Raw genomic sequence first — 220,308 nt, 5'->3', positions numbered from 1 at the left:
CTGCTTTATTGGTTTTGCTGTTTATAGACTGTAAAATCTTACCTGAAAATTCAGGTCTTAGCTCTTAGCTTATTCAAAATCATAAATCCATGGGCTGTTTTGAAAAAGGTGTCATTAAAAACATGTCTAAGTTCCAATACTAAGTTGTAAGAAGTCCTGGGCTCCAGAATCCTTTTTCCTTTTGATCAAAATGACATCATGCTTTTCTCCCAGCACTCTTCAGGGATATTTTCTCAAAACCTGATTTCATCATAGTCAAAATATTAGTTTTGCTGTCTTCTTCACCTTTTTTTCTTGCCTATCTCTTTCGTTTAAGCACACTGCAGGTTAGGAGCCCTGTTTTATGTAAGGGTCAAAATGAATGTAATGTTGTAGGAAATAGTTGTTTGTGATGAAGGGGGCTTTTTATTTCATGTATTCATTATTCTCCTTTCTAACAGAACAGTGTGTTGTCCTGGTGTGATCTCCTTGTGGCTGTGTTGAGAAGCCACTGAGAGCACCTTCTCACAGGAGTGGAGAAGAGGCAGTCTCAGCCTGCACTGAGGGGTTTTCAGGTGGCAGGTGCCTTGGTCCAGCATCCCTCCAGATGAAAATATGGGGAGATGCACATGTAATTGAAGTCAGTGGAGCATTTAACCTTGAATTGTGTTAAAAATAGGTTAGAAACTGTTGTAAAATAGTTGATAATTGTTGAGCATGTACTGTTAGTTTGGTTATGGTCAAAGGGGTTGAAGGGGTAGTTGTCAGAAATACGGGACGGGAATGAAAATTACTCCAAATTCAGAAGGCAAAGAATGATCCATTTATTCAAAAGTACATCGCTTTTTTATAGAGAACATCGTGAAGACTAATTTCATTGGTCTTAAAGTAAAAACATTTCACACCATTGGTGCACTATGACTAGCACACGGTGGCAGAACATATCTATAAACAATGTGAACAGAAAGAGAGATAATAAATAGTTTACATTCCTTTCGGACTTCTTCCCAGGCTTAGCCTGGTAGAAATCTCTCTCCTTTTCTCTCTGACTGAACTGAGAATATCTATACCCCCCAGGCGAAACGAGCCAGCCTGGACAGAACTATAATGGGCCAATCAAGCGCCTTAAACCTTCATGCAAATGAAGAATCCAAACAGAAACCAATCCAAAGGGACAAAAAACAGGATTAAAAGGGGGCTTCTGACCCACTGAACCCGTGCTGCTCCACCTGGAACATCGGGGACATCGCTGCTCAGCAGACCCAGCGCCGGCGCTGCAGCATCCTCGATGGGAACGCAGCCCGCAGGCCCCCTTGCTTTAGGCCTTTCTTTTTATTATAATAAATGCTGAAATCACTTTTAGTAGCGGGAGTGAGGTCCCGTTTTTAACAAATTGTGGTAAAACAAGCCTGGTCCAATTTTCTCGGTGAGCTGAACAGAACCGACAGAATTCCGGGAGGCAGCCACGGGAAGGTCCCCTCGCTTCCCACAGCAGCCCCGGCTGGGAGCATGGCTGGTTCGGATCACACATGCCTGGGGGTCAGAGCCTGTTCTGATCAAGGGATCGAGTGGTGATAAACAGAAGCAGCAGCTGGTGCAGGCAGCGCTGTGGTGCCTCTGTGCCTGTCCCAGGAGCAGCTTCCTCGCCCAGACCTGTGATTGCTCCTCTGCTCAAACCCGGGGCGAGCCAGCCGTGGGTGTCAGCCTTTCACTGGAACTTCATGGAACTGTCACTGACCTAATGAAACTGCCATCTCTGCACTGACTTCAAAGAGAGATGGGCTGGGGCCAGCCTTAAGTTACCATCTAATTACAATAATCCCATTCTCCTTTTGATCAGATTTCCTCCTCTGTTTTCAAAGGTGATGCAGAACACAAATACCTGAATTCTTCTGAGATCAGGTCACTTGCTTGAAGTAATTTTTTTCTGCACTCTGTGCATTTTTTCTTTTCATCCTCGAGGAAGAGCACTGACTTTTTCTTTTCCCCCAATATGTTACCTGTTCTTGTTTTTACATACCAAGTTATGCCTAAGAAAGCTTAGCAATAGACCTCGAGTGTGAGGCACAGGTTGGCCTCCAGCTGTGGCAGCATGTGTTAGATTATATATTGTAATTGTTTTCTGCTCTGATATATTACATGGAGAAAGATGGGGCCTATCTCAGAAGGCACTGATGTGGCTATAATGTGCTTAAACTCTTTTTTGAGAACAAGGCTGCTAGGGCAAGGGGGTTGGTGTATTTGGGCTCTGCTTTTGACAGCACTGGAGAAAAAAGGTATGTGTTAGCCTGTTGTCTTCAGCTCCTTCACCACAAACAATCTTATTGGGCTGCACCAGATGGTACAGAAAAAAAACCCCACAGACATTTCTCCACAATATATATGCAAAAAAAAAAAAAAAAAGAAAATCAAAGTATTTAATTCTAAAACACTGTGATAAACCTGATGTAGCCTGAACACCACCTGGCTTCACTCTCCTGTGATCTGGGATTTTTCATTAGGCTTCCTGCAGCTGGATTTTCAGATTGAATTGTTTTAGTTGAAACCATTTCCACTTTTCATTTCAAGACACTATTTCCAACTCTCTCTGCTTCCTCCAAGGAAAGCCTGTGGGCACCTTCCCCATGCTTGCTCTTTCTTGACAGTAGGATACCATTTTCCAGATACCCAAACATTGCATCCCTCACTCTTCAGCCCCAAAAGGATGGTTTTAGTAGGATATTTTATTCTCTGGTGTGCAAGGCCCATCCTGGGGTCAGATCACGAGCTGCATGAAGGTGGCTGAGGGTGGTGGGTGCAAGGTCAAAGCCATCACATGGCCTTGAGGGAGCAGCAAGTGCCAATGGGCTGGCTGTGCATCCCATGGCTTTCAGCAGGGCTGGGGTTGTCAGCATCCTGCTTTTCTCCTGAGAGCAGAGTAGATGGATCCACACTCACAGTAAACCACCCAACTGAGAGCACAGGAGGAGGAATTGATGGGAAGAAAATGTGTATTTTGGGACTACAAGATTATTTTTAACCTTGTCAAAGGAAACCAACAAAACTGAAAGGAGCACAACGAAGAGCTGCACGGCTTCCAGCCCCTCAGATTATGTATGACCACTTTGGCCATGCATTATTTATCATATCTGCATTATTCTGGCTTTCTGTGTTTTGCACAAGTCTGACTTATACAAGGCTGGCATAGAAGAGCTTTTTTTTTTTTGTTCCCTGGGCTTTGCTGTGGGGAGAGAAAATGGTAACATGTGGTGGGATCCTGCATAAAACACTGATGAAAAATGAGCAAGCTTGTCACTGGAGTCAGAGCATTGCTTTTTAAATGGAAACCAATTGAGTAGTTAATTTTTAAGTAAATTGCCCTTGTTTCTCATAGTAAGCCATTTTGACAGTTGTGTTGACAGTTACCCAATTAAATGTGAATATTTTGGTGGCATTTGAGTGCAAACCAAGCCAGGTGTTTCAAGGGCTGCACAGATCTAATTTCTATTAAGAAGGACAGTCCATTCCCCTCCAGGCATCTGAGTGGCAGAATTCCATTATTTTTTGTAGAGGAAACCACTGCAAGCAGCAGGTCATGATGTTGCCAGAGGTGGTATATGATGTGCACCAAGGAAGAAGGTTATCTGCTCCTACTGTAATCTTTTTCTTGTACAAAAGCAATAAAAAATTTTGAGCACTTTGTGAGGATTTTTAAGCCTCCTCCTTGGCCAGAGGGAGGATGAGAGGGTGGGACATGGATCCTCTCTGCTCTAAGCACCACCAGGGGGGAAAAAACAAGCAGAGAATCCAAATAGGAAGGGAAATGTAGTAAATGGGGAAGGGTTTGAGGGTAGCAGGAGGTTTTTGCTTTAATATGTGAACTTTAAATGATAATTCCCCTCACTGGAAATCCTCAGAAAGGTGTGGACTGAGAGGAATTGGCCATTCCTGGCTGCAGAAATGCTCATCTGCTTTGTGTTCACACAGGTCTCCAGCACCAGTGGGTGCTCCAGCATAGCAGGATCTCTGTTATCTCTAACATAATGATCAAAAAATCCTCGTCTTGGGAAGCTGCCTGCCTTTGTCAGCCCCTTTTAGTGGAAACAACCTCTCTCTCTCTCTTTTTTTTTTTTTTTTTTTGTTTCATTTCAGAACATAAAAAAACAACTGGAATATTAAGTCCATTTGCTCAAGATGCCAGGAAATATCCGTCCAACTTTTTATTCTTACTTAAGCCAAGAGGATTTCTTGCAAATGCAGCACAAATATGTACAAGCAATAATTTTGACTCATGTGGGGCCTCTGGCTTATCCACTTCCCTGGACTTTAGCATCCCGTGTGGGAGTGAGAAAGGAAACGAAATATTCCTCTTTGGGGGAAGGGAAACTGAGGCACCAAGGTACCAAATCCATGATCTCTGCCTCTGACTTGAATCCTTCAGGGTGCAGAGTCTGAACCTTGTGCACCATCAGCCTCCCACCATCTCTGCCTCTCACAGAATAATGCAGAAAGTTGAAATAATGGGACAAGAGACTGTTCCTGTTGCTAGTGGCCAGTTGCTATAGGAGATTTCAGCTCTCCCCTGCTCTTTTCATGTGCCCGAGGGATGCATAAAAGATTTGACTTTCCAGACACAGTTTTGTGCTTAAAATCTCTCCTAGCACAGATTAAAGTACTTCTTTCTGATTTAGCAGAGACCCCTTGAAAGGCTGGATGGAACACAACATGGTTTTCATCCAGCTCCAGCTGCCAGGCTCAATTAGGGGAGAATTAGGAGTTTGCCTGATGGGAATTGTGCTGACTTAAAGGCTGATTTTCCCTCTTCCACTGATGCCTGGTGGATGCTCAGCCCCCATCCTGCTCAGATGTACTTGAAATACTGGAGGGGAAAATAGCATCAAACCCAGCTGGAGAATTCCACTTTTGTGACTTTGCCATTTTGAGGGGAAGTGGCTCCATCCTCTGGGGCTTCCTCCCTCCCTGGGTCTCCTGGGAGCAGCAGAGTCCAGTGAAACCCTGGAGTGAGCCAGAGTGTCTCAGCCTGCCTGGAGCCACGGGCTGGCCTGGGGCCACACTGCTGAATGTGCAGCCTGGGGAAAGTAAGTAGACATTAATATGGCATATATATATATATATAAAAATATCTAGAAGGATGTGTATTCATTGTTTAAAATCTCTTTGAAAATTACTTCTGTACTGCAGAGACATTCCCAGCTGGCCTAAAGGCCTTTACATCAATGCAGCCACACTTTGAACTACACCAGGAACGCTTCTACTTTCGTGTCAGAGTATTGAAAACCATCCTCAAAACTGTAAGTGAAGGAGAAATACATGATTTATTACTCTTTAAAAAATTTATCTTCTTCTTGCTCTGTGAAACCTGTCTGCTAATGTATTTAAGGGCTGTATCAACCCCTCAGATTGTGTTAGATTTTCTCACGCAAACCATTACCCCCTAATCTTGCAATACATTATGACTGAGCATTTTTTTATTAAAGAAATGTAGAAATTATAACATTTTAGGGTGAATAAGTAATTTAATTGTCCACCCTGGATTCCTAGACGCTTCAGGAATAAGGCTGCTCATTCTTCTGTTGCTGCTTTGTTGAGATCATTCTGTTCTGGCAAAAGGCAGAAAGAAACGTTACTGAAGAAATTGATTTTGTACCTTTGATGCCAAAGTGAAGGCAGCTCTGGCTGTGGTTAAAAGTGTTGCTGCAATGTAGAAGGTCCAGATCCTACCTTATCTTGTATCACTGCTAGATAGCCAGTTTTATCTACTGGGAAATTTTAAAGGAATTAATTATCACTTGCAGAACAGGATAATGGAAGGACAGAAAAATAAGGTGAGAACAAATTATAAAAATTATAGAAAATAAACTATAGAAACTATAGAAACCAAGAATGGAGCACAGCAACACATGTTGAAGGTCACATGTAATTTACAGCTTTAAATGGTATTTTAATTTTAGGAAATTCCTGCCTGATTTATTGCTCTGAGTGAAACAGTTTTTCCCAAGCAACTCCATGTTATCAACAGCATGAGAGGTAATACAAATTCTTTTGGCAGGAGCATCCAGCGATGAAATAGCAAACATTACATTACTAACCCCAATAATGCAGGGAAAACATCTTTCTATTGTGCAAGCAGACAGCAACAGAACACAGAATTTCCCCGCAGGAATAGATCGAGCTCTTACAACAAAAGCTTGTGAAAGCCTTTGTTCTGATCCCTAAGGATTTTATGATTGTCACACAATCTATGTAGATCAGCCATTCACTCTGAGAAGCAGACTTTGCATTTCTGTGATAGCTGGCTGCTGTTTGAGTAGCAGAAAAAAATAAAATAAAATAAAATAAAATAAAATAAAATAAAATAAAATAAAATAAAATAATAAAAAAGAGGTGCTTTGACCATTTTGAGAAACATAAATTTTTTTTTTTTTTTTGAAGGAAGAAGCAAGAAGAGATCTGAAATGCCCAGCTGGATAGTGTGTCCCTGACTGACTGCAACTAGACCTCAAGGAGGTGTAATATCCTGAGTAGCCTCTAAATATCTATATACAGCTTTTGGCAGTGGGTTTCATGCTCCAAATCCACCCTGTCCTTAGCTGAATATTTACATGGACCCCATGTCCTGATTAGGTTTTGCTGAGGTATGTATCAGCATCCCAAATACTCTTGCACTAGTACTTGTCACACATTCAGTGATCAGCATCTGATTGAGATGTTTTCTCTCTCCAGGCAGAGAACAGGAGGGATATTGCTGATGTGATCGTTTTAGAGCATTGAGTGTGTGTATAATGTTTATTCCATGCAAGGAGCCTGCACATGACCATGGCTAGAATTACTGGAGCTACAGACCCACCATGGTGACACATTTTTCAAGTGATATTTGCCAAAGGTGTTTTTATAAAACTCAAAAAACCAGGATCCTGAGAGACATAGCACTCAGCAAGTAGTGTCACTAGATTATAATAATTCATAAGTGATGGCTTCCTGATCATTGGGAGAGTGATTTGAGGTCATATTTGTTCAGCCAAACCTGATTTCCTTCAATCTTGTCACAAACGGGCTGCACCTTGCAATGGTTTAATACATTAAATCCACTTAAATGTGTTTTACTCCAACCCGTAGCCCACACTTGGGCCAAAATAGTAGGATCTAAATGGGAAACCAAACCATCAAGATTTATACTTGTCTACATCCAGGTTACCTCTCCTTGCCATCAGGTACTTTATGAAGTGCAGGGCTGGCCATTGCTGTCGCTGCTCCCTTCCCTCTCCCCCCATCATTAGCATTCCCCTCCCGTGCCAGCTCCAGAGGGGAGCTGTAATTAAAATTCAATCTGACAGAGCATGTCAAATGCAAAGGGTCCCTTTTGCACAGAGTCTTTGCTAAGCTCCTGCTCATTTTGTGGTTGCTCAGTTCCGTGTGCTGCTTTCTAAGAACAAACGGACAGGAGGAGGTTGGGCTTCCACAATATCCTACAGCAATTTTGTTTAGGTCATTTTCTTGACCATTAAATGTCATGCATTTATTGGTTCTTTCTTGCTTATAAAAGCAAAGCAGTAATCCATGAATTATTTCTCTTCAGAGCCTGGATGTGCTCAGTGTAACATAATATTGTCCCTGGAGCAAGGGCAGCTCTCTCAAGGCCAGCTCTTTTCAGCTGCCACTCCTTGGGAATGTGCAGGGAGGGCAACCTGGAGGGATGGATGAAAGAAACAAGTCCAGAGCAGAGCTTCCCAGTGTGGAAGATCTCCCCCAGTTTCACCTAGATGATCTAGGAAACAAGAAATACATGGCAATGCTTCAGCAAGGTGGCCTTGAGGTGAGGTTTGTGTTTGAGAAGGGCTTGCCAAAGGTGTCTGGGGGTCTGATGGAGGTGGGGCTTGGATGAATGAGAGGAATTCGAGACTGGCAGTGGCCCTGCACCGGCTCAGCTCCCCCTGACCACTGAAAGTCAGGAGATCACCCAGAGGAGACACAGGACATCCAAGCTGTGCACACTCCCAGCAGGACAGAGACGGGCAGGGAGCTGAGGAGGATGAGGAGGATGGAGCAAGGACCGATGGGGCTTTTCCCTGACAAGGACAGGACTCGAGGCTCTTGTTCCATCAGGGAATTCTTTATATCAAGTTTGCCAGTCATTTACATTTGCTAATGAACCTCAGTGAATCCCAGGGGTCCCACTCTGCTTTGAACTTGTCACTGGTGAGGCTCTTGGTTGCTCTGACCTCAGTACAGATGTCACAGTAAAACCAGGGGTGATCACTGTGGGCACGTTGCCTGTAGGTAAAGGAAACTTTACAGACTCTTGAGTAAATGTCCATGAAAGAGTAGGGCAGCAATAAAACTTGTAAAACTATAACAAAACTCACACTAAGAGCAAAACTGCCAGTGAAGTGAGGAGGGTGTTGGGGTGTAGCAGTTCCACACCCATCATCACAGGGCTCTCCCTGGGCTTCTCAGAGCAGAATAATACTGCTGGAGCAGGTGGGATAATCAAGGCCATGATACCTCTGGAAAGCTGGGACATATCAAATCTACTGGAATGATTATAGAGTTAATATAGAAGATAATCATAGAGTTAATGAGAAGAAGCTGTGTGTTCTCCCTGGCTGGTGCTGAGGGCAGGGTATTTAGGCAGGAGGGGGACAGAGCTCTCTCCAGGCTGTCTGACGGTGCTTGGAAGGGGTTCACTGCAGAGCTGCAGTTCCCTGTAATACACCCCTGGAAGTCTCAGCATCCTGCATTGCTCCTCAGGAGGAGCAGATGAGTCAGGAAGAAGAGAGAAGCTCCAGCTGGGATCCCCCTTCTAAGGAGGAATTGACCTGTAAGCCAGCCCCTGAGGCAGCTGTGTAACCACATGAGGAGTGTTGGCTTAACTGTGAGAAGGAGATTATGGATGAAGTGGCTGTGCTGCCAGGCCTTTAGCTTTTGAGCCGAGTCACTGTGGGAGCTTAGGAAGCTTCCCAGTGAGCAGAGGGTTTGTTATTATATATTAATGATGGAAAATATAACATCACTTTCTTCTGAGGTGTGGGAGCTCTGGCAGCTGGCATTGTTGAGCACAGGATTAGTTCCTGGGAGGATTTCTTGACACCCTTTCCACTCGGAGCTCACTGAAATCTACGAGCATGAGTCCAATGAGTTAAATGTGTTTTAATTTATCCCTGGGCTGTTGCAGGCTCTGAGAAGGAGCTCTTGTATCTGCGTTAGCTACAGTGCCCTGCTCTGTCTGGGCTGTGAGGGGGAACACCAGCACCTTCCCCAGCTTATGTCCATTGTGGGATTTTCTTCTCTGGGCTCTCCTCTTGCTCCTCCCCAGCATTCCTGTGGTCCTTCCAAAGAGCAACTGCATACCTGGTGTACCATGGCTCTTGTCACCCACTTGATCTCAGCTTCGTGTCCCAAGATACCCCCTGGTGTCTCTCTGTACTGTGACTTACCCTCCCTCTTTTAGGACTGGAATATTTACCAAATGCCATCCAAAATCAATGGTAGGGAGGTTAAGGTTTTAGAAATCTTGGCCAAGTTTTAATTACAGCTGCTGTAATTAGCACTTGGGCTCTGAGTGCACCCACATGGAGCTGGTGGAAGCTCCTTCTATCATCAGTACAAAGGAAGGAGACTTGCTCTCAGCCATCAGCCTTAGTCAGCAATGACCTCTTCTCCTTTGACACTTAGCTTATGATTTTTTACCGTGTTTGTACATGTGAAGCACAGCAAAAGGTCTGAGAAGCAGGTAGGGTTGTAAACTGGGTGTGGGAATCCCTTGATGAGAAGAAGGCTCTTCCCCCTCTGATTTCCTTCTCTTGTGACTTACCAGGAAGGCTGTAGAGCACAGGAGAGCTTCCAGCTTGTCCTGTTTGATTTCAGGTGGCTCCTGAGCCCTCCTGGTTACTGACTGAGGGCCAAGGAGCACTGAAGGAGAGTGTTGGTGTGTGTAAGGCATGTGCACTGCCCTCCCCAAAGCTTCTTTGTTAAGCAGAAGAAATCATCTTAACTCTCTACTCGATGCTTCTCTGAATATGATCAAGCATCATTCCACAGGCAATAAAACTCGGTGTCAAAGCACCAAAGTAATTTATTTTACCCAGTCCATCCACGCCCTCCTACTCAGGATGGAATAATGCACACCAGCTGTACTTTAGAGCCTAGCTGGCTTTGAACATTACAAAGATATAAGCTAAATTCAGGAAATTACCTTGCTAAGGGCTCATTGAAGATTTCCATATATGGTGCTTATTACTGTTATTACAAATGAATTCATGGGAAATTTAATTAAGTTCTCAAAAAGAAACAAATGGGTTTCTATCTATTAAGTACACTGGCCAAGCTTACTTTTGGCATATTTCCTTGTCCCATAAAGGTTTTCAGAACATTACTTTTCTCTGAGTAATCTTGTTACTAATTTAAGCCTTGGGGTCAGCACCAGCTCGCTGTCTAACATGGGAAATGTTGATAACTCCAGTGTGCTGCACCTGCAGCCAGGGATGCTTTAAATATTGAAGTCACTGCTCTCAAATAACACTCACAGAGGGCTCACATTTACATTTCCTGCATGTGGCTCCTCCGTATTTCAGAGTGGCTATGTGAAAACAACACCTGTGCTGGGGAGCCAAAGGCTGTCCTGCCATGCTTGACTGTCCCTGCCAGGCTGGCACAGCTGAGGGACACGGTGCTGCTTTTGTCACCCCAGACCCCAAATCCTACAACCTGGTTAAAGATGGGAGCTCAGACCTGCCTACTTCCAGATAAGGACTGTGCTAATATGGGATGATCAATGACAGAGCAGTGGAAGATGGGGATCACTCATCCCTAACCTGCTAAGCCATGAGGAGTCCTGCAGGAGAACACAGGCCACCAAGAGAGCTGTAGAGGGGAGTGATAGGGCAAGGGGGAATGCTTCAAACTGGCAGAAGGAAGGGTTAGATGGGATATTGAGAAGAAATTATTTGCTGTGAGGGTGCTGAGGCCCTGGCACAGGTTGCCCAGAGAAGCTGTGGCTGCCCCATGATCCCTGTAAGTATCCAAGGCCAGGCTGGATGGGGCTTGGAGCAATCTGGGATAGTGGAAAATGCCCCTGCCCATGGCAAGAGGAGTAGAACAAGATGACCTTCAAGGTTCTTTCAAACCCAAACCCATTCTGTGGGTGCAAAAGTAGCAAATCCTTTTTGCTGTAAATCCAGAATCTTATCTGCAAAAGGAATGTTACAAGCATGAGCAGCAGTACCAAATCTTCTACTTTTGTGCCCCTTGCTATCTTGATGGGGTTTGCCATCTGATCAGTGAGGGTGAGAGGGGAATGTGATTTTAGCAACATAGATCAAAATAATACCAGGCATGGAAAATATTCTTCCTAAATCCTGCTATGTCAGAGCAACTACCTGTTCATCAGTCAGTGCTGACTGAATCTGCTATGCTGAAGGTGCTTTGCACAGGCAAAATCCTCACTGCACTTCAATGAGACCCTTATTCAGAACACAGATCAGAACACAGATGGATCTGCTCAGCTGGAAAGAAATCCAGCAAATCTTCATCTCAAATGAGAATTTTCATGCTCTGTGTATTCTGTCATTGTTCTGGAAATGTAGACTGGTTGGTTTTGGAGTCCGTGGTGGGGAAGGGGGCTTCTGAGACTGAACACCATTGACACTGCACCTGACAGCTTTAAAGCCATCCAGAAAGTGATGCAGAAATCATCTGCTTGGAAAGCTGCAGGAGGCATATTCAATCACTGCTCCACAGTGTGCATTCATTCTCTGGGGGCTTCAAACAGAATGTTACAGGCTTTATCTGCTCCCTGGAAATCTAGGTAACTTAGGAACCTTATTTCTGAGCTCCTGCCTCTGCCCAGGATGTGCTGCCCCCAAAGAGCAGGGGATGGGCAGTGGCTGGAGGAATGCTGTGCCTGGTCCAGCTGATCGAACCTTGGCCAGATCTGTAGGGCTTCCTATCAGACTGCTGGGAAAACTTGAGGGTGAAATAATTCAGTGGCCCCAAGCTGCTGTCCTGGCAGCTTGGGGGGAGGGAAATATTCCCCAAAGCCACCCTTCAGCCATCCTTTCCTCCTAGAACTGGAAGATTCAGTGGGGTGGCAGAGATACCTCAACTAAACTGTGTTATGTCACCAGATGGTGCCATGTGTGATGGTGAATATGCATATATATACACATGTAATTACATTGCCCAAATTAACCCTGCCCCAGACAGTTTGGTGGAGGGGACCAGCCTCGGGTGAGACTTGGTTGCTGGAGTACTGAAGCTGGCTAATTTAAAAGAACATATTTCACATATTTGCTGCAGCTCGCTGAGGACATGAGACAGCCATCCTGAGTTTGGAGTTACAGCACAGAAAAGTGGGATTTGCTGATTGGTTGTAAGGTAAGGCTTTTTATGAATTTAGCAACAGATAGTAAATGATGTAATGCTTGGTCTCTTTGGTCTTTCTAAACCAGCTGTACACTTCTACCTCATTTATTATTTAGAGCTGATATGTTGCTTTATGTGGTGAGGAATTTATGCTCTCAGATATTGATTTGGTGAAAAATCATAGAGCTACTTTGGGTATTTCTATTTGAGCTTGGAAAAAGAAGCTGTTGTCAACTGTGTGGAGGCTGCAGCTGCCCCAGGACATGGTCTGATCTCGGGGTGATGGAGCAGGCCAATAATATTAATAGTATTTCTAATAATAATAGCAATGAAAAGGAGAGAGGAATAAAACTCAATCACTCAAATTACAATTGCTCACCACCCACTGGCCAATAACCAGCCCATTGCTGAGCAGTGATCAGTGGCTCCCAGTTTGTACTGAGTGTGACATTCTCTGGTTTGGAACATCCCTTTGGCCTCTTTGGGTGAGCTGTCCCTGCTCTTTGTGTTCCTGCTCACTGGCAAAGCATGGGAAGCTGAAAAGTTCCTGACTCTGTGTCATCCCTGCTCAGCAATAACTAAACCACCAGCGTGTTCCCAATGTTGTTCTCACCCTAAATCCAAAACACATCACTGTACCAACTACTTGGAAGAGCATTAACTCTATCCCAGCCAAAACCAGGACATTATGGATACCCAGTCCATCCCCTCCCAAGGGGCAGGGATTCAGCTCAGGTAGTGTCAGACAGAAAATGAGCTTCTCTTGTAGCATTTCTGAAAGACCTCAATCCCTGCTTTCACTGGGAAGAAAGGGGCTGCCCTAATGAATTTTGAGCAAAATCTCTGTCTGGGAATTGGAGTTAGGACAAAAATAATTCTTTTATTTAGGGGGAGATCCTAGGTGTACTTATATCCATGTAAGAATTTTTTTTTTCACTCCCAAAATGGATCGTGCACATTAGCAAATAAAAGGTCGCGCATATTTTCATTGACTTATCCTAAAACCTGCCTGGGCCCAGCCTGCTTTCTGGTTGGAGACTTGCAAGTGCTGGGCAGCCCTTGGGAGGGTGACAAGCACAGAGAAGGGTGGGAGGTGGGGTGCTCTGGGCCCTTTCCCCAGCATGACTGGCTCTCCGGGCAGGGTGGAAGCGATGCTGGCTCCCGGCGAGTCAGCAGCACCATCTGCTGCAGACGGCCCAGAACGGCAGGACTGGGAATTAAATGTGGATTTCAGGGCTTAGATGCTGACTGCAGACCGCGCTGTAAATCACACAAACATTAGGCTAAAGTTGCTCCGTGCAGCAGCTCCCGTGCTCCTCAGTGAACAGCAATGGGCTCAGCTGCTGCTCCAGGAGAAACACAAGCTCCAATGTAAATCTGCCTTGCTGAAATAAGAAATGTCAAGTTTCCACAGAGCCTTTGAGGCATTTCAGATGGAAAGGAGTCAGGGGAAGTGAGTCTTCCCTAATTATAGAAGTTGGTCAAAACCTCTGATTTAATCCCAGAAAAGGAGGAAGTTCAGCAGTGACCTCTGTATCTGAGAGCTATTGGACACAGCAGTTTTGGGACAGTAGTGGCACTTGGTGAGGTCATTAAATGAGAGGACTGACCCTGCTGTGAGAGCTGTTTGGAAATATCTCTGCTGCCCTTTTCCACCCTGTAATTGGTAGACTGTTTTCCTGCAAAGAATGGAAAATTGAGCAATGTGCTGAAGGTTTGATCCAAAGCATATTGGTTTCAAAGCCCATCCCAAAACTTCAGCTTCAGGGGAATTCAGAGTGTGCTCATCCCAGTAAATCTTCACTTGGAACAATAGAGAACAAGTTTATTTTTCAACAAACATATAGGAGGTGCCAGACAGATGCACTGATCACCTGAAAATGCGGGTACCACATCTTGAACTGATCTCAGCAACTGGAAATACTGTGGAAATGGTGTTGAACAGGGGCATTTTACCTCAGGGACCTGTAAGCATGAATAACCTAAAAATTGCTTGTAGGTCTATATTGTGTCCTTGAAATCTTTTCTCTGGGAGGAGTGGAGGTGCCCAATGCCAGCTCCTTGTCAGACTGATGAGCAGATTAAGCATTTTGAGGGCGCTCCCCTGGGCATGGCAGGATGGTCAGACTCTGAAGCTGGAGATGCTCTGGGGCCCTTGGCCCTGCTCCATCTTGCTCAATGCCCAAAGCACAGAGGAGTGTAAGGAGACACCCCAAACAGCCTGGCTGTTGCATCTGTTTTCCAACAAGGCTTGTTCTGCACCCAGCAAGGGCAGCCCAGGGCTGTTTGGCCTATCCAAGAATGTGTGTTTCCAGTAAGCTCCTCTCATGAGAGGAAGGCATGTTCAGGAAACCCAGAGCAATTTTATTTCCTCATTTCTAGACACACAAACAAAAAAACCCCAGCAAAACCCAAAAATGCTGTCAGAAACTCCCAGTAGGATAAAAAAATCTGGTGGGTGGAGGACACTGGTGTGGAGGGGGTTTGAGATGGTCCTTGTGTGACATGGGCCAAGGAACCCCCAAAGCACCCCAATACCAGGAGAATGCTTGGATGCCCACTACAATATCCTGCCACTACCTGAGCCAGAGCGTGCAGTCAGCCTTCTGCTGGGGCTTTGGAAAACAGTGTCCAAAGCTGGGATGAGAATTTCCTAAATTACTGTTAAAGAGCTGCATCATAAATAAGGGGCTATTGCAAAAGTAATTTTAAATGCAAAATTCTGCCTTAACCCTGTACTTTGCAAAGCCCTTTGCAAAGTTGATTGTAGGTAGTTTTACTTCAATCTCAGTCCCACCCATCACATCCCACCCCTGATGGCTGTGCTGGAAGCAGGGCTCTACCTTATCCTCCAAGTGGAAGGTACACAGGCCTCTTAGAGAAAGCCCCAAGTTCATCCTCTATATTTATTTTGGGGACAGGCTAAGGAAGGATCTAAGATCCTGACCTACAGTTACATCAGCTTATTCAGCTTCAGCAGCCAGAGCACGTGGCTATTAGTAATCTAGTGAAAAATGTAACAGCACTTGCTTAAAAATAAACAGCCTACTCAAAAAAGGAAGTTACAATAAATAATCTGCATGAGAGGTAGCAATAAAAACTTCATTTCTGGAGTCATAACTGGCTGTAGAAATAAATGTCTCCAGAGCAGGAGGTATTGAATATTTCCCTCCATACATCTTGCCACCGAGATTTCCCCAACTGGAAGAAAGCAAGTGCTCAGGCTTGGGCCTGAGTGCCTGGGAAGGAGACATCACTGTATTTAGAGTCACCTCGGTGCTTCTGCCCACACAACTTCCTTTCTTCAAGTCACGCTGGAGAGAGAAAATATTTCCCTTCCACTTGCTCAACAGAGCATGGTGAGCTCATGAGCAGGAGACTTCAACTTTCAAAGGTTGAACTCGGCCAAGGGCTGATTTCCCTCATTATTTATGTTTTCTTCAGCTGCTCTCCTGAACTGAGGCACACTCTGCTAAACTCATATCCACCAGCTTTCACTCCTCCTTGTCTGGAAAAGTTGTTGCAAGTGGCTGTGGTCGGCCTGTGAGTAATCTTCCAGAATTACTGCAATCCCAGATAATCAGGACTTGCCAGATGAGACGGGGGGGTGGGAGAGGTTGCTGCTTACATCTTCTTCTTGCTAGTTTTGAGTAATTTCAGCTCAAAAATGAATTGCTTAAAAGCTGCTTTAAAACAGAGTGGTAAAAGCAGACAAACTCCCACCCAACTTTGTAACACCAGATCCCCAGTCAAAGAGAGGACCCAAATCCCATTTCCAGGGAAGAGACCGATCCAGACCCCAATAAAACCATGGCAATGCTGCCAATCTACTGCAGCTCTGACCTGACAGAGTTCAGAGAGTTGTTCTTAACTACACCATCCCACCCTGTGTTGCAGAGATGATATCCTCCCACACATGTTGATATTGTTCTCCAGAAGGCGTGTGGTTTTTATTGTGCTGGTAGAGTTAGATGAAACTAATGAGTCAATGGTCCCACATTTTTTAACAGATGGTTGAGATACAGCGCTTTTGATTTTAGTCAGCTGATGTGCTCCAGTGCCTCTGTGTTTTAGACTGCTTGGGATTACACCTGTAGGGAACAGAGGCTTAAAATGTCTGTGGATGCAGATTTTGGAGTGATGGTCCTTGCTGCAGGAAGCCTTCCATGGGTTTTAAGACCCTTCAAGGAGAAAAGGAATAAAATGATGTCCTGAGAGTGACTGGGACATCCTAATTAGCCCCACACTGAGAGCAAGTTGGTTGCCAGTGATGTCAACCAGTTTTCATTGCACACCTTCACCCTCTCTCAAGCCATGATGTTCTTATTCATGCTGAGCAGTACCTCTCTGAGGAAGCAGTCACTGGTTACAACAGGACTACTCATGGCAGGCACCAATACTCAACATGAGTAAACAGCTGTACGTGTGTGATGGGGTGTACACGGCTCTTCAGAGGCCTCTGGTTTGCAAGTCCAGGAATGCATGCACACTAATGCCAAATTCCAGATAAATGCCCTCAAGGTTGTGTTGGCATTTCTGCAGAGCAAAAAAACAAGGGCGTTTCAGTGATTTTAGTTGGGAAGGTTTCTACTCCTCTATTCTGAACCAGTTTTCTTTCTGTTGTTTTCTGGGTTCTGTTGACTGAGCTTAGAAGCTAGGAGAAGCAACGTGTGTCAAAAATAGACCTCATGGAATCTGAATTCCTGCTTGGAAGTGCCCATACTGGCAGCTCAGAGCATGGCAACCAGCTTGAGGACTGCTAGAGTTGTCAAGCAGATTGCCTTGCTGAGTTTTGCCACTTTATGGGTGGTTCTAAGGAGTGTACTTGTAACTTCCTGTGTTGACTGTGTAGAAAAGCCATCACAAAAGAGCTGCTTGACATCTTGGACCCATTGTGCAGATTGGTCCTTGCACCTGTATGGCCTCCAGGGCAGAGATGTTGGGCTGCCAAGTATGGCAACTCTCACCCGCAGGCACACCCCAACACCACCGATTTTGGGCTCCTCTGGCACTCAGTCCACAGGTATTTCAATAAATCCCACTCTGAAGCGTTTCAGAGGAGCAGGGAATGGGTGAAAGGAAAAACTTTGTTAAGAGAATGGAAAAATCCCATTGCCTATGCCCTCTCCATAGACTCCTGGAGGTGGGAGGGTGCTTTGAGTGGCATTCGTAGAGGCTGCCAGTCCCACGTAATTCACGTAGGAAGTTTCTCACTGTTACAGTCTTCAGGGACATTTCTTCCCCCTTAGTGACCTAATTTTGGTGAATGAGCAACCGTTTGGAAGGACTTTCCTGCCTGACTTTCCGACTGCAGCTCAGAGCCAGCAGGAGCAGGACCCAGGTTCAGAGCTTCCCTGGTGGCACACGGTCCAGCCACCCCAGGATTCTGCCTGGGAGCCCCCTCGCCTCTGATGTCCTGCTGTGTCACAAGGTGACACTCCATGGACAGAATGTTCCTGGAATAAATAGATCCTTAAGATATTAAAGCAGCCTAAAGCAAGCTTCAGATCCCACTGAGAATAACTGGATGTGGCTCACTGAACTTTCATAGAGCTTTGCCAAAAGAAAGTAAATTTATTTTTCACAAGGCACATGATTTTCCTTTGAAAATATGTTTACAGAATAGAGCCCATTGCTTCATCAGTCACTGAATCCTTGATATTTTCATTTATGTGGTTTCTTATTCAACACGTGTTTGAATCATAAGACTTCTGCCCCTTTATCTGAATTTATCTACTGGGAGCATTTTTAAGAGTGAAATGTCAGGTGCATGCCAGACATGCAACAGTTTTTTTTTCTGCTCCCCGACTCAGTTCTCTGGAATTCCCCTCTGCTTCCTTCTCATTTTTCATGTCCTCTTTCTAGCAGAGAAGAGATACAGGGTTTTCTCTGACCAAGGGAACACAGTGAGGTCCTAGGACCAGCTCCTTGCTTAGCATCTTCAATCCATTGACATCACACCAAGAGATCCTTTTGTCTTCCAGATGAGAGTCTTTGAAGACTCCTCGTATTTTGTTAACTGGTCTGTTCTGGTTTGGTACTGGAAGGCTCCCTGCAAACTTTTGATGGGTCTAAAACCTGTCAGCAGGTGGTTATGCTGCTGAAGTGTTTTTCAGGTGGGTTTTTCCTTGGTTTTATTGACATAGTAAAGGAAGGGACAACCAAACAAGTCAGGAGCATGGGAAGCTGTAGGTGCACACCCAGACCTGTCAGCAAGCACTCCTCTTGCCCCCTCTCTGGTCTGGATGTCTCTGGTTTCTGATCTCTTGTGCTGCAGCTGCATGGAGATCTGAGGATGTGGGCAAAGCTGGAATGGGAACAGAATGTCATTACTTGTGGTGAATTATTTCTTCATGCTGAGAGTAGGAGAGACTGTAAATATATGCAATGGCACAGCATTAACATACTTCTCTATTCACAATAATAATGCAATTTTCTAGAAAATCTCATAGAAATCCAGGCCAGAATTTGGATAAGTGAAGTAGATATTTGTTTTTCCCACATTTAATTTTCCACTTAAAATATTACACCTAGGTGTCACCAATAGCATGATGCATGGGCAAGAATGATGACAAAGAATAAACATGGGGGTGGTGTGATGCTGAGCAGAGGCAGCTTGATGTTTGGTGGTTTAGGCAAGGCATGTTTAGGACCAAAACACTGTATCTAAAATATATGATCTTGCACATATGTCCCTGTTAGCTGCCCCAGAACGTTCTCCTGGCTGCTGTGTGCACTGACACCACAGGCAAACGTAGCTGCTGGCATTGATGCCTGTGTCACATGCAGTGTGTGAGAACAGGGCAACATCTGGCAGTAAGTACTTCAGGCCCCCGACCAGAAAATTGAGTGTAAGAGGAAATGTGGTGGTTCTGTTGTCTCCTGGGTGCTTTAAAAAAATAAGACAGACTCAAGAACAAAACTATTTCTCCTGGGTGCTTTAAAAAAATAAGACAGACTCAAGAACAAAACTATTTCTTAATGAGGCCTACATGATCTTTCCAGTATTAACACTGCAATGAGCTCAGACAGCATCTCCCCAGAGTGCTGACGCGGGGTTTCAGATGTGTCTGCAGTCAGCAAAGGCATCACCCTGCTGCTGAGGTCCAGGGCAGAGCCCTCTCCATCACCCAGGGAGCTGAGGGACACGGTGGCTTCAGCTCAGCCACACAGCAAACCTGGGAAGGGGACACAGCAGACCTGGGAAGGCCAGCACATCTTTTTTCCTTACATTTGGATGTGCTGAATTTTACTGGTGATGCCCAAGCTGGGCAAGAATCCTGTTCACTCAGCAGCAGTGGAAGAGGAACTGCAGTGCTAACGGGGCCTGTGACTTCCCATTAATTACAAGGTGCTGTGATTGCACATTTACATTTGCTGCTGATGACAGTGTCTTTCAGAAAAAGGTATAGAGGATTTTACATGACTTTCAGCTGGAACACGGTGTCACCAACACTCCCCCTCCCAGGCTGGTGGAGCAGTTCTGATTGCTTGCAACACTTTATTAATAGACTTGCTAACATCAAGGAAAGGTTGATGAACACTTAGGATACAGGAAAGTGCCAGTGACTGCACCTTGTGCTGCTTCTGCTAATAATGTGTAGAAATTATAAATAATGTATTTTTATTTTCTGCCTGAGACAAGTTAGTGTCACCAATGGGTGGCCTTTCCTTGGCCTTTCACAACAGCATTCAGCAGCCCTGACCTCTGTGATGCTCACACCAGGACAGAGACAGGGGATTGAGTGCTTCTTGCTCCATGGTTTAGCAAGAGTCAATTGCTGGTAGCAGAAACCTGAAGGTTTTCATGCCTCAAACAGAAAGAGGCATGAATTTCTTTTCCCAAAGAAACCCTTATTCCAGATGATTGGTCTTGGGTGTATTGTTCTGGAGGGGGTTGAGTTATGAGAGTCGGTCTCAACCACGTATTTGATTCTATCTCAGCAAGGTACATCAAGGCTGTCCTCAGCAAGGACATCACAGTGGCTTGAGTAGTGCTTTATGCTCTTGCAGTGGATGTGAAACACAGCTGGTTAAAAACCCTTCTTCATGGGGAGGAAGATGATTTTCCATGAAAGGCTAGACAGGTATTGAGGTGCCTTGTAATCACCTGGCGTGAACAGGGTAAAATTTAGCTCTTTATAAGAAGCAGGACTTGAGTTCGTGGGCTTGGACAGCACCTTCTCCAGGCTTTCCACACAGCTTGAGCTCTGATCCTGCTGTGCTTGTAGCCCCCAGTACACCCCTGGATCCAGTAAATCCAGCCACTGCTGGGGAAAATTAGCTGAGATAGGCTTTATCAGCTCCAGACACAGCAATCTACCTCAGAAATACAAACACCTCTCCCCTGATAGGGATCAGGTCTAACTGATACAGGAACTCCCACTGGCGTGTATCAGAGCATCTGTGAGCCACAACATGGAGCCTCCTCTTTGCCTTTATTGAAATGTAAAAGATTTCCGGAGGTTCTGACAACAATCAGACTAATTAGCTGGGTGCAGACAGGGGTGTGAGGCAACTATTGGGTTCCTTGCTACTCCAGGCTGCTCTGCACTGCTTGGATGCCACAGGCAACCAGGTTTGTAGCAAGGGCAGCCCGGGTGAGCACAGGAAGGTGGATTTCAGGTAACTTTGGCTACTCTAGACTCAAACCCTTCCAAGGAGGCTTGACTGGCTGCTGAGCAAGGCCTTTGTGCTGCAAATAACTTCACCTCAAGGCCTGCTGTGCAATGATTTTCCATGGATATCACTAGACAGTTTCTTCCATTCCCCCACAGCTGTACAGAGTGTACTTTTTGCTTCATTTTACCCCAGTAATGGCATTAACTGCTGGGAAAGCAGACAACATGAGCTCCAGGTCTGGCTTTCTGACTGACGAGCTCCTTGGAGAGGAGTCAGCTCACTTCAGCCATATCCATGAAAGCTGCTCTGACAGATAATTGAGGCCATCTGAAGCAGTTTGAGTACCCAGTTCTCATGCACTACATCACTGGGCAGGGTGTGGAAGGCTAAGCCATGTGTCTGCTCATGGATTAGAGTCACTGAGCTGTGCACTGCTTGGTCCAGGCTGTACTATTCTGTGTCAGCTGTCCCCACACAGAAAGGAGCAGCACCACTGGACTGGGCTGGCACTGATGGGAACAAGTGCTGGATGAACACAGAACTAAGGGAAGTGTGGGGGAACAGCTGATGGAGGGATGCAAACAGAGGGGCAAAACCACAAAGACATTTTACTGGGTAAGCCACCTCATTTTTTGCTCCTTGTGCACACATATTTGAAGTAAACATTTAAACTCCTCCCTGGATTTGCACTAAGGGAAGGGACATCCCTTCTTCACAAGCAGGACATGGGCCCGATGGATTCACATTCAGCACATTGGGCTGGGCTAACAGGCCTTTAACTGCCCTTTTCTTAATGAAGCCTTGTTAAAGAAGAAAGAATCCTCTGGAAAATTATCCTTTCCAGGTGGATGGAGGCAATGACATGGCCTTACAAAGCCTGTTCAGATCAAATGGCAGCCTGCTGAGACAATAAGGGAAAAAAATGTATTACAGCCCTGTGGGGATCTGAAGTAGGCACACATTCTAAGCAAAGCATTTTATGATCACTCAAGAAGAGTTTTGGGAAGCTTTTTTTTTTTAATATATGGGCAGTTTTGATCTCAGCTATAAATAGTTTTGGCCCTTGATGCTGCCAATTACCTCTGTATAATATGGATTTAAAATACTTGCCACACTGTCTTGCTAGCTGAAGGCATCCTTTTTGTACATCCAAGAGTGTGAAAAGTAGCACAAAAAAATCCAGCAAATTGGCCTTTATCCTTTAAATCCTCTGCTTCAAAAACCCCACAAGTCTCAGCAGGCTTTATGTACTAAAGACTTTTTTATTTTGCTTTGGATTTGTGATTCTCTCACTGCTTAATTTTTGTTTGAAGACAAACTCTTTAGGTGGTGACATAGAAATGTCGAATTATAGCAGATGAGGGAAAAAAAGGGATTCTGATTTCAGGTGGAGAGTATTTTAGTATTTATTAGAATAATATTTGGTATTCTGATTTCAGGTGAGTGAGTAATTGAAGTCATTTGAGGAGGGCTTAGTTTCATGATGTGTGTGTAAAGGCCTGTTGGAAAGCAGAAATATGAAAGTCTTGGTATTTGAACTCATTGTGACTACTAATATTCATATTTCTAATGTTAAAAAAGTCATATTCTCTTCAGATAGTGCTTGTAATGAAATATCTCAAAAGACACATAAAGCACAGGAATCATTCATGGGATTGTATAGAAACAGAAAGGCTGAGAAAGTTTTCACTGAAAAATCTTTACTTTTTCCATTCAAAACTATTATTAGACAGTGGGAAAGGAAACAAACACCTTCCCTCTAAATTGATGAGATTATGATTTTAGTGTGAGGCTGTGATTTTAGTCTCACCTTTTGTAATAGGATTTTTGGGAAGCAAATTTAGACCTGAGTGTTGTTGATGTGAAGATGGCTCCGTTTCTCAGGAAAGCTGAGGAGAATAAGGCACCAGAGAGCAGGGCTGCTGGGCCAAGTCCCCTGTTCTCAGTGCTCTTTGCTCCTGGTTAAGAGCAGTTTCTTACATGTCTCTACAGGTTGTACTGGTTTAAAAACAACAGGGGAAGTTTGGCAGAGGTCTACAGTTTGCTTTTCACTTTAATGCAGTCCAGTTAAACCAGCGCCAGTACTTAGAGCAAATGCATTTATACCAGTTAACTCTCTAATCAGTTTAACTACCACTGATGCTGTACTGAATTACATTAAACCAGCATAAGTGAGAGTTTAACCTGGTTTATCTACGTCTGCTCTGGCCTTTGCACCAGTTTAATTAACTGGATTTGCAATGCCATGTTGGCCAGATGAGGTTTGGCCTCACAAACTTTATTCCACAGAGGTTTACTGAGTTTCCAGCCCTTGTTGCCAGCCTGCCCATGGCCGTGTCTGAGTGCCAGTCTGTGATACCTGCTGGGCTCCAGCTCTGGCTGCCTCTGCCCCCTTCCCTGCCCACAGAGAGCTCAGCAAGTTGAGCCTGCCCTCCTCGAGAAGCAAGGTCCAAATGATTTCCCAGTGGAGGAAAAACGCTCTGGTCCCCAGGAGTAGCTGATGACACGCAGCCTGCTGCCAGCCCTTCTGACCCTGTTCTTGGCCTTGGATTTGTCATTCTCAAGGCAGTAGTTCTCAGAGCTGTTCTAGCTCAGGAGAACCTCAGCTTTCACTCAAAGAAAAGGCCAGTTCCCTACTTCTCCCCTTGCAAATGCACAGTCACCACTTCTGAGCTGACTGGGTGTCACTGGCTGGAAGCCCAGTTCAGAGCCTGTCAGATCCTGATCTCCAGGCCAGAGACTGAAGGCAGGAGTCCCCAGACTCTCCTCTCCATCCTGCAAGTCCTGAATACCTCCCCAAACCATGCAGGACTGACCATTTGTCCCTGCAGAGGCAGCTGTGACCCCCCCACACCCTCTGTTTGAACCCAGGAACATCTGCCTCGAGCACCAGGCTCAGTCTCTGGCATAGAAATCATGAAGGCAATTCTTTTGATGAAGAACCAAAGGGAATGACTTAATCCCAGTCTAGGATTTTTTTTTTTTTTTTTTTTTTTTTTGCCCTAAAGCCAAGTCAGAATGACATTGCTCTTCCAGCTTCTGTTTGTGCCACCACTGCTGTTGCTAACCAGTGTCATGAGTTAGCATCTGGAAAGAGGAACATGTGAAAATCAAAACAAGGATATTGAACAAGAGAGATTGTCCAGTTCCCCCTTGAATTCTTCTGTTACCTATCCAAATATGGCAGAGATGAAGAAAGGGAGGACTAGGAATTAGTGAATGATTCATTAGAGTAACATAATTCATTCGGGAGCCCCAGCTGCAGAATTAATCTCCTTCAGTTCTGCTGATAAAACCACCCTGGGACTGACAGGGTTTCAGACTTTGTTCCAAACTGATGACACATTCTTAGAAACTGTATTTTAAAATATGAACTCTCCTTATTTCTCCTGCTGTATTCATGTAACAAGGGGGCCCATTTTCAATCTGAGAACTCCAAACTTTTTTCTAAGAGAAGCAAATGCAAACTTTGGCAATAGCATCTTGTGTGGGGCAGGCTGTGGAGAGCAAGGCTGTTCTGCTGAGACGTGGGGTAGCTGGCCTGTTGTCGTCCCTCATAAAACAAATTTTGGATTCCTTCTCTCAAAACATCTGGTTGTTTCTGGCTGCCTAGCAAAGCCCTGCATGAAAACTGACAAAGCTTGGAAAAATGATCTCGCTGTATGTGGCTGCGGGTTTTCACGTATGTCAGAGATATGTCACGTGCTGCTCTTGTGACAATCAGGCTAAATGATAATTCTTTGCAAAACTGTACTGGTATATGCACAGCAAAGCAGCAGTTAAATGTCCATGAGTTTCATCCCTCTCAGGCATTTTCCACCCTAAATGGAACCGGGATTTCCTGTCTGTTACAATTCTGAGGTCCGGTCTATAGAGACCTGAGAGGAGATTGTTTGGTTTCTTTTCCTGAGTGGGGAAAAGGAAACCCTTGGTTTGAAAGGAGAAAGGGTGAAAACTGCACCTTATTGGAGAAAAAGCTCAAACAGCACTCAGGGTAGGCAGAAACTGTGATTAAATAAAAGTGTGTGGGTATCACTGGGAGGTGGAGGGAGCTGAAGTCCAAAAGAGGGAAAATATACCTTGCCTGGGCAAAGAGATGGGCTGGCAGCTGGGGAAGGAAAGAGAAGGGTGACAGGCTGGGGGTCCCCAGTGTGGCTGGAGAAAAAGGAACAAGAAATCAGAGTTTGGAGACTGGAGATTTTAACTGGCATTATATGTGTTTGGTGGAGCAAAGAAATGGGACAGGGATGTTCCTGTGAGACTCTACAGAATCTCTCCATGGCTACTGGTGGCTCTCACTTAAATGCTCGCTTTCTTTCATACTCAATACTGAAAGCTTTTACCAAGTCTTCTGCCTTGTAGGGAGATAAAGAACGATAACAAGGTCTTGTCTTTTAGTCTGCAGGGGTAAATTGCATTCTCTTCACGAATTTCACAGTGTACAATGCAGAGTATGAATGCAAAAGTCTGGGAACTTTCTTCAAAATTAAATCACATGTCTGTTTATTTTTTTATTTTGAATAGCAGCATTGACTGCTTCCTATCCTCTTCACATGAATGCACAAATAGTTGGTGCGGGGGAATTCTTGCAAACTGGGAACTCTGCTGAGTTGTGTGTCAATTTTTTTGCCTACTTATAGAGATATCAATCTATGTTGTTGCTCCCTGCTGTCAACTAGAGATTCCCAGACTGTGATTGGAGTAACATTACTGATGGGAGAATCATTTTAAAAGGTACTTGTAGGCTAGAAGAAGAAGAAAAATATAAATTATTAGAATTACAAGAGTATATTACAAATAAGGGACATGCAAAGGGTAATGGGGGGAAAAAGTAGCAGCTCTGCTCAATGTGCTTGCTGCACATTAAATTTTGTACCCCATGGTATCTGAAAAGCATTGCTGAAATCAGAGGAAATACTGGTTCAGAATGAGGAAGAGCTGCGTCTCCTGATAAACCTTTCTCAGGAGCTGCACAACCAGAGTCCTTCAGTCTCCTGAACCTTCGTGCTGCTTTCTCACTCTTGATGGAAACCAACTCTGAAAAGGAGGATTTGCCCAATAAGCTGAACACATTTTAATGGCTTTAGCAAAATCAGACCCATCATTTGAAAAATAACTGAACAATGCTAACCCAGTGTCTGCATGGCACTGAGGAGCCCAGATACAACTGCTCATGGCTTTTGAGAGGGTTGTATTAATTTGGGTGAAAAATGACACAGAAGTGTCACATAAACACTGAGACTGCCTTTATTGCTGGGTTAATTTCCAGCTCTGGAAAGGACTTAGCAAGGACTTGCTTTCAAGCAATAGAAAAACCAAGCTGAGCACTCCCTGTGAGCCCTAAATCTGAATACAAGGCTATCCCTTATGAAACCTGACTTTACCTCCTAGAGAGTGTTTGGGACTTGCTTCTAGGCCATTGTCCTTTTTGGAGTGACAATTCTACAGAAATGCTTCCTAGTAAGAGTCTTAGTAGGGTTATGCCCATGATGTGAACACTAGATTGAAGTTCATGTTCTGCCACTGATTTGATGTTTGACAAATGACCCTTCTGTGTTTTGTTTTTCACTCCGCTAAACTGGATAATTGTTCTTGCTCACCTCCCTAAAGCAGTCTGACATTCATAACTGGAACTCAATCAACAGAGCTGTACAGAATTCCAGCTATAGAGAGTAACTACAGAAATCTGAACCTTGCAGCAGCACAATACACAATATGTATTTTGGGGTTAATTTCATTTTCTTTATAGCAATGTAATTGCAATATTGGCATAATAACATTAATTTTTAAGCACTGTTTTTGTTTTGGGGCACGCTTACGAATTAGTATCCTGCTTAGGCACAGTGCAAGTATTGTTCTTTCACCCTGAAAGATGAACTCTAAAATGATATTATAAACACGGATGGCATCTATTATGAATGGAACACTTTGTATGACTCAGCAAAGCAGTGTCAAGGTCCCAGCTAGCCCAGGTGCAATGAGAAATTGCCTCGATCTGAACACCAGATAAAACTTTGCATTGCACAGAGGTTGCAAGCCAGAAACAAAAGATTCATGGTCTGATGAGAAGTAAACCAGATTCCTTTCTCCCTGGGAGCTGCACACAGCTCCTGATGAAGCTGTGGTAACTCAAGTGAAGCAGCATTGCCTGGGATATGTATTTGCATAAGAGATCTTTGCTCTTTAGAACTAGTGCTATAATTAAAACAGAGCTGAAGGCTCATAAACTGTACATTTTGAACAGCAGAAGAGAATATCTCATTTTTACACCTGGAAAAATAGAAGCAAAATCATTGCAAAGAGATGAGTCCTGCTGTTTACTGCCTTCATCAAATCATGGAGTGATTCCTCACTTGTGAAAATACAGCTCCTCAGCAACACCCCCTAACCCACAGAGGCTCAGGCTGTAAATGTAGCCTAGCACTGGGTTTATTCTAAGTTGTTTTTAATTGTTTGTTGGTTGCCTTTTTTTTTATCCCCAAAGCACTGTTAGCAAGCCTACTCCTCTGTCGAGCCATCCCAGCCATCTGCCAATGTGGGCTCAAAAGAACATTCTTCAGGGCATTATCCAATTTGTTGTATCTGATTCATTAAAGTAATTACACTTGCTATTAAGTCATTGCTTGGAGTTTGGCAGCTGCATGATAATCTGAGACCTAAATTTCTGAAGCAGGCTAGAATTCTTGGGTTTATTTTATCAAATCCTCACATTGCCTGCAATGAGCAGGAGTCCTGGCTGCCCAGGTGCGAGCAGTCCCTGGTGCAGCACTGAGCAGCTTTGGCAGTGGTGATGGAGGAAAAGGATATATGGAAAAGACACTTTTCTGTTTTATCTGGTGTGTTAGAGTCACTGGTGTTCCCCTGGCACGAAACGAGTGGTGTGAATTTAGCTGTGCTATGATGGCACCACAATTATTAGGCATCAGTTATCAACAGCATCCTCAAATGTCCCAGGCCTCTGAGTTGTGCTATGACTTCATTAAGTGAGGCCAAAGCTCTGGGAAAATGCTGTGGATGAAATTCCCTGTGGAATTTCTGTACTGAGGGGGGTCCCTGCCATCCTAATGTCACAGTAGGTAAGGGGACAGGACAGAGCTGGGGAAGGTTTCTTGCCCTCTGTGTTGTAAAGGGAGATTGGAGATGCCCTGAGTCAGTCAGTGCTGATAGAAGGCCCCTCGTGAGCACAGGAACAGAGCCCCATTCCTGAAATCCATCTTCCTGCAGCACCAACCCCCAAACTGAGGAAAACAACGAAGGCAAAACAGGATCATTTAACAAGTTCTGAATGGAACCCTCCACCTCCAGGGTCTTTGAACCCCAGGGAGGATCAACACCATCACTCACAGGGGCTGAGCAGGCACAGGACATCTCTGATCCCTGACACCATCCAAATGCTCCCGTGCCGAGACCTCCTTGCCACCCTCCCTCCTTGGCTCTCCCTGGGACTGGCACCTGTGTGGGTACAATGGTGGCAGAGGCTCTTCCCACCTCCACGTTCTGAGATTATCTGCTCTTAGTGTCCCAAACATGCCAGGAGCCAAACTGGAAGATGAGATGGCATTAAAACATTTCTGCTGGAAATAACTGAAGCCCAGCTGGCTTCGAATGTTCCATTTTACTGAACCTTTTTTTGCCATGTTTATGAGCTTCGGACTCTTGATAAAAGCAGATAAAGCTCAAAGGAAGCCACTTAGAGATGTCAATTCTTGTGCTGGGAACTTAATTAGAGAAGTGCAAAGTCCTGGGATGCAAACACTCATTGCTTTTGTACCCGTCAAAGTAAGTTACAATAAATGTCCCACGCTCTGTCACTGCTTGATCTCTGCTGTGGGCATTCAAACCCATCGCCCCCTCCCCTCTAACTGAACTCCTGGCAGGGCTGATTCCTGGGTCTGCAGCAGAGAAGGAATGTTGTTTGCAGCTTGTTCCCAAGGGGAGATGAGGAGCCTTTTGTGCTTCTCCCTTCCAGTACCTGAAGGGAGCCTACAAAAAGACAGAGAGGGACTTCTTACAAGAGCCTGTGGTGACAGGATTCAAACTGAGAGAGAGCAGGTTTAGATTGTGTATGAGGAAGACGCTGTTCCCTGTGAGGGTCGGGAGGCACTGGCACAGACAAGCTGTGGCTGCCACATCCCTGGAAGTGCCCAAAGCCAGGCTGGATGCGGCTTGGAGCACCCTGGGACAGTGGAAGGTGTCCCTGCCGTGGCAGGGCGTGAACGAGACGGGCTTTAGGGTCCCCTCCAACCCAAACCATCCCACCATCCTGTGGTTTCAGGGACACCCGCAGCGCTTTGCGGGGTGCGAAGCCCCGGCCGCCGCCGCCGCCGCCGCCGGGGGGGCTGCGGGCAGCGTGACGTCACGCGTGGCACCTGTGCCGTCAGAGCAGCGTGACGTCACAGCGGGGGGGGCGGGGCGGCGCAGGGAGGGGGCGGCAGGTGGCGCGCACGGCCGGGCCGGGCTGGGAATGGGAACGGGCTGGGAATGGGCTGGGAATGGGGCGGGATGGACGGGGCGGCCCCGCGCTCGGGCTGACAGCGGCGGCCCGGCGCGGCCCTGCCCTCCCGGCGCGGCGCGGCGGGACTTGTAGTGCGCGGCGGGCGGAGGCGGCCGGGCCGGCCCCGGGGCGGACTACAAGTCCCAGGCGGGGCGGGCGGCGCTGTGTGTGAGCCGAGCCAGCGGCGCGGAGCGGAGCGGGGCGGGCGGCGCGGCGGGGCTCGCTCGGCGCCGCAGCCGTAACCTCCCGTCTCTCCCTCTCGCAGCGGCCGCGGCGACGATGCAGGCGGAGTCGGGGATCGTGCCGGACTTCGAGGTGGGCGAGGAGTTCCACGAGGAGCCCAAGACGTACTACGAGCTGAAGAGCCAGCCCCTCAAGAGCAGGTGGGGGCGCGGGGCGCGGGTCCGCGCCGTGCGCGGGCGCGGAGCATCCCCGCGGCCGCCGCTGCGCAGCGGGCCGGCCGCCGAGCGCTCCGTGCCATAATAGCGGCGTTGTTGGCGGAGGGCGGGCCGGGCCCGCGTTATGTAAAGGGCATTGTTGGCCGTGCGGGCCCGGCTGGCACCCGGGGCAGCCCCGCCGGGAGCGGGGGCGAGGCCGGGGCCGCGCCTGCCCCGGTGAGCGCCGCGGCCGAGACCGCGTCCGAGCGCGGAGCTGCGGAGGGTCTGGTAGCTGCAAGGTCTTGTGGCGTCTAAGGTTGTTCTTGATTGTTTGGCTTTGGTTGGTGTTCTGTTTTTTGGTTTTTTTTTTTTTTTTTTTTTTTGTGTGTTTGTGTGTGGTTTTTTTTTTTTTTTTGTTTTGTTTTGTTTTTGAGCCTGAGAGCGTATTTGTTACTTGCTTGGGGACTGAAAACTTTTGCTAGGTATGTCACTTTCTTCTTAGAGTGGTTCTTCCCTGAAATAGACTCTGTTTGCTTATCTGGAGCGGCTGCATCGCGTAGATACGCTCTGTAAAGGAAAATAAGGCGGTCTGTGTGTGTTTCCCTCCCTTGTGGGCTGTTAGCGACCCGTTGCTCGTCCTGCTGCTGGAAAAAGAAAGTCAGTGCTCTCCCGCGCCTTGAGCATCCACCTTGTCAGCTATGGCACGTTTCTCCCTCTGTTTTTTCATTCAGAGAACCCTCCATTTCACCTCAACACGCTCCTTAGCAGCACTCTGCTGAGTATAAGGTCATTGCTGCAAGCGTACCGTGTTTTTCATCGGGTCTGTTGTTAGCCTGACTCTAGATTCACTTTTTAGTTTTGAACACTGCTCTTCTTACATCTGTGTGTAGTGGAAAAATAAATAAGAATGTAAATGTTTAAAAAAAAAAAGGTGCTAGAATGAGTTTGGATTGTACAGCCTGTCAGACAAACTTCAAAGTAAATAAATGACTTTTTGATCATTTTCTGAATCTTTCAGAAATACTGAAGGTTTGTAGTAAGAGGCGTTAAAAATTCTGTTGCTGTCACAAGGGCTTACAGATGTGGGGCCACCTCCTGTGGCCTGTCTTCGTGGCAGCCTTGCCTCATGCTGTACCACTGGTCTGGCTCAGAAGTGGTGCAGGTAGTGGTGGTGATGTACAGCCTAACAGGCCATCCAGCCGAACTGAAGTTGCCAGAACTCCTTTACTCTCCCTAAGGTTATGCAGGGAAATTGCCATTACCCGGGTAATTATCTGAGAGCCAGGCTAATGTGCAGAGCAGATGGAGTTCACCAGCACTGATGGGTTCCAGCTGTGATGGAGGCAGCTGAGAGACACACAGGGCTTTGGGTTTAGTGCTTGTGTTGCCAGTGGAGTGCAGCAGTCATGACTGCTGTGCTGTGGCCCAGTAGCCGTGTTTGTACCAGCTGTGTGTCCTAACTGGTGTGCAGGAGTTGTCCCTCTGTGGCTGTCCTCTCTGTAGTCAGCAGTTTGTCTGTGCTTTCCTGGTGTGAGCATGGATAGCAGGTCTGCACTGGAGCTTAGGTGGCAGGTCTGCATTTGACATTGCGCAGATGCTGCAACTGCTTTTAATTCCTGTTACTTGATGCTTTGGGACCCAAATGCAGCCTTGCATTGTTCACCTCTCTCAGGGAGAAGTGAATAAACTCTCTAATGAAGCACTGGAGTATTTTACTGTCTTCTAAATGTTGTCACTTCAAACTTTCCTGGAGTGAATTTCCCCAGTTCATCCTTACCTGATATTCCTGCAGAGACAGCACTGCCCACCCTTTGGGTTTAAAGGGGTCTGTCATCATGACATCCTGGTGGTGCCTCAGACCAACATCTGCCCTGATGTTTCCAGGACAGCTTTTTGGAGCAGTGACCAGCTCGTCCCAGTCTGCCTCGTGTCCCTCCACATGTAGTCATGTGTGTGAGAAGAGGCAGCCCCGAGGGTGGAATAACAATCCATGGTTTTTCTGGCAGATAGTGAGCTGACATGTGAACCTCAGTGTGGAGCCTGCCCAGCTCACGTACAGCTCATACCTCGAGGGAGAGTCTCAGCTGTCTTCCTGGTATTGTGGGAGATGAAGATGCAGAGGAGTCAGGGGCCCTGCCAGGTCCATATAAACCTGTCCCTGGAGCCAGGCTGATAAAACTTGACGATAACAGGAGGCAGAAGTTGCTCCCAAACCTGTTTGTTTCATGATCATATCTCAGAGGACTTCTGTAGTCCTTCAGCTTTGCTCAGGCCTGGAACCAGTCTGACTGATGATTATCGAGGGTATCAGCATCACCCTGCTGCTTTCTCTTGTGGATGTAAATCAGGAGTAATTGCATAGCAGTGAGTGGAGTAGCAGCAGGTCAGCGTGGTGTAGCTGTGGGACTGTGGCCATGGGAATTGCTTTCTTACCCTCTCCACAGCCTGGCTCTGGAAGGGTGCCTGGGGAGCAGGCAGACCAGAGCTGATGTGAGGAGCTGAGTCTAAACAGCAATCTGCTCTTTTCCCTGGTGAGAAGTGCTGATTTCCTAGCAACATTCAGGGCTTTCTCTGATCTTTCTAACCATAAGAGTTGAGAAGCATCCTTGGCTTACTCATAGCAGCTGAAATTGTGAGTACAGAGAAAATTTCATCCTGCTGAGAAATAGATAAGAATGTCAGTGCTCTGAATCAAGAAGGAGCAGTTTTGTTGACCAGTTTAACTCAGCCCTGCTGATACTGCCGTCCTTCTCTCAGTGAAACTCTCCTATTTGCTTCCTCCCACATCGTTTGTTTTCCAATATGTGACATCCAGTTAAAGATTTCTCCTCTCCAGTGTGTCCTCACAGTTACTCCATCCCTGTTTCATAATTCAGGTCTGCAATCCAAAGCCGCAAGGGGTCCAATAATAAAAGCTTTTTGCAGTAAATACTGTACTAACTTAGGCCAAGCCACAATTGAATGCTAGAGGCCAAGTTAAAATGTAAGCCCAGCAAAAACTTTAATCACAGGGGGTGGAGAGGATGCATGGGGCTGAGATAGATCAGTCAAACCCATACTTCCCAAACCCTCCCGACTCATGAGAAGTTGGATCTTTGGGCAAAGTAATACCTACATTCATGAGATCTCTGGAATTTGCCATGGTCGAATGTCTTTGAAAACTGAGATGATGTTTCAGTTGCTTTGGTTTCTCCAGAGTCACTTTTCTCTGTGGGAGGAAAATGGGCTTTCAGGCTACCCAGTAAGACAATGAGGTCTATTTTTTTTTTTTTCCCCTCATATTCATATTTTATTCCTCTCCTGCCATATTCCCAAAGTATAATAGTCTTAATCTACAAGTACATACACTTCAGTATGTATGTGTTTATGTAATGAACAAGCAAATAAGGTTTGTTTCCTGGTACAAGCAGTGTACAATGAAATCGATGGAGTTTTATTACCAAGAGTAAACACAGGTCCTGACGTGTCTGCATGCAGTCAGCAGGGCACTGGAGGATTGAGTTACATCTCGAATGTGGACACTTTAAATCATTTGGCAATGTTTTGGATATCAAATTGGTATCTGGAGGTAAAGGCTGTAGAGCCTGCCATTGCACAGGGCACTCTAAACCAACCCAGGTGTGACAAATGCAGTCAAGTTTTCTATATTAAATTGATTTTCTCCATATTTTTTGTTGTCTGCAATGTGTTTCCATTAGGTTGGTCTGTGTGACATTGCAAGCTCCAGCAAATTATTGTCAGCTGTTGTAATTTACTGCCATGCTTTTAATAAAACCTGCAGATAAATTACTGCTATTTGTGCCCTTTTCTGTTGCTTATGTTTTCAGACTGTTTAAAAAGCACTTGAATGATGCAGTTACTGAAGTATTTTTAGTGGAAGAAAACATTAGGAAATGCATTTAATTTGCATGATAGTTTCTTAGGATGCTTATTTTTGTTTTATGAGCAATAACATTGGGATGTAGAGTTTGTCATTATTAAAGCAGTGATGTCTTTATAAAATTCTCTTCATTCTTGCTGTCCAAAAACCTTTTCCTTTGTGCAAACCTTCAGTATTTTACTTATATCAGCTGGTGCCTCGTCTCTCTCCAGTTAGGACCCTCTGTAAAGCATTCCTTTTTGTTTTTTTCCTCTTAACTGCTCAATGCTGAAGTTTTGATTTAGTTAAAGCTTCCCTTTTAATACACAATGATTGTTGAGGAAATATTAATTTTGCCAAATAGCACACATTTCAAAGATGTGTGTCTTACTCTAGAGCCAAAGAGGACTCTTCTAAAGTGCCCTAGTGCCTTAGCCTGCAGATGATCAAATTTAATTTTGTAAATGAACTTTGCAGCGTGATTGAATTTGAACTTGATTACATTAGGCTTAACATTGAGTTTGTGCCTTATTGGAGGTAGTCTTTTCATATTACTGCTATTTATGGATCTTGTTCAAGTGTTTTATATTCTGGTTGGGTTCTGCAATGCAGTTTGTTCAAGCTACTGCTTATATCTGTTCCAGTTGTGCAAGAAGTGGAAAATATCCTTTATTTAGAACAGGTCACATGTTCTTGCATCCAGGAACCGTGTCTCAGTGTGATTAAAAAAAAAAATCAAAATGTATCTTGGAGGAACAGATTTAAAAAGTTCCTGAAATATTTTTCCGTCTGTTACAGAGGAACATTACATATTTTAAACTAAAAGGTAATAATAGCTGAGCTGGAAGTGCTACGTAGGCCAGCACTGCCTGAAATCAGTGGTAGAAGTCTGAACCGACGTCAGTGGGAGTAGAGCTAAGCCAGAAGTATGTCTCTGAAATCTCTCTGGTAACATTTTTGTGACTGAGTCAATAATTCCATGTTTATTCTGCACCTCAAATTCGCTGCACTGGGAAGGAAACCCTCACCACATCTTTTTGTACTTTTTTATTTTTGAAAACAGTCTTAAAAGGAAAGGCTGCTGTTGGAGTGTCTGTTGTATAAACATGTGGAGACAATAAGTGGTATTTCTGTATATTTCATTACACGGGGAGCCGGTGCTGCTCCCTGTCTGTAGCACAGCATTTGCCATGGTGAGAGATCCTGGGTGACCTTTTCTCTCCTGCAAAACTCTCACTCTGCTATTTGCAATAGGCCTTTGCTATTTAGCAAGGAAACAGAAATAGCCCATGAAATTCAGTTCAGCATTTGCTTTGATACGAACTATTGAGCGTCACCTTTTTGCTTCCCTGGCCTGCTTTCCTCGGGAGGGTTTTGTGTGGCTGCCAAGCTGATCAGAGAGGGCACAGATATTTTGAGGCTGAGCTGGCTGCACTGACTGTGCATCTTTTAGCAAGCACATGTGTTTGCTTTTTATTTATCAAGCTGCTGGCTGCATTAGTTGTGTACAAGTCCATATGCATTCTGCTTGAAATAAATCCATACTTTTCTGGTGAGCAGGAAACTTCCCTTAGCTGGATGCTGGTTTGCGGATTCCAGGTGATAATTTGAATCAATATATTCTGTCTCTTAAAAGGCTGAAAATAAGCCTGTGCAGCCCTGCTGATGGAGAGCTGGGCTGCCCCTGGTAGTGCTCATTTCCCCACAAAGAGTGGAGGTCATTTCACAAGCTTCTGGTATAGAATTTGTGGGGCTGCTGTGAATCCATCCACTGTCATTAACAAGTAATTGCAGAGCCTCTTGTGCACTGTGTTATGTTTTTATTTGGCACTTAGGGCAGTGTATCAGAGGTCCTTCCCAGCACGGTGGTAGGCAGCATGACTAATTCCTGCTGTACAGTCTGGTCAGGATCTAGGAGAAAACTGGAAGCAAGAGCAGAAGAGATTCGCAGATGTACTATTTTACAAGCAAATTCAGCCTCTTAAACATGTTCTCTGATTAAAAGTTGATTGGGAAAAAATCAGTACAGCTGCTTAAAAATGAGGGTACAGGAGAAACCTGTTCTTGACACTTAATGATGCTGTCCTGTTTCTGTGTTTGCTTTTAAAAGCAACATGTTTTAAGACGTAGAAAATGAAAGAGAAGGAGTAATTTTCTGTTTACTTTTCTGCTAAAAAAGATTGAAATTGTGTGTTGGCTGTTAATTGTCTTATGTGAACAATCTGCTGTTTCAGTGTTGGGAACAAAATGAGAGTCCAACTTCCATTAAGCTGGTCAGGCTCTTGGCCATTATTGTCTGTCTCGTTCTATTTTGGATTCAAAAAGTTTTTGAAATACACAGGCTGTAACGTTTTTGCTTGGAAAAATTAACTGTCTTTTAATATAATTTTTTGCTGGAACAAAGACAACATGATTAAGCAGCCTGGCATGGCAGATTTTGCTGGACAGTTAACTGTTGCATCACTATCATATTATATGAGAACTGTGATGTTTTATTTTTTATAATCTCTAGTTAAACAGTAACAGCACAACTAAGGGCTTGTGTGTAGTTTTACACTTCGTTTCATACTGGAGAAAAAAAAAACAGCACAGGAAAATGAATTTTATTGCATATTCACAATATAACTATGCCACTACTTTATCTGCAACAGCTGTGAAAAACCTGATGCTGCTTTGAGTGTCAAGATTGAAATATTCAGGTTCACTGGAGCCAGAGTCTTGGAAGAGGTCATGCTTGTTCTCCAGTCCATCTGGGGCAGAAGTTAAGTGCAGTTTTCAGTGTTAGGCACCCCAAGGCTCTGCTTGCTGTGGGTGGGCACTAACAGTTTGGGGTGCCTTTTGAAAGGCTCTGTCTCAGTGTCTTTGCCCAGAAATTCAGCTTGTGACTTGCATAGGCCTTAGTCACTGTTGCCTGTGGGCTTCACCTGAGAACAGGTGTTTGAGAGGTCACAGCAGTGTCCAAGTGAAACGGGATAGTGTGGGTACCACTGGTACAGGCACAAAAATGGTGACAATTACTAAGGAGGGCTTGCACTACAGCTCTCAGCTAATACTTCAACACCAGTAGTGCCCTTGGATAGAGCTCGTTTTTTCTGGTAACATCCCTGCTGTAATGTTTGTGTTAGCAGCTTTCTGCCAAGCATGCAAGCCAGGGGCTGGTGGTTTTTAGCTTTTTTTCTCTTCAGTGGTAAGTGATTATGTAGAAACACTCTCTGTAGGCTCCCCCCTTCCCTGACCTGCTGCTCGCAGCTGCTGCATGGACTGGACTGACAGGTTGAAGGGCAAAATTGTGTTGCTGTGATGTATAATTACTTCTTCCAGCATGAGCCAACAGAGCAGCTTGCTGTGATGATTGTTACGTGTACTGCTATGTAAAACAGAATGCAAGTGTAATGTGGGGTTCGGGCTAGTATTTTAATGTTGTAATTAGCAGCCTCTAACCGTAAACAAGTTTTTTTTAAAATCAGTTCCCATGAAGATTATTCCCTTACAATGCAGGCGAACATACATTTGCAGATGTGGGGTTTATGAATTCTGTGTTCCATGCAGAAATGAGCATCAAGAGCAGATAAGTGCCTTTTTTTCAGACCCTTTTTCTCTTACTCTAGAGCACCTCAGGTGTAGTGTCAGGTGGCTGGAGCCCAGTCCTGCAGTTGGTATTTCATAGGGATATTACAGCTCAGGGAAACAGTTGGCACTGGGGACGATGCTGCAGCTGCCACCTCTGGGAAGACTTGGATTCATCCTCCTTAACTGCTCCCCAAAAAACACTGCTCTAGATTCACAGGTAGGTTGCACCTTCCTTTGTGCTGCTCTTCTGGCACAAAATGGGCATAAGCCCACCTGAACCTGCTGTTTGGGCTGGTGTGGCTGGGGAGAGCATGTTGGGGGTCTGGTCTTCTCAGACCATCCTGTGAGGCTGCTTCTGAAGAGAGCACTGAAAAGTTGGAAGGATGTCTTTGTCTGTTTAAATCTACAAAAGCAATGTTTGTGTGCAAGGATTACGTGCCTGGTTTGGCCTACTCTTACATTAAAGAATTGTTTTGGGGTGAATTCTGAGAAGATCTGGGTGAATATTGGTATTTTGGGTTCCTGGAAAGATGTTGATAATCTGTGAGATATTTAGGTGCTGGAATCTTGCCAGTTTTAATGTGTTTAAAGCAGCATGATGATAACATGTGTGTATTGTATATTGTTTTAAAGCTTGCCTGTAACCCAAATGCTGAGATGTTGTCTCTTTTCTTTGCAAATATGTGACTACACAAACTGCTGGGGGAATGGGGGAAACAAGTAGGGCAGGGGAATTTGGGTCTGGAGGTGGGAGAAAAGAAACAAGAAGTGGGAACAACCAGAATGTCCCAAGTGAAGGATGCTTTGTAGGATGGAGACTGGAGCAATCAATGAGTGTTACTAATCTTACTGCCAGCTGTCCTGTTGTAACATATAAACACATAAAACAGGAACTGCTGTGATCCTTCCTGGAAGAGAAGCAGCCAGCTAGAAAACTTGGGCTGGAGGTGCTGTTTCAGGGTGAGAAGATGGGAGCAGACTTAGGAAGCTGTCAGATGGTGAGAAACTGGGAATATGGGCAAGGGGAACATGTGGTTCTGGGCCTTCAAACTGGGAGGTCGGAATAATGCCATGGAAGTGGAAAAGGATCTGAGAGATCTGAGTGGGAGAGCATGTTTTACGCACATGGACTATTTCCTCTCAGGATTCTTTGGGTTTTTATCTAAATAAAGGAGAGAGCTTGTATAAAGTATGACTTTGGAAATGCTTTTTCTGGATGTGTCGCTGCATGGTGATATGCAGCTGTAAAGCCAAATTAGGAATACAAACCCTTTCTATAATGTTTGTGAATTTCGGTCTGGATAAAAGTTGCAACCTGAGAGAGTGAAATCAGAACGGTACTGACATGTGTACACATGCAGGAGGGAATGATCTTAGAGAAGAGTAAAGGGAGAAAAAATTAGGAGCTGTTCATTGGAAGCTGGAAGGAGTTCAGGGGCCTGTGGGTCTCTTGCACTGTGTCCCCTGGATGCCATTAACTACTGTGTTTGGGTTTCTGCTCAGTCTAGCAAGCTTTATTTTATTTGTAGCAAATATTTTCAACTCTTCCCAAGCTCAGCCAGCTAAATGCACGTTCCAGCTGTTAGTCTGTCTAGTGAAGCCACAGGCACAGTTCACAAGAGTCGCTGGGATCATTTATTTATTTATTGCTGTTGTATCACAGAGGTTGCTATCAGATAAATAATTATTCCACCTTTGGAGAAGGTACATTGTAAATCTGCTAAGCTGCTCCTTTGTTTGTTAGGCTTGTGCATAATGAGTTTGGAATTTAAGATTACTAGTGTGCTGTGCAAAGTGCTCATTTTGTGACCTCATCTCGGCTGGGCTCGCCTGCCCCTCCACCTGTCACATCCTGTTGGACACTTGGGGCTATGTTCATTAGGGGAGCTTTGGGTTAGCCTTGCGTCATCCCATTTTTATGTGTTCTGTTGCCTAGTGGAATTTAAAAAAAACCCATGAGGTGGGTGTCTGGGTGTTAAAGAACTTGGGGTGGCTTCAAAGTGAATGCTGGCCTGGAGCTGGGGAATGCCTGAGTTGTCCAGGGCAGGCTGTGAGAGGCTGCTGAGCTGAGTTGGGTGTTGGGTCCAGGGGAGCTGTTGCTAAACCCTCCTCGCAGGGACGTGCCCAGGGCAGGTGTGCTGTGACAGAAATGAGGAAGAGCAGGTAGTATGACATCCCCCTGCCCCAGCTTTGTCCACTCAGCACATAGAAGTTTTGAGTTCCAGTCCTGACTGTGACTCAAGACACAGGATTTAAAGTGCCCACCATCCTTGGGAGTGCCCAAACCAATAAACCATGGGCTTTATGAGGTGTCTTTTTTTTTGCAGAAGCTGCTCCATTTTGCCTTGTATACTGTTGTTTGAGCCTGGTAGGGGCAGGAGTGACTTGGTGTAACACAATGGAGAGAGTATTTTCATGGGATATTCTGACTTTGCTCCAGAAAATAGTTACTGGTACAAAGTGGAACAGCTCCACTGGAAGCAAGTAAGATGTGCTCAGAAATTAGATGGTTTTCAGCTCCATCTAAAAGGTAATTGTCCCAATCCTGGTAGCTGAGGTCACAGCATGACATATGGGGACCTGTTCAAAGTAAGAGTGATGATACCTGGGGCAGAGAGAGTTGGATGAAGGGAAGGAGTCCTGAAATGTTGCAGGAAGGCAAGGAAGTTGAAGGGTGATAGGGGTTCTGATGCCCAAAAGGCCTCTCAGAGTGGTGTGTGTTGGTGAAGCAGCTTCAGGCAAAGGTGGATATTAAGAGTGATGACAAACATACGTTAGTTCTTAGGAGTGCTTAATTTTTTAGGAATGTGAAGTCATTTGTGGTACAGCAAAAGAAGCCTGAATCTGTGTAGAAACAAGTTACAAAGGAGTAAGGTGAGTAAGGCAGGAGCTGAATTAAGATTATGTCTGTATCACAAACTTGTTTTTTAATTTAGCTGGTTGCACAATTTACAGTTTCAATCTAATTGCAAAACTACTCTGCAAGTGATAATTTGGTACCCAGCTAATGCAACATTTGATACTGTACAAAGCTGTGCTGTAGGGGCTGTTAGCCTCGAAGATACTGTGGGCCAGCAAGGACTTTGTGTTTTTCAAGTGTGTCAAGTAATGTAGAAAAGTGTGAAATGGGTCTGCCTGTTATGAGGCTCTCAAAGGTGCTGGAGCTGCCCCTAAAACAAAACCAGGGTTGGCTGGAAGGGGGCTTGGTGCTGCTGCTGGACATTTTCAGAGCTGGAGAGGTGGTCTTCCTTGCAGCTTTTTTGGTATTTCTCAAGGAATTGGCCAACCTTACTTTTACAGCAGCCTCCTCCTTTCTGGGAGAGATCCCCCCAAGCAGGCAGTAATTGCTGTCTTTCCAAAGCTGTCCTCCTTTGTGGAGGAGTCATAATTATCCCTTATTTAGCCTTTCTAATGAAGGTGCTTGTAAGAGTTGTGCTGAGGTGCAAAGATGTCCATAAGGCAAAGTTTCCCTGTCTGTGCCTGCAGTGGTCTCTTGCCCCAGTCTGGGGCGTGTGTTCTTGGTTCTCAGGTGGGATCTTCAGGCACTTGCTCTTTGAAACTGGGGACCAGGTGACTTTTTGCCTTGCAGCACCACTTGAGACTATAAACAGACCTGCAGAGAAACAGGTCCAGTGATCTTGTGTTCCTGGAAGCTGCTCTGCTGTGCTGAGAGGCACGCTGGGCACCAGCTCCGTGAAGGGAAGCTGCTGAGAAAAGGTGGCTCTTGCAGTGAGCTTCAACCAGGGGCCCCTGACGGTGGCTTTATCAGCTGCTGATCCCACCATTTCCATCCTCAGAGCTCTTCCTGGGCAGCCTGAAGAGCTGTTTTAGGAAGGCACAGAGGGCAGCTGGCAGGGTCCTGCTCTCCCCAAGGACTGCGAGAGCAGGGTGGGGATGAGGACAGCCAGCAGCACTGCATCAGAAAACATACTAATGATCTAAAGAAGAAATACTTCAGGGATTTCTTGCTCTTTGAGAAACTCAGTTTGAGTACTGAGCTTTCTCACTGGGCCGTTTTCTCCTCTCAGTTTTGGGGTGTACTCAGCAGGATGGTGCTGGTTTGTGTGATAACCAGTCCCATCCCCTGCTGTGGGATAGCTCCTGCCCTGTTGCTATGAAACATTTTAGTTAGATGCCATGTGAAAGGGATGAATATCCATCTCTGACTGCGGAGAGATTTTTATTCGTGGCTCATCTCTTGCTGATCAGTTTTCTGATTCTGCTGGTGGTAGATTTGAATGATTTCAGGTGTTGTCGTGTAATTATATAGATGCTTGTTTCCCTATCTGTAATTTAATTCCTTGCATTGAGATTTATTAAATAGCACGGCACAGAAAATTGCAGTATCTCTTCTCATCTCTTCTCAGTGGGTTTATTTTCTGTGGCAAGGACTTTCACAGCCCTTGAAATTCTAAATCTGTAATCACTATTTAATCTAAGACAGTTTTCCCTGTATTTAAGAGCTGCAGAATCAGGCTGTGCTTTGGAGAAAATAGCAAATTTGCTAAATTTGGCTGCTTGCAGAGTCATTCAAAGTACATAGGTTGTTCAGCAGGTGCTCTTTGGCTTCTTGTGCTGTAGGGAATGCTGGGTTTTGGAGGTTAAGTGGGTGGGAATGCAGTTCCTCCTTTCTGCATGTAGCACAGGGGAGATTGAATGGTTGAACTGCGTGCAGTTTATTTGGTGGTGCTTACAGCTGCAGAACACCCCTGGCAGCAGAAAGATGGGTCCTTTAGAAGTGCAAGATTGTATTGATTGTGCTGCATTTCTGCTGGAACAAAAATATAATGGGCTCGGCATTTGCACTTTCCACTTGTGCATTGTTTTCTCTTTATTTTGTGTATTTAGAAAACGCTATGCTTTGCAGACTGTTGGTTTAGTATTTTCTGTGGAATGAAAACCATCTGGGTAATTTAACTGAATTTTATTGAAGTTTTTGGGAACAGGCTCTTTTCTGTTTCCTGGCATCTTGTTAGAAGAAGATGAAAATTTGAGTTAAACTTCAGGGAGGTGTCTGATGTGCTGGAATTTTAGAAACAATTTGGGCTTGTTTGAGGTTGTAGAAGTAATTGAAATATTAAAATCATGTACAGTGTCTCCCAACAGCATTCTGCCTGAGCAAATGCCTGCATAGACTGTCCTCCCCCTAAATGTACTTTAAATCCTTGGCGTAGTGAGAGCTGCAAGCTAAGAAAGCATCCAGTGTTTGGGATGAGGCTTCTTTGAAAGAGATCAGACTTAAATGCCAGCTGAAGTTAAGCATATGTTTAAAGATCTGCCTCAATCAGACCTTTGTTCAACACAACACTTCTGGGTAATCTTTATTTCAGAATCCTAAATAATTCAATTGGTTTTGTATTGGTAGGTTTCATCTTGTTGCAGCCCCAGGCCTGTAACAAACACAGGAGGGATCCACCAAGCCTGAAGCATGTGAGCTGTGCTGCTCAGAACTATTTGTGCTTCGGTTTCAGCTCATGGTTTGAGCTCAAATCCATGTTGTTGGACTGGGAGAAAGTGTTCAGCATATGGCAAGATCCTAAATCTGATGTACTTTCGAGCCTGACACTGTGATTTTAATATGTTCCACTTTCACTGAAATACTACTTAGAAAAGTGAAAAATCCCACTAGAAAAAGATAAATTCATAATCTTTTCAACATGAGAAGCAGAATTAACTGAATTTTGGTATATAGTCTGTTTAGCAGAGGATGATAAGTATCAACTGTTTTTTTTTTTCTTTTTTTTCCCTGAAAGACTTAACTGCCCATTTAGTTTCTGATGTCCTGATGATAATGTTTGAGATGAGTATTTAGATCTGCACATGCTTATATCACAGACAAGCTCCTTCAGCCCCTATATGTGTGTTTACCTACTGTTACAGGGAGTGCTCCTGTCACTTCTCTGGAAAAGGAGCTCGATATGACCACAATTTTCTGGATCTAAAACTGGGTTGTTCTCAAAGCCAGCCACAATGTTGTCACATTTGATGCTGGGTGTCACAGGGGCAGCATCTGAAAGTTTGGAATACAGTTGTTTCCAACTGTCTGAAGCTTTTCCCAGACTCAGTCACTGAGGTGGCACCTCTGCAGATCATCTTGTCCAGCTCCACTGCTCAGAGCCATGTCATGCTGGATTTTGAGTATCTCCAAAGACAGAGACTTCACAACTTCTCTGGATGACTTCTTCCAGTACTGATGACCCTCACAGTGAAAAAAGTGTGGAGCTTTTTTTTGTGTTTTGGGTTATTTTTTGAGTTATACATAAACTGTTTCCTGACTTCTTTGTCAGAATGCACACAAGATGGACTATGCAGGAGGCTGCACATCTCCCTAAGCTGCTCTCCCTCAGCTTTGCTCTTTGAAGTAAAACAAGGGGCTGCATTTCTTAGCTAAACTATTGGATTTTGCCCTAAAAACAATGGATTGTGCAGGTCAGGCTTGAGACCTGGTGGGCAAAACTTCTGCATCCTTCAGTTGTGGCTCAAGGGCTGATAAGTTTTCTTCCTCATTTTGATTTAGCCCTATTTGACACAGTTTAGCTTTTAGCTCTGCCATTGCCTGTTGTGGATGGATACAAAGCACCCTACAACATAACCTTGCATTTAATGAGCAGTTCAGCCTCAGAGCAGAGGTTGTGTCCAGTGCTGCAGAACTGTGCCTTGGTGTTGTTTGTGCAGAGCATTCGACAGATACTCATTGCTTGTGATATTATCTGGACTGTTTAACATGTATAATAATTCCACCAGGCTGTTGACTAAAATATTCCTGTTCTTTGATGCACCAGCACTAACTTGTCTGCTATGAATTCATACACTGAAGTTGAAATTACTTCCAAAATAGTAAACATGAACTTTGGCCATTTCTTGCTCTGGGATGATTCTAGAATCGGTTCCTCCGTGAGCTGTGCCCAAAAAGGCTTTCTGTAACCTGTAGCTGTTTCTGTTCATCAGGACAGCACACAATGCACTTTGGCCAAGCTACATTAAATACATATCACATGGAATTGAGCATCTGATCTTTAGCTGGGACTGATCTTGTCTTGGCTCTGTAGGACTATGCTTTAGTTTCATGCAGATTATTTTTGGCAGTTTCAAGGGCCAATAAACTGGAGATTTTAAAGAATATGTTCTTTAGCATAAAGAAGATTTTATTGGAATTACTGGAAAAGTTTATTTCAGAGATGTCTTCCAGGATAAAATGAAGTGTAGCAATTAAATAAAAATCTTCAATGACATTGTGAATAACAAGCAAGAAAACAGTGCTATGTCTGCCATAGCAGTCTCACTTGATTTACTTGGTATCAGCCATCAAGGTGACCATATTCAGTCTCCAGTCTGTGTTTTCTGAGGCTGCCTTCATTTCTGTGTATTCTCCAGCTCTGACATGTTCAGATAATTGCAGTTGACTGGCACACATATAGAAAATAAACCATGTTTACTGATCCAGACTTCGTTCCTTTTGCATTTCCAATAACTGTTGAGAAATAAGCAGAAAGTTACAGGTGATTCCCCAAAGCAGCATTTTTTGGGGGAGAGGTAAGATTTCTTAATGCCATCTAGAAGCTCCAAAGGAACCCAGGACCCTGTGGATTCAGTGGTCCTTCTTACTTCACGATTTTCGATGAGGATGATATTAGCATTTATGCAATCCTTTTGGGCTTTTCTTGTATAGATTAGAGTGTCTGTGGATGGTTAACAGTGAGCAGCAATACCTGCATAAGTCAGCATACTTATGGCATGATTAGCTGTTCAGTGCTTTGGTGACAGAATTAACACCATGTGAATGCTGAATGTTGGCAGATCTTGATAGCAGTTTTTGCATCTACCTGTAATTCATGAAGTGAGAGCTCTTTTACCCATTGCTTTTCATTGTCTCCTCATGTTTATCCCAAGGCTCAGTGGTGTGGATGAGGCAGGTGAGAAACAGGTGGGGGAGAGGTCTGGACCATCACAAAATGGCAAATGCAAGATTTGGGGTCAAGAGTCCTGTCCCCTGTCATCTGTGTAAAATGTGGGATCCTGGGAGGTCTTAATGTGTGAGCTGCAGCTCGAGTAAAGCTGTTGGGGCAGTTTAACTCTGCAATGCTTAACTTCAATTAAGTTGTCAAGTTTAGCATTGCTTTAGGCATTAATAGAGTTTTACTCTCGCTTAAAAATCTGGTTTAGTAATTAACCTCCATTTTATTCTGGAGTTCAGAAGGTGCTCATTTAGTGCAGCAAATCTAATGTCATGTGAATTAAAACATGAAAGATAGGCAGTAATGAGAAACCGAAACAGGGTAGTGCAGAAATTTGATTATATGCAGTTTACAGGGAGCTGAATTCTTAATGAGAAGTGTGTTAAAGGCACAGTCTTGCCTCTGCACTTGCAAGGTTAAGGGAAGTTCTGAATTAAATTGGGAGTTAGTAGTGGAGCTGGTATTTGTCACATTGCACACTGAGTTTTTGTTGCACTGAGGTTTTATTGTACAGCTATTTCTGAAATCTGGACATGGGATGGCTGTGACCTTACAACTACCAAAAGGCGTGAGGTATTTGCAGGGGCTAGGAGAGATTTATAAAGATAAGATCCCCTTTTCTGTTCTAATGGAAGTTTGAACCCCAACTCCAGCATATTCTGCAGACTTTATTGTTGAAGAGAGGCACAAATGGTGGTACATGAAGGAAAAATTACACCTGCTGACAGCAGAGTTGCTCCACAGAAATTGGCCTGGTCTTCGTGGTTTAGTTGGTAGAGCTTTTCATACTGCTGTGCCTGTATTTTATACATCCTACCACAGCCATTAGTGTTGTAAAGAAAAGTCCCCAGCTCCTTTGACAAGGTGAGTGTTTAACTACTCCCAGCACTAAGCACAGATGTGTTTAATTTTCGTCAGAAGGTGTCAGTTTATTGCACGTGTGATGTGAGGAGTATGTGCCAGCTGCTAAATCCTGCACTTTTCAGGGCTGGACTGCTGGCATCACACCGGTTCATACAGGCTGACTTACCTTTGGATATAAGGTACAGGCTCTCAAACAGCCTGGAACACTGCACCAGTTTCTGCTGCCCAAGAGTTTTGGGTGACTGCAAGGATAAAGCACAGGTTTCCCCCTTTATGCTGGGCATTGCATACACAAAATGCTGATTACACATCTCTTTCTGGTCTGGGAACCAAAGACTGTGTAACAGATCCAGTTCAGAACATGGACATTTGCAGAGCAGTGCTATTTATCATGCTTTTGACCTGTAATGTGCAGTCTCATATGAAAGTGCACTTTTAACAATTCTTTGTCATTGTCTGCTTCAGAAAATGTTGTTGGCGACGATGCAGAAGGCTCAGTGTTTTCCAACAATCTCCTCTCTAACGTAGGGATGTGAAATCAGAGGCTTTGTCTTCGCTATCATTTGAGTGATTTAAGGTAAAAAAATAGCTTCTTATCACTTACTTAGCTACTTGATTTCCAAGGCAGTAATGTGGGGTAAAAGTTCACCTCACGCGTGTCAGAAGGACTCTGCACTACGTGGGTGTGGTTTTGTGCTACACCTGATCTCTGCAAGGTATGGCTGTGCTCAGTCCTGAGAAGGACCTGGGCTGCTAAATGACTGTAAGGAGAGTTGGTTTATCTCACTGATTCAGTGGGAAGGGACCACACATGTTGAAATTTGAAAGGTTTTCTATCTGCTGACAGAACTGACTTGTGCTATGGCCACACAGTTACAAGACCCAACCCAAGAGAGGATTGAGAACCAGACTGTGGCCCCGACTCCTCCTGCTGTGGCAGCTTGCAGTTATGCTGGGTTGGATGGAACTTAAAATTGTGTTGCTGGCCTTATAAAAATATGGTAAAAGTCATGTGTGAGTTGCATGTTTGCTGGCCTGTGGTTGTTTCTTTGTATTCAGTTGACTTTTGCTGTCTTAAAACCAGCATTCCAGTAGAAAGTGTGACAAGCGCCACACTTAAAGCCAGTGGCACCTTTACCAATGAATCCAGTTTGAGGACTTTGTGTCTGATTCTTGACATACTGAATTTCTGAAATGAACGAGAAGCATATGCCAGTGGTCTGTTAACCTGCCAGGGCTCTCTTCTGAGCTTTATGCTTACTCCAGAGGAACCATGACCCAAAAATACAGGCTCATTGAGCTAATCATCTTACAGCTCAAGCATAGTTGAGTTCATTCTGTGTAATAATTTACTGCTGTCAGCTCTACAGCAGGAGTTATCTGTGTGCAAAGTCCTGGTTCACAGCAAATACCACATAATGCAGGTTAGCACTAACCCCTCTGACTACAGACTAAGCTGAACTGTCTTAGAACATGCTGGCTGTTGTCTAACCACACACTTGGCTGCTGTCTGCTCTGCTGCTGGATAGTAACTTGTTTAGCCAAGGGATTTTGATGGACTGCTGGAGTTTTCCTGCCACCATGGGGGCCTGGAACCATTTGTGTTGACTGAGGCTGTGATGGCCAAGTTGTCCTGTGTTAATCCATTTTCCATGGAAGACAGAAAGTGTAGATAAAGGATGAAATGGGGTTAAATTCTTCTAGTGAATAGCTGCTGCTGGTAACTGTGGACTAGTTTGACAGGGTTCACATCTGTGTTAACTTTCAGAAGACAACATGAAGCTATTATGCAGTTACTACCCACTCCAGGATCTGCACATCAATTAGGAGAGGCTGCTTACTCATGCTCCTCAAAAGTTGTGCCAAAATAGCTATTACATTATGTCAGAGCCCATATTTTCATCCTGAACAATTAATCAGAATATAAACCTTGTTTCTCCTCAGCAGCTTTGAATATAGACCTACAGCTTTGATACATGGTGCTTTCAGCTGCACTGGTTGAAGAGGGCTCCTCTGCTGTTGACACACATCAGGGAAATTGTGATGAAATGTAATATTATTTTGTCAGCAGTATATCTGGGAAGCTCCAACAACACCATGTTCTGTAAACAGCTTTAGTTCCATGTGTTATGACTTATTCTACTGTAGCACCTTGGGTCCTTGCTCGGGACGCAGCATCCCGTGCTGCTGGTAGGTGCTGTGTGAGCATGAGGGGAGCTGGTGGGCTGCTTCACAGCAGCTCTGCCATCTCAGAATAAGCCACAAGAAGCAGATGGCTGCAGGGGGAAACAATGAGGCAGAGCTGTCAGCGTGATGGGATGGAGTCCTTGCACACCCACTGCCTTGCTGTTGGCAGAACCCTGCTCCGTGTCCTGCCGTGGAGAGAGCTCTTGATGGACTTGGTCGGGGCAGGTACACCTGGAGGTTCCCCTGAGGATCTTCCCTTGTAAGTGGGATAAAGCACTGAGCAGGTGTTGTTGGAGAAATGTGGCATTGTTGGTGACCAGCTTCCAGCTTTCCTTCTCGAGAATCAGGAACCTGGAACTCCGGGTGCCAGCCCTGTCCCCTTGGGTATTTGTGGTGGTTTATTACAGCCCAGAGATTGATGGCAGCAGGGCCTTGGATACGTGTAGGGTCTCAGGTAAGATGTGGCATGTCAAGGAAGTAATGCCTGTGGTGAAGTGACAAAACCTGTTGTAATGAAAGCAGAATATTTGCTTTACTGATGCTTCTGGTTTTAGACGTGGAGGAACATGGAGACACATTTGTCTCCTCGTTTTCCAGGCTGTCCTCCTGTAAGAGCTGCCTGATAATGCTATTCAGGAGCTCCTCTTATGGGAATATTTGTACTGTGCAGCACTAGACTTGAATGAGGATTCTATACAGAAAACAGTACCATCATGCTGATGGCCAGACTAAGCTCTGTGCTGTAATTCTTGATCCTAATTCACACTTTTCTGTCTTTTTTGTCTTTTGCCAAATACCTTTAATGCAGAGAACATTATAACTCAGAAAAGATGGAGTATGATAAAAATAGAAGCACTTGCTCCAGTTCTTCCATATGTTAATGGCTGGATTTTCAGGCAAGAGATTCCAGTGAGGTGTGCCAGCAGTCTGAATACCTGCATGTGCTGTGGCCTTCTTTCCATGAAAAAGCTGTTTGGGTTGGAGACAAGGGTGAGGTCATTGGGAGTTTGGTATCTCTAAATTGGATCCAATTTTGTGTGATTTTATTAGAAGATACTAAGTATTGTAATTCCTGAGGTACTTGCAAAGTTTTTGCTTTGGAAATTCTGTCTTGCTTCCATTTATTTCTTCTCCATTGTAAAATTGTGAGTGCATAACTTCAACACAGTGGAGACCATCTGGAAATAGCTGGAGCAGGCTGAATTGCACATTACATTTGATAAAAACTTTTCAAAGACCCTTTCTCGAGGGAAAGGGGAGGATGGAAGCCTGGAAAAAACTTCAATAGGAAAACCAGAGAGAGATTAGGGTTCAGTAAATAGGAAATTATGGTAATGGTTTCATTGAAAGAAAATGCACAGGCAGAGATATTAGATGATTGAATACAAATGTTGAACCATCAAAGTGGTGCCTTGCCAGTGCCTGTTCTCATGGTTTAGTCTTTCTTCTCCCAGCTAACACATACGACTTCAAGATGCAAGTCACTTTTCCATCATTTCACGAGATACCTACCTGGATTAAAATAAAAGTAAACACATTAAATTAAATAATACAGGCTTGTAGGGAAAGTAATAAGCTTAAGCAGGTAGTTAACACATGTGTTTGGAGGTAGTTTGTACTGGAGGGCTTGAAAAGATTGGGCAGTATCATGGACAAACCAGACACTGAGGGCAGCTGGACTGGGGTTGCTCTGTCCCTCATTTAATGACTGTGGATGCTGGAGGGGAGCAGAGCAGAGGGAGTAGCTGGGCTTGTGCCCTTTCCCACTGGAGACAGGGTGCTGAACAGGACAGAGTGTGACTCTGCCTCTCCCATTCCCTTGCCCAGCACCTGGGATCTGGGTGCCACTCAGCCAAGCTCTGGCAGGTTGGATGTCTCGTTCCTTCTTTCTCTCGTTGTTTCCAACCCAGGAACAACTCCTCAAAGTGTGGACTAATGAATCATTGCAAGTGCTTGATGTGTTGGCAGCTCCTTGCCACCCAGCTTCACACTCTGTTCTGCTGCCGTAATTTTAAGAAACTATTGGAACAGTGCCCTCCACCCCCAAAAAAAGTCTATCCAGAGATCTGGGAAGTAATGTATGCAGTCCTCCCCCAGTTTATTTGTACCAAGCCATTTGGGTAGGCCTTGGTGTTAGTTTTAGCAGCAGAGCAGGTTCTAGTCAAGGAATCAAAATCTTGGGTATAGTTTACCCTGAGAAGGTAATTGAGTGAGATATTCCAGAATTGGTGAAAACAAACTCATCTGAGTTGAGAGAATCTAGTCCAAGACACCAAAATCTCCCAAGTCCATAAGAAAGAGTTTTGCTTTACATGGGGTATTAGTCATTATCCTCTCAGTTGTGTTTGGTAGTTTGAATTAGAATTTATGTAGCAGTCTTTCATGCCAAGCTGTGGTCTGTGTTCATCTTTGCATGTACAGGAGACTTGTTTGTTCTCCCAGTGTCTAAGTTTAGTTGAACCGTTGAAATCTGTACTTTCATTAACTATATGTCATATTTTATTTGACTCACAAAGTCCACATCATGATGTACTTCAGTGTGCATGTTAAAAGAACTTAGTCCAGTGTTTCTGAAAGTCTCTGGGGAGCGGATGCCTTGTGAGGGGGACCTGTTTCCCTTGGCTTGGCCGTGGGGTCAGTAGGTTGTTTTTGTGCTTTCAGCAGAGAAGAAATCGGGAGTTATGGAAGTCTGTGGTCCTCTCCTGTTTGGGTACTCAATGAATCTTTGGGTTTTCACCCACATCCCTGTAACACCTTGACCCTTTGCTTTCTGAAGCAAATCACAAGTCACATTACAGGTGAGCCTGGCCAGAGGAAGAGTTTCCATTTTACAGAGGGGTGAAATCAGGGACAGTGTTTCATCTGGAAGGTGGGAATTGGGCCTTTCCTTCAAATCCAGAGGAACAGTCCCCTTCTCCAAGAGCTTAAACCCTTTTCCAGTGTTTGAAAAGTTGCCTGCTTGCCTCTGCTAGTGTTCCTGCCTTTTATTTTCCTCCATTTCTGCAGTGTCAGGAAGAAAAAATAAATCTGTAATCCAAGTAACATCCTAAATATAGAAGTGCTAGTTTACAAATGAGAAGTCTTTCTGATGGCTTCAAAATGGTTTTGTAATAAAAGGAAATGTATTTGACACTGCCAGAATTTACAGTCCCACCAGAGACTTGTGAAAGAACTGCTATACCAAACAGCCTGGGCTGGAATGGAGCTTGTTGACACGTAGGGGTTACTGAAGGGTATTTCTGGCTGTTGCCATGAGGATGGCTTAGCAAGAAAAAATACCTTCTCTGTGACTACTGTAGGGCTTGCCTGTACCATCAGCTTTAAGAAAAAGTATTTTAATGGATGGTGGTTAAAGGGGGAGGCTGCTTTTCAAAACTGGTACCAGGATATGCCCCTGAGAGCCAGGAGGAAAGGGTTCTGAGCAAATCTGGTGTGGGTGGTACAATCTAATACTGCTTTTGGCTGTTTAACTGAGTAAAAAACAGTTTTTCTGGAGTCCCTGCAACTTTCAGGCTTTATTTTTTTTCTCCCTCTCTTTCTTTCTCCAAAATCTTTCAAACTTAGAGTCCCTCATATGTTCAGTTATAATTGCAGGAAGGTGTCACAGTGGTCTTCAGGTGCTGTCAAGCACAGAGACTATTCTCAGCCATTTGATGAGATTTCAGCTATGGGTTTAGGGGTGAATGGCCTTATTCCATTTGACAGCAGTTATTTGCTGCAGCATCCAGAGATGCAGTTCTGTTTGGCACTTAGAGGCATAACCACAGAGGAGTTAGCAAAAATGGGTAGTTTGCCATGGCTTCTGCTTGGTCTACATTTGGAGGCACTGTCAGTGTGTTGGGGAGAGAGGAACCTTCTACCCAACTTCTGAGAAAAACTTCTGTCCAAAAATAAAATGGGAGGACTTTAAAAAAGTGGCTGATGATAGAAGGGAATAAATAGTCTGTAATGAACTTTTCCCCTACCAAAAGTAAGAGTGAAATAAGATGGCTAAAACAAGTATTGGAAGCTTGATCAATATAATTGTCTATAAACTGGTGATCAAATGCTTCATTGCCTTCAGATGAAGTTCCTGTCTTATTCACTGTCACACACGAGGTCTGCACTATATTATTTTCATCTACAGGCCTCTTAAGGGCTTTATGGCTTGCCTGGGAATCCTATGTTGCTGCTTGATCAGAAAACGGAATGTCATGGGATACTGAACATGGAGGATTTGCTTAAATGTTGTGCTAAAGATCAGCTCCCCGTGCTGAGTGGCAGCGGTTTAAACAGCAAAACCCCAGTTTTAAAGCCTTAGTTTTCATCCACGTTTAGGCCTGTGATTGTATAACCTGTTTCTGTGGGTGCTGGGGCTTTGCTCTGCTTTTTGCTGTCATTTTAACTTGAGGGCTTCTGCTGCCCTCACACCTCTGGCTCGTTTGAGTCCCCACTGTGCTGGGACCACCAGGCTCTGCTCCCCCTTGATATGCAGTGAAAATACCTCCATGAGCTCTCAGAGATGTTTCAGGTTACATAAACCGGGATTTAAAATAGTATCTTTTTCACAACATTTGGAACACGTGTTCGTGAATATAAATTTTCAGCGCAGTGCCAACAGAGTTAGTTTAACAGATGCAGAACTCTGTTACTAAGTATAGTTTCTGCAGTTATCTCTCCACACAAATTTCTCCCTGGGCATTTGCTATGTGCTTATCAACACTGCAGATGATCATATGCATGTTCTTTTTTTTCAGAAAACAGTCTGCAAGCTTTCTGCTTTCAGAAGCTATTGAAAGCACGTTCTTCTGAAGCCACATTGAGTTTCAACTGATGAATCAGAATTCTGCATGGAAAGATTTGGGTACAAACACAATAAGAAAATTTAGCAATACTTTTTTTTTTTCAGGTTTTTTTTTTTCCCCCTCCATTCTTGCTTTCCCTTGGTAAACAGCAACACTTGCTGGCAAGAATGGGAATAACAGATCAATCTGCTTATTTTCAGTTGTCGGATTCGTGTGTGTCAGTCATCCAGCTCTTTTCCAGCTGTTACCCAATGGGAATTTACCTGGTGGAGAGGAAGATTTAATGTTTTGGCAAAAGATCAGACTCCTCCCTAGTGACATTAAGCCCACAAGAGAACCTGAAGTCAGCTTCAGATTTTATTTGAATGAAAACCGAATTCTTGGAGTTTTCCCACCAAAATAAAATGCTCTCATGAGTTGCCAAACTGGATTTGGTCACCAGTAAGCTCAGGAAACTATTTAAATAAGAAAGAAGGAGTTAATTGAAGGTTGCCTGTTCCTCTTTTGCCAAGCAGCAGGACTTTTGTAGGGTGTGAAACTGTGGTTATTAGCCAGGGTTGATGGGGATTGTCTCATTCATTACCACGCACTGTTAAGAGTAACTGTTGGGTCCTCTGTTCAAGCAATGCCTCTGTTGCCAGTGCTGTCAGGAGATCTGCTTCATTTAAAAAAAAACAAAGTCCTGGGCTTGGTATGTTAGTAGCCATTGAAGGGGAACATAAAAGAAATACAATAGGAACAACATACTGAAAAGAAACACGGCTTTTAAGGTTGTTGAGTGCTTAATTCTTTTGTAATAAAAGAGAATTCAAGTGCCCACACACAGTAAAAATAGGGCTGGGGAAAAGAAAGCATCAAAACTAGCAAAAAGGCTTTGAGTTTGCTGAAGTAAAAGGGAAAAAAACGGGGAAAAGTATCAAAACCCCCTAAAACTAACCAAAACAAGTAAGAAAACCCCTAACCTGATAGAAACTCCACCTTATTTTGGTGGAGGTTAAGGGATGTAACTTGATTTTCCATGATGTACTTTCTGTCCCATCACATCTGACAGGTGGCAGTGGAACATGGAGGTTCAGCATCAGGTGTGAACACTGCAGAATTACTTGTCTTCTGTCTGCTTTGATGTCCAGTAATTTATCAATGGATATAATTTTAGAGAAACATTGGTGTTGAAATTTTACGTCTCTATTTTTGTGCACGTTTTAGGTTTTGTTGTTAAGATTGCTGTAGGTGGGACAGCACAGTCCTGAATCTTTGGCTGATTAAGGAAAATGAGAGTTTCTATGAAAGTGTGTGGAGTGATGTGTGTGGCTTTGCTTGCAAGAGAGAATCCTTTGCCTGGGTCCTGTGGACATCACTGCTGTTGGGTTGTTGCTGGGGGATTGGCTGAGTTGGATGTGCTTGGGTAACTCTGAGGCAAGTGAGCATCTGCTAGAGTGGACACAGCTCTCTGCTTTGGGAATAGCAGGGGATAAGCTTCCCTAATAACTGGGTTTTTTGCTTTCTTTTATTGAACTTGATAACAGCCGTTGTGAAGGTTGCTGGGATTGGTGGTGTGGTCTGTAGTGTCAATTCTCATTTTCCTAATTCGGAGTTCAGTTTGTTGGCACCACTGACTGTGGTAGGTCCAACCTCCCTAGTTGTCCCTTCCCCACCCCGCTGGTTTCAATGAAAAACGGATTTTGCAGCAACTTAAAACTTTTACTGTAGGTGCCATTTCTTTCTACTCACCTTTTTCAGGCTTCAGCATTTGTGGTGCAAAACATCTGTGATGGGGTATTTTCAGGATTCCCTAAACAAGGAGCTTCTGCTCCAAGTCTGGCTCTGAGTGTTACTGTCCCTTTCCTTGCATAAAGACCACCTGTGTTCTTGGATTCTGCGTGGATTCATCTCCTAAAAGTAACTTTAAGGGCTGCTGTTGGGAGAAGAAAACATTGCAGGGCCAAGGAATCTGGAGCCTGCTGTCATGTACTTTACTTGTCTGCACCTGGGGGCAAAACCGATTCCTGAAGTTGTGTAGGACTTCCCCCTTGAAACAGGGAGTAGGAATATGGGAGGGTAAAGGAAAGCTTGGGATTTTCCATATCCTTGTGCTTAATTTAAGACAGTGATTCAGCCAGCCAAGGGAGGCAGTTTATCTGTTCAGCTCTGGTACAGGCGTTGCCTCTTCTTGTGCCAAATACCTTTGAGGATGGGAAGAGACAACATGGTCCTTCTGGAAACCTGAGAAGAATTTTGGTGGTTAAAAAGAAATAAAATAAACTTGAATCTGCTGAATTTGTGCTGCCATTTACACCTAATAGAAGAGAGCAGGGATTACAGCAGAGTTCAAGAAAAAAACCTTGAACCTATGAGTATGTAATACTAAGGAAGCCTTTTATTTCTGACTGATTTGTGTACCTTGGTATTTTCATGTCTCGTGGAGAAGGCTACTGTGTGTGGTTTGTCCATCCAGCGGCTGTGGTAACCCATAACTCTAAAGTGTTGTGCTGTAGGTCTGAGATTAGTGTTGAAATCTGCAGGTTTGTTTCTGAAACACGATACAAATGTAACAACTTCTGCAGATCAGCTGTAGATTAGCAAATACTTGGTGAGTCATTCCTTCCCTTTGCTGCCTTTTTTTTTTTTCCCTTAAGCATGTCATAAACGTTTAGGAAAGCTCATTCATCCCAGATAGGTGTGAAATCAATCTTTGATGCATAGGGCTGTGACTCAGGGAGTGGAAGCAAAAAGGCTACTTGGTGTAATGTCTGCTGCTGTGCTCTTGCCAAATGCCATGAGCTGCTCTCCTGCACCAGTTTGTTTGGGAGATGCTTTGAAGATTATGGATCTCTTCCATATAGCAGACACCCAATTAAGTGTGATTAGGAGTGTTGTAGGTAATAGCTCTGCTATGAGGATGAAGAGAAGATGAGAAAGATGAATAGCACAGGATGTGCAGGTATTGGCTGGATGTGTGAGGGGAGGTGATGGGGTATTGGGAGTCTTTTTCCCCGTGGAACAAGACAGCAGGGGAGAGGAACAAGACAGCAGGGGAGCGTGAGACATTCCAGCCTGGAGGGAGCTTTTTCAGGAGGGTTTCTAGGGCAGGTGTCAGCAGCCTGGCTGGGAGCTGATGTCAAGGTGAGTTTCTGCTTCATCTCCTCGCTCTGGCTTCAGTCCCTCTCTTTGTTGTGTATGTGCCTTTGGCCCTTCTGATGGAATAAGTGGGACTGCATCCCTACAAGATCCTTAGGTCTTTTATGCAGCACAAAGAGGAACTCAGAGCCTTTAGGATCTGTTTCTTGCCCATTCTTTCTGGCTTGAAATTAAGTGTGTCAAATATATCTTTAGCTGTGACAACTTTCCTTATCCTTCCATGTCCATCTTCTGTCCCCAGGATGCTCCCCATCCCTTCTTCTCATACTTGCTCTTTCAACTTGGAGGTGGTTTTGTCTGTTAGTAAAGGGAACTGGCTGCCATAATTTCCTACATATTCTTCACCTTCTTCCTTCCCATCTTAGAAGTCACTATTCCAGATTTGTCTTGTGTTACAGCACATCTGCTTCCCCTTCCCAAAACTTCTGTTTTGTCCGACAGATCAAGTTCCATTATTGTTATCTTTGTGAGCCATTTAAAATGATTTTGTTAGGGAGCTGTGCTGTAATTTGAGAGATGGCAGAGAGTGGGTGTCATGTTTTTACAGCTCTTGGTGGCACACAGGAGCCTCAGCATTGTTCCCAGTGGATACCATGTACTCTGGAGCTTGCTATCCCAGGCACAGATTCTGTCCAGCCTCTTGCACTCGGGCAGCTGAGGCTGATGGAGCAGTTCTCAGGGCTCTCTGGAGTGCTGAGTGTGTTTGAGCAGTGTTGCTGCTCCTGTAATTGCACTGGGTGGACAAACAGGCTGCTTATTGCTCCTGTGATTGCCCAGGAAATGTTCTGTCAACTCCACCCTTTTTTTCCTGATGTGTAGCACATCCCTCTGATCCAGTGTTGAGCTAAGCTGGAGAGGGGAGCAGAACACGGGGTGAGTCATCTCGCAAAGCTTTTGCAGCAGGTGTCAGGCTGAATCTGCTTACCTGCCTTTCTTTCCTCATAGTCATTTTTGCCCCATCGCTCCAGTTTCTTTGGGTTGTTGTTTAACAAGGTGCTCTTAATAGAAAGAGACTTACTAGCTTATTTTTTGCCATCTGTCTTCCATTCTTTCCCTCGAGATCTTCAGCTTGCAGTGCAGGAGATAAATTGGCAGGTAAAGATGATCTTGAGATACTTTCTGCTGCAACATTTCTATGGCAACTTCATTCAAAGAAAGTGAAGGGGAAGGGTCAGCAAAGCAGCACTTGGGGAGGAAGGAGAGGGAGGACTCCCAGCTACAATGCTGTTTCAAGTAAAACTTCGTGTTGGCTTTGTTGCATCAAAATGAGTTGACCATTTCACATGGAAAAGATATTTCTTCTTCCTTCAAAGGGAAGAAGAGATTCACAGTATGAAGTGGTTCAGGCTTTCTTGTCAGTATTAAAAAAGACAAACAAACCCTTTGGCTAGCATCTATTGTAAGGACTGCTGCTGTCTCCTGGCACTCTTCTGTCTCCCCTCATGTTTCTTATGGTGTCTGTCTTCTATAATTAAAGTTTTTCAGGACATGAGTGGTCATGTTTGCTATTTGTGTGGTGCTGTTTGTACAAGATGCTGATTGATGTTGACTGCTCCTGTGCTCTGTGGCAGTGCAAACAAGTAATTAAGTAGCAGATAGAGATTTGGTCTATGTATGAGTGAATGTGCATAACCCCCCTGATATGGTAATATGAAGGGGGAAATACAGAGCTTTAGGTTTTGTGACTTTGATAAATGAACTGTTTTCAGATAGTGGATAAAATACCCAGTGTGCTCAAGGGAATGTGGCAAAATAGAAGCCTGAGTACAGGAAGCTGTCGGGAACTGCAGACATGAGTCTTTCAGCAGCTGCTTTGTTTGATACTTTTAAATGTTGTTGTAACTTTTTATGCAGATGGGCAAACCTTTACCCATTTAAACGATTAATTTTGCTCAAATGTCAGTAATAGAGTGTATTAATGCTTTTGGTCCTCATCAGTTTTTTACTAGTCAGAAAGAGAACGCTGTAATAGGGTCTCCAGTAAGTCTATTTTGATATAAGTCCACTCTTCAACTCCTCCGTCACTGGATAAATGCTGAATGGTTTCTTTTCACAACGTAAATATTTAAAGGGAACATAACTTGTCGGTGGAAACCATCTAATTAAAAGTATTAGGAGCTGTGTTTATTTATAACATGTATGAATAATTATTACTCAAAGTCTGGGTATTATTTTCTTGGGAAGTCCCTCATTAGAAACTCTGCATCATCAAGGGTGAACTGCACTGTTACTTAACCAGTTTCGGTTTGCGTCTGGGCAGAGGCATCAGAAGAAAGCTGCAGAGGCAAAAGGAACATGCTGTGAACGTGAAAGCAAATTTTCCAGCATCCCAGCATTTTTTGTAATTATTTTTATATATGTATCTGGAGCTTAAGCACTGGCAGTGCAGAGCTGCTTGAGCAGTGCAATGTTACGTGTGTGGAGTGCTGTTCTGGGTGGTGCAGGGAGGAAGGGGGAGAGCAGTCAGGGAGTGGGGGCTGTTTCCTGCCCTTAATGCCAGTGCTGCTGAGCATCTCTGGGCTGCCATGCACCTTCTGCCAGACTGCACTCCCTTGGTGCAGCTCTGCTTGGATTATACATCCAAGCATTTGGCTCCTCTCCATTTCCTTTAGAACAGGGACCATTGTTTGTGCTTGGACAACAGTGGCTGTGTTTTCTAATTCAAAAAAATGCCTTATAGAAGAGGCCTTTATCATCATCCCTGCTTTGCAAATGGGGAAAGAAAGAGAGAAGGGAGCAGCTTAACCTCAGGTGATGGAGATGAGCAGCAGTGAGGAGCAGGATCCGTGTTCTCACCAAGTCCTGTAGTTCTTTCATCTGATGTTAGTGCCATCAAGTAAAACTCTCCTGTGAGCTTGTAAAATAAGAGTTTGTCGCAAAATATTTCAGAACACGAACAACCTTTCCCTCCATGCAGCCAGAACTGGATTAATTGCAATTACTGGTAATCATGGCCTTAAGCTACTGGCAGTGATATTCTTTGACAGGTAGGGATAGCTCAATAGTCAGTGCTGGAGCTTTGAGCTGGAGAGGCCTGGCAGACAATAGCAGCAACAGCAGGCTGCTTCTCATCCTTCAGGTTCCTGGGAAGGGAAGTTTCTGTACTGTCTGCTCATGGCTGGGGCTGGGAAGTGCTCTTCTCATGGTCCCATGCATGGAGAGTGAACTCTGACTAGTTCACTTCGTGAAGCTACTCTTTAGATTTTGTTACACAGCACTTGTCCTTTCCTTAAACAGAACAAAACCAAAACCCTTTGGTGTTTCTTGACCTTATTTTGTCAATTCTTCAATGTTGTTTTTTTTCCCTACATTACTTCCCTTTTTTAAGATCTGATGGTTATGTTCTTCCTGAGCCCTTAAATACTCATCTCCTGTCTCATCTGACTATCTCTACATACACCCTGACAGCTATTCTTCCATCTTTACTACAGTGATACTCAATTGTGCTCTCCACACTTTCCTGGCCCTTTTTTTGCCTCTACCTCACCTACCCTATCTCCCACCTTTCTCATGCTGCTGATGCTTCAGACTCCACCTGTGCCACATCCCTTGGGATTGTTCCTCACCCACTGACTCTGTCCTGACAGCTTCTTCTCTGCATCTCTTTTTTTCTTGCATTTTCCTGTGACCCTTTTCTCCTGAAGGATGCCTCTTGTGCTACATTCTTCCTTTTGTGTTATATTTTCTTCTCTTCACTTTATTCTCTGCCCTCTACTATTGAAGAAATGAAATTTCTGTAGCTTTGTGCCTAATAGCCATATCTTGGTTCCTTGTGTTTTCACAGTATAAAGGAATCCCAGCTCTACCTCTCTGCTGCACAGTGTATTGTACCCACAAACCCCAGGGTGATCCCCGCAACTCTTGTATTGTGAACTTACTTAATTTGGGGGAGCAAAGGATAGGAAAATAATACAGAAACAAAGACTGGTGGTAGTAGTTAGAAATTCAGCTTGCACGACAAGGAGAGGCTGCTCTCTGTATTAAGAACTATTTGTTCAAAAGTGGAAATTGTAAGGATTTTGCTAACTGTCCACTTTTGAGACCAGGCTAGGGTGGAGAGCAAGCACTTGTGGTAGGACATGAGTTTGTTTTGTGTTCAGGATAGGGTGACAAGTGATTCTGACCTCTCTGTCACTTTTTTTCTTTTATCCTCTGTTTGCGATCCATTAATCCTTATATCCATGACCCAAACTAACCATAATGTGTGCTTTGTAGCTGTCATCTCACTGTGATTTATTTCTGCCTGTTTGCTCAGAGCTGTTTGCTTCTGTGGCTAGAAGTGGGGTAACCAGGATCTAGCATGAGGGCTGTACTGCATGATGCCAGTGATGTTAAAGCCTTGTTGTTCTTCTGTCATGGAAGAGGAGGAATTCAGCCTTGAATTTGCATGTTCCTATCATACAGCAAAGGAAAACTGAATTGGAAGCTGAGGCTTGATTGCATTTTTCTATTCTGTTCATAAACTATTATTTCCTGGCAGCCACCCCCTCCCTCCCCAAGATTAATAGAATTTAAGCAGTCAACTTTGCATCTAAGAACTGGGCTCCTAAAAAATGCAGTGGAAATGAATCAATTAATGCCTTAAGAACTTTACCATAGAAACATCTCAGTTCTTCCACAATAGCAGCATTTTTCTTGGTTTATGCAATGAGTAGCATGTGAAAAATCTCTGTGTTGCTAAAGATGATCCACATGTTGGCATGCTATTGGAACAGCAATGCACTTCATGGTATGATTTGGTCAGCCATCAAGCAAAGTGTTTTCTGATAGTTTGGTAGTTTTCCTTAATCATGTGACATTGTAGATGCTGGAACTGGAATATAACCTTGCAGAGCTCACAGGAGAGAAATGGCTTTGTCCCGTGCCCTGTCTTGTGTGAGAAATACCAAAACCAAAAAGGTGTGTTTTGGGGCCTGGTGGTGGTGTGAATGCTGTGAGCACCAGGAAGCCTAATGAAGAATTTGTCTGCTAAAAGCTTGTGCTTTCCCCTCCAAGTGTTGCTGTTGATCTAAAGAAGCAGTCTCCTTGCAAACTCAGGAATTGCTCATGCCCTGTGATCGTTGTGGCTGCCAGCACATCGCTTTTTGTTATTATAAGAATGTAACTTTTGATGTCTCGGCCGAATGTGTTTGTTCATCAGCTGCTCTTAACAAGTACTTTGTGGATCTGCATCCTGCAGGCATCTGTCCTGGTTTTCTTTATATTTAGGCAAGGCAAAGGAGCTGTACTGAATACTGTCAAGATGGACCAAGGGTGGTCTGGGCCATCTCCTTTGAGTCTTGGAGTCCTGGCCCAGGATCTTTAAACAATGATTTTTCTGTGTTGGTGCCCAAGTCCAGCTCGTGGTATCTGCAGCCTGTCATCCTGAGTGTGGGGTGAGGGGTAAGAAAGACCAAGCTGGAAGGAGGAAAAGAGGATAGAGACAGGCAGGCAACTTTCTGTCTTGAAGCTCAAAGCCTGACTTAGGGAGATGTGAGGAGTGGGGGCTTCTGTAGGATTTGCTGGTTTGTCTATTTTCTACACAGACATTAATACTTGTGCTCTAGTCAGTGACAATGCAGCTGAAATCAGAGGCAAGTACTGAGGCAATGGGGTCTCCCCTCTGCCCACCAGTGCTCTGTGCCATGCAGAAACTGGAGAGATCATGAGTGTTTTCTTCAGGAGTTTTGGGAAGTCTTGCTGTGTCAAGATGTCTGTGCTGCAGTGTCTGGTGGCGTGAGTGACACTGCCAAATGGACTCTGTGCTCGAGTGGCTCTGACCACTGGCCAGATCTTCACATGTCTGAAGGCTTAGTCACCTATTAGATGACGTTTTTGAAATATTTTTATTTTAGTTTCCCGAATAAGGTTTGCTAATTTATTCCAAAACCTATGGAATATTGTTTGTCCTTAGTCCAATAGAGACAGTAATTTTAAAGTGTTTGGAGAAAGTTTTTCTCAAGATATGCTCTGATATTTCTGTTGACTGAAATTGCTTATTAATTTGGTGATGCAGCAAGGCTGCTGTCTGGAATAGATCATTTAATACACCCTCTACTGCTCTGCTCAGTCAGTGTGTGTGTTTCCTTAAAAGTGCTACAAGAAACACAGATATAGCTGGAGCACCTAGTCTGGAGTCAGGGACAAAAATAAACATGACATTATTATATTAGACTTGGCCACAGTTCTGACTGGTGGTGTGCTTTGATAACTTTGACATCTAATATTTTTAAGCAGACTTTAAGGTTCACAGGCTTTGCTAGTTTGGTGGATAAGCTTTTCTCAGTCAGTTTTTTTCTCTGATATTCTTGTTTTGGTGTTTGTATCCTTCTCTTAAGGCTGCAATTACAGAAAGCCAGGGTTGTGCTTTTCCCTACTCATACCAGAGTGGCACTTGGACACGATGCCCCAGCTGCCAGCTGCAAATGCTTTTTTTTGGTACAGCAAGGTCAAAATTACACAGACCTGCAATCAGCTCACTGTGCTACCTTACTAAAGCATTTTTGTAGCTCTCCTACCTCTCTTCCTGCACTGAAACACCTAAATTTAGAAACGTTGAAGCCCAAGGGTTAGATTGTGCTGTGAATTTGCCACAACTCATTTGGTGTGCATTATGCCCATTCAGATAGTTCAATGGCAGTTCCCTTTCTCCTGCTTGTGTTTTGGGAAGCCACGGGCTGCTTGCCAGCAGAGTTTGGCCACTGGGCTGCTTTGGGTCCATGTCACTGCTGTTACTCCCACTGCTATAGCAATAGCTGTATTTATATTTGCAGTATCACTAGCTACAGCCTTTCTATTTTAAGAATCCCTGGCATGCTGTAGCCTTTCCAGAACATGATTTGCACTCTTAGGAAGAATGAAAGATGCATCCAACAGAAAGGAGCAAGCTTGCAGAAGTTTGGATGTACATCAAGTTTCCTTGGGGCGTACCTTAAGAGAAATGATGGCTGGTTATGAATTATGACTGCTAGAAGATTTCTGCCACTTACAGAAAACTAACATGGAGAGATTCTGACTGAGTCTGATTAATTTTTTCCAATGCATATACACTGGTGGAGTACTTCTTGTTTTCAGTTCTGAATAACTATTAACTCAGTATTGTGGATTTGTCACTGCAACTGATGTTCAGTAAAGAAGGTGCTTCTCCAAGCCGTAATCTTTTCCTAAACTTTCTTAAAGGTGATAAAAAGTGCTCTGGCACACTGGCACTGCAATGGAATAGCAGTATGCTGAACAACCTGTGTGTGTGCATGTGTTGAGTTTGAGCAGGAAAATTGCTGAAGGTTGGCTGTTGTTTCAGGGGAAGAAGGGGAATTCAACCACTCAGTGCAGTCAGATTTGATCCATTAGTGTTTGAGAAGGCAGTCAGGAAATTTGCTGCCTCCACATGAAGTTCTGTGCTTGATGAGGAGAAGAGAGCATGTGTAAGGTTTCAGTGGTTTCTTGTTGGCTCAGCTAACTGAATTTTAGTAGTTGTCAACATTATTAAAAGCTTACATGATATCTCTAGTTAATTCTATTAAAAGAGTTTGGCTGGGATGAGCATTCAATCTCCAAATCTCTTAAAATTACTGCAGGTCAACAGACAAACTTACAAGGATTAATAAAGAATTTAACAACAAGGGCCCAGAGAATAAATGACTTGTGTAGAGCCTATGTAGCAATACATGCACAGAGGAGTTACTGAAGAGGATCAAGAGTCTTGTTGCAACTATAAATGTTCTTATTAATCTTTCCAGTGGGTGATGCAGTGCCTGGGCCACATCGTTCTTGATCCTATGGCTGAAACCTTTCTAATGTGGATGAACAAAATATTTTTAAGTATATGACAAGTAAATTAAGAGACAAGGATTGAATGTCACCGTTTCTGGACCAGAAATAATTTGGGTTGGAAGGGACTCCCAAAGGTCTTCTGGACCAAGCTCCTTTGTCTGACCCCTTTGCTTTGCCCTTCTAACAGCCCCAGCTGTAAACCATCTTGGCAGTGAGCAGCCAGCCAAGGAACCAAGACAGGCCCACTGATTTCTAAGGTATTTCCTTTTTGTCAGAGGGTTCAGCCATGCCAGGGCTGTGGGGCTGCTGCCTTTCCTTCCTAGTGCCAGTGCTGGGCACTTCCCAATGCACTTCACAGCCTGGATGTTCCAGGTTTCAGAACATTCTCAGCTGTACTGATAGGTACATCGTGGGTGGGAAGAGGAAGAGTTTGTTTCCTATTGAAGAAATTAATTGCTGGTAACTTCCCACATTCTTCTTTCTCAGTTTTGTCACTGAATATTTTCCAGGACCTGGCGTTTTTTTTCCGGTAGCAGTTTTGGCTGGAAAAGCTATAGGCTGTTTCTCAGGGCTGTTCACTCAAAAGCAGCTAATATTAAGAGGAAAGCTCATTTGCATTTTCAGAACTTGTGGATGATTAATTTTTTGGTAACAGAGGTTTTTTTTTTCCTTTATTTAAGTGCTAACAAAATATGTGCATGTACAAAAGCTGTGTTTGAGTGCATAGAGATTAAGCCAGCTAAAAATAGCGACTTCTGTGACCCTGCTGGAATTTTCTTTAAGCTTGGAAACACTGAAGTGTGTGTTTTGTCAGATTTGAATCATGAACCTTGAAGAAGAGCTAATGACTTCTTATTTCTCACCCCTAATCCTCAGCTAGAGCATTCTTTATGTGAACAGCAGATCAGTCTGAAACTGTACCTCAGGCTTCACTTACCTTATTTAACTTTGCTTACTTGCTTTGTTCATTGTAACATTTTTTTCTGCTCCAGTGAGTGTGTTTATGAAAATCATTATTTTCAACCCTTATTGTCAGACCCAAGCAAGCTGTGCAATTGTTGCTGGGAGTGACAGTTCCCCACATCTGCTTTATTTTCTGTTGTACCTAAAACCAAGCTTTTCCTCTTGAACATCCTGTAACTCTTCCCTGATGAAATGTGTGGCTTTCTCTGGTATTCCATCTTGTTTTTTAGCTGGGACTAAATGATCAACTCTTGGGACTAAAGCTGTATTCTCTGCTACCTGTCCTGGTGGATCTGGTTGTAGGTAAGGGATGGCAAAGCTCTCGTTTGCTTTTGGGGCTGAGATTCAGTTCTGGCCTTCAAAAGGCCATCTGTGCCAGGATGTGCTGCACCCAAAGTGGCTGGGGTGAAATTAGTATTGCAATTAATTAAGTTTTACCAACAAAAGGGCAAAAAGTGATTGAAACGCCCCAGAAATGGAAATGTTCTGGTTGCAAGCAATCGTAAAGCCTTGCACGTCCCTTTTTGATGCAGATTTTCTTTCAGATGTATTAGTATTTAAACTATAATAGATGTTTTAGTAATTGGTTGAATCCTCGCTTCAAAAAATCTTTTCTTTAAATTTGTCTCTCTTTCTGTGTAGAACAGAATTGCAAAAAATAAATTCCAGTGCTTGACTAGCTCTTGTTTGGCATGAAGTTGTAGAGCACTTAAAATTCCTCATACAACAGCTTTAATTGCTTGCTAATCTTGCCTAAAGATTGGCTGAGAATGTCGGCTCAGTTCTCCTGTTGCTTATTCTCAGTAGCACAGACTGCAAATGCTTGGGGAAAATGTACTGGGAGCCTTTACTGTAGAACATGGGTGAAGGGGTATGGAAACACTTGCCTAGAGGTCAAACTGTTGACGTTTTAGTAGCTGGTTATTGATCTCTATCAGCAGCCTGACAGTTGTATGCCTTTTGTAGAATGAGTTAATAATTTCTTGGTGCCGTGCAAAATCAACACCCAGTTGACCCGAGCCCCTGAGTGTGACCTCTGTGGAAGGGGCTGGTGTGAGATGCTGCTCCCAGCGCCTCTGCTCTGCTCCACGGAGCCCTCCTCAATGAGCAGCTCTTCTGGACAAAGCCTGCCCGATAGCTGTGCCTTCCTCTTTCCTTCCCACGTTGTGCTGGGCTTTGATGAATGTGTTAGTGCTCATGTTGGTGGCTGTTCCCTTTTTTTAGAAACAAATCTTACCCACAGTAACTCTATATCCACAGTGAGTAATGGAGAAATCATTGCTCGTTAATGATTCACTTGCAGGTTCCTGTATTGCTCTTGCTCAGTCACTGGTGTTGCTGTTGGCTCCAAAGTGTTGCTCAGCCGAGCACTTAGACCTGATTTTCACAGTTTCAGTGGGGTTGTTGTAATGACAGGGTGGTGGGTGGCTGCCCTTGGTTACTGGTTGTCTGGTCCAAAATATATCCCTCCAGAGCTGGTCCTGATGATGCTCTTGGCAGGATTGAAGAACTTCTGTGCTGTTGAACCTTTCAACTGCTTGAAGACCACTTTTAACAGCTATTTTTTGTTCGTTTGCAAAAACTGTTGTTGAGTGTTTGCTTAAAACTACCTCATGATTTACCTCTCCTGCTGTGTGTATCTCCTCTGTGCTCAAAAGGTTAAATACTAAACTTGAAATTTCCATTTTGAACCTTATTTTCAGGTAGAGTTCTTATCCCAACCTTTCCAAAGTGTTTGTTTTCTGTGTGCACACTTGGTGATCCACTTTCTTGGGAAATGCCAGTGCTTTGCTGCTGCCCTTATAGGAATGGTGCCTCTAATCAAGGAGCAAAAGCAAACTTCAGCTTTTAATAACTCAGAAACAGAATTCTGAAGGATGCCTGGGGTCACAGAGTCCAGTCCTTTGTCTTGGTCATGCCTGTCATATCCTCCCTAGGCTGATTGAGTTACGCAGACAGAGCTTGCCTAATAATTCAGCTTCCTATTTTGTAACAGTCATTATTGTAGGCTGTTTCATGGTGCTATTGTTCAAATAAACTAAGGGGAAAAAAAATAAAAAAGGGCTCACACAAGAACAAGAGGATGCTTTCGCTGCGTTTGGCTTGGTTACTTCCTGTGAAAAAAAAAAACATTCGCCATGCAATGCTTGGGATCATTCAGCAGCAGTCAGCCCAATAACAGAAATTAATAAGCTAAAAACCCCTAGGAGCTTTAGGATGGAAAAATGCTGTGGCTTGATTTTGAGTATTCAGCAATTTTTTTTTTCTTGATGTCTACTCACCTTCCAGCATGAGCAGCCAAAGCTGAGTGGCTCCGAGTCATTTTCCAGCACCATTTGTAGGATAACAGAGACCTTGGGCTTGGTTGTGCTGCATTTCAATCCACAATTGGTGTAAAACTTGCACCCCAAAAAAAGGAAGGGAAGAGACATGGCCTTTGCTTGGCCATGGGCATGAGTATGGGAAGAGCAGGAGGCTACAGCAGACCCCAGGCCAAAGGGGGTGTGTGGTGGGAGGCTTCATCAAATAAAGCATGGCAGACTTGGGGTGATTTAGGACCCTGTTATTTTTATTGCTTTCAGAAATTCCCTGGAATTTATTTGATTGTAGAGAGGAAAAGCAGAATTTTGTACTGACAGTAGTTCTTGTGGCTTTTCTTGTTTCTTTTTCTCACACAAGGGAAGGCTTTCCTGCGGTCGTTCTCCCACTGTCACTTCACAGCAATGGCTTCATCCCCTCTCTGTTTTCTTCCTCTCTTGTTGCCCTTCTCCACTTTCTCTTCCCCACACGCTGCCCTTTCCCTGTGTGCCACCTGTTTGCTCCTGGCACAGTCAGGGCTGGGCAGGAACCGGGAGCTGCCAGAGCTCCTCTGCCTCCCTGAATCCATCAGCTCTCCTGCCAAGGAGCTCAGACCTGTCTCTGCCTTCCAGTTTGTGCAAGAATATCTCTGTTCAGATTAATTTTTTTAATTGAACTCCCAATGTCTCAAATGAAGGAGCACAAAACATGATTTTTAAAATTTTTTTCAAACAGCCTGAGATCGCTCCACATTGTGTTGATCACAGAAATTGTTCCAGAGTCCTGGGCCTAAGCTCATATGGGAAAATGGCCCTGGATCAATGAAAGAAAACATTCAGCAATGTGCATTTTATACAAGCATTTAAACTTTTTTTTTTTTTTTTTTGGTTTTGTTTAGTAATAAAAGGAACAAAGCTATTATTAGTGACCATGGGCTTGGGAGTTTGCTAAAGCAGCAATAGTTACTCATCTGTTTTCATTTGCAGAAGTGTTCTAACAAAGGCAGCCACAAATGCAGCAGCAGGGTTAGGAGGTGGATGGTAGGAGTGGAAGTGCAGTTTCTGGAAGCCAGTGCTTACTGACACCTTTCTGTTTAGTCTTGGTTCTGTGGCCACCTGGAGCTCAGGTCCCAGGGAACTCTTGCCTTGCCTTGGATTGAAATGTGAAAGGATGAATCCCCTGGGTAAGTCCTTGGTCCTTTTTCTTCTCTGAGCTGCAGCAGAGCTCCACAGAGCAGTTGTCCCTCCCGGTGCCAGCCTGGGGCTGTGCCTGCATGCCAGTGCCTACAGCTGGCTGGCAGAGATGGAGAAGAAGCAGTGGTATATGATCATTTTGTTTTAGTTTTCCCTCTCTCCTCCTGGCCCAGGTAGGAAGAAAATAGAGAAATTACCTGACTTGGAACCACAAAAAACTCCAATATTTTCGTGCTCATTTCTTTTTCTTTTTCAAACCAGCTGAACAAGCGTGCACAAGACCTTTTGCATGTGCTTTCATGTGCAGCCAGCTGGGGCAGGGTTTGCTTCGTGGCAGATGCTGTGGACTGCAGAGCTGACTCTGTACCTGGTGGGATCCACGCTGTCTGCGAGGGCAGCTTCCTCAGGTGCTGCAAGGGCAGGCAGGTTTTTGGCTCAAAATGCTGTGCCGTGCCCAAAGATTCTATGGGAAATCAGAATGAAATACTGCTATTGATTTCCTTGGGTTTGGGACCATGTCCCACCTAAGTGCTGAGTACATGCCTGAATTTAATGCTGGAATTAAATGCTCTGTGAGAGTTGCTGTCTAATAATCTCAACCAGCCTCTTTCTCTCCCCAGTCCTGCAGCAGTTAAAAGTCTGATTTGCAATTTGAGTTTACATCCTGAGGTTGCTATGATAAATACCACGAGAAATATCTTGAATAAGTAACAAATTTCAGGAATTGCTGTTTGCCCACATGTCTGCGTGCTGAAGATACAAACTTAAAACCATGGAATTGCAGAAGACCTAATTGGAAAGGAGAGATGCAGAAAGAAAACTGTTGTTAGTGCACAGGGATCTGTTGGGGCAGCTGAGCCACAACCTAGCAACTTGCAATTATTTTTCTAGTGTCAGAAATGATACTTGGATAACAGATAAGGAGGGGAGGAGTCATTGAGCTGCTTTATCGTGCTGCTTACAGAATTGTGAAATTTAGCATGATAATTGAATAAAAGGTCTTATCTGTAGTTACGGTTGTTAATGGTCAGAAACTGCCATCTAAGAGGACAGATTATGTAATTTGCACCAACGTTGTAAATACATATTTTTTTTCCCTGGATTTCATGCAAACATTTTTTAAAAACCAAGCCTTCTCTCTGCACTGCATGAATAATATTTTGGTTTCAAAGATGCCAAACTTTTGGTAGTAGACTGATCGAATACGAAAGATGTCAAACTTGGTGATATTTTTACATGTGGCATGTTGGAAGGCTTTTTTGGTTTTTAGGAGTGGATTATTAAAATTTTTCATCTTCTAGGTTTTTTTTTATTGTTTTGAAGGTTTTGCAAGCATAATAAAGTATGTAGGCACAAAAGTTTGAAGTGACCTGGCACTAAAGGGAACAAAGAAACCTTCACCCTCTTGAAACAGGATTCTGCACACAGAACTCCAGTTTGCTCGGTTTTCCTCCATGGCAAACAAATTTTTGAAGTTTACTTTGGCAGGAATTCCCACCACCATTATGTTAAACAGAAATGGAAGGGTGTTTCCATGCAGCATGTTTCTTTGTTGCCATGCGGAAATACAGTTTTAAATCTGTTTTCTGTAGGCACTTTGTTTTGTTTTTCATTTCCGTGTCTTCTTCCCATGCATCTATAGCTTCCCAGCACCACTGGGAATCCTAGTATTATAGATTGGTTTGGGTTGGAAGGGACCTTAAAGATCATCCAGTTCCAGCCCCTGTGCCATGGGCAGGGACACTTTCCACTAGACCAGGTTGCTCAAACTATTTTAAGATAAATTGTTATATTCATGTTTTTAATTGAAATGAGGAAAGAACTTCGTTCTGGCTTGAACTTCACTGTTTACATTTTTTTGCATGTGAAATGTTAACTGATACAAAAATGCCTGCAGGTTGGGATCCACCTTAGATTTGCATATTTATTTTTTTTTTAATACTAAGGAGCTTTATTACATTTAATCTCAAATGAAAAATTATAAAGAGGGACTTTGCTGTAGAAAACCTATCAGTTTTCTGCCAACATAATATTTTTTTTGGTGCTCTAGTGATTATGGTAAACCTTATAGAAAACCCCTTTTGTATTGCTTCTTGGAGGGTAGTATTTGAGAGGTTGTTGAAACGATGCTGCTGTTGAATAATGCAATGAGAAAATGATAAATCTGGGAATTTTTGTGCTGAAAACCTGTTTTTTCACCAGGTTAAGGCTATTCAGCCCATCCCTGCTATCTCCAGCTGTTATTTGCATGTGGACATGGAAAAGGCTTTTTTTTTTACCCTCTCAAACATTCACTGGAATCACAGTAGCCTTTTATTGCCTTTTTATTTTTAATGGTAGTATATTGAGGTTTTTCTTAACTAAGGAGTGGTACAGTTTACCTGAAGAAGTAACTGTCAGGCTTGTTTTGGTGTCAGCACCTCCCTTCTGGCACTTGCTAATGCTTCATCTGCATTTTTTGTCCTGGGCCACCACAGTACCAAGGTCTTGGACCTGGTTGAAAGCCCTTTGGCCTGGGAACTGCTTTATTCTGGCTGACTCTGCAATCCCCAATTTACCTGATGCTGGTTCTGCAGAGGCATGTGGTGGGGATGGGTGGAGAAAATTGATTATTATGGTTTTTTGCCTAGGGCTTTTTTCCTCTTGTTTCAGGGAATTTCTCAATCCCAGTCTGTAAAGATTTAATGTGCTGGCTTTTTAGTAGTACTAAACACTTGTAAGATTTTTGAAAACATACATAATGACTCAAATATTAAAGACTTCAGTTTCAAACAACTTGGATATATACTTAATTTAATCACAAGAATATATTAATGTATTTGCTCTGCTTTGGGTTTTTTTTTCAGGATAACTTTTTCAGTTTAGCATTGCTGTGTATTTTTGAGATCATCTTTGCTTTTCCCGAGTTACTTTTAATAAATTATTTTAGCAGCAGGAGCTCGTGTAAGTGTCCTTAGAAAGCACTTGCTCTGCCAGACAGGAAGGTGTTTTTCAGGTTCCATACTTTGGTTTGGTGTACTTAATTATTACTTTTTTCAGAATAAATTAGCCTGTATTAAAAGCACACCGGAGGCTGGAGTTCTTTGTTCCCAGGCTGGAAATAACATGGTCAGTGAAGGTGTTTTCATTATGCTCCACTCTTGAACTTCGGGGGAAATTTTGGATGGCATGTTCAGGATGTTGAACAGTTACAGGCTGTCAGAGGTTTGGGTTTTCATGCTGCTGTAACAAACTGAAAGATTCTTCTCTGCTAAGCCTGTGAGCAGGTGTTGTAAGAGCCTGGCAGGCTCAGCTTCAGTTATGTCTTGTGTTGCTTGTCAGTGTTGTGTAGGATAACAGGACGTGGCTGTTGGCTACAGAGGATGGAGTGTTCTGGGATTTAGAGATGTGGTTCCCCCTTCTGTCTGTACTGCCCAGGCTGTGTGCACCCAAGGGGCTCTGCTCTAAAGCCTTGTGTTGGAAGCCATTATGGGTGATGGTGGCTGTTGGACCCTTCAGCTGCTGTCTTGCTTCAAGAGGTATCTCTCTTAAATCTGCTCTGGATGAAACCTCCTGCTCTGCATGCCTTCTGTCTACTTTAGGATGTCTCTTTTTGTAGTAGCTATTTCTTGAGTTTGTTTTGGGGGAACCTCTAACCTTTAATTTAGAAAGGAGGGGTTGCATTTTTGAGGTATTATTTGCTGCTTTAATTCAGCACGGTGTATGTGAAGGCAAGAGCTCCTGTTGTGTGCAATATTCCAGCACTTCTTCAGATCCATCTGCTTTGCCAAAGAGTTTGCTTTGCTCTGCGTCTGTCCTTTTGGCTGCAGGGCATCTCCTGTGTGCAGGAAATGGCTGGACATGGCACTCAGTGCTATGCTGTGGTTCACAGGGTGGTGGTTGGTCAAAGGTTGGACTTGATGATCTTAAAGGTCTTCTCCAACCTTATTGATTCTGTGATTCTGTCTCCTGCAATTCATTGCTGGCTGCTTTATTCCACAGTGACCTACTTTGACTAGGCAACCAGTCTTTATTTGCAAAGGAGCACGTTGTTCCTTCGCCAGTCCTCCAGCTGGAAATGGTTTCAGGTCTGAACTTCTCAGAATGAGACTGCTGATACCAATTTAATCTTGTTCATGGCTGGTTTATATCGCTTGGTGACGTGCCAGGGTTGTTCTCTGCTGGGTGTTTGTTTCTATGCTGTATTTATAGACAGCAACACTCACTCCTGTCAACCTCCAAACTTTTCTTTAGCTTCCCACTATAACGTGGGCTTGTTTCCCTTGTCCCCTCAGTTTTAGCTCCATTTTCTTGGGCACGTTGCCCAAACAGGAGCCGTTGCCCACAAGGCACACACAGGTTTTGCACTTGGAAACACCGTGCTTCTCCATCCCCTCTGGCATTGCCTTGTCTGATGCAGCCTGAGGCTGCTGCTTTTTGTGCTTTGCAGTGCTTGGCCACTTGTGACATCGGGAGTGACTCATTCCCCTGGGCTCCTCTCAGTCCCACTGAGTTTAAATTCATCAGGGAAATAGAGATGATGTACCATATCCTGTTGTGCTTTGAAAGATCCTAATGGAATTGTGGCAGCTCACCAGAAGGATGAGCTGTTTCTCTTGACCTGTGATCTGAAACAATACAGACCAAATCCAACAGATACAAATCAAGGGGAATTTTATCCATGAGTTGCTTCCCCGAAGTGTCAGTGGATCCAAGGTTGGAGCCTGAGCAGAGGCATTTGGAACAGATGTTTCAGGTTAATAGAGAAGAGATTGAACAGCTTGTTTTGAAAGAAAATAACTGGGACTATGAAGAGGGATACAGGAAAGCCAGTTAGCAATTCAGGTGTGTAATCTGATAATAAGCTTAAATGCTGTCCCTTTATAAGGGGAGGAAAAGAAGTGTAATTTGACTGTGGTGTGAGCTCAGGCAGTGCCTTGCAGCCATGGTAAAGGCTGGTGGGAGCTCAGCATGGATTTGGACTTTGAATTGTTGAAATCTTCCATTCTTCAAAAATGGCAAAACAAGGCTGTGTTAAAATCAGAGAGCCAGGAGGGCACAGTGAGAGCCCAGGTCCTCGCTGGTATCTTGCTGCTCCTGAAGCCACTGCTGCAGGCTGTTTATTTGGGGTGATGCTGCTGTTTCACCCTTTGCCTCTTTACCCTTTTTATCCCAGCTCAGGGCACTGCCAGAAGGCTGGGGAAGAGGGGACAAAGCTCCATCTAGTGTGGAAAGGGAGATGTCTGGGAGCTGGCCAAATGAGAAATCCTACAGAAGCTGCCTTCCCCTAGTCCAGGCATGGGGGTTGTTTTTTTGGCTGTTTTTTTGTTTTGGGGTTTGTTTTGGCAGCTTGTGTATAGGATTGCAAAGTGCTTTGGCTGTGCAAGTGTTAATTGAATAACTCTGGCATTGACAGCTGATGTTCATTTTTGGTACTCTGAAAGTGTGTGCAGGACAATACTGGCTTTAATGCAACTTTGAGTAGTCTGTAGTGTCAATTCCAGGCAAATTTAAATATATATCCTTCTATTGAGATTAGGAATTCTGTAGCCACGTTGTAGCTGTGTGAAGGGAATTGACACAGAAGTATAACACTTCTAAGGTAGAATGTCTTAGTTTAAGATGAAGTTCAAGATTTGTACAAAAACAAACTATGGTAAGATAGATGATAAAAGCTGTTATCCGTTATACTTGCATTATCTGCTTTTAAAACCAAAAAAGAGTAGCAAATCATCTTGTTTGTTCTGGAGTTTGTAAAAAAATAATTATTTTCCTTCCCTGAATACTTGTAAAGCCAGTTGCAGTTCCTGAATGTGGAAGGGAAAAATATTTTCAGTGTATTAGATATATATTGGCAACTAAGTATCAGGCAGACACTATATTTCTGAATTCAATAATGGTTCTATGAAAAAAAAAAAAGCTACTACGGGTTAATCCAGATTTCTTATGTGGGTTATGAAGGAAACATTTTTTTGTTTTCCTTAATGCACCTGTGATGTCTTATTCTTATCCAAGCACATGCTGCTTGTCCTGCCTGCAGTACACCGCAGTGCCAAAGACCACTGGGCAGAATTGGTTCCTGCCCAAAGTGGTAGATCAATGTAATCTGTGGGAACTTGGGATCAAGCATCTCTGTGGGTTTTCATTGATGTTTTGGGGGTTTTCATGATTTCCAGCTTGTTGGAAATACTGGCCTGCCTTTTATTTCCAGCGTGTTTGGAATATTGGGGTTTGTTCCTGCTGGAGGAGGATCATGAGGAGTAGAAGGTGGTGAGTGCAGAGAAGGTGAAGTTTTCTTCCACACTGGTAGGCTGAGGTGAAGGCATGGTTTGTAGCACTGACTTTCCTGAGCCAAGAAGCTGAAGAAGTGGCAGCAGGGTCACTTTGCTCCAGCAGCATGTTTCCAAGCATTTGTTTCCCCCAAAGGTGCAGCTGCAGATCCTGACAGAGAGCTGCTACAATAGTGCTTTTTAGGGACAGCAGTACAGTTGGCTGCTGGGCTCCAGCAAGTCTAGAGCTGCACATCATTTCCAGGTGACTTTGCTGCATGTTTATGAACCTGGCTCACTAATGTAGCACTGTACAGTCGCCTGCTGAAGCCTGAAATAACAGAAGGTGTGAAATGCTGCTCCACAAAAATGGTGAGTGCTCCAGCAGGTACTTTGCCAAGGTCACAAATGCTAAGTAAACCAGATTAAACAAAACCCTGTTGCAGGAATGCATGATTAACTGTAGTCTTTGCAGGATTTATTGGTTATAAGCTAAGCCCTGCCTTTATTTTTTTATCCTAGTAACTAAGGCAGATGTGAACTTCAAGTCCAGTGAAACATTTTTTTGGCTCCTGCCTCTGTTTACATGATTCAGGAGTTTGCAGTAGTTCCACAACAAATATAGCTTTGAACAGAAATAGCCATTCAAGTGCTGTGCTTCTGGCAGTGCAGAACAGATTAGGAGGGTCTAACAGAAAGGCTTGTAAATAGTTTTGAGTTGGCTGCTCTTTTTTCAAAAGTAAACCAAGGGCTGTAATGTATTTTGAAAAATAAGAAGCGGTGTTCCTGCTACAAGTGGCACGGACAGCATGGCTCAGTTGTCACTGAACTGTGCAAACATGGGTTGTGCTGAACAGTTTTACTTGAGAAAATCCCATTTTCTAGAAACTCAGCAGCCGTGTTAATTTTTGAGATTGTATTTGGTTGCATAAAGTTATTTCTGAAGATTTTTCCTGATGTCTCCTCTTTGAGATGTGCTTATGCATTTTAGATGCAACATAAGACATGCAGAGCAGAAAGGTGATTGCAAAATTAAATTAAGGCTGTGTATTAGCAGGGCCATATTTGAGGTGTTAAAAGACCTATAAATAGGTTAGGGTGGATCTTTTTGTATATATTTTTCACTTTGTGAAATCAAGAAGTATAAATGTTACTTGCATGTTTTTATTTTGAATGAGACTTCATTCTGTACCATGCTTTTCATTTGGTACTTATTTTATTTACATGTGATCCCATGTTTAAGTAATTATTTTCCTCATTCCCTCTCTGATGTTCATGAGCAGTTTCCAGCTTGAAACAAGATGCAGCATTATTTTGATGAGGGAAGAGGAGGAATTACCATTAAAGTCCTTGGAGATGCACTTCCTTGGAGTGCTGAAGGCTTTAAACCAATGCCAGATATTTCTGTGAAAGACTGCAGTTCCTGCAAATGTGACAAATTTAAAACAGAATTTACAGCTGTGGGATGGCAGGTGAAAAGGTCCCTCCAAATAATATTTGCACTGTCCTGGCCCACAGTGCACACTCTGAGGTTGTAAGCACACAGAAACTGTACCCAGCTTTGGGAATCCCTGAACTTGGGATTGAGAGAGGTACTGGTGACAGAAGGGCTCTTTACTGGGTCTGTCTGTACTGAGGATGCTGCTGACAGCATAGCAATGATGCCTGATAAACTGAGGAGGTTTGCTTCCTCCAGAAGCCTTGTTTTGGAGTTCTCCCATGTCAGGGATGTTGTTGGGGCACTGAGTAGCCGAAGCAAGGGAGTTGATGGCCACCTGTCTTTAGTTGTTTGCAGCTGGGCAATTCCTCCATTTTGCTTCACCTCAATTAGCAAGTTTGTAAACATCACTAATGCTTCCTTACTCCTTACGTGGACAGCTGGAGCTTATCCCGCCTTCCTGTCTGTGCTGTGAAAACCCAAGGCAGCAAGTCTGGCACATCTGTCCTGCAATTGCAAATCATAATTGCAGTGTAAATATCCAAGCGGTTGGTAAAGTAACTTGTTGCTGAATAAGGGCTTTTTTTACCCTCACCCCAAGTAGTTCAGCTTGCACAATCCTCTTTGTCCCAGTAACTTTTCCACAAATAGATAAAAAGGTAGAAGAAACATGAGCAATGCTTAAGGGACTCTAAAATTGAAGTTTGTTCCAAGCACGGGGACGCTGAGGAATTGGTTTATGCAGCCTGGGGAGTTGCTTTGTTAGAAAGAAGAGTTGCTAAAGACATTTGCTGATCTGATCAGGTCCAGTAATGAACAGCTAGTGCTGTGGCTAGAGACTGAAGCGAGAGTTTGCATAATATCTGTCCAAGGCTGGTTTAATGTTAAAATTATTGTAGTGATGGGTTGTTTGTTCCCTTGCACGTTGTTTTTAGTGTTGTGAGCAAGTCCTACGTGCTGATAATGCTGACATACCAAGCACAGAATTCATTGTGTGGTTCTCATCATGACTGTTTGGGATTCTTAATCATTTAAAGCAAGTCTTCCATAAACACTTTCCCTTTTGCTCCTCAAGATCCTGTTTGCTCAGCATGCCAGAGCAAGGATGTCATCTGCAGGAGATGAGGCTTCCAGCTGCCTCATCCTCTTTGGAAGGTGTTGAATAGTGCTGTAACAGTGGAGTCAATAAGCAGAAAACCTTGGATGAATGGAAGGGTTTAGGCTGGGAATTGCTGGTCCTGGTAAGCCTTGAGGGACACTTTTTAGCAGGGAAGGAGTCAGGGCATGTGAATTATGGATACAAGCTGTGGATGCTACATGATTGAGCCTTTTCTTCTGCTGAAAACTGCCTCTGTGAATAACCTTGTTATCCAGCTGTGGAAGTGATAATTTCTAAGCCAAGATATGATAGAAAGGTGCTGTGAAGCCAGACCTGGGCACTTTGTAGTTGTAAAGTATCAAAAAGTGTGGTGGTCATACGTCATCTTCCTTGTCAACTACAGTGTTATAATCGCTGTTTACCCAGATTAAAAAAGGTAAATTCTGCATTACAAAATCAGAAACTACAGAGATTGCTAGCGGAGCCTTATCTCCTCGCTTTTTCTTTTATCATCTTTTGGTTGTTTTAGCAATCTGGCTTTTTGTTTTGCAAATTTGCATAGAGCCCTTTAGAGAGGGAAGTGCCCATAGATGTGGTGTCTGAAAAATGGTTCAAAAAGCCTTTAACAAGGTCAGACTTTTAAGTGAAAGGAAATCTGTGTCATGCCTTTTTCTCCTCTTTTTTTTTTTTTTTTTTTTTTTGGTAATATTTTCTCTAAGTTTGTGATGGAAACTTCAAAAGTTTGTGGAAAAGCATCAAACCACTATCAGGTTATGCAGTCAGCTACATTTTAAATTCCTTTAGCCCTTCATGGAACATTTTTGGGAGCTTGATGTATTTGTGTAGCTGCGTGTTCTTTTCCAGCCTGTTTGAGCAGAGGTGGAGCTGGGGAAATGGTGTGTGCGCTGTCACATCGACTCTGTGCCATTCCAGATGTAGTTCAGGCTCTTGAGAGATGCATGTCCAATGGTTCCTAGGTGGAGGTTCGCCTAGGTGAACCTTGAATGTGAAGAAGTTACATCCCAGAAAACAAATTTGTCTTGCACCCACCCTTTCCCTTCACCTTTTTGGCGATAAAGATCGTGAGAAAACGGTGCTGTTACAATCAGCCCTTATCCACGGATGGTGTTAATGGCCTGATCACACCCCTTTTAATTAATGAATGGGAGAAGTGCTTTCAATGCCAGCCCGCGTCTTCGGCTTCTCCCATTCCTTGCGGGGCTGTGAGGGTGGTGCAGCCCCTGGGATCCGCTCAGCCCACGGCAGTGCTGGGAATTTACCCCAAATCCTGCGGATCCAGGATCCACCCATCAGGAGGCTGTGCGGCGCTCCCATGCAGGTGAGACGGGCTGCAGCAAGATGCTGACTCCAAGCTCCTGGGCTGTTTCGGAGTCCTTTCGTGCTACCCCCTGGCCGTGCCGCCTCAAGCCCGTTGTTTTCTCCTCGGTAGGTGCTGGATTGCACAGGTCTGCAGTGCCGGGAGCCGCTGCTCCGTGGGGATTGGAGTTGCCAGGTCCTTATCTGGAGCCTCCCCTGGAGACACAGCCGGCCCGGTCGCCGCTTGGCTTTCACCCGGGGGTGCTCAGCACAAGCCCTTGGACACAAAATTTGGGGGGAAAGATGGAAGCTGTTCAGATGTTCATGCCCTGCTCCTTTGACAGCCTCTGTCTGTGAGTGATGCTTTGCCGGGGCACCGTGAGCGGATGATTGTGGGGTTGGTTTGGTGTGGTGGAGGTTGTGCTCTGGCAATTGAGGATTACTGCGCTTGGGACTGGCCACTATCCTCTGCAGAGCCACAGCAGCTGGGCTGACCAGCTCAGGTACTGATGGTGGCTTTCAGAAGGGGAAGACTTTAAATATATATACATGTATATGTCTCTTGTTCTGAAACTTCATGGCAAAACCACAGATTTGGGCTAACAGAGGTTCAGTTTCGATGTAAAAAAAGTTGGTGTATTATCACTGTTACAATATGGAAGTCTTTGATGATACTTTAAGTTTGCAATTTTTCATCTCCCTTTTATCACCAACAGTAGTAAAGGATTGTAAAATGTGACCTTTGCAGCTTCTGGATCAAACCTCTTAATTTTACCTTGTTCCTTAATCTGGGCAAGATCAAGCTTTCCAGGCTATACTGCAAGCTGTGTCCCCAAGTAAATGGGCATTCAAGCAGATCAACTTACGGCATTTTATTAAGTCAACACTCATGCAAAAGCCACCTCCAGAGCTTAATAATTATTTACTGAGTGCTCCTGGGTCATGAGAGAGGTTTTCATTAAGTTCAGAAAGCATTATGTTCAGCCACTTGTGAAGGTGTGTTTTAAAGACAGGAAGAAAAATGGAAAACTACTACATGGTGTACAACAACTTAAAAAAAAAAATCTGAGGATTAAGTATTTTTGTTTGTGGGGTTGGGTTATGTTGGAGGGGTTTTGTGTGTGTGGTTTTTTTTTTTGTTTTTATTTTTTTTTTTAAGCAGGTTGGTCCCCTGAATTAATTTGATTTGAAATTCGACCCTTAGCTCCTTGGTGTAGTAGGTGTGCCTGGTGGATGGATGTTGCAGGGTTCTGCCTTCTCCACCCAACCAGGTGCACTCAGTGCATCCAGGCAGATGGGTGGGTGCCTTTTGGGCTGTGTTCTGTTCTGTGGGTGCAGCCCATGGTGCAAGGCAAGCATTGCAGGTCAGGATACAAAAGCATTTAGGAGGCACAGAAAACATTTACCTCGATGGTGGAGCAGGGGCAGGCAGCCTATTTCTTTAAACATGTAACCTTGAAATGCGGAAACCTTTCATGTAGGAGCCTGAAACATAGTCCTGGCTTTATTATAAAGGCTGATAAAGGTCTCCACACCGTTTTTGTAACTGCTTTGTCCTTGGCAAGTCAGGACGTAGGAGGGTGCCAAATCTTGGGCTTGTTTTTTTTGCATTGATACTTCAAGCAGCGCCAGGCAGTTGGCGCGGCGAGCGGAGCGTCGCTGTAACCCACAATCAATTATTAAATGTTAGGAATGAAGTACAAAGTGCTCCAGGGAAAATGCTGTAGTAGTTGCAATCTCTTACCTTGGCTGAAGGGGAAAAGGGATTGTGTAGAGGTTTTTTTGTTGTTTGTGGACTTTTTATATTTTGTGTTAGACTTTTTTTTGAATTGTGGTGGTGCGTGCAATCTGGCTCCTCCTTGCATTTATTTGTTACTTTTGCTATTACTTGCTTTTCTGTCACTCCTTTCTGAGGCAAACAGCATTGCTGGCTAGCAGGTCAGAAGCTAATACAGACATTGTTGCTTCAGCCACATATACAGTGAAAACAAAAAGTTTCTTGAGGTTTTACTGCTTGGTAGAGAGATTGAAAACAGAATTTGTACAAATCAACTTTAATTTTGAAGAAACTCTAGTGATTTCCTACGAGTGATGTTGGGAGCTGAGTGGTTGTCTCCTCTTAAAATGTCTTCTGGAGGTCAAGTATTTAAGTATCCACCATTATAGCATAGAACAATCTTAATCTTTAAAGGAAGGAGATGAGAGGTTGCCAACATTACAACTCAAATATGGATGCCTTTATTTTCTCTATGAATAATTATGAATGGGATAAGGATAAGACATAAAATCTGGTGTTATTTCTTACCTCTGAGATCTGGTGCAGCTCAGTGGATTTTTTGAGGTGCTAAATCTGCTTTTCTTGGCTGATTTCTCAGTGGACTAACCCATTAACAGTTGGCATGAATGGAGGGAAGAGAGCAGCAGCCTCCCTCTTACGTGCCATTTCTCAGTTAAGAGCAGGGTAATCCATCCTGCCCAGAACAAGTGGCTTTGAAGGCTCTTTGTCTAATTTGTCTAAGAAACATTACATTGGAGAATTTTTTTTTTCTTAAAAATATTCAAAAATAGTTAAAGTTTCTAAAGTACTTAAAAAGCGAAGTTGAGTTAATTTTTTTTCCCACTTCAAAGTCTCCAGAGATGCATAGATAGTGCAAAATAATGTTTGTACATCAGATAACTCATAACTAATGCATGTGAACCAGAGCATTTGTTTGATCAATTTATAGAATCTGAAAACAAAACTGTCCAACGAAAGATGAGTTTGTCTTTTTGCCTAAGGGGACAGATAAAATAATCAGTAAACATCTGGGAAGGTTATGGTTTCTGTGGGTCAATGGCAACAAAATCAAACTTGATTTTAATGTGATCAGTTGCCTTTTGTTATGTAATGGCTACCTGCATAATAACTCATGTATGCAGTAGCTAACATTTCCCAGGCTTCTGTGCAAAGGATATGTAATTTAAACTATTTAATAAAGCTTTATCACTTCATGATTAATTGGATCGGCTCATGACACATAACTAATAACTCCCAGTCTGTATTGCACTGTGCTTATTAGAGTGCTGATGGATAACTGGTTTAATCATGTGTCAATTAAAAGGATGAGTCGGTTTCATTTACTGCAATTAGATGGTTTCCATAAACTGTTTGCAGGAAGTATCTGAATTGCATAGTGTATTAGCTGTGTGTGGGCTCTGCTCCTGGCTCCACGCAATCTGGGGGTGAATCAGTTAGTGTAGGGGAGTTTTGGATCCACGTGTCCACTCTGGATAGTTCTGTGGTACCTGGCACCAAGTGTGGTCATGGGAGATCTGCCTGTGCACAGCATGTAAGGGTTGAGAAGCTTTAAAAATGACCATTTTCAAAAATGTCTGGATGAAGCTTTTGAAATAACAAGTTTTTAATCACTTCTGTGGTTGGAAATTGAGTTTCTGACGACCCTCCTGTTTGCTCTGTGGAGGTACATGGTCATGAAACCCAAACCATCCTCTGTTCCTTTTATTCTGTGCTTGAGGAGATGAGCAGATGTGGTGCAGAAGGGAAGCTGGATGAGAGAATGACCTGTGTGATGCAAGGGACAGACTTAGAGGAAGATATGCCAAAGTTTCAAAGTGTTTTCCATGTTTGATCAGTGCCACTCATGGCAGGTGGAAGGAATGCTGGTGTGGGGAGGCTGTCATGCACACAGGAGGAGCTTTGCAGACACTTGGGAATAAATAACAGGAAATCTGTCCATGTTCCTTCCCAGTGCTTGTGACAGAAGCATCTGGTTAGGCAGGCAGGTGTTGTGCAGCAGCTTTTATCCCAGAATAAGCATTATTTGAACTCACCTGCACTGATGGTGTGATGGTTGGGTGCCCATCTCCCTTTCCCAGTTAGTAATGGGTGGGATAAGAGGAGATTGGCCCCAGGTTGTGCCAGAGGAAGTTTAGATTGAACATTACAAAGAATTTCTTCACTGAAAGAGTTGCCAAGCACTGGAGCAGCCTGTCAGGGAGATGGTTGAGTCACCATTGCTGGAGGTATGTAAAAGACACATAGATGTGGCACTTGGGGACATGGTTTAGTGGTGGGCTTGGCAGTGCTGGGTTAATGGTTGGACCTGATGATCCTGGAGATCTCTTCCAACCTAAACAATTCCATGATGCTGTGGCAGTAGCTGCAGTCTGGCAGCACGTGGCTGTCCACACTCTGCGTTCAGAGCTCCCCTGCCTCTTTTCCATGTAAAATACTGAGCAGAATTGCAGAAGAAATAAAGCCTGGGAGCATCTTTGCCCTTTGGGGAAGAACTTGGCAGAACAGCATTTTCTGGGACTGTTGTCTCGTTAAAAGACACAATACTTGAAGCTTTTGTTTACAATTTTTGATCAACAGTAGAGCCCTGACTCACCTACAGGAAGCTGGAAGGACACTTAGTGCAAGTAGGTAAAATAGTTGTGTGAGCAAGATGAGCTTCCTGGCAGGAGCTGTTTGAAATGCTGTGGAAATAATTTCTCTTTCTTGCTCCCTCTCTTTCCCCAACATTTTTGTATATAGGAAGGTTCTTCTGAGATGGTTTCCAGCACACTTGGCTTTGGTAGGCGGAGAAACAGTTCAAAATGAAAGAAGGTGGGAGGAACTGCTGGGTTACCAATTTTGCAACATTAGGTATCTGTAAAAATTGCCAGTAGCACACAAATGAGAATGCTGACAAGTGTGGTACAAAATTGGCCTTTTTCCAACATGAGGAGAATGAATCCTTCCCTGAATGCAGCATTTGGATGGCTTTTTTTTCTCATGTATTATAGTGGTCTCTGAGATGGGATGCACAGTGTTATTAGTGGGCAGAAAGAAAATACAAGCATTTCAACAATACATGTATATAGTTCATAAATAAATAAGTACATTTATTTTGGGGCTGCATGTTCAGACATTCCTGGTAGGAATGTATAATCAAAGCAATTGGGAGACCACTGATCTATAACTATCCTGGTCATGGAAATAAAGCATCTCTTCGGTTTGGAAATGTGAAAGTGGTTTAGATGTGCAGCCAGAAAACAAGCTGCTGGATTTAGATGTGAGAATGCTTCACCCTTAATTGAAAAGGGAGTGTTTTTTACAAGTATCACAGTCAATGACTTGTCTTGAGCAGCTAATTAGTACGATTATTCCGCAGCTGCATTAGTTTCACCACAAAGGTTTTCTCTTGTTTTATCAAAAGGATCAGTGTCTCTGTGAATGTTTCAACATGACAGGTCTTAAATAGCAAGATGGTCCCCTGCCTCCCTGCCCCCAAAATGTGTGCTCTGGAAGAGCAGAGTTTGATCTCTTGGGGCAGTAAACGTGGGTTCTCCTTTTTTTTTTTTTTTTTTTTTTTTGTTTCTGCTCTGAACTGTGTTCAACATCAGTCCTAAACAAAGCCAGAAAACTTCCAGCAGTGCTGACTCTGGCTGTCAGAGCACAAGCAGCGCTCGGTGCCCCCAGCTTCCGAGCAAGACCTGGAAGGGATGCTGGCTCCCAGACTTGTGTGTCCTGCCAGCATCCTGCAGGTATCCGCACTGGAGCCAGAGGTGGGGGTTTCACGAGCAGTTTCCTCCTAGAGCCAGGAGGGTTACTGCTGGCTTGCCCCAAGGCATGGCCCATGGATTTTCGTTCTGCGGGCTAAGAAGATGATGAGTTGCTCTAGAAAGTGTCCCTGCAGTCCATGGTGAAGTCCCATAGTCTGTCCCATGCTCTGCTTGCCAATGGCTTAGATTTACCTCTTAGGTGGTAAAGCTGTGCTGTGTGCTGGCTTGGGCCAGCCTGTTTCTCTTTGTAAAATATGACTGGAATAAAGCTGTTATCGTTGTTTATTTTGCCTGGCTTTTGTATCTGACAGTGCTTGGAAGATGCTGGGGGGCCTGGGGTGGGAGTTGAGATTTTTGTAGAGTTCTGTTTTCTAACTCTGAAAAGTCACTGCCAGCAAGTCCCAACCCTCAGGTAGCATTATGTAGGAAACAAGTGAACTATGTTTTGTCGTGTTTTCATGGGAGAGATAGATTTACTTTGAGCTAGGTCATTGGACTGGATTATTATCCATACCAATCATTAGACTTGCTTCAGCTCTTCATTATTATTTTTCTTTTAAAAAAAAAAGGAATAAATGTGCCTACTACTGCCTATAAAAGCATTTGTTTTTCTCGTGGGTGGTTGCTGTAAAATTTGAAAGAGCAAATGGCTCTTTACAGCTGGATGTTGGCGTTTGGGGAATGGTTTGGCTGTAGTCAAGTTAAGGCAGCCTCAGCTGGCCGCTAAGTACCTGAAGTAGGTCGGCTCCAAATTCCCCTCTCGCGGTGCCGCGGATCCTCACCCATTGTGCCCCACGTTCCCCTGGGACTCCACCAACTCTGGCCTGGAGCTGCCATCCCACTTGGTGGAAGCTGAGCTGTCTTTCTCTGGTCTTCCCACAGCAATTCCGAGCATCCTGGCGCTTCCAAGCCTCCCTTAAGCTCCTCCAGCATGACCTCACGAATCCTGCTCCGACAGCAGCTCATGCGTGAGCAGATGCAGGAGCAGGAGCGTCGGGAGCAGCAGCAGAAGCAGCAGGCAGCCCAGTTCATGCAGCAGCGAGTGCCCGTGAGCCAGACACCTGCCATCAACGTCAGCGTCCCCACCAGCCTGCCCCCCGCCACCCAGGTGCCCATGGAGGTCCTCAAGGTACGCACCTTTCCGCTCAGGAGCTCCTCAAAACCTGCTGTATTTCACGGGGACGTGGTTCTAGGCGTTTTCGGCAACCAAGTTTTGCAAATAAGCTGCGCTCTGGCTTAGTCTGCGGCTTGTTTTGTTGGGCTGGTAGCAAAGAATGGAAAAACGTTTTTAAAAAGTTTGTGTAACTTTGGTTTTCTTTCAACTTTGAGATCTCCGGAGGGAGGTCTTATAACAAAACTAAGTTTTCCGTCGTTTTCGCTTTGGAAAATGCTTCTCCATCTTTCTAGCACTTAATTACATTCAATACAAAGAAATTATTAGTAGATAACAAATCAATGTTTTGGTTTTTAAAGGAAAACAATGAAATAATTTTGTAAGATGGAGTCAAAACTCTATACAAAAGAGCTCCTCAGAAAGCCTTAATCTGAGATATGGGTGAGTTTCCAGCTACTTGCAACGAGTCTTTGTAATCCTTTTTTTGTTTAAATGACTTGTTTGCTATTAGTAGCTTTGGATTCCTTGTCCCACTGGAAACTGTGGGAGCTTGTTAGTGTCCCTCTGTCAAAGGGGATGTAGCTTGCTAATTACTCAGGGAAAAACGTGAACAGCTATAAGAAAAGAGATAATTTCACGCACTGCTTAAATTCAAGTAGGCTGAAGCACTGTGAAATGTGTGAGTAAAACAATGCCAAATGTTTTGGAGAAGTTTGCTGACATATTTCATGAAAACATGATTTTCACCAGTTTAGTAGAGTTTGCTTTGCTTTATTGCTGGATCTTTTTATTACAATTTGTTGTTCAGTCAGTGAGCATATTCTTACCACATAAGTTAGCTGAGCTTGGTGACGAACCGCTCGTGTTGTGCTTGTTGCTGTTGTATACCAATGATATGCAGTCAGAAATTCTGTTTTAAAATAGACTTCCTGGCTCAGGATTTTGGGGGGGGGGAGGTCTGTGTGACAGGCTTATGGGGGAAATATAGGATAATTTAATTTACTGAATCTGCATTATGGTGTTGCGTTGTCAGCACAAAAAATAGCACTTGGTTTGGGATAGTAGAGTCATAGTCCGGTATGTGATCTAGGAGCAAAAAGGCAGCAGTTGAATTTTGAATTCTCTGTCTCCATACACACATTTCCATTAAAAATTAAATATAATATTCTCTGAGCACGTGGGCATATGCCTATAGTAAGGAGTCTGAAATTGTCTGGGAAGAATAGTTTTGTCTAATGTTTGTGTATTATTCACGATGTTTGTGTGTAACAATTTCTTCAGCTTGTTTCCAGGTTATGCCTGTAGTTATAATTCAGATCCAGCAGATGTGTAGGTGCTATGAAATAGGGTTTTTTTTTTTGTGATGCACCTAGCTAAATAAGCATATATTACATTTTTACATCCTTTCATCCTAATCTGCTATAAAATGGGGTTTAGCGTATTTTTTAAATACTGTGGAAACTTGTAGGAAAGCGTTTATTTTTTGATATTTTGCTGATCAGGAAGGAGCATAATATCTTGAAGAAGCATTAGCAGTTGTCATTATGTTCATTTTGCAAATGCCTCTTTCTATGGGAGAGGAGGGAAGGCAGCCCTTGATTTCTGAGGGACAAACTCAGAAATATCTGCAGCCAAAAGGTGATGCAAATGGGGTTCCTGGGACCTGGCTTGTCACAGGATCTGTGTGCAAAGCTGTAACCTGCTGGAGCACTGCTAGGAAACTTCACCCACAGGACTTAAACCTGACCCCTCCTCCCTTAGAATTCCAAAAAAGGCATTTGTCCTCCATTTCCCTCTGATGGAGAAGGATCTCCTGAAAAGAGGTAGGACACCTCTTGTCCACTTGCCTTTAGCCCAAATAAGAGTGCATGACCCTGCAGAATAAAAAATTAAGCAACTTGTAAAATAAAAATAGGTACTGGCAACAGGTACCTTTTGGCAATGGAATTCCGTTTTGAAGGTGATAGTTGTGGAAATATGAGCAACCTGTTGGACCAAAATGATGGTTTTTTTCTCATCACCTACATTTCCTTAAGTAACAGTCAAAATTAGCAAAACCAAGTCCTCTTGGACTCTGCCTGTGAGAGGAGAGAAGAACTGCAAAATGGAGAAAAACAGCAAAACTGCTTTGCATAGTTTTGCTGTGTATGGTTTTGGTGGAGGAAAGCATTCACCCTTTTATCCTTACTCATAACAGTGGACCAGTTCTGTACAAAAAAAAAATTAGTACAAAATTCCAGGTTTGAAGTCATGATCTTCCTGAAAATTACCACTGAGGCTTCAGTGAGAGTAAGATTTGGCAAAAGAGCCATATAATTTTCTTTCTGGTTTTGGGTGGGATTGTTTTGGTTTTTTTTTGTTTGTTTGTTTGTGTTTTATTTTTTTTTTTGTTGTTGTTTTGTTTTTGTTCTTGTTTTTTGTTTTTCCAATTAGGATATTTGGCTCAGAAGCTGAGATTAACAATAACTCAGGATCTTCCTGGTGCCAGTGTGCTGACAGCCAGCTCTGGCTGCAGTGACATCATTTCCCTGCAGCTGCTTTTTACACTTTTTACACTTCAGTTGTTTTTTAGCTGTAGACAGATTTTCCATATGAGCTGTACAGAAGTTTTAATAGATAGATAGGGAGCTAAGTTTCTAGCTTTACTATCCAGATGGTCTGGATTTAGTGGCCTTAAAGAATGAGATAGACAAAAAGGGGATTTTTACACTTCCAGAAATGTTAACCTGCGAGGCAACTTTGTTTAAAAGTGATCTTTTTTCAATGTTATTTCACAAACAAGACCAAATCTAGCAGCTGTTTTTGTGTTTGTTTGTTTGTTTGTTTTGGTACTTTGCATCAAAAAATCCCACTCTAAGCCTGTTGAATTTGTCAGTATTTAGTGGTTTTAATTATGTTGTATGACTTGCCCTTTCACCCATATCTCACAGTGTGAGAAGGAGAATAATACTTGCATATCTGAGGATGGTAATTCAGAATGACTGGTTTAAAAAGAAGCCAGAGGTGTTAATGAGCTTGGATTTTATATTTGTTTTCAAGATGTCCATTTAGAAACAAAACAGAGAAATATGTACTAATCTATGTCACGTTGCACAGACATCTCCAAATTGCATAACATAGTATGCTCAAGGCCATGTGAATAAATGGGATTTCATTTTCTTGAGTAATGACTTCTCATTGCATCACTCCTCTGCCAAGTAATGTAGCTTGGCAAGGTAGATGACCTGCTGGAATTCAAATTTTGCATTGCTTTGTGCTGCCTAATTAAGAGATGGATTGGGAGTAGGTTTGATGCTTTTGGAACAGTATCTCTTCAACTCTAATAGCAAAAGGAAGATTTGTTACAGCTTGTGGTTATACTTCTGCAGAGCTGGGGTTGGCTTCATAGGCTGGTTTGTCTTTGAGCATCTTCTCATCCATCTCCAACACTGCAGAAAGATGTCACCAGGAATTCTTTGCTTCTGCTGCAATTCACCTTCTTTCTCTGCCTTGGAAATAGGAATATAACATAAAAAAATATTTATTGGAGTAGTTTCAAGCCCTCGTAAATCCCATTGAAGATGGGATCCCATAAGGACCCATTCCTTATGTTTTTATTTATTTATATTTAAAAGGATTAGCATCTTTGCAAAGAGTTCATCTTAAAACTGAATTGTAGCTGTGCTATGTGATTTGTATTGCTTTGCCTGATATCTGGATCAAGCTTACTGTACAGAAGAAGTATGAAACAATCCCCTAAATACTTGGAGCCTGCCTGCCCAAAAGCCAGTGTGGCATTGCAGGAACTGAGGCCGGTGTGTGTCCTCCATGGGAGCAGCATCCTCAGGAGGCAGCAAAGGAGGCTCAGGGCCAGCACCGGCCCACAGAATTGCAAATCAGTTCCACTGAAAATATTACCAGTTCTTGCAGGATTGAAAACATTACTGGTGGGCAGCTGACACCCAGCCCTCTGCATGTCTCACTAAGCAGATGGGAGGTGGAAAATTAAGGGTGAACATTTCTTCCCTCTGGCCCTCCATGTTACTTGTTGGCGTTTCCCGGTGCGTGGATGTGACACTTGCTGTCATGTTTCTGATGTGATGCACCAGGTCACGGGTTGATGGAACCTGAACTGGGGATGTGCTCTGGGTCCCTGTCCCTGCTGCTGGATGCAAATGCTCCCAGGGATGGGGTTGCTGCACATCCTCTTCTTCCTGAGTGTTGTCACACCAAATGCATAGCAAGACAGAAATCTGCTGGACTTCTCATACCTCTTCCTCCTTCTTTGTCTGCCATTGGGGTTTGAAGAATGTAATTCTTCTTTGGCACAGATGGGAGATGCTTGATACTACTGCCAAGAAGAGCCTCGAGGGCTGCAGTGGGAACCTGTAGTGGTACACGTATCTTTAGAGAGCTACATAAATGCTTTGCAGGTAATAAGGTAAAAGCAGGTCTCTTCACCAGCAGATTATGTAGCAGGTCCATTTCATCCTCATTTAGCTTCTTTTTGGAGAATAAGAAAACAGTTCCCTTGCTCCAGGGGATCTGGAGAAGGTGGTCCTGCTTTGGGGATCTACATGTTGAGGTCTCTGCTTTCTGGACAAAAATCTCTACTTGTGCATATACTGCCAGCTCTTGCTAATAGGGCAGCTCACCCCAAAATATACACGTGTATTTTATATATATGTATCTAAAACCATATGTATGGAAGCATAGGCCACAAACTCTTTTTTAATGTTTGTTATTAAGGCATTTTAATAGTCTATCTCCATACAACAATGCTTATAGTATGCTAAATATTCAAAATTTGTCTGCCACTAAAGCCCTCACTTCAGATTCCCCCTGCTAAACTGCCTGGGTTTGTGTCTTCATGGGAGATGTTAATTGCTCTTTTGGTGCCAGAATTTCATCATGGCCTTTCTTTCTTGTCCTAAGTAAGGTGAAACCTTTTCAAAGCCTAGAACCAGATCCTGTGTACTGGATTCCCTCTCTTGCTTCATTATTCCAACATCTTTGCCCACCTCATGGTAGTACTGTGGGCTGATCACTGCTGATACCAGTGGCTGTGGTTGTCTCCTGCTCAGTGCCATCCCATTGCTGCAGTTTGTGCTCATCTTTCCCTTTTCCCACTTTTCTGAGTGGGCAGGAGTGCAGGCAGCCAGCCTTGCCTCTCTCCTTCACCCTCATGTCCTTACTCATTCAGATTTTAAATGTGCCACCACAATAATCCCTGCATCAGAAACCCTGTATTTCTTCATTTTTGAAATGCCAAGCATTTCTTCTGTTTGATTTTAATGACGATTGGACACGTACCAAAAAAATACCTCCTCCTATTCTTTTTCCAGTGCACTTATTCCAGAGAGTGACCTGTGGAAGCTCTGCCTGGCAGGAAAGGCTCAGCAGCTGGCAGTAGTGTTCTTGATGTAATAATTACCATAAGACTTCATTGTGTGGAGGACTTATCTCACAGCTCTGAAGAACAGAACAATGGGATGGCAAGATAAATGTGTGGTAGTGCCTGCCCCAGCAAATTTGTGTCTGTGGACGTGCTTATCTGATTGAAAGTTAATTTAATCTCACCTGACAATGGTAGGTAGTAGTGTGTGCTGGTGTGTTAGGTAAGCCTGGTGTGTATTTGCAATCAAGAACTTAGACAAGTGATTTGCCAGACTGTCTTGGTGAGCTGCTGATAAAACAGTTAAAGTAAGGTTACTTACTCTTGGTGACATGCCTTAAGTCATCAGCAAATTCTTCATAAAGAAGAACTTGCATTTAACTACAGAACTACTAAAGTCTGCCTTGCCTCTTCAGCCTTCATGTAAGTAAAAGTATCTCTCAGGCCTTAAATCTTTTGCTTGCTCAGTGGGTTGAAAGCTGTTTTAAAACAAGCACTGGTGCTTGAGGTCTGCATCAGTAATAGAGGTAAAATGTAAACTCTTGCTTAACACCCAGGGTATTAGACATTAAAAATGCATGGAATTCGAGGGGGCAACATACTTCTGTGTACAAGCATCTGATGGTTGACTGCTAGTGCAAAACGCTGCTCTCACCCTTCGTCCCAAATGCCCTTTTCCTGTGCATGCAAACGCGTGTGTTGCTTGGCTCTTGAGAGAACTGGTTGTTGCAGATGAAGGTGTCTGATCTTTCCGTCTTGTTTCTTCAGCTGTGGTCACTGTGACACAAAAATGCATCTCCCGAAGTTGTGAGACAGACTGTGCTGCTGCTGGGGTGTGAGAGGATTTCTTGGGAAAGTGATGTGAGCAGAGTGGGAAAATAGGTGAGAAACTGCTCCTCGTCATAGAGCTATTGCCTTGCAAGTTCACAGTAGTTACCTGGGAGTTTGAAATAACGTATTTGGCACAGAGGAAAGCAGGATATACTCAGACAAAATCATACAGATAGCTGGAGGTCCAAGCTCTGATTGCTCCTTGGAAATTCTTGCTGGTTTATATCCTAGTAGGTGGCCTTGAGGATTTGCTGTCTACCCGCTGGTAGGGTAACATCCACAAAATTAAGAAGAGCTTGCTAAGTTCGGTCTGTTACAGCTTCAAAGCACTCTTCTTTTTATGGTCTAGACATATTATCTGCTGGCTGAGTTACCAGACCTTGGGAAAATGGTGGTTCACCACGTGTCAATGGCTGTTTTGGACCTGCAGAAGATGAGTTAATCTTGTGCAGATTAAGATTTGTAGGTGCCCATAGTTGTGGGTATTAGGAGCATTGATGAGGCTCCACAGCCCCCAGCTAACAGGTTTTAGCAGCTTGTACCAAGTCCTTTGTCAGGCAACATGAATTTAATAACCACCTTACTCCTGGAGCCAAAGCTGTAAGAAGAGGGTGAGTGCTGGTCACTGCAGTTGTGTTTGCTGAAGCCATGGCTTAATTTAGCAGAAAATAATACCCAGAGCCACACACAGTGCTGGAAAATGTAGGGGCTGGGAGGAGATCCAGGGGGGCCTCTGCTGACACCTTTGATAGGCGTTAAATTTTAAATGTGAAAACTCAGATCTGCTTAAAGTAATCGTTGGGTATTAGGTATACTCACAAATATTTCAGTTCTTCAGCTGGTTTGGCAGCTTTATTCTCCGAGATGCTGAACCTGTGTAGTGAATGAATTCAAAGTGACAAGCTGGAGGCATTCCTGCCATTCAAGAGAGGCTTAAGGAATTTCTTATTGGCTAAATTACAAATATGTAGCATTTTGCCCAGCACTGCATGGCAATTTCAACCTGCCTGACCGTGACAAGATTAGTACTTTTCTTCCCTCTCCCCAGCAGTATTTTTTTTTTTAAATTAGATTAAGAAGTACCAGGCAGAGATGCAAAAGCTTGAAAGAGTGAAAACCAGCCTTACCTTGAATGATTCTGTCTGTCATTGGATTGGTTCCTTAATTAGCCCCATGTCCTTTAACCTCTTGAGAAATAAGTAAGGGATAAATTTGGGGATAAAGACAAAGACGCCTGGAGATTTACCACACACCGCTAGGTAATTCATCAAGGAATGTTGGTAATTAGCCCTGCCTCTTTCCTTTCTGGCTCATTTAATAAAACTGGTTGATTTAAAATAATGCCTGCTGGTTCATTATCAACTACTTTAAGAGCCAAGTTATGAACTTGAAACAAAACCCAGTATTGTGCTGTCTCCAAGGACCTGGCGAGTGTGTTTTGTTTTGTTTTTTATAAAAAAGAAATTGCTCTGTCTGGTCAACAGTCTCCCCAACTTGATAATTAAATATTATTTTGTTTGGATTACCATTTGGCTTTTTGGGTGTATTTATTCCTGGTGTCTGCTGCTGAGAGGCAGAGAAGAGGGGAAAAAATCCAAGATCTTGAAAAGGTACGTGTCAGATTGTGTTAAGAAAGCATGGCCTGATGGAATTCAGCTGAATAAGGACTTTACAATAGTAGTAGTTGTCCAGTTGAGGAAATGGGCAACTGTTTTAACCCTTTATCTCTCAGAAGTGAGTGCCAAATATGTGCCTTATTCTTTGAGCAAAATGATCAATTTTATTAACCCATCTCTTTAGTGCTTGTAGTGGAAATTTTCCCCGAGCTAAGGACAGAACTCATCTAGTTTATATTTGCTTGGGAACCCATGCACCAGTCTCTCTTTTTCTCTATAGATCTCTATATAAAGATCTCTCTTTTTCTTTCTTTTCAAGCATTACTTGGAAATTAAATGAGAGGATCAGGCTAGCACTGGATCAACACTGCTGCCTTTGCACTGTCTGGGAGAGTATCTCAGCATCCACTTTGAGTTTGTTACAGCAACAGTTGCTGGCCAGTGGATCTGGTTGGGTCAGTCTGCCTGAATTAAAGAATGAACTTACTGTAAATCTTCCTTTAATAATTCATGTCAGTCTTAGGTTGCAAAACTTCTGAAACTGTTGTGGGCTAGAGGAAAAGCAGGCATTCTGCTGACAGAATCCTCTGTAAGACTTTCTGAACATGGAACCTCTCGGTATCATTTGGAGCAGAATTGGATGTAATGTTTCAGTGCAAATAAGGAAGAACATCCTCCTCATCTTCTATCCATCTCCTTTCCATCCCCTGGGGTAGTGCTAATTCTGGGGGATCTTGTGTTCCATAGGTGCTTTTGTGACCCAGCAAAACTACATGTCTGCTTTTATATGCTTGGCAGATTAGTAAATAAAAAAAGAAATTAAATGTGACGGCCTCTGTGGAAATATAACTCTGCCAGTGATTCTTTTGTCACCAATGATAAAAATAACTTTCTCCTGCAAACAGCTGCAGAGAGGCCTCTGGGGTTATGGGGTAACAGCTCAACCCTGCAGGTTGTCACTGGACATTCTGCCACTGGAGCCAGTTCCCTACTTGTTTTGAGACCTGTTAATAAACTCTGATAGTTTAAATTGATTTTAAACTGGGCTTGTTTTTTTTTCCAGCTTATAATAATGTGGAACAGAAAATCGATTATCTTTTAAAGAAACACCAAAATAACCCCCAACAAACAAAACTCTAATACCAGTTTTTGTAAAGTTAGAATGTCCATGCCAAATTAATAGTATGGGTTTTACACATCATACTATTATAACATACTGGAACAATATTTATTATGGACCTCTGTGACTTGGTGTCCTAGAGACTTATTGAATATCAGTAGTTGAAGTTCCAGTCAGTTGTTTGAAAGTTCTTGTGTAAGTTATATAGTGCAAACAGATTGTTTTTGAGTTGATCCCTAGCCGCAGGCACGTCCACATCAGTGTTACAGTAATTAAGCAGTAACTCATGGTGCTGCACTTCCTGAATTTCTCAGCAGATGGCATTATGGTTTCCAAGACTGTATTCCTTGGGAGAGCTCTCAGCTGCCATGGAATTCATCATTCTAGACTATTCCCTTCACCGATGAGGGCTAATACTCAGCTGTTAAGCCTGTTTTGACACATTTTTCTAATTATGTTGTTTGGTTATGTTCTGTATTTTATTTTTCCAGAGGTGTATTTAAGCCATTAGCCAGGTAAAATGCTGTATGTGATAGTTACTGCATTCAAAAACTAAGGTAGGCTGCCTGTTTTTAAGTAAAACTGCTACTGGTGTCCAGCAGAAGTAATAAATTTTGTCAGCAGTAAGACTAGAACATTAAAAAAGGTTAAAGGACCATGTTTTCAATTGAACATTCCCAATCCTTAAAACTATGTAAGACACAACTGTTCTGCATTAAATTCTATGCCCTTCCTGCTTTGTGCTACAAATCCTGGTTTTTGTAGAAAATGTCAGCTAGTGAAAGAAAAATAATGTGGAGCAGTATTTGATGCCATTGTGGAAACAGTAACAAATATTAGTGTGTTCCTAAATAAATGTGGCTTGCAAAGCACAGGAGGCATCAGCTGGTTTTGGGCACCCCACCTCTGTGCATCCCTGGCTTCTGACTGTGTTTTTTTCACTGACCTGGCTGGAATCCATGTCCTGTCCCCCAGTGGACACAGTGACATCAGCAGGAGCGTGTCTTGCGTGTCTAAAGAAACCAAAGTTTCAAAGAGCTGGGTTTTTTTTTTTGTCTTGGAACAATGTGCTCCTTGTATCTATCTGTGTGTCCATGCTCTCCTTCTGAGTGCAGAGAGGGGCAGATCTGCTCACCAGGGAGCACCGCAGGCTCCGGAATGTCCGGCAGCGCCGTGAGCTCGGGGCACCAGCAGCAGCCAGGCACCTGAAGTTATCCTGACCTACAGTCCAAACCAGTCCATTAATCTCAGAGGAAGCTTGTAAGTTAAGCAAGGCGAATCAAAGCTTGTATTTCAGGCTGCCTTCCTGCTTTCAACCAGAAGCTCCTGGTTGAAACTATCAAAATTTAGTTTGGGGAGATAATGGTTAGCTGTGGATGAAATATTTCTGTTCTATCAGAGGAAAATATCAATAAGCAACTAATGGAAATTCTCTTCTTGGAAAATAGTCCCTTCCTTAAAGACATTTGAAGGCTGAGGTGTAGCAAACAGCCTGTCTCCCTGTTTCACATCTTCATAAAGTTTGTGCCAGGGGCCTGCAGGCAACACAGTAAACTTTGTGTTTGAGACTACTTCTGACTTCCTCAGGCTGTGATTTCTCTGCTTGTTCTTTATTTTTTTCTATAGGTGTGTGGATTTCTTTTGGGGTTTTTTTGTGGATATGGGCAGCCCTGGGAGTAGTATTGTCAGGAAGAATTCATTCCAGTTTACCAATATCAGTGATCCAGAGTGCCATTGCCCTTAACCAGCATCTCTGTCCTGATAGCACCTAAGTGATAAACCTGCTTTTGGGGAGACAGCTTGTTTTTACTGGGGGGGGGGAAGACCTGCTGTTAGTTCTGCTACAGCCTCATGTGAAGTAGGGCTGTTCTGTGGAACAATGTTAACATTTCAGAAACTGCTTTAAAATTAATTATAATAGTGCTTTAAAGTTAACTTTGTCTTGTTAAACAGAAAATTCTGAGAAGTGAAACTTCTGTTTAAAAAATCGTGGCAATCATCTATATTATCATAAGTTACTGATTGAAAACTTGTCCATTGAGCTGTCCGAAAGCACTGTTTCTGTTGTAATAATTTGTATATTATACAGTTCTGCTTCCTGACTACCACCAAAACCATACTTTGCTGAGCTACCTGTGTCTCAAAGAAACAGTTTGTTTAGGGAGGGAATAAAATGGCCTTGAATGAGTCAGCACTTGTATGTAGCAATCGTAAGCCTTCCGTGCTCTTTGCTTTCCAAAAGGAAATGAATTCTGGACCACAGGCACCATTCATTGCAGGGAACTTAATGGGCTCCATTCACATGAAAGTTCATACATATATTCCTTAAGGCTTCAGCCCTGCGTGGTTTGCTGTGTAAAAGGAAAAATACCATTTAATCATGCTATTTCAGCTTTTCTAAAGAGTTTATCCTTTTCCTACACTGGCTTTTTGAGGGAAGGAGTGATTCCTTCTGCTCTGGAGTGCTGCTTATGCAATTAGTGGTCACTCTGTGCAAAGTGCCACTTCCTCTGTGGGTCACTGTTCCAAATTGCCTTCTGCCTTTCCCTGCAGTGTTTGATCTAAGACACGAGAAGAAAGCTTCCAGGCAGGGCTTCTGCAGGATTATCCTTAGAAAAAACCTTCTCTCTGAACTTGAACCTTCCCCAAGGAAATGTATTAATTCCATTTGTCTGCTTTGGTTAAAGGCTGCAAGGACTGAATTGGGTCTTGATGGCTCTGCATGATCTGAGCACAGAGTCTGGATGCTCCTCCCTGGGTGCAGAGTGAGGAATGTGCTGATTGCTACCGGAGCCAGGGAACAATGACAGAAAACTGTTAGAGGAACACTGTTCAACTTTGCATTTTCTTCTCTGGTAGCTGCAGTTCCAGAAAATATGCCCAGATAGCTATTGCTGTCAGCTGTATGTAGTCAATTGGCAACTTGATGGGGTAAATCAGAAGCAGCTTTGGCTGGTACTCAGTCATGGAATCCTGGAATGATTTGGGTTGGAAGGAACCTTAAACAACATCTAGTCCAACCTCACTGCCATAGAAAGGTGACCTTTAAAAAATCAATTTAGTGGTTTTGATTGCCTGGGTTGGTGTAGTCCTGCAGACATCTGTACCTGTGTCACAGGGAGCTGCTGTGGCAGGGCAAGAACAAGCAGTTGGATCTGCCCTGGAACCTTCTGGGGCTGACTCTGCCTTTAGAGTGGAGCAGCAACACAGTTTTGAATTCCCAGTTGCCCCCATGTATTACATATTAGCTTATTTTTGCTCAGTGCTGTTGATGAGTATTAATTAGATTCTTGTCAGAGGAAATTAAATCAGGAGATCTCATGTTATCCAGCCACTCGTGGGAGTTCAGTCTGTGAGAGCAGACTAGAGCTGGTCTGACACCAGTGGCTTGAAACACATCATAATGTTCTGAACCATTCACCTGTGAGTCCCACATCTCAGACCACCTTGCTGGCTGTGGTGCATGTACTGGCATCTCCTTGGCTGTTAAAATATCCTAAACTTTCACTTCTCATCTGTTCAAACTTCATTTAAAATAAACTCCACAGTGTGAGCTTATTTGTATTTTTAAAGCAAATTAAAAACAATTTGTTCCATCCTGTAGTGTTATGCTGAAATGGGTTTATACTTGGTTTAAATAAAGGCAAGGGAGATGGGGAAGTCTGTGTTAAGATCTAGTTAATCCCCATCTACTCTCTAATTACATCCCTAGCTCTAGCATCTTGCCTTGAATTGTGTTATGTTCCCATACAGTTTCTTGAGCAGCTAAAACCTTGTGTGTGTTGTCAATCGGTGATGCAAGGTATGTTGTGAAATGCATGTCATGATGTTTGTATTTTTCCGTGTTAAAAGGAGATGCATGTTTTTTTGCATAAATACAACTTTAGTGAAGGATGCTTTGCCTGTTTCCCTGTGTGAAAATCAAGCTGTTCTTGCAAAAGCACTTCAAGGGTTACACTACTTCAAGGGTCAAGTGCAGTTCAAAATAGGATTCTTCTGAGACCAAGCCTGCAGGCCCTGAATTTCTTTCTCAAAAGACATTTTGATCTTCTGACAAACTATTACTTCTGAATTTCTTGGTGCTTCATATTTGCAGCTAACTTTTGGAGAACTGGAATGATAACACACACTCTTCTTTGTGTTTTGTGAATGTGTCTCCCCTGGTGAGTCGATGGCTTTTGCTTTTTTGAAGTTCAGATGAAATCATTAAAAAGAGTTTTCTGTAAGATGTTTGGAAAGATGGAATTTTTCTGGTGTCATGTAATAAAATGTGTTTCCAGTCCTGCAGAAAGAGTCCTAACCCTTTACCTTGACAGGACTTCCCACAGGACAGAATCAAGAGCTTGTAGTCCCTTGCAAGCTGGAGGGTTTATATTTACTCACATGCTGCAAATGCTGCTCTGACAGGTTTGTGCATATGTTGGAAAAACACCATGGCAGAATTTCAGACTATCTCTTTATATAACCTGTTTTTCAGTCCTAAAATGTTTGTGATAAGGAACACGCTTATGCAACATCTGTTGAAGTAATGAACCTGAGTGCAGTTCTTTATTACAACTGCAATATAAACAGAGCTCCTCACAGCTGACTGGGGTTTTGTCCAGGATTTCACTCCTTCAGCTGATGGTCCTGCCAGCACCCCATCCTTTGGCCTCATCTAGGGTCATTTATATGGACAGCAGCTTCTCATTTCACAGGGTAAATAATTATTTACCTACCATATGTGAAATAACATGAGGAGGAGGGTTTTCAACAGCTCATCTCGGGAAGATGTGGAGGGGCAGGTGTGGGGAAGGTTAAAAAATTGGCCAAGGGGGATGTGTCTTGTTTTTGTAGGTATAAAATAGATTGTGATGTCATGGCTCCATGCATGTAAAGCTTGAGATCTTAAAGGGCTGAATTGTTGGCATCCTTGTTTAATAAATGAGCCTGTGTTACTCTTGATTTTTTTTGGGAGCCAGACGATAGCTACTGTGTCTGATTGTTGTGGGAATAAGATCATGGGGTGTAGAGGTGAGGTCATGCAGCCTAATGGCTCTTTGTCCTAAATATGTCTTTCTGTTACAGAATTATTATGGTGACATGCCTTTAGCTAAGAGATAACTAAAACACTAAATTCCATTGTGGTTTCTGGGTTTAAAATTAAGAGTGAAATAAACATACTTAATTTCTTACTCTTGTTACTTTTAATCTCTTGTGGTTGCTGTGATGTCTGCTCTGGCATCTACTTTGTGAGTGACATGTCAGAAAGAAAAGATCCGATGTTGCTTAATGAAAGTGTTGGACTTAAGCACTTTGATCCCAAGGAAGAGCCATCATCATTCAAAAGTAACCCTGGCAGTGTGGCTTTCAGTTTGAATGCTTTGTGTGGCATCAATTTGGCCCCCTGGGTTAACTCTCCTCCAGAGCGATGTCATGCTACTCCACGCAAGGAGTGACCCACCTTTGTGGCTTGCCAAAGTCCTCAAAAAAATCCCCGTTCTGGTATTTAGCAGAATGCTTCAGATCAGAGCCAGCTGGGTTTGCGTGAAGGTGACTTGGATTATCTTACCTTAGCGAACATGATGATCAAGCACTCTGAGGGACTGAAACTCTTTTATTATAACTCAGTAGGCTTTAATACAGTAATAAATAACATCACAGCTCGTTGAGCAGAAGGATAAAAATCAAGGAGTTCAGTGGTAAGCCAGCTTGCATTTCCTTCATGTAAGTGAAGTCAGCGATTTATTATTATTTTAGGCTGTGTCTAATGGTCATATTAGTGGTGTGAATAAAATGGATGTATCTGGAGTGCTTTATTCTTCTGCTTATTCGAGCCTTCCATATTGGGGCTGACATGAGTCATCATCAGCTGTAGGCAAAGTGGTATAGAGCCCAGCTAAGTCCTTCTAATTCATTATTAGCTGTAACATGTAGAAGCTCAGAGCATGTTACCAGTATAAAACTGGTTTGAATTAACACCATCTTCATTCTTTGCTGCTTCTGGTGGCTCTGTGTGTTTGCTGTAAAGGATATCCCCTCCAAACAGGTATGTTCCAGGACTGGTGACCTTTGTGCTTGTAGCCAGTGTGTTGCCAAGTGTTTTGTTAAAATAAATGGTCCTTTCAGAATGATTTTCACTCATATTTTGGGGTGCTTCTTCAAATGTTTTGGTAGGAAGACTTTCCAGTTGATGTTGAAAGCTGTTCCAGCAAGCACTGTTTGGGTTTTGGTGTGTTTGTATTTTCAAACATGTGGGGTCATGATTGGTGGCATGCTCTTGGTACGTGCTGTGTAAGCGACCTTGAGAGCAACCCAACATGTCCCGTGGAATTATGTGAACAATGAATGGAGCAGTCTTTCACTTGATCTTTTCCAGACAAGTAGGTCAGGAGTGTAGATGTCATTGGACAAGTAAGCAACAAGATGTGGAGGTTGGGCTTGATGACCTTTAAAGGTCCGTTCAACCCCAACTGACGTCCTGCTGATGTACAGTGTGTCCCCAAAAAGAGATTTTTTTTTCCTGTGATAACCCAAGAGTTTCATTTGAGTTTACAAATGGCTTTTATTTAAAAAAGAGAAGGATACAACTGTTTCTGTGTGTGGCATTTGGGTGTTTGATAGATTTTGATCTGGTGCCATCTTTACATCTCTTGTGTTTCAGTGCTGAATGTTGAAGTTTTGTAAATAAATACTTCAGTAGCCCACAAGCAATATTCTGAACACCAATTCATTCTCACAGGCTAATGCTGTGGATATGAAAGACTTGTAAATCAAGCTGTCTTCTTGCTTAGCCCCAAAATGCCAACAATTACACTCCTCAACAGTGGAAGTTATCTTGGTACAGATGTATGTCCATGTGCTATATATTTGAGCAACCCTTCACAAACCTTATGGTGACAAATGAGTCCAGGTTTGAGGGTATCAGGTTTTAAGATTTATGAAAGCAACAGGTCAGGTGCTTTTCCCACTCCTATACTTCTTATTTATGGTTTGGGCAAAATAGCCAATTTTAAGTTAATTTTCACCTGTGAAAATCAGTATTGGATTGTACATTAAGAGAAGATCATGCAGGGACAAAGCAGATTTACTGCATTAAAATTTTGAAGCTACTTGAATTTTATTTCTTAAAGTCTGGAAAAGCAAACAACCTGTGCCATTCTGCACATGGGTAACTCTACATCTCTAGGAAGATGATAAGAAGTTTCATTTAAAAGCATGTGCTGTGTCTCCTACTGTTTTAAGCTTAGCTGTGGTTACTTTTTACCCAACACCTTTTATAAAACTGGTTTCAATTTTCACCATTATTCATTTTGTACGAAAGATGCCATTATTTTTACCCAGTCCCATTTGTATTCTTCACATTTGACAAATGACTGATGCATGAGCAACCTGAGCAAAACAAGGTGTGGAGAAGGATGCCTCTTCTCCCTTGAGGAAACTGCATACTCAGGGCTTCTCAGGAGCTGAGGGAAAACTCTTGTTCCTTCTTTTTTATAGCAGAGTGCATGCTTTCTCATGTTTGGGCTTCAGAAATATACCCAGAATCTCCAAATCCTGTGCACATGTTGATGTGATTCAAGCAGCGCTCTGACCCATCAAGGGCCTTCTGGGCTGAGGATGGGCATTCTGCACCTCTTCCCTGCTGTGGGTAATGCAGTGAAGTCATTAAAACACCCATTTTTGCAGCTGTCTTACAGGCACTGAAGACTTGGGAGCTCCCATGCTCTGTCCCTCAGGTCCAGCAGGGATTACTGTGGGCTGGAACAGTGCCAGGGTCAGTCACCCCTGGGAAATGTCACTGACCTGCCCAGGCTGCCAGTGCGTGACTGCCACTCCGAGCTGGCCTGGCCAACGCCGTGCTTGGCAACCCCTGAAGGAAGATAAGGTTTGACAAATTCTTTTACCCCTCTAATGTGACTCTTTCAAACCAGTAGTGATCTGTGTTAGAGTGCTCTGGTAAATCTTGTGTTGGTGCTGCTTGGGCTGCAGCAAAGGTGAAGGATTGTTCTCGGACTGTGGAAAGCTTTGCAAGGGGAAGCTGGCAGAAGAGGTGGCTTCAGACCATCTGCCTGAACTGGTTTTGGGCTTTCAGGCAGCTGAAATATCTGTAGTCCTATGACTCTGCTCCCTCTTGAATTCACGTCTCTATGCCAAGTCTTGCAAGAGATTTTTGGAAGCAACTTTATGTCTATCTTTGACAGTTCCTGTGAGGAGGAGTCATCGGTGTCCTACTGTCAGTAATCTCAAACCCTCTAGTGCTGATGCAAGTGCTGCTCAGCTTCCTTCTGAGAGAGGTGGCAGAAGTGGACCTAAACATGTGGTGCTTGAATTAAGCTTTTCACCGTGGTAGTACCATAACTCAAACTTGTGTGTCAGATGTAGTTGTGTGGCTGCTGTTGCTGCCTGTGAAGTCAAAATACTCTCTGAAGCACCCCTGGGGTAGGTAAAATCATTGCAAAATACTTGTGCCTGACATTTTATGGAGTCAGTTGCTTGTCTGTACTAAAATGTTGCAGTGTTTTTTGGTATCTTCTCAGAAACTGTATAAAATAAAAATTTATGGCATGTGTGTTGGGAAGTAGACAGCTGAAATGTTGGTTTCCTAACAGAAGCAGGACGTCAAAGGACCTAATTCTGACTGAAAGCCACACTTGTAGAATGGCAGCCAGCAGGCCACTTACATGCAAATGACATCAATTCCTATCTCCCTGAGTACATTTGGCTAAACTCTCTTTAATTTCCTTAGATACCATTGTCATGTGCTTCTATAGCTAAAGCACAGTTTTTAAATGCTAATCTACAAAAACTTTATTCTTGTTTGCTTCGTGGCTTTCCCTTGGATGAAAAATCACATTACACAGAGGAATTTTTGGTGATGGACTAAACAATCCCTGGTTGTGTAAATGATGATAATTCTGTACAATGTGCCTTTTCTTTTTCATAACTTTGTGCTTGAAGATGAGTGTTGGAGTCACTTACTTAGACTGTAATCATGATGCCAGATCTTAAATAACTTTCTCCTATCTGCTTTGGTTTGCAAGTTCAGAGGGATTTGGGGTGAATTAGGAAACCAGAGAGTTTTGTTTGGTAACTGATACAGTTTCCTTGTGTTTGCTGTGTCCTAAGGTGAAATGATGGAATCATTTGGATTCACCATATATATTCACATATATAACTTGGAATCACCGTAGTTCACCATGGTTGTCATTCCCCAGTCAGTACAAGTTACTTTTTATCTTTTTCTTGCTCTTGGGCTTTCTGGTCAGTGTTGTTCTGGCCATTTCTCCTGGGTAATGGGCTAAAAGAAAGGGGATGAAATGTACTTTAGAAAATTTGGCATTAAGGGGAGAATGGCAGCTGGAGAAGTTACTGAAAAGGTTTATCTACTACTAAATTCACAGTTGGCCCTATGGGGAATCACAATCCAACCAACTTAATTTCGATGACATTGTAAATGAGGTGGCTGTTCCATCTTGAGGGACTGGGAAGGTCTCAGCAAGAGGACTGAACTTCTCATGTGAAGCTACTTCAGGCCACTGATGTCCATAGGGGCGGAAATGTGATGTTGTTTTTTAATGTTTGAATGCAGCATGTGAGAAGATGTCTTTGAGGATGAGTTAAAGCAATGTCTGGTAATTTGGATTGCTCCAAGTTTTGTGGTAGGAGGGTACTTCCTGCCATTGCAGTGAAACACATGATCAATATTTAATGGAGTTAATTGAAGGGGTTTTGTGGTCTTTAGGATTTTCAGACTTAGTGACCAACCTATGGTGAATATGATTTTACAGATTAACAGAATCTTGAACCTACTGGAAAACTTAACGGGAATAAATCACTCTTACTGTAAGTGGCACTAATTGATTATCTTTCTCAGATACCATTCTCCTCAATTTTTTTCCCTAGTGACAAAGAACAGACGCTTATTTATACAGCTCCCTGTTTTTTATTCAAAGTCCTAGAAAATAACTTGTTCCTGCTGTTGTTGGGTTTTTATACTTGGAAGGGATAGGTTGAAGCAGCTTTGAAGCCCAGGACTAGCATGGTTAACAGGCATGGTTGTGCAGTGGACACAGCTGAAGCCTGGAGCCCTTGCAGAACACATCAGTGGATGTGATTTTGTATCGTTTTTCTTTGGGTACCATTAATTGTTAAATGAGACAGAATTTTAACCTTTCTTAAAAATCCCATGACATTTAGCTGTCTAGGCAACAAAAAGTTCTATTGAACTGAGAAAACTGATCCAAAAGTATTTTACTTGTAATTGTAAGCTGTAAGTCCTAAGGCAATTTACTTGAAACAAATGGTCTTTTTAATTAAAAAAAGAAAAAAAAAAGGGGGGGGGAGTGGGGTGGGGAGAAGAGTCTTCCTCCCCCTTGAATTCACTGTCTTCTGAACATCTCTGGTATGTCCCTGCTTAAATAAAGCATTGAGAGCATCAGCTTTACTGTCACAGGAAGCTTCAGAGATATTTTTGGTGAGAAAAATTTTCTGTGTGATTTTGGGAACATGAATATGCTCCTTCCCAACTTGTGGTGGCCAGAACAGTGGGGCAGCCTGGAGGTGCTGTCATTGTAATGGCCATCGGTCACTTGTGTTGCACCAACAGAGGATTTTGGGGCATCTTCAGCTTTGCTTTGGAAGCAGAAGTACTTGGAGATGAGACAGGTAAGACGATGTGATTTGAAGTAGTAACTGCAATGGGAAAAGCAATTCTTGGTGTTCCACCTTCAAGAAATACTCTCAGCACAAGACCCGCTGGGTTTTTGCTTGCTTCCAGAAGTTACCCATTGCAGAGAAATCAAACCTGTGCAAGGACAAATTCAGGAGTGTATCAGTAACCCAGACCAACTGACTTCATCCAGATGTACCAGAGACTCAAAGCTTGAGACTACAGCAATTAATTGCCAACCAGCTATGGTTGAACTTGATAGTCTTAAAGGTCTTTTCCAACCTAAATATTTCTATGATTCTATGACCTTGAAGCTTTCCTAGAGGACGAGTGGTAGTAACGCCACAGTTCATTAAATATTTTTATTCTGGTGTAAATCCCCTTAGTTTTTATTGTTAGCCATTTAATTTCTGGATTACACTGTGCAAAACACATTTCCCAAGCCATTAGGCTGCCCTGGCCTGTGCCTGCCCATGAGTGAGCTCTCCTGGGTGCCTCTCCAGAAGGAATTGGGTTACTGCAGCACTATTCCAAGTTCTTGCCATCATTAGCAAGTCATTAGTAAATTAAGTCTGAGTGATTCTCATCAAGACTGGACAGAAGGAGCAAGTATCAGCAATATTGTTTCAGTTGTTTGTGTTGGCTTCATGCAGAGGAACTACTTGAGCCCTGTGCTTTGTGCTTAAGCACACAGCTATGCTTCATGTTTAAATTCCTGAGTCCTTGATCACTTTACAGGAAATATTTTTACTTTTGGAAACTGAAGGAAGCATGTGGGTCTACTCAGAGGTTCTGTCACTGATGTGTAATATAATGTGGATTTTGAAGAATGTCATCTGAAGTACACCTAAAATTCCCACTGATATGGTGTGTGTGCTTAAAGCTAGTGAAAGCCATTGATTAAATGTTTGCTTGATTGATATCAGACCCAAGGACTGGGAAATCTGCTCTATTTATATGGGTTATTACTTCTCATAATGTGGAAGAAAACAGGCAGTTGCTCAGGTACTTGAAGTGGATGCATGCACTGGAATTAGCAGTCAGATTTCAAGATGACTGAAGGTATGAGAAAGCCTTTCCCTTGCTTTAGATAATGTTCTCCAGGGTATTCCAAAGTGTGAGAGATGAGTGCTGAGTAGTCAGGGTGGCTCCACCCAACACTTTTCTAGCCCAGCTCAACCTTGTAGGCCTAAGCTGGGTTACACATGGGTGCAGTCAAGTTGATTTCTTTCTACTGCCTTTCTCTGCTTCATCTGAAGAAAAAAGATCCTCCTCAGTGCCCGCATGGCAAGAGCAGATGGAGCTTGAGTGGCTGACAGAGAGACTCAGTGCAGGAGTCTGATGCTGGGGCCAGCCCGTGGAGATGCTGCTGAGCTGGCATTCAAGACTCTTCTGGAACTGAACCAGTTTTGGGGCTCTATTTCTAAGGCAGTGTTTTACTCTTGTAGCCAAATTCTTGTTACTATGCTGTGATAAATTTAGGTTTTTTGCCATCTTAGCTCATTCCTGAAGTACTACAGATGATGATAATAATTCTTACATTACTTCTTGATTGTCAATACCAAAATGCTCAAAAACCAATGTTCTACTCAATTGAATAACAGTGTACAGCAAAACTTTGGTTGAGATTGCTGGAGATAGATGGTTGGAGATCCAGAGGGTTTGGTTTCAAATGGGTTTATTTTTCCTTTCATGTCCTTATTCAGTCACATTTCTTAGGAAGTGTATCCAAACCAATAATTTGTCATCTTGCACTTTGTGTCTCATGAATTTGGACAAACAACAGGAACTATTCTTTGCCCAAAATGCTAGAAGGGGCTGAGAACCAAAATTAGATCCTAAGTCAAAGCTTTTATTCACGGTTTCAAGTTCAGGGTAGTGGAATTTAATTGTAGGGTTTTTGGGTTTTTTTGCAACACTTTGCTCATGAGATATTTTGTTAAAACGGAAGAGTGTTTTATGACTTATCTACAGAGTGACTCTGAGGCATCTTGGGAAGTTTGCCCAAGAAGGCACATTTAGGTTGTCTTTGATGTAGAATCTGCAGAACAGATTCTACATCATGCTCTAGGACAAAGACAAATTCTAAACAAACAACGTGGAGTCCATTAGGGTAGTTCCCACCAGATTTCCATGATGGAACTCCTAAGGAAACTCAAGAGAGCAGCCAGTGACAAAACAGAGAATCAAAGTCTTCTTCGTGTCATTTTGGAGCAACTTAATGACAAAAAGGCAGTTCACTGTGTTCTTTGGTTCATGACTAGACTTGTGTGAGCTTGTGACACGTGAAATCAGAATTTGCCTTCCCTGTCATGCTGAGGGCAGCGCAGGCCATTAAAAAAAATAATTGAGTAGCAAAATAAAATATTTTAATGTAGAATGGCACAACAAAATCACAGGGAGAGTATGTTCTTGTGAAATAAGTTTGTATTTTGCCAACAAAAATCCTGTCAGGCAGTGTGTGTCTCAAAAGTTGACATGTAGTGGATTCAGTTAAATATGTTGGTATATATTATAAATAACGTAGTATTTGGTGATACAGGGTTGAGATGTGGATTTTGGAACTTTGCTGGTGTCTCTCCTGGGAGTGTGAAGGGTGGACAGGCAGTGGGCAGAGAGGAGAGACTTTGCTCCATCCTGGGATGGAGAACAGCAGAGGTACCTGATGCCTGCGGAGGAAAAGGAATGTGCAGATTCTGTCAGGCAGTTAGGGATTGGTTTTAAAATAACATATTCAAAGAGAAGTGTTATGAAAAACACTTGTTTACTGACAACTTCATCTTCTTAGAAGATGAAAATTTAGTGAAAAATAGACTTACCTGGATTGTGTCGCTCTTAACACTGATGATAGGAAAATTGATAATGCAATTTGGGACTGACAAAGTAAGTGCTGTACTTATCACAGGACAGTGATGTCTATTGATACAGTTCAACAAAGCAGATTAAACTTTCTAGAAATGCTATCCTGTTGTGCTTCCCTGTAAGCTGAGACTTCAGAAAATAATGCCAGTTGGACAGTTTTTATATGTTTGAGTACCTTCAAGGAGCTGGATAGAAAGAAAAAGTTCTGGAAGGTGTAGGGACTGTGCCCAAGTGCAGTTGGAACATGCATTAGTCCTTTGTCAGCCATTCCTGAATGGGAAAACTTCTTGCAACTCTAGATTGAGACAGAATTAATGGCTTTGAAGCACCAGGGAAGCTGAGGATGGGATAAAGCTTTTTCAAGTGCTTCACGTTCCGCTGCAGGTCCTGGGTTGTGCTGGGAAGCTGAAGACAGGACTGCAGAGCCCTGTGGGTTTATCCAGGGCACCCACTGCCAGGGAATATGTGTTGGACTCATAGGGCATTTATTCAGTTATTTCTTACTCTGTACTTAAAAACTTTTAACCTTACTGCTAAAGAAAACTACCATTGTGTGTTAGTACGACTGGAACGAAAGCTGAATAGCGAGTTAGCCTTGAGCGAACTGTCAATCTGACTTTGATAGCCCATCGCTTAAAAGGTCCTTTTATGTTTATGGAAAAGCATGACATCAAAGCCAGGGGGGAAAAAAATACCACTACTTAGAGCTTAACTTCAACTTGCATAACTTCCAAGAAGAGGCCTTGTGTGAACTGTTTGTCCACTTGCGTGGCTAATTAGCATAGGTTACTAAAAGTCTGAGCAGTGGCCATCAAGTTTCTTCTGCTCTTCTGGGGTTCACTGTGCTTCCATATGTGGATCCCTCAAACTGGAGTAGCATAGACAGAGGATATTGCAGTTGCTTCTTTTGCAATCTCTAGGTAGCATGCTGGAAATGCTTGAGTATAACCATTATCAGGTGAGTTGTTGTTGGAGACTTACTTTAAAAACTGTTGCTAAGAAGGTGTACAGTGTACAGGAAAGCCTTTTCCTCTGGTGTCTTGGGTGCTTTATTTAATTTCTTTCATTCCAATAAGTGAGGGCCATGCATGATCTTGTAACAGCAAAAGTCACTTTAATGGAATTGTTCTAAAGCAAAATAACTTCTCAGCATGTTGCCATATTTTGGGTTGATTTCTAGCTTCCGATAATAATGTTAATGATCAATGAAAGATAACAAAGAGTTTCCAGGATATGGTGGGAAATTTTAATGGGAAAAAAAATGGCCTTTTGTCTCTTGCTTATTTAGAGTGTGCAACAGTTTTTCAGTATGAAGATTTTCATATTTTGTATGTAAAAAATTCCTAAGTACTGAGAAGCTTATCTTAAATACAAAAATAGCTGTTGCTGACGACAGTGATTGATCTGAACTGAAACACTTCTTTTCTTGCATCTTATTTGCATGATGTGTTTATAAACAGGCTGTCTTATTTGTATATGATTTAGGCTGTATATCTGAGGTATAAATAATCTGTAGGCAGAAAAAGGTGTCTTTGTTTCTTCGTTTATTTTAACCAAGGTATTAATTAAAAAAAAAAAAACCCAAACACTCAAAACCTAAACAACCTTTATATCTTTTATATCTCCGTTATTTGATACTAGATTAAGGATAGCAATCCATACTTCTTGATTTTAATTGTTAGCTACTAACAAGTAAAATGAATTCTGTCGTACAAGTAATTTCTCCATATTTTAGTGAAAACTAAATGTCACATAGCTGAAGGTCTGAACTTAGAACTGACTGTTCTGGAGTGTCTGTATCAACTGAAAACCCGAGCACTGGTCTTAAGTGAGAAATCTCATGTTGTAGAAAAATAGCTGGAACTTCTTGGTGTACTGATAGTAATTCAGCTGTTGAAGGACCAAATCATAAACTGATTTCTCGGCACCAAATGCAAGTTAGTGAAGCAGTGTGGACTTTCTTGGAGTTGTACAGGTTTGTGTTTTGTCACATAGCTGGTCCTTATGTCACGAATCTGTAGCTCAGATCCATAGCACCTGCAGTGATGTTGTAAAACAATAAAACCCTTTTATCCTTTTCAAATTGTGTCGTACAGGTGCAGACTCACCTTGAGAATCCAACCAAGTACCACATTCAGCAGGCCCAGCGGCAGCAGGTAAAGCAGTACCTCTCTACCACTCTAGCAAATAAACATGCCAACCAAGCCCTGAGCTTGCCATGTCCAAACCAGCCTGGGGACCATGTCATGCCACCTGGGACGGGGAGCAGCGCGCCCAACAGCCCCATGGCTATGCTCACCCTCAACTCCAACTGTGAGAAAGAGGTAAGAGCTCTCCTGTTTGTGTTTTCAGTAAAACAGAGCTGTCATCTGCTTTAATTAAGTTGTTTTAAAACCGTATTTGCTCACTGTTAAGATGTTCTGTTTATCTTTTCTGTTCGTTGTGAAAATGTAACTGCTACCTCTGTGTCTGCCTGATTAATAGATGTTTTTGGCAAAAAGCCCATGTCCCTCTAGCTTCCTCTTGTTTGAACCATTTTAGCTAGTTTATACTTACTAAAACTACTTTTCTTGTTTCCCACCCTGTTGCTTGATGCACACAGTGAATAATTGACCTTTGGAGAATACAAAGCAGCTTTGTAAGCTGTAGCTTTCTGGAATAATGTTATTTATGGCTTGTTCATCTAGAAAGTACAAAGAGCATAGCAAAAATAACTGAAAAAATACAGAGCTATTTTGAGATATTTTAGGTATTTTTATGGTAAAATTTGAGCAAGTTTCCTGCATAGCTGGAAGGCCAGATTATCCCAGCTAATATGCCCTAAAATGTTACTGATTGCTGTTCCAGTGCTGCAAATATAAGACTTCAATGGCCTATGTCTAGAAGTCCTTTGCAACTTTGTCTTAATCTTCAGTGGCAAAAACTGAGTTAGATGTTACATGTGTTCTCAGGCTCCAAAGGAAAAATGGTTGGGAAGATATTAACAAACATAAGAATCATGTCAGAATTTTTGTAACATAAAAAGTAGGAGGCAATTGTGGAGTCCCTCCCTCATTCCCCATTCAAGATTCTGTGCCAGATTTTTAGTACAGATGCATTCCATGAGCAAAATATTACACAGCTTGGAGAAACAGTTATTACAGAACATATTTTGCACATGCAAGGGTAAAACTTGTGCTCCATAGTTTTGAAAGAAATGAAAATGAGATATTTCCATCCTATTGTCCCAGCTGTACCCAAACACTTTTTTTCTTGAGGATATTTACAGCTTCACTTTGCTGTGTCATCGGGGACATGTGTGCATGACACTATTTCATTCGTGCTCTTTTTGAGGCTGAGACTGTGCCATGAACTCAGATCCATGCTTTGCTTTTTCTTCTTTTTTTTTTCTTTTCTTTTTTTTATTTCTTTTTTTCTTTTTTGTTTTCTTTTTTTTTTTTCTTTTTATATCTGCAGGGATTTTATAAATTTGAAGAGCAAAGCAGGGTTGAGAGTGAGTGCCCGGCTCTGAATACACACTCACGAGCATCATGCATGCAGGTACTGGATGACACAGGAGGTGGAGCACAGGTCCCCTTTCTCATGAGCATGTTTCTTTCCATGATATGTTGAAAAATAAACTTACCCCACAGTGACTTTAAGAAGTTGAATATAAGATGTATTTAAGGTACAATACAGCAATGTTGTTTATTAGCATTGGTGTCAAAAGCACATGAAGGTACCTGGAAAAGGCTCATGCTGTTCTAGTACAGTAATGCCATAGCAGAAGAACACATCAACCATTTAAGGTCTTGCATCAGGAAGTGTTTTCTAACTGGATTTTCCAAGACTGCATGGATGTGGTTTTGCCCTGATAATCCACATGTCCACATTTCTATGCAGGTCACACTTGTGCTTTAAAAAATTATATGAGAAGGCTTTAATCTGTCTGTGGTAATTCATCCTCAGTAATCACACTTTTATATTTTCATTCTTTTTCTTAAAACGAAGGGGTTTTTATTTCTTACCAGAATCAGTAACAAGACTTCGGGTATGGGCTGTAACTGTTAGTTCCTTTCTTGCCCTCACTTCCAGTCAGTGTAATTTGTTGTGATCACACTTTCTGGAGCTGATGAAAAAATCCCATGTACTGCTACTTTTACCATCTCCATTATGCATTGATTTGGTAGATCTCTGTTATTTAAGCTCCGTTTTTATAATGAGCAAAAAGGAAATAGTCCTGTCCTGAAATAGTCAATCCTGCTGGACAGTTTGGGGCACGTGTGTGGGTGCTGTGAAGGGCTGTTTCCTCCTGCCTGTGCAGGAGCTTATGGAGGCACCTTCCAGCTCAGCCCCTGAAAGGAGGTGTTTTGTACCACCTAAAACCAGCTCTGAGCTGCCCCTGGGTGGTGCTTCCTGGGAGGGTGTATGAGGGACACAAATCCAATGGATTCTGCTCTCGGGGGCCAGCAGCAAATCTTTGCTCCCTCTCCTTCCCTGCAGGTGTCCAGGGCTCAGTGTTCCTGCCTGTGCCCAGGTTTTGTTCCCATTTTATGGAGGGGAGGCAGCAGTGCTGCAGTGGGGAGAGGGAGTTGTGTCCTTAGAGTCACTTATTCCACGGGCAGCTTCCTCCTCCACTGCTGCAGGAGGAACAGTGTGTCCGTGGGCAGGTGGTGCAGGGTAGCTGCTGGTGGGAGGAGGGGGTTGGACCATGAATCCTCAGCTCTGCCATGACCTGAGTATCCTGCCAGGACAGCAGGAGTCACAGCTGAAGGATTGCCCTGCTGCACAGGCACCTCTGCTGTGTGGCTGAGGTGCTTTGTCAGGCTCCCGTGTCCCAGTGATTCTGATAACTGTTCTGTTTCTCTTTGTCCACCTCTCTGCTACAGATGGATGATGTGATTGATGACATCATTAGTTTGGAGTCCAGTTATAATGAAGAAATCCTCGGCTTGGTGGACCCAGCCCTGCAAATGGCAAACACGGTACGATGGACCTTTCCTTCTGCTTTCCCTGTTAAGTCTAACTGGTTTTCCTTGAGAGGAGCCAAAACTGCAGCAGGACTTTTCTTCCTTGCAATTAAGTAGTTATTGCATTGTTCTACAGAGAGTAATTAGTTTTCCTTTGAAGAGTTTAAGGTGATACAGTTGCAGTGAAAAGCGTGAATGTAAAAATACAAGCTGGAGTCAGGTCGAGAGAATACAAAGGACAATTTTACTTTTCTGATTTCCAAGATTGCAACAGAGGAGTAAACTGTGCTACTGGGAGTAGCTTGTTCCCACTGATATTGAAGATTGTCATGGACTTTATCCTGGGCTTCAAAAAAGAAGGAACCTCTGGCATCCCAGGTTCCTGAATGTTGTCATATTCAAGTAAGAAATTGTCTGCTGTGTGTTAGCATCCCTATCCAGAGACACTTTCTGTTATCTCTAACATCACAGCTTTATCTCTGCCTGATTTCAAGTGCGGAGAAGTCCCCAGCTAGACGGCAGCAAAGATGTTACAGAATTTAGCAGGAGGGGAAAAAAAAAATTAAAAAAGCAATCTTCCAAACAAACAAAGGGGAAGAAAGAAAGAAGGTTGAAAACTGAACAGGGCAGGGGACATGGGAAGCCTGTGATAAAAGCCAAAAACACAGAGGTGCAGAAGGCGCTGAGGGAAAGCACAGGTGTCATCCAAGTGGCTCTTTTAGTTTGGTTCACATTGCTTTGAGAAATAATATAATCATGCTTCTGGCATAATCTGGTTTTGATCTTCTGTGGAGGGTAGCTCCAGTGAATTTTTTGCCTTAGGCTTAAGTGCTGTTAGATCTGGCTGAGTAGATGTCTGCCAGTGCTGGCGTCTGTTTCTGTTTCATCTGGTGCCAAAATTTACAGCTTACCACAGAGCATTGATTTTGTGGCATAGGTTTGCATTTGCTGACAGTAGTTGTCTGATGTGCTGTTAACCTGGTCCTGTGCTCCCACAGATTCCCACAGCCCTCTCAGAGATGTGGTGGATGACGCAGGAAGCGGCCCACCAGCTTCCCTTGCTAAATGGTGCCCTTTGAGCACACAGGGAAATAGCTGCACGGTCCTGGTGGAGAGAATAAATTTTCCTTTAATCTAAGATGACTTGCAAAGTGCAGCTGTCCTGGAATTTGAGAGAAAACCTCAAGAAGCTGGCAAAAGATAGCTTTCAAAAAGTTAAATCTGTTTTTCAATTTATCTTTTTTTTTTCTTTTCATTGAGGGATGTGGTTCTTCTGGAGTCCTTTCTCTGAAGTACCATTGGATTGGGACACATTAATTCAGAAGGGGCTTGGATATCTTTATGCTGCTCTTCTTTTCTCGTTTCACAGGGACCCCAGAGGGGCTCTTTGCTTCCAAACAGGGATAGAAGGATACTCTGCACTCTCTTGGTGCAAGGAGCCCCTGTAGTCAATGTTTAGGGTAGTCTGTATCCCTCCTGAGCTTTGCTGTGCTTGCTGCATGGCAAGAAGCCTTGTAAAGACTGCCTGATCTGCATTTACTGTGGAATTTCAGAATTTTCCCACTCTGTGTGGTGGAATCTGAAAAATAAGGATATGAAACAGTGAAATTAAGACTTCTTTACTGATAAGTTTAAATAAGTGGAGGAAAAAAGCATATTTCAGTCTCTGAATCAGCCTCGTACCAATCCTGAAGAGATGGAAATTGAACCATGTTTCTCAACAATCGGTTTTGGGAGAAAAAACAAGCCAGACACTTTTCTTTTGGGACAGGACTTAGCTCTTAAAACATGCAACATGTTATTAATAAGGAATTAATGCCTACAGACTGAGCTAAGTCGAGGTAGGAGAAATCAAGAGAGGAAATGGTCTCTAAAGAGACACAAGCTATAAATAGCTGTGCTGAGTCTGTGACAAAGGCAGTTGTTGTTCCATAACCAACAAAGAACAAAAGGACCAGTTTGTTACAGTTGGTAACAGTACTTAATTGATAAGCAAAATCAGAGATTTCTGTGCACACCAAGCTAAGGGAGTTTCCAAGTACCTTGAATTGAAAGTGGCCCATTGCAGTCAACTGCTTGTGAGAGTGTTTGTCAGCTTTGGTGTTTGGTGGAATAATATCTGTGGTGGCAAGTATCACAAAATGGTAACTAGTTTATAGAGAAGGTTTTCTGCCTGTCACCTGCTAATTGAATTAATGAGTACTATGTAAAGTGCTCTGGTGGAGATGACAATTAATTCATCCAGCTAATCAACTCCAGCCAGAGCCTGGCATGGAGAGCTCTGTCAATAGGTATAGCTCCACTTCTAAATGTGGCTTTCTTCTGGAATTTAAACTCCACAGTAGAGGAGTTTTGTCACAGGGGCTGCTGCTAAGCATATGCTTGTAGGTCAGGGAACATCACAATACATTGTGGGCTGCACAAGCTGGGGTGCAGAACCCATTCCAGTGTGTGCTGGTACCTTAGAAACAGCCTTGTTGATCACACAGCTGATGTCTCTGTGATTTTAGACAGAATGTGGGTGCTTGTTTTGTTGGAGTAGTGGAGGAGAAATGAAAGCCTCAGACTCCCCTGAATGTACACTATGATGAATCTGCAGTAATAATTACCATATTTCAAATTTGTTATATAAAAGCCATTATTAGGAAAAAAAAAAGAAGCAGATGCAAAGTGATAGGAAGATTTTAATTTGTTTTACTTCTTGTTTGTGCAATTTGTGATGCCAAGACCTTGAAATATGAAATCTCCCAAGTGAAAGCATTTTCAACCGTGCTGTTTCAATGATGATAACATGCTAAACCTGGCATAAGCCACCCTTCCTTCATTTACTTTTTGGAAGAGTAAAGGTGGATGATCTGGCTGGTGCTGTATTTAAATTCCTTCTTAGCCAGAAATAGCTAAGAAAGCTGTAAGGAAAATCATATTTAGGTTGGAAACATGCTAGAATTTGAAGAAGACAGGGAAGGAGCTTCCTTAGCTCCAGAAAATTCCATGTCTTTCTCAAGTTTGAGATTCCAGCTTCCCTATGAAATGGCTGTGGAAGTTTTGATATTTTCCCATCTTGTACTTGAGGATGGTGGTGAAAGGCTCGACTGTCTTAGAGCCAAAATGTTTCCCAACAATGTGTATTTTTTCCAGTTTCTTCAAATAAGAAACAATTGAAATAGACGCCCAGGTGTCACTGCAATGGGCACATAATAAACTCCTTTTGGGTTTTTTTTGCCCCATTTAAGTCTAGTGGCTGCTTTTGTGTGCTCACCACACTGCTGTCTTGTGCATCTCAAGCCAATGTCCTCAGCACAGGGGTCCTCTGCCCTTTCCCAGTTCCCTAAACCCTGCACTAATGATTATTGGGTTTACCTTAGTCAGTTGATTTTATTCCTCTGGGAACTGTTATAAAACTCTGAACTGAGGATGTGCCTCAATTTTAACTTATCTTTAGCTGCATTTTAAGTGACATGGCCCAGAGTGTTGCATGCACTTTATGTTTTTGGAAATGAATTAGTGTAAGTTAGTCCCAGAGATGTGACCTGCGGCCATCCTGGAGAAAAGACTTCTCAGGGACTCATACTGAGCATGGACCATGTGTAGGAAAATGTTACAACTGAAGCTTTGACCTGTGGAGTTTGGATGCTGGGGAAAGTGGTCAAAGAAAGAAGCTGGTTGGGCTCTTTGCTCATGGATCACTGATTTAAGTGGAGATTGTTGGCATCTCCTTCCCCCTAATGTGAATTTCTCTGATAAGCATTCCTGTGGACAGCTTTAGCAACCATGCACATGTGCATGTTCAGCAGTTGCTGCCTGTCTTCTCTGTCCCCTTTTGTGATCATTGCTCACTTTGGTCCTGTTTATCAACGTGGAAATCTGGCTCAGTGTTTGACACCCTTGAGGAAAAAAAAAATCAGTCACCAACTGTTGTAACAATCAGGGTCCATGTTGCAGTAAGGAAAGCAGCTTGGTGTTCTCTATGTTTCATTACAACCTGACTATTTTACCCAGACTTTGAGATACCAGTTTGAGATTTCTAACAAAAAATCTTTTTTATTTCTAAACTCCCTGAAGTTCCTAATTAGATTTCACATGTCTCGTTATGAACTTCAAGTCCTTGGGCTACAAACAAGGTCTTTGTGCTCTCCCCATGCTTAGGAGCATGAATAGGAGAAGCACATCCAAGTCAGAAGGGTGTGTGACGCTCTTGCTGTGTCGGTGTCAGGGATGTGTTTGGGGGACCCAAAGACACAAGGGTCAGCCTTGTAGAGCAGTGAGATTGAGTAGCCACCCTGGCACTAATGTGGGCAGGTCACAACCAGCACAGCTGTGACCTGAGCAGCACTATAAGATCTTCCTTTTTTTCCTTTTTTCTTTTTAAATAAGGCTGACTCATAGTGAGCATTCCAGTTGCATTTATTCCTCTGCCTCTTAAAGTTTGAGGCTTTGTTGTTTGAGACTTTGGTTTTGTTGTTGGCCATTATCTGTTCTCAACAACCATCAGCATGGCTTCTAGCTGGTGGTATTTTGCATATCCACTCCGGTTTAATCTGCTTCCATATGGCAGAGAAATTTTCTTAGGTCCCAGTCTGGCAAGGCCCATCAGTAGGAGTTTAATAGTCCTGGCTGTGACTCACTGCATTGTATTCACCAGCATTATTTACATGGGTGTAAAGTTAATACCTACTCTAATCTCTGCAGGATCAGTGTCTTGGAGGGATTGGTTTTCTTTGCAGCAGTGATGATTAGTGTTGCCACTCAGATAAGATACCTGAGTGGTTTATACCTGTCTTTTCAAAACCAAATAAGAGATGGGTAAAATAATCCACTCAGGATATTTGCAAGCTTCTTTAAATATGTTTCAATATAAAGGGATAGCTTTGATAGATCTCATTGAAACACTGTCCTATTTCTGTATAAATCTACTTGTTTAAATGCCTAAATAAACACAGCAGAGTGAACAAGTAATTGAGGAAACTTACTGTAAAAATAATCTTCCTCCTACTGGTGCGTGTTCTTGTTATGTAAGGCGAAAAACAAAGTAAACTGAAATGTTTTCTGTGTAGGTAGCTTTCAAATCACATGAAAAATGTGATTAATTAATACAGTGTTCTTCTTCCAGCATGTGACAACTTGCAAAGTGCTTCCACTCACATATCCCTGGAAAAAGTGGGGGGGTTTCTCTGGAAGAGTTCTGTAGGCTCTTTCAGATATGAGAGAAGTTTAAGGGATATATATGTAATAGTATTAATGAAAAATAAGGAGCAACAGTGCAGCAATATCATCAGCATTTACCTCTTTTGTTACCTCTTAATATTTTAAATCTGCATACTTTTGAGGAGAGAGAACAGAATTTTCCCAGTGTAGATGTTTAATCTCTCATGCCCATGAATATTTGTGGATTTTGCTGACCTTCTTGCAGGCTCTGTTTGCACTTGGAAAAGAGCACAGATTACTTGGCATATCCTGACTCTGTTCTTCTGTACAAAGGCATTCATAAAGGCAAACCAAATGATCCTTTTCCTTGTTTATCTTTTCCAGTTGCCTGTGTCTGGCAATTTGATTGACCTTTATGGCAACCAAAGCATGCCTCCTCCAGGACTAAACATCAGCAACTCATGTCCAGCTAATCTTCCTAATATAAAAAGGGAGCTCACAGGTAAATACATCTAAAATATCACATTGGAGTAATAGTATCATTTGAATTCAGGTGATACTGGACATAATTTCTGTTATGAGAAAGAATATATGGGTGGACAGTTACTTTCAGCCTGTGTTCCTGTGTGGGTGCATGTGTGTTCACTGTCACAAGTTCATATAAAGTCCTTAATTGTTACAGTCACACCTGCACTGTCTTGTGTTCCAGGAAGCTTCCATGCATGTTTTCTAGAGCTGTTTTCTAGTCTGGGCTTACTGTTTGCTCTATCAACAGCAAACTTTAACAACTTCACATCTGGAGTCTCTGTGGGATTCATGTCGAGGAGTGATACACATTGGGGCTTTACTTCAGTAGGGGAGGGCAGTAATGAACAAATAACCTGTTATAATGTGAAGTCTGGGCATGTAGATCCTTTAAAATGTAAAAATAGGCACTTGGGGGTTTGGAATTTGATGATCTTTAAGGTCCCTTTCTACCCAAGCCATTCTGTGATCCATGAATATGCATCACTAAATTAAGATGAAAATGAAATGTTCCTTAAAATTTTATGCCAGTTCCTGCAGCAATGCTCTGAACAAGCTGTGGGAGGCAGGGGCAGGAGAGTGCAACACTAAAAACCTCTTTTTCTCAAGCACATGTGTACAGGAGCAAGATAGTTTGAAGCAAATAATAAGTTTCATATTCACAGGCATGTTTTATTTCTGCTCACTTGGAAGGATATAACCACACATAGGGCACATATACAAAGCGTGGTTGTCTGTAGGCTGAACAATGGAGATCCACTCTAGAACTGATGGCAAAATCATATTAATGCCCAGAAATGCCTATTCTTAAGCCCAACAGAGAGTCACTGACCATGCAGTAGGGTAGGGGCCTGGTTTCCTTCTTGTCTGTCATCTTTCTGGGTTTCTGTTGTGAAAACTCACAGGCTGACTCAGTTGCAAAGCAGGTTCTGGGCAGAAATTAGTTTAAGCAGAGCAGTTTTAATAGGCCAGGAGGAAATGCCACCTCTCTGAGCCAGCAGATATTTGCATTTATAGGACAGCACAGAATTTGAACTCAGCACCAAAAAAAGACACACAGAGCACACAAAGATTTGTGGCTGCTAGAAAAAAGCAGCTTGTACAGAGCTGGAACTGTCTAAGAGGAGGGTGTGAAGGGAGGAGAGCTACTCAAAGTCCTGCATTACAGGCAGTTTTGTTGCCCCAAGTATAGAAAGCTCCAGGGGCTGTAGGCTGCAAACTCAGCCCAGCTTGGATGTGCAGACTGGTGGGTTTTCTGCAGGTGCTTGTGTCAGGCTTCAGGCCAAGAATGCAGAAAGAGATGGGAAATTGTGAGTGAAGTGATCTTTTTTAAGTCTTCAATACATCAAATACATCAAAACAGAACTGAAATAAGTTCAATGTCTATATGCTACACTTTCCTGTACACAGAATTAATTTAGGTGAGTCTTTTTCTGATCAAAATAAAGTCATACAGGAAAGAAACTTACTGGCTACAGTGAGGGATTATTTTCACAATGGAATGTGTGATAAAAGATGATGCACTCATTGCTCCTCACTGACTTACTGTGGAACTGCAAAGTGCTTGCTGGTTTGGGGGTTTGAATGCAATGGGGCAAGGATTAATGACTCACCTTTTAAAAAAATGAAAAGGGGTAGAGCAGAGATAAAATACTTGAAATTGCTTGAGAAGCTTAGGACCAAATGAGAACTGAAAAAAAGAAATTTAGTTGTCCGTTGCCTGAACTATTGCATGCTGAAGTTAATAATTATATTATAATTATAGAATATAATAGCAATAATAGCAGAATAATAAAAAATAGGTAATAAGTGTGTGGAGCAAGGTGAAGGGCAGTTCTGAGCTGAGGAGACAGGTTCTGTGCAGCATGGCTGCCATTACTTTCCTTTTTGCTTTTCCCAAAGCAAGAACCATTGTTTTCCAACTTTATTTCTAAGAAAGGTGTTGAATTTTTCACCTTTTTTTTTTTTTCCTTCATATAATAGGAACAGTTAGCATAGCTGGAAAATACACTATTCTTAACAGGTCGCTTAAGTTATCCCTTGAATGCTGTGGTGATGTGTGTGCACGTGCCACAGAAGGATGTAGCCTTAATTTGGGTGAGCAGAGCCTGTGAGTCCTGCCTGTGTCACATCCTGAGCGGGCAGCAATGCCCTAAGCATGCTGTTCCCCTGGTTCAGCTCCCGTGGGGTACGTGTGCAGACGTAGCAGAAGGTATGCTGCATTTCAGCACTTCGTTGTCCTCAAATCCCTTGCTGAGTCAGGGCCTCCGTGGGAAACATTCCCACTGTGGGAGTCACTCTGGGGAGTGTGGGAAGAGATGCTCCGCAGGTGCACAGGTGAAGCTCAGTCCCAGCCTTGTGTTTTGGCATCCACAAGCCCTTCTTCCTCCTTGGAATGGGGGTAATGATTGGTGTAGCAAATATCCATCAGGCTTCCTGTGCAGATATCTCAACGCTGTGATTGAATTATTTTAATTCTAATTACCCCATTCACATGCACAGCATGTATTTTTCCTACAGAGTCAGAAGCGAGAGCGTTGGCTAAGGAGAGGCAAAAGAAAGACAATCACAACTTGAGTAAGTTTTGGTTCCTCACATTTTGCAACAATTCTTGGAATGATTTTGGGTATTACATGCTCAAATACTGATGTTTTAAATCTGGATGAGGTACTGCATGTAGTATAAAGCACTAGATCATTGTGTTATGCCCATAGATCAAATATCTCAAGTTCTTGTGATATGTGTCCTTAAGTCTACTATTGAATTTTAACTCTATTTTTATTTATTTTCAATAAAGTAAGTGAATGAGTAGTTGTTATCAATGGAATTGCTGAGTTCAACATATGAGCCAATTGCTTTTAGCAAATCCACCTTGCACAATTTTACTTTTTTAATTTTAATTTTTTGAAAAATATTAGATATCTGGCCAATTTGTGACTTTAAACCACAAATGGGTCCTCAGTATGGCAATTTTATAAATTTCATTTTTGAAAGGAGCTCATATTTCCAAGTTGGAAAAAAAGTGTTTTAAAATAATGAGCATCTTATGACTTAATAAAGGATCCATAACTTTTCTTTTTATACCTTATAGTAGTAGAAAAAAGGAACTGTTTCATGCCTTGAGCTACTCAGAAGCCTTTTCCATAGCAAGAAAAGGTAATGCAGGAAAATTGATATTTAAATTTGACTTTTGGATCCTCAAAGTGTTGCACATGGAAGACTACTTGAAATAAGAGACTGTGCCTTTTTTCCCTTTTTCTGTCTTAGGATTTCCTTCAGCATCTAAATATTTGTCTCTGAATTTGTCTGTGATCCTTAGCCCTAGAAAAATGTTTGCTTCTCAGTCATTCTGATTTTTAGTCTTCAGTTAAACTCTGCAGTCTCAAAATTTACAGTATAGACAGAACTTCTGTTTTAGTGTGTCCATGTGTAGGAGAGCAAAATCAGTTATCACTGGTTTAAGCTTCAGGCAAACATTTCAGTGGTGCTTAAAGAAATCTTCTGTAAAACACTTGATAGGTTGTGATTAAGTGTGACTATTACTTGTAACATTCGTGCTGTTTTTCCTAAAGTTGAACGAAGAAGAAGATTTAATATTAACGATCGTATAAAAGAACTGGGCACCTTGATACCCAAGTCAAATGACCCGTAAGTACAACATGCCCAGGGAGACTGTGGGAGGGAGGAGGTAAAAAAAATCCTGAGGGAGAAGAACTTACAAAAAACCCCAAAAGGCCTATGTTTTCTACTTGCTCTAACACTCTGTGACAGCAGAAATGCTTGAAAGGTTCCATTATATTTTTTGAAGTTTTTTGTGAGACGTTCATTTTTCCCCTTTTGGAACCTGCTTGTGTTTATATTAATTAGATGATTTTTGTCTCAAAGCTGGGCTTGGTGCTGCGAGTGACTGCCTTACCAGAGTTGTGAGGATGGGAAACCTTATGCTGGTCTTGCTGCTTAGATGGCTGCATGTCTTGCTAAATAATTCTTTTAATTAATTCGATGTTACAGCTTGACAAGCTAGAACTGGTACCTGTTTCAGTGAAAATGGAGGGCAGTTTATCTGGGAAGCCATCACAGTCCCCTTCCCTCCAAGGGAAAAAAAAGGAAAATAAGGAGCATAACTCTGTGCTTGTTCACTGATAATTTGTCAGTGTTTGCTGTAATTTCCCAAATGTTGTTTGTGATAATTCTACAATGATTTTGCTGCTTTTTGCTTGTATTTACACTTTCTCAATGCTGATTCAGTAGCAAGGAACCTTCCTTCCTTGCTCTGGAGTTTGAAAGTCCACTTAAATCTGAATCAATGCCCTGTGATGATTTTGAGGAGATTTCCCAGTATTTTGAGGCACTTGCTTGTGGAGCAACTTCACAGCTACTCCGCAGAGAGGCTCTGCAGCCTCCTCCAAGGCCAGCAAGACAATATATCTCAGTACCAACCTCCAGGACAGGTGGATCTTTGCGCTGACAGGCTGCAGGAAGATGTTTTTTGCCCATTTAGAGAAAGTAAGATGATGTGAGGAGATGGTGATGCAGCAGCCTCTTGCGCTCTCTCTCTCTCTCTCTGAAGCAAACGTGCTTCCCAAGGGCTGTGCTCCAGCCCCCTCTAGTGCACTGCAAACGCCTTCTGTATCCACAAACCTGCAATAGATAGCAGCTGGGTGTTATGTCTGGATAAGGTGCAGTCACAGGTACAGGTGTGAAGGGACCAGCTGTGAAACAGAGCCTCACCTTGTCCTTTTGTGTCGTTCCAAAGTGACATGCGCTGGAACAAGGGAACGATCCTGAAGGCGTCGGTGGATTACATCCGCAAGCTGCAGAGGGAACAGCAGCGCACCAAGGAGCTGGAGAACAGGCAGAAGAAGCTGGAACATGCCAACAGGCACCTGCTGCTCAGAATACAGGTTTGCTGAGAAATGAGCTGCAAATGCTCTTGGTGTTGCAGCGTGTGATTGCAAATAGCGGTGGCTCGTGGGGTGCGGGTTAGAAGGAACCACGTTTAAATTAACAGCGGGCAGTGCTGAGATATCTGCAGAGATTTTTCCACAAAAAGCCAAAGATATCCTATTTAAAAAAGAAAAAATAGAATCCTAACACTCTAGTAGAAGCACTTATGAGTGGTCTGTTTTTGTTCTGTCATGGCCAGCGCTAGTTCCAGACCATATCATCAAAAATATTTACATGGTAATACATTCTTCTGTTTGCCAGGCCTAAGACATCGGGACTTCATGTATCATGTAGTTGCTGATAGTCACGAAATTAAGTTCAGGTCTTTGGGAGTCTTCCCTGCTGCTTGCAGTCTGTAGGACTGTAAAACAGTTCTCCTCAGCACTGAAAAGCAGTAGGTGGCATGAATATGTTTTCTCTGTGGGTTGTTGCCTTGTTAGATTCACCCAGGTTCCCAGTGTTCTGAACTGCACAGAAATGTAAGGGTGAAAACTCCATTTCTCTAACTAATTCCTTTGTCTTCACCTCAAGCTGGATAGGAAACCTTAACCTTGATGCCAACACAGGGTTTTTTTCTGGTTAGCCACCCCTTTCCATAGAAGGGTAATTAAAGAAGTGTACCAGAGCTGGGTGTAAGAACACCTAACATGGAGATGGTGATATCCCAGATATCCTCGTGCTGCTGCTCCCCTGCAGCACGAACAGCTGAGCTCTGCATGCAGCTGTGGCCTGCCAGGAGACCCCTCAACAGCCCAGCTAATCCACCAGGGAGATAATGAAGCTGCAAATACCTGAGAGTCAAGTGTGGAAGTAAACAGCTTTAAAATAGAACAGGCCGAGTTGAGCCTCAGCACAGTGTTGTACTTGGTTGAGCAATCTGCTGCTAGAATGAGATGATAAAAACACACAAGCCTTCTGCAGAGCAGCCTCGAGCAGTGGTGTTTCAAAGCTAAGTGAGATCACTTCTTAAACATCTTTCATCTTGCTTTGTATTACCCATCTGCTCTGGCTCCTTCAATCAAAATACCAGACCCTTGAATAATGGGCAATACATAGGGCAGCAAATAACCTCAAGTGTGTATTTTCCCCTTTTGTGTTGATTCTGATTAAGCATGGAATAAGGAACTCCTGGTTCTGGCACGTTTGCTGATGGAAGAAGTGCTTGCTCATTCCACCTTCTCTTCTGATCTTGCAGTGTGCCATTACAAGCTTGTTTCAGCCTGGAAATGATGGAAAAGGGTAATAATCAGCCTCAGTGACAGGAATATCTAGAAACAGCACAATCACATCTGAGATTGTGATTGCCTAATAGAATGCAGAAGTAGAAGCAAAACATCTCTTTTACTGATGCGTCTGTGAGAGAGCATTTCTGTATGATTAAATGTGAAGGTGGGATTTAAACTTTCCGTGGAAATTTGAAGAATCCTGGCTCTGTGTGAAGTCTGAAACCTTTCTGTGACTTCCTTGTGATTTTTCTACACAGGAATAGTGGTGTTGCTCAGTTTTGATTGACCTCTTCCAGCTCTGCTAGACTTGTAGAGTGAGAAATGTCCCCCAGAGTCTCACCAGGGATTGATAAGGATCTCATGCTGTGCCTTCACATATTACTTTTTAAAAATTACTAAAAACACATGCTTCTGCTAGGTTTTTTTTTTTTTTTTTTCCCTATTTTTAAATGTTTTCCTCACCCTACCTGATGCCAAACCTGTCTATCCTGGCACTGGTTTGAGAAGAAGCCTGAGGGGAACATGTCTGTGCTGCAGGGTGCTGGGTTTTGGCTCTGGTGTAGGTGCTGAGGAGGAGTGTGAAAGGCCTGTGTGGGATGGTGTTCACCCACCTCTTCAAGACTCTGCTGTTCAGGTGAAAATCTGCAGGGCTGGAGTAGGTACAAGCACTTGTCACTAGGGGAAAGGGAGGAAACGTGTACAGGAGAAGGAAACTGGAAGCTGCAAGATGAGCATAGGATGACAGATTTTATTTCCAGATTTTCCTTGAATTTGCCCCTTATTCTCCTTCACAGGAACTTGAGATGCAAGCCCGGGCACACGGACTGTCCCTTGTCCCATCTACAGGCCTTTGCTCCCCTGACATGGTCAACAGGGTCATCAAACAGGAGCCTGTGCTGGACAACTGCACCCAAGACATGATGCCACACCACACAGACCTGTCGTGCACCACCACCCTGGACCTGACTGACGGCACCATCACCTTCAGCGACAACCTGGGAAACGTGACTGAACCAGCTGGCACGTACGGAGTTCCTGCCAAAATGGGATCCAAACTGGAAGACATCCTGATGGACGATACCCTGTCCCCCGTGGGGGTGACTGACCCACTGCTCTCCTCCGTGTCTCCTGGGGCGTCAAAGACGAGTAGCAGGCGGAGCAGCGTGAGCATGGAGGACACTGACCATGCTTGTTAGCACCTGTTGGCACGCCTTTCATAAACTGCTTTGGTTCTTTGATCAGTAGATGAAATAATTTACCTTTTGTAGAATTTTTTTGATTTTTTTTTTTTCCCCTCTTGTGCTTCATCTGTGTGTGTGCGTGTGTGTATATATTATATATATAGAATTTTTTTTAGAATTTTTGTGAAGAAACTTGTATATTCTATTTTAAAACTACCAATGCCTCCAAAATATTGTACAGCATATGTACAGAATCTGTGAACTGGATTCGCCAAGAACTTTGAACTGGTCAAATCTACTCAAAGCAATAGAATTACAGATGAAGAGTCTGTTTCTACTGGGGGGGGGGGAGGGGGCAATTGTAGGATTGTAAATGCAACCTATTTACTTGGAAAAAAAAATGTAAAGTTTAAGAATGTAAAGAAACAACAACAAAAAAAGTCCAATTTGTAATTGTATTAATTGAATAGTGCTGCCTTAAAGATACAGTGTCCCTCAAATGTTGGTCTTACATGACAAGTGTTTAGGGAAAATACCCACCTGACTTCACTCAGAAAACAAACTAAACCCAAGTGTTAAGACATCCTGATTGTGTTGATTGTGATATAAAATGCTGTTGCTGAAACTGCAGGGAGATGTGAGTGTCTCAGAGTGTTGTTTAATTTTACTCTGAGCTGATTTGGGTTTTCCTTTCAATCATGGTTCAAGTTTTTCCTCTTAAATTTTTATTTTGTTCTGTGACACACACGGGTGGCTTTGCCAGTGGCAAGCCAAGCAGGAGCACTGTAAGTTGGGATACACTCTTTGGACAAAAAAAAATTATGCATATTATCAGCTGGGCACATTGTGTTGTACATATCTAATTGGCTTTTTTTTTTTTTAATTGCATTGTACAGTTTCTTTTGATTTGCATGGATTCCTTAGTTATCCTCAACTTTTTGTTTTAAATTTATTTGTATTTCATTTGTAAGATTTTTGCCTCTTAATATTGCAGCAATTTTTTGACATTTTTAAAACTCATTGGAAGTTTCCTGCGTTCTTTGTAAACACTTGAAAGGAAGCTTTTATGCAGGGTTCTGTGTTTTAAGAGAGATTTTGAGAATATTTTGTATATTACAGTCTCACTTTGAAAATGTTTTTAAACGCATTTAAGGTAGAGTAAAAATTTAGATTAGGTAATAAAACAACTCTGTAGAGAAACTGAATTTACATATTTATTTTTAGTGATACAGAAAAAAAAGTAGTAATATGCTTGGAAACATAACTATGTAGTTAATATACCCGTTAGAGCAATTCGTGTTCTATTTCAGCACTGGGGCTGATATAAGAGAAAAAAAAAAAAAAACAACAAAAAAAAAAGAGTAAATTACTGTATCTGCAAATAACTGTTACTTGATAACAATGCTATTAATTTTTAACATGCAACCATGTTGTAAAAGTAGTTTGGTGCATTATCTACTCAAGTGTAGTCCTATGCAATAACGGTAGTTTTCCTTGTATTATATCCAGCCTAGGTGTTCCACGGAGGTGACAGGTGGTGTTCCGAGCTAGATGGAGGGAATGGAATTCTCCACGGCAGCCTACAGCTGACTGGCAGGCGTAGCTCGTTCAGAATGAAGTGCCTTAAACTCTAGTTGTAGTCTTCCTCGACTAGCACTGACTGAAGTGTGGCGTAGACAGAGCTTTAGGGTGGTGGTGTACAGGGCATTGAGGTGTAGCATGGTGCCTACGGATAGAAAACCAGAGCTTCCCTTTCTCCTTTGTGCTACACTGGAAATTACATAGGATGAGTGCAACAGTGAGTAACTTGAGTGCCAGTTTGGCCGGCTTTCCAAGCAGACCTTGGGCTCAGCAGGTGGTGTTCAGAAACCAAATGTGAACTGGGTAGGATGGGGTGGCTGGGGATGGTGATGGGAGTTCCCGCAGCGCAGCTCGCTGAGCCTTCTCCCAGACATTTCCCCAGGAGGGCTCCCTGCCTGGCACTGCTGCTGTGGCTTGTGGGGCAAGGGCTCCTGGTGTCCCCTGCCTGGCACCACTGCCCCTGGTGTGGGTGGTGAGGGCTCCTGGTGTCCCCTGCCTGGCACCCGTGCTGGGGCTGTGGAACTCGGGGTCTGTGTTCCTGTCACTCTTCCCATGGCTGTGTCCAGCCCTCCCTTCCTGCTTGAGCCGCCAGCGATGTGTTAGCGTTGATGCAACCACGGGGTTGTGGCTTGTTTTCTTTCTTTTATAGTTTTTGAAGGAGGAGCTGGAGTTGGGTTGTAACGATGCCTCTCCCCCCTCACCCCAGACAGCTTTTGGGAATAGGTCTTTGCTAGGGCAGAGAAGCTCTGGCCCAGGCAGGACCCAGGAGGCTGCAGGATGTGCTGTGGTCACCATGGTCTTGGGGCAGGAAATGCCCCCAGTCCCTGCAAGGCAGCTGTGCCATAGCTCTGAGTCAAGTGTGGGGGTACAGGCTTCTGGTGCTGCTGTTTGGCTGGGGTGACAGGTAGGAAAATATGTAAAAAATGGTTGTAGCTGTAACACAGGGCTGTGTTGCCCTTCCCCAGAAAATGGGGCAGCTCTGCAGCGTTGGTACAACAAATCAGGGTGTGCATGCTGGAGTGTAGTAGCTGAGAATCCCTGAAGGTATTGAATGAGGCTTTTGGTTTGGTGCCTGCCCTGGGCATTCAGAAACTCAAGTCTAGACTGTGGTATATGAATATTTTTCAAGCTTATGTGAAACCACTGGTACTCACTGGCAGCCGTGACTTCTGATTTTTGACTGTGTGGAGGTGAGTTAGGATTCAAGGCCAACCATTCCATCAAGAGCTGGATTCCTTGGCAGAAGTCTCTGTGGCTGCAGGAGCTGTGTTGTGTGCTCCTTTACCTTGTGTTTTCTGGGGTAACACATAATTTGGCCCTGCCCTGCTCACTCTTCCCCCCATGTTTCCTTAGGTTACAGCCCTTCTCTGAGCCTGCCCGCCCTTGGAATGGTGACACTGCAGTGGGGACACCTCTAGGAGACACAGACCCCCCCCAGTGGGTGCTAATGGGAGGTGCCTTTGCCCGCTTTTAGCATGGTGGAGGGTGTGGCTGTGACATTTTGCAAGGGTTGGTGGCAGAGGACAGAGGCAGCAGCCACAGGCACGGTTTGGCATGGCCTAGGTGGAGTGAGATGGACAGCAGCTGCCCGGTCTGGGGACGGTGACGTGTGTGACGCTGGGCAGCAGTGGCTTCCCTGAGCAGGTGGGTGGGGAACAGACCAATTCTCACTTTGCCAAAGCCATGCAACAGGCAGGGACGTGCAGAGTACCACGAAGTTCTTCCTTACTGCTTTTTTGGCCTATAAAGCAATATTTAACTCTTACAACCTGTAAAAGCAAAAAGAAGGTACATAAGGAAAGCACAAAGCACAAAATAATGCACTTACATTTATGTTGTTTGACATAAAATGCACTGGGGGGGAAGCTGATGTTGATAATAGTATAAATACCTATATTTCTTGAAAAAGTGACATTAATTACTGCCTCTTGCTATGATGCTTGGTACTGTAATGTTGATATTCATCTGCTGTTGACTGCAGCAATAATTTGTGTATGGTCCATAGCACTGTAAATTATGGATCAATATTAATGTATCCAATGAAATAATTTGAACTGTTGTTCTTGATAGATGGATTAAAGCATTTGGTTTTTCACATACATCTGTGTAAGTCACTCGTTTTCCATGTGAGTGGGTCGTGTTTTCCTGTGCATTTGAAGTCCCTGCAATGCTTCTGTGTCTGTGACTTGGCCCTGGGTGTGTCCATGTCCCTGACCTGGTGTTGGTTGGCGTCCTTGGTTCCACCAGAGCTGTCCAGTTGTGTTTGTGGCAATCACACAGGAGAATGAAGCTACAGACCAGACCCCACCAGGGCTTTGCAGGTGCATGCCAAAGTGGAAAGACCCAGAGCTTATGGTCCAGAGTAAGGAATAAAACAGGTGGGTTTTATTTAACACAGCCTTCTCCCATGGGCTCTTGTCGTTTGCCTCCCTCCCTCTCTGCCCCTTGGAGCTCATCAGGTGCCCTGTGAGGTCTCGGGGTACCTGCCCCCCTTTGCCCTGCTGTCACTCCTGCACAGTCGCCTGTCCCCAGCAGTCCTACACAGGAGCACCTCACCCCCTTCTCCAGCTGACCTGTGCATGGTGGGATTCCCATCCCCTCTCTGCTCACTCCTCCCAAACCCCCTCTCAGCCAACATGCAAACACCTGCTCCTGGTTTCTGCTGGTGAGGAAACAGCTGCAGTCTTGTTGTGTCTTCTTCCCATCTTCATTATTTCTCTGTTTCTCTGTTGCTCTCATCCCTTCTGGTCCTGTTCTTCAACAGCCTTTTGCTTCCTGTGCTCACAGCCTTGAGTTCCTGCTCTCTGTGGACCTTGCTGCAGCAGCATTGGGGGTTATTGAGTGTTGTCTCAGGGGGCTTGAGCCCTGAGTGTAAACAGGAGTATTGAATTTGACCAGTGTCTTGAAAGTGATACCTATTAGAGTAGAAAATACCTAATTCAATTGGATTAAAAATTACTAGCTCAATTTAAAAGCCAACCCAACAAAAAAATGCCTGAATCTGCTAGAACTGTAGCTGAACAGCTCCACTCCTTCGTAGAAGATACTTGAATAAAAGCTTGTGAGTGTTTCCAGCAGGTTTTGAAATGTAATTTCATAGTATTAGAATGTAGTGGTACTGCATTAGAAAATCTATTTATTAGCAGCCTAGGATATAATTGCTATTTTAAGTTTGAGTTCTTAGATGTATTTTGACTTTGCTTTTGGTGGTCAGTTTTTTTTTTGTTTTGTTTTGTTTTTTTGTGGTCAGCTTGGAGTGAATTTCTTGCTGTGGGTGGCAGCACCTCAAGGTTTTGGCTGGGTTGGAGAACCCAGGAGGAGCAGGAAGAACACCCATCATGAGGATATTGGCTGTAGGCACTAGATCTATGTCAGTAAAGGGTTGGTGGCAGCTTGGCTTAGAAGCCCTTTCAGTTGTGTTGGACAAGCCTGAAAAATTCAGTGCAGGATAAGAAAGTGGATTTACAAAGTAAGTGCAGGTGTGCCTGGTGTTTCTCTGGGAATCCTGTGTCTGGGCTGGGGGATGCTGCAGGGCTCTGCTGTGTGCTGTGGTGGCACTGCAGGACATTGGCACCGTGTCACTTCATTGTGCTTTCCTTCCCAGGAGACCTGGGAGCTCAGCAGCTCCTGATGCCAGGAGGGAAGTGGTGATGGCTCTGCCTCGGTGGGTTCAGCTGTGCTGCTCCTTCTGCTCTCACATCTCACATCTGGGGGTGGTCCCAGCACTGAAAGTTGTCCTACACTGTTGCTCCAGCTCCTTTGAAATACACTTGTTTAAAATTGCGGGGGAATGGCTTGGAAAAGTGTTCCTGAGTTATTGAAATCAATGAGAGTTGACAGGATGCTGGCTCACAAGTCCGATGTGTGTGCACTGAGCAACATCATTGTCTTTGCCTGTGACCTGAGCTTCACCCTTGAAACTGCTCCTTTTCCAGCTCAGTTTCTGGGCGTGATGCTCTTAACAGGAGCTGTGCTCTGGCATCACAGAGGCAAGTGATGGTTCCTGTGACAAACTCCTTTGTGTGAGTGCTGTGCAAGGAAAGGAGAAGGCTGCTAAGGTCAGCAGGAAGGGCCAGGGCATAAAAATATTTCTATGCAGTATTTATGCACAAAGTACGTAAATATTGATTGTTCTTTAATATATATACACATATATATATAAATGTCACCATGGGGTTGATGTCCACATTGAGGATGCTGCCTCAAAGCAGGGTTTGGTGGATGGGACACACGGCTCTAGGGACTCTGGCCCTGCTCAAACACTTTGCCTGCTCTCTTGCTGTTCAGCAGCGCCTCTCCAGAGCTCCCTGCTCCCTCTGGCTTTCCTCCTGTGTGCCTGTGACAGCAGCAGGAGTTAAGACTTGCATTAAAAGGGTGGGGAACAGCACACTCTTGTGGGGCTGTGTCCTTCCCAGCACAGACCCACCGGGCGTGGATTCCTGTGCTCCACCGTGGCAAACCCACCCTGCTGCAAGGCGAGTTGTGATTTACTGATGTCGTTTGCAGATTGTTTTCTCTGAGTGCAGGGTGTAATTCACACCAGAGGTATCAGCTGCAGGCGGGCAGGCACAGAGCAGGGGAGCAGGTGTTGTATGAGGAACGGGGCATTGCTCTTGTGTTCAGCAGTTTCTTTAGCCACTTCAAATACATTTAGTCAAAATCTTCTAATGCCTTCAAGACCTTTGGTCTGATCCTCATTTTACACTGAGTACACTGAATGCTACTGTTCACTGGGCATGAGTGATTGCTGCTTAGATACTCCTTTATGCATTCCAGTACTACAGTCATAGACTCGTTTGGGTTGGGACTTTATTAATATTCCTCTTCTTTTTTCCATGCTGAAAAGCAGTTTATAGAGCAGGTTGTTGCAAAAGAAATTACTTCAGCACTTGTAAATAATAAAATAACTTCTTATTCTCTGCACATTAAAGTAATTTTGTTCAAACAAATCCATGAAAACTTGCACTGCAAGGACCCAGCTGGGACTTTCTGCTTTTCTCTTTGGAGTAATGCATCATAAGAGAATAAGCAGAGATCTTAGGTCCAATATAATAGTTCTGTTTGAAAAAGCAGGAACTAAATCAAAGCTGAATAAATGGAAAAGAATTAAATTCATGCTAGACATTAAAAAAAATGCACCTCAAACAATGAGGGGTATTTAAAAAAGTCACTGTTTTATTAATAATACTTTCCACCCCTTTCCCTTGATCTTTTGATGACAAGCCTGGCAAAGGCACTTTTGATCAGACACTGAAGCAATTTTGCTGCTGTCATGTGCCTTTCTTGATACACACATATTAGTCACGCAGCCGTTTTATGTTCTTTAGCATATTTTAATATATAATTAAAAATGTGCCTGTCTGCTACCAAGCAACCAAGCACATCAGGGGCTGATTGTGTTCTGTCACCCACAGCAGAAGGGAGGGTAAAAAAATAATAATAATCATGTGTTCACTTTTCAGTCCTAATTGTGCTTCAACTCCTTGGATATGTTGCCACAGACACAACCACTGGCTTCTGAAGGCAAAGCCAACATGGGGGAATGGCTGCAGGTGACCCACAGCCAGGTCACTGTCACCAATAGCACATTGGTCCTGGATGCTGGGCTTTTAATGTGCCTGTGTGTTTTTGTGACTCTTTTTAGTTCAGTTCACCTCGACCCTGCTAAGCTGCACCTTGGCTTTCCCTGGAAATGGAGTTCCAAATGCCTTTGGGCTCCTGAGAGTCTCTCCCTGGACATTTAAAATAAGCAACTCAAGTTGATGTTTGTATTGTACCTCCTCCACAGAGGTAGATGGGAGTAGGACACTGTGCTGCAGGACACTGACTTGGGCAGGTGATAATCCTGTGCTTCATTCATTTTTAGGTTATCTGGCGTGAAAAAGGGCCCACACAGCTGCTGGAGAGGAGGAGGACCATTTGTGAGTGTGCCCAGGTGATCACTGTAAGCACAACATTAAATGGCTCTCAGCACCTTTGTCTCTCAGTCTGCTGTCCCTGAGGCTCTCTCATGCTCCCAAAAAGTTGGGGTCACAGAATATTTCAGGTTGGAAGAGACCACAGTGGGTCATCTGGTTGAACCTCCCTGCTTGATCAGGGTCATCCCGGAGCACAGGATTGTGTCCACACAGTTCTGGAATACCCCCAGTGAGGGAGACTCCACACCCTCTCTGGACAATCTGTTCCAGTGCACAGTCACTGCACAGCAAAGAAGTTCTTCCTCAAGTTCAGGTGGAACATTCTGTGCATCAGTTTCTGCCTGTGTCCTCTTCTCCTGTTGCTGGGCACTGTTGAGCAGAGCCTGGTCCATCCTCTGGCTCCTTCCTTCACTCATGGGGCCTCACCTGCTCTTCTGTTGCACTGTCCCTGTCTGTTCTAGCAAAGCTGGTGGTGCTGGTGGATCCCTGAGAGAAGCTCTCCCCACACGGTGGCTGCTGTCAGGAACCTGCTGAATGAGCCTGTGTTTGATGCTCTGGAGACAGGAGACAAGTTCACTGATACCCTCAGCCTCAGCTTATTTAACTCTGGGAATTATGGGTTTATTTTTAAGAAGTTGTGGCTCTGAGGCTCCTCCAAGCTGGTACCATCTGTGTGAAATCCTGTCCTGAAACTGGAGAGATGCACTGCTCTGGAGAAGGCCGAGCAGGGCATTCTGTGTAGTTTTAAGCACCTCTTCTCCAGGCTCAAAGGGAAAAGGGATTTATTATGTCAGCTCTATGCCACATTTCTCCAGTCTGTGTCTCTCAAGCACATGCAAAGGTACTCAGGCATCCTCTGTGGGCAGTAATGCAATCATTAGTTCAAAAATTTTTCAATTTTAGTAGCTTTTATTACTCCAGCAAAACAGAAGCCAGCACATTAGCACAAACTGGTGTGGGACAAAAACACCAGGGGAAAAAAACCAAATAATGTTGTAAATAATTCAAAGGCTGTTTGTTGATTGCAATTCCTTTGATTGGACCTCCAGGGAGAAGGATGGCATTACTTTTACATTTTTCACCATCAGCATCCATTATATAATCTGAGTCTGCCAGGATCCTGAGACATGACACTGCAACTTCTTGAAGATGATGAACTTGCTTGGAGTCCTCTAATTTCTCTTGGTTTTCCCCAGCTGGCCTTATCTAACCAGAAGAGGCTGAGATGGGAAAGGAGCCAGGGTCTGACAGGTACAGGGAGCCCTGTGGCAGATGTGGGGACACCAGGGGGTTCTGCAATATTGCCAGGAGCCCAACTTTGTCCTTAGGCAGCAGTGCTGCAAACTGTGCCCTGTTTGTCACGCTGGTGGCTGCACGGGTTACAAAGTGAAATCACTACAAACATTTGGGTAGCAAGAGAAGACCTGCCAGCATGTCCTCAGTATCTGAGAGTCCCAAGACAAAGACTGCCATACTGCCAGGAGACAGCCCCCATGTGCTCCACAGCAGCAATATTTACTGATCTGTGACTTGTGATGGTGCCTCTAATCAGAGTGTGTCATTCCCTTAGACTGGGTGCAAAGGCTGGCAGATGAGCTTCTTTGTTTTGCTCTTTTGAATGAGAGAAAACAAGAAGAGCACCGAGAAGAAAAGAATGACCAGCGAAGGTGATAACCTACTTGAAATATTTTATGTAGCATAGAAATTTTGCGTGGTGCCATGCCATGTTCTATGAGCCAGCTACACCTGCTTGTGTCAGGGGTCCAAGCACAAGCAATGGTGGGATACCAGTGGCAAGGGCCATGGCAGTTACCAGCTTGGATTAACTAAATAAATGAATAATCCTGCTCACTCTCCCTGAAAGAGAGCATTTTGCTATGAACTACACTACTGGCACTCGGTGGTTTCACTTGTGAGCGATCACTTCTTCAGCAATAACAGATTCCCATTCAAACAAAGCAATTGAAAAAGGCAAATCACGTCAGATGCCAATATTCTGCTTGTTCCACGCAGCTCTGGAGTGTATGCAGTGTCACAGGTGCTTCTGGATTCATCTTGTTCAAAATTCAGTTCTGCCCACTACCTTACAGTGGCAAACAGCTCAGGCCTGGGGCAGGACCATCACCTTGGGCTTGCAGCTCTTCCTCCAGCCCCATCCTGCAGTCCTTGACCCACAGCTCGTATGCTCTTTCCAGGGTCTCTTCACTGGTGTCATTGAATATGTCTGGAAAATAAGAGCTGTAGTTAGTGGGACATCCAGAGGAGCTTTTCCTGCCTGCACACACGAACTGACTGTAGCAGAGTCACTCCAGTTTGTGAGAGCCTTTTGTCTTGTGTGTAGAGACTGAGCTTCATGGAAATGGTGTGAAAAGGAAAGAGATGCTAGAGATCACAATCTGGTTCCATGCATTCCTTCTGTGTTAGGGGATGGCTGGCTTTTATTTTAAAATCTTATGAGTATTTCATCCCTGATATGATCAGATATTTAGTTTGAAAATATTAGTTCTAGGCACAGTAAAAAATTAAATTCCCTTTGCCAAGGACATTTAACAAATCTTTTCAAGTATAACAGAGGAATTATTTTTCTCTTTTCCTCTTGCTGGTTTGTCTGCATTTCCCTTTGCAAAACGAACTGGTTAATCATAATGCAATTAATTAGAGCTCAGCCCTTAACGGAGTTCTGGGGCTTGTACACAGGAGGGATCCTCTCTCTCGATGGGTTTACCAAGATGTGAAAAAGAGCACAAGAAATGCACAACTGCAAACCAGAGAGCACGTTTCCCAGGCTGTCACTGCCCGCCAGGTGCCCCCTCGGGGGGCTCCCGGGGGTCCCTCAGGCCATTACCTGCCACGCCAAGGCCGGTGGGCAGGGGCATCCGTGGCTGTCCCCCGCTGTGCTTGAGGCGCTCCCGCAGGGCTCTCTGGATGAGGGCCCAGCTGCAGCCGCTGTGCCAGACGGGCAGCTCCAGGCCCCGCATGCACTGCAGGATCTGCTCCTTCTCCTCGGCGCCCAGGAGCCCGCGCGCGTGGGCCACGTACGTCATGAATGCCATGTCGATGTTCACAGCTTCCCCGTGCATCAGCGACGGCAAAACCCTCTGCGGCACAGCAAAGGTGGGTGGCAGAGAAAGGTTTGGGGTGGCAAATAGGAAACAAGTGGGGTTTATTTCTAAAAGTGTCCCTGCAATTCGACATTTGACTCACTGCGGTTGCTGGATGTTGGCATCTTGTGATTTATGGGTTGCTAGGATGATCCATTTTGCACATGATTAATTGCAGCTAAAATCTCCCAAAGGGGTCTAGGATCTAATTCTCCTCCCATCTAAATCAGTGATAGAGCGCCATGAGATGGAGGGATGGGCTCTGGATATTGGATAAGATGTAGGTGTCCCCTCTCATCCCTCAACGGCAATTTCTCCCCAGCAATACGGGCTATGGCCTCCATGCCTTCGTGCTGTTACAGTTCATGTTGGTGACTTCCAGTGGCTTCACTGGAATCTGGTTTTCTTTGAGCTTCAGTAAGTGCCCAGTAAGAAGCAACAACTGGATCGAGGTCTGAATTGGAACTTGGTGGAGGTGTGGGGGAAATGGGCCAGGAGAATGAGTTCCTTTGACACCAGGCTGGTGTGTTGGGTGACCTAGCATGTAAAATCTGGAGTTTCAACTCCTTTTCACAAGGTTTTTGTGAAGCCTATTGAATTGTTTTATTTTATCTTTGAAGTGGATATTGCAATATAAGGTCTGTCACTCACCATTTCCAGCTCTGGGCTAATAAGGTGGCCAAAATCAACCAGTCTGTCCAGGTCATCCTCCCAGAGGTTGGGAGCCAGCTCTTCCAGCATGGTTTCAATGGCAATCCTGGTAGTCTGCAGTGCAGCATCCCCATGGTGAGCAAAGCTGTCGCAAGACTGGAACTTAGTGTCCAGTAGATATTTTCCATGGCTCTTGAGCAGGTCAAACAGCCCTTTGTGTTTCATGAGGGCCATCTGGGACAAAGAAGAGATAATTAAGGATAATTGTCTGATCCTTGCATGTGCTGTTGGAAACGTGAGTGTTTCAGTAGATTGGACTGCAATAACATATTATACACTCGATCCCCTGTTGCTGGGCAGCTCTGCCCATGCTGGGGGTTTGCTCCATGCCCCCGTGGCCCAGCAGGTGGTTCGTAATGAGATTTGGTTGTTTGTGTGCCTGGAAGGAAACTTGGGACTGGATGGTGGCCATCCCCAGGACAGGGACTGGGTGGTGGGGACCACCACGTTGGAGTTGCTCTTGGGGCAATGGAAGGAGGGAAAACACTGCAGTATAGAGAATATGAGGGTTTAGAAGTGATGTCCTTGTTAGAAGTACATAGTTTTTCCCTCTCTGACTCAGGCATTAGCCCCACCCCTGCAGTGGGGAATGGTGACTTGAGGGTTTCACAGGGTCTGCCAGAAACCTCCAGATATCCTGGGGATTTCTCACTGTGCAAGCACTGAAAATTGCTGTTGATGAACTCATCTCTAATACACTTTAATAGCTTGAACTCCACTTTATCAAAAGTTTCCAAAGCTCTCCAGACATAAAGCCATTTACTGTGCACTTTCCAGGTAATTTTAGAAGTAGAATTTGCCTCGCAGGAGATTGATTGACCACACTTGACATACCCACTGAGGTAGGTGCAAATGATCTTGCAGATTATTAATCCCCATCATAATGAGCCTCAGATTCTCTGCCAGCAGTTCATTACAGATTGCTATGGATCAGCCTCAATGGAAAGATAAGGCTCTTCTTCCCTGTTTTTGCTGTGTCTCCTGTGAGTTTCTGCTGTTTCTGGCTGTGAGTTTTGGAGTTTCCTCCACAGGGTAAGCACTGGACACTGAGTGTAAGGGATGTTCTAACAAATTTAGCAGTTGTAAAAAAAATATATATATAGACTCAATGAGAGTTAAAAGTCCCCATCCACCCTTGATGGCCCACCTTGATTCCTCTAAGTTGTTTATACAATGCCACGGATGCTGCTGGACATTTTACTTTCCAATACTTAAAAGGGGCAAGAAAGATGAGGACTGACTTCTTAGTAGGGCCTGTTGTGCTAGAACAGGGATAGTGGTTTAAACTGAAAATAGATAGATTCAGGCTAGTTGTGAGGAAGAATTTTTTTACAATGGGGTTAATGAAACCCTGGAATGAGTTTTCCAGGGACTGGTAGATGCCCCATTCCTGGAAATACTCAAGAACATGTTGGATGGGGCTTTGAGCAACCTGACCTAGTGAAAGGTATCCCTGCTCATCTCAGGGGGATTGGATTTGGTGACCTCCAAAGGTACCTTCCAACCCAAACCATTGTATGACTTCAGTTTGGAAAACTGCATTTGCAAAAGTTCATACCTTTAAAATTTCCCCGAGGCCATTGGAGATGTGTCGCCGAGGGATGCTCTGGATGAAGGACCTATCCAGGAAACTCGCCACGGGGGGCGTGTAGCCCCCGAGCTTGTTCTTACACTGCAGAAAGTTCACCCCGGTCTTGGCCCCCACGCTGGCATCCACGTAGGAGAGGAGGGTGGTGGGGACCCGAATGTAGGGGGTGCGTCTCCTGTAGAGCGACGCGGCGAGGCCGACGATGTCCAGGCACACGCCCCCGCCGATGGCGATGATGGGCTCCGTCCGCCGGTCCAGGCTGAAGTTCTGGACCTCGTGCAAGATGTTCAGCACCAAGTCCATGGATTTTGTTTCCTCAGTGGTTGGCAGGGCGAGGATTTTGTGCTGGACGTTGTTCTCTTCGAAGTATTCTCTGACTTTGGAGCCGTAAAGTTTGTCGACGACTTCGTCTATGACGATAAAGCGCCGCAGTTTCCTCTTGCTGGCCATGGCGAGCTCTATTTGCTGGGGGTCAGTGATGTGACCCCAGAGCAGAGTGGTGTTAGAGGGTTCCAGAATGTTGTACGTTTCTACCACTTTGTAGCAAAAGTAGATGGGAGCTTCAATTATCCAGGAAATCCCACCTTCGGAGATGCACTCCCCTCTGGCAAGGATCAGAAAACATGGTTTGAAATCACTGTATTCCTAGTTTGACCTTTGCATGTCTGAGCTAGTTTAAGGATATTGCTGGGAGATAAAGAATGTGGAGTCTCCTGCCCATGCACTGCAGAAACATGGGGCTGTGAGGATGGGTTACCTCCCTGGGCATCAGGGCTCAGCAATTTTATTCATGGAGGAGCTCTCTGAGGTCTTAGTGAAGAGTTAAATGCCTGAATTCCTACGTAGCATGAAAAAGATACAGTCCAGAAGGGCTGGGACATGTTTTTCATGCTAGAAGTTGAAAACCTAAAAAAAATGAGCCAGCCCAATCATTTCAGCTTTCAGAAAGGGAGTGGGGAAGAGAAGAGGTTGCCAGAATGTTCCACATTTCTGGAAGAAGCATCCTCTGATGGTGTATCTGGGTGGTAGGAGTTAATTTATTCCTGTCTGTCTATACACAGCCACACAACTCCATTCAGGCCAGTGTTTCTACAATGCTTTAGTTGAACTAACAGATCTTTACCTCGAAATAGGTGTGATAGAAACAGGAAGTGCTCATGAAGAGGGAAAGAAAATTATTTGGGGGCTGGGAAACATTTCCATGCTGGAGTTTTCAAGGGTAAAAGCCAAAATAAGTTATCTATCTAAACTAATGAAAAACACAGCCCTACAACCCCTTCCTTCTGTGGGATGAGCAAACCAGGGACTAAACAAGTTGAGAATCAAATAAGAAAAAAAAAAAAAAAAAAAAAACAAACAAAAAAAACCAGGCAGAAGTAAATAGCAGAATGTATTTTATATAAGACTGTTTCTTGAACTGCATTTTGGTAAAAAATGAGTTTCTGTGATATTCATTGGATAATCAGATTTCCTTACACGCCCAATTTCTTTTCACATTCCTGAACATTAACTTAGAGGTCAAAATAGATGCTTCTCTGCTTTCTTTACCAAATTGTCTCTAAGTCTTAAACCCTTAAAGTCTCTAAGCCCTTGAACTCCATAGCTGTTAAAGAAAACCAGTGATGATTTACACCTTCCAGAAAATTTCTTCTGGGCTTTTCAAATATGGTATCAGAAAAAGCGTTGTTGTGTACATTTCAATGCACCATCTTATAGCTGTACTTAACTCCGTGTGCATTCATCTCTGGTGTGTGACCCTTCTAAGAGACAGGATGGTTTGGAATATTATTTGGTGGAATCAGCTTTGGGTGCTGGATGGTACAACCAGTACCCATTGCAACCCCTCTGCTGTACGAAAATCGTGGGGATTTTGGGGCTGAACATGCCCTTGTGGGAGCATATGTCAGCTGAGGATTTTTCTGCATGCTCTTGGGCCCTAGGTTCATCCTTCCTTCTATTGACTGAGGTCCAGCAGGCTGTTTTTGGGTCTGCCAAAATCCTGCTCTACCTGCTGCAGCTCTGCAGCTCCTGTGCAGTCACTGCCAGTGCTGGCGAAGGTCCCTCTGACCTGGCTGAGAAAAGGGTTAGACTTGTGGCATTAAATCTGAGTATGACAAAGGCTGGAAAACTTCTGGCATGCAGAAGAGAGCTGTATTAAAAAAGATCTGCATTATGAATGGAGCTCCATGTGCTTGTGGAAAGGAGTATGCTGTAATTAAAAGATAATTAACTGGAGAGATGCACTATCACCAAAGAGCTGTGTGTATCCCTGGGGGAAGGTTTTGTCTTTGCTCTATCTGAAGCAGCATTAGGTGACTTCTGCAGTTTGAGGGATGTGTTAAGGGTTTTGCTCCTGCCAGTGACAGTTTATTTTTCCCACCTACTCATTTCATTTGTCTACAACCACCTCTATAAACCCATCTGTCTCCCATGCCTCGGTGTGAGATTTTGCACACACAGATTGAAGTTTCACAGAACTGGAGAAAAAGAGCCCAAGTGCAGCACGCAGATGTCCCTGCGTAAGCTTTTCAGAAGTTTAAAGAAAATTCCTGCCTACAAAAATGGAGGCTGTTGATAAAATTCCCTCTGTAACTCTGAGCTGTGTCAAGGAGCACTGCACCCGCCCATGCTGCCATACTGGCCATGTTCCCAAGACCTGTTCACAGGTTTGTACACATAGGTCAGGTTGGATGGGGCTTGGAGCACCCTGGTCTAGTGGAAGGTGTCCCTGCCCATTGCAGGGTTTGGATTAGATGACCTTCAAAGATCCCTTCCAGCCTGAACTATTCTGTAATTCTGTAAATCTGTCATCGCGGGTTGAAGCCGCCATGGCACCCAAGATGGTTTTTCCATCCCACCAAGAAGACTGCCCAGTTTGGCCAGCCAGAGCAACACAGGCTCCTTCCTATACTCACATTTTTGCCTCAGAGAGAGTGATCTCATCCTCGTCGCTGGAAAGGGCTTCTCCTTTCTTGATGCGGCACCACGTGTTCTTGACTCGCACCAGCTGGAAATCCGTCTGCCGGGGCTCCTGGGGCATGGTGGCTCCTGGGACTGCTGCAGCACACCCCTCTTCTGTCACCAGCATGCTTCCAGAAGGTGAAATCTCCCTACCCAGAGATCTCCCATCACTGGGTGCCTCTGAGGTGCTTTTTAAAGGCTGCAGGGTGACCAGGCATCAGGAGGGGAGGTCGTCTCTCCATGTGAGAGACTAATTACAAAACTGAGATTACCTAATCTGGGATGCACGTTAGGGGTGGCAGGAATGTTTGAAGACACGTGCGACTACCAGGATGGGGTTGTGTAATCAGCTGGTTTTATAATGCTTAAGATGTACAATAGGAGTGCATACATTAACTTCCAACATGATGCCCTACAGCAAATTTAAAGTTATGAAAGGCAGTTTGTGTGATTCTTTCACATCATTCAGGAACCTCCTTTGCTGAGCAGAGCCTCTGATCTGGCTGCAGCTCTAAGCTGCTCTTATGGGATGAGACAGGAGCAGAAGCATGGGGATCAATACCAGCTGGTTAAATTTCTTTTGAGTTCACATCCTTGGGATTCTCTGGGATTGAGGAACAAAACTATGTATATAATATATATTTTAACTTTTATGGTGGGTTTAAAAAAATTATCAGAGAGCATTTATCTCCCAAAGGACTGTTTGGGGCATGAGCTGGGTTTTGATCCCCACGTGACTGGGAGATGCACAATTCACTTTTCCATGTGATCTTCCAGCTAGGACTTTTGGAGGGCCCCAGGCTCAGGTTGCCACACAAAGTATTCCCTTGGCATACAGCTCTGTGTGCTGAGCATGGGAAGATCTTCCTTTGATTTCACCAGCAGTGCCTGAAGGCACAAACCTGTCTTTGCCACCTTCTCAGCTGTGTTTCTGAAAGCTGTCCTTGTTCAGAAACAAAGATCAAGAAAACCAAAATCAGATGTAAAAGCAGAGGCAGGAAAAAAATTAGTCTTAAAGAACCCATTGACAACACTGTGTCCTTGCTTTGAAGGCTTAATTGCAACCAAACTCACTTTGAAACATTCATCTAGCTCAAAATTAATACTGAGAAAGAGCTGCAAGAAAAATCTCCAAAGCCATGTAGCCCCGCTCCAAGAGGTGCCTAACTCCTGACTCCAGTCCTCACTGCTGGCTTCATCTCCAGATGACAAAGTGCTTTTTAAAGAGGACAGGCTGTTAACCCCATTTTGTAGAAGAAAATAGAGTCTCAGAAGTGAAACAACTTTCCCAAAGTCACCTTAAATCTAGTGCGTGTGGCTTAGATGGCACACTAAAGCTCGTAGCCTGTTTACCAAATACTCATCTGAAATTTTAACTCCCAATCTAAATACAATTTTTATTGCTTTCTGCAGAAACTGCAATTCTAATGCAGTTTGTTGTTTACTAAATCATAAAATAGAACAATCTTAGGCATGCCAGGATGTCTGTTTTTTTTAATCTTGTTTATTTGTTTTAATTAATAACAATAGAGTCAGCACTGAGACTTCTTTTATTTGCTTTCCTTTTACTCTTTCATCGTGTGCATTTACTTATTTTCTATTTATATTTCCCTATTCTATTCTGGGGACACTGAAATATCTTCTGTTACACTTGAGAAGTTGACAAATTAACTTTCCACAGTCCAGCTGCTTGCCAGCACCAATGACTGCCACGTCTCTGTACCTTCCATCCTGTAGAGGGGCTGCCAAGAGACCTGTGTGAGCTCCCCCAGCCTGTTTGCCTCCTCTGCCCAGCCCTTGGCTCTCTCTGCCCTCTTTGCAGGTACATTGAGTCAGTCCTTGAGTGAATGAAGCCAGGGTGATACATCCCAGAGGTAACAGGTGGTTATGGGGGAGTCCATATTTCCTCATTACCTTCAGTTTGTGTTTCATCTGAATGCAAAGGAGATGGCCAGCCCACCTTGGCTCCACCACACGCTCTTTAAGGACTTTGCTTTAAGTCCTCACCAGCCCTTTCTGCCCAACCCTGCTGCAGGCCACCTGAGGCTTTTGGATACCTTGGATGTTCCCACTGCTTGCTCCTGATGCCTCCCACAGCCAGTCCATTCCTGGGACCCTTTCTTGGGGTGCAGATCAACTGGAACCTGCCCCAGCCTGTGCAGAGACCTGGCCCCCAGAGCAGGGGTTACTGCAGTGTGTGGCTGTGCAGGGCAGTGGTGACCTTGTGGCTAAGGACTCCTTGTAGATAATCTGGGCTTCACAGTCCTGGGACATTTTTGGCCCCATAGCTGGTGGTTTAGCTGGGGCATGTCTGTGATATGTAACTAGAAGGTTATGAAACTGCCAATTATTTTCTTGAGAGCCAGCAGCTTCCCAAGGTCAGGACGTGAACTTACTCTTATGTAAGGCAAAGGCATTGAAAGTCGGCTCTTTTGTTGTGCCGTTTTCATGTCAGATGCTGTTGGATCTCACCTGCTGCCTGTGCTCTGGGTGGGACAGGCGGGTGCAGCCCCAGCCTGGAGCCATCCTCCCCACACAGCCTCTCCCCAGGGCTGGGGCTCTGCCCTGGTGATTGAGGGAGGAGACTTTGTCCCCTCACCGGGCACCCAAGCACCAACCTTCTGCTCTGCAGAGGCAGCAAACGCACCACAGCATCCTCTGAGGCCAGGGGACAAGAAGGAACATGCACAGCCCTTCAGGTAAACTCCCTGTGTGGGGTGGGGAGCTCCAGGAGAGTGGTGTGACAGGAGGGGACGCCGTGTGATGCCCTAGTCCTGGGTCCCCACCTTCCCCATGGAGAGGGCACCTGCAGGCTCTGTGGCTTGGCAGCAAGGAGCAGAGGGTGGGCTTGTCAGGGAGGGGAGAGAGGCTCAGCACAGGAGATGGGTTTGCAGGAACCAGGAGTGGAGGGAGTGGGACAATCCCACGAGAAAGGAATGGTGGGGTGGTGGATGCTTGCAATGTCATGAGAGCTTTGGTTGTGACTAATTTCTGATGGATTGTCATGCTTGTTTTATACATAATTTCTCTCCCTAATGGAGCACTGGGGTGATTCAGCTTTTCAACTTATTTTCTAGCAGTAGAATCTGTAGAAAATGCATCAGCTAGTGTATATTTTCCTTGCTTCCCCCTGAAGTTCAGTCAGAGTTTAGATCCCTGGTTCCTGCCATGAGCAGCAGCATCCCCTCTCTGGCTGCTTCCTCCCTCTCTTTCTCTTCATGCTCCCACTCCATCCCTAAGCTCCTGCCTGTCCCAAGCCATCACTGCTGGCTTTGCTGCAGGCTCTGGCACTGTGGATGCTGAGGCTCAGGCTGAGCAGGCTGAGCTCTACTGGGACATGCCCCCTGCAACGTCTGATGGCCACTCGGGTTTTGGCCACACTGCCCACCCACCCCTGTCCCCACATGGGCCATGAGGTGCTGTCCTGTGCTGGGACACGTGTTTGCACACTAAGGCAAGAGGTGAGGGCTGGGATAAGCTGTTGTCAGTGCCTCAGGTGCCTTGGTGCATATGATGGCTGGAGCTGTTTGGGATGGTTTTAGCAGACTGGATTTCCAAGTGCTTAGCACCGAGCAGCTCCTGCCAAAGTGCTTGGCACAGGAGCACCAAACAGTCTGGCAGCAAAATGTTCAGGTGGATCAGGTTCAGTGCTCTGCCCTGGCTGGGAAGGGGGGCTCTTTTGAAAGGCATTACTGGGGCTGCAAAACAGATCTAGAGCCTGGAAAGTGAAATGAGGATAGCCCTAAAATGGGAACTAAAGATTTGGTCTTTTTGGTCTTGTGTCTTTGCTTTGTTTTTGCCAAATCCAGACTGTCTTCTTGTCTCTGTGCCTCCTTCAGGGCGGCCCCCTGCAAACAGTAAAGTGTTCTGCTCTTTTCCCCACCGAAAAAGTGCCATCTGAGCACAAACTGCAGAGTTTAATTGAGATTCTGGAGCAGCAGGTCCCTCCATGGCCCTGCACTGCCTGTCTGCTCAGGGGACACTGATGTCCCACGTACAACTTTGCAATCCTAACTCCTGACTTTGATGTGAATCAAAAGTTCCTGATTTCAAACAGAGTCAAAGCTGCAATTTATTGTTCAGCTTAGTTATAAAACAGGGGGGCTGTGCTCTCAGCACCTGCCCAGGAAGATGTTGAGAACCATTCTGCTGGCAAGAATGGTGCATTTTAAGACTTGCCACCTTATCTTTCTTTATGAAGCTGCTGGAGACTTAAAGCAGCCCTTTCCTTTTCTTTCATGGTAGAGCTATTTTCAGTATTTTCCTCCTCTGAGCGAGCTGTTTTTCTTTTGATGATATTGCTGATAATGCACAACTAGATGGGAAATGGAAAGAGATGTCTGTGCATATAGAGAGCCATAGGGACACAATCAGGAAATCTGATTTAGTGCTTAATACACTCCAGCAGTTTTTCTGGGATTATGTAAAACTGAAATGAAGCACTTTTTCCTGGAATAACCTTAAAAAAAAGTAGTTATATAAAGTTTAGCTCACCTTAGTGCTCAGAGCCTTGGGCCGGGCAGCCAGCCCTGAGCTCTGCTCTGACTTGTCTGGTGCTTGCATAAATGAGGGCAATTCTGACCTCTGCTGTTGGCCCAAGGCATCACCAAGCTGCAAAAAATGCAGCACTCCCTGCAAAGGTTGTGTAATCTTGGATGGAGGGTTGCTCCTGGCATGCCCTGCCTGCGCCCTCTCCCCACAGCACCTCTTGACTCTCACGTTTGGTGTTATAACACAGCTTACAAAACAGCTGGGGTTAAGTCTTGTTTCATCCCCTTTGTGTGACAGGCAATCCTTGTCTGTTACTTATCCAGAAGCAGAACATGATGAAAAGCCGACATGGATTATAAACATGTTTTTATCCCTAAATTAGCAAAAAGCCTCAGAGTGCTTGGCAGGGAGGATGAGCAGATCCCAATCTCCAGCACTCTCCAGCTGAGCAGTGGGAGCCCGGGGATGCTCCCTCATGTAAAAAATGCTGCAAGAAGAGTATGTGTTCTCCTCACTTGAAGTGTAGCTAGGCTGAGGTCAGCAAACCAGCATGGTTTGGGAAAGGGGTGGTTATTCCTGCAGTTGCAATTATTTATAAAACTGCTGGAAGAGATAAAGCTTCCCCTGATGGTTAGAGATTGGCATGAGATGTAAATCATGGCATCATATCACAGAATCACTGAATGGGCTGGTTTGACAAGATCTTAAAGCCCATCACATTCCATCCCCCCTGCCATGGGCAGGGACACATTTCACTATCCCAGTTGCTCCAAGCCCTGTCCAGCCTGGCCTTGGACACTTCCAGGGATCCAGAGGCAGCCACGGCTTCTCTGGGCACCAGGGTCTCATCACCCTCTCAGAGTAGAATTTCTTCCTAATAGCTAACCTAAACCTACCCTCCTTCTGTCTGAAGCCATTCCCCCTTGTCCTGTCACTTCATGCCTTGTAAATGGTCTCTCTTCATCCTGCTTGTGGGCTCCCTTCAGGTACTGGAAAGCCACAGAAGTAAAAGAGATGTCTTTTTTCACTCACTCCATGTAGCTCTCTGCAGCTTTTCTATCACAGGCAATAAAACCCTGCCAGGGGCAATCTGCTCCACCCCAGCCTCTTGGCCTGTGTCTCCCAGGTGCTTTCATAACCCAGCACATGCTCTTACACTTGAGGAGTGGGGGAGTTCCTCAGAACCTTGCCTCGCCCCCTGGATCTCAGCTTGCTGGGATCCATGGTGGATTGGTGCCATAAGGGTTTTCTGGGATCTCAGGGCAGGTTCAGTGCCATGGGCAGCATTGCTTTGGCTCCCAGAGCAAGGTGATCTGGCTCTTGGAGATGTTTCCACAGCCTTTGCCACACTGTCATGTTGTGTGGTGCACAGCAGCCTCCCTGGCACAGACACAGCTTGGGCACACTTGTACATTGACACACAGATCCTTCTTTTTACAAAGCTTCACCCACTGCCTGCATCTCCTGCCTGGTTTGGCAAGAGCAGTTTTGGAAGCAGTCTGTTTCCTCCAAGGAAAATCGGACCTGGAGGAGAGCGGGGTTTGTATGGAGTTGTTTGGTGTTTGATGTTTGTCTTGGAGCTCTAAAAGCAAAATTCATGTGTTTGAAACATTCTTATTCTTGATCAGCTCTGAGGGGAAAAAGGGAGAATGCATGCAGCAAAAGTCTATTAGAAATATAAGATGTTTTCAGTCTGAAAAGGTTTTTGTGATTGTTCTCATAGCCCATCAAAACCCTGTAATTTGTATTGAAACAAAAAGCACACCTGTGTTTATGTACTTTAAACTCCACTTCACTGATTGAGCAGTTACAAAATCATTATTCTTCCTTTTAATTTCCATTTCAGAAACTCCGGCTGGGCACATTGCTGAGAACCTTCTCAAAGCCAAAGAAATAGCCCTCAGTGACTCTCGTGTACCTGAACAGCTCAGGAATTACCTACAAAAAGCTCTTGATGTTGCTCTTGGACTAGACCCTTACCTGGATGCAATGGCAACTTCCAAGAGGTAAAGATTCTCCTTTGTAACCTGGTGCTTTTGTCTGTGATGGGATGAATGTGTGACACATTTTCTGTCCAGAACATGCCAGAAACGTTGGGGACAGCAGCAGGAGGTGGAATGAGACTTAAGTGCACCCAAACATGTAGCAAAGTGTGCATGGATGTGTGTGTGAGCCCACAGCCTGCAGGAAAGGAGGTGAGAGCAAAAAGCTTTAAGTGCAAATTTTTGGAGATATTCTCCCAACTGACTGTTGACTGTGGCAGTGTCTGAGTTGGAGCATATCCTGGGGAACGCCAGCCTCCACACAGTGCTTGCTGGAAGGCTCAAAGAGTGAGCCCCTGGATCCAGCTGGGATAAATTAGGAGTGAAGAAAACCTGCACCTCTGGATCCACCCTCTAATAACAGCCTTTATATGTGGCTTTTATCTCCAAGCACTCAACAAACATTAATTAATCTGCTAACTAAATTACTCTGGTAACTAAACTAATTAATTAAACTAATTTAAGGTATCATTAATTCAGAAGTCCAACTGATACCCTCATTATTCTTTTTTGAGCTACAGTATATTACCCAGCCATGTGGGGTCTGCTAAACAATTCCCATTAATCAGTGTACATTTTGATATGTGGAAAAAGCCAGTTCTGTCTAAAATTGACAGTGTGTAAACTGTTCCAGGCTGTGGATTATGGGAAGGCTGAGCGTTCTCTCTGTTGCTGAAATAATAGCTGATAGTTGTTTGACTTACACTTGCTGTAGGATAATAGCTATACATTATCTTATTAAAGTTGTTAAAGCATTTGTGAGGGGCAGAAAAGAGGTTATATGAAATGTTCTACTCTTTAAGTCTTGGGTTATCTGACTGTGGCTGACACGGGTTATGAATTCTTTCTCATTTTACTGAGGAGTGGAGGCGGGGAGCTGGAGGAAAAAACCCACTGAAATGGCTCTAAATTCTGGCCTGAAGAATGATCACCATCCACTTCTGGTGGTTACTTTCTTCAGATAGGGTAATCTAACCTGTCTGGAGGCTATAGACTTCTTCCAGTCCTCTATTGCCTTCCCTATGTAATAGGTAACATCTCACTTCATCCAGAGACATTGTCACAGGCCTGACTTCTGTGAAATAGCATCTGGAGGCACCCTGCTTTTCTGAGCACTTTGTGAGGAAAAACATTTTTCCCCCTGCCTTGTAAGAAAAATTTAGATTTTATATCTTTCCCTCTATTCTGCAAAGAAACCTTATTTTTGGCTGGAACAAAACTAATAATTGTAGAACTGAGCAAAACCTGGCCAGGGTAACTGGAGTAATTCACTCCAAAGCAGCAGATAGACAGAGACCTGTCTGGGACCAGCTGAAAATGGGAAAGATTTGGGGTTGAACAGTGGGGAATTCTTTCCTTTAGTCCCATGGTCCCTCCTTCCCAAGCCCCTATGGGTGGGGTGGCTGCCAGCACTGAGATGTGCTTATTGCCAAACTAGGCAATAGGTTCTCTTAGGACTGAATTTAGGATACTTGTGATGCTTCTGGGCTAATTTTTCATGGTCATGCACAGACAAAGGTTTTCCAGGAGTTCCCTCTCGGTTGTTGCTTTTTATGCTGGACGCTCAGATTTTGGTTGTTATCATAATATCGAAATGTCTTTTTTTTTTTTTTTTCTAGAAAAACTTCACCTGAGCACATCCCAGGGGATGCTGAAGGAGTTGAAAGCAGAGTCAGGCTGCAGGAAACACGTGCCTCTGGCTCTTTGAATGGCAAGTTGTTCAGCCAAGAGGGTAAAATTGCACCAGACTGGTGCAAAGTCAGTCACTGAGGTTGAAGCTATCATCCTCTACTTTGTCTCGAGTAAGGGGAGGATGAATGCCATGGCAATGCTCAGAAAATGTGGGAAATTACTTTTAAAGAAATATATGAGCTTCCTGTGGGCTTTGATATTCCTCTGGCACGAGTTTTCCTGTACCCTGCCTTCCATGCCCTTGTATTCGCTCACATGCACCCACACAAGTGCTTTAATTCACAGTGAATTAAAGTGAATCCCTCAGTGAACAGCAAAGAGATCATCACCCTTCCTGGAAGGGGAAGGGATGGAAAAATGCTTCTGGTTTGGGTTTGGGATGTCTGATGGGGGTTTATATGCTTTTTGTGGTGGAGGTGGCTGTGGCCAAGCTCTGCAGCCTTACAAGTAGAAACACCCAGGCTTGTATCCTCTTATAAAGCCTATTACACTAAATCTATTCCCAGATTCATTCTTCCCAGATGTTCTCATCTTTGGAGTAATATATCATCCCAGTGAAGTACTCTTATAATCTATTACACTAATACATTGTTCGAAGGACACCACTGATGATAAATTTCTTAAATGATGGTGCTGTCTAGGGATAATGACTCTAAGAGCAAATGCAAGGTAATGTAGTGATTTTTTTTTTTTTTATGCTGGATTCCAGAAAGAATATGGAGCCATCTCAAAGCCATTTTCATATGGGGGGATTGTTAAAATATGCAATATTTCAAGCACTATTTAACAAGCACTTGAACAATAGCAGCATTGATGATAAAGGTTGTACATTTAAAATCAGTCCTTTTATTCTGTTGTCTTTTAGCTGCATTTTTAGATGAAATTTTGTCAGATTCTGTGGTTAAACCCTTATTTGAGAGTGTTTTAAGGTTAGGGTGTTTTTAAATGATCACTTAAAAGGCACATCTAATTTTCATTGTGAACAAAGTATAGTCTTTCTCATGATTTTATTTTCAAATTTTCATTCTTGTCTTTCCACAGGCCAAATTTTTAGGATGTTTGTCCATATGATCAGAGCCAGGAAGATTTTATTAATTGGCAAGCTTAAAGGTTACAGTATCCTTGCTATTGCAGAGGAATTGCCAAACAATGGCAAGATCTTTGCCTGTGCAGAAACGCCGTATCTCGGAGTGAACAGCCAGGAAGCATTTGATTATTCCTCAGATGGCAAAAAGATAAGCATGCGAGTGGGACCAGTGGCAGACACCTTGGAGGTAAAATCAGCTGGAGAGGGAGTTTGGGAGTTCTTGTGAAGAACACATTAAAGAATTTCAGGCAGGTCTTATTCCCTGCCCACACGATGCTCTGGTTTGCTTGCAAATGTGTGAACACAGTCTTGCACTGAGATTATTTCTTATTTCCAGTGTGTAATGGGGCAGCTCTGCTACACAAGGCAGTTTTTCTCCCTTTTAACTAAAATCCTGCAGCTTTTTGATCAGAGGAATCACAGGGTCTCAATGTAGGTCGATAGGCTTCAATGGCAGTTTAACTCAACAAGGGTTGGCTTTGTTTTGGGTCCCTAATTCCAAATATAACAAACAGGAAGAATGGATCTGTACCCTGCTGAGCCAACTTTTGAGAAGGACAGCTTGCTTCCAATGTTCACAAGAGCTGGGAAATTCCTGGAGAAGTTTGTAATTCTGCCAAAACCTCTCACTCTTTTTCCCCATAGCAAACTCTTAGACGAGTCAGACCCTGCCTTCTCACTTCCAGAGCAATATGATTAGCCTCAGACAAATAATGCCCTAGCTGTACTTGTTTTATTCTGGCTGCTGACTTTGTCCCAAGAAAGAGAAATCTTGTGATTGCTAGCAGCTCACATTTAATTCCAGTTTATGGATCTCCAGGATGTTGCTGCAGATCCAGCAGGAGACAGGTGGTGCCCCTACCAGGTTCATTAAAAAGCCTTTCTATTATTAATACAAATCAATTTGATCTGATTTCATTTTCAATCAGGATGTGTCAGTGTGAGCTTGATTGTAACTTTATTTGCATTAGCAGGTACCATATTTATTTCTAAAATGAAATGGCCAGGAGCTTTCTGACCTCTGGTTTTCATGACCTCCAAGTTTGATAAGAAAGAAACAAAGAGCTTTGCAAGTATACAAAAAACCGAAATGTTACAGATCACCTGCAATGTGCAGCATTTAAAATCCCAGCTCCCTGCAGTGAGTGTGAAATTAATTGAATTGCTGTTGCTCTCTAGTGCCCATTCTGTGCAACTGACTTACTGTGACTGAATTAAAATATCTAGAGGCAGGCAGAGTACATGCTGTGTAGAGATTAAAGAAGGGAGCAAAGACATGAAAATTAAATCCTTAAAACAGAATGTTGCAATTGATTTTATATCCTCCAATTGCAACATGAAGGCACATCCTGACCCCAGTTCTGCAGGTGCTCAGAACTTCAAATACCTCTTGGAGCTTTTGGGAACAGAGACGCTCGTGTTTGGCAGGAGAGCTCCCAGCATGGGGACACCTTTCTGTGCAGGATTTCTGCACTGGGCTCTGAACTTTTGCTATTCAGTGTGGCAGACTTTTTGTCATCAGTATGAGGACAATCAGGGTTGTCCTACAGGTTTAATCCACAATGGCTGTGAATGCTGAAGCAATGAATTCGGTGGCCTCTCTGGTGCATTTGTATTTGTATTTTGGGCTTCTCGAGGTTTGCCCAGCTGGAGTGTGGCAGCTGCATGGGATGCCTGGGTATATGGAAGAGACTCAGCCTATGGACAGCGTGCTGCCTTTTCCCTCCCAGATGACCAGTGTAGGTTGGAGACTGAGCAGACTTCCTTTGCTGCCTCGTGGGCAGCTGAAAGGCAGGAGGACAAGGCAGTGACAGGCAGGAGATGGGTGAGGGATGGCACAGCAGGGCTCTCACAGCTCAGCTTCACAGAGGAGGTGGAGAACACTTCAGTCCCTCATGGTCTGTGGGGAGGCTGGTCTAGAGCAGAGCTGGCTAACATTTGTTGAGGAGCACAGTGAGGTTTAGAAGAGCTGGATTCTGGCAAGGATTGTCCTTGGTGCCTATACAGTCTGCAGCCCTAGGTGTCATTCTTGTCCCTTTGTAGAAACTAGAGGGCAGAGCTGGCCACCCACTCTTTGAAGGTGTCTGATGCAGCTTTCTTGCTTGGTTATGATGGCTGAATCTTGCTTCTAAGCTGTGTACAGCAATGCAATATTTCTGCTTATCTGGTTTTTTTTCACAGTAATACAACTCCTGGAAGCAGGATTTGCCTCACTGCCCTGGCCCATTCAAAGCAAGAAAATGTCATATGGTCTACAGATTAACTAGCTGTCAGGGAATTCCTTCTCTGCTGCATGAAGCTGTGATTCAGCATGTCCAAACTGTCAGAAGGAGCATGATCTCTCCCTTCTGGTGTAAAACTGGTCTACCCAGGAGCTGCATCCCAGCCTCAGGTATCATCCAGGTGCTGCAGGATGTGTCCAGTGCTGCCCCCACAAATGCTTCTGCCTTTACAAGGAAGCTGCCAGATCTTGCAGCAGCTGCCATAAGGATGCAACACATCTGTGCCAGTGCACCTCAGACAGTGGGGCCATTGTGTCACCCCTGTGGCTTTGGCTCTTTCACCTAAATCCATGGCTCTGCAGGGCTGGGAGCGGGCAGAGGGCAGAGCAAAGGCAGCACAGCAGTCCATAGCAGCACCTTGGCCAGGCTCTCTGAAGCCCCCTGATGCTCCCTTGTGTTACCACACAGCACTGGTGGGGTTGGCCTGTTTCCCTCCCTCTTGTTCCAAATCACAGCCAGCACAAAACATCTGGGATTTTGACCTGTCAAGGGATGCTAAGTATCAGACAGGAGCCAGAGAGCTCAGATACATGGTAGGGTTCACTTGATACCTGAGGGCACAAAGATAAAATCTCACCTTCCCCACGCATGAGGGACAGACACTGCCAAGCTGGGTGAGGTCCCCAGCAGAGCACAGAGCTCACACCACAACACAACCCTCTGTGCTCAAGGGCCTCAGGGATTTTGCACAGTATTTTGAAATGTGGACCGAGGGGAAGCCTTTCTTCCAGTTTGGTCTCAGGTACAGGTGTCTTTGGTGGGAATTAGCCACCTATTCAACATGTCCTGGGCCATGCTTAAAAACATTTCCCAAGAAATCTTCCCTTAAGTCTGAACTCTGTTGAGCCATGCCTGGAAAATGTGCCTTGCCATGGATCTGCTGCCAGCAAGAGCCTGATCCTGCACAAAGAGCTTCCTTCAAATCTCAGGGGACTTTTGATGAACAATGGATGCAGGATTGAGTCTGGAGAGAATGCAAACTATCAGGAAATTATTCCCATCCATTATTTTGATCCTTCTATTTTAAAATTGAAAATACAACACAAAAATAACACGGTGTTTGCAGCCAATTCTACTGATTGCAGGGCATTGTGGAAGCATGTGGGGGTTTGCTTTCTTCTTTTTTCCCTCCTGTTAGCAGACAGAATAGGTGAAGAGGTTGAGCTGCAGATCTCATTTCTCCTGTTTTGCTGCTTGTGAAGTCTGCCAACAGAATCCACCTTGACAAAGTCAAGGACTCTGCGTTTAATGTTGAACTGAGTGAATAAATTATGCATGAAATTGTGTCGGAGTCTCTAGTGTGCTCTAGAATTGCTCCTTTTGATATGAAAGGTTAATTCAGAAAGGAGTCCAAAATAGCTGGAAATTGTGAGGATAAGTGGATAGTATTCACTGTTGTGAGCTGTTATTACTAGAAATTGCATTCCCTCTCTGGCTTCCCTAGAGATTTCGCTTTGCTGGTGAATATAAACTGTACTCAATAGAATAGCATTTAGGAGTAACAAGAGTGTATGTCCACACACAGTAAAATATTCTAATGGTGTTTTTAAAAGGAAACTGTACTTTTTCATGTATTCTGTGCACCCCAAGGATGGATTGCTATTACATTTAGGTCAAGAACAAGGCACAGGAAAGGTAATAACTTTTGAGTACATCTTTATTACAAATATGCTGACTGTATGATCCATATCAAAGGAACTGGGCAGTCATTTTTTTTCTGATTGAGTTTGTATGTGCCTTATGAGAGTGTTGTCTCTGATCAGGACTCCAATCAGGTTTGCTCTGAGCTTTGGCAGAAGATTCATTCATGTTTTTATTTGGGATGTCCTCTCCCTGATCTTTTGCTGTATCCATCAGCTTCTGTGCCCTTTCTCATGGTCACTTTTGGTACATCTCCTCAATGGAATGCAGTGTTACACTTTTTTTTTTTTTAAGTCTGAAAGGAAGTTAATGACTCACTGTAAGCAAAAGCATTAATTTTAGCCAAGTTTGTTCTGAATTAAAACTCTTATTGCCATCTGTTACCATCTATGATGACTCTGTAGCAAGGAGCAGGGATTGCACTGTAAACACTCAGGAAATTGGTTTCAGCAGGATATTTTGCAGGCAGATTATTTCCTTCTGGATCTCAGCTTTCCTCACAGTTGGAGGCATTTGGGCTCTGCCTCTCCAAGCAAAGGACAATGGCATCTCCAAAGAGCTGTGAGGTCCCAGGCAGGGCCTGGCCCAGCCTGTGCTGGGGGGGCCAGGGTGGTCAATCGCTCATTTTTAACCCCCTCATCCATACTGGACAACATGGAGTTGTCCCCTCCACCACTGTGCCCATCTTTCCAGTGCTTGGCTCTGCAGTTAGAGCAGATCTTTGATTTTCTGGCTGTTTTTATTCAGCAGTGGGTGCTGGCAGTGAGGAAACCCTCTCCAGTGGGTGCCCTGGCCATGGTGACTACCTGCCTGGGTAACCTGTGTTTTGCTAGCCGAGGGACTCCAGGAAAAAGAGCAATTTCCTCTCCCTGTGGCTGTTATCCTGCTGTTTAGAGGCTGCTCCAGAGGTAAGGCTGGTTCAAGGAATTTCGTGGATTCCTCTTATATCCCTGGAGCTGTTTCTAGCTAAATATGGAAAACCCAGCAGCAGTTATGAAGCTGTGGAAACATGAAGCTCAAATGATGGCAGGTCCCAGGAGAAACTCAGGTTATTCCTTCTGTGTGTCAGGCACTGGGTACCTGGATGCCCAAGTGACCCTTCTGGTTGGCCATTCAGGACTCAGTGAAGAGAAATGCCTTAGGAACCATGGCCTGGCACGCCCAGGCAGTGCAAAGACAAGCCTGGTGTGCACTGATTACACATCCAACCCAGGCACCCTCCTGGGATGGATGCTGTGATGTTAACAGGTGGTTTATCTGTATCAGAAGACAGATAAGAAAGAGATAAGCTGTCAGCAGGTAGGCGGCACAGGAAGAGGGCTGAAATGGGAAGTCCAGCTAATATCCAGAGAGCTGCACAGCTCCATATGGACCTAATGAAGTCAATGCATAAACGTGAGATTCTTTTTCATTGGGGAGCCATCCCACAGAGCAGGAGTAACATATGTTCAGCCATGGCCACATCTGTTTCTGGATGTCTGCCCCCCACCTCCTCCACCCAGGAAGGTTACAAGTCAGAAAGTACTGATAAGTCATGATAATTACTTCAGTTTGGCTTTGGCTCTTCTCCCTGAGGAATGAGACCTCTAATCTCTCTTCATGATGGGTTCCTGCACCCAGCTTTCATCTTCTGACCCTTCCTGAAGTATCTACATTGGACAAACTGACTGAGGTGCAACCTGACATAAGATACTCTTCCACAGTAGCAAAAATGTTCCTGCTCCCTTCCACCAATGTGGCTCAAGAGGGAACCAGGGCAAGATTTTTCTTGTTGGTCATGGGATGAAAAGATGAGTCCCAGAAATCCAGATGTCCCAGTTTCTGCTACATTTATAATAAACCAGCATATATTTGGCCTTAAGGTCTTCTTTCATTATAGTGTAATGTGTCCTAAATGTGGGCTCATGAATGCTTTCAGCAGAGTTTCTGTGCTATCAAGCATCCACAGATAAATGTGACTATCCAAGCTTAATTCCCTCACCACTAACAAGCTCACAATGACACCAGTTTGCACAACAGATGAGTTCAGAGATTCAATAATCTGCTTTCCTCGATTTCCTTGTCTGATCCACACACTCCTGTCTCAGAAAGGCTCCCGAAATCTCTCTTTGGGAGCCATTAACCATACTTACTCCCAAACCAAACTAGTTTTTCACATTCTGTTGCCTTTGTTGATGCTTTTGCTGGTACATCCCAAGGGATGGCTCATCACTCGTTGTGCACAATGTCTCTAAACACAAAAGGGAAATCTGGATGCAAGAAGCACCATTAAAAGTCGTGGTGGAGACAGTGAATTCTGGAAAACAGAACTGTTTCTCTTTTCCCTTGAAATACAAAGACTTGAAAGCATTTCTGCTCGCCGAGATAGGTGGATGAGATGTTGTTTCATTGCAACGCACACAGATGCAGTTAAATAGTCCCAGATGGAATCTGAAATATTCCATAGCAGCCTCTTGGGCAGTGAGTGCATTAACTGCCACAGGAGAAGGCTGTAAAGGCTCCCATCTGGTCATCCATCAACACTTTTATACATTATCATCAGCAGCCTGCTTGGAGGGAAGGTGTGCCACATTTCTGAAAATCCAATTAGATGATAGCAGCCAGTTCTCTTTTATCCTCTCTGTTGCTGAGCCATCCAAAGCATTTTTTTAGATTAAAGAAACATCATTTTCCTTCACAGGGGCTGTGCTGCTTTATCTCTATCATGACCTGTTCTTTCATGTGCTTTATAATTCTATATTAATTGGGATTTCAACCATTTTCCTGCTACTGAAGTGGGACACACTAGTTTGCAATTCCCAGATCTGCCTTATGCCTCTTTTTTTCCCCCAGACTGATATAATTGCCACTCTTCAATTTGTTGATAGTTGCTCTTTTGAGAAGAGAGAACTTCTTGCAGCACCGCAGTGTCAGAGTTTGATGTCAGTCTTACCCTGATGGATCAATTTACCTTGACTCAAGGTATGCAGGTGTTTCTGCTGTGACTCTCAACACCATAAGCTGGGATAAGCCATCCTCTTTTATATCCTGATTTTCCTTGAGAAGTTTAGAGATTCATTGCTAAAGAATTGTTTGCAAAGCATGGAAAACTCCCAAGATCTCCAGAAGCATTTCTAGCAGTGTTACCTTAAAAGAACAAGTTTCTGTCTGGTTTGGTGTTTATATAAACAACAAATTAATGGCAACATGTTAAACTTTCAGGTAAATAATTAGTGTTTTCTCCAATATAATTTTTTTCCCAGGCACTACATGCTGAGGACGAGCACTTTGATATAGTCTTTATTGATGCTGATCAAAGGAATGCTGCTCAGTACTACAGCTTTGTCATGGATAACCACTTGCTGAGCATGGATGCAGTGATCTGTGTAGAGAATACACTCATGAAAGGACAAGTCTACCTGGAGAATGTATCAGATGAAAATGTACTAGCTGTCAGAAAATTAAATTCAGTGATTAATTCAGATCCTCGTGTTGAGCAGGTTAGTGCAATGCCATTGGTTAAGGTGCCCTCAGTGCTGTATCTATGGATTTTGCAAAGTACTCTTTAAAATGCTTCTTTTGTTGGTGCCATTATCCAAAGGACCTAAAATGAACTCAGATTTTATTATAATTCACCTCACTTGAGCTGTAGGTATGAGTTTCTCTATTCAGGAGTGGTCTCTGCTCTGTCTACATCTTATAGTGTGTTAAAGGCAAGATAAAAGGAGAGCACTTAGGAGTAAATAATCAGCTCTACAGCACAACTAAAGAATCACCACTCTGCTTTAAAGGCTCTGGGGGCTGTAGGGCATCACCAGCACAACAGGAGTTAGCAAAGAGAATAAAAAGAAGAAGTAATAGGATGCACAGACAATATGTTGTGATTTTAGAAACGGGAGAGACAAGACTGCATTTTTATTCCCTGGCATTTGTGTAAGCAATTAGTTTGGAAGAGGAATGGGAGCAAATACAAATGCCTGAAATGTTTGTGTTGGCTTCAGCTAAAGAACAGGAGTAGGGGAAAAACTACTGTGGCCTGAGGATTATCCTTCATATCAGTGGAATTTGGGTGACAGAAAGCCAGGTACCAAGCAGATGAGAATTGTGTTATATTTGCAGGTGATTTTGCCTGTGCAGAGTGGACTGAGCCTCATTCGGAGGAGCCCTGTGCCTCCAGATGCAGTGATGGAATCCAAGGTAGGTATTTCCTCTCTGTGAGCATTTCTGGGAAAATTTTGACTCTGCCAAGGACAGGGACAAAATAATTTTCAGGAGTTTGGTGGCAAGAACCCAAACATGTGGTACCATAATCATGGGTTTAGCAGCTTACAGCTTGGCACCTTTTAGCATCACTAGTCCAGGGTTGCACTAAAGCTGATAAATGCTGATTCCTTGCAAAGTCTTTCAGATCAGCTGGTCCTGTGATGAATCTCTGGAGTGGCTGGTGTACTGCTCACCAGGCATCAGTGCCTGGTGCTCTCCCATCTTTCCTATCCAGAGGAGTGTGGGAAGATGGAGCTGAGGACCAGCTGAAATGAACCAGGACAACATTTCTGAAATAGTTCATTTTTTTTTGCTCAAAGGCAGCACAGAATGCCCTCCTGTGCTCTCTGAGCTGGATATTTTCAGGCCCCTACATTTTGCTTGTCCTAAGGAAAAAAAAGGTGCTTTTATCTTTCTCTGTTTTATGTAGTGGGCATCATCCAGCTGTAATGAAATTCCCATCTGGAATCATAATGGCCTACCTCAGTAAACCCAGACCCAAACATCCTGGTTGTTTTGCAGTTTCTGAGCACTCCCAAAGCTACACCCACTGGTAATTCCTGGCATTTCAAACTCAATATTTTAAACATCTTGTATTTTGCATTTTGATTCCAGTCGGGGGGAAATGATGTATGGCAGCTGATCAGATGACAGCTTGGTTTAAGTTATTGGCTGATATCTTTATTTGTGCACCAGCCTTGTGAAGATATTTTGATTGCACTCTACTTGACCCAAATCCTGCCTTTGGAACCTTGTTCTTAGCCTCTTAGCTGAGCCTGAGGGCAAGATTGGGCCCTGGGGATGAAATAACTGGAAGACTTAATCAGTGATCTTCTAAGACTTTGTACCCAAGCCAGGCTAGGAAATGCCATACGCTACTCTCCTGAAAGTGGAATAGTTGTAGCATCTCCCCGGTGCATAGCCCTTCTGCTCCATTGTCTGGCACCTTAATGCTCTGTTTGATCTTCATATCTGTATGGATAAGGGGGCTTTTTGGCTTGAATTAGTGATACTTTTTGTATTAATTAATGGGCCAAGAAGACATGGATCCCTGCTCATGCTCCCACCTTGTTCTCACCAGCAGAGTCCTTCGCAGCTGTCAGTGAGCTCTGCCCCTTACTGTGCAGCGTTTGTGCTCTTGTTTCAGACAGAAGTGGTGAAGGATGATGTCTTCTGGGGCTGCAACCAGCGCCGCATCCTGGAGCGGCTGCGTTTGGACGGCAGGGTCGCCTACGTCACAGGAGCAGGGCAGGGAATTGGCAGGGCCTTTGCCCACGCCCTGGGGGAAGCTGGGGCTAAAGTGGCTGTGGTGGATCTGGTCCTTGCCAAGGCAGAAGCGGTGGCATGTGAGCTCAGCCTCAAAGGTAAGCACCAGGCGTGATAGGCACTGTAATGGGTGGCTTTCCTTCAAACCTCGCACTACTCTGTGTGATGGGAGCAATCACCTCCCATCCAGCCCTGCTGGGGAAGTGCTTAGAGTAGAGGGTTTTCAAGCCATGGGCACAAAGCTTCTCCTGCCCTGTCAGTGTTGTGCCAGCACTCATTGATACCACACCATGTGCGAGAGTTATTTATCAATATAAACTCTTCTTGAGAGGCAAAGTGATCCAAACAAAATTCCTCGCTAAAAGTGTCCAAAGTGGTGAGCCATAGCTGACAGGAACAGAGAAAGATCACCTTGTACAAGTGAGATCTGTGTGACCAGCACCAGAGATGGTGCTGCTCAAAGTAAATCATGCAGGCTTCACTATGAGTGAATGAAAGATACAGCCCACAAACTCACCTACCCCCTCTTCCAGATCTTATATCTGTACCATGAGCCAAAACACCAAAACAGGGTAGTTGTATTGTCAGTCTGAATCTCTCACTGTGCCCTTTAAATTGAAGATAAGTAATTTTTTAAGCTCTCTTTCAAACATGCGTGCAAGGTCAGGTATGGGAACAAAACACTAATAAACATAATAAGTAAAATCCCAAATAAGAGGTAAAATCCTCTACAAGCCACTCCTGTTTTAGCAGTAAAAACAGAAAGTGTAACATAAAATTGAATTTCCCCCTAGAGCTGTGCTAAATTGCAATTGTAAAGGGGAAAAAGAAAACTGGAAATATAATTTTAATGATAAAAGAAAAGGAAGTATTACTCATTTTATAAATTCTTCTGTGAGATTGCACTTGAGCCTTCTTCAAAGTTCAGTATTTCATTGTCTCTAAAGATGGACAATTACGCAGGAAATTTTCACATTCCCACCTGGATAAAGTCACCAGTATTTGTTTTCACTCTGACTTCTGCAAGGGATTTGGCCATTAGAAACCATATTCTCCAGCAAAACCAGCCCCTGCAGAGGCATTTATATCACCCAGTCTCAGGAAGAGACAAGGATTGGTGTCATTCTGGTTTGGACACCATTCTGAGGCTCCCCAGAGAACATTTAAAGCAAAACATCCCTGTCTGCACAACCCCAGCTCTGCTAAGCAGGAGACACTTCACACAGAGTGTCGGTGCGATGGTTAAAGCTCTGATCCCTAATAATGACCTAGAAGAAAGTGTCCAGTTCCTATTAGAAATTCTAGAGTCATCCATTCCCTCCTTCCCTGAAGCTTTTCATTCACTTATGCACTGGAGCCATATGGTTTTGGCACAAAGTAGCTGTGCCCTACACCTTAACTCTCCTTTTGGACATTTTTTCCCTGTGAGATCCTGCATATCAAGCAGAGCTATTCGGATGGAAATGGGCTACTTGATAGAGCCATGAGACTTTGGATGCCAACAGCCTATTGGAAAATGAACTTAACTCATCTCCAGGGCATTTTCAGTAGGAGTTTGATCATCTACCCTTCAATGGCTGCCCTACATCTCTGCTCCTTCAGCACTGGGCTGCCAGCCTGGAGGAGGTGGGGGGTTGTTCCAAAATGCAGTCGGAGAGGTCATGAGGCATAGCAAATATTATTGCAGTCTAAAGCAAAGAAAATCTCACTTCTCACTCTTTACACATCTTTATCCTTTGAGGTCAAATATTATCTATCAATTTGACCAGTGCAGCTGGTCAGGGCACATCTCTTCCATCTCATGATGGGTTTTGAGGTTTTGAATTTATTGTCGTTCCCTGTTGGAACAACCCCCAAACTTTGTAAAGCTTTTGTGAAAGGGAATTACATCCAAATGCCCGTTTTTGGAAAGGATCTGAAAAGGTCAGGTTTTCAATCTTTTCTCTCCAGAGGTAACTAGAGATTCCAGCCTGGACCTCAGAAGCTTTCCCTTGAAAACTTTTTGTTGAAATCAATGTTTCCATGAAACATTTTGGCTTCAAAGAAGTATCATGCTCTGTTGGAAATAAATTTTGACAAAAAGGCTCAGCTAGCTTTACTCTCAAAATATTCACGAGTAAATTGAAGCAATCATAACATTAATACGTATTTTTCCTGCTTTAATAAGGACAAAGGGGCTGTGATTTTTTTCCTCCTCTATGGCTGTAGATCTCTGACTCAAAGTTGGAAGCTCAGTGCCCCAAGTCATTCCCATACTGATACTTTTTCAAAACATTTTGCTTAGCTTGCTTAGAGCTGCTCTGCTTTTTGTATCAAGGAGCCCTTTCCTGCCTTTTGGGATGGTGCCATCATTTCATGATGAGTTTTAAACATCAGAACGCCTGTGATCTCAGTTTTAGCTTTGTTAGACAGCTTGAGTGTATGTCCCTTGGCTGCAGGGCTCTTTGTTTTTAGATCCTGTGTGAATACCTTTTTCAACAGTTACTAATGGATCCTGACTGAAGAACCAAAAATGATGAAACATTACCAAAAAATCCTAAGGGTTACCTTCCACTACACACACCTCTGTCTTCAGGGGGAATCACTGCCTGTACCCTAAGGGAAGAATTAGTCTGATGGGATTTTTAAAATGTGCATTTTCACTGTAAACTATGCAAATGCCTTGTGCAGTGTCACTCCTGATCTTCTTGTCTATATGCAACATGTTACTTCCATTTACACTGAGAGACCAGAGATGAAGCCCGTGGCAGGGGGACGTCTGTGTGTCCCTGCAGAAGGACACCTCAGGCATATCCAGCACAGTGATTGTCTCCAGCACAGAGCCCCTGGGCTCCTCTCCTGCCCCTCTCATTACAAACCCGCCTCCACGAGCCCCACAAAACTGAGCTGAGTGCTGTGGAGATGCACTGGCCCCACCACGCACCCAGCAGCATCATCCTGTGTTGAGTGTCTTGCCCCTGATTGTGTCTGTAGATTTGAAGCTATTTTCCCACAGTTTGTTTTATTTATTATTTTTAACAGGTGGTTTGAGGGGACAGTGGAGAGACAGAAAGTGGTTTCCTCCCCCCTCTCAGAGTGCAGGAATGTCAGATGAATTGATTAAGGTGGAGTGTGGGACTCTGGTTTGAAGTGTGAGCGTGGTTTCACTGCATCTTCACTAGACACTTACATGTGGCACCTTTTGTCTCATTTTTATAAACTGATCTATAAGATGAAGCTCTAAATGGGGTGAGAGTTGGAGGGCAGGTGAAGAGTCTTTCTGTTACCATTAGTAACACACTTGCACCCATTTTATCTGTAAATTGCAAAAGAAAGATCGCAGCAACTCCCTGTGTGTTACATGTCTTGATAACAATTAGGGGCTGTCTGGCTATTCTTATTCTTTCAGCATATTTAGCGTAAAATCTGCCATAAAATAAGGGGTCTTGTTTTGTGGCTGAGCATGCATCCATTTTTTAGTTGTCTGTATTTTTTCTCTGCCATGGAAATCAAGAGAACGGTGTCATCACTGAAAGGGGCAGGAGCTCCCATGCCCTGGCATCCCAGAGTGGCATCACCTTGGACTGTGCACTCTGACAGGCTCCTGGAGGCACTGGAGATGAGCTTTTCCATGCAAAAGCCTCTTTCCTGCCATTTTCTTCACACACACAACTGGGCAATTCCTGCTTTGCCTTGCTTTCCTGGAAGCCTCCGTCTCTGCTTCATTTTGGGAGAGTCTCCTCCTGGAATAGGATGATCTCTTCTTTTGAATGTTTCATCAGAATGATCTAAAAGAGGTACCAGTGTGGAACAAATTTGTCATTTATATAGAAGAAAAATACCTTGCTTTAATAGCTGCAACTTCCTACCCAGACTACTGATCATGGTCCAACCCCAGTGGCCACCTCCCTCCTTCCTTAATTTAAGACCCATTTCACCACAGCCCTTACTGGTGTAGCCTTGTTTGGCTTTGAGGCTGGTTATAATCCCAGTAGCATCAGGCGCCTCAGCAGGCTTCTTATGCTGTCTAACAATAAAGTTATTTAAAGCTGATTTTTATAATAAATTAAATGGAGTTGTTTATGGATCAGCCCTGGTACAAAAGTCAATGGCTGGATTATTTTAGGAAAAAATGCAAAAATTCTTCATGTTTCAAATTTGGTAAATCACTGCCAGCTGTTTGCATTATTCTGGCAGTGTGATTTGCAATAAATAAGTCACTGTGACTGCCATACCTGTGCACCTGCAGGTATTCCCACTTAGCTCCCACCTAAAACTGGTTTGGCTTTGTCTGAGGCTCCCATCTCTCTGCATGCTGTAGTTCATCCAGAGAGCAGTTCGGGACAAATTAATTTGATTTCTGTAGCATCCTGGGAGGGGGACCTGGCAGAAGAAAAGCATCTGTAGAGCAGCCGGGTGCTGGGGAAGCTGCAGTTGAGGGTTTGGACAGAAGATGGTGCAGTGTTCCAAGCTTCGTCCTGCCCGAGTGGCAGCCGTCGCTCCCACACCTGGGCTCCAGGCTGGTCTCCAGCAGGCAAACCTCGCAGCAGTCAGCAACTTTATAATGGTACTGCAGAAACAAACACGCGTTTTGCTACTGTTTGTGGAGCAATGAATTAAGGTGGAATATATGTATATACACACATGTATGTATAAAATATAGCTATGTATAAAATATAGCTATATATAAAATATCTCTATATGTGAATTAAAAAACAATCATAAAATAGAATTTTTTTTTCCCCTGTGAATTCTCATGCTGATTCTATCACTCTTATTTCAATGCAGGCATTAAAAGCCTTGCCCTGGCAGCAGATGTAAGCAAGCCTGAGGATGTGCAGAGGATGGTGGATGCAATCGTGGCTCGCTGGGGCACAGTCCACATTGCATGCAACAATGCAGGAATCAATCTGAACTCTGCAAGTGAAGAGACTTCCCTGGAGGAATGGGACAAAACTTTTAATGTTAATTTACGAGGATTATTTTTGTGCTGCCAAGTAAGTGTGAAATACTGTACTGGTTAGTTTTGCAAATGAGTATTAATATTCTAAGTGCTTATTTTATCTCAAGATATAATAGCATTTTATTAATAATTATCACAATAAAATTGGTCCTAGTTTTGGTGGAGTTTAGGAGAGATTTGCTTTATATTAATTACAGATTTTGGTCAATACATTCAAAAGCAGCTGGTACTTGTTGGCTACCCAATCCCAGGCCAAAAGTTTTTTGAAGGGTGGTTATTTGACAACCAGAAAGCTTGGAGGGGGGAATTCCCAACATTCATGATTTTTTTTTTTTTTTTAATATTGCCAACAGTGGAGAGGTGTGAAATGGCAATGGGATTTTTTCCCTGCATCAGCCATTTTTATACCAAGTTTTTATATCAGGTACTTAAAAAAAATGTGTTAGCACATCAACTCTTCTGAAAAGACTAATTTATTATCATGTCATTATTAGCACAATCACAGAAAGGGTCACTGGTCTTTCCTTTAATTTCTGTCACAGGCTGCAGGCCGCATTATGCTGAATCAAGGATATGGGAAGATAATTAACACAGCATCTATGGCAAGTTTAATAGGTGAGTGATGAGAGCTAACAGTTGTGCTTCAGAATCCATATTTTAATTACTACCGATGCTATTTGAATCAATTAAACCTGTATTGGGAAGGAGTAAATCACTGACATTTCGTATTAGAGGAAATGTACTACAAAATTTTTATTGATATCATTTTTCAACATTTATCTGTCCTCAATGTTTTAGAGCACTTATTACTTTTTATAGAAAAGGTGGAGACACCCTCTCTGACTCTGGTGCAGATACCACAGGAGAGGTGCTGCTCCCTCCATGCTGTTCCAGGCAAACTCCTTGGCACGTGGGAAGCTGAGCCCACAAGAAGCTTACAAGCCACCCAAAGGATTTTGTGCCAGTATTTGCCCTGGTACCCATGGGTTTTATAATATTCTCATTGCCAACAGGTGCCTGCACCAACGCTGCTGAATCAGCAGTGTCATCAAAAGGACCAATAAACCATTGTAACATATGGAATGAAATCCCTACTGCTGAGCTAATCTGGAAGGCTGCTGAGCTGAAGCCCATGTAACAAAAATTGATCAATTACACAAATTAAGCATAGCCCTTTAGGAATTTATTTTATTGGTCTGGACATCTGTTGCAGTATTGTCCAAATCCAAAAATCAAATGGTGCCTTGGGTTGCCAAGTTAGGCAAGAAAATCTAGTAGCTATAAAAGTACAACTGAAAACCCCTGTATTAATATCATGTCCATCTGCTGAATGTTACATAAATATGCAGTCTTTTTTATTTTCCTTTGGAATAATGTTTATTTTTACTGTGCCCAGTTTGACATTCAATGTCATTCTACTCAGTTTATTGCACAGTAACTTTAAATGGTTCTTCAAAAATCCATTTATAATGTTGTTGTTAATATTTTTTCAAGTGCCTTTACCAGCTGTTTTACTTATGCATAAACACAGGCACCATCCCTTCATCCCAACTTTGTAAACTTACAAAAACTCCCCAAGCAAAGTAGTTCTGAAAAGATTGTGAAAAAAAAATCAAATACCTCAGGCTTTCCTGCTCTGCTCTGAGCAGTCGGGCTCTGGTCTGTGCTTGGGCTGTCACCATCCACATCATTGTCACAAAGCAAGATTTCCTGGGATGTAGTCCATCCTGGAGAAAGTTAGGAAGCTCTGGGAATTGGCACAAACTGGGGATCTGCTGGTTTGGCACACAGCTCCCAGCCTTGCTGCAGCCCAGCAGTGGTCTGCTCTGCTTAAGGAGAGGCTTTTTCCAACTTTTCCATCGGGGCTTGGCACAGCCCTGCTGAGCTGGATGGTGATGCCATTCCAACAAAGCATCCATCCCAGCCCCAGCTTGGAGCTGCACCCCCAGAGCTCCACCTGGGGGTCACATCTGAGGGCAGTACCAGTCTTGGAACAGCAAGGAACATTGGAAAGCAGCCCTGAGAGCAACCTGGAAGGGTCATCCCAAGATGCATTTAAATATCAGTGAAAGTTAATGCACATTAGGCCAGAAGTTAAGAGATGGAGAGATGTGTTTACCTTCTGAACCTGTTTGAATCTTGGCATTGAGAAAATCGAGTAGTTATGAAACTACGACTGAAAACCACGATGTTCATATCATGTCCATCTGCTGAATGTTAAATAAATATGTTGGTTGGTTGGTTATTTAAGTACGTTGGCCAACTGGCATAGTATGAAATGTTTCTAGAAATAGTTAGGGGATATTTTTTTTGTTGTTGTTGTAGGTTGAGTCCTTCCTCAGAGATACAGGAAAATGAGGAGACACTTAGCAGGATAGGGAGGTTTTTGTTTGTGATTTTTCCAGATACACTGCTCAGAATCAGCTTTAATTAATTGAAGATAAGCTGCATACATTTTGCATATGTGCATTTTGATTCTGGTGTTCCAATGGAATTATTCCAGGCATACGCTCCAGCAGCAGTAGCTCGGCCGTTCACTCAGGTGTAACTCAGAGCTGTAATTTTTACAGTGAATATCTTCAGTGGGAAGTGGTCTGCTCTGCTCTGTGTGCACCTCTCATTAATATTGTGTGGCTGCTTCAAGGTCAGGCTGGGAGCCTGATGCACCAAACAAGGGGGCAGCAGCAGTGTCAGGTTGTTGTGGTATAACCCCACAGCCCTTCCTTCTCTCCCCACAAGGATGGGAGAGAGAATCTAGGAAAAAAGGTGAAACTTGTGGGTTGAGATAAAGACAGTTTATTAGGACAGAAAAGGAGAGGTAAAAAAATAATAAGGAAAAAAGGACATAAAAACCAAGTGGTGCACAGTGCAGTCTTTCACTACCCACTGACCAATGCCCAGTCAGTGTACCCAGCCAACTCACCCCAGTTTTGTTTTTCAGCACAATGCCATGTGGTTTGAAATATCCCTCTGGCCAGTTAGAGTCAGATGTCCTGGCTGTGTCCCCTCCCAGGTTCTTTTGCCTCCAGCCTCCTTGCTAGCAGGGCAGCAGGAGGCCCTGAAAAGTCCTTGATTTAGAGTAAGACCCACTCAGCAACAGCTAAACCATCAGTGTGTTAACATTATTCCTATCCTAAATCCAAAACACAGCACTGTAACAGTTACTAGGAAAAAAAAAAAAAAAATCAGCCAAAGTCAGAACAAAGGGGTTTAAAACATAACACAGCTAATGTTGGCAGAATTTTTATCTGCTTTCTCCTATTGTCTGTCTTCTCACTTCCCAGAAGCCTTAGCAATGCAGATTTTTTGGTGACACTGCTGGAGGCATAACTTAATTCACAAACCCCATTTTGCATGAGTTTGGAGGGTTACAGATTTGCTCTTCTCTCTGTAAGAGACCACCTTAGGTAAGGTAAGAGGAGGTGGCATGGGGTGCTTAGATGCAGAAATCTCATCCAACGCCAAAGATTCACAGCACCTGTTGGCTTCTCCTTGAGTTCTTCCAATTGAGAGGGGCTGAGTGTCTCAGCAGGGGAAAATTTCATGCTCCTAATTACCTTCTTCAGATATTCTTATAAAGACAAAATCCATGGAAGGACTTTTGATAGCTGTGTCTCATCACCCAAGTCAGAAGCTGATTCTCACGGCTTGCAGCAACTTGTTCTCACCCACATGCGCTGTAGGTGCAGAGCCAGTGCCAGAACTCCTCTCCTCTTAGCAAGTGATCACCAAAATGATTTATCACAGCCAGACATGTTTGGAAAGTTTAGCAAAGAACTGCTTTTGGGAGGTTACAAGGTTAACTACCAAAGTTGTATGTAACTTGGAGCTGATGCATGGCAATTAATCAAGAAATTACGTTCCACATCTCTTTGAGAGCCCCCATGGCGAGCTGCGTCAGGGGGCAACAGGCACACACCGAGGGCAAAGCAGTTCTGCTGGTCAAAATGCAAATTATTTCTTATTGAACAAAAAAGAGTGCAGAATAAATGCTGGCAGAGGAGGGCCATGGTATGAAATGCTCTTTTTAGCAAGGAAAAGGCCTCTGAATTCTGAGCAAACTTGCAGCATATGCAGAAGAAAAACCCTCTAATTGTTGCTCCCATCATGTGTGTGCTTTAAATCTATTGACAAACATGTCTGTTCAAGGCAAAGGTCCTTGTTCACACGCTCACTAGTTTGCAGCAGGGCTTTTTGGTTCTTTTAGAGTTTGGGTAACTTAGTTATCACCTTCTTTCCACCCATTGCACTGACATACTCAAACCCAAGAGTTTTAAGTCAATAAAATCAGTAGTGGGCGTGTTGGGATGCCATGGGTGGGAGTGATATAGAACTGATGCATCAGCTTAGTTTATTGAGACCAGTTTAATGTCAGCTACCAGTGCTGCTTATGTGCTTTCATCAAAGTGCTGGGAGTTGGGGTTTGGCTGCTGAACCTTGTGCAAACCCAGTGATTCCCTTTCTTCCAGGGTTCAGCATTATCCAACCCCACAGGCTGGAATTGCCTGTCTTTGTGACTACCGATATTTGCCCTGGTTTCCCCCTCTCTCCCTCCATCAGAGTCAGCAGCTCAGTGAAGCTCTGTGCTGATACAGAGCTAATTATGGATGGATGCTTTGCACTGGATTTGCTTAATGAAGTCCTAATGGCAGCCAGAGAAGTCCAAGGAGAGATACTTTGTGGGTGTGAATCCCAACACCTGGACTGACTTGGATTGACTCCCGTGGGTTTAAGGCACTTTACACCCACAGGGGATTTGTCCTTAAGTAGCTTTCACTGAGCTGGAGAGGGGCAGAGCCACCCGAGCACACGGCACTAACAAGCTTGAACATTGTAATTAGCAAGCTGATCATTTTCTGTCTTTGACTGACATGTGACATCTCTGAAACATTTTCAAAAGCTTCAGATTTTGAAAGTGGTGGGTGTTCTGAATTTTTGGGATGCACCTGTGTTCACATCCACACAAACATTAGTTAGATCATAAGATGTGTTTGCATCAGACTATGGATAATTTAAAAATTAGGGAGAATAATTTGTTCCAAGAAGCTATATATAATATGTTATATAAAATCTATTATGCACTTATATTCTATCATATAATGTCATATCAAACAATTTACTGCTACATTCAGCTATCACATGTTATCTACCACATATAATAAATAATATTAACATATTATATAGCACAGAATACATATGTTAGACATTGTATTATTAATTATATAATATTTTAGAATTGTATGATAATACATTTTATTAGTATTACAGTGTACAAGTATATAAACACACATATTTATAATAGATAAATGTGCATGTGTGTATATGATTATTTATCTTTCTTCAGAGCAGTCAAGTATTGCATATATATATGTTTAATACATTGGTTTTGTCTTTGCCCAAGTATGGGATCTTTTAAATGTCTTTAATTTTATTTTCACCATTGTTTTCCAGTACCCCATCTGCTGACACAAAATTGTTAGATGGCAAAATACCTATTTAGGGGTTTCTGTTGTAGGTGGATGAATTCTTGCTGCTCCCTGCCTGGTACCTGGGAAAAGGGCAAATAGCTCATCTCAATGCAGGGAGTTGTCTGTGTAGTGCCTGAGCTATTTTAATTTGGGAAGAATAAATAATTTTCTTCTTCTGAATCCCTTGCAGTCCCTCACCCACAGAAGCAGTTGGCGTACAACGCCTCCAAAGCCGGGGTCGTAAAATTAACACAGACATTGGGAACCGAGTGGATTGACAGAGGAGTAAAAGTCAACTGCATTTCCCCGTAAGTAAAATGTAGTCTCATTTTGAAGCTACAAAGGGAATGAAATGTTCTACAAAGCTCAAATGAACACTGTCTCAGCAAATAAAGTTTCTAATTAGCAGGTGGATTGCATCCTTTTTTATGTTGTCTTTTCCTTAACAAAGGTTTAAATACTTAGAACCAAGCCTGCTCTGTTGCTGTGTATACTCAGGGATTTAAGGAGAGGTTTTAGCATTTGGTAATATGTTTTCCAATAATGTGAAGGGTATTTTTTAGCATTTCCCTTCCAGATGAAATATTTCCTTAGTCTGTCCAAGCCTTCTGTGGTTAAAGAAAGGGGTTTTGACACTTCACAGACAATTCTTCTTTTCCTTTTTTACTTGAGACAAATACATAGACACTTTAAAAGCTGCATTTTATTGCTGTTATTGAGCTACTGTTCAGCTCCAACAGACACAAGAGGCCAGGTGTAGTTTTGTAAATATATATATATATTTATTTATTACAAATTAAATTTTCCTTATTTTTTGAGATTTCAAGCTCTATGTTTTAGGGTATTTATTCACAAAGAAAAGTTTTCCTACCAGATCCACTTTGTCTCTCCCTGCTTCTCACACACATGCCCAACCAGTCATTTTATTAAACAATTAGCAGTGCATGATAGTGCTGAGCAGAAACCCAAGTGGATAGCGTTAATTGGAAGCGGTCAAATTCTGTAGACCATTGAAGTCAATCAGAGTAACTAAGAAGGGCAGGATTTTAACCCAGGAGTTAAATTGTAATAATGAAGATAATAATGTAGATCAAATTAGGGAAAACAAATTACATATTTTAATCCACAAAGTGGAGGGGGGAAAAAAAAAATCACAGAGCTTAATGGAAAGTGCTTCTGTTTTTACTGCTGGTCTGCTCTCCCCTTGCTTGTGCTAGCTGTCTTCCTTATGATTATTTATTACTAATTATACCAGAGACTCCAGCCGTCGCTCTACGTGATCCACAGATTCTTTCAACAGCATCTTACTTCCTAATGGGATTTTCCCCATGCCCATGCTAGCAGCACTGTAATGGTGTTCCTACAACCAGTGCTAGTGAATTTACACTGGCTTTTGGGGGCTGGGGAGATGAAGGGAATTAGGGAAGCTCAGCAGGACCTGGCAGGAGTTGTGTCTGAAAACATGAGGGTAATCTGCACCAGCAGAGGTGGGATAGTTGTGTCACATTCTCAGCAATTATGGAGGAGGAGGCTCTTACAGGAGGAATTACCCATTTCTTAGGGGCTTACATAAATTTAAAATATAGGCACCAAATTATCAAAACTCATTGTTTTGTACAGCTTGGAAGCAAGCACTCACTTCTAGAGAAGTTATATCTCTGGAGACAGTTGCCGAGCATGGAGAAAAAATAGACAGCTCCTCTTTCTACTTTTCAAGACAACACAGGGTGGCATTTTGATCATCTCTACCTGTCTTATCTCTAGCTCTGAGCTCAAAATCTTACAAAAAAAAAAAAAAAAAAAAAAAAAAAGGGCCTTTTTGCAGGAATAGCCAGGAAGGATGCAGGGAGAACAAAGATTTTGTTGTCTTTGAGGTCCCCTGTTGTGGACAGAGCAGTTTTCCCTAATGCAGGTGGGAACCTGGACTGAGCTGCTTTGGAGACCAGCAGAACTTCCCTCACAGAGCCTCCAAGCTCTGGCTGAGCCCCTCATGATGGGATTGCCCAGGGACCTTTGGGCACGAGGAAGGAGCCTGCAGCAGTCCAGGGAGCTCAGATCCCTCATCACATAAGCAAAAGCCACATCTGCTTCTGAGCGAATAACTATTCACATTTATAGTCCTGTCTGTGTGAGATGTGAACCTGCATTTCAGTGCACATTTGGACCCATCCCCAAAACTGTGGACCCCACTAGTGTCACTGTCTCTTCATGTGACTCACTGAGGACCAGGGACACCTTCAATCCAATTTATCTGAGTACCCAGCACCAGCAGGAGCCTCAGTGTCATAACAGGGTGGGATTTTAAGAAGTCTGAGGAGAACAGATGTAGATATAAGGCATGATAGTACCCAAGATCAGCTCTGGATAAGTAAAATATCTGTGTCCTTAAGTACTTTACCCCTCCCAGTCATGGTTGCATTAAAACTTTAAGGCACTCCCAGTATGCCTCTGTCTGAAGCTCCAAATGCTCCAGTCTGGCCTTAAACATTATTTCACCATGCAAACCTTTTGGCCTTTTCCCCCTCATCCTATCTGGTCACTTTTTATCAACTTAATTTCTTAATGAGTGCATAAAACTTATGCAGAGCAATGCATAAAAGTTAGCAATGCATAAAATGTTATGACAGAGTCCTTAGGATGATTTATTGCATTTATAAAATTGAACATGCAGGCTTCTCTTGCTGGCCAGGCAAACCTGATGCTCAGGGAGAGGAGGTGGCTGAGATTCCCTGGATGTTTTGGCTGACTTATGCTGTTGCTATTGTGGAACCTGTGCTCAGTGCTTGTACCACCATCCAGTGCCATCACCTCATAGCTTGCTGCACAGCTGATGCCAAAAAATGAAGAAAGTCCTGGAGGCTTCCTGAAATGGATGTGGGGGTTGAACTGCAGGGGGTACCTGGGTGTAGTCAGGGAACTTTACAGAGCACTGACTGATGCCCAGCTGCCCACAGGGTTTAGTCTCTTTGTTGGTTCCAGGACATGGAAGTGTTTTGGGTGTGATGGAAGAAGGAATTCTGGAAGGTGTCTGGTTTTTGGCATGTGCAGCACTGAACACGTCATTTTTGCAGCCATTACACTGAATCAATGTCCTTTTTTTTGGCTAATTACTGCCTTCTTGATTAGCAAGACATGAAACACCATTATGTGATGACCTTTGGGATGGGCAGGTGGAAGTTGATATTAAGGTCAACTTACAGCCAGGCCAGGAGCCCTGGGGGATGAACCATGTTCCTTCCTGATGGGCTGCAGGGATTTGGGTGTGGGCTGCTGGGCAAAGAGCCTTTGTGTGCCCTGCATCCTGCCCTGCTCCTCTGAAGGCAGCCACACAGTGCTGCACCAGGCTGGTAGCCCCAGAAAGCAGGCTGGGCAGGTTTGGGGAACACCCCATTAGGGGGAAGGAGAGGCAGAGCTGGCAGGTGAAGGAGCACCCCAGCATCACCTGAAGGCATCCCAATTAAGCAGCATTACTATCACCATTAAGCAGCAGTCGTTGCTGGTAAGTATCTTTGGACTTAAATCTTAATTCCTTGGGAGATGTCCCAATTAAGTGGATCTTGTGATTAAACACTTCCTGATTAAGTGGAGTGTACTTAACTCATTCAAATTAATAACTCATCTGAAAGAAATCAAGTTACACACAGATGGAATCTTTTTTTGCTCTCATTTGGGGATTGAGTGCACGTAACAATTCCAGTTAAGTATCTGGTAAGTGATATTTTTCCTAATGTGTCTCTCGAAGTGGAAATGTTTCAGGCAATTGTTTTTTTCTCTTTTTTTTTTGTGGTCTTCCCCTCCCCCCCCCATGTCACAAATTGTCCTGTGTATCAATAATGAACTATTGATGCTCATATCTAACATTAAGGAACCAGCAGTTTGATATTACATTGACATGCAACAGAAAGTACTGATAGGCTCAGCACTGCATACGAGATGAGGTAGGGAATTAATGCATTGGCAGTTGTCTTTGCTGGAACTGGTTAGGAGCCAACTAAAATCTGCCTAAAAGGGTTCGACAACGTAAAATTGCCCAACTTGGCACCAAGCTTTCCCAGAAGATGTGTAGTATCAATGACATGCCTAATATTTATAGTGCCATCAGTGTGTGTGTTTGCAACTTTTAAGTTTTTGCGCTATATTTTTTTCTCATTTCTATAACAAAAATTTGTAGTGAAGTTTGGTTTCACATCTAAATTTTTGCTATGTGGAGTGAACCTAAAGAAAGGTCCAGCAAGAGGCACGGCACGGTGATTCGCAGACTGCAGTGATCAGACCAAAGATCATTTTTCTTAACAGATTGAAAAACGTCCTCTTTTTTAGCAAAATCTGTTGTGCTGGAGGACTGTGTGTTTTATTCCCTAATCTGCATTCCCTTGGGGTTAAAATATATCTGTAAATGAAAAAAAAAAATACAAGAAAATCATATGGATCTTATTCTGGTCTCTGCTAGTGCAAAGCCAGGATGATGATGATGATGGTGATGGTTTTGTAAGCTCAGTGAGAGGCACGTAAGGGAAAGGAATTCAATATATTTCATGTCTGCTGCTCAAAGCACGTTTCTCTCTGAAGAAAACCAGTTCTTGAGGAGTTTGGGAAAGCAAGGAGGGAGACCAGAGGGCTCTGCTTGAAGGAAATAAGTAAACCATTCGCAGTCCTCTACTGGAATGTGCTTGATTTTGTTACCTTGCCAGAACTTAAGTGAGTTGCATTGCTCAGTTTTTCTGAACTGCTCTGCTCTTTATTGACAATTACAATAAAATATAAAGCTGATATTTAAATCCTGCCTGAATAGTGCAAAGAGAAATGTTTGGGGGAAAATCTGAATTAGTTCCACTTCATAACAGAGTAAATAGTGGATTTCAGCCTTCATTTAAAACAAAAGGTAAATCTCATACCCAGAATCCAGTCTGTCTCAAAAAATTATTTCCTTGGAAGTCTAAATTGGGATGCCGATGAAGTTTCAGAACAAAACGGGTATTTTTATACTTTGTTCATTTCATATTTATCACTAGCTTGTTTGCTAATTTTCATTTGCAAGAGGCAATTCTTCCAGCTAACTGGCTGCCTCAATGGGCCACTGATTTCTTTGAAGTGACAGTCTGTAAATATGCATAAAAAAGAGATGCAATTAGCGTGTGTGTGGTTCAGTGCAGCCTGATTTCATTGGCAAGTTTACCCACAGTGTTGATAAGCTACATTATCTAGAAAATTGGCCGCTGAAAAACAGCACCTCTGATTGCCAGCAAAGGTTCCAGATAACAGGGTGCTGAAGAGAAATATAATTGAGGTTGAATATGTTAACCAAGGTGTCACATGCTCCTTAGAAGCGCTAATTTATCAGCATGTTGGAATTTTTATTAACATTTGGAATGCATTTCTACCACACTAATGAAGTGGAATTGGCAGTTCAGGTTTTAGTTATTGTCATTTCTGAGAAGTTAAATGTAATTTCTCGTTAGACACAGTTATGTAAATATATTTGTTCAGGGGCTGAAAAAATTATACATTTCGCAAAATACAAATATGTTGTTAAGGAGGAGTATGACAAATCAGTTGCAGTTAAAGTCATAAAAGCCAGCCAAATCTTTGCCCTGCATTGTGCTTCCTGCAGCATCATTTTTAGGGCACCTGAAAAAATCAAACTTAGCAGAGTTTTAGTAAATAGTAGAGTCAGTCATTAATGTAAAAGAGGCAAGACAAGGTAAATCAGTGTGATTTGTCAGGTGTTGATTTAAGGGGGATTACACTGGGTGTGTTGTGCTTTTCTCTGCCCCTCCTTTTTTTATGTTGAAAGTCTCTGGTGCCCAGAAGGGTGCTGGCTTTTGTTCCCCTCCTTGTTTGACATATGGGGAGTTGGTCTGTTTTCAGTTTCTGGGCTGTACACAAGCACACTGTATGACATGAGTTGTAGAGTGATGATAAATTGGTGGGAGGACAACAGTTCCCAAGAGCCGTGACAGACCCAATTCAAGGTGCTTGCACTTCCAATGCTGTTGTTGTTTTCTGGAAAAGAAATTTAAACTGGTGATTATGGGTAACCTAAAAGCAAGGGGTTTGTGCTATTAGTCAAGGAGATTGTGTGATTGTATGTGTACTTGAAAGGAAACCTCTGAGCTGCCCATCAGCAGCAAAAGGTGATGATAGGAAAGGAGCGCTATGGAAGTTTGCACCATGACTTTCAGCAAGCGCAGAGCAGGCCTGATGTGCTCATCTCCTTTGTACCGTCACCCTGATTTCCTTCCGAATTAACATCTCAAACACCTCTAGGTGCTGCCTTTCCTTCTGGGCAGGGCTCTTTGCTAAACTTTTGGTCCGTGTGCTCGCTGCAGGGGCATCGTTGACACGCCGCTGATCCGCTCGCAGGAGCTGCGGCCGCTGGTGCGGCGCTGGCTGGCCGACATTCCCGCCGGGAGGCTGGCCCAGCCCACGGACCTGCAGGCTGCCGTGGTCTACCTGGCCTCCGAAGCCTCGGACTACATGACGGGCCATAACCTGGTCATCGAGGGTGGCCAGAGCCTGTGGTGAGAGGCGTCCTGCAGTCTCCCTTCTCACAGGCCTTGGAAAGTGCATATCGGAGTTAAGCTTAGTCCCCACTTTGGGTTGTGTGACTACGTGGCCAGCTAATATGAAATTATTGTTTTCTTCTTTCAGGTGTTAATTTGGAGGCTTGTATAATGCACAGGAAAAATAAGGCAAAACAAAAAAGGGCAATCTTTCAGTTTTCCAGCATTTTAGTGCTTTTCACTGCGCAGTCACATTTCTGTTAAATTAGTATTTAATGATATAAAAGTACATTTACTGCAGTGAGATTTGGCTATTATTTAAGTTTAACAGGGGGCATTTTTAAAGCAATCAATATTAGCTGGTCTGTGTAGTTTATTGTTCTTAGGCAATTTTTTTGTATTCAAGTTGTTCCAGTGACATCTGTGAGTGGTGAAAAACAGTTGGATGTAGTGTTAAAAAAAATAAATTAGTTCATTACATTTGAACCTGAATGTTGCCATTTTATATTTACTGGTGTTCTTTAGTTTTTGACAGTGTTTTTATACAAACACCCACATAAATGCCCCTGAAAGAACAGTGCTGCACTTAATAGAGATTCATGGTTGGTAATTATAATGGCTCTAATCCAAACCTTTTGAGGTAAGTAGGGACTGCTCATATACTTTAAGTTAAATGTGTGTTTAAGTGTTGATACAACTGGGTCTTTGTTTTCTATGATGGACAGAAGTAAGCAAAGGTCATCTTCCAAATAATTTATTTTCCTCTTGTAAAATTCTGAAGACAACTCTTGGGTGTAAACCAAGGCCAGCTCGAGTGATATTGATACAGTTCTGTTGGCTGAAGAGCTCGTTTTGGTGATAGCATTGGGTTCATTGCTTATAGGCAGTAAAACATGGCACAATAACCCCATGGTTCTGATATTGCTCTGGATAAAGACAGACTTCCATCCTGAGGGCCCTAAAGCATAACCTAAGGAGAATTTACGGGAAGAAATTCACTTGCAAATCCTCATGTCATTTGTTTTGCATTTGGCAGCTCTTTGTTACCATAACATAAATAATTGTGGATGGATGTCATTACTTTGATTAAGTGCTACAAGCCCATGCATTGGCTGGCCATTATTGTGGGGAATTGCTGTAATGGCTTCAGACTTGACATTCACTGCTACGTTGTAAGGTATGCGCCTCACTGACGTACTATCATCGTTATCGTGGATAAAGTGCAAGAAGATACTTGTCTTCATTAAATTTTCTATTAGACCATTGATAATTAATACATATCTCATGTTTCATCTTGAGTCGTTTTTCTGGGGCGTGCTGCTGTTAAGCGACTCAGGGCTAGAGCTTTTTGGCTTGAAACCCTTGCCTTGTGTGCATGATCTAATTTATTGACAATGCTCTGCAAACTCACAGGCTTAAGTAGAGCTTGATTTTGGATAAATCTTCAAGAAAAACAATTAAGGATTCAAACGTTTTATTATTTTTCTGGGCTCACAAAACCTTTTCTCTCCTAGCTCCCACACTTGCATCATTTTGTGTCATGCTCTGGAGGGCTCGGTGGAGTTCTCACATCCCTCTGGCTGGCTTTTCACCCAGAGGTTAATGTGCAAACATTGGTGAACTCATCAGGAGCTCTTCCAAGGGATCCTAGAGGGGCTTGTATACTGTTGCTTGGACTGCTGGTGAACAGTTTGTTGCAGCTTCCACCTAAAGTGTAAAATAATGAACTTCAGTTAATTTGAAACACGAACTGCAATTGGCACTGGAACTATGAGGAGTGTTTTCACTTTCTCAGCAGAAAGACAAAAGACTGAATGGACTGCTAAGGCTGAACTCCCATTCCTTGCCTGGAGATGGTTGAAGTTCAGCACCAAAAGGCACTGGCAGGGCACAGCAGGAAGCTGAACTTCATTGCCCTGGTTTCGCCAAGACTTTCAGCCAGCAAAGGTCATGCTGTGATTTTCACAAGTTTCAAGTTAAAAACAAAACCTAGACATAAAAAAAAATCACCTAGACTTAAAAAAAAAAAAAAAAAAAATCAAAATGATCTCTTAACTAAGCAGCCTCCAGTGTTTGGACCAGAGCTTGTCTCGCCTGCTCTGTTCGCCCCCAGGCTCTGCCTTTGAAGGGTTGAGCGGGCAGAGCAGAGGAATGAGGTTACCTGCACAGACTGGTGTGGGGCTTGGCTCCTGTCTGGGGACATTGCTGTGTGCCCGTGTGGGCCCTGGCCCTGCCCCAGGTTGGCCCAGAGAGGCTGGTGGAAGGGGCTGCCTCTCCCTCCATGACGTGGGAAGGGCTCAGGACTAAGCAGCCCAAGGGGACGCGGCACTTGGTGCCAAGTCCCCAAGCTAATTGGCAAATACCCTCACAGAACTTATGTTTTTCATGGCATCCTCACTTTGGCCAAGGAAACACCCTGGAGGAGACCATGTGTCAGAAGTGAAGTGTCTTTCTCCCTGTGTGTATGACCTGGTCTGTCTCTTCCTAAGGAAACACTTTCATCTCTCTCCTCCAACAGGCCTGTTGAGTCATCAAATGGTTTGAGTTGGAAGGGATCTTAAAAATCTTCTAGTTCCAACCCCCCCTGCCATGGACAGGGACACCTTGCCCTAGACCAGGTTGCTCAAAACCCCATCCAACCTGGCCTTGAACCCAGGGCTTCATCCATTTGGGAGACCTGGCAATGGCACTGTGGCTCCTCACCCTTTCCCACAGAACTTCCTGGGAAAAATGGCTGATTTCCACTCGAAGGCAGGGCTGTAACCATGCAGTTCTGCTTCTGTCTGGTAGCATCAAACTTGGCATTTGTGTTGGGAGCTGTGGGGTGGCTGCTCCTTGGGCATGGGGCTCCCCACACTCTGCTTTGTGCTCTGGGGGAGGCTCATTGCTACAGACATGGGGTCTCTTCTGCAGACACAGCCCTAAAGCCAAGTGGAAGCACCAATTTCCACTTTAAAGGGAAAAACAAAGTTCAAGAAGTTTATGTCAATGTGTAGAAGTACCCAAAAGGAAGGTGTTGAGAGGATGGTGGTGATGCCAAGTCAAAGGACAAGAGGCAATGGGCACAAAATGATTCCCAGGAAGTTCCACCTGAACACAAGGAAGAACTTTGCTGTGCAGTGGTGGACCACGGGAACAGAGAGGGTGTGGAGTTTCCCTCACTGGGGATATTCCAGAACTATCTGGCTTCAACACCGTGTTATGTTTTCTAGAATAACCCTGCTTGAGCATGGAGGTGGGAGCAGGAGATGCACTGTGGTGCACTTCCAGCCAGAACCGTTCTGTGATTCTCTGAAGAATGTGAGAAAAGCCTTCCCCCTGCCTGGCAGGGGAAGACCTGCGGTGTGGGGGCATGCAGAGCAGGGAGAAGCTGTTCGGGGGATGGTGGAGCAGGGGGGATGCGGTTCGGGGGATGGTGGAGCAGGGGGGATGCGGTGCGGGGGATGGTGGAGCAGGGGGGATGCGGTGCGGGGGATGCGATGCCGTGCAGGCGGAGGCGCCGTTCCCGGCGGTACCTCTAGGAGGAAACCTCAACCTGTGTTGTGTCTGCGGGAGCCGGGCTTCCCGGCTCTGCTATTCAACTTTCATACTGCAGCTAAGTTAGTACTTTTGATATTTCTAAGTTTTTTTTTTTTTTTTAAACATTTATGTAGAACACCACATAATTGCAGAAAAGATAATAGTCACATACCCTAGGGCTTGGTGTACACTTATGTTAAAAGTACAGCTTTTATTGGCAACTAAAGTAATAACCTTTCCATGTCAAATTGCTTTAAATTAAACTTAAAAAAAAATGCTGGCTGATACCCACACTTAGTAATTGTCAAACATTAGCATAATGTGGAATACTAAAGCTGCTTAAATCTTGGGTTTAAAAATAATTATTTACTTAGGTAAATTCTCTATTTAAAAGCATAATATTAGATTTTTTTTAATACAGTCTCCTCAATGTATATGTTAAAATGCAGACCTGAGCTTGACGTGGAAGTGGGGCTGAATGTTACTGTGGTCTCTGAGAGAAAAAGGGGGATTTTATATCTTTAGCTTGTCTGTCCATCCTTGCTCACACAGAAGGAAATGTTTTGAGGTTGTCCCTCTGAAGGCAGAGGTGCTGTGGGTGCCATCTGGTGACCCAAGGACAGTGACCTGCAGTACCTGCTGATTGTACCCCGGCTGCAGCCCCAGAGTGCAGCAACAGAATGTTTCTGGTGCTGGATGACATCTGGGAGAAGGATGTCTCAGGATGTGGGTGTGGAAGGCCAAGGCCAGCAGGTCAGTAAAGTGTTTCATCCAGGTGCATTTCAAATTTCTGCTCCAGCACAGAACTGGAGCACATGTGGTGGGAACCATTCAAATTTCCAGTGTGAAGCAGGAGAGGGGACATTTCACTATGAGATGTGGCTCTCAGGGCTTGCTGCTGTGTATGAAGGAAACTGGACCTTCCAGGTGCTGTGAGGACACAAGTCCTCATGGTTTTCTGTTTTTGGGAGGCCCAACCTCTGACATGCCTACCTTGAGGAGGCCATTCCCTTGCCAGCACTTCCCTGTGAAGTCCACCACAGCAATGTGAGTCTACTGGTTCTTGCTCAGAAACACACCAGTGTTTTACTGGAAGTTCAGCAAAACCTATTTTGGGACATTTTCTTAAAGAAATCAGCAGTGCCCTTATTAGGGCAAAAGGTTTTTTGGCAAATTCCCACAACTTTGACTAGCAAGTTAGAAAGGGATTGCCCTTCCCACTGCTTTAGGGAGCAGGCAGCTCAAGAGCAGGGAGGCTCTTGCTGCCTTTCCAGCAACTTTTCAGAGGAGCAAAATGGAGCAGTAGTACCCAGTTACAAGGAAGTTATGAACTTCTAGAGAGTTAAGCAGTTGTTGGGAGGGGAAACACAAGGAGCTGAGGACTGAAAATTAGATAACTTTCCCAGCCTTGCCTAATGTTATAAGTGTTTTACACTGTAATTATAAATCTGATTATATACTAATTTCCACACTGTTTCAATTCTTTAAAGCAGGGAAGGAAAGTACATGCTCTTCCTTGGAGAACCCTAATGCAGTCCTACAGCATATGCCTTCTCACCACAATAGATTGGAATTCTTCAAAGTTCCTGAATGACAGTGAGTGTTTGCTGCTAGATTCTCATGCACCTGGTGTCTTTTGTGCATTCACACCTCTTTTTTCGTTCTCTAGAGCTCTCCTTTCCCCACCTGTCCTACCTGACCCCTTTCCCCTGCTCTGCTGTCAGTGCTGCCGCTGCTGCCCCATCGTGCCAGGGAAAAGAACACTGCAGAGGGACCAAGCAGAATGCAGATTGCCCAGAAATGCCTCCCAATGCCAAGGCCTGGATTTAACTTTCATTTACTTGCCCCCTAAACCACTCCTTCAAAATCCATGTTGCATCTGGTACTGGGACTCCTGTGGTAGCAAAAGCATGAAGCCTCTTGTCAATGGATGAGTGCAAGTAACTCCCACCTCAGTTCCTTCCTTTTTGAAAACATGAATGTGTTCTCAAATATATGTTGGGTGTGGGGATGATATTCCCTCCCCTGGGAGATGTCCTTTGGGACACAACCCCACGCTGCAGCTGCAAGTGTTCTCTGCCATGCTCTATTTGCTCCCCTCTCTCCGGCGTTGCAGGCTGTGTACAGACACACTTTGTGTCTTTAGAAAGCTTCATTAATTCACAAGATACATATTTTTTTTCTTCAACAGTTTGTAACAGCTTCTTAGATGTGTAAACTGGCATTTTCAGGTTTGTATTAAAATACTGAGAAATAGATTTATGTTTCCATAGGTTACTTCCTATGTCCAGACAGACTTCTGACACTACCTTACATGTACAGTTGTTGAATAAATGATGTGTTAATGCATGAGAGAAGCCATTCACTTGAAACTGTTCAGAATGATTAAGGGCTTTAATTACAGCCCTGATTGAAACAAGACTTTTGGTAAATAGCAAAATGGCAAAACAACACTGTTTCATTACAAGCCTTCCTTTAATGAAAATGTGGTTTGTCTCTGTTAGTCCTCTTATTGTCATTTCACTCATCCAATCCTGATGTTCAAATCCCACCTAAGAAATGGTAAGAGGCTCTACTTTAATGCTTACCTGTTAATAAGTTGTTGGAAGTGTTGGTTTACTTTTGTCACGCTGCAAAGTGCCTATGCTGTAACAGAGGAATTAGATGTGGGGCTTGGTTCACCACTATGTATTACTTTTCCCAGACCTCAGGTAGATGTGCTCATCATCTTGCATGAAACCACGTCAATGCCTTTCAGCAGGAATTCTCAGGGCAGTGTGATGATCATCTGGGAGACCACTTTTCTCCTCCTTTGCAGGGGACTGTTGCCTCTGGTGGCAGAAACTTTGGTTATATTTAGATCCTCCAAGCAGCACCACGCAGAACACAAGCTTCAATGAACTTCAGCATCTTTCTGTCCAAGCATTTCACATGCTCCTGAATCGTCTGCATAGATTTTTTTTTTTTTAAATTTCTAATTTTAAACAGATCTTTCACTGCAGAAATGTTGGAAAGTCTCTTCTCAGTGCTAGAAATGGCTTGAGTGGGTCGCAGATGCTCGGGAGTCATCCTCCCTCCTTCTCTCCTCCGGTACTTTCTGGAGTTAGTCTAAGTAGTCCTGAATGAAGAAGCAAATCTTCTCTCTTCCGAAGCTCCTCATAAATGTGCTTGCAGTTAATATGAGTCCTTTTATATTCTCTCCCTTCAAATTCTTTGGATTAAAACAAATACCGTCTGGTTCTTTTAGCTCTTTTGATTATATATTCAGAACTATTGTGTATCCTGGAAAAGGAATTCTTTTCAGTTTTCACTTTTCTTGACAACAAGCTGAAAAATTTCCCCAAATGAAAATTTCCTGCAAAAGTCTTGGTTTGTTCCAAGACCCATTTTTCAAATAAGTAACGTTTTGATGAAAAAATGCCAACCTGTTCTACTTAACAACTGTTCGTAGAACTGACGAGAGAAAAACAAGGAATTGGAGAAAAAAATTACCGAGTCTTTTATGTAGAGTTAATCTTTGAATATTCCTGTTGTTTCAGTAACAGACAAGATGTTGGTACAAGTAGATGAATATTTAAACATTAGCGTTGACACTGACTTATCTTCTCGATAACATATTGATCGTGTTCTTTCTATAGAGATTATTCCGGACTTCCCATGGAGTCAGGGAGCAGCTTAATGAAGTCACAGGCTGGATGTTTATGTAGGTATTTCCTTAGAGGTTGGTTACACAATCTGTGCACAGAATAAACCCCCACAGATACACCTAAAATGCAAAATCAGTGCATGTTTCTGCCTTTTTATCAATGGTAGCATGTGTGATAAGGTGGAGATGTTGGCGTTATGATGCAGTCTTGACTTAATATCTGTTATTCATTGCATTTAAAATGACCAACAGCTTTTCTTTTTACCAAGGCACCTGGAAACTGATCCAGGATCCCCTTCCTATGGAAACTGATGTTTTTCAGGCATCAAAATGATGTCTGAAAAGAAAAAAAACACCACAGCCCTTCCCAGTGACACCTGTAAATCTGTGCCCATGGTTATGGGAAGCCTCTGAAGGGTGCTGTGCCCAGAAGGGTGTCCCAGTGCAGGAGCTGTCAGCTGGTGAGAGGATGACTGCCAGGCAGCCATCACTGCTACAAAAGCTAATGGTGATAGAAGTATCCTGCTTGGATTAATACAGGGTCTGTGTTGTATTAGCAGCACCAAATGAATTTTGCAGTGGACAGAGATATATGGAAAGAGAGGTTCTAAAATGAAAAACATATTTATTGCAGTAGGATATATGCTAGTGTCTTTCAAGAGAACTTTTTTTAAGAAAATGAACAGCGCTAGGAAGGAAAAACATAAGTACACAATAAATCATGACTCAGAGGAAAACTCTCATTGACTTTCAGAGGAAGGCAGGATTTAATTTTCACTGTAGTTATTAAGAAATGTCTCTTACTTATGTGAAGATGAGAGGCGGAGAACACTGATCTGTGGGACAGTGAAGAGTTGTTAATGCCATTAATATTTAAAGTGGGCAGTACGTTTGGGGTTCTTCTTATAAATAGCTGCTTTTTGCAAGCTTTGCAAAGTCATGCCCGTGCTCCAAGAGCCTAAAAATCGTCAAAGAATTATTATTCAGCCTTGCTGCTCTCAGCCTCTTTCTTGCAGTTCTTGATGTTGGGCTTCTTCCAAAGGGTGTTCAGGGCAGTGGCAGTTTTGGGCTGTTGAAATTGTTTTCACATGGGAGGTGCTCCCAGTGAGGTTGGAGATGCCAGTTCTTGGTGGGGCAGGTGTATCCCCTCCCCACTAGTGCTCTGGGGAACAAGCAGGCAAGTTTCTGAAGCTGGGGAGTGTGGCCTTTCTCTGCATGTGGAAATGCTGAATGCCATCTGAAAGTGGTAATGAAAACCACCCATTCCCCAGGACATTTTTGTGATTCTCTGACCGTCAGCATTGGGCAATAGGGGAGACTTTATGTCACGGGATTGCTCTAAATATAGCTCGCCAAATTGTCTGCCTTGTCCAGGTTCCATACAGACATTTTTAGGTTTCAGTCCAATTAGGTTTACCCCTAATTTGAGATCCAGCCTTGAATGAACCCTATATTTGGAGCCAAACTTGAGATGTATGATACAATTTTTGATAATACAAGGATCTGGAATTTGGACAGTGCCAGAAAAAATGCATATATTGATCCAAGGTTGTTTTAAATTAAACTGGGTTCCTTTAAAATATTCATGAACTGGAAAGGGTCAGTTAAAAGCTTCAAGCTAAGAGATTTATAACAGACTTATCAAAGCAGATGCGTTTTGCATCATTTCTAACTTTTGACTGGTGAGAAGTTTAGATTTTTTATAAATACATATACATTTTCTCTAGCAAATGTGTGTGTATATTTATATAGATATATTTTTTTTTCAAATACATCCCCATATGCACCCTCACTCTCAGAACATTTTGCTTTTACTCTCCCGGCGTTTCAGTTACTTTGCCTCAGCTGTGCACCGTGTTGCCTTCCAAATGCAATGCATCATAAATTCATGATGGTTTGCCAAGTAAAAGAGGGCATTGAGCTTCTTTATGAAGAGGATATTTTTGCAAACTGGACCTCATCTCTATCCCAGTGGAATTTTCTGATGCTTCCCTATTACTCCCGTACAAAACTTTCAGGGAGTTATAGATCAGACATCAAAACCAGTAATTAAAGTCCAACTTACTCCACTTCAATATCTGTCTATCCTTTTCATTAGGGAGCAGAGACATTCCCTTCCTCTCCTATAACAGTCAGGTTAATGACCAGCCATCAACTCTTCTGCTTCTCAGATTTCTAAGCTTTCCAGGTTGAAGGATATTGCTTATGCTGTTGTGTGTCCTGTAAGATGTGTGTTGTATCAGTCCCATACACAGAGCTGGGTGTTCCAAAATATTGGCACACATAAAATTAGGTGCAAACCAACAGTTACCAGGTGACCAGTTTGGTTTTGTGCTGGGAGTCTGGATGGATGTGGGCATTGAAATAGAGCTGGTTCCTGTTTGCTGGGAGGAGTCACAAGGGACTGGGAAATTCTGAAATGTCTGAAGTAAGCCGGGTGTCTTTTAGGGATACAATTTTTTATTCAAGCATATTTTGAAACCTTCCAGAGTGAAATGAGCCTAAAGAGGCCTGTGTGTAGCACTGACCATCAAGCCAAGTTTGATGTTGGAGGTCATGGCATTGCTGCAATTTGTACACATTTACCCTACTCTCTACACACACGTCCTGCTCCCATGTCCTGCTCTCCTCTGCTCATACCACCCCAGATCACCACCTGAAAACCTACTGTAAACAATAAGCACAAGAACACAGCACAATTTTCCTGGAAAACACATCTCCTTGGGGTTTTCATTGGTGTTGTTTTGTTAGTTTGATTTTGAGCATTGGCAGAACCTCACTGCGATGTTTCCAGATGCTCCAGCTAATTTTGAGTTAGAGGAAGTTTCCAAAAAGCCTGGAGAGAGGAGAAAGTTGCCCATAGCAAGGGGTGGACCTTGTTCCTAGAACTGCTTCAGTGCATTATGGAAGAAAAACAACCCTGGGGAAGCAATGCAGGCTTGGTAGACCTGACTCACATGTAGGCAGGGTTTAGCTGTGTAAAGATCTAATGGACCTCTATAAACTCCTTTCAGCTTTGGGAATGGGGCTGAGAAAACCCTGTGCAAAGCAACACTACAGTGGTATCAGCAATGGTCTCAGAGGGAGGCACATGATGCTCTGTGGAGATCCTGGGTCTCCCTGCTTCAGGACACAAGGGAGGTTTTTGCACTGGCAGATGAGAGCTCACACAGAGTACAGCCGAGGAGTTTTCATTAGCCTGTGACCTCTGCTTTAATGACCTCTGATTTAATGTCCTCAGGAGCAGAGAAACTCCTGAAGCTCTTGCTGGGATGATGGGCCTTTGCAGAATTCTGGCTCTTCACTGCTATTCAAACCTTGGAGGGGTAATTATGCTACAAGTGATTCACAAGCAAGAGAAAGCTTGTAGGCTTTCAGCTGTCTTTAATTCTACATTAGACAAAAAGTGATAAAGAACTTGTTTTCTGTAATCTATGGATTTAACTTTGAATAGCAGGTGGTAAATGTTCCAACAAATATGTATATATATCAAATCAGTGAGTGCCCAAATATTTACATCTTCAGCCAAACAAAGGCTGGAGACTCACGTTGCCTGAGGGGAAGATTGTTTTAGAGAAACAGGTTGAGAAGAAATCAAGAATGGGAATTACAAACCCTCTTTTAGAGATGAGGGGTTGTGGTAGAGAGGAATCATGTTCCTGATAGATCACTGGCTTAGGGAGGTAAGCCGGCTTGCAGAAAGGGGTGTCCTGTTGTCTTTTGGGCTGTGGCCTTGTTTCTTTGAGTACTGTGCACATTTGAATCAAAGTCTGCACAAGGAGCACGCCAAGAGTAGTCAAAGTTTGTACCAGGTTTCCCAGCATGGGCTGTCAATCTGGTTGTATGGCAAGGGGATGTGATCTGAGGCTGATGGATGGATCTGTGTTGGATGACAAGACTAGCAAGTCTATCAGTTCTCCACTGCTAGGGTGGCAATCCGTAGGTACATCAGTGGTTTTGTGGTGGTCCATGAGCCCCAGAATTCTGGGAACTCTCACATTTGTATTGTAAATCCCAGCAATAGTGTGACTGGTCTGCCATTTACAATTTTCACACTGATCTGCCATTTAAAATCTAAGAATGGCTAAAATGATGATGTTTTGTGTTTACCAGAGGGCTGCTAAGCAGAGCTAAAATTTCTCTGGATAGTGAAGTTTGTCCTGATGTCCAGTCCATTCTTGAATCTCACAGGATTGTAGGCTTCAAGGGCTTTCTGTTGCACTTGAAGAAATTGGGAAAATACAAAAAGTAACCATCAGTTTTTAATTTCCCATTTTTATGTTCCTTTTATGTTTTGACTCAGAGAGACCAAAAGTCCTACCTGATCTCTATTAACTGCTTCTCTGGTATGTCCTTTCCTTTAAGGTAAACAATTCAAATAATTTCCAGTTCTTCCCATAAAGATTTTTGCACAGGTTTAATTATTCTATCACTCCCCTATAAATTACTTCTGAGTAACACCGGTGTGTTAGCCCATAACACAGGTTCTGATCCATACACTGGAATGATTCATCAAATGTTGTGGTTTCTTATGGAAAAGTTTTGCATCATTTGCATATGCAAAACTTCAGTAGGACTTACAGAAGTTAATGGTATATTTTCCTACTGAAAAGCTCCCTGATTTTTTTTTCCAAAAGGTGTTGCATGTCTCTGTTGCCAGATTATCGCTGTAGAGGATAAAATTTTGTATGTATCTGTGCACTAATGAGAATTCTTAATCTTCAGGAAGCTTTTCTAGAGCATCAAGAGAAACACCATTAGTATAAGGCGCAAGAATAAAGTCTGCTTTTGACCTTTGCCTGTGGGCTATTTACAAGAAGCTGGAACCAGACTCACACTGCACTGCCTGAGCAGTGCAAAAATAAGGCAAGTACAGGATAAATGCCAGGATGAACAGGTACACTTTGCTAAGCTTTGGATGTGTTCAGTGACAGATGCTGCAGCCTGGAGGTTTTCATGGGTATGTGTCACCTGTCATGAGCTGCAGATAGATCCAGGCCCTTTTTAGAGTCAGGGAAATGCAGGCAGGCACAGTGCTCAAGGCAGAAGGAGGAAAACAGTGAAGAAAGTAATCTCTCCTCCCCTAATGGCTGGTGCAGCCTTTCCTGTACATCAACACAAGCTAAATCTCTCTTGTCCAGACTTCCATCACCTTTCATCTCCTTTGCTGTAACCTCTTTTATTGTCGGACACAAGCTGCTTCTCTTCCTATTCAAGGCTCTTCTTGGTCTCTCTTGACCTTGTGTTCATCACTGGAATTCCACCATTCCACCAGTAAATAGAGATGGGGCTTTTTTTTCTGACTTACTACAATGGAACAGAGGCTTCCTTGTCTGTTGGTTAAATGCTGTAATAATGTACAAGCCTTCTTTTCTTCCTCCAGCTCATTCCCTTGCTTCCATGCTTGAAAAAATAGTTATAGCTGGAATTAAGGGTTACTCACCCATTTCCAACCAGGAATAATTGACAGAACCCTTACAGGACTGGTACTAGTGTTTCTTGACCAGGATAACTGAGGTAATAAGGAATGTGTTACTCATCCAAACATAAAAGTAGGAGTTTGAATCATATAAAAAGTTTACTTGGACATCCTTTACTGACCATGTCACATAGGCAGGATTATGAATAGCCTGGTAGAAGAGAAAGACCAGATTGAAAAATTAAATTATTGAAAAATGAAATGATTAATTGTTGTACATCTCTGAAGCATAGCAAGTGGGAAAAAGCCCTGTGAAGTTGAAGGGACATTGAATTTTTTTGGAATTAGATTTCAATGTATCTGTAACTTCATGAAAGGAAAGATAAAAACATTCTGGAATTCAGCTTTTCAGTTTGCTATATTTTACCATATGATTGAGTTTAAATGTATTGGTGTATTGGATATGTTTTTTCCATTTAAAAAGCTCTTGTAAATGAACTATTTATTTACATGAAAGAAAAGGATTTCCAGTGCAGCCCACAATACTTCTCCCTCCAAGCCTGCCTTGAAAGAAGGTTGCCTTTTCATATTTGGCTCCAGCTTTCAAAGTTCTCAAAATGAAAAAACTAGTATTCTTAAAACTAAATAAAACATATATTAGTATTTCTGGCAGAATGAAAGAGCACTTCTCCTGAATAGACCTATTTGAATGGCTACTCAATGTTTTGTAAGAAAAGTATATTAAAAAGTTGAAAAAGCCTGCTGAATGAAGGTAAGGGAGAGAAACAAAATATAAAATGTGTCATGTGAAAAAAAAAAAAAAAAAAGAGACCCTTTATCCAAGAAGATCTTGGTAAAACTTTAAATGGAAAAGTGACACTCATCAAACGATTTCTATATCATCTGCACTGAATAATTTACTTTTGGGTGAGATTCACTAACATCATTGCAGAGGAAGTGTAATTGAAAATTATGAAAGCTATATCTTTATTGTGTATTACAGCACATGCCTTTGATATGGCGTTATGTCTGCCACAGCGGGAAGTGTTTTTCAGAAAAAGTCAAATCTCTGGGACAGATTCTCAGTGGTGTAAATCAGTGTTACTGCACTGACAGCATCATATGTGAGAAAGCCTCTGCCTGCTTCTTACATGGGTAGAGCTAGGGAAGAACTCTGCTATTTTGTTTATTATGGACAGCTCCAATGTGATCTTAAAATTCTGGGGTCTTCTGCTCTAAGTTTATATAAATATCTATTTTCTCCCAGTGCAGTTTAAGCCAGCCTCGTTAATGATCACTGTCCAATGTCACAGGTCGCCGTGGTACATCCTGGATCTAAGCAGCCTCTTATTCGAGGTCTTGACCATACACTGGCTTTGATAGCACAGACACTTCAGCTTCAAAAGGTGCTTCAGAAGTGGAGTTTGAGTAGGAGCCGGTCTGAATACAGAACTGGTGTCTAAATCGATGAAGATATGCTGGCTAAGGACTTGTAAATGTCTTTTACAACATATGTGGCAAGTCCAATGTGTTTTTTAATTCTTCCAAGAGTATCTGAATGGCTTAGGCCGCATTCCCTGGTGATTTAGAGAAATTACCCCCCCTTGCCAAGGGCTGGCAAAAAGGGGCAGTGCTGGCTTAAGGCACTTAAGCAATGTTTGAGCAAAATGTTTTAGTCTGGCCACGAGTGCTGGGCTGAGCTCTGGCTGGGCAGAGCCCCAGTGCCCCAGGAGAATGGCCACCAGCTCCTCCAAGCTCAGCTGCTTCCCAAATGACTTGTGCTGGTGGAGAAATCTGCCCAAAGTAGAACACCATGAGTGACATTAGCATTCGGAGAGCATCTGTTCACCCATCCCCAGTTAGCGTATGACTGTCAAACTGAGACACACGTCTATTCCCAATCCAACTTCTTAACCCCTGCTTTGCCTAACCCACTGCCACGTTTCCCAGGGCCATTTCTCAGGGGAGAGGCAGGCCTGAGCTGTGCTCATCCATAGGCATATGAATTAATGATGAAGGCCTGACTACCTTATTAGCAAACATCGCTCTTGGCAGTGCAGGGAGAGTGCCTGACCTCAGTACTGGCAGCTCTCAGATGTACCTTATATCTGCCTCTCTTGGCCATACGCCCTACCCTGCTCAGGGATGTGGGTTTACTGTTCTGGAGGAGAGGTGGGAATTTTGGCAGCCTTGGCAGCTAGGAGGTGTTAACCATCATGAGTGAAAATCTGTGAGGGTGGTGTAGGGACCTGGACTCAATGAGGCGCAGATTTCTTCCGACTTCTTCAGGTGAGCCTTAGCTAAAAAAAGGCCAGCAACCCCTCTTGTAGTCCATGAGAAACAGTGCCAGAGAAAGCCCAGGAAGCAGAATTCCACACCAGAATTTCCAGGAGTACATATTCACAAAGGGCAATGGCACAAAGCAATTTTCTTTCAATGCAGGTTTCCACGTCTCCTTAGTGCAATTTCTGCCCATGGCTGACAGAAACCCTAATCTGTCATGCTCTCCTGAAGTGTGTGTGTATGTGTAGATGAGTAGAATCTGAGTGTTAATTTATATTTGAATAATACTTCAGAGCACCTTGTGTAGCAACTGTTGTTTTTTGCAAGAAAAGAAGGTACTTTTGTTACTTTTAAGTAGTGGTCTTACTGTCTTTATGTTGGAGATAACTCCAGAGCTGACACCATTAAACTGTCAGCATTTGCCAAGAGACACCACGCAGTAACCACAGGTTTTGCTGTGCTACCCACCATGGAGAGCTGGCTTCTCCAGAAGCTCAGGATCAGGACTTGTGGTATTGATCCAGCGAGGGTTTTGGCTTTCAATATCCTTTCAATGCCATTCATTGACAGCCCTGTGAGAAATGCACCACATGCTTCATCCCTAGGCCAGCAAGGGTGTTCAATTAGCAGCTGGCCTTGTGGTGGAATATTGGATTGAAACCCTCAGGGATGCAGGTTTGACTGTCCAAAGGGCTCCTCGTGTGACTTTGGGCAAACACCTTAATCCCTCTGCTCATGTGGCCATCTGCCCCCTGCCCAGATGTTTGGGGAGGTTCTGGCACTCTTGTGCCTTGATCTTGTTTTCAACTCTCACAGTGCAACTGTGATGTGAATATCAGTACTTAGAAGTGTGCATTGCTTGCTTTGCTTCTCTTTTCAAAAGATTTTGAACTTTCTATGAGTTAATTTATTTCCTAGCACAGAATGATTTTTAATCAAATTCGCTGCTTAAAACTTTGCAAGCAGTTAAGGGGGTTTGCTCAACAATGGCAAATTATTGTTTTCCAAGACTAGTGAAAAATGCCAGTGTACTTATATTCTAGTCCCTGAACTGTTAAAAAACCCATTCTCATAGGTGTTTTAAATGTAATGCATTTTCAGATACCATTTTTAAATGTCCAGTGGATAGAATTTTATTATTTTTTTTAATTTCCTTCATCTGATCTAGGTCTTTGATAAATACTACAGACAAACTGAGTGCTGTAGGATCAATCTTGACAGTTCTTCAATAAAAGGCTGTGTGGTTCTTCGTCAGTGTCTTCCTTTCAGTGACAGCTGCTTTGTTCTTTTTCAGTCAGATTTTCTAGTTAACACATCAAAAGTGTATCTGTGTACATGAAGTACTGAGAAAACAGTTCAAAGAGGCAGGAGATTCACTTTTAACTCTTCACTGCATCTCCCTGCACTTGTCACAGAAGATAGCTTATACTGAAAGCTTCAGAACAAGGTGAGTAGTTCACCAAGGAGCACTGTGAAGTACAGCACATGTGGATTAGTCTTAAAACACAAACTGGTCAGTCAATCCACTTACCATCCCAAATCAGCTTTCTTTTGAGCCAAGCCATTAAGTGATAAGAAGTTTTCAGGTTTAGGCAGCAAAAGCCTCACATTGGACACAGATAAAGCCATATGTTTGATCCAACACTGAAGTTTTGTCTGATGGTTCTTGCTGTGGTGTCAATACCTTAAAACTAATTAAACTGAGTTCAGTGTTCAGTTTAAACTTATTTCTTTGGAGGGTTGCCATCAGCTTCTAAACCAAGGTAAATAGTAAGGACAAGCAGCTGCTTTGCATATCATTTATCTTATCTATTGCAACTGAAAACTTATTTCTGACTGCATTTTTAATTGCTCACGCTTCACCCACCAGTTCAGCAGTGTAGCACAAAACTTGGGATGCTCTCTGCTACTTCACGGCTATTAAGCAGTGCTCAGGTAAGGAGCCAGATCAGCAGAGAATGTGCTAACTCAGGAGAGCATATTCCAGGCATCCTGTCCTAGTCTGAGCAAGGTTTCAAACCTGTGCTAAAATCTGGTAATGTTAAATCTTACAGGAAGTTCTGGTTTTGAGTGCCTGTTCTCATGAGCTGTCTCCTGAGTAAGACCAGAGAAAGCAGTTGAGATTAGCAGGGATGTAAGCCTCCTCCAGGATTTCTATCAGCCCTGTGGCACTACAATCGTCTCAAACTCTTAATTGCTCCTATTTCTCTCGTTCATCCTTGTTTTTATCATACAGCAGTTCAGAGTATCCTTGTGCCTCTGTACCTTAAAGCTTAAGCAAGGGGATGTGTCACACGTTGGTGGGAAGGAAGAGGAGATGTCCCTGTGCCAGCAGTGCCAGGAGGCAGGAGGGGAGCAGTGACCCCATCCTTGCCTCCCTCTGTTCTTCACCCGGCGCTGCTCCGCTCCCCTGTGTGGTCTGTGGTGCAGGTAGGGGTTGCAGCCTCTGGTGGGGAAATTTCCTGTCTTAGCCAGACCTTGCCTGTGAAGTGTAAGCTGTTAAAGGCACACAGGAGCTGTGTTTGTTCAGAGGCAGCTGTGTTCTCCCTAGCTCAGCACTCCCCAGCAGCTTGCTCTGACATGTCCTCTGTTTGACTCCTGCAGATAATGGAGACCAGAAACACGAATCTTCCTGGAAGGAGCCCCACCAGACAAGCTCTCCTCAGGCTGCCCTTTCTGCACCCTCCTGTGGGACAAACAGCCTCAGACACGAGGCGACAGAGTGTGTGGGAAGACAACATCAAAGGCAGAGCTTGTTACAGGCCTTTCCTTGAGTTCTGTCATCTCAGGAGTGGGCTGGACACCCCGGTGGCAAAACCACCACATTTCCACAGGATGGGAATTATATGGTCTGGGGATTTGTGTAGCAGCTCTGGAAGAAACCATCAAAGGAAGGACAGCTGGTTACAGGAACAGATAAGGAGGTATGTACCACAGAATAAGGATTCTTGTAGGAAAAGAAGGGGGAGCTGGTGATTTATGTGCAGTGGAAATTAGTCGTCATTAAACCAGATGGGTTGGAGGAATGAGAGGGTGGAGCCCTGGGAGGAGGGGAGAGAGTCCAGCAGACACATCCTCCAGGAGACACAGAAAACTGTTCTGGGCTCCTCTCAGGTGTCAAGGAAGCAGGAATATGTGCAGGAGAGGTCCTCTGGACCTTAGATCCTGGGTACATCCAACTGCTCTGCAAACATCAGTGAGTGAAGCACCTCTGCCTAGCAAGAGTCTTTATTCCAAATTCTGATGGGACACAAAGCTGTAAATGAGGAGACAGTGCTTAAATGACTGAAAGAGAAAGATGGCCACATCTGAAATTTTATGTGGACATGTTTTGGTTACAAATGAAGAATCAACACAGTGAAACTGGCATAACTAAAAACAAGAGGCGGAGAGAACACTAATGAATGGTACGGATTTTCTGGTACAGAGGATATGTTTTAAATAAAATATATAATTTCAGGCTCAATGTTTCTGGAATATATTCTAGTATGTGACTAGTAATCATTATTTCTGGAAACTAGGCTTCTCCCTCTCATCTATACTGTATTGTCAAATATTACATGAAATCCGCCTAAACCCAACAAAATAAATACTACTGCAGTTATGATTTAGGATATAAAATTAGGCACTGAATGGATGACAGAATTGATTTTGGTATTTAAAAATTCCCAGCAGAAGACTCCCATGGGGTAGCTGGATGTTTGTTTAAATATATTTGTTTTGCACAAAGATGACTTTGCAGGTAGCTGAAGGAGATACCCAAGGAGTAGCTGAAGAAGACAGGAGTACAGGGCAGCTGCCTTCCAGAGAAGACAGGTGGGTGCAAGAAAGAGGTGCTGGAACAACCAGGTCTGTCACTTTGTCCTCCCTTCATTGTTTCTCTGTGCTCACATTTCCCAAAAGCTGTATATTGTCCACCAAGTTTGCAAATCCTTTGTTGGTTCCTTGAACCTCCACACCCATTTTGCTTCCACAAACAGGATTTTTCTTCTCACTACATTGGCTGGGATATGAAATCTGCTGTGCTGGCCCCATTTTAACCAAACTCCTGAATCTTTTACCCACCCTGAAAAACATCAGTGGGAATAGCCTCATTAACTTCAGAGGTCCTCTGCCATCAGCTGGTGTTATTAACAGTAGTGAGTGAAGGATCTGGAAAAATGTTTTTTATACACTGTCAGCCAGGTAGAAAGGTGGCAAAAGGAGTGCATTAAAAATCAGCATTTATTTGTCAATATCAGAGTGTGCACTGTCAGTAACCTCTGGCTACACTGTTTTATCATGTCAATATTTCATAGCATCATAATGCTATTATACGGCTGACTAATGGGAATGGCTATTAGCAGTGTTGATGTAGTTTGAAAATAGCAATCCATATTTTATGGACCAGAAAGAGACCGAGCCTTTACCTTAGACCTTAGCAAGCATAAAAAGGGAGATAATGTAAATGAAATTTACCTTCTCATTTCCATCTTCCCCCAATTAGTTCATAATTCACATATTGTCCGTCTGCTTTCATGCTTTGAATGCACTTACACAAATTAAAATATCCTGAGGAGGTCTGTTGAAAACTCATCCTTTTCTAGGTTGAGGTAACACAGACAGCTCTGCTCTGCAGCCTTACTAAATCACAGCTGTCCTTTATGTTGTGGGCTAGGCAGTATTTTGAGTGATTTACTAAAGTTACCAACAGAGTATATGGACCATCACTTCAGGGTGTCTTGGCAGGCAAGAACATGGGACTGTGACTCCCCAAGGTCTCAGCTGCTGACCATAATACCTGTGACCACAGCCAGGCTTGGGGCAGATGGAATAGTTTAACTGGGAATGTGCAGATCTTACACATGGATGTAGTCTTTTTTCAAGCACTGGCCACGTTTACCTGCGTGAGTATGCAAAAATATGAAATGCTTGGGTGCCCAGCAGAGAAACACACAGCTGTGTCCAAAATCCCAGTTCCTCTTACCTAAAAATGCAGCTCCCCCTCAGCTTGGAAGTCCAGGAGGAGACAGACACATGTCTGCTCTGAATCTGTGCAAGTTTCTAATACATCCTCTGGAAGGGCCAAGAAAAAACCTATTAGGCTGTAATCGTCCATCTTCTGCACTAACCTGCACTAGACCTTCATGAAGTTAAATCTATGACATTAAAGAGAAGAGAAATGAACATTGCAAATGGCCTGTGAATAGCCTGACTCTGAGAAGCTGTCATAATGTGGTTTTACACAGGCCGACTAAATATACTTTAATAGTAACCTAATGGTGGAGCTAGAAATTAAATAGATTGTGTGTTAATTAGGTATTGGTTAATGTTATTATTTCACTTCATTATTCCATATTCCACTGCTGAAAACTGGAACCCACCCTGTGCTGAGAGGCTGAAGTTGTCCCAGACAGTGCAGAGCTGCAGAGGATCCCAGGCATGTAATTCTTACACCCACCTGAACCTTTTGGGGTCTGACACAAGCACATTTACTCAGTGAGAAAAGCTGGAATAACACATCTGAACTTTGCTACAACAATTAACAGAATATTATTAGTACATTATGAAAATCTTCCTAATGAAAAAAAAAAATATCTGCCCAAGCTAGGAGATCATTAGTAAAGTATTCAGAGAAGGTGATGGGAAGATTTTGTCAAGACATCCCGTTAAAATGTTTTACATTTCTTACCTTGGCCTTTATTGTCCCCATTACACAGTATGCATTATTTATTAAAAATGCTGGCTACACACTAGTGGGCAGCAAATTGCCCTTTAAGCCAAGTATTAATGAACAAATGTTAAAACTTCCCAAGAAAGGGAGGATTTGGAAACACAGCCTGCTGTGTCCCAGAGAGAAAGATGAATTGTCAAAATTCATTTTACATGAAGACCACACTCCCTGTGAATGCAGTGGGTGATCAGTGCTGAGATAAACTTGGTGGAAAGAGTGGTAATGTAACTTAGTGAAACTGAATTTATCCCAAGGCTTCTTTAAACTCCTTTGTCATGAATGTTTGCCTTTGGATCAAGGCACTAACTGTACACAGCATTTTCTTTGGTACAGTCACTGGTCCAGTAATAGGCAGGAGTTACACTGCATTGCCACAACAGTCAGTTCTAGAGAGAAAAGGAGGTGAATGTAAAAGATAATGATGTTTTCTCAGAGGAAAAAAAAAGTCGTACCTATTTGAGTCAGCATTGTGGATGCTCAAATACTGGAGGGTTTTCCAGTTAGATTTTGCAGAAAAAAATTCCCTCGTTTTCTTTTTTCCTCTTGAAATCAGATGCTTTAATGTTCTAGTTATGACAAAAATTAGTTTCTTTTTCTCTTTCTTCTTGGGTTGGTTTTTTGTTGTTGTTTTGTTTTTTTTTTTTTTTTTTTTGGTAGTCATGTCATGCTTAAAAGCCTACACTTTCAAAAACAATTGGCATGCCTTCACCTGTCCCTTGGGACGTTTTATTAGCTCCTGATTCACAGTCAGCCCAAGCCTTTGCTCTCTGGCAATCAATTCTCATGGGCAGCCACCCAAAAAGAGCAGCTAAACCCAGCAATCTCCTTCTGAAATCCAGAGTGATGTGCTGTTTTTTGTACCATCAGCTGTGCTGGGGAGGATTTCAGCATTCTTGGGATGCCTGCCTGAGGTGCTGTCTTCCCTCCTGAGCTGAAATGGGGGTCCAGCACCAGGGGACAGGAGTCTAAGCTCAATGACATGATGTTTCAGCCCCTGGGATCTCACCCAGCATGAACAATTGCAGCTGTTGATTTGCATGATGGGACAATCAGATAATTTTCTTCTTTCACTGTTTTACTGTTAGCACCACACCAAGATTTCATTCCATGAAATCCATATGACTGCAGTCTATGTTCTCCCTAAACTTTACAAAAACATCATTTGAGTACTTTAAACTTCTAGTGCTTTTAGAAAAGTTAATTTTCAGTCTTTTCTTTCTTTCTTTCTTCTGGTTTATAATTTCCCAGCTCCTGCCATGACACAGCTACAAATCCTCTGACACAAAGCCTGCACCATCAGAAACCCACAGCTGCTCATCCGAGTGAGTAGGGAAGAACCTGCTTTTTAGTAATTAATGCAGGAACCATCAGATCATATGAGACCCCAGGCTATGGAGGCATAATTTTGTAGGTAAAAATGACCCATAAGAGCTGCCCTGGAGCTAAATGCAGTAATCTTTACAGTCAGGTCAGAATGAAAGAGCAGGCCAAAGGAAATGCCTCCTCCTTGCTCATGCTCCTTACAGGCTGGCACATGTCTTACATTTTAAGACATTTCAAGCCCTTTCTGCTCTAATTATGCACAATGCTCTCTTCCTCCCATCTCTTTATTTTAAAAAATTTGCAGAGATCCTCCTTTCAAGAGGATCTTTTTGTTGGCAATGGGCTTTGTAAGCTGCTGACTGTGAATCCTTCCTGTTTTAATCTATTCCAAACTAGCCCTGCTTTTCAACTCTCTTGCTTTTCATGCCACTCAACTAGCTGGGTTGGAGTGCTGCAGGAACAGTCCTGATCACAGAGTGAGCTTTAAAAGCATATGATTTAATCTAAGACATTTGAATGGAAATATTTTAGGGCAATGTTTTCACTTTTTCTGGTAGTTAAAAGGCATTAGGAAATGTTAGCTTGGAGAACAGAGTGCAAATAAAGCATTTGTACAACACAGATAAATTATTATCACCCCATTTTACTGAAACAGAAATCATAAGGTTTTTTTTTAAAGAAAATTGTAGATATGAATTTGTAATCCAATATTTATTGGCCTAGGTTTCTTCAAAATATATGGTTTCCAAATCTGAATTTAAATATTTATACTCTAGCACATATTCCTGATATAGCTAATATAAGTAATATATTTATCTTTCACGGCAGCAATATTTTTTCACTCAACCTTGACTTTCAAGTTAAATATGCGGGTGGGAAGTGGTGCTATCTGGAGGTTGTTGTCACTTATTTCTATGTAAAAATCAAGATAATTCCAACTACTCTTTTAAGAGGTAGCATTTTTTATTTCTGTGCTCCAGCTGATCAAGCAGATTATAATGGTTCATTGTTGCTTTTCATTTTTCTACCTTGAGTTAGACAGATTTTTGTATGTGCCTTCCAAAATGAAGAGGTGAATTTCCACAGCCACTGTAACTGTTAGGAAAAAGTTTAATGAAAATTATGCTTTTCCCTGTAAAAATCCAGGATAAAATTTTCATACACGTGAAGTTGGTCTTGCATCATTCTCACACTTTAAGGGGCATATGATGGGTGTATATTTAGAAGAGCATGAGAGGGATTTAGGGTAACTGAGACTCTTGTCCATATCTCTGAGTAGGTGGAAACATCTGTTTCTGTAGGACATTTTTGATAGATCCCTGAAATATTCCTGTTTGGTATCAAATCCAGTGCATTTATAGCCATTTACTACTGCTGAGGAAGTGATCCCAAGACCCACCACTTCTTGAGTTTCCAATCCTCAGTTTCCCTTTGCACCGAGTTTTCTTTTTATCAGACAGAATCCATAGATACAATAAATTTTACTTTATTATTCTTGTGCTCAAGGAATAACTTTTCCCCTGGAGAGGCCTTTCCTCCATCATTTTTTTCTTCCTTTCTTTTACATTTTACTCATTTGTACAGGACAAGCAGATGGCAATGGGATTTTTTTCCCCTCTGGGTAAGTTGCTTTTGCCTGCACTGGCATCTTCATCAGTGACTAAGGGACCCTGTGCTCACTGCCTGGGGAAAGGACAGGTCCCTCTCAGCAGATGACTGGCTGGGTACATGGGGAAGGGACATGCCAAATGGCATTCTTGTCCTGGGAGGCAGTTTTGTCCTCTTTTGGAAAGTGACAGCGCTGGTTTTCTTCTCTCCTGCTGAGGAGGTTTGAGCCAGCTCTGGGAAACAGCCCAGAGGTGTGGCTCCAAAACTGATCCTTGTCCTTATTGTCCATAGCACAGGACATATAAACTCCCACGTTCAGAGGTGCTGGTTTGTTGAGGGAGCTGACACTGGGTTTCACTGAATTTTTGCATGTGTAACCCACCAATTAGTCCAAAAAGAATTTCATGGGCTGAAGATTCTGCAGCTGCACCTCATTCAGTGTATCTTGAGCTCTTCATACAGGAGGACAGCAGTGAAAAGTCTTCCCTTCCCCCTTCCCAAAATGGAAAGTGTCTCATACAGCAGCTTTGCAAAAGAAGTATTATTCTGTCAATACAATGGCCCTTGGGATGTCAGTGGTAAAAGTTAAAAAATCCAAAGTCAAGAGAAAAGCCTAATACAGTTGCACTGACTTTGCATACACTTTGAATGAGCCATCACTATGTCAATCAAGTGTCTAACACAGAGCAATCTCACAGTGTCAGTGCAAGCTCTGTGCTAAAATCAATGGCAGAGTTCCTATTAATATTTGGAATTTCTATTTTCTTAGACTCTTAAAGCTATTTTCATATCTCTTGAATATTCAGTAATGCATGTGAGAAATATTGCTGCTCTTCAGCAGTCTTGTTTTCTGCATTAGAAGTTGTGTGACAGTAAAGGTTTTTTTATAAGCCCACTTGCTGTCTCCTTTTTTTACAAGGATGCCTTGAAAAGATCTCTGCTCAGCTCTGTGCACATATGCTAAAAGAAAAAAAATGTTCCCTGTGTGGTGAAACACCCTGAGGTCTCTAAACCTGCCATCACTGCCCCTTGACTAGAGTCCAAGCAAGCTTAGAGAAGAATTTTTTGGTGAAGGCTTGAGTGTTGGTACAGAAAGGCTTCTTTCTGCCTCTCTACAGACAGCCCTGACCCAAATGCCTGCCAGAACTCAGTGCACAAACCCAACCACCTGGAATTATCTGACTCCTCCTGTAATTCTGTAAACTTTAGAGGGACTTATCAGTGTCTTTAAAATCATTACCCAATGCCCCATTAAATTTCCCTTCAGCTGAGTTATAAGATGGGAAATAAGAGACAGCAAGCAGAGGATATCATTCCTCAGCAGGGTATAGCCACCTACCCCACCAAGGGAGCAGAAGGAGAAGCAGCACTGAGCTTCTGGAGATAATGCTGGCACATCAGCATTAGGCAATAATGGGGAATGTATTCCTCATCCTTCTTCTCCCCCAGACAGCTAGAGGTGATATATCTTTTGGCACTGTCAGCCTAATCTAGGTCAGTCCTATTGTCAGGCTCCTCAAATAGTACCTGTCCACAGTTAAAATTTATGTTGGAAAAGCATTAATGCAAGCTTTTAATAAGATGAAGAATTTAACAGTATGCTGTTATCTGGAGATGATATATTTTATATACAGGAGACATATTTAATTAGCTCTCGAATAGGCAAAGGGGCTCGTGCAGAGCCATGGATCTACCTTCACTGCTTCCCTTCTGTAATTAGAGACAGCAAATGCAAAGCACACATTAACTTTTCTGGTGGCTGAGCTGCCTTGTGTGGACCTTCATACACACTGCTGCTCAAATATAAATTAGCCCTTGCGAAGTGTGCTCAGTGGATAAATAAAAAGGAGAAAAAGGACTCCTTGAAGCTTCTCTGCTAGGTACCCACAGCAGGGGAGGAGCCAGGAGCTGCACGACCTGCAAGCAGATCAGGTCCTGCAGGGAGGAGGACAACCCAAAGAGGTGGGTGAGATGCTCCTGATTCAAGGCTCTGCCTGCACTCTACAGAGCCTCCTCTACAGCCAAATCTTTCTCACAATCATCTGGTGGGAATGCAGGGAGCTGGGCTGCTCCCATCCTCGTGAGGCCCTTCATTTCCTCCTGTTCAGCCTGTTCCAGAGGAATAATGTTCAGACACTCGTCAGAACGGAGGGAGTCACCTCCCTCCTGCCTGGGGGATGCTCTGCAGCCAACAATGTGGGTGAAGGCAGGGATGCTGTGAGCTGGAGCTCCCACTGATGGTCCTGTGCAGGTCATTACAAACACCACTTCAGCTGATAGCATTTCTCCCCCAGCCCTTCTCTCTTCCTCTCCGTGTGCTGCAGAACCAGGACATTTCACTCATGCTGAGCAGTAGCCAAGGGCATCTTTGAAACCCTGTGAGCTTTTCTGCTCATCATGTACAGCCCCTGCCAAGGCTTTGCTCCAGACCATGGCCCACCTGTGCCCCAAAATGAAGCCCACATGGGTCAGAAGGCTGCAGGGGTGAGTGTGGTGCTAAATGACCCCACACTGCTTCTCCTCCCTTATCTTTTCCTGCCCAGGAGGTGGTAGATACCCTTCCCAGACAAGGTGATGTTTCTTTGAGCCACATCCAGCCTGCTCAGCCCTGTGCACAGCCCAGACCTCAGGGTGCTCTGTTCCACCATGGGTGGGGTCACATGTGGCAGCTGATGGCTGAGGGTCTCACTTGGACCCCATAGTGTGACAGCCAAGGTAAGCACTGCTTTGCAGTGATTTTTGTCTCTGGCTGTGACCTTTGTCTCTGAGGACAGCTTAAATACTCTGTGAGGGACTTTTTAAATGCCAAAATGCTTTGTATGGATTGGTGATAGCCAGCAAGTCTGTTTCAGAGGAGACACATTTATTAATGCACCACCATGTTATATCTATATAGAGAAAAGTCAGGAAAAATACTTTATTCCTCTCATAATGATGATATATATAAGGCTAAATAGACAAATATATTTTATAAATATAGTCTTCTAGGCTATTAAGGCTTTTCTCCTGGCTGAAAAGATTCAAGAAATCACCATAAACTAACTAAATTTAAATGATTTCTGTTAAAAAAAATGCTCTCTATTAATAAGTTGTTGAATAACAGGCATTTAAAGAAAGGCATAACTCTGATATTAAATAGATAAATGTAAAATAATCTGTGTGCATTTAAATGTGAAGATCACATTAGGAGTAGAAAATTACAAAAATTTAAATACTGTAGGAGGTTGTTATGTAGGTAGTCTATAAAAAACAGGCAATTTGGAATTCCTCTAAAGAACATAAACCCTAGATAGAGCTGCTAGTTCCTTTGATAAAGACAGGTCTCAAGCTGAAGGTTTGATGTATAAAACCCCCAAAAGGTGTCTGAGCTATCTTTTTCTAAGGGATTATATAAGATAAAAGCTTGCACTGTAAGTCCCTATTTTAAGAAACAGAGTTGCTAGGAAGTTGCTAATACGAAAAGGCTAATTGTGCATGCAATGGAAGTACTGCTCCATTCACAAAATAAAGTGCTAACGTTTTAATAAGGGCTGGAAGCTGTCTGCTCAGGAGCTGCTGCAGGGCGTGTGTCACTCGGGGGCTGCTGCCTCCTCCCTCCCCCTGGCACCGGGGCTGCTCCTGTCCAGTTCCAGCACCAGGATGTGCCATGGACATCATGGAAGTGCTGCTGTCACATACAGTAGTGCTGGGGGAATAAGAGGGATATCCAGGTTTTGCACAGTTCAGTCTTCCCAAACTGTTCACATCTCAATTACCTACTTCTTTTATTCAGTTCGCCATGTTTTCTTCCCCTTCCAGCTTCCAGTTTCTCCCCCAGAGTTCCAATCTTCCTGCATCAACAAGCTTGTTTTCTCTTTTGGATGTTGGGACATGGCTGTCCAAGACACAACATAGTTGCTCAGCACTTTTCTTGCTGTCAGAGAACTGAGGGTTTTCATCCCTCAATTAACGTTTCATATCTTAAAATGGGCTGCTCCCCCATCTGGTTGTGCCTTCCTCATTCTGTGGATTAGGAGTGCAGATCTGGACTGCTAATTTAACTGGTGCCATTAGTTGAATTTCTGCAGCTTGTTGAACTTTGTGTAGACTTCAGAGGCTGAACCCAAAGCTGGTGTGAAATGTCATGCCTCCATTGAATTTGCTGATTCATGTTAGCTAGATCCAGGAGAAGTGTTTTGTGGTGAGGCCCTGGTACAGGCTGCCCAGAGAAGCTGTGATGCCCCTGGATCCCTGGAAGTGTCCAAGGCCAGGTTGGATGGGGCTTGGAACAGCCTGGGACAGCTAAAGCTGTCCCTGCCTGTTGTAGGGGTGTGAAATGAGATGATCTTTAGGGTCTCTTCCAACCCAAAACATTCTGTGATTCTATAGTTTTAATACAGGATGAAGTTAGAAAAGAGCTGAGTCCAATTGGGAATGCAGGAACCCTACACCCAGTACCACCACATGACCTCATGGCACAGGGCAGACCCCTCTCTTTTCATCTCCTCTTCCTGGGCTGATGAACACATCTGGGTGAGACCATGAGTCCCCACCCACAGCATTTTAAGGACTCGTTTTGATTATTGAGGTCTTTTATTCCTGGGAATGCAGCAGGTTATGTCTGTATTAGAACTAGGGAGCAGATTCTCAGCTGCTGTAAATTGTGTCACTTCATTAATGTGGCTACTCTGGTGCTATCAGTGTGGCTGGGTTGATGTACAACAGCTGAAAATCAGGCCCCAGAGCTTCCTTTTATTAAAACATTTTTGATCTGTAAAATAAAGTTGCGAATAAGATGCTGGTGACAGAAGGGGATAGCCTGCTTTGTAGTACTTTGTTCACTAACATTATAAGTGATATGGAAATTCAGTTGATGTTTTGCCTTTAAAATATTAGCTAAATCATTCTGTCAACACATATTTTTTAATACATATCCTCCCTGTCAGATTTTACACTTAATCTTGGATTCTGTAGACACCTCAACAGCATCGCTTTCTTCAGCGACTCCTGCACCAAGGTCTCCTTTCCTGTTATATTCAGCTTGCATCTGTTTAAACACAAGATACAAGATAAATGATAGTGCCAGGCTTAAACATACATCATCAGGACTCTGATGTGAGGCTCTGGAAGTGGCAGGCCAGATGGTGAAACACAAAACTCAGACATCACAGTTTGTCATGCCGTGCTCCAGTCCACCGCACTAAAAATGGACTTTGCTGTGCACTTAGTCAATCATCTCTCTGGTGACCAGAAAGCAGGGGTCAAAACAAGAGGTGGCATCAAACAAAGGTTGTGGTCATGCTCGGCAGCTGTTCAGCCCTCCAAATCTGGCCATCGTCCTTGCTAGCTGCAGAGATGGAATTAATAGTGGCAGGAAATATTCCAGATAATATCAGTTGATCTGAAACAACCACTCTAACTTTTTTATTGTTAACATAAAAGAAAACATATTTATTAATTCTGCAGAACAAAGCCAAGAATGTAAGAACCCGTTTGGAATAATGCTGCATTAGGGAACTGTTTTTTTTGGAAGACACAAGAGATCAACACATAAATAAGTTCCTGTGATGTTTGCTGTAAGGGAACTATGTAAATGCCATTCAAAGGAAAAAAAAAAAGAAAAAAAGCAACTACCTTGCCATATTTATGTGAAAAGCATTCATCAGAGAGTAAGAGAGGAGAGGCAGAGCCAAAACACACTAATTTGAATGAAAGTTGTTGGCATTAATTTTGATTTATGATATACAACCACATTTGAAATGTGGCCACACATTACAGTTTTTACATGCTGACCTCAAGACTATATTTAGAAGCCTATCTTGCTGCTGAGCAGGACTCAATGTGGTGTACAAGGAATTTCTAGGAACAAGTGTATTTCATGATCATTAATAACCAAAACACTTGTATTTGGAGGTTAATTCATCACTATGTTACTTCAGTTTTTGGGAAGTGCAATTTCAGTGAAACTTGAGAGTTCAATACTTTTCAAATAACTCAAAAACCTCCAGTACAGGTGCTTTGCCCCAGTTGTGTATCAGTGCAAATCCTGGAATAATATGGCAGTGAACCGAGCTCCTGGTGCTAGAGGTGAGGAAAGCAAAGGAACCACAACTTGCATCAACAGAGCAAACACCTTCCAACCCCATAGAATTTGAAATGCTGCTCCTAGTTATTAGAAGAATATTTGTTATATTACACAGGGCCACTCTTTCAGCTGGGGAAAAACACTGCATGGGAATGTGCTTTCATTTAGCAAGGTAAGTTACTCCTTGCACTGCTACACTTTGCAGTAGAAGAGAAGGTTTCTTTGCTCATAAAATGCTCATCTCTGTGAGATTTTGCTTTATCAAGCAGCAACCTCAACACGTGTATGAGGAGTGCAAAAGATTCAAATAAAACAAAGCCACATTTAAAAATATTTGCTTTGATCTACTATACTTTCTAAATTTTCAAACTGCCCTGAGCTTAGACAGGCTGAGCCAATGTACCTTTACAGCTTGTTTGGCAACATTTATCTATGCACTGTGAAATCCAGTTTAACCTGAAATGGGACTACATTTATAAAACTTAAATGCTTTTCCAGGCTCTTGCTATCCCCACAGAGGTCACACTTGCTCAGCTGTGGATGTCCTTTGAGCCAGGTAAAGGTGGCACGGGAGGAGCAAAGGTCTGTCCCATTTAGAAAAAAGGAAACCCAAACACAGAATTATCCCTGAATACAAGTGAGTGGAATTGGTTTTAATTCTTTACTTTACAAGGAACAGATCATTATTTGTTGCCTAGAAAGAAATTTTTGGAAGTGACTGTTGCTGATGCAGTTAACTTTTTGGAAGAGGTCAGAAAAAGTAGAATCAGCCTGTTTTGAAAGTGTAGAGTTAAGCTGAATTGTATTTATGGGAGCAAACCACCAAGAGCCCATTGGTATTTTATAGAGATTTGATTTGATAGGTTATTGATTTTGGCTTCGGGGGATATAGCCCCTGTTGAGAAAGTATCAAACTCACACTGAGTAAAATTGTCAAAAGCCTTAAAACCAGTAGTGAGGGACTGGCTGGCTCTCACTGCAGCACTTCAAATGGAGTGGGGAAGATATGCCTTATTGCCTCCAGACCTCTGGAAGCAGTTATGTGTATTAAATACTGGAATAACTCGATATTTTAAAAGCTTATACGCTCATCCAAGTAAAATGGCTTTAGAAGACTGCTGGGAGTTTCATTATTTTATGGCTAAATCGATACCCAGATTTATGCCTTTTGGACATAGAAACTTGAATTTAATTGAGAAAATGGATCTAATGAGGATAGACATTTTTCATGCAGGTGCCCTTGTTTAAAAACACACATGCACACAGCTCTGTACCACATGAAAAAAAAAAACTTAGTTTTAAAAGCTGAATAGACCCACCAGAGAGAGTGACACACCCTGAAAACTGGGGAACAGGCAAAGAAGCAGTAATACTTCTGAACTCCTGAGAATCCAAAGAATTTGTTGTTGTTCCTGAATAAAAAATTCATTAGTTAACACAGAAAAGAAAATTATTTTCCAACATACCAGAAAAATTACTGGCCAGATGGCAGTAACCTGGCTATCAAAATCAGCCCTACTACTGATTCAAAAGCAGCATCACTATTTCCTATTTGCCCACTCTCTGGCAAAAGTGTGATATTTATGGCACACTTTTCCTAATACAAGCTATTATCTATATAGATGAAAATCAGATGGAAGCTATATTCAATATATTTAGCTAAATTCTGCTCCCTGTATGGAATCAATTTTTAAAAAAAGCCCCAGACGAGAATGTATGTGTGTGCTTAATTTTATTCCTGTCTCCAAGACCAACTTTAGACCACATGCTTTGCCAAATTGAAATCAAAATGCAGAGTAACCCCACTGACTTCAGTGAAATAACTTGTGATTCAGTCCCATATATTTGTTTCAGTGTGTGTTTCATTGGCTATAATAAGCAGAAACTATTTATGACACAAATTTCCTGGACTTTAACAGGCACAATTAGCACTCTGAAGGGCAGAAGAAAGCGCATAGGAAAAGCTAAAAAGTAAAGAAATGGAGATGGAGAAGTCATTAACATTTCATTTCCTCTATACATGCGCTCACACACACATACACACAAATGACTCTCCTCCGGGAATGTACACATCCTGAAAATCTAAATTACACACTGAGAATAGGTTTGTGTTGCAATGTACTGCAAGAAATTTTCAAGTTTGTAGTTGGCAAGAAATTAGCATTTACTATATAGAGAGACAACATGACGGAGTATATTTTGCTCTTTATGCTAAACTTCCATTGATTGCCATGGGAATATTCTATGTGTGGAAAGGCAGTAGGAGCTGTGCCTTTAACAGTAAACAACAGTGATAGTCAGAGATGTTTCTGTCTGCACTGAAATGAAGTGCTAATAAAAAAAATCTGTGTTCTTATTGTTTAAAACCCACAGTCGATAGATTTTTATTTTCCCTGCTGACTTGAAGAGTAAACTTCTATAAACAAAATGTGACGTGCCTATCTTATTAAATATAATTTAAATGAGCGCTTGGTAAAAAACCCAAAGAAGCCTTCAGTGGAAAGACTCGAGGATGGGGCTTGGAAAGTCTCAGGTGACACTACTTCTCCTACGTAATTTCAGCTATGCTCCTTGAGTTTTCTTTTCCTTGCAGAAATATTGGGGAGCCAGGTTCACATGAGGTGCTTGGGACAGTGAGGGGACAAGTTGTAAGGGGGCTCAGCATGGTGCTCACTGAGCTCTGTGGTTGTGGGTCCCCAAGCTTTGGTGACCCATACCCAAATCAGGTTTGATGTGCAGAAACATGGGAGTGGTGCCTCCTCCCTCCCCTTAACTCCCCTGCATGCCAACCAATGTCTGTTTTCCTTCCAACCATGTGGGAATTTTAATGGCCATTAAGGGGAATGATGCTTAGGCTTCATGGGTAATGCAGTCCATGGTGTGCCCTCCACCCAGCTGAGTGGACTTTCCTTGGCAGCCAGATTTATCCCTGTGGTTGCTGGCAGATTTGGGTACAAGTATAAGCCCCCACAGAGCACGAGACCACAGCCTGCAGCAGCAAACCCCAGGGAGAGGTGCCAGTGTGACTTGGTGGCCTTTGGGATCACACTGCACGGTCCAGGCTGGCCTGAGCACCCACAAAAGTGCAGCTGCAGCTACCTCTGTAAATAGATCCCAATAAAAAAAAAAATTCCAGAGTGAATTACTGCAGGCTGCGTGCTTTGTACCTATTACTGCTTGCTGCACTGAGAGAAAATCCCTGGGAAGTCTTCCCCGTTTTATTCAGGTGAGCAGGTTTCTATTGGAGTTAATGGCACGGCTGTCGTGTACACTGAGCTGGATTTGCACAGGGTTTTGCCCCAAGTAATTTTACAGGCAAGTGCATCCCATGATGGGCTGATCAGATGTCCTGCACAACTGTACAGCTCTGTCCCATGACTCCTGTGTGAAGCCTGGCTGTTCCTAACTAATTCTGCAAGTGCTGTGTGCTCAGGAGGAATTAGCTGGTTTTAAAAATAGATTACTTCCTGTCACATCCCTGTATTTTTACAGAGTGTTCTTCACACTAATTTTCTGTGTCTCACTGATACTGACATTTCTGAAGTTTTTTTTTTTTTTTTTTTTATATAAACAGCATACTATTAGGGGAAAAAAAAACAACCCTAGAAAAAAAAATCTGTAAGGATAGTGCCAAGGAGCTGTGAAGTATTGGAAGAATGAATGTTTTTCTGCATTGATGCAGGTTCAAAATGGATCTAATTTTTCTGAAGTTTGTGTGAATCTGGAACACTTGGTGAAAGAAATCATTGTAATGGTTATAAAAATCTTCCAGGTGGGTACTGCAAAGACCAGTTCAGGGACATCTCTGTATCAGGGACAATTCTGGGGCAAACAGCACTGCCCAGTGAAGGGTGACCTCTACACAGGGGATGCAGAACCAGCCCCACATTCTAAACTTCTGCCGTAACCTCACCTTAATGAACCCACTCACAGCAGTATTGGGGTGTAAACCATACACTGGAAAATAAAGGATACATTTTTGCCTGTTAGTGTCAGATTGTAATGGGATATTTGGAATGGCTATGACAGCCCCATCCTCTCTCCCCTACAAAGAACACCCAGGCAAGGGCTATTCATCTGGCTTCTCCTTAGAGAAGGAGGAGACTTTCAGCTTCATGATTAAATCTATCTAAACTGCTTAAAAAATAGTCTGCACTTTCATGCTAGATCAATTTGCATTAGGTTTTTGCCAAGCAATTTTTTTTTTCAGGCATGTTTTTTTGCTTTATTCTGTACATGAATAGCGTCCAGGTAAAATATTTTTAATTCATTTCAGGCTGGATTATTGGAAAAAAAGAGATTTTTTTTTTCCCCCTTGTTGTTGCTTGATTTAATTAGTGCTCTGTTTTTAAAGTGGCAAGCCAAGCTTTGCCAAGTCTGGATCTCTGACTCATGCTAACAGGGTTTTATAGCCCCACCTGCATCTAAAGGAGGAAGAAAGCCCCAAAGCTTTATTTTTAACTCCATGTACATACCTAGTCCATTCTATTAAAGCACACAAATGTCAGCACCCTCTGCCTGCCCAGTGCTGGTCTGGGGGGAGGAGTTGGAACCCACCAAAACCCACATTCCCAGGGATCTGTGGGACATCACTGCTGCAGGCAGGGATGGGGCAAGCAGGGGGAGAGACCTTCTATTTTTGTCTGATTAGTTTTTTATTTTCTTCTCTTACAGGAATTTGCACCCCTCCAGAAGCAGAGGACCATGTGGGCGGAGCTGGGGCTGCCTGCAGTGGTGACCCAAAATCTCTTTTACTTACCCAACATCCATGTGAGAGCTGTGAATGAGAAAAGGTGCACCTGCAATTCCCATTTTTCCCCCCTCTTTTCCCTTTCCCAACCCAAATGCTCATTTTCACTCCTGAACCGTGTCCAGATGCTGATTGAGGCTGTTGAGGTGTGGATGAAATCCTTTCCCCACCTCACTGCCCCGTAAGGCAGGTCTCCCTCCTTCACCAGGAATCTGGGTGACCAAACCTTTAATCCCATTGGCAAAATGTTGTATTTAGCATTGCTGAGGCTTTTTGCAGGATGGGGCCTATTTTGATGATTTTCTTCAGTTTGAAAAGGTGGTGAAAAAAGCTGTTTAAAAGTATGGAACCTGTCCATGTTTTGACTGCTAAATTTTTCATTTTGCTTTGAAATGGTCTTTACTTTCTTCTTTGGGTTAAAACCCGTAAAAGTGTTTAAGGTAAAAAAAAATGAAGAAAAGGTTTCAAAATGACCAAAATTAGTGATTTGTTTAACTCTGCTTTTTTTCCCCAGTGGTCAGGTCAGAAATAATTTTTTTTTAACAATCCTTTCTTCATCCTGAACAGGGACAGAAAAAAAAAAACACTGTGAGGTCAAAACCTCTGACAAGGTGGCAGAACCCCAATTTCCCAGGCTGTGCCCAGAGCCACCCTCCTGTGAAAGTGTCGGGGTCTGCTCCTCCAGAGGGCCCCAAACCCCTGTGCTGGAGGGCAGGGGATGGGGAAGGATGCTCCAGGACGTGGCTGATTCCTTCCTCTTGCGTCTCTCAGGGCCAGATACCCTGGCACAAGGTTTTCTGCTCACCCTCTGCTCTGCCTCATCCCTTTGGCCTGCAAGGGCCCCAATCCTGCTCTTCCCAACGCCGCTGGCAGCCTCCCCACTGGCTTTGGCAGGAACAGGCCTTTTGCTGTTGATTTTTTTCCCTGTCAATCAGTTAGTTTGACATCTAAATGTCAAATGACACCACATGGCATTTTAAATTTTTTTTTCTTATTTCTTTTCTCTTTTTACTTTTTTTTCTTTTTTTTTTTTTCCTTGTAATTTAATTGCAAGTGCAAAATGGTGGGATCAGTGCAAAGGGTTTTGAGAGAATGTATCATTAGCAAATTCAATTAGCTGGCACTTGTGCCTGCTGGCATGGAGGGCTCTGAGAGTGCCAGGGAGGCTGGTGCTGCACAGAGGGGGCCACGGCAGCTCTCCCAGCCTTCCTGGCTCACCTTTTCTCCCTATCCCCCAGGGGCAGGAGAGCCTTCCCTCCTAAACAGCTCAGGAGAAGAGGCTGTACAGTCAAATTCTCCCTCTGCAATGATAATAACACAAGAGCCTGTCCTGCTGCCAGGAATTGTCTTACTGCACCAGCATTTCTTCAACTGTAGCATCTTTCCTGGAAATGGTGTTACATGACATGCCCTCGCTGCCTGTCTCAGTGTGAATGAGAATACAGCAAAGCTCATGTTTTCCATTGTTGAGATATGAGCATAAATCTTTCACTAATGCACTGCTGTCTTTTATTATAACAGTCACTGCAGCAGAGAAAGGTATGTCAAATCTCTCCTTGTTGGTACAGTCAGTTGTTGGCATTGCCCTGACACGTTGTTTCTTTCCTTAAAATGGCTTTGTAAAGGGACTAGAATGAGTTGCTCAGCCTCTGGCAGCACCTTCGCATGTTTTGACAAATCTGAGCCTTCAATGTTGTAGGTATGAAGGTTCAAAACAGTGGGGAAACAGAGCTGGAATTACAGGTTTTGACAAAAGTCAGGCCCAAGTCAGAAGTGATTGTTCTGGATCTCTTTATCAGGGCTGATCCCTGCATGAGGTGAGGGATGAGGGCAGGATGAGGAAGGGATAACCCTTTGGTTGTAGGATGGCTGGGACCATCCATCCCATGCCTTCAGGATGCTTGTCCATCCTCTGCCTCCACTGCTGATGTGGAGAACCACGTCCTCCCTGGCAGCCACCAGCAGGAACCCTCATTGCAGCCTGAGGATGCTGGTTTGCAGGAGCTGAGGGCAACAGCTAGCTCAAAATCAGCTGTTCTCTGCAAAGGACAGATCTAGGCTGACCCATGAGGGTCTGAGGTCCCCCCCAAGAGGCTGCAAAGCATTTGGCATAGACGTGAGGAAGCAGAAAGTGTTTGGAAAGGTTCCTTGGCATTTTTTAGGGTTTTTTCCTCGACGCAGCACAAGATATTTTACAGCCTTTGTGAGTCTGTAGAGAGGCTGGTTTCTGGCATGGGGTGTGCTGGAGGCTGCAGGCTGTGCTGGAGCCTCAAGAGTGCAGCTGGTCTTTAAAACCAGCTTTATAGGAACGAAATTTTCTGGTCCCGCTGGAAGGAGGTATGGTCTTGTGACACTTAGTGGAAATTGAGCAGGTTTAGTTTGGTCAAATGGGGAGTATTTCCAAGGAAACATAAGTTTTTTTACAGTGTCCCAAAGCTGAGGCAAGTCCAAAGTTTTCAGTCCAATTGTCTTGCTTTCCCAGGCTAATTTTATAAGGAGGCCCTAAAATGTGAATGAGGAGTGATCTTGTTCGGCCTGAAAAATAAAATTAGCACCAGTATGAAAAGGGCTGAATCCCAGACAACCTCAAATGTCTTTTTTCTTTTTTTTTTTTTTTTTTTTTTTTTTTTTTTTTTTTTTTTTTTTTTTTAATGGAAGGATGTAAAGGCTCAGCTCAAAATGTAACTGTAGTCCTTTTGGAAGAAAGTGTTTCAGATTTGCCTATGGTTGCAAACCGTTTTTAGTGCAATGAAGGAGAATAGTGATGCTCTTTCTCTTCTTTCTCTTGTAGGACTTTCTATTCTATCCTGGGACATTTTCCATCAAACCTGCTATTTGTCTCCGGGAGGAAACTTCATCCCTCCCAAGTCAGCCTGTCCTTCCTTTTCTTTCCATTTTGTGCTTGGCGCTGTTAGAGTTAGGCAAATTTCAAAAAAGATCTGTATCCCACTAGCCAGGAACAAGCCTGGACTGTACCACCTCCCTCCTCATGACTGCTGGTCATGTTTCTTCTCTTCCTTGCCAGCAACTTTGGAGTTCATCTTGAGTCTCTGCTCTTCTTGTTTGTGCCTTAAATGCATTTTGATTCCCGCTCTCTCTCTTTCCCACTGCAGCCCCACACGCCAGCTCACCCTCTGGCTGCAGCCATTCCAGATGTGTCACCCCTGGGATTCCAGAGGGGCTGTTAAAGAGCAGTGATGACAAAACCTGGCTAACCTGGGTTGTGATGCCTCAGTAGTTGCCAGCAGCAGCTGCTGTAGGTAAACCAGAACCCTGATATTTGTACCATTTAAGTTGCCTCACTCCCCCAGGTGCAGCTCCACAGAGCTGCTCTCCTAGGTGTGACTGTTTAGGGTGCAGTCCTCCCTGTAAGTTAGACATCCTCCCATAAAACAAATTTCAGCAACTTCATTCAACTTCTGTATATAAAGTTTCCCTCAAACCTTTTTCAAACTAAGTCCTGTCTCCTCCCTAGGAAGCATCTGCTCCCCATTGCCAAATTCTTCCACGTTCCTGTCCCTTTGGTCGTGTTTTCTTTAAATCCTTTAAAAAATGTGCATTTTGGCTTTGCGGTCATGCCAAGGAGTGTGAGAGTTTGCACATTTCAAGCAGGGATTGGCCCATCTCGAATTGGTGCATCCAGAGAACCTGTCACAAGTTCCTTGAAGCACTTCTGCCTTCTGTTGCGCTGGCACGGAGCTGACGGGCGCTCATTTTGCATGTCTCGGCTCCGCGCTTGGCTGGGGAGGATATTTGCAAGGCTGGATATTTCTGGTTCTACTCCACAGAAGCCTTAAATGGAGTATTTGCTGTGCCCTGCCTCACGAAAAGGAGCCTCATAAAAAAACTTTGAAGGCTCCTGTTCAAAACCCTGATGTCAGACCCGCCTGGGTGGTGGTTTGTCTCTCTCCTGGTTGCTGAAGGAGTTTCTGAATTTTTTGGCTGTCGCCACGCTCCTTTAGCTCCCCTGCAGCTCTGCTGGCTTTGCCTTACCAATGGCTTTCATAGGGCTTTTAATGCCATTTCCTCTTTTACCACTCAAGCCACTTTCTCCACATGGGTTCAAAGATCTGGAAGTGGCTCACAAGGTGGTTTGGGCTATTTTCCACTGTGCAGGGCTGCACTGGTGCTGTTCCCTATGCTTTGAACCACCCCATAGGGCTGACACAGAAAGTGTTTATGGTCTGAAACCCCAGAGCAGGTCCTTTTCCATGAAACGATGTCTTTGGAAGCTTAAGAGCTACGTTTCTGCTCGTTCCCTTGGGACTTTTTCATCAGGCAGTGGCAGAAGGGGCCTGTGCTGAGCGATCAGCAAACACCAGCAGCTGTAGATCCCCATCGTGCAGCAGGAGCCACATCCCTTGAGCTTACCAAACTAGCAGTGATAGCATAGGGATGCAGGTCCATCACCTGTCTCATCTGTCAGTGGTGACTTAATAACCTGGCACCTGGAATCCTCTCACTTACATGAGTAAGAGGGAGGAATGATTGATTTAAAACCTCCTTTCTCCAAGTAGATGCCGATCTTGTGTTGCCAAATAATATTACTGGTGCCTTCTGACCTTAAGAGAGAGTAATCTAAGTTAAATATCAGGCATTTGGATCTTGGCAAAGTTCAGATTGCCAAAATGAAGAAATACAAATAGCTAGGAAGGCGACACTGCGCCTTCCCTGGATGGCTGAACAAGTGCCATTAGCGCTTGAGTGTATTCCCAACGAGATATAAAAGGAATCGGGAGTGTTAAGGAAAAACAGAGTAAAGTGAATGCCTCTTACAGCTGTCGCAATGGGAAAGTTGCAACATTTGCTTGTAGGAAAAGATGCAGAAGCACACAGAGTACCTGTTAGCGCGAGCGGAGCCAGACTTGGGCAGGATTTCAAGTGTTACAGACACAATCCTGAAGGCTATATGCAGAGCAGCATGACTTTTCCATGATGCTGGTTAAGAAGACGTGCCATTGCAAATTTTTTTTTTTTTTTTTTTTTTTTTTTTTTTTTTTTTTTTTTTTTTAAGGCTGCCTAAGTTTCCTTGGGCCTTTATAGAGCAGATGTAGCTTAGGAGTGTTGAGTGTGCTGGGGGACTGAACCGAGGGAACGGCATCCTTGGCTGTGTTATAAACACGGCTTGTCCCTTGGCTCCCCTCGCTGCAGATCAGGTTTCTAGCTGAGAAATAAAGTTTTCTGAGGGAAAAAAACCCGTCCTTGGTCCCTTTGTTCTGCTTTCCCATGGCAGACTGTGCAGTCTTGTAGTGTTCCCTCTTTTGTCTGTAAAGTTATGAGCTCTCTGGCGCAGACGTAGCTGCTCCTATAAACAGGGGTTGTGACAAAGCCATTATGGGCAAAAGCAGAGCTATTTATTCCACCAGAGATTCTGGAGTTTGGGGAAAAATATTTGTTCAGATAGATTTTAGAAAATTAAAGACCTCATGCAGGAGGATCGTCAAAGAGAACTTTTTCTGGAATAAAAAAATGAAGGTTTTTCTTTCAGTTATTATTTAATATTTTCATGAAATTAAACAGAGGGTTGACCTGAGTCTCCAGGACTTTCCAACCTGCCAGGCAAGGGCTTGGGTCATTCCTCTTTCTGTGGGGTAGCAAAGCCCTGTGGAACTCTCCAGGGAAATGAGCATTTCCCAACACCCATGGTGCTGCAAGGTCTGCTTTAGTAAATGATCCCTCTGTCATGAACAACCCTTTCTCTGGAAAATTTATCCTCAGCCTCAGCTGGGATGATTATACAGCTTCTAAGGGTATTAACAAATAGTGTTGGCTCTGGCTTTGTCTTAGGAAGGTTTCTATCACAATTAATCTTTGCCTACTCTCCATCCTTTCTTGTTTCTTGGAACATAGAGACCTTGCTATAAATATCTGTGAGTTTAAATATGGATTTCTATGTGCACATATAGACCCAAGTGCACAAATGGGCATTTTATCATATCATACCATGCTGCATCATATCATTTAATACAATATTGTGTGTCTGCAGTGAGAAGACACATTTTTCTGTCCTGGTTAGTCAAAATGAAGCATCAAAGGTTAATTTCTTTCTGTCTGAAATTTGCACGGAGCAAGTTAGACATGACTTTACTGTGCCACGATAAACTTTGCATAGTATACCTTGTATAAAGGTAAAATACATTTTCCATGACTTAAACCTTTGTGGATCGGTGCTATGCTAAGGGCAATTAGATTTAACATCCCTGGAAGCTCCAAAGGCATTTTAAAGGACTCGCTCTTTTGTTCCAACTCTAGCACTCAAAAAGACTGAGACATTTTTGGAATAGGTTTTGATGGACTTATATGAAAATTTATATGACTAAGAATTGGATTTGTTCCTCTGGAATATTATGGATTATTTTTATGTGGGAATTACATAAGTGTGCAGAGCTGCATGCAGTTGGCTTAATGTAGCTAAAAATATATATTCTGATTTCCATTTGGAAAGGTAGCTGGATTTTTCCAGCTTCCCCTCTCAGTGATGACTTTATGGTGTGTACGGGTTATAGATTACAAGAAAAATTGAAATGCATAGTAAAATTGAGGGGTTTAAAATGGATTAATATTTGATTATATCTTTGAGAAGATGAATACTGATGTGTGTCCTTCCCCACTCCTGATTTTGAACCGTGGTGAAATCCCTTACAAATAAAATTTATATCAGAGAGACCACCTGGATGCAAACAAGGACAGGAACGGGCAGCACATGAGGAAGCAGAAATCTTTGAGGCCAGGGGCAAAGGCTCATCCTGCTTTCATCCCATGGCTCATTTGCCTCTGGTGTGGCAGAAATTACAAGGATTGCCCTGACCAGAGAAAACTTCACAGAGCAATTGCAGATCACAAGTGAAGAACAACTGCTCTCAGTCACATTGCTCAAAGATACTCCATCTCTTCCTACCTCTCTCTCTCTTTCTCTCTCTCCATATACATATACAGGAGAATTTATTTGACACAGTAGTATCCAAAAAATGCTTCTTGAAGAAAGATTTTTTTCCCATTTTTATTTTTGATGAAAAGCCTCATGAAGTGGAGTCTGAACTCTCCTGTTCCAAAAGAGAACACATTAGAAAACCTGATCCTTTTATTTTAAACTATTGGCTGTCACGCATAACACCAAAATTTGGTACATTTTGCTTCACCTTCCTTGTGGAGCAACACCAGGTTACAATACCCCAAAAGATTTTAGGAAGTGGAATTGTGGTTCTGTGGGCAGCTTTGCTGTTCCATTAGAAGGGTTTGTGTGATGTCTGTATCAAGTGATGCAGTACAGTGACTCTCTGAAGGGAAAAATGATGCAAATATACTGCAAGAGAGATGAACAAAGGGTATTCTTCTAAATTATCTGCACATCTGTGACTCACCTAGAACAAATACAGTATAAAATTGCAGAGATGACAGGATGCTTCCATCAGGTTTTTAAATGTTGTGTGAGATGGAACATGTTTTATGGCATAAAACCCAAATTCTGCTTTTGTTTTGCTTCTTCTGTATGTTTTCTAAAATGGACATGTCACTTTGGCTGTATAATCATATCATATTTAGATTTGATTTAAATCCTGTCTTTTCTCAGCTGTGCTTGCTAATGGAATCATTCATGCTTTTTATACAGTTGATCTAATAATATTTTCCTCAGTGCTCTCTGGCATTATTTTTTACTTTGTTGGAAGCATGGCAAAACTGGCAATATAAATTGAGTCTGCATTTTAATGACATTGATGGTGATTTTTTCATGCCTTTGGATAAGGTGGGGTTTTTTTTCCTCTCATTGTACCATGGTCATTTCAATATACTGTGATGTGGGCATGTGAATGACTGATTGATTTGCAGGATTCTCTAATAAGGAAGAGGACTTTTGCAATATTACTTTGCTGCTTAAGCTGCTCTGTTCATGCAGGCCATCAATAGAATGTCCATGAGATATCTTCATTCTTCTCTCTTTATTTTATAAGCAATGTACTCCAATGACCTATGAACTTCTCTGTTGGAAGTCCCTGGTCCCTCTTCAATACAACTAAAATGGTGTCTCCTACTGGAAAACACTAGGAGATGGTAAGTCAGTGACTTTCAGCATTTTCTGATAGGAAGGTTTCTCAAATTTCAAATGAGGATTGGTGAACAAACACTTCTCATTTAGTGACAATATACGTTTTTCTGGATACACTTAGAAAGAGAACAAATTATGCACTGTAGCAGTGACTGTCTCTGCTACATTTTATACTTGCACAACCCCCACAATGACTTTAGTGATGGTGGGGGAAGAGGCACAAGTGTGGCCCTTCAGAGTGAGTTTTCTTCTTATTTTACAGAGGGTCCAAGATGCCATGTGCTACCTCAGGAGAGCGAAGCCCTTTACAGAGGCGGCAGATGCGGTTCAGCATTGCTCATTCTGTTGTGCTTCAACTCTGACCACGGAAGCGCGAGCTCTTGGGACAGAAAGTGCTCTGTTTACACTCAGACCTTGGCATTTTTCCTAAGGGTACCAATTATAATGGTGTTTTTTGTGATATGGGCACACATCCATTATGAATTGGCTTGCACCCACCAACTCATTTTGTACAGGCCATGGAACATCCATCAGATGGCAACGATTCCCATTCGTGTGCAACGTTAAGGAAATCTAGATCATTACCAGCAGAATAATGAATTCCCTAGAATTGTTCCATTGTGCAATTATATGAAGTATGCTAAGAGAAAGGGCAGTTTCTCAATAAAGTGCTCCTTTTTATTTTCCTAAACCACAGGAATGATAGATTATTAATCATGATTAATGCTCAGTTACAGTGAATTATAGTGGAGCAGTGCCTGGAAATCCCAGTCTGCTTGGTAAACTCATTTTCTTGCATAATAGGAAACTTACCTTGCATTTAAGAGAACCCAAACAG

General features: G+C 43.3%; 3 protein-coding genes across 12 annotated transcripts; 2 read left to right on the top strand and 1 right to left on the bottom strand.

The window, feature by feature from the left end:
• Positions 1-29,614: 29,614 nt before the first annotated feature.
• On the top strand, positions 29,615-129,265 carry MITF (melanocyte inducing transcription factor). 10 transcript variants are annotated; one of them, XM_053953551.1, is made up of 12 exons: positions 39,084-39,221; positions 40,065-40,135; positions 46,546-46,657; positions 84,927-85,173; positions 109,709-109,936; positions 111,069-111,152; positions 112,481-112,576; positions 118,091-118,208; positions 120,734-120,808; positions 121,804-121,879; positions 122,988-123,135; positions 125,199-129,265. In XM_053953551.1, the coding sequence occupies exons 4-12, from the start codon at positions 84,976-84,978 to the stop codon at positions 125,598-125,600; spliced, it is 1,425 nt and encodes a 474-aa protein (XP_053809526.1). In that variant the 5' UTR covers positions 39,084-39,221; positions 40,065-40,135; positions 46,546-46,657; positions 84,927-84,975; the 3' UTR covers positions 125,601-129,265. The 10 variants fall into 10 exon arrangements, with proteins under 10 accessions (XP_053809531.1, XP_053809524.1, XP_053809523.1 ...); XM_053953556.1 differs by lacking the exons at positions 39,084-39,221; positions 40,065-40,135; positions 46,546-46,657 and adding an exon at positions 29,615-29,838; XM_053953548.1 differs by lacking the exons at positions 39,084-39,221; positions 40,065-40,135; positions 46,546-46,657 and adding an exon at positions 29,616-29,838 and having other exon boundaries at positions 120,752-120,808.
• A 4,708-nt stretch (positions 129,266-133,973) lies between these two features.
• Positions 133,974-141,574, bottom strand: LOC128794170 (2-epi-5-epi-valiolone synthase-like). The gene is made up of 5 exons (XM_053953854.1): positions 141,400-141,574; positions 138,455-139,088; positions 136,837-137,070; positions 135,930-136,182; positions 133,974-135,308 (listed from the first exon to the last, which is right to left on the bottom strand). Exons 1-5 carry the CDS (start codon positions 141,570-141,572, stop codon positions 135,169-135,171), a joined length of 1,434 nt encoding a protein of 477 aa, XP_053809829.1. The 5' UTR covers positions 141,573-141,574; the 3' UTR covers positions 133,974-135,168.
• Positions 141,575-144,053: 2,479 nt separating this feature from the next.
• LOC128794131 (uncharacterized) lies at positions 144,054-177,587 on the top strand. Its single transcript, XM_053953791.1, has 11 exons — positions 144,054-144,144; positions 147,783-147,942; positions 149,598-149,689; positions 150,712-150,944; positions 157,923-158,159; positions 158,779-158,856; positions 160,070-160,286; positions 164,956-165,164; positions 165,673-165,745; positions 170,789-170,906; positions 176,928-177,587. The coding sequence occupies exons 1-11, from the start codon at positions 144,129-144,131 to the stop codon at positions 177,121-177,123; spliced, it is 1,629 nt and encodes a 542-aa protein (XP_053809766.1). The 5' UTR covers positions 144,054-144,128; the 3' UTR covers positions 177,124-177,587.
• Positions 177,588-220,308: the final 42,721 nt, after the last annotated feature.

The sequence above is a fragment of the Vidua chalybeata genome, chromosome 12, assembly GCF_026979565.1.
Source record: "Vidua chalybeata isolate OUT-0048 chromosome 12, bVidCha1 merged haplotype, whole genome shotgun sequence".
NCBI lineage: Eukaryota > Metazoa > Chordata > Aves > Passeriformes > Viduidae > Vidua > Vidua chalybeata.
Note: the sequence above shows the minus strand (reverse complement) of the source record. Positions and strands in the feature narration are given on the sequence as shown.

Coding starts and splice junctions, on each gene's coding strand:
- MITF (XM_053953556.1), top strand. CDS start 29,735: ATGCAGGCGGAGTCGGGGATCGTGCCGGACTTCGAGGTGGGCGAGGAG. Junction 85,174..109,708: donor TGCCCATGGAGGTCCTCAAG/GTACGCACCTTT, acceptor TGTGTCGTACAG/GTGCAGACTCACCTTGAGAA. Junction 121,880..122,987: donor ATACCCAAGTCAAATGACCC/GTAAGTACAACA, acceptor GTCGTTCCAAAG/TGACATGCGCTGGAACAAGG.
- LOC128794170 (XM_053953854.1), bottom strand. CDS start 141,572: ATGCTGGTGACAGAAGAGGGGTGTGCTGCAGCAGTCCCAGGAGCCACC. Junction 137,071..138,454: donor GCCTCGGGGAAATTTTAAAG/GTATGAACTTTT, acceptor TCTTTGTCCCAG/ATGGCCCTCATGAAACACAA. Junction 135,309..135,929: donor CACCGGCCTTGGCGTGGCAG/GTAATGGCCTGA, acceptor CTTATTTTCCAG/ACATATTCAATGACACCAGT.
- LOC128794131 (XM_053953791.1), top strand. Junction 149,690..150,711: donor TGCCTCTGGCTCTTTGAATG/GCAAGTTGTTCA, acceptor GTCTTTCCACAG/GCCAAATTTTTAGGATGTTT. Junction 165,165..165,672: donor GATTATTTTTGTGCTGCCAA/GTAAGTGTGAAA, acceptor TTTCTGTCACAG/GCTGCAGGCCGCATTATGCT.